The 235,932-nt window shown below is 39.2% G+C and overlaps 2 protein-coding genes across 5 annotated transcripts; one reads left to right on the top strand and one right to left on the bottom strand.

Annotated features, from left to right (window-relative positions):
• Nucleotides 1–30,311: 30,311 nt before the first annotated feature.
• IDE (insulin degrading enzyme) lies at nt 30,312–169,282 on the bottom strand. 4 transcript variants are annotated; one of them, XM_041743514.1, is made up of 26 exons: nt 156,038–156,147; nt 134,021–134,158; nt 119,903–120,087; nt 118,483–118,690; nt 112,833–113,002; nt 93,518–93,640; nt 87,848–87,960; nt 86,967–87,129; nt 85,840–85,932; nt 85,340–85,431; nt 83,585–83,665; nt 81,756–81,859; nt 75,020–75,122; nt 72,454–72,576; nt 56,752–56,834; nt 53,099–53,243; nt 50,485–50,595; nt 49,451–49,571; nt 46,099–46,190; nt 44,590–44,701; nt 40,010–40,177; nt 37,948–38,220; nt 36,855–36,916; nt 34,043–34,115; nt 33,305–33,372; nt 30,312–32,636 (listed from the first exon to the last, which is right to left on the bottom strand). In XM_041743514.1, exons 3-26 carry the CDS (start codon nt 120,060–120,062, stop codon nt 32,541–32,543), a joined length of 2,937 nt encoding a protein of 978 aa, XP_041599448.1. In that variant the 5' UTR covers nt 120,063–120,087; nt 134,021–134,158; nt 156,038–156,147; the 3' UTR covers nt 30,312–32,540. The 4 variants fall into 4 exon arrangements, with proteins under 4 accessions (XP_041599448.1, XP_041599446.1, XP_041599445.1 ...); XM_041743512.1 differs by lacking the exons at nt 134,021–134,158; nt 156,038–156,147 and adding an exon at nt 169,203–169,282; XM_041743511.1 differs by lacking the exons at nt 53,099–53,243; nt 134,021–134,158 and adding an exon at nt 52,458–52,602 and having other exon boundaries at nt 156,038–156,328.
• Nucleotides 169,283–170,066: 784 nt separating this feature from the next.
• On the top strand, nt 170,067–218,448 carry KIF11 (kinesin family member 11). Its single transcript, XM_041735377.1, has 22 exons — nt 170,067–170,425; nt 175,930–176,062; nt 176,538–176,635; nt 176,723–176,801; nt 178,749–178,934; nt 179,084–179,208; nt 180,146–180,236; nt 182,026–182,268; nt 184,774–184,869; nt 189,992–190,080; nt 193,830–193,917; nt 194,939–195,127; nt 195,761–195,968; nt 197,781–197,953; nt 199,984–200,109; nt 200,611–200,769; nt 204,151–204,257; nt 208,570–208,849; nt 211,685–211,907; nt 213,161–213,312; nt 214,659–214,775; nt 216,639–218,448. Exons 1-22 carry the CDS (start codon nt 170,349–170,351, stop codon nt 216,756–216,758), a joined length of 3,159 nt encoding a protein of 1,052 aa, XP_041591311.1. The 5' UTR covers nt 170,067–170,348; the 3' UTR covers nt 216,759–218,448.
• The last annotated feature ends 17,484 nt before the right edge of the window (nt 218,449–235,932 follow it).

The following is a 235,932-nucleotide window of genomic DNA, read 5'->3' as shown; positions in this document are numbered from 1 at the left end:
AATATTCTCAAACTGAGAATGTGGGTCATCATGGCATTTCCCTTGCCCTGCTTTTCACTGCAGCTACTTCCCAAAACCGATGCACTGAGTGTCAGCACTAACATGTTCTCATTTAGAGAAGGAGGCACGGGCCCCCATTAGGCACATTTGCAGAGTCAAGACATAACGATCTTCCCGACTAATCCCTTGATTAGATCCCTGCAAGTCAAAGTGAACATAGGACTCTAGAGGCAGTTTGCACTTGCTCAGGGATATGGGCTTTGGAGTTGGACACACTGGGTTTGAGTCTGGCTTTTCTGCTCTGTGCCTCCAGGCAGCACTTCGGGTACCAACTTTGAGCCCATTTCCTCTCATCTGCAAAACAAGGATGAAATCTACCTCTGGGGCCGCACAGTGGGGAGGAGAATAGGAAGATGTGTGTTAAGTGCTTAGAAGAGGGCCTGGTGTATATAAATTCTTAGTAAGTGCTGTGACTCCTGAATGACAGAATTGGTATCAGGGCTTGGATTTCTGGATTCCCAGTCCAGCAGTTGGAGCTCCTGGTCTTCCCCTACTCATCCCAACCTGCTCCTCCCATTCCTCCCTCACCTCTGTTAATCTCTGCCTTTCCAGTTGTTCAGTCCCAAAATCTTGAAGTCTTTTTCTTTTACTCCCCACAGCTAATCCATCAGCAAATCCTGCTGGCTCTACTCCCAAAATACCTCCAGAATCCAGCCCCATCTCACCACACCGCTGGCCCCCCGCCTGGCCTCAGCCAAATCCAAGGGGCATCATCTTTTACCTCCTGCCTGGTCTCACCGCTTTGCCTTTGCTCCTTGCAGACCAGCAACCAGAGGGCTCCAATTAAAATGTGACATCACTTTTGGCCTTAGCTCAAGGCTTTCAGAAGGAAACAGTTTGACAGTTCCAGAACCTGTGGCTGGGGTGCATCCCGAGGCAATGGTGGTTCCCTGACCCAGAAAGAATGGGAAAGACTACACGTACAGGGAGGTGGCTGGGTTTGACCGAGAGGCCGAGGCCACCAGCTGTTTTCAGGGCCCTGAGAGCCCCGCTTACTTCCAGCAGCTCCAGAGGCCAGATACAGAACCACACACAGCGCAGGCTTAAAGGCCAGAGGGAGCAGGGCTTACGTTTCTCCCTAAGTTTCTGCTCCTGAAACTCTAGGATCCTCTAAAGCAGCCACCCTTGTCTCCCCAACACTAAAGATTAGAGAATGGGAAACCAGCTGCACCAGTCTCCTACGAACGACTGACCAATGTAATCAAAGCTCACAGCATTCTGTCGTGCCGAGCGGATCGGCTTCACCTGCTGCATGGGCCGCTGCTGTTTTTTTTTTTTTTTTTTTTTTAAGATTTACTTATTTGAGAGAGAGTGAGAATGAGAGAGAGAAACACGAGTGGGGTGAGGGGCGGGGTGGGGGAAGCTGACTCCCCACTGAGCAGGAAGCCTGACATGGGGCTTGATTCCAGGACCCCGGGATCATGACCTGAGCAGAAGGCAGCTGCATAACCAACTGAACCACCCAGGCGCCCCACTGCTGCTTTTTTAAAAAACAGCTCTACCGAGGTGTATTTGATGTACACAAAAAGTTACACGTGTTTAATATATAATTTGAGGAGTGTGGGCATGTGGGTACACCCACAAAATCGTCACCACAATTAAGGTGATAGACATATCATCATGTGTCCCTTTGTTTTATTTTTGTGATAAGAACTCTCAATATGGGATCTACCATCTTTTTAAAAAAATTATTTAAATTCAATTTGTCAACATAAAATATAACACCCAGTGCTCATCTCTTCCTGTGCTCTCCTTAGTGCCCATCACCCAGTGACCCCATACCCACCACCCACCTCCCCTTCTGCAACCCTTTGTTTCCCAGAGTTAGGAGTCTCTCATGGTTTGTCTTCCTAATTTTTTGCCCCTCAGTTTCCTCCCTTCCCTTATGGTCCCTTTCACTATTTCTTATATTTCACATTTAAGTGAGACCTTATGATAATTGTCTTTTTCCGATGGACTTATTTCACTCAACATAATACCCTCCAGTTCCATCCATATCAATGTAAATGGTAGGTATTCATCCTTTTTGATGGTTGAGTAATATTCCATTGTGTATATAGATCACATCTTCTTTATCCATTCAGGCATCTACCCTCTTAAATTTTTAAGTGCATAAAAAGAGTATTGGTGATTTTAGACACTATACCGTATGGCACATCACTGGAACTAGTTCATCTTGCATAAGTAACCTTTAGTACCAATTGAACGACAACTCCTCATTCTACCACCCATCTAGCCTCTGGTAACCACCATTGTACTCTCTATCAGTTTGACTATGTTTTAGGTACCTCAATAAATGGAGTCATTCAGGGTTTGTCCTGTGACTGGCTTATTTTTTTAAGTAATATATTTTTTTTAAGTAGGCTCCATGCCCAACATGAGCTTGAACTTATGACCCTGAGATTGAGAGTCACATGCTCTACTACTGAGCTAGCCAGATGCCCCAATGACTGGCTTATTTCATGTAGAATAATGTCTGTGGAATTTCAAAGAGGTGTCTGCACTCCCATGTTCATTGTAGCACTATTCACAATAGCGGACTTCTGGAGGCCATCTAAATGTCCATCAGTAAATGAATAAAGAAAATGTAGTATATACATACAGTGGACTATTATTCAGCCTTAAAAAAAAGGAAATACCATGGGCTTTTTTTAAAAGATTTATTTATTTATGATAGACATAGAGAGGCAGAGACACAGGAGGAGGGAGAAGCAGGCTCCATGCCAGGAGCCCGACGCGGGACTTGATCCCAGGACTCCAGGATCGCGCCCTGGGCCAAAGGCAGGCGCTAAACCACTGAGCCACCCAGGGATCCCCCATGGGCTTTTTTTTAAAGACATATTTGGGGGCAGCCCTGGTGGTGCAGCGGTTTAGCGCCGCCTGCAGCGCTCTGTTAAGGGCCCAGAGATTAATCAGAGGAATTAAGGATTTTAGAAGTTCTCTCTGCTCTAAAAAATTGATGAATCTTGTAACTAGGTTTTCCTATTTCAGTGAGTTATTGCAACATAACCAATTACCCCAAACTTAATGGCTTAAAACAGTAAGAATTTCTCATTGCCCAGAAGTCTACAAGTCATTTAGGTGGTTCTTTTGTTCTTGACTGGGCTCATAGCTGCAACAGTTATCAGCTGTGAGACCTGATCATGGTTGAGTTTTCTCCCATGTTCGGGTAGGTTTGCAGGCTGTTTTAGGGTAGCTTAGGTTGGGTTGCTTCCCATGTGCTTCATTATCCTCTCTGGAAGGTGGCAAGAGACACCCGAGAGAGAGAGAGAACACAACTATGTAAAGGCTCTGCAGACTTAGATTCGAAATTGACATACCTGTCACTTACAGCAATTTTATTGGCCAAAGTAACTCATGAGACCAAACTCAGTCATTATGGAAGGATACTACCAAAGGTGTGGATATAGGGGGTGAAAAATTGGAACCATAACCAATCTATCATACTATACCAGCCCCAATTTCAGGTCTGCTACCCCTACTGTCAAGGAGACCCAAAAAACAGCAGAATGAGTAAGACTTTGGGATCCACCAAATTTGCATTCACATCTACATTTTTGTCTGTGTTTGGGTAAGTTGCTTAACCACTCTGGCCTCAGCTTCCTCATCTGTAAATTGAAGATAATAATCTATCTCCCTCAGGGCTATGAAAATGAAATGATGTGAATTATGAAAAGACTGCCTGGCCCATAACAAGTGTTCAAGGATTGGTAGCAGGTGTTAGAGTATGCAAGACTTAAAGCTTGGCTCTGGAGTAGTAGGAGGTCCCAGGGAAGCCCTCGGTACCCCCTCTTTCCTCCAGGGTTTAAGCGAGAGTGGAGGATGAGCAGGAGCCTGGGAGGGAGAAGGGGGCAGGGCCAGGAGGGTTGGTGTGGTACAAACCTCTGTGCAAGGCTTCTAAAGTCACTTGAAGAAAGTTACAATGGCCAGGTAGTCCCAGAATCTGCAGACATTTGTCAACCCAGGAAGGGAACAAAACTGACTCCAAGAGCAGTGAAGAGGCGATTCATTAATTCATCAGGTAAGCTCAATACTCCAGGAAGATGGTCTTTTGTTATGTTCACCTAACAGTGAAGGGGTTGTGGTGGCTCACTTGACTGGTTTCTGCACACATCTGCATGTTTGTGTGTGAGAGACGGAGACATATACTCAAGGAGAAGAAACAAAGCTAGAAGGAACCAAGAGATTAGTTGGTTTACCCTCCTCATTTAACAGAAGAGAGAACTGAGGCCACTGATGCCAAATGTCCCATCCTAGCTCACACGACCTGTTTGTTAACGGGCCTGGACTAGGTATCCTGTTTCCCCTGACACCAGCTGCAGGTACAGGTTTCCCAAACCACCCACAAGTTGGACAATCTGCTTGAAGGGATCACAGAACTCACTGAAAGCTGTTATACTCATAGTTTATTTCAGAGAAGGATTACAGATCGAAATTATTCAAAAGAAGAGACAGAGAGGGTAGAGTCTAAGAGGGTTCCAAATGTGAAGCTTTCACTGTCCTCAGAATGCATTACCTTGCTGGTATTGGTATCAATGTGTGTCAATATGCACAGAGTCTGGTCAACCAGGGAAGCTCACCCAAGCTTCAGTGTCTAGATTTTTTATTGGGGGCTTTTTACATAAGTATGAGTGACCAATTGTCCATGAAATTTGAGCTTAGTCTCTAGCCCCACTCCACTCCCTGGAGGTCAGGTTCCTATTACCTGGCCCAAGCAGCCTACCATGAGTCACCTCAGCATAAACTACCAGTGGTGGGCTTAGGGGCCTACCATGAATAACCCTCAGGAAATTCCAGGGTTTAAAGGTTACCTCCTAGGAACTAGGAGCAAAAGCCAGACCTCTTTGGCCAAGGCCAAATTCCTTATACACACCCTTTATCTTCTTATGCCTTATAAGAGCAGTTGCAGTTAACAGCTTTACTGAGCAGCACACTGGGTACCAGACCCTGTACACATACTTTGTCTAATTGCCATAATAATTCCACAAAGTTGGTATTAGACTCATTTTACAGATAAGAAAATTGAAGCTCATGAAATTGTCCAAAGTTTTAGAGCTGGAAAGTAGCAGATTTGACCAAGTTGTCAAGCATTCTCTTGGGGTTATTAGGTCCATGTTGCCAACTTTGTTCATTCTACAAACATTTTTTCAAGCCTACTAGGTGCTGAAGACTAGCAAAGAACAAAATAAAAATCCTACTCTCTTGAAGTTGATGTTCAATTGAGAGAGACAGAGACAATAAGCACACAAATATGTAAAATGTATAGTTTTGGATGGTGATGTTGCCATGGAAACATTTTAAAGTGATGTACACACTTTGGACCTTAATTCAAACATATCAACTAAAAAAAATATCAACTAGAACGAGACATTTCTGAGACAAGTAGGAAATTTGAACATGTGCTAAGATTGTATGATACTATTGATTTTGTTAGATTTGATAATGGTGTGGTGACTATTCCCCAAAAAAGTACTTATCTATTAAAGATGCAGATTGAAGTATTTATAGACAAAATAAGATTGCAAAAAATGATGCTAATTATTGAAGCTGAATAATAGATACATGTGGAAAGGCCTTTATGCTATTCTAATTTTGTGTATGTTTGGAAATTTTGTTGGTAGAGAGTTTCTTTTTTAAGTGATGGATAAGGGCGGCAGATACAATGTACGAAAGCTATTGTGAGACCAAATACATAAATCAGAGAAGACTTCAGCAAGAAAGGGACAATGCCGCAAAGACCTGAAGGAGACTGGGAAGAGATCCATAAGGATCTCTGCGAAAGAACATTCCAGGCAGAAATGGAAGCTTGTGTACAGCCCTGAGGTGGGGAGTGTGCCTGGCAGGGTACGTTCAAGGAATAAGAAGTCAATGGCATGAAAGGGATGATCAATGGGTAAAATAGCAGGAGACTGGCATCAGAACAACAGGGATGCACTCATCCTGGAACTGGAAGAAAGGAACTTCATACAAGGCCATATCCAACAAAGAATCCATACCCAAACTATATAAGAATACTTAGAAACCCTTAAGAAAAATGCAGGTAACCCAATAGAAAAGGGGGCAGAAGACTTGAATGAGCACTTCACAGAAAACGAAAAGGCCAACGAGCATATGAAACGGTGCTCTGCCTCCTTAATCATCAGGGAAATGCAAATTAAAACCACAATGGGACACCAAGGCACAGCCACAGAAAGGTGAGAAGGAAAAGGCTGGCACCCCCGGGAATTAGTGTCGAGGGCTGTGCGGGTTGCTACAGGTCGCCGTGTGTACCGCGACCAAACCCGCGGGCCGCGTGAGCAGCCGGTTCCCCCTCCGGGGTACAGCCAACAGAAGACCACGCAAACGTTCGCCCAGACTGCCACGAGCCGTGCAGAGCAGCGCAGAGCAGCGCAGTCTTGACACCCGCGAGCCGGACGCCCCAAGGCCCCTGACAGCCACGTGGGTGAGCGACGGCTGCTCGCCGGCGTCTGCAATAGCGAGGCCAGCCCGGGGCGGACGCGCACAGACACAGGAGCAAAGGGAGCAGGCGGCGGTCCTGCGACGCCGTTCACGGAACGTTCGAGAACAGGCAAAGCACCCCCAGCGGTCCGCAGACAGGCCGGTGGGCACCTCCGGGGGGGGGGGGGGGGGGCGGGGCGCGAGCCGGGTCCTGCTCCCCACGGGATGCTCGGGATGCTCGGGAGCTCGCGCGCTGGGGGGGGGGGGGGGGGGGGAGGCCAGCGGGGCGCACGCGGGGCGCACGGGCTTTCCCGCAGCTTGTGCTTCAACAGAGCGTGTTTTAGAAATCCTGCGGGGGCGTCTCGGTTCCCTCCTGCCAGGTAAGCACCGACAGGTTCACCCGCCAGACCCCCGCTCCCACATCCCGCGCCCACCGAGCGGGGTCGGTGCCTGAGGGAGGAGGAGGACGGGCCTCCCCGGCTCACAGCGGCAACCGCAGGGTGCAGGGCGCTGCGGCTGGCGCGGAGGCTCTCTGGCTCCTGGCTGAGATCTACGCCAAAGAAACAGGGCAAAACTGTAAACAAGAAACGAAAACATGACACCTCCCTTCCCCTCAGCGTTAAGGGTGTTGATAAGGGGCCTTATTGTATCTTATCCAACAGAACGTTCTCACACAGGATCGCGATGCCAGTTTATGTGGCATTATTTTGAGATCATTTAAAGAAAAAAAGGATTGAATATTTTAAATATAGACATTACACATTCTTTAAAAGCCAAAATTAGTACAGTTTTTCCATCTAGAAGTAAAAAGGCACTGAAGCACCCTGCAGGTTTTGATTTCTAGTAAGATAAATATCGATAGCCATAACCCATATAAACAAAAAGCTCTTTGGGGTCCCCAATAATTTTAAAAGAGTAAAGTGTCTCACTTGGGACCAGAAAGTGATGAGACCACTGTGGATAATCCCCACTCAATCAACCTTGTCGATAGGTCTGTTTCTTCCTATGACCTCATATGGAGCTATATTGTTTTTGGAATTTCAACAACCAAATAAACCCCTAACTGCACCTAGGTTATCATTCTTCTAGCTCTGGAAGCTGCTTTTCATTGACCTGAAGGACTTTGACCAAAGTTAGCTTGTTTCCTCCCTGGCATTTTGGGCTGTTTTGCTTGGGTTTTTTCCCCCCTTTCTATCCTTTTTTCCCTAATTTATTTTTACTTTGATCACTTTTATTGTTTACTAAATTATATGTTAGTTTGTTGATATTTGCTTTCCTTATTCTTGTCTAGCATTGCATTTTGATTCCATTACAAAGGTCAGTTCCTCAGGTGAAATTTGAGCTGATTTTCTTTTGAGGCGATTTGGACCAAGGCTCTCACCAGCTTTTCCCAAATGTGAGCCGACCTCAGGACACCTTGACCCCACGCACAGAAGTAAGGCCCACACGCTGCCGGGCCTCCCAGCCGCCTTCTGCTGAGGAGAGGCTCGTGGTGCCAACGTCCCCTGCAGGCCACTGGCAAGCAGAACTCAGCTGTGGGAGCTTGGCCCAGCGCCTGCCTGGGAAAGCGACAGCGGGCGGTGAAGATCACTGATGAGATGCAGCAGATCTCCACCTTCCAGAGACTACCCCGCCAAGCAGGAATGGTGGAGGACAGGCTCGCCCCAACACAGTGAAACACCAGGAGTGCCCGAGGCTGAGGAGACTCCTGGCCTTGTTCAGCAGGTGCTGGCGGAGGCGGTTCGAGCACCTCGTGGCTCCTCGTGGCTCGTGGCAGCAGGAAAGGGAAGAGGCAGGTTCCACCGGGTGGTGACCGCTGTGCAAACTGTCACCGGAGGCGCGCTGTGTGCGGAGACTTGAAGGCAAAGACTAGCAAAGAACAGGAAGGTTCTCGGAAGCTGACAGGAACATCACGATTGCAAACTCTGGCTTCAGCAACAAATTCACCTTTTCCAACAAGCTGGACACCTTCTGTGGCAGGGCCCCCATGCTGCCCTCAGCTCTCCCAGGGGAGAACCGGACGGAGTCATCCTACACACGCTGCTCAACACTCTCCTGCCTTTTGAGGGGCAGAACTTCAAGGAGCTGGGGGTGCCGGGACCGAGCAGAATACATCACATTCCCTTCTAGGTCGTGGAAGGTGGAAACGTGCTTGAGAAATTGTCCATTCCCATCCCAGAAGAGGCAGGTGGAGGACACTGGGAAGGCTCCACGGACTGCTGTGGGTCACGGATCTGAGGGCCTGAAGGCCTGCGTGGAGCCACTCTGTGACTATAAGGACCCTCAGCAGACTGGATTCGGGGCGCTCGGAGGTTACACATAGGAGAGATCTAGGACTGGGTTATAAGAGACCCGAGGGTCCGCAGGCCCTGAAGCCTGAGCCTCCGGCGGGTCTAACCAGCAGCAGCTCCCCTCCCTCTCGGCCCACGGCCAGCACCGGGTCTCTGCCACCTGCCGGGAGCAGTTTCAGCAGCCTGCCCTGCCCGCCCTAACTGCTAATCCAGGCAGGGCCTGCCTGTCCTCTCCCGGCCTGAGAAGACCACCCTGGCCCCGCTGCCGTCACCAACCGAACCCCCTAACCCCAGCACAAGTCAGAGCCGGAATTCCAACCCCCCCACCCCCGGGCCAGGCCTCCACGCAGAACGGCAGAGACAACCTAAACCAGCCAGGGCCCCGGCCCCAGGGCCTTTGCTTTTACCGCTGTCCCCCAGCGTCCCCCTCCCCTCCCCTGACGGGGAACCCAAGGCGGGCGGGCCCTCCAGGCTTCGCCCAAGCAGAGTCCTCGTGAGGAGCCACCGCCTAGCACGGCCACCCCCACCCAGCAGGTCCCCGTGCCCCCCCCCCGCCCCCGGCAGGTGCCACACCCGGGGAGACCGCCCTGGGGGGACCGGCCTTTCCAGGGGCCCCTGCGAGCGTCTTCGGGAAATTCCAGCTCAGATCTCCAGGCCGGGTCTTCGGCTCTTCGAGCGCCGCCGGGAGGAGCCGGGACGGACCGAAAGCAAAGGCGGAGGCAGGAGCCCGAGCCCGGGCGGCCGCGCTGCGGGGGGAGGGCGGAGGCGCGGGGCTGTCGCGGGCCCGGGGGCGCGAGCCTGCGGCGAGCCCCAAGCCTCCCAGGGCCTCCCCGGGCCCTCCACCCTCCCCGACCTCCCTCCTTCCCTCCCAGCAGCCCGGCCTGCCCGGCCTCAGCCCCCCACCCCCGCAGGTGGGCTGGCACTGCGCTGGGGCCGCGGGGGGGGGGGGGGGGCTCTGGGCACCTGCCACCCCAACCCCTGCTCTCCCTCCCTCCCCAGAGCGGGGCACTTCTCCCCAGGGTGCTGCCAAAGGGGCACCTGTCCCCTCCGTCAGGCTGTGCCTTCACCTGCCCCACCACCCTCCAGGGCTTGGAATGTGGAGGGGACCGCAGGGCTCCCTTGGGGTCCACTGGGCTATTTGTCTCCCTAGTGACAGGGGCACTGAGCATTCTCCGCCCTCGGAGACTTTTGAGAGCACCCACTGCCCATCACCCTCTTCCCCTTGGTTTGCGCTGATCTGGACACCCTCTGTTCCAACACAGTGACCTTGTCTCAGCCCACCCTGCTACCTCATCAGTCTGCCCCCCTCACTGCCCCTTCCGGACAATGTGGCCCCTCCTTGGGCTGAGGGACAAGCAGGGCAAGTGGCTTCCTGTCTGCTAGCCTCGCTGCTGGTGTCCGGGGGGAGGGCTGTGGGCGCTGGCTGGTGGTGGCCCCTGCATCCCTCAACTTAGTTCTCTGCTCTGTTCTTGACAAATAAGACTCAGCTCTAGGGCTCCTCTTCCCTCCAGTGCCTATTCTTGCCCTGTGGAACTGTCCAGATGCTCCAAGGGCTCCAGAGGGCAGGGCTTGGCTCCTAATGGGCTGGGGGGGGGGGGGCGCCCCAGCCAGGGCCCCAGCCCACCACGCCTCCCTCCAGCACTTAGTTTCTCCTCAGGATCAAACACAGAGTAAAATGAATGTTTGGGTGGGGGGAGTGAACCTGTAGGCCTCTATGAGATTTTTAATCTCGAAGGAATGGGAGACATTGGAGTTTTCAAAGAACTGACATAAACTGACTAATATTTTAACAGGATCCCTGTGTTCGGTAAAGTGTTTAGGGGACCAGGGCAGAAGTAGGGGAATACCAGGGAATATTGCCATAAGCCAGGTGAGTGGTGATGGTGGACTGGACCAGGGTCATGGGAGCAAAGGTGAAGAGGAGTGTGTCCCTGTGTCTGGCAGCTTGTACCTGCTGAATTAGCCATCAGGGCTTGATTTCCACGGGGCCTCAGGCAGGGCTCTCTCTGCCTCCCAGCCCCAGTATGGCCTTCTGTCCTCTTCTATCTCTTCTCCTGGACTCCCTCTTCCAGCTAATATCAGAATATCAAAAAAAGAGAAGAAGATCCAAGTAGCAGAGCCCAAAAGAAGTAGCCTAAGATGCAAATTAGTAAGTATAGAGCTAAAGGAGAGATAACACAGAGGAAGAGAAGGCCCTCCTCAGCTCAAGGTCTCACTTGTAAACAGAAACCAACTCAATTGACCTCAACAGGAAAGGAATTTATGATAAGGATATTGGGTAGATCACCAAATTGCCAATGGGCTCGGAGAGCCAGGTTCTATGAGACACAGGGTCAATGCCCACTACCACATGGCACAGCTCATCAAGGGTGGACACCCCTACCACCACCAGCAAGCTACAGTCTCTACAGCTTGCACCACCCACCTCTCTAGCACTGCACCCTCATCCGTCCCACCCCAGCCCTGTTGCCACGACTGCTCTAGAAACTCAATGCAAGTAGAGGCTCCTGGTGCCTACTCTGTGAGTCACTGGCTCCTGCCTCCAAGTCAATGCTAGTCACCTGACCATGCTATAGCTGCAAGGGGCTCCGGGGAAGCCAGCGTTTATCATTGTCATCTCCCATTGGGGGAGGCCACCTCTGCACCCCACTATGACTTATAAGGTCGGGGAAATACCAAACATACAAGGGAGTGCAGGTGCTAAGCAGACTTAGAAGAACACACACACAATTGTCCATAAGAAAAAGTATATCAGATGGGGACCAGCAAATGTCCTTTGATTATAAAATTACCAGACTGATTTCCTTCTGTGCCTCTAATCAAAATACCAGAAGGAAAACCCAAGAAAAAAATTTCTCTCCCAAGGGAACTGCCTTAAATTAAAACACTTGTTTGGGTATTTGTTATAATATTATTGTCAGCAGCATATAAAAGTTTTATAAAGCAATATTTGTGACAGAAGACTCAAATCCTGACAATATCATTTGACACCCCCCCCCCTTGATCCAGCTCTTACTAGAGCTGAGTAAACCCTTGAAATTCCCAGGTATTCAAGCAAATTACCTTTTCAATTCCAGCTAGTTTGAAATAAGTTTCTGTTCCTTGTACCCAAGAGATTCTGGAATAAATAACTATATTTGAGTAAAATTAGCACTTAACATTGGTTGATTCTATCCTGACTACAGACATAAATGGACTTAAGTTTTTTCCATAAATGGAAATGACTATAGATTTATTTTTGTAACCATCTGTGAGAGCCTTGGTAAATTTTCTTTATAATTTTTTCTTAGCTTTTAAGGTTTAATTTTCTTAAAGTGGGACAAAAGCATGTTTAACAAAAAAAAAAAAAAAGAAGAAGAAGAAGAAGAAGAAGAAAACGAAGAGATCCTACTGTACTCTGAAAACATTTTAAGTTCCAGGCAAGGCAGCTTCTATTTGTTCCTGGAAAGAAACAAACTTTGACATAAATTTTATGTCAATATGTGAAAGAATAGATTTTAAAACTATAATATATGAGGGGAAAGGAGTAGGGAGATTCAATCTGTGATTAGCTAATAGCAAAAATTAAGATTCAACTAGCATTGATGCCCTCTGATCTTCAATATGCAGGCACGCGTGTGTGTGCATGCATACACACACACACACACACACACATAGCAAAATAGTGACTTCCCTATGTAAGGGTCTAGGACACTAGATTAACCTTAAATAATGCATTAAAATGTAAGAATTTTGAGACACTTCCCACTAATCATCAAAAAATGAACATGGACATCTACCTCCACCCCCTCCTCTAGCTCCACTGAGAGAATAGTAAAGGGATTGGATGAAAAAGTCAAGCCACAGAGAAGTGGCACAGAGATAAGAGCATTAACATGTGGGAAGCAGGTCTACAGATGGAGGCGGGGTGACTTTTTTGCAAAAGTGAGCGAGCCTGAGCCCAAGCCCCCAGCGACAGAGCTCCTGTGAGCAGGCTCCTTCCTGCCTGGAGCGTCTCTCAAGCTCTGAACTGGAGGTCAGGGACCCTGGGGGTGGGGGAGCACATGGGTGAAAAGTCAGGAGTCCCTGGAAGTGTGACTACCAAGTGGTTAGAAGCCCATACCCGCTCCCCATTGGCAGAAGGCTGGAGGCTTACTCTCTGGAGCTGTTCATTGAGCAAAACTCTGGACTTCAGGGACCCAGGCTCTCCATGCAGGCAGTAAGCTGTGCTGAAAAACAGGGGAACAAGTGAGCATCCGCACACCAGGCAGTGGGACCCCCGGCCCCCTTGAATCCTGCTGGGTAATTTAGGGTGCAGCTTTCAGACTATCTCAGACCACCTTTCCTTCCTTCTTTCTGATTATATTTATGTTTTGAATTCTTTACAATGACATGTATTATTTATGTATATAAGCAAACGGTTCAGGAGGTGAAGTATTTCCAACTCAAATATACCAGCCACCAAAGAATGTGTCAATCTGCTTCAACCATGAAAAGACATCTGGAACAGCAGCTAAATTGGGGTGGCCATCTGATTAACTTGATAATCACTATTATTCACCAAGATCCATTTGCCCCTTTGCAAAGATCTAATTGAGCAATCCTTTCAAGAGTTAGAAATTGGCATTAAGACAGCACAAGTGGGCAGCCTCGGTGGCGCAGCGGTTTAGCGCCGCCTGCAGCCCAGGGCGTGATCCTGGAGCCCTGGATCGAGTCCCACGTCGGACTCTCTGCATGGAGCCTGCTTCTCCCTCTGCCTGTGTCTCTGCCTCTCTCTCTGTCTCTCTGTCTCTATGAATAAATAAATAAATAATCTTAAAAAAAAAAAAAAGACAGCACAGGTAATAAATGTCTGACCAGAATTCAAATCCATCTGACTCAGAAATCTAAGCCCACGTACCCACACCTTAAGACCTCAGTGCCAAAAAAAAAAAAAAAAAGACCTCAGTGCCTCTGTAAATCACATCCAGTTGCCACCCACAAATCTGGACTTGCAGAATTAGTCTCATTATTTTGATAAAGAATACATTAAAATAATTCAACGTCTTTCCCCCAATATTAGATTGCAAAGTAGGTACCCAGAATAAGATCCAGTCCTTCTGCAGTAATTGGATGGTTGCTGATGGAAATCCACAGGCTGTCTGGCTTTCTAAAGGCGGTTTCATAACGTACCAATGACCTTAACCGCCGTGATGGGCGCGAGACCAGGTCCCCACCGCCCGCGCAACGCCCAGATGCGGTCGTCCTCGCGACCGCAGCCCCAGCTCCGGGGGGTGGGGGGGTGGGGGTGGGGATGCTGGGAACACAGGACAGCCAAGTTTGGCGGAGCTGTAAGAGGCGTTGAAGAACCAGGAAAGAGAGACTTTGCACAACGAAAAATTCATTTGCAAGTTGCTCACTGAGGATGAAAAGACCTTAGACTCTACAAAACTGCAAGCATCGTTGCAGAACGTGAAGAGTGTAAGCCAAAGCCAAGGCGAAAGACCACGGCGGGAGTGGGTGTGGATGCGGATAAGGCTCAGAGTTGTGATACTGATATTTGGCGTTTCATGACTGGCTCCTGGCTGTTCCTCTGTCGATGACAGCAGGTCATCTAAAACAACTTCAGACAAAGGGGGACAATCCATTCCTTCACAAAGGGATGGGGAGCCTTCCGAGGCCAGAGTCTGCAGTGGCCCAGGGCAGGGCTTCCAGGATTGAGCCAGGGCAAGGAAAATGATCAGGGATAAAGAGGTGCATTGCATAATGAAAAATGAATCAATTCACTAAGAAGACGTAACAATCTTTAATGTGGGTGAACCTAACAACAGAGCACCAAAATACATGAGCCAAGATTTGGTAGAACTGCAAGGAAAAATAAACCAATGACTCTACACCTCTCTATTAAAAATGGCCAGATCCAGCAGGGAGGATATAGTTGAACTGACCAGCACAATCAATGAGATCTGTTGACGTTTATAGGATACTTCATCCAACCAGTGCAGAATACACATTTTCTTCAAGCTCATGTGGAACATTCACCAAGATGGACCACATTCTTGGGCATAAAATATATGTTAAACAAATGTAGAATAGAAATCAAAGTATGGTTTCAGAACACAATGGAATTAAACCAGAAACTAATAACAGAAAGATAGCTGGAAAACCCCCAAACAGTGGAAGATTAAGCAACATACTCCTAAATAACACATGGGTCAAAGAAGAGGTCTCAAAAGAAATTTTAAAATGTTTTGAGCTAAATGAAAATGAAAACACAACTTATCAAAGTCCGTGGGATGCAGCAAAAGCAGTGCTTGGAAGGACATTTATAGCATTGAATGCATATATTAGAGAAAAAGAAAGATCTAAAATCTATCATCGGGGATGCCTGGGTGGCTCAGCGGTTGAGCGTCTGCCTTTGGCCCAGGGCGTGATCCTGGAGATCCGGGATTGAGTCCCACGTCAGGCTCTCTGCATGGAGCCTGCTTCTCCCTCTGCCTGTGTCTCTGCCGCTCTCTCTCTTCGTGTCTCTCACGAATAAATAAATAAAATCTTAAAAAAAATAAAAAAATAAAAATAAAATCTATCATCTAAGTCCCATCTTCATAAACTAGAGAAGAAGAGCAAATTAAATCCAAAGTAAATGGAAGAAAAGAAAGTTCTAAAAATCAGAGTGGAGATTTCTCTGTTTCTTCAATCCAATTGAAGAGAGGAGATTAATAATGAAAATCAAAGAAACCAAAAGCTGGTTTTTTGACATGATCAGTAAAATCAATAAGCCTCTAGCCAAGCTACTGATTCTTTTCCAGGAAAAAGAGAAGACACAAATAACTGGCAGAAATAAAAAAAAGTTATTACTACCAACGTCACAGACATTAAAAGGATAACAGAGGAATGTTATGAACAACTCTATGCTCACAAATTTTGTCGATCTTCAAGAACCAAATTTTAGATTTGTTAACTTTTTTCTATTTTCATTTATCTCCTCTCTAATCTTGATTATTTCCTTCCTTCTACCTTTTATTATTTCCTATCTTTCTACCTTTGGATTTAGTTTGCTCCCCCCCCCCTTTTTTTAATATTTTATTTATTCATGAGAGACACAGAGAACAAGAGAGGCAGAGATACAGGCAGAGGAAGAAGCAGGCTCCTTGCAGGGAGCTTGATGCAGGACTATCTCCCAGGACCCCGGGATCACGCCCTGAACCAAAGGCTGACGCTCAACCATTGAGCCACCCAGGTGCCCCAGCTCTTCCTTTACTAATTGTTTAAGGTGTATAGTTAGATGATTGATTTAAGATCTTTCCTCTTTGGTAGCCTCGGTGGCGCAGCGGTTTAGTGCCGCCTGTAGCCTGGGGTGTGATCCTGGAGACCCGGGATCGAGTCCCGCCTCGGGCTTTGTGCATGGAGCCTGCTTCTCCCTTCGCCTCTCTCTCTCTGAATAAAAAAAAAAAAAAAAAATCTTTCTTCTTAATATATGCATCTACAGCTGTTAATTCCTCCCCTAGCATTGCTGTGCTGTATCCCAGAACTTTTGGTATACTGTATATTCATTTTAATTTGTCTCATAATATTTTCTAATTTTCCATTGTGGTTTCTTCTTCAACCCGTTGGTTGCTTAAGCGTAAATTGTTCAATTTCCACATATTTGTGAGTTTTCCACTTTTTCCTCTGTAAGTCATTTTCAGTTTCATTCCATTGCAATCAGAAAAGATATTCCATATGATGTCAACCTTTTAAAACTTATTAAGATTTGATCTGTGGACTAACATATGGACTATTCTGGAGAATGTTCTATTTGTACTTGAGATGAATGTATATTCTGCTATTTTTGGGTGAAATGTTCTGTATATATCCTTAGGTCTAATTGGTTTATAGTCCTCTGTTTCCTTATTGATCTTCTGTCTTGTTGTTCTATCCATTATTGAAAATGGAATATTAAAATATCCAACTATTATTGTAGTTGGATTTTCACCTTCAGTTCTGTCCATTTTATTTCATATATTTTGGAGCTATGCTATTAAATGTGTATATGTTTAAAATTGTTACATATTCTTGATGAATTAAAACTTTTATAAATAAATATTCTTTTTGTCTCATAACCTTTTTTTGACTTAAAATCAATTTTGTCTTAGAGCAAACTCAGCTCTCTTTTGATTACTATATGCATGGAATATCTTTTCCATCCATTAACTATTATCCTCTTTGTGTCTTTTTTTTTTTAAGATTTTATTTATTTATTCATGAGAGACACACACAGAGAGAGGCAGAGATGTAGGCAGAGAGAGAAGCAGGCTCTACGCAAGGAGCCTGATGTGGGACTCAATCCCAGGACTCCAGAATCACTACCTGGGCCAAAGGAAGGGGCTCAACTGCTGAGCCACCCAGGCGTCCCCTCTTTGTGTCTTTGAATCCAAGAGAAGTCTCTTGTAGACAACATAGGATTGTATTATACATATTATAAAAATATGTACAAATTCTAGATGAGGAAAGCTACAAAAGTTTGATGAAATATATCAAAGTTCTAAATAAATGGAAAGATAGTCCATATTCATGGACAAGAAGACTCATATTGTTAAGATATCAGTTCTTCCCAACTTGATCTATAGATACATCACAATCCCAATCAAATATCAACAGATTGATTTTAAAGGTTGTATCAAGGGTAAAAGACCCATAATTTAAAAAAAAAAAAAAAAGACCCAGAATAACCACCCATATTGAAGGAGTTGGAAAACTGACACTAACAACTTCAAGAGACTATACAATCAAGTATTAGTGAAAGAACAGACAAATAGATGAATGCAGCAGAATAGAGAGTCCAGGGATCCCTGGGTGGCTCAGCGGTTTAGCGCCTGCCTTTGGCCCAGGGCATGATCCTGGAGTCATAGGATCAAGTCCCACATCTGGCTCCCTGCATGGAGCCTGCTTCTATCTCTGCCTGTGTCTCTGCCTCTCTCTCTGTGTCTCTCATGAATAAATGAATAAAATGTTTAAAAAATAAAATAAAAATGAAATAAACTGCCTTTAAAAAAAAAGAGAGAGAGAGTGCAGAAATAGAGCCACACCAATACAGTCCATTCATATTTGACAAAGGAGCAATGGGAATACAACAGAGAAAGGATAATCTTTTCAACAAATGGTGCTGGAACAACAGAACATTTACATGCAAAAAAACTGAATCTAGGGAATCCCTGGGTGGCTCAGTGGTTTAGCGCCTGCCTTTGGCCTAGGGCGAGATCCAGGAATGAGTCCCACCTCAGGCTCCTGGCGTGGAGCCTGCTTTTCCCTCCTCCTGTGTCTCTGCCTCCCTCTCCCTGTGTGTGTGTGTCTATCATAAATAAATAAATAAATAAATAAATAAATAAATAAATAAAATCTTAAAAAAAAAAAACCTGAATCTAGATACAAACTTCACACTTTTGACAAAATTTAACTAAAAAGGAACCATATGAGGTACCTGGCTGGCTGAGTTGGAAGAGCAGGAGACTCTTAATCTCAGGATTTTGAGTTCAAGCCCCACATTAGCATAGAGGTTACTAAAAAAATAAACTTAAAAATGAACTGTACTTCTAACTGTAAAATATAGAGCTCTAAAATTTCTAGATGATAGTATAGGAGAAAATTGAAGTGATCTTAGGTTTGGCAAATTACTAGATACAATACCAAAAGCAAGGCCCATGAAAGAAAAAATAAGTTGGACTTCATTAAAATGAAAAACCTCTGGGGGTGCCTAGCTGGCTCAGTTGGTTAGGCATCTGCCTTGGGCTCAGGTCATAATTCCAGGCTGAGTAGGAAGCCTGCTTCTCCCTCTCCCTCTGCCCTTCCCCCACTGCTTGAGCTTGCGCTCTCTCTCATGTGCTCACTGTCTCTCTCTCTCCCAAATAAATCTTTAAAAAAAATTTTTAAACCTCTGTTCCATGAAAGACCACTGTTAAGAGAATGAAATGACAATCTACAGGCAGGGAGAAAATATTTGCAAAACATTTATCTGATAAAGGACTTGTAACCAAAATATGCAAAGAACTTTTAAAACTCAATAATAAGGAAACAAACAACCCTATTAAAAAGTGGACAAAACATTTGAACAAACACCAAAGGTGGTAAATAGCAGATCAAAATATGCTCAAACATCAAACGTTATTAGGGAATTGCATATTAAAACAATGAGATAACATTCTACATCATCAGATAATATTCTTCAAGGGAGGATCCAGGCTTGTCCTGCTTGCCCTCTTCAGTTATACTGGCTTTGTCCTCACACTCGTCTTTTCATGGACAGTGATGGTTATTTCATCTCCAAGTTTTGCATCCTCAAGAAGATGGGGGCACAAGGAGGAAGGGAGAACAAGGGAGAAAAGAAATTTCTTGTATTAAATCTTTGTCATTTTATTCTGGGAAGCTCTCCCCAGTGGTTTTTACCTACATCTCACTGACCATCTGTCGCCACAAGAGGATAGAGATCAAGCCCATAGCTTTTACAGCTTCTATGATAGAGCTTAGAGATGGGAGAAACGAAAGCTGAAAACTGCCAATTGAGTATTTCAGATTTAGGAATAAATGTAAGTTACATTATTGCATCTGCATCTTTTCTAAAATCTTGTTGAGCATACCTTATGGTAATTTGCTCATACTGATGTCAATTTCTATTTGTATAGAGTGATCATATTTCAAAAATGTCCAGTTGGTTATATTCCCATCTTTTTTTTATTTTCAGTCTTGATGTTGGTTTATATGGCCTATTTTATTAAAGTAAACTCGGAAAGGATAGGAAATATTTCTAGATGCTAGCACAGGTAATTGAGAGAATAAGATATATTTTTAGCCACCTGTTATTTTTTAAATTGGTTCCTGGAATTTTTCCCAAGGGCGGCAAGAATATCTTTGGTTGGTAAGCAACAGGACCGTGGATATTTTTATCTATCTTCCCACATGTTTGCCCTGCTAGCTACATTACATAAATTGGAATTTGTACAGATGTAAAGTCAGAGAATGGGTTTTGTTTGTGTGGAGGCTTTTCCACGGAGCAGTGCTTTGTCGCCATCTGGTGGACAACCTCATCTTTGCAGTGTCAGTGACGGTTCTCAAGGCTGGCTGCACTTTGGGTCAACAGTGGTGCTGGTGAACAATCTGGACACCCAGGCCCCTCCCAGACCAATTCAGTCAGGTCTGGGAAAGGATCCAGGCTTCAGTATTTTTAAAAGATATGTAGGTGGGGGTCTCTGGCTAGCTCAGTTGGTAGAACATAGGACTCTTTTTTTTTTTTTAAGCTTTTATTTATTTTATTCATGAGAAACAGAGAGAGAGGCAGAGACACAGGCAGAGGGAGAAGCGGGCTCCAGGCATGGAGCCTGATGCAGGACTAGATCCTGGGACCCCAGGACCACCACCCTAGCGGAAAGGCAGACGCTCAACCACTGAGCCACCCAGGCTTCCCGAACATATGACTCTTGAGCTCAGGGTCGTGAGTTCAAGTTCCACACTGAATATAGAGATTAGGTTACTTAAAATATTTTTATTTTATTTTTAATTTTTAAAAAAGATTTTATTTATTCATGAGAGAGAGAGAGAGAGAGAGGCAGAGACACAGGCAGAGGGAGAAGCAGGCTCCATGCACCGGGAGCCCGACGTGGGGCTCGATCTCGGGACTCCAGGATCGCGCCCTGGGCCAAAGGCGGCGCTAAACCGCTGAGCCACCTGGGCTGCCCAAAAATAAAATCTTTTTTAAAAATCACAATATGTAGGTACTTCCAATATGCAACTAAAGTTAAGAGCAAGAGAAGCTCTAAATTGGTGAATATTGGACAATTACTCGTCCTGTAAGATTTCTGTAAAGGAAGAAGAGCGATTTAATCAGGTAAATTCTATAATCTTCCTGAGGCCTTTTCCCATCTTCCAGGGGGGAAAATTGGCAAGTGTTGCTAATACAAGAAATCTAAATTACTTCCTGCGTGACTCTGTGTAAGAAGCTGAATGTGCTGAGAAAAGATACACACAAGATCAGACTGGTCCCTGATAATTTCAATCTGATATTGATGTCATGTATTTAATGAAAAATTCCTTACATATTTTCTCATTGAATTCTCTCAGGAACTTGGTAAAAAGAGTAATTTTTCTTCCCACGAGTGATACTACTGCCCTGAGAACACAGAGCCCTAGAGCATCCTAGATGCATCCCTCAGATCTTGTTTGTCCTTTCATCTTTTTGCTTAAATCTTACATTGCCAGAATCTGCTTCCTGTTCAGCTTGGTATCTTTAAAAAAGCTTCTCAAACTAATTCCCACTGACAAGGGCGCAGCCTTCATCACGCTACACGCATTACCAATATAAAATCCAGTTATTAAAAGGATGAAGTTCTGGGGCATGGGGCTGGCTCAGTCAGAAGAGCATGAGACTCTTCCCAGTGATTCTTATGAATAGACAAGTTTGAGAAGCCCTGGATTAAATGAGTCTCAAGTTCTCTTCTTTTAGTGCAATGTTTCTAATCTCCTGCTTTGCTGAATCATTAGGGGCTCTTTACAAATATCATTGCCTGAACCCCATCTGTAGAGAGAGGGATGTGTGTCATTGGTGATTCTAATGTGCATCCAGAGTTGAGGGCCATTGTAGCCCATCGTTCAAGGTCTCAAGCCTATTTGGGGAGGGCTGCTCCCTCTGAGATCAAGGGGAGCACCCCTTTTTTTAAGGGGAGCACCCTTAACCCCAAATTATCACCAGGTTGTGGATGTTGGGAGATATTGGTCGTGTTGTGGCTTCTAAGGTATATCTGATTCTAGTGTGGGGGGAAGAAGAGTGCCCAAAGAGCTCATTCAGATAAGTGTCCAACTCTTGATTTCAGCTCAGGTCATAATCTTAGGGTCATGAGACTGAGCCCTGCACTGGGCATGAAGCCTGCTTAGGATTCTATATCTCCCTCTGCCCTTTCTGCCCTCCCCACTCACTTGCCTCTCTCTAAAAAAAGAAGAGTATGTGACTCTTGATCTCTGTGTCATGAGTTCAAACCCCACATTGGGTATAGAGATTACTAAATAATAAACTTAACAAAAAATCAAGTTCTCCTTCTGGCAGTGGTTCTGACTCTGTCACTGAAAACAATTAGAAAACATATATGTAAGACATACTGCTGAAAGAGTGAAAAGGCAAGCCAGAGAGTGAGAAATAATATTTGCAAGGCACATAACTGACAAAAGAGCTCATAATCAGAATATACACACCTTGTATGACTCATTAAGAAAGAAAAAGACTAACAATGCAATAAATACTGGACAAGAGACTTCACAAAAGGGACGACTGAAGTCGTCAGTAAACATATGAAAAAGCTCAACTTCATTAATATTCAAAGAAATAAAAATTAAAGCTACAGTGCACACACCTTCAACACCCATCAGAACGGCCCAAATTGAAAAGACTAAGAATACCAAGTGATGGTAAGCAGCTGCAACTCTCACACCTGGCTGGTGAAGTGTAAATTGGTGCAACCACTTCAGAAAATTGTTTGGCAGCATCCCCTAAAGTTGTACATATGCACATATCTATGACATAGCCATTTCACTCCTAGGTATATCCACAGAAATGCATGGAAGTGTGTACCCAAAGACATGTTTAAGAATGTTTATAGCCATGTTATTTATCAGTAACCCCACACTGGAAGCCTCAACGTCCTTTAATAGAATGGATAAGTAAATGGTGATATATTCGTACAATGGAATACCATAGGACAATAAAGGTGGTGGTAGGGAGGGATCTATGGCTACAAATAATAGATGCATAAACCTGACCAATGCAATGATGTACAAAGTCAGACACAGTGCATATTTAAAATTTTTATTTATATAAAGCTCAAAGCAGGCAAAACTAATTCATGCTGTTAGCAAGTTGAGATAGCTGTTATTTTAGGTGATAGTGACTGCAAAGGGGAAAGAAGGGATAATGACTTATTTCTTGCCCTGACTTGTCATTACATAGGTGCGTTCACTTCGTGATAATTCATTGAACTATATGTCATTTTGTGCAATTCAATTTTAAAAAAAAGTTAAAAATACAAAACAGGAGGAGTGGCTGGGGGGTTCAGTTGGTTAAGCGCCCGACTCTTGATTTTTGCTCATCATCTCAGGGTTGTGAGATCAAGCCCCTCGTCAGGGCTCCATGCTCAGTGTGGAGTCAGCTTGAGATTATCTCTCCCTCCCTCTCTCTCTCTCTCTCCCTAAGATAAATATATAAATCTTTTTTTAAAGGTTTTATTTATTTATTAGAGACACACAGAGAGAGGCAGAGACACAGACAGAGGGAGAAGCAGGCTCCATGCAGGGAGCCTGATGTGGGACTTGATTCCGGGTCTCCAGGGTCAGGCCCTGGGCTGAAGGTGGCGCTAAACCGCTGAGCCACCGGGGCTGCCCATGAATAAATCTTTTTAAGAAAAAAGATACCCAGGGTACTCAAAAATAGTTTTGTAAAAACAAAGGATTTAAGTCTTAGTACTAAGTTGCATTCTTGAGTGTTATACTTACTAGGCTACTAGCCTAACTACACTATAGTTTCTCAGAACTGGCAGCATCAATCAGTAGATTACTAAACTGGTTATGAACTGCATAGAAACAATAATGTAGGGATCCCTGGGTGGCGCAGCGGTTTGGCGCCTGCCTTTGGCCCAGGGCGCGGTCCTGGAGACCCGGGATCGAATCCCACGTCGGGCTCCCGGTGCATGGAGCCTGCTTCTCCCTCTGCCTCTGTCTCTGCCTCTCTCTCTCTCTCTCTCTGTGACTATCACAAATAAATTAAAAAAAAAATCCTGAAACAATAATGTATCTGAATATAGATTCCCAAGATGGGCTGAATTTAGGAGTCCATCCATACCATCAGACTGTCAAAGATAAATGAAGCTGGGGGCACGTAGCTGGCTCAGTTGGTTAAGCATCTGTCTTCAGCTCAGGTCATGATCCCTGGGTCCTGAAATTGAGCCCCACATCAGGCTCCCTGCTCTACAGGGGGCCTGCTTCTCCCTGTCCCTCTGCCAGCTGCTCCCACTGCTTGTGCTTTCTCTGTTAATAGATGATAGATGATAGATAGATAGATAGATAGATAGATAGATAGATAGATAGATAGAGCCAGACTTCAGTTAAAATGGCAAAACAGATTTTTGTTGAGTAACTACTGAGGGCTGGGGCAAGAGCTGAGCTCCATTTCAATTTTGAGGTTTTAAAGAAGAATGTGGGTGTAGGGAGGAAAAGTGATCCAGGATTCAAGTGAAAGATGACAAATGGTTGGTCAGTATAAATCTCATCAAACCAACCATGTCTGATAGCTAGCAGTTATTGAAGACAGAATTTTATCTTCCCGCAGAGACTGGAAGACAGAGGCCCCATCCCTCCTGATGATCACATTTCAAAGGAATAGCTTTCTGGTCCTTGAGAAAGACACTCCAGAGTTGTAGGATATATATAGATAGAGCCTCTAGTGGGGCTCCACACTGGGTGAGGAGCCTGCTTGTGATTATCTCTCTCCTTTTCTCAGTCTCTAAAAAAGTAAAATATTAAGAAGAAGGGAAATTGTCATCTTTGGGGAGGGGCAGGAAGAGGGAAGAGAATCTTAAGCAGGCTCTAAAGGGCTTGATTTCACAACCCTGAGATCGCAACCTGAGCAGAAATCAAGAGTCGAATGATAAACTGAATGAGCCACCCAGGTGCCCTGGGAAATGGCCACCTTGATTAAACTGAAATCACTGTGATCGCAGTAGGCAGATATCAAATAGCCAAGGTGCTTTTATTATGCTCCAAAGTAGTGACAGAAGTAAGATCAGGATTAGGGAAGCCAGGCAGTGCAGGGGTGAAGCACAATTTGATTTGACAAAATAACCAGAATATCATGTTCACTGGTTCCTCCTTCTGGCTGAATTCCCTCCTGAGGTTTAAGGAGAATCAGGTCAGTAAGAACATTCATTTATATTGGACTATGACTTTACAAAATCTGGTACCATTGGACCATGTGATCAACGAATCTCCTGGAGGGCATTAGGGAACAAACATAATAGGCTTGTTTAACATGCCCACCAAAAATAATAATCCCCTGAATTTCTTTGAAGTTGTTCTCTGATTTTAACATTTTTAGAAGATTTATTTTTTTGAGATGGGGAGAGAGCATAAGCAGGGGGAGTGGCAGAGGAAGAGGGAGCAGACTCTCAGTAGGGAGCCTGATGTGGGGCTCAATCCCAGGACCCTGAGATTATGACCTGAGCCAAAGGCAGATGCCCAACGGAGTGAGCCACCCAGGCACTCCATTCAACTCTATATTTCTAACTACCATACCTTATGGTTGTCAAAAGCTACCTCCAAAATATTCTTCAAAATATGACCTTTTACTACAAGATCAAGTGCATCTGCTCTATAGGTGAAAATAAACCTATTATTGTTTTTTAAAAATGCACTCTAGAAGCTTTCACTTGGTATTATATTTCTAATTTTAGTTATTCTGGTCTGTATGGAATGGTATCTCATTTTGGTTGTTTCAAAAATATGTTTTCTAGCTTTTTATTGATAAAGAACGCTTCCATTTCTCTAAAGAGTTTTATGTCCTTTGATCTTATCTCCTGACCACAGCCTCCAGGCAATCACTGATCTCATTGTAATTTTGTCTCTCCTATTGGCATTAATTTGCATTTCCCTAATAACTAATGATGTTGGATAAGTCTTCGTGTACATATTGACCATTGCCCAAATCTCCTTTAGTGAAGGATCTATTCTACTCTTTTACTGGATTTTTGTCTTCTCATTTCTTTTTTTTTAAGATTCTATTTTTAAGAAATCCCTACACCAAAAAAAAAAAAAAAAAAAAAGAAATCCCTATACCCTATGGGAGTCTCAAACTCACAACCCTGAGATCAAGTGTCACATGTTCCACTGACTGAGCCAGCTAGGCATACCTCTTATGTACTCTTACATATAAGTCCTTTGTTTAAGTGTTACAAATATTTTCTCCCAGTCAGCAGCTTTTTATTTTCTTTATGGGTATTTTTTAAACAGATTTTTTTAACAGACATTTTTAAATTTGAAAAACTTCAATTTGTGCATTTTTTCTTTGATGGTCAGTGCCTTTTGCACTCTAAGAAAACTTTTGTGTACCAAACTTAATATTTTTTGTTTCCCCATAGAAATTTTATAGGTTTAGTTTTTAATTTGTATATACTGTGGGATTAGAGTCAAGGTTCATTTTTTTCCCCCATGAGGCTTGTTTTTAAAACATTTGTTGAAAAGTCTTTCTCCCCCATCTAATTACCATGGCATTTCTTTCCTCAAAAGTCAATTGAGGGGCACCTGGGTGGCTCAGTGTTTGAGTGTCTGACGCCTTTGACTCAGGTTGTGATTCCGGGGTCCCAGGGTTGAGTCCCACATCAGGCTCCTCATAGGGAGCAGGCCTGTGTGTCTCTCATGAATGAATAAATAAAATCTTTAAAGAAAATTGAAATAAACCTGGAAAAAAAAAAAACAAAACCTGGGGATCTACTTATGGACACTCTCTTCTCTTTCATTGGTCTAGGTCTGTCCTTAGGCCAATACCAGTCTACCTTGAATACTATAGGTTTTGGGTTTTTTTTTTTTAAGATTTATTTTAGGGGGGGGGTAGGGGCAGAAGGAAAGGGAGAATCTCAAGCAGACTCCCCTGAGTACAGAGCCCCATGTGGGGCTCAATCCCATGACCCTGAGATCATGACCTGAACCAAAATCAAGAGATGGACACTTACCTGAGCTACAGGTACCCCTTGATTACTATAGTTTTATATAACATTTGCTATCAGAAAGAATAACTTTGTTCTTTTCCAGAATTATTATAGCTATTCAAGATTCTTTGTATGTCCATGTAAATTTCAAAATCGATTTGCAAATATCTGCCCAAAAATCCCAATGGGATTTTGATAAGGATTGCTTAGAATCAATAAGGGAGAACAGATACCTTAAAGATACTGTCTTTCAGTCCTTGGATAGGACACATATATTCTTTCATTCAGGTCCTTTAAAGCTTTCAGTAATGTTTTGAAGTTTCCAGTGTATAGGTTTTACACATTAAAAAAAAAAATATTCCTAATTTTTGGTGCTATGAAAATTATATCTGAATTTCGTTGACAGTATATAGCAACCGATTTAATGTTGATTTATCTCCTCCTAACTTGTTAATTATTAGTGTTTTTTTTAATCCTTAGGATTTTTTTGGTATGTGCTCACATCATTTGTGGTAAGATAGTTGTACTTCACCCCTTCCAATCTGCTGCACTGACCTGGATCTCAAATCCAAGTTTGAATAGTAGTAAATGCATACATCTAGTGCAGATCTAGTGCAGATCGGGGGAGGGGGGGGTAGTGTTCAACAGTATATCCTTAAAAATGACGTTACCACTAGGTATTTTACAAATTCCCTTTATTATATTGAAAAAGATTCCCTCCTATTCATTTGCTGAGAGCTGTTACGAACCTTGTAAATGCTTTTACTGAATTTTGTAAAATGATCACATGGTTTCTCAATTTTGTTACTATGGTAAATAATAGTAATTGACTTTCAAATATTATACCAACCTTGCATTCCTAAGAAAATTCCACTTTGTCATCAAGTAAGGCTGATATATCTGAAAATCAACTGCAGAAAAATTCCTTTTTATATTTGCTAGATTCAAATTGCTCATATTTTGTTAACAGGGTTCTCTCCTTGTTTTCTAAAATGTTATATAACATGGTATAATTTCATACTTAAATGTTTGATAGAATTTACCAGTAAAGCCATCTGGGCCTAGAATTTTCTTTGTGGGAAGAATAGTTATTCAATTTTTTTTAAAAAGATTTTATTTATTTATTCATGAGAGAGAGACAGAGACAGAGACATAGGCAGAGGGACTCTGCCTCCATGCAGGGAGCCGGATATGGGACTTGATCCTGGGACTCCAGGATCACACCCTGCTGAGCCGCCCAGGTGTCCCTAGTTATTCAACTTCTTAAATGGATAAAGGAATAATATTCAATTTGCTATTTCTTTTCACGTCTGTTTTGATAATTCGTGTCTTTCAAGAAAGACACGAATTTGACTCATTTGTCAAATTTACCAGTATACTGTATATATATATATATATATATATATATAAAAGGGCGGGGGGGGGGGGACAAAGGTCGGTCCTTCCTTTGGGTGAGGCCAAATTCCTTACTACACATTGTCTTTGTTATTAGGAGACATTTGATGAATTTAGGGGTAAGGACTCATGATGCCTATGACCTACTTAAAATTGGGAGGGAGCAATATGTAGCAGACAAAACTGGTGAAGACATATGGGAATTTAACATACTATTTTCACAACTTTTCTATGGATTTAAAAGTTTTTAAAAAAGGTAAAATGAGGGATCCCTGGGTGGCGCAGCGGTTTGGCGCCTGCCTTTGGCCCAGGGCGCGATCCTGGAGACCCGGGATCGAATCCCACATCGGGCTCCCAGTGCATGGAGCCTGCTTCTCCCTCTGCCTGTGTCTCTGCCTCTCTCTCTCTCTCTCTCTCTGTGACTATCATAAATAAATAAAAATTAAAAAAAAATAAATAAAAAAAAGTAGTTAAAAAATAAAATAAAATAAAAAAATAAAAAAGGTAAAATGATATATTCATATTGTATAACCCAGCAATTTGGAGAAATAACCAGAAAATCACACACATATTCAGCACAAGGAGCTTTATCACAGATCAAAGTTGGAAAACAACCTAAATATCCTACAAAGAGGATTCAATAAACAAACCACAATACATGACACCAAACAACACCAACAACAAAAACAAATCACATTTTTTTCCTCAAGAGTATCTATGTGGAAAAATTTCAGGATAGACCATTGAAGGAAAAAGTTGCAACACTAAATGTATGACCCCATTCTATGTGCATAGGAAAAAGACTGCAAAAAAACCCCCATGATCTAAATGTGGTTGTCTCTGAGTGCTGCGGTCACAGGTGAACTTGACTCTTCCTCACACTTCTTTTATGAATTTCTTGAAGGATCCCAGATACTCTAACTCCAAGGGCACCAGAAAGGACTCCCTGCATTGACTTAAGGGTTTAGCAGGCCGGGAGGCATAGGTCTGGATTAACCTGAACAGAGAGATCCTGTGGGCAGCAGTTATAACTGGCCACAAGACAGCTCAGCAGAGGAGTGGAAACCACTGTGGACTGGACAGATGCCTCCACCGTGAAACCTGGTCTCACTCTTTGCAAAACAGGCAAAGGTTTGGGAGACTAAGATGGTACATGCGAAAATGGTGAAGTTTCACACAAACACAAAAAGCAAGTGCTTTTCTACCTTGTTCCACAAGTATGTTAATGGACTTGGTAGCTGCTATTATAGGAAACCCACATGGAACAAGGAGGTCTAGAATTTAAAGATCAGAGTGAAGATTTGAATCTGTGCTTCCTGCATGGTCTGGGGCCAACTGTTTAGCCCCTCTGAGCCTATTCTCACCTCTGAAAAACTGGCATGACGAACATACTTTTAATCACTGGCCTTCGATGTCGAAAGATTATTGTGGAAGATGTCTGTGAGGGTGGTCTGTAATTCCATAAAGTGCTTTATAAAGATTAATGTTCATTTAGGGCATGAGTGGTCCAAAATGCTGTACTATCTTAGAAGAACTGGGCTTGGGTGAGAACAGCAGCAATTTAGTGCAACAGAAGCTGCCACAAGAAACATGGGGTGTACAATGTTCAGGTTGCCAAGGATAATCAACTTCATTTGATAGGGAGCACAGAATACCTGGGATCCAGAAGCCAGCTGGTCAGAGGTCCTGCCAGGGAAAGATCAGGAGGGCAGGAACCACCCCTATAAGGGAAGGTATGTGAGAATCCTTGGTTTTCACCAGAGACCTAAATGTGCTGCGAAGCTGTATTAGAGAATATGGTAAGGAGCCCCCGTGATTTCCCCTATGCACCATGAATGGGGAAAACGGCCCCATGCCATAAAACCTGGGGTTGCCCTGGGTCTCTGGAGAGGGCTGCTGCATCATTCCCAAGCACAATGCTGACTGTGTGGGCTGCACAACTGTCTAGGCTGCAAATGAGGAAAGAGCACATCTCCTCTTGAAAAATGCCCATGTGAGCCAGCTGGCAATCACATTAGTAGAAAGCTTATCTGGGCATGGCATTAGAGGCCAGGGATTAGACAAGATATTGGCCTGAATGGCTGCTGCAGATGTGGCAAGATGAAAAACCAGCTTAGAGGAAATATTTTTTTTTCTGCCCTTTTTATTTTTCTCCTTATAATGCCAAAGACAAATCTTCTGGGTTTGGGGGTCAGTGACAACATGCACAGCAATGAGCTCAGCCTCTCACACCAAGACTCCTTTGCCAAAATCAATCTACTCTTATGAGTGGAAAACTGACCCATTTGACTAAATCACTGTCACCCAGATACACTAAAAAAAATTTTTTTCCCAAAAAACCAAGTCACTGCTTCCTGCATTAGGAATAACGAAAGCACGAAATACTGTCAGATTGGGATGTTGAGAGGTAGGTTGGCCACTAAAACTATAAAAATAATACAAATGCAAACTCCAGAGGTTAAATTCAGGCAATTTATTGTAAACAGGATTACCCTGGCACTCTACCATACTGGCTGTGTCACATGCTCGCTCTGCCACATCAACTAGTCAAAAAGACTTTTTAAAAAAAGTCCTAAGTAACTAATCACTTAGTTTGTTTTCCACAGATCTCATTTACTAAGCACTGAGTAAATAGCAGTATCCGGGGTAGTCTGTTATTGCTCATGGACTGCAGCTTGGACTCATTTCAATGAGTCCATTAGTACGCTCGAGTGATCCAACAGTAGATCCAGTCTGGAACCCAGACAATGCTGGAACAAACTAAACAACAATCATAGGTTCCTGGATGACTACATGAGATTCCTTCCTTTCAGATTTCTTCATGTGACTTTCTCATAAACATGACACTGTTAATTTCACCAATTTTTTAAAAAGAGCTAAAAATTACTCAATAGCACATAATTTTCCACTGAAAAGGTAGATGGATTATTTACTCTTCCAGTGGTGGATTTAAACACTCAGGACTAATTTGAGATCCCTCTTGTATACATTTGCAGTCTGATGAAAAGCTGCATAGTCTACAAATGCATAAAACCAGAAGGTGGTGATGACTCACGTACCTTCTGATGGACAAACATAGGCTTCCTACAAGGAAGCTCCTGAAGGTAGGGGTCAAAAGACAAGTTACAGCACCACATTTATCTGACAGTAGAAATGGAGCCCTGCTTTTGAAAGCAGCCTCCACAGTTGTGATTATATCACTCTTGCCCCAAATGTAGATTATCTGGGAAATGGCAAATGTGAAAACTAAAGATGTGAAAAGACATGACTCTACAGACAGAAGTCCTGGCAAATCAACTCATGTAGAGGTAAGATGTCATCTGAAAATGCCATTCTTTCCTTTGCCTGAGTTAGTGGACAATGGGGCCACTTACTGTTACTAGTGCCTGTCTGTGGAAGTATATTCACAATTTCTCCTGAAGCAAGTTTTAATAACAGTAAATATTTCAAAACAGCTGTTAAATCTACAATAACAATTTCATCTAAAATAGTATTTTATGAAAAAAATAGTTTTTAAAAGTCCACTCCAGTCTTTATCTGTGTATGTTTATATTTATATATTCAAAAAATAACTTAACATTTAAGGCAATATTAGACTGGTAGCAAAAAGGGATTTGAGAGTCTTCTGGAGATCACACTATTTAAGAATCAAGGCTTTATTTTTTTAATACCTTCAAAAAGGCTGCTTTGTACTTGTCCTTTAAATTCATAATGGGGCAAATATTTTGGTTCATATACTGACTGCCATATCATTGTAGTAAAAAGTTACAAGTATTTATATAATAGCTGATGTTGGAAAAGCATGTCACACACTCAGTGGGCTCTGAAGTTCACCCTATTTGTACTCATTAAATAAATACAATAAATGTTATTATGGGAAAAGGTAAAACTGATGGAACACTGCAAACCAACTATGAATAAGAATGTCAATATAATTCAATCAGAAATAAACAAATCACAGTAATCCTGAGAAATTCAGTTTGAGACAAAATTGATGTAAGGTAAGTCTGTATTTCTAGCATTGTAAATAAGTAGGGTGTTCTAGGGTTTTCCAGCATTTTACTAGTTTGAATAAAAAACATGTTCAAGTTTTATAAAAAGATTAAAACCATGCCTTATATAATCAGCAATTTTACTAATAAAATTATTCTGCTTTGTTCATTTTCTGCCAAATGTTAATGTTCTCCATTGATTTACATGAAACCACCAAATAGAAAGCAAATTTGAGAATCAGTTTTTAAAAAGGTTTTACCTTTCTAAAGGTTTTAAAGCCTTTTCTGTCAACCCAGGAGGCTTTTAGGAAAAAAAAACTAACATACTGTCTTCTGACAAGTGACTATTTTACAGAATAGGGAAGGAAGAATCTATAGGAATATCATTCATCATTTTAAGTACTGTTATATAAGGGAGATTTCTCTTAGTAATGAAAAGAAAAATTTTAAAATATTTAAGAGGCATGTATTTAAAAAATATTCTACATCTATTAAGATTTTGTAATTTAATTACTTTGGATTTTTAATATTTCTACATAATGACATATGATAATTCCTGTTTTTTTTTTTTTTTTTTTCCTGTTTGTCTCTCTAAATAGTGAACCAGAAACTACTAAAGTGGCCAAGGTTGTTTTCCTAGCCCCTGGAAGACTCAGGGATGCATCCACTTGCACTTTCCCATCCTTGAGGAATCCTCAGAGTTTTGCAGCCATGAAGTTAATATGTGGTTTCACAAGGGGAAACAGTGGCAAACCACGCTTGAATTCAGTCATGTTCTGAATCACTTCAGGCTGCAAAGAAAAAAAGTTCTCTTAGTGTTTATGGTCTAAAAAAAAAGCAGACTTAATAAGACATTAACTTTTTCTTTTTTTAAACATACACACTAGTTTCTACCCCACATATTATGATCTGATTTCCTGGATCAATAGGACTAGAGGGTCTATGCGAATCTATGATGAGTGTCCCCAGTGGGATTCAGGGCCATAAAGAAGATTGTGGCTTTCCTCTGGACATACAAGGGTTATGACACAAGGGCTGGCATACACCAAGTCTTCAGCAGGATGCAGAGGCTGGTGTGCCTACTTAGCAAAAGCCTGGTCACACCGCGAGTTTCCTCCTCCTGCCAGTAAATGCCAACCTTTCCAGATGATTAAAATATGCTGGCACTGCGGAAGGGTTAGGTACAGATATGACTGGAGATAACGGGACTGCAAAATAATATAACTATTCAAACTAGAAGCAAAGGCAAATAGGGTCAGAGGACAAGTCTTTCTGTGGATGACAAAGACAGGACCCCTGGGAGCTGTCAGAATGACAACCTGGCCTTTAAGAGGAATGTAAACTAGAGGCTCAAACACCTCAGCGCCTGAAACCTCTCATCTTGTTTCCTGATGAACAAGCTCCTCTTAAGTAGGAAGTCTCTAACCATGCAACCTAACAGGACATTTGCATTTCTTACTTGTGGCAAGGCTGGTGCTTGTGACAGATTTATATCATTTTGACACGGGAACTCTCCGACCACAGGACCTATAAGAAAATGAAAGGTTTGCTACTTAACAAATACTGACATACAAGAGCAACTTAAAAAAACTGAAACTGGGCTTGGCTCATTAAGAAACCAAAGAGGCTCGTGTCCTCTCAGGCTGCCCACTCCCCAAGACCTTGATTACTTGTCCTACCTCATATCCAGACTGTCCCTAGTGGTAGTTCATGATGTTACTGTGGTATAAAGTCTTGCCCACAGCAACTCTGGGGCCTGTGTCTGGCCTCCCTGGACCATGAGGCTCTGACCACCAGGAAGTATCCAGTAAAAACACCCAGAAGGCCAGGGAGTTAATGGTTGTGGGATTAAGCCTGGCCACTCAGAGACAGAAGATGGGAGGTCTGAGCAGATAAACGGCTTATTCTTCCACCTCATATGCAGTGATTCACACATGGCTTCTACCAGTGACTAGCTGTGTTTTTTTGAAAAGCTGTGACCAGCTTGGTACTGTGTCACCTAGCATTGGCTCTCTCCTTCACTGCCTCACTTCCCTTTGCCCCTTATTTTTGCTGATAGAGCAGACCCTGCCTTCTGTTAGTCCCCTTCTTCACCTCTTTACCTTCCGGTGCTCTATTAAGGGATATGCCTATGGCAAGGGACAGCCATCATGTGCCTAAAAATGTACTTTAAAGAAAGTCAATATTCAATACTTACAAGAATCCATTTCTCTGGCAAGAACATGGACTGATACCTTATGTCTCCTAGGGGCATCTACTGCCAACATTTCCTAGGGAGAAAGAACAGCAGGGTCACCCTTCTGCCCCACCAAGGAACTTAAATGAAGTACTCTTTTACAAATGTAAACAATCAGCTCTCACATAGCCAGAAAGAGAAAAGATGTTTCTCTTCACTTAAGAGTACTTCATTTAAACTCCACAAAGATTAGGTAAGGTTGGCAAGAATTATTATTAACCCCATCTTACAAATAAGAAAATGGAGTCCATGGAGATTAAATGATGTACTCAAATTCCTATGGTTAATAAGTACCTTGGCCAGGACTGAAAGCCTAGTCTAGTATTCATCAGGGGGGTGATACAGGGCTACACCTCGTGATGTTTAGTGACTATGGAGGCAATGGCCTGAGCTTAGTCAAGGGGCAAGCACAACCTGCTCCTCTAAGAACTTTCTTAGATTCTATACCAGGGCAGTACCAGGGTTCATCATCTACCAAAAGAGAAAGGAAACTAACATTTATCAAGTCCCACCTTGCATCAGGCACTCTCTTGCATTAGCACACTTGATTCTCTGTAAGCTAAGTATCACGATGATGTGATTTCAGAGATACAGACTCTAAGACACAGGGAGGCATGATGACTTGCTGAAGTCATACAGCTCACACTGATGGCATGAAAAGCAAGCTTGTTCTCTCCACTCCACCAGGTTGCTTTGAAGGACTTCCCTAGGTCATACCATGAACACCATGCCTGATGAGTTGGTAAATCCTGTGGGAAAGTGTCTTTTGACCTTTTCCTTAATGCTGTCATTTCCAAAGGGAAAAAACAAGTTGTGATGAAGCTTCTCCCTGACCATACCCTGAGAGGGAGAGATCACTGGCAAAGCCACATCAGCTCCATAACTGTCTAGGGAACAGCTATTCTAAGCCCAGTCCTGCAGATGCAATGGAAACCCTGATGATGCTACACAATAAACGTGCCCGTGGCTCCCTCCAGCTGGCAGGACAGCCCAGATTCTCCCCCAGGCCCTCACTGGCCTCTCCAGCCTTTTAGGGGCTCAGCCCAGGTCTGCCTCCAGGAACACGTAGTGCTTCATCTGAGACTGTCTTACTTATTGAGTAAAAAGTTTGCTTCTAAAGATCTATTCATGATCCCCTTTCACCCAATCCTTCACTGCTCTCTTATCAACCTTTACCAGTGAGTATAATACCCTCTTCAGTTTCAGATTATTCTCAATTTCCCAACCAACTCTGGACAATCTCCATCTTTCTAAACAGAAACCAACCAATAAACAAACTGCATTTTCATGCAAACTGATTTTAAGGAACACCGGAGTCTCAAGAGATATTCATAGGTATTTTGGGTGGTAGGAGGATCCATGATGAATCACTTTAGGAAGTTTCGTTAGTCAGGGGTGCCCGGGTGGCTCAGTTGGTTAAGTGTCCAATTTGGGTTTCAGCTCAGGTCATAATCTCAGGATTGTGGGATTGAGCCCTGTATTGGGCCCCATGCTTGGGATTCTCTCCTTCTGCCCTTCCCCTGGCTCATGCTCGCTTGCTCGCTCACTCCCTCTAAAATAAATAAACGATTTTTTTAAAAACGGAAGTTTTGTCAGTCAAAATTAAATGCTAGGTTAAAGAAATCTTTACTGTGGGTTTCTTAGAACTTTTTTTTTTTAAAAGATTTTATTTATGAGAGACACACAGAGAAAGAGAGAGAGAGAGAGAGAGAGAGAGAGAGAGGCAGAGACACAGGCAGAGGGAGAAGCAGGCTCCATGCCGGGAGCCTGATGCGGCACTCGATCATGGGTCTCCAGGATCACGCCCTGGGCTGAAGGTGGCCCTAAACGGCTGAGCCACCTGGGCTGCCAGGTTTCTTAGAACTTTTAAAATGCTAACACACTCTGTGATTTTCCAAAAACAAGAATAAAGAGTGTAGTCTTTCCCAAACTTACATGGTTATAAGCCCTTTTTTGTAGGTGCTCTTACTAATATCTTGTGGAACACTAGTGTACCACGGAACACAACTAGAGAAATGATGTTCTAGCCATAGCTTAAGCTTGGTAACGAAACTCTGATTTTGTAAGACAAAGACTCAGACTTGTAACTGCTATTCTTACAAATTCAATAATCAGGTACTATTTGTGATTTCAAATGAATAACAGAATTTGTAGAGGGAAGGAAAAAGATCTTCATTGCTTGTGGAAACACTAGAGTAAGTTACATTAGGACATCCTTCTTTTTAAAAACCCACAAGTAATAATGCTTTAAATGAATGTCTCAGAAACCAGAAAGAGCTAAGCATGATCACCCTTTCTTCTAAGCCACAGAGAATAGGTACCTAACCTCACAAAGCAAATAGTCTGAAGTAATAAATAAATACAACTAAAATTTGCTTTATAATATCAATGAGGAAAACATTCTGATTTAAAGCTTTCTGATTAAAACATTTAAAAACTCTGAGGATTAATACTGAAGAGATAAAAGCAATAGAGATCATTTATTAAATGCTAAGTGTCAATCACTTCACCTACTTCATTTCAATTAATACCTATTAATTTCTATTCTGTAAATAAGAAAATTGAGGCTTAGAAGCTCTAGCCCGCCAGGGTCTTCATTCAGAAGCCACACATGCTCCTACTGCTGCCTCACAGGTAAAAAGAACTTTCAGAGAAGGTGGGCTGCCAAGGCTAGAGCTCTAAGCAAGGCACTAGGTTCAAAGCAGTAACATACAACATGGCACAAATAATATTTACTCATGAGTCAAAATCTAAAGATACAAATTCACCTTACCTTGTAGAATTTGATGATATCTTCCTTGGTAAGTGTCTTTAAATATGCAACTTCTGTATTGTCTGAAAAAGCAATCAAACAATAATTTAATAATATTTCCATCTTAAGTAGCCCAGGATGCATTACATGACAACATGCTTCGCTCCAGTGCTCTTAGGTAGCCCTATTTTTAAGTGATCATCTGCTCCTGCAAGTAGTAAGGGACTAAATATCAAGTGAAGAGTAAGAAGATGTCCTGGCTTTCTACTCAGGAGCAACTGGATTTTTGGGCCAGTCACATCACTTTTTCTGAGCCTTGGTCTCCTCACCTGGAAATTGGAGATAGTAACCAAAGGGGCTGTAGTGAGAACTAAGGAAAATGATGAATGACAACATGATGCTATATACATGGCAAGTGCTCAAAAAATGGGACTATTACTATTCACAGTGAATCCAACAACAAAAAAAAAATTTACAGGTATGGAAACAGAGGCCCCAAAAAAGGTGTCTTGATTTTCAGCTGGTTGGTGTCAGAATGAGAACACAACCCAGCCCCCACTCCCAACTTCCAGTGCAGCTTAGCACCCTACACTGTTAATCTCCATTTTAGAAGAAAGGTGGAGGAAGCCGATAAGCAGGAGACCTCATGGAGCACAGCTGTCCCAAATGTAAAAGCACTGACACATTTTTGGAGATCCCTACAGGCAAATGTTTAAACCCCTCTGCCTCCAGGGCAGCACTTATCTCAGGAGAGTTCAATCTGCACATTTTCCTTTTCTTTTTTTTTAGTGTTATGGGAAATAGATAACTATCTGTGCTCAGTGCCTCAGGGGCAACACTAATTGAAAACATAATGTGAAATTAGATTTATTATTATTGCATTATTATGAGATTACAGGTAGATCCAACTCCAGCTTTAAAGAAAAAAAAAGTTTCTAATAAAAACTGTTATTATGTTAAAAAATGGTTCTTTAGAAGTGCTACACTCTGCACTGACACCAAATTAGCACTGAAATTTCACCTACAAAATGAGTACCATTTTGTAAAATGGCCTCTGGGTCCTCAAATGTTACACTCATATGCCATAAATGTTGGGGGCCTAATTTTGCCTTACCTCTGTCAAAATTGTATTGCTGGGAGATGATTTCCCCCCAGTATTTAGCACACTCTGCAGACAGTTTCTTTGGTTTGTCTAGTCGACGAATTGCTAATGCTTGAATGTGTTTTTGAAAAGCCTCTTCTGTCATGTCCTCTATGGACTTCTCCATGGTGATTAGGAAAGCTTCCACTCTACTTTCTAGGTAGTGAGGTGGCTTTTCTGACTGGATGATGAATCGTAAGCCCTGTATGCCGTTGGCTCGACGCGGCCCGCTGAAGACAATATAGCCTGAAACAAACACCAGCCAGCTGAGACCCAGGTCAATTTTAATGCTTTAAAACTACTTTGGGGCTTTTTATTATTTATCTCTGAAGAAACATAAACAACCAGGATACCCTGAGTTCCTAAGGATAGAGCAAAAGAGCTCTCTGAAAAATAGAAAGTTGGGAGATAGTTCTTTCTTCTTAAAAAAAAAAAAAAAAAAGAGGAAAACCCCTCTTCATTATTCAATCTCACATCCCATAACTCCTCACTGCTAGCTCATCATCCTTAATCTATGTTAAAGTCATTTTCATCCCTAGGATACATTAAACTTGTTTTCATCCCCTAACCATTATTCCAGCTCTGTTTCCTTTCACATTCAAGTTCCTTCTGTGAATCCATTCCTGGACCAGCTCTATTCAGACTAAAAATCTCTAGAGACCAAGTAACAGAAGGTCACACTTCCACTGTCACCTTGTGACAGCTCACACGCTACCTCCTTTCCACATCTTTTTTCTTTTCTTTTTTTTTTTCCACATCTTTTTTCGACTCAGCTTGTGGCTTGCGTCCTTCAGCTGCTCTGCCCTGACCCACACCTCTGACAGCTGAGGTGTCTTTGGGTCCCACTTCTGAGGAAGCCACTATATTCAGCATGGCCTTTACTTAGTCTGAAAACTCTTAGTAATATTTACCACACTGCATGGTAACAGTTCCTTTATAGGTCTGCCTTCCTTTTTTTTCCCCCAAAGATTTTATTTATTTATTCATGAGAGACAGAGAGAGAGGGGGGCAGAGACACAGGCAGAGGGAGAAGCAGGCTCCATGCAGGGAGCCCGATGTGGGACGCGATCCCAGGACTCCAGGGTCACGCCCTGGGCTGAAAGCAGGCGCCAAACCGTTGAGCCATCCAGGGATCCCCATAGGTCTGCCTTCCTGGTTAGATAGTGAGCTCCTTGAAGGGAAGGACAGACCATCCATAACTTACCCATTTTCCATGACCAGCATCTAGCATGGTGGTTGTTTAAAAAATGAAATTACCTGGAAAGACTCACCCAAATCCTTTTTCATTGGTTCTTTCCAGTCATTACTAGGGTTTCTTTTCTCATTGATTAAACCTGTTTGGATCTCCAGGACTTTTAACAGTGCCTAAAATACTGCCTGGAACATTTTCTCAACAAACACTAAGTACCTTCTATGTGCCCCAAGCTCAGGATACAAAGATGAATAAGAGATAATATCTGCTCTCAGGGAACCCAAAATTTCATGAAATTGGAGCTTCTTTGGATGGCTTGCTTTCCATCTCGCCTTCCATAATAAATAATCTGCCGTTAGCATCCTCTCCTACCCAAAATGTCCTATTGACATGTATGTATTGTAAGCACAGTTTTCTCCTTAAGAACTGCTTTAATGGGGGATCCCTGGGTGGCGCAGCGGTTTGGCGCCTGCCTTTGGCCCAGGGCGCGATCCTGGAGACCCAGGATCGAATCCCACATCAGGCTCCTGGTGCATGGAGCCTGCTTCTCCCTCCGCCTGTGTCTCTGCCTCTCTCTCTCTCTCTCTCTGTGACTATCATAAATTAAAAAAAAAAAAAAAAAAAAAAAGAACTGCTTTAATGTCCATAAGATGTTAACTACTTGTCTTTTAGAAGTAGCGGAACCTACCTAGACGTAGGTTCCCCCATAAACAAGGTTTTCACAAGCCTTTTGAATACAAGCCCGCAGCACCATGCAAGGGGACTGTACATATGGAAAATGTTCTCTGAGGACAATGGCTGTTCAAAGTCTATGGTACCCTGGTAGTCCCTGTTCCTTCTCACCCAGCTGCTCCTTGGTGCGCAGGGTGTTGAAGCAAGGTTCAGAGATGATCTGACAGAAGAGCTCTAGAAACATATTCTCTGAGGTGCTCTGCATGTCTGTCTGGTAGTATATCTCGATGCCACAGTTATTGTGAACTTCATTCCTCTGCTGATACACAAACCATCCTCCTAGGAAGTTTCAAAAAGAGAACAGGTTCAGAAACTTATTTAGGGTTTAATAAAGTCAGTGTTTTGTCTGTTTTTTTTAAAGTTGTTCTATTTGGTTGGTGTTTTTCAGCAATTCTAAACCGCATTTATTAAGAATGTGAAAGTCAGTTAACTTACCTAAGGAATCCTTAAATTACAGCAATTTGAACTTGGCAGGCCTTCAATAAACATTCATCAAATATTAAGGGCCAAAGAACTTACAGAAGACCCATTTTATGATTAAGTGTTAATGCTAAGATCCACAGTTAATACAATGTACAAGTTAGTGGCGCCTGGGCCACTTAGTCGGTTAAGTGTCTCCTCCCTTCGGCGCGGGTCATAATCCCAGGGTCCTGGGATTGAGCCCCACATCAGGCTTCCTGCTCAGTGGAGAGCCTGCTTCTCCCTCTCCCTCTGCTGCTACCCCTGCTTGTGCTCTGTCAAATAAATAAATAAAATCTTTAAAAAAATACAATGTACAAGTGACTGTATGTACTAGTTTAGAACTAGCTAATGTAGTTAGGAACTTCAATGGAAATACCACTTACATTTTAATAAATACGCAAAACAATTCTTTTAAAATTACTAGTTGTGTCTTTATTATCTTGCATTTCTTTTTTATTTTATTTTATTTTGAGATTTTATTTATGTATTCATAGAGACACACACACAGAGAGAGAGAGAGGCAGAGACACAGGCAGAGGGAGAAACAGGCTCCATGCAGGGAGCCCGACGTGGGACTCGATCCAGGGTCTCCAGGATCACATCCTGGGCTGCAGGCAGCACTAAACCACTGCACCACCGGGGCTGCCCTTTTTCTTTTCTTTTTTTTTTTTTTTTAAAGATTTTATTTATTTATTTATCAGAGACAAAGAGAGAGAGGCAGAGACATAGGCAGAGGGAGAAGCAGGCTCCCTGCAGGGAACCTGATGTGGGACTCCATCCTGGGATCACCTGGGCCAAAGGCAGACACTCAACCCCTGAGCCACCCAGGTTCCCTTATCTTGCATTTCTATTTAGCATTTTATTCTCAATATTGTTTACCAACACCCACACTAAAGATCATTTCACTGATTTACAGAAATGTGTACAATGCTTGGAGATAACTTAGCCTAAATAACCTCACTGTATAGATGAGGAAAGTGAGAGGACTTGTCTAAGGACATCACACTGAAATAGTGGAAAAGAGCTAGAACTAACTCAGATGTGCTGATCAAATATCTCATCAGAGTTATGAAGGGATGATCAAGCTTTATGATTTAACAATTACTTTGTCAGCCATCAATGTGACTGAGCATATACAGGGTTTAGTACTTAGTCTAAGAGTCCCAAAGATTTCTCAGAGTAGTAATGATATGTTTGCTCACTTACAGATGGTGATTTAGATACCAGCAGGGAGGCACACAAGCTGGAGCTGCATGTCACCTATTTCATTTTTCTGACCAGATCCACGTTTGACCAACAATCACATTTTCTGATTGTACACTACTGGCACTAAGTCTCCTCTTATCAGAAGAGGAAGGGAACATGGTCTGTAAGGCTACTGAGGCCACCCCTCTCCCAACTTCTAGTCTTTTCACATATATATCCCGAAATGTCTCCTCCTTCACAATGCCTGAGAATTCTCCTTTTGAATTGTAAATATTGTCCTATGGAGAGTTAAGTGAAGGACTGCATAAGACAGTTCCACCTGGTCAACTCGCTAAATCAGAATGATTTCCTAACCCCAGCATTTTGAGAATATGATGCGAATAGAGCTATTATCCTGTGCTCAGACAATTTGCAAGGGTACCTGAAAGCAAAAAGAGATAAAGCCCTAGAAGAGAGAGAAAGCAGGAAGTATGATAGAAAGAGGTGTGACTGATTTCACTTTAAAAATCTGTTTCTGGGGATCCCTGGGTGGCACAGCGGTTTGGCGCCTGCCTTTGGCCCAGGGCGCGATCCTGGAGACCTGGGATCGAATCCCACATCGGGCTCCCGGTGCATGGAGCCTGCTTCTCCCTCTGCCTGTGTCTCTGACTCTCTCTCTCTCTCTCTCTGTGACTATCATAAATAAATAAATAGAAAAATAAAAAAATAAAAAAAAAATCTGTTTCTGCGCCGGGACACCTGCACCCCAATGATTATAGCAGCAATGTCCACAATAGCCAAACTGTGGAAGGAGACTCGGTGTCCATCAAAAGATGAATGGATAGGGATCCCTGGGTGGCGCAGCGGTTTGGCGCCTGCCTTTGGCCCAGGGCGCGATCCTGGAGACCCGGGATCGAATCCCACGTCGGGCTCCCGGTGCATGGAGCCTGCTTCTCCCTCTGCCTGTGTCTCTGCCTCTCTCTCTCTGTGACTATCATAAATAAATAAAAATTTAAAAAAAAAAAAAAAAAAAAAAAAAAGATGAATGGATAAAGAAGATGTGGCTTATGTATACAATGGAATATTAGCCATTAGAAATGACAAATACCCACCATTTGCTTCAACGTGGATGGAACTGGAGGGAATTATGCTGAGTGAAATAAATCAATCGGAGAAGGACAAACATTATATGTTCTCATTCATTTGGGGAATATAAATAATAGTGAAAGGGAATAGAAGGGAAGGGAGAAGAAATGTGTGGGAAATATCAGAAAGGGAGACAGAACATAAAGACTCCTAACTCTGGGGGATCCCTGGGTGGCGTAGTGGTTTAGCGCCTGCCTTTGGCCCAGGGCGTGATCCTGGAGACCCGGGATCGAATCCCACATGGGGCTCCCGGTGCATGGAGCCTGCTTCTCCCTCTGCCTATGTCTCTGCCTCTCTCTCTCTCTGTGTGACTATCATAAAAAAAAAAAAAAAAAAAAAAAAAGACTCCTAACTCTGGGAAACGAACTAGGGGTGGTGGAAGGGGAGGTGGGCAGGGGGTGGGGGTGAATGGGTGACGGGCACTGGGGGGGGGGGACTTGACTGGATGAGCACTGGGTGTTATTCTGTATGTTGGTAAATTGAACACCAATAAAAAATAAATTTATTAAAAAAAATTATAACAAAGCCCTGGAGAGTTGGTATGTCCCTGAGGCAGGACAGTAAAAGTGTATTGTTAGCAAAAAAAAAAAAAAAAAAAAATCTGTTTCTGGAGTAGCCTCACTTTGCCTGATGACCAAGTACTATGGTTTCTGAACGGCAGATCCTGATTCTTCCTCTCTGCCATGCTGCGGTGAGAGAGGAGAAAATCAGCAAAAGTTTGACATGAACCATCACGAGATCTTTGATGACTGGTTGTGCAGAAGAGCAAAGCTCTGTCCAAGGTATCTTTGAGCATTCAACAACAATATCCTGAGGGTAACACTATGTTCGGGTAGCTTTAACAGCTTCTCAAGGCAGCCAGACACAGCCCCCAACCCTAAGAAATGTATAGTCTTAACAATGGAGATGGAGATGCACTTCAATCCCAATGCAAGAGAAGTGCTCAGTAGCTTCAATAAGGAAAGCTTCAGAAAACCTATGCTGGGAGGTCTGAAGAGGAGGACTACTTCCAGCCAGGAGTTTTAGGAAAAGTGTAGTGGAATGAGTGGCTTGTAAGATGGAGCCTGGGAGGAAGAATAGGATATAGACCTCTATAAGGAAGAGAGAAGGAAAGAGAGCACTATTTCAGGAAGATAAATAGTGTGTATGTGGGGAGAAGCACAGACCACACATGCATGGAAAATAGTCAACAACCACCATATTTAGCTAAAACAGAAGAACACATAAAAAAAACCAATGCTTCTCATCCCCAGTCTAATTTACTACCTACCATATAATTTTGAACAACAACTGAAAATAATTGTGAAAATAATTGTGAAAATAATTGTGAAAATAATGCTTAATGAGTTCTTCTATCAAAAGAAACCACTGTTAATACAAAAGTAATCCAACACTGCAAACTCCAGTATATTAATTATTATCTATTTTCTTATGCTAATTCCTTGTGAATACGCATGTAACGAATACATGCTCTTATCTGCACCTGAGAGTTTCCTAAAACTATTCCTGCCAAAGACTCCTATGGGCTTCCAAATCAGTATTATAATTCTAGTTTCTATTTTTCATAAATATATTTTATTTCATGCTTCACAGTTAACATTTCTTTAGCTTTGCAATTTTTGTTTTACTTCATAACTTTTCTACATTCAACTACCAGTCAATTCCAATGTCATTCTCTTCAAATAACTGTCTACCTCCAATTTCACCTCTTTAGCCTCCCTACAATTTTCTGGCAGAATTACTTATCTTTAACCATACTTCTACAAATAGAAGAGGATCTCAGTACATCTTTACCATAAAACTATACATTATTATCCAAGTAACTTTAACCCACCTGTAATCACCCACAACATTATGTCCAAGTAGTCTGTTACCAAACTTAAGACATCCCAACTTACTGTCAGGGAGCTGAACTTCTCTATACCGAACCAGCTGACTTGGAAGGAGAGGTTTTGTATGAGCATGTTCAATGAGGGTGTCTTCAACCATCTGCATAATTCCTAGGGCAGCCTATGGAAAAAGGGCATAGCACATTACAAAACCAAAAATGTGTCTTTGTGAAAATAAAAATAGTATACTGTGTCGTGGCTCATGCAATTTGAAAACAACACGCTTGTGAAATAAACTAGTTTATCATGAAAATTGATTTTTGAACCTTAAATATATTTGATCCTATTCAAATAGATAAAAATTTAATTTGTTAGTTGGCAACACAATCAATATAATAGAGGTGAAGAAAAACAGAGACCCAGGTCAACATCAACAATGATCTCGATGCTGCAGGAAAAGGTACTGCCAAAGCTGGAGAGGTACTGGTGATGGAAGGTTGTTCCCAAGTGAACGACCCTAACCATAGTCACTTGGCATTATAGCAAAGCAAAGGACATGAGTGAGCACAACCCTTTTTGAAAAATAAAACTGGGGCGCCCAGGTGGCTTAGTCAGTTGAGCATCTGACTCTTGGTTTGGGCTGAGGCCATGATCTCAGGACTGTGAGATAGAGCTCAAGGTGGGCTCTCCACTCAGTTTGAGATGCTCTCTCCTTCTCTCTTTGCACTCGCATGCACGCTCTCTCTCAAATAAAATCCTTAATCAATCAATCTGACCTTAGTAAAAAATCCTGTCTTTGCCACTTATCAGCATCTGACCTTGGGCATACAGTTTTGGAGGCAGTATAGCAGAGTAGTAGCGAAAGTGTGGGGTCATGAGAGAGGCTGTCAGAATTCCAAAATGAGAATTCCAGAAAGTTTTCCATGTGCTAAACATTTGGGATGCATCATTTAATTTTTTTTTTTAAGATTTTATTTATTCATTCATGAGAGACAGAAAGAGAGAGCGAGAGAGAGAGAGAGGCAGAGACACAGGCAGAGGGAGAAGCAGGCTCCATGCCAGGAGCCCGACATGGGACTCAATCCGGGGTCTCCAGGATCATACTCTGGGCCGAAGGTGGCACTAAACCACTGAGCCACCCAGGCTGCCTTGCACCATTTAATTTAATCTTTAAACACTAATTTATAGATGAAAAAACGGAGGTCTGAGAGGTTAACACACTTTAAAAAGAAAAAGTATCTAGTGTGTGGCAAAGTCTGGATTTAAATGCAGGCTGATCCCACACCACGTGTTCTTATCCACTACACAATCCTGCTGTCCTACACAGAATAGGGATAATTATTTCCATTTCCCCCTGTGGTTGCACAAGGTAGGCAGCCATTAAAGTAGGTCCACAGTTAACCACCATCATTCAACTCTGCCATACCTTGTCCTATCTTCCCCATAGAGCAGAGAAGGTTAACACTCATGTGCTTACCATCACACAGTGGTGGTGAATGGTCTTAGGCCAGAGTAAAAAAAAAAAAAAAAATCTCTTACATTGACCCATAAAAATCTGCTAGAACCTCAACCACACACCTGCTTTGTTATGTTTCCATGGAGAAGGGCTTCGATGTGCAGCCGTGACAGGAGCTGAGGTATGAAGGCCTTAAGGCGAGGAAGGGTAACATCTGTAAAGGTGTAAAACGTAAAATACAGTGAGAAGCCTCTACCTATGAGGTTTCAAAAGAAACCAGTCTGGGCTAATTTAAGACTTACAAAAGAGTCACAAAAAACAGTACAGAGTACCATATACCCTTTACCCAGTTTCCCCAAATATTAGTATCTTTCTATAGCACAATGGTCAAAACTAAGAAATTAACACTGCTACAATACTAGTTACTAATGCAGTCTTTATTTCAGTTTTTCCTAGCGTTCCTTTCTTTCTTTCTTTTTTATTTTTTTAAGATTTTTATTTATTTATTCATTACAGACACAGAGAGAGAGAGACACAGGCAGAGGGAGAAGCAGGCTCCCTGCAGGGAGCCGGATGTGGGACTCGATCCTGGAACTCCAGGATCATGACCTGAGCTGAAGGCAGACAGTCAACCACTGAGCCACCCAGGCATCCCAAGTATTCCTTTTCTGTTCTGCGATAGAACCCATGATTCCATCTTGCCTTTAGTTGTCCTCTGTCCTTAGTGCTATAGGTTGCCTCTAATCTATGACAGTTTCTATCTTTCCTTGTCTTTCATGATCTTAAGAGTTTTGAAGAGTACTATTCAGGTTACTTTATAGAATGCCCTTTCTCCAGTGTTTTAACTCTGACCACTTGGTTACAGTGGTGTCTGCCAGATGTCTTTACTGTAAGTACACTGTTTTCATCTTTCACTTTTAACAGGGTAACTCATGATGTTCTACAAGCAATTAGGTAAAGCCACCTGCCCATCAATGCCTACTTTTCCCATTGTAACTAATAAGTATTTATTTGGGGAGGAATTATACTTTGGGACTATGCAGATGTTCTGTTTTCTCTTACTCATCAATTTTAGCATACAATGGTACTCATTGCCTGTATCAATTACTATTATGGCATCATAATAGTGATTTTCTGATCTCCTCATTCCATTTATATGTAATGATTTGATTCTTCAATAAGAAAGAGTTGGCTCTTCTCCATTAGGACATTATACCAGTAACTGCTGCAATGCATGCTAAAAATAGTGACTGAAATTCAAAGAGAGACATGGGAAGGGAATTAACCAGTGCTTACTATGGGTCTGTCGTTTTATATGTTATCTTATAAACTACAAAGTATGCGCTTCTATCCCCGTTTTAAAGGTGAAAGAACTAAATTGAAGAAAATTTAAGTTTCTTTCCAAAGGCATCAAGCTAGTAAATTGTAGAGCTGGCATTTGTCCCCTGGTCTGACTAATCTCGAAGTGCATACTTATTCTCCAGATGCCATAAGCACTCCCTACAGATCTCTACCACAACACTTACTCTCTTTGCCTATACTGAAATGATGTTTACATTCAGGCTTTGCCACTAGACTGGAACTCCTTTACTCAAGAAACCCCATCTATAACTGATCATTTTTTATCTCAAGCACCTGTAGTCCAGGGCCTGGTGCACAGCAGGCAGTCAGTAAATGCTGCTGGGTCAAACTGAACTCTGAGGTTCCTGCTACCCTGGCACCTGGACAGCTGACTGACTTACAGTCACAGGGGAGCCAGCCTCTCACTCTGAAATGTCTCCACATTAAGCTACACTGGCACTACTGGATTATTGTAGGAGTATATACATACACCAAAAGAGGAGGATTATTCATTTGAGCAGAGAATGTCAACCAAAAAAGTTCTCTATAAAAAAACACATTTTAGGTTTCACATGCCTAGCTTATGATATACTTTTTAGAGCTTATTTTGCTTAAAATTTACATACCATCTATCCGACCCAGAATCTAACAAAGGGGGGAAAAAACCCAAAACTTTTGCTTTTTGATTATGCTGAGTACAGGTTCAGGTTTTAAAAGTTTTTAAATCTGTGGGGTTTTTATTTTTTTAAGAATTTACTTATTTATTCACGAGATACACAGAGAGATGGACAGAGACATAGGGAGAGGGAGAAGCGGGCTCCCCACAGGGAGCCCAATGCAGAACTCAATCCAGGACCACACCCTAAGCTGAAAGCAGATGCTCAACCACTGAGCCACCCAGGCGTCCCTGTGGGTCTTCTTTTTTTTTTTTTAAAGGTAAAATACTCGCTATTAACTAGACATGACTCAAACATTTTGCAAAGTATATTAACTGTCTGGATTAAAAATGCATTAGTTCTAATTAATTAATGAATTTTATAATCTTTATGCCTACTCAATATAATAAAATAATAATAATGACTGTCAATACTTTGCTCTGAAGTATTGTCACTAAAGACACATCAAAAGCATAAGTATAAGTAAGGACTTGTCATAAAAATTCAACAGTAGGGATCCCTGGGTGGCGCAGCAGTTTAGTGCCTGCCTTTGGCCCAGGGCGTGATCCTGGAGGCCCGGGATCGAATCCCACGTCGGGCTCCCGGTGCATGGAGCCTGCTTCTCCCTCTGCCTGTGTGTCTCTACCTCCTCTCTCTGTGACTATCATAAAAAAAAAAAAAAAAAAAAAAAATTCAACAGTATTCTTCTACTGCTGACTATGTGGGGGGAAAAGATTAGTTGATAAAGTAATGCTGAGAAGTAAAACAGATAAAACAACAAAGGGTACTATCAGTCTACATTCTTTCTAATAAAACAATCCTGCGGTAATTTCATTCCATTCAACAGGCATTCGTCAGACACATACTGAGGACATACTATTACACTAAATACCAACTAAAGTGGATAAAAGGAAGGCATAATCACTGTCCTCAAGGAATTTAGGACTTTTAAGCAAAACCTCTGAAAACTAGATTTAAGATTTTAGAAAAAAAACAACAGAGGAGGACTCTTTAGGCTACACATTTTCTAGTTTTTGAACAGATTGAAAGATGCTTGAGCACTCTTTCTGCATAAGACTTTCAAGCTCAGCCCTTTTATCCTCTTCTGAAAATTTCAATATTAAGAAGATTAAGTAAAAAAAAAAAAAGAAGGTTAAGTATTTTGGTCAAACCCTTTAGTCACCTACAGAAATCTATGAACAGCAATAACTAACTGCTATGGGTCCAGACTGAAAGCAACAAATGTGGCTATACTACCTGAATACAAAAGCCACTTCAAAAAAAAAAACAAAACAAAACAAAACAAAAGCCACTTCAAAGGCTACTTTGGTTTTTATTTAAAAAACAAAAAACAAATTGCACAGCTGGCTTCAATAAAACTATAAGTTATTAGAAAGCATAAACACTAGATAATCAGTATAAATCAAAATGATTTTAGAAAAAAATGAAGAAGTTATACGTAGAGAAAGAGTCTTACCATCCAGGGCTTCTTTTAATTCATCTTTAGTCCAGGCCACTTCAGTCATCAGCAAACGGAGGTAGTACATGGCGTGTTGGTGAGGCTGCTCAGCTCGGAAATTGTTAAGAGATCGCATATACTAGGTAAAGAGAGACATGGGTTCATTAATTTTAGAAGTTCTTTTAAAATCATTTAAAAAGATCAACTATAATCAAACTATTTTGCATGAATCCTGCGTTACAGGATGCAGGAATGCAGGATGCAGGAATATTTGCTTCTTTTTCCTTTTTGAAGTGAGGTAATTTAGAATGGAGCTTACTTGAATACTCTCTGATCCTTAAATTAAAGGGCATATGTTCTCTTCATCTGGGCTGCTGCTTTTCCCCAGCATCTGACATGTATTCTAAGTGTCTTCACTATGGGATATCTTTCACCCCTCAGAAAGTCGCTCCCAGTTTTCAGGGCCTCCAGGTATCCTTTCATTCTGTACCATAAAGCCATTCCAAGAGTCCCTATAAGCAAGCAGCAGGTCCATGTACATATATAAAATATTTGATCTTCATCTGATAACTATACTTGAAAATGATCATTTTTCTTTTGGTGTAGGTCACAGTTTGGCTTTCAAAATAGCTATCCATCCAGTATTTCCATTATTGGACCAACTGTGAGTTGAGTTTAAGTGGAAGACACGTCAAGCCTAAACAGCCCACCCTAACATAGCAATGTTCTCACAGCAGTCTGCAGAATCATGTGTCCTCCTGAAATGGAGGGTGATAAAACTTCCAAGGCAGCCCTCACAGCCACTAGGTCTACCTCAGGCTTCTGTCTGAAAGTCAGTGCTGCAACCTTCCCAGCTCTTGAGGGCCAGGGGTCCCTGAGTCTCCCAGGCTCACTTTCTGGGTAGAGTATAGAACTTAGCAAAGACAGGTGAGAGGACTGCCATAGGGTTAGTAGTGCTCTTCCTCCTCTCCTATTAAGAATATTCATAGTAAGGCAAAATTACCACCTTAGGAACAACAACAAGATTATAAAAATGAGTTGAGAAAACTTACTGCCTCTTTGATAATTTCAAATCTTTTTTCATCAATCTCGAAGGTAGCCATTTTCTCAATGATCTTCTTTAGCAAAATTGGCTGCTTGTCATTGTAACCTTTCACCGAGAGCTATAAAGAAGAGGTCAGGGTATTAGAAGTCTAAAAATAGCACGAAAAAATGTCCAAATAAACACCGTAAACTTGATTTTTTAAACAATGACACTATTCCAAAGCCAGGTATATTAAAATGAAAGTGAAGTAAGAAATTCAATTAATTTATCTTCTCATATTTTTTTTTATAAATACAGTTTAACTTAGGAAGAGAACATTAGCCATCTTTATCTACTAATAACCCAAAAGCCTAATTTTGCTATTCCTAAACAAAGTCAATAGTAGGAAAACTCACCTGATGCCAAACTACAGCAGAACACACATCATCAAAATTCAAGTTCTCATTAAGCCAAAACTAATTGCAGAATGTGTTTTAAGTTTAATCTTCAAAAATAATTTCTAAAGAATGGCAGGCTTAAGGTTTTTATAGCCATGGTAAGAAGATAAAAATTACAGGTAGTATCATCTAGCCAACTGTTAGGTATGTCTCAAAATTGTTTATGTTTAAATATTTTTTAAAAATCACCTTTGGCAAAATCGGGTGGTGCCAACTGTGTGTGTCTGTGGTATTTTTGTAGTATCTTGCCATTTTTCTCATTCAATGTTGCCCCAAAAGATTTCATACCTCTCACCACTTGCTTGTTGGATGAGTTTTCCTGATTTATCAAAAGCCAATGGCAAAACAGATGTATTCTGAAGACACACTGTCTGTACTATCAGGATTTGTGGGACAACTTACTTGAATAGTCTCCAAAAGCATAACATGGAAAGCAGGGGATGCCTATTATTATATTTCCATATGGTGGCACCCACAGCATTACCGGATACACTGCAACTGGAATACCTATGAAAGCCTCTACCTTGAACAAAATGATAGGCAAGAACCTCAGCAGGAGTGAAGGTCATTATCGGCCATGGAGAGCACATCATGTACCATGGGAACTAGACTGACAACTAGCAGAAAGCTCATTCTTAAAGCTCATAAAAGTTATTTACTTTAATATGTTACTACAACTCAATAGCAACAAATAAACAACAAATGATTACTTTTCTATTTGAAGTTTATTGTGATCTCTGAGCTTCCAATTTCCCTAAACTCTGAAAATGGTTAGTTATGTACCCTCTTATATATTAAGTGAAAGCTATCAGAAATTTTACTTGTGAAAAAAAAGAAAGTACTGCAAAATAAAATTTTAAAACCCTAAAACCTTTTGTATAAGAATTTATAAAGAGGAGTACACAGCACATGCTCTCATTTTAGTTGTTACTAATACATACAATATTTTTTCAAGAAAAGTGAAGATGAATGTGTGCACCACAGAAGGAATGTTAATTTGGAAAGTAAATAAAGGTTTGAAAACACATCAGAAATAGTTTCAGGAGAAACAATCTAGTTATTTATTGGGATGTTTTAAAAGTAGTTAATGGTGCATGCTACAAAATAAATTAAATGAAAACATCAAACGTATTTGAACACAGGAGCTTTCTAGTGCGGTCAGCAAAAATAAAGGAAGCTTATATAGGAGTAACTAACATTCAAGCACCACAACAATAACTACAGATATTTTTCACTTACAGATGTTAATACACCCAAGCACATGGAAAGAACAACATGTTTCCAGTATTAATACATTAAACATCTCGAGCAGAGGAACATGCAAATAACTGTAGCACACATACATGTTCACAAGTGGCACTAAACTCTACTGGATCATCCATTAGTGCAACTAATACTAATTTGAGTTCTTCAATTATTAAAAAGGTGCAAGGAAAAAACCATCAACCTTCTTGTTTAAAAATGCAGAAGTTAATAGTTTTCCCAAGCTCAACATAATGCTTAAACGGTGTGGCGCCTTTTCTTTGATTTTCATTTTACTTACAAGTATTGCATTCATTCCTGATGCAATGCCATAGCTCAAACCTGAGAGGCGTGCTGCATATGTATACTCTTTTAAATCATCCTTCAATAACCTGATAAACAGGTATGTCATGTTGCAATGGAGAGGATCAGCATAAATGTAGCGACTAACAAAAAGAAAAACAAAAGAAATGCTTTGATACCTCAAGCAGTGGCATGGTAATGAAGAAACATGACCGAAGAGTATGGATATGCAGCCTCATGATCTGAATTTCTAGGGAAACAGAACAGGCCAACCTTATGTTTTACAATGGCAGGAAGACATCATTCTGTCATCAAAGACCAAGATTTCATATATAGAATTGATGAGATCTAAACCTAAATCGGGGTCCAATTTTGTTTGAGGAGAAAAATATGACAATCTGATGAAAGATGTTAAAAAAAAAAAAACAACAGAAATCAAGGAAAATTTGCATCATGTGAATGTAATCACTGAATACTTAGAATTAAGAGCTGACTTAAAAATTAAATGATGAGAAAATGTAATTAGCCATAAATATTTTTCAAAAAGAAATTAAACTCATACCCTCAATCAAAAACGCTTCCATCAAATCAATATAAAAAATGTTGATGAGTGGAAGGCTCTAAGACATGGGTACTTACATACATCCCATAGATGGTATTTTGGAGGTCATAGCTCAAGCCTGCTAGCTCTGCTGCATATGCATACTCGTTGAGTGAGTCTTTGAGGAGCTCAAGGTACAAATAGGCCATGTTACAGTGCAAGGGGTCCACATAAGCAAATGGGCTGGAAGAAAACGTTGACAGTAAAATAGCTGATTTATTACTTCCCGATGTGATATGGCCTTTCGAGATGGATCAAGAAACTGAACATCAGTTAATATAATTTCCTGAAGATATGGTTTGAATTCTTAGTGCTTAAATTTTTTTTGCCTCCTGAATCTGTTCTCAGGAGGCAAAAATTACATGATGTCTGAAAAAGAAGTCTGAAATATGCCATGTGTGCTGGTGGTGGTGAAGAGGGAGAAGTAATTGTTTACCCCAGATGGTGTGGCCAGACTGACAAGCTGGAAATGCAGGGCAGGTAAGGAGTGGGAACAGGCCAGAGGGAATGCCTGCCTTGAAGCTAATACAAGGAGGCATGGAGGGGCACCTGGCTGGCTCAGTCTGTGAAGCATGTGACTCTTGATCTCGGGGTCATGAGCTCCAGTCCTACACTGGATATAGAGATTACTTAAAATGAAAAAATAAATATATTTATTTTTAAAGATTCTATTTATTCATTTGAGAGAGAGACAGGAAAGCAAACATGAGCAGGGGAAAGGGAGAAGCAGATTCTCCACTGAGCGCAGAGCCTGACAGACATGGGGCTCAATCCCAGGACCCTGAGATCATGATCTAAGCTGAAGGCAGATACCCAACCAGCTGAGCCACCAGGTGCCCCTGAAAAAATCAATAAAAAAAAAAGGGAGGCATGGCTGACAGAGCTCATCCGGCATTAGCATGTCCTCCTCCCTCAGAACAAGCCATACCCTTGGTGAATGAATATGAGACTCTCATGAATATGAGACTGAGAAGTCTGTGTGCTGCGATTTTTGAACTTAAATAAGAAAAACGGAGACATGTGAAATGTTAGCTCATCTCTGAGTTTCCCCCCAAACCAAGAAAGCTACAGCACTGTCCCTAAAATAATTGATAATTCCCACCACACAAGGGCAGACAGAGCCAGGAAAAAATACTAAAATTAAAAAAAAAACTTAAGAAGAGCAACTAAAATGAGGAAACAAGTCAGAGAGTGCAAGAGCTAAATAGGACACAGAGATTACCTAACTTAAATCATTTCCCAAATAAGAAACACAGCTTTTCACATGTCACCTGGACTCATAGTGGCAGAATTAGGATTCAATTCTGTCACTGCAGAACACAAGTCAAGTGCAAGTGACCTACTCATTTGATTATATGACACTGCTTACCTTGATGATAAGTTAAAAGTCATTCACTCAACAAATGTGTATCACATGCTTATTACTGTAATAGACGTAAGCATGTATGGATCAGAAGAGCCTAGTGTTAGGTTCTTCTCTAGGTACTAGAAATAAGTAACAAATTAGGCAGTCACTGACCTCTAGAATTTAACAGTCTAGCTGGAGGAAAGAATAAATTTTAATATATCAAGTGGGGATAGTGCTATGAAAAAAATTAAGCAGGGTAAGAGGAATAGGAGTGAAGGGTGGTGGTAGTAAGATGGGAAGATTGCTAATTTACTTAAGATAGTTAATCAGCATCTCTCTCATAGGTGACATCTAGGCCTAGACCTGAAAGAAGCAAAAGAGTAAGTTCTGGGGATACGTGGGTAGAGTAGGTTGAGGAAATAGCCAGTGTAAAGAACCTAAACCCAGGTCCTGCTTGGCTTGTTTGACAGCAAATTAGAGTTTCACTCTATCTATAGCACAGTAAATATAACTAATGTACTGACAGCAAAGCCAACAATTTTATCAAAGCTGATAATGAAGCAAAAAATAGAAGAGGCTTACCCATTTTGAGAATTAAAATCAGAGATAATTCTGTTAACTATATAAACATTCTCCATCTGGAAAATCTAAATGGATGCTCTGTTACTGAATTTTTTTTTAAAGTACTATGTTATATACATGACAACACATTTCCTTCTTTAGGCAAACAGCAGCTCAGAAACTCACAGTACAATTCACAAAAGCAAAATTATCAAATTAAAGAGAATCTAGGAAGGGCTTAGCCCCATAGGAACCTATGTGCTGATCTTAGGTGGAAGTGAAAAACCAGAAAAAGACAAGTCTGGGAGCTCAAAGCCACATGGTTCAAGCTTAAAGTGCAATTCCGAGAATTGTCCTAAAATGCTGCACGCCCAGTAGCTATGCTGGTGAGCTATAAAAGAGAAGATGATTCAGTTGCAATACTTAAATTCTGGTTCATTTGTTAATGAAAATATATAATTTTGTATTCAGGTGCTATATGCTTAGATATGGATCAGAGTTTTTAAAACTGTAAGTATGCATAATATAATCCTATTTCTGAAAATACTAAAAGGTGTACACGTACAGAAAACTTCTAGAAGAATATACAAGAAACCTAACAATGTGAGCTGTAGGAAGACCGAACATGGAGAGGGACTTTTGGGAAGCAGACATTTTTAATTCTAAGAACTGCACTGGACAGTTTAGAGAATAAAAAAATACCAAATGGTCTCTCAAAAGATATCATAAAGAAATTCATAATCACAGAAGTTATATGGCAAAGTGGTGACAAGCTGCTTGGAATGTTACAAATACCACTCTGAATACCCAAAAAATAAAACCAGCTTTGTAATGTTCTCTACCAACAATAAGCCACAACCAGATAGTTCATGTTTCCTGTGAAAAGTAAACAATCTCAGCACAGCTCCAGATAAATCCATGATTCTTGGGTTATAAAATACAGTGTTTACACCCCTACAAGCTCAGCCATACATGTTGGGTGAAACACTAATTTTCTATTTAGAGTTTCTTTTTCCCTTTTCTAAAACATTTAAAATGCATTTAGTTTTAATTTCATGTCAAGACTATCAAATAAAAATTAGTGGAGATTATTACAGGATGATAGGTTTATTTCCTACATACACCACTGAATTTTAAATAAAAATGACAAAGTATAAACTTTCAAAGTAAAATTTGAACTAGATGATATACTTTATTATATAAACAAATAAAAGGAGACAGAGATGAACTGTAAATTTACACTGAGAAATCATTCCAACAGTATTATTCATAAATGTTACTAAGCATGTTCTTTTTAATTAAATCATTTTTAAGTCAACCACGCCAGGAACAGAGAAAATAGTATCTAAGAGATTCAGATGTTTAAAGGCTGGAAAAGACTCAAATCATTTAGTAACTACTACCTCCTCCTCTGGGCAAGTTTCAGGAATACAAAACCAAAACTACAACAGAAAACAGCCTGAATTATTTAAATATTTCCTGACTGAAACTTCTGGGCAAGTCTACAGCTTCCCCAGACTCCAAAGTCCTAAAGGCCAGGAAAATCCTCTTAATCGCTAACATAAATCATGTCAGTTAAACGGTGTGCTCAGTGCAAAGGAAGAATTGAGAACTTTGACTTTTACAATATACCTTACCACCAGCAGCCTTCCCTGATCCAGACAATGTAACTCTAGTTTCTTTAATTTCTACACATGGATCTTCACGGAAGCAAAGAAATTTTTTAGGAATGTGATTGTTGACTTTTATAAGAAACTTTGTAACTAGATTCATTTTACATACCTGAAAAATTCAAAGTTGAGACAAGCCTTTGGCAAGAAAAACTTATCATCTTGTTTGAACCAGAGTTTGCTCATAGCTGTATCCTGTGATGGAGAAACGAATTGGTTAATGAAATATGGGGCACATTTGGCAAAAAAGTTCAATCAAATCACTCTTCAAGAGTAAGAGGCAATGCTGAGGGTTTCATGGCTTTGAAGCATACTCAGAGGACCACCAGGTGGGAAGGTGAAGAGAGAAAACTGCCGATGCTGGTAGCAGAGAGAAATCACCCTTCTGTCTTCTCTGAGTGAGGGAAATGAGGACATAGCAGAGGAAGAACGAGACTGGAGAAGCCAATACCAACTGTCCTGTCTCTGTCTTTCTGAACACTGGGAGGCAGACAGAGGAGTCCTTAGAAGGTGTGGCAGCCAGCCTCCAAGGTGGGCTACAGCAATCCCTGCCTGTTGCCATTCACAATCCTGGATAGTCATTTCTCCCACAATGAACCAGGATTGGTCTATGTGACCAACAGGCGATGACAGAAGCGACGAGATTAGGTTCCAAAAGATACTGAGGCTTCCCTCCTGATCACCCACTTTCTCTCTTGAATCACTCACTTTGGAGGAAGCCAGCTTGCAAATCAAACAACTCTACTTAGAGGTCCATGTAGTGAACTAAGGCCTGCCAACAACCACACAACTGAATTTAGGAGAAAACTCTTCAGCCCTGATTGAGCCTTCAGAGGCTGAAGCCCCAGTCAACAGCTTGACTACAACCTAGTAAGAACCCCTAAGCCAGAATTACCCACTAAGCTACTTCCAGATTACTGACCTTCAGAAATTACATGGAGATAAAAAAAATGTTTTTAGTTGCTAAATTTTGGAGGAATTTGTTATGTAATAATAGATTGCATGGCCAAACATGAACAAATAAGCCACTATTTAAACTCTCTACTTCACTCATACTGTATTTAAAATTCTTGAGGGTGCCTGGGTAGCTCAGTTGGTTAAGTGTCTGCCTTTGGCTCAGGTCATGATCTGAGCAGGGCTCCCTGCTCCTCAGAGAGTCTGATCTCCCTCTCCCTCTCTCTCCCTGCTCATGCATGCTCTCTCTCAAATAAATAAAATCTTTAAAAAGAAAATAAAAATAATAAAACTCTTGAAACTCTGACAAGAGATATAAATGTTCTTACTTTGAGAAGACCTATTTAAAACAAATGAATAATAGGAGAGGTAAACAAGCTCTCTTTGAATCGCCTAACCTATAACTCATTAAAATGTAATTTTTTTCTTCCAAATTTTGAATTTAAATTCTGCTTAGTTAACATACAGTCAATATTAGTTTCAGAAGGAGAATTCAGAGATTCATCAGTTACATATAACACCCAATGCTCATCATAACAAGGGCCCTCATAATACCCATCATCCATCTCCCCTATCCCCCACTTCCCTCCCTCCATCAACTCTCAGTCTGTTCTCGATTCTTAAAGAATCTCTTATAATATGGGACACCTGGGTGGCTCAGTGGTGGAGCATCCGCCTTTGGCTCAGGCTGTGATCCTGGGATCAAGTCCTGTATTAGGCTCCCTGTAGGGAGCCTGCTTCTCCCTCTACCTATGTCTCTGTGTCTCTCACAAATAAATAAATAAAATCTTAAAAAAAAAAAAAAAAAGAATCTCTTACAGTTTGTTTCCCTCTTTTTTTCTCCCCCTTCCCCCATATATTCATCTGTTTTGTTTCTAAAATTTCACATATGAGTGAAATCATATGGTATTTGTCTTTCTCTATTTCACTTATTAGCATAATACTTATGTCCATCCACTTTTTGCAAATGACAAGATTTCATTCTTTTTGATGGCTGAGTAATATTTCATTGTGTGTGTATATGTATGTATGTACATATATATGTATATATATGTGTATGTATATGCCACATCTTCTTTACCATTCATCAGTCAACGGATGGACATTTGGGCTCTCTCCATAGTTTGGCTACTGTTGGTAATGTTGCTATAAATATCCAGGTGCATGTATCCCTTCAAATCTGTATTTTTGTATCCTTTGGGTAAATAGTAGTGCTATTGTTGGATTAGAGGGTAGTTCTATTTTTAACTCATTGAGGAACCTCCATCTGATTTTCCACAGTGGCTGCACCAGTTTGCATTCCCACCAACAGCGTAAGAGCGTTACCCTTTCTCCACATCCCTACCAACACCTGTTGTTTCTTGTGTTGTTAATGTTAGCCATTCTAACAAGTGTGAGGTATCATCTCATTGTGGTTTTGGTTTGTATTTCCCTGATGATCAGTGATGTTGAGGATTTTTTCATGTGTCTGTTGGCCATTTATAAATGCCTTCTTTGCAAAAATGTCTATCCGTGTTTTCTGCCCATTTCTTAACTGGATTTGTTTTCTAGGTGTTGAGTTTGATTAAGTTCTTTATAGATTTTGAATACTAACCCTTCATCAGATATATCTTTGCAAATATCGTTTCCCATTCCATAGATTGCCTTTTAGTTTTGTTGAATGCTGTGCAGAAGCTTTTAATCCTGATGAAGTTCCAATAGATCATTTCTGCTTGTTTCCCTTGCCTCTGGCGATGCGTCCAGCAAGAAGTTGCTGCAGCCGAGGTCAAAGAGATTGCTGCCTGCGTTCTCCTCTAGGATTCGGATGGTTTTCTGTCTCACATTTAAGTCTTTATCCATTTTTAGTTTATTTTTGTGTAAGGTATAAGAAAGCAGTCCAGTGTTACTCTTCTGCATGTGGCTGTCCAGTTTTCCCAACACCATTTGTTAAAGAGACTATCCTTTTTCCAACGGATACTCTTTCCTGCTTCATTGAAGATTAGCTGACCAGAGTTGAGGGTCCCTTTCTGGGTTTTGTATTCTGTTCCATTGAACTCTGTGTCTGTTTTGTGCTATCACAATGTCTTAATGACTACAGCTTTGTAATACAGCGTGATGTCCAGAATAATGATGCCTCTAGCTTTGCTTTTCTTTTTCAAGGCTGCTTTGGCTATTTGGGGTCTTTTGTGGTTCTGTACAGATTTTAGGATTGCCTGTTCTTGGGATCCCTGGGTGGCGCAGCGGTTTGGCGCCTGCCTTTGGCCCAGGGCGCGATCCTGGACACTCGGGATCGAATCCCACGTCAGGCTCCCGGTGCATGGAGCCTGCTTCTCCCTCTGCCTGTGTCTCTGCCTCTCTTTCTCTCTCTCTCTGTGACTATCATGAATAAATAAATAAAATCTTAAAAAAAAAAAAAAAAAAAAAGGATTGCCTGTTCTGTCTCTGTGAAAAGTGCTGGTGGCATTTTGATAGGGATTATATTAAATGTGTAGACTTCTTTGGGTAACAATGTCTGCATGAAGATAGAATGTTTTCCCATTTCTTTGTGAACTCTTTAATTTCTTTCATAAGTGTTCTATAGTTTTCAGAATACAGATCTTTTACCCCTTTGGTTAAGTTTATTCCTAGGTATCTTATGATTTTTGGTGTGATTGTAAATGGGATCGAGTCCTTGATTTCTTTTTCTGCTGCTTTGTTACTGGTGTATAGAAACGCAACAAATTTCTGTACACTGATTTTATATCCCGTGACTTTGTTAAATTCATGTATTAATTCTAGCAAATCTTTGGCAGAGTCTTTGGGTTTTCTACAGAGTATCATATCATCTGCAAATAGTGAAAGTCTGACTTGCTCCTTGCTCATTTGGATGCCTTTTCTTTCTTTTTTATTGTCTTGATTGCCAAGACTCAGATTTCCAGTACTATGTTAAATAGTCTTCCTCCTGACCACAGAGGAAAAGCTCTTAGTTTTTCCCCATTGAGGACAGCTGGGGTTTTTTGTATATGGCTTTTATGATATTGAGATGTTTCATCTGTACCTACTTTGTTGAGGGTTTTTATCAAGAATGAATGCTGTATTTTGTCAAATGCTTCTTCTGCATCTATTAATAGAATCATATGGTTCTTATCCTTTCTTTTATTGACATGGTGCATCACACTGATTGATTTGCGAATACTGAACCACCTCTGCAGCCAAGGAATAAATCCCACTTGATCGCTGTGAATGATTCTTTTAATATACTGTTGGATACAATTTGCTAATATCTTGAGAATTTTTTCATCTATTTTTTTCAGAAATAATGGCACTTTTTAGTGGGTTCTTTGGTTTTGGAATCAAGATAATGTTAGCTTCATAGAAGTTATTAGGAAGTTTTCCTTTCATTTCTATTTTCTGAAACAGTTTGAGAAAAGGTATTAACTCTTCTTTAAATGTCTGGTAGGATTCCCCTAGGAAGCCATCTACCCTGGACTTTTGTTTGTTGGGGATATTCGATGACTAATTTCAATGTTGATTATGGATCTGTTCAGATTTTCTATTTCTTCCTGTTTCAGTTTTGGTAGTTAGTATGTTTCTAAAAATTTGTCCATTTCTTCCAGATTGCCCAGTTTGTTGACATATAATTTTTCATAATATTCTCTTAAGATTATTTGTATTTCTGTGGTGTTTTGTGATTGTTCCTCTTTCATTTATGATTTTACTTCTTTGGGTCTTTTCTCTTTTCTTCTCAGTAAGTATGGCTAGGGGTTTATCAATTTTATTTAGTCTTTCAAAGAACTAGCTCTTAGGGGAGGAGGAGGGTCAAGATGGCAGAAGAGTAGGGTCCCCAAGTCACCTATCCCCACCAAATTACACAGATAACTTTCAAATCATCCTGAAAACCTATGAATTCGGCCTGAGATTTAAAGAGAGAAGAGCGGGAATGCTACAGTGAGAAGAGTTCGCGCTTCTATCAAGGTAGGAAGACGGAAAAAAAAAAAAAAAAAAGAAATAAAAAGCATCCAAGGGGAAAGGCACTCCCAGGAAGCTCGGGCAGGATCCCAGGAGGGGTGGGGATGCCCGCAGGTTCCCAGGGACACTAACAGAGGGCCTGTGCCCTGGGGGAGAGCGCGCCACACCCCGCGGCTGAGCTCCCTAAAGGGCTGCAGCCAACGCCCCGGGGCCGGGGAGCGGCTCGGGCTGCGGCTCCACTTGGAGGGGGCTGCGCGATTCCAGACGCGCAGGCCTGCGAGCCCAGGGCAACACAGCCCAGGATCCTGCACTCTGGGACAGGCGGAGGCCAGGAGTGACAGGACCCTCCTGCCGCTGGGGCGGCTCCAAGCTGTGCAGATTGGCGCTCCCGCCCCGGGAGCATCCAGGACCCCACAGACTGAGAGCTGCGGTAGTTATGGCAGGAGCTGACTCCAGGGCTGGAAAGCTGGCCGCGGCCACTGTTGTTGTTACTCCTGGGGCCTCACAGGACAAACAACCCCCACTGAACCTCACAGTGGCCTCACAGGATAAACAGGATAAACAATTCCCACTGAGCCCTGCACCAGGCAGGGGGCTGAGCAGCAACCCCAAGTGCTAACACCTGAGAATCAGCACAGCAGGCCCCTCCCCCAGAAGACCAGCTAGACAGGGGAAAAGCAAGTTATTGATCAAGCAGCACTGGAAAGTTCTAGTGGAAGTCGAGGGATTTACAGTATATAGAATCAGAGGATACTCCCCCTTGTTTTTTGTTTTCTGTTTGCTTCCCCCCTCTTTTTTTTTCTCTTCTTTTTTTTTTTCTTTTTCTTTTTCTTTTCTTTTTTCTCTTATTTTTCTACTTTTCCCAGTACAACTTGTTTTTGGCCACTCTGCACTGAGCAAAAGGACTAGAAGGAAAAACTCACCTCAAAAGAAAGAATCAGAAACAGTCCTCTCTCCCAGAGTAACAAAATTTGGATTACAATTCAATATCAGAAAGGCAATTCAGAAGCACAATTGTAAAGCTACTGGAGGCTCTAGAAAAAAGCATAAAGGACTCAAGAGACTTCATGACTGCAAAATTTAGATCTAATCAGGCAGAAATTAAAAATCAATTAAATGAGATGCAATCCAAACTAGAGGTCCTAACGATGAGGGTTTAATGAGGTAGAAGAACGAGTGAGTGACATAGAAGGCAAGTAGATGGCAAAGAGGGAAACTGAGGAAAAAAGAGAAAAACAATTAAAAGATCATGAGGATAGGTTAAGGATAAATGACAGCCTCAGAAGGAAAAATACGTTTAATTGGGGTTCCCAAGGGCGTCGAAAGGGACAGAGGTCCAAAATATGTATTTGAACAAATCATAGCTGAAAACTTTCCTAATCTGGGAAGGGAAACAGGCATTCAGATCCCAGAAATAGAGAGATTCCCCCCTAAAATCAATAAAAACTGCTCAACACCTCGACATTTAATAGTGAAGCTTGTAAATTCCAGAGATAAAGAGAAGATCCTTAAAGCAGCAAGAGACAAGAAATCTCTAACTTGTATGGGGAGAACTATTAGATTAACAGCAGACCTCTCCACAGAGACCTGGCAGGCCAGAAAGGGCTGGCAGGATATATTCAGGGTCCTAAATGAGAAGAACATGCAGCCAAGAATACTTTATCCAGCAAGGCTCTCATTCAGAATAGAAGGAGAGATAAAGAGCTTCCAAGATAGGCAGAAACTGAAAGAATATGTGACCACCAAACTAGTTCTCCAAGAAATATTAAGGGGGACTCTGCAATAGAAAGAGGAGGTCCAAGGGAACAATCCACAGAAACAGGGACTGAATAGGTATCATGATGACACTAAATTCATATCTTTCAATAGTAACTCTGAACGTGAATGGGCTTAATGACCCCATCAAAAGGCGCAGGGAAAAAATAAAGGCGCAGGGTTTCAGACTGGATAAGAAAGCAAGACCCATCTATTTGCTGTCTACAAGAGACTCCTTTTAGACATAAGGACACCTACAGCCTGAAAATAAAAGGTTGGAGAACCATTTACCATTCAAATGACCCTCAAAAGAAAGCAGGGGTAGCCATCCTTATATCAGATAAACTAAAATTTACCCCGAAAACTATGGTGAGAGATGAAGAGGGACACTATCTCATACTTAAAGGATCTATCCAACAAGAGGACTTAACAATCATCAACATTTATGCCCCGAATGTGGGAGCTGCCAAGTGTATCAATCAATTAATAACTAAAGTTAAGACATACTTAGATAATAATACACTTATACTTGGTGACTTCAATCTAGCACTTTCTATACTCGACAGGTATTCTAAGCCAACATCTCCAAAGAAACAAGAGCTTTAAATGATACACTGGACCAGATGGATTTCACAGATATTTACAGAACTTTACATCCAAATGCAACTGAACACACATTCTTCTCAAGTGCATATGGAACTTTCTCCAGAATAGACCACATACTGGGTCACAAATCAGGTCTTAACTGATACCAAAAGATTGGGATCGTCCCCTGCATATTTTCAGACCATAATGCTTTGAAATTAGAACTAAATCACAAGAAGTTTGGAAGGATTTCAAGCACATGGAGGTTAAGAACCATCCTGCTAAAAGCTGAAAGGGTCAACCAGGAAATTAGAGAAGAATTAAAAAGATTCATGGAAACTAATGAGAATGAAGATACACCGTTCAAAATCTTTGGGATACAACAAAAGCAGTCCTGAGGGGGAAATACATCGCAATCAATACAAGCATCCATCCAAAAACTGGAAAGAACTCAAATACAAAAGCTAACCTTGCACCTAAAAGAGCTGGAGAAAAAACAGCAAATAGATCCTACACCCAGAAGAAGAGAGTTAATAAAGATTCGAGCAGAACTCAATGAAATAGAGACCAGAAGAGCTGTGGAACAGATTAACAAAACCAGGAGTTGGTTCTTTGAAAGAATTAATAAGATAGATAAACCATTAGCCAGACTTATTAAAAAGAAGAAAGAAAAGACTCAAATTAATAAAATCATGAATGAGAAGAAGAGATCACCACCAACACCAAGGAAATACAAACGATTTTAAAAACATATTATGAGCAGCTATACGCCAATAAATTAGGCAACCTAGGAGAAATGGATGCATTTCTGGAAAACCACATATTATCAAAACTAGAACAGGAAGAAATAGAAAACCTGAACAGGCCAATAACCAGGGAGTAAATTGAAGCAGTCATTAAAAACCTCCCAAGACACAAAAGTCCAGGGCCAGATGGCTTCCCAGGGGAATTCTATTGAACGTTTAAAGAAGAAACCATACCTACTCTACTAAAGCTGTTTTCGGAAAGATAGAGATGGAATACTTCCAAACTCGTTCTATGAGGCCAGCATCACCTTAATTCCAAAACCAAACAAAGACCCCACCAAAAAGGAGAATTATAGACCAATATCCCTGATGAACATGGATACAAAAATTCTCAACAAGATACTAGCCAACACGATCCAACAATACATTCAGAAGATTATTCACCATGACCAAGTGGGATTTATCCCTGCGATGCAAGGCTGGTTCAACATCATAAAGCAATGTGATTGATCATATCAGCAAGAGAAAAACCAAGAACCATATGATCCTCTCAATAGATGCAGAGAAAGCATTTGACAAAATACATCATCCATTCCTGATCAAAACTCTTCAGAGTGTAGGAATAGAGGGAACATTCCTCAATATATTAAAAGCCATCTGTGAAAAGCCCACAGCAAATATCATTCTCAATGGGGAAAAACTGAGAGCCTTTCCCCTAAGATCAGGAACATGACAGGGATGTCTACTCTCACCACCGCTACAACATAGTACTAGAAGTCCAAGCCTCAGCAATCAGGCAACAAAAAGAAATAAAAGACATTCAAATTGACAAAGAAGTCAAACTCTCCATCTTCACAGATGACATGATACTGTACCTAGAAAACCCAAAAGACTCCACCCCAAGATTGCTGGAACTCATACAGCAATTCAGCAATGTGGCAGGATACAAAATCAATGCCCAGAAATCAGTGGCATTTCTATATACTAACAATGAGACTGAAGAAAGAGAAATTAAGGAGTCAATCCCATTTACAATTGCACCCAAAAGCATAAGATACCTAGGAATAAACCTAACCAAAGAGGTAAAGGATCTATACCCTAAAAAAACTACAGAACACTTCTGAAAGAAATTGAGGAAGACACAAAGAGATGGAAACATATTCCATGCTCATGGACTGGAAGAATTAATATTGTGAAAATGTCAATGCTACCCAGGGCAATTTACACATTTAATGCAATCCCTATCAAAATACCATGGACTTTCTTCAGAGAGTTGGAACAAATAATCTTGAGATTTGTGTGGAATCAGAAAAGACCCCAAGCAGCCAGGGGAATATTGATAAAACCAGAGCTGGGGGTATCACAATGCCAGATTTCAGGTTGTACTACAACGCTGTAATCATCAAGACAGTGTGGTACTGGCACAAAGACAGACACATAGATCAGTGGAACAGAATAGAGAACCCAGAAATGGGCCCTCAATTCTATGGTCAACTAATATTGACAAAGGAGGAAAGACTATCCACTGGAAAAAAGACAGTCTCTTCAATAAATGGTGCTGGGAAAACTGGACATTGACATGTAGTAGAATGAAACTGGACCATTCTCTTACACCATACACAAAGATAAACTCAAAATCGATGAAAGATCTAAATGTGAGACAAGATTCCATCAAAATCCTAGAGGAAAACACAGGTGACACCCTTTTTGAACTTGGCCACAGTAACTTCTTTCAAGATACATCCATGAAGGCAAGAGAAACAAAAGCAAAAATGAACTATTGGGACTTCATCAAGATAAGAAGCTTTGCACAGCAAAGGATACAGTCAACAAAACTGAAAGACAACCTACAGAATGGGAGAAGAGATTTGCAAATGACGTATCAGATAAAGGGCTAGTTTCCAAGATCTATAAAGAACTTATTAAACTCAACAGCAAAGAAACAGTTCAATCATGAAATGGGCAAAACATGAACAGAAATCTCAAAGAGGAAGACAGAGACATGGCCAAAAAGCACATGAGAAAATGCTCCGCATCACTGGCCATCAGGGAAATACAAATCAAAACCACAATGAGGGCAGCCCTGGTGGCGCAGCGGTTTGGCGCCGCCTGCAGCCTAGGGTGTGATCCTGGAGATCCAGGATCGAGTCCCACATCAGGCTCCCTGCATGGAGCTTGCTTCTTCTCCCTCTGCCTGTGTCTCTGCCTCTCTCTCTCTGTGTGTCTATGAATAAATAAATAAAATCTTAAAAAAACAAAAACAAAAAAACAACAACAAAAAAAACAAAACCACAATGAGATACCAGCTCACACCAGTGAGAATGGGGAAAATTAACAAGGTAGAAAACAACAAATGTTGGAGAGGATGTGGAGAAAGGGGAACCCTCTTGCACTGTTGGTGGGAATGTGAACTGTGCAGCCACTCTGGAAAAATGTGTGGGGGTTCCTCAAAGAGTTAAAAATAGATCTGCCCTGTGACCCAGGAATTGCACTGCTGGGGATTTACCCCAAAGATACAGATGCAGTGAAACACCAGGACACCTGCACCCTGATGTTTATAGCAGCAATGTCCACAATAGCCAAACTGTGGAAGGAGCCTCGGTGTCCACTGAAAGATGAATGGATAAAGATGTGGTCTATGTATATAATGGAATATTACTCAGCCATTAGAAATGACAAATACTCACCATTTGCTTCGACGTGGATGGACCTGGAGGGTATTATGCTGAGTGAAATAAGTCAATCGGAGAAGGACAAACATTATATGGTCTAATTCATTTGGGGAATATAAAAAATAGTGAAAGGGAATAAATGGGAAAGGAGAAAAAATGAGTGGGTAATACCAGAAAGGGAGACAGAACATGAGAGACTCCTAACTCTAGGAAACGAACAAGGGGTGGTGGAAAGGGAGGTGGGCAGGGGGTGGGGGTGACTGGGTGATGGGCACTGAGCAGGGCACTTGATGGGATGAGCACTGGGTGTTACACTATATGTTGGCAAATTGAACTCCAATTAAAAAAATATATGTAAAAAAAAAATAAAAAATAAAAGAATTAGCTCTTAGGGATGCCTGAGTGGCTCAGTGGTTGAGTGTCTATCTTTGGTTCAGGGGGTGATCCCGGGGTCCTCAGATCGTGTCCCAGGTCCGGCTCCAAATAGGGAAGCCTGCTTCTCCCTTTGCCTATGTCTCTGCCTTTCTTGTGTCTCTCATGAATAAATAAAATCTAAAAACAAAACAAAACAAAACAAAAAAAACCCAAAGGACTAGCTCTTAGTTTCGTTGATCTGTTCTGGTTTTCTCTGTTTGTTTAGAATCTTTATTTCCCTTCTTCTGCTGGCTTTAGGCTTTATTTGCTGCTCCTTTTCTAGCTCCTTTGGGTGTAATGTAAGGTTGTGTATTTGAGATTTTTCTTACCTTTATTTTTTTTTTTTTAAGATTTTATTTATTTGAGAGAGAGAGGAAGAGAGAGAATTAGCAGGGTAAGGGATAATAGAGGGAGAAGCAGATTCCCTGATGAGCAGGGAGCCTGATTTGGGGCTCATTCCCAGAACTCTGGGATTATGACCAGATGCTTAACCAACTGAGCCACCCAAGCCCCAAGACTTTTGTGTTGCAAGACTTTTCTTGCTTCTTGAAGAAGGCCTATATTGTAATATACTTCCCTCTTAGGACTGCCTTTGCTACATCCCAAAAGTTTTGGACTATTGTGTTTTCATTTTCATTTGCTTTCATATACTTATTTCTTCTTTAATTTCCTGGTTAATCTATTCATTCTTTTAGTAGTTCGTTCACTCTTTAACCTCCATGTATTTGTGGTCTTTCCAAATTTTTTTCTTGTGGTTTAATTCAGGTTTCATAGCATTGTGGCCTGAAAATATGCATGGGATGAACTTGAACATTTTTTACTTGTTGAGGGCTGATCTGTGACCCACAATGTAATCTATTCTAGAGTATGTTCCATGTACACTCGAAAAGAATGTGTATTTTGCTGCTTTAGAATGAGAAGTTCTGAATGTATCTGTTAAGTCCATCTGGTCCAGCAATCATTCAAAGCCATTATTTCCTTGATTTTCTGCTTAGAAGATCTGTCCATCGTTGTGAATGGGGTGTTAAAGTCCCCTACTAATATTGTATTATTATCAATGACTTTATGTTTGTTATTAATTGACATATATTTGGGTGCTCCTAAGCTGGGGGCATAAATATTTACAATTGTTATATCTTATTGATGGAAAGACTCCTTAATTAGGATATAATGCCCTTCATCTCATATTAGTCTGTTTTATAATCTAGTTTGTCTGACAGAAGTATGGATACTCTGGCTTCCTTTAACATACATTAGCATGAGAGATGGTTCTCCACACCCTCACTTTCAATCTGCAGGTGTCTTTAGGTCTAAATGGAGTCTCTTGCAAGCAGCATATAGATGGGTCTTGTTTTTTTAACCATTCTGATACCCTAGGTCTTTTAATTGGAGCATTTAGTCTGCTTACATTCAGAGTAACTATTGAAAGTTATGAATTTAGTGCCATTGTATTATCTGTAAAGTTGCTCTTCCTGTAGACTGTCTCTGTTCCTTTCTAGTCTTTGTTACTTTTGGTCTCTCTTTCCTGCTCAATGGGTCCCCTTTAATATTTCTTGCAAGGCTGGTTTAGTGGTCATGAACTCCTTTCATTTTTGTTTGTCTGGTAAACTCTTTATCTCTCCTTCCCTTCTGAATGACAGACTTACTGGATAAAGTGTTCTTAGTTGTGTATTTTTCCATTTTTCCAGATGTATATTCACCATGCTGAATATATCCTGCCATTCATTTCTGGACTACCAAATTTCTGTGGACAGATCTGCTGTGAACCTGATCTATCTTCTCTTTTAAGTTAAGGGCTTTACCCCCTTGCTTCCAGAATTCTTTCCTTGTCTGTGTATTTTGTGAATCTGACTATGATATGTCTAGGTGGTCTTTGTTGAATTTAATGGTAGTTCTTTGGGCTTCTTGGATTTCAAGATCTGTGTCCTTCCCCAGATTAGGAAAGTTTTCAGTTAATTTGCTCAAGTATACTATCTGCCCCTTTTTCTCTATCATCTTCTAGGACTTCTATGTTAGGAATGTTATTACGTTTTAAAAGTTGTTGAGTTCCCTAAGTCTACCTTTGTGATCCAATACTTTTCTTTCCCTTTTCAGCCTCATTATTTTCCATAATTCTATCTTCTGTGTCACTGATTTATTCCTCTGCTTCATTCATCCCTGTTATGGCATCCATTTGGGTTTGCATCTCAGTTTTAGCATTTTTAATTTCGGTCTGACTAGATTTCAGACTAGATCTTTTACCTCTGCAGTAAGAGATTCTCTAGTGTCTTCTAGGCTTTTTTCAGCCCCAGTAGTATTCTTATAATTGTTTTAAATTCTAGTTCAGATATCTTATATATGGATTAAATCCCTGGCTGTTACTTCTACTTTCTGTTCTTTCTTTTAGGGTTTGTTCCATCTTGTCATTTTTGTTTTTTAAATATTTTAATTATTTATTCACAAGAGACCCAGAGAGAGAGGCAGAGACATAGGCAGAGGGAGAAGCAGGGTCCATGCAGGGAGCCTGATGTGGGACCTGATCCCAGAACTCCAGGATCATGCCCTGAGCCAAAGGCAGATGCTCAACCACTGAGCTACCCAGGCATCCCCATCTTGTCATTTTGTCCAGAAAAAAACCAAACAACAAGAAACTAGATCCTAGGTGTGTTTTGGTCTGCTTGTCAAAAGAAGCTAGATCCTATTTCCCCTAGAGCTGAAGCTCTGCAGCACTTTATGATCAGTAGACTTTGGTACATGCAAGGGATTTGTGCTGGTCTTCTGGGAGAAGGGCCTGTTGGGCTCATTCTCAGGCCTTATAGAGATGCATCTGCATGGTGGTGATGGTATGGGTGGCCTTGGTTTAAGTGGCTCCAATCTCCAGTTGGTGGCATTGTTTAGTTCCTTGAGATCAGTCAGTTTTGAAAGGTGGTGAAGGGGGTAGGAAAAAATGGCTTCACTCTGCTCTCTCATCCCTGGACAGGAAAGCTCGTGCCCACCACTATTCAGGAAGCCCTCAGAGAAGAGCAAACAGTCACTCCTCTTATGCCCCAGCTTCCATCAGATCCCTGCCTTCACCCTGTGTCTGAGATGTTCTATCTCAGAACACAGCTAGGCTTCTAAACTCCAAATTTTAGGGACTCTCATAACACCATCCCATACTGATCCTCTTAGTGTCTCCCTGCTTTTGCTGCTTGTGGCCAGCCCCAGGAAGGCCAGGCCCAGGAAAGCAGTCACAGGACCACAAAGCAGTTCAGAGTTTATGGCAAAGCAGAGCCAAAAGCCAGCACCAAGACTCCTTGCCCTCAGGTGGTGTCCCTGCTCCTATCTCTGAGAACAGTGCAGCATGTTGGTGCCATTCTTTCTTCTGTCCATGGAGAGGCCTTGCAGCTACTCTTAAATACACTCCAAACAGGAGAATGGTTTCCCCTTGCAATCCAGAGGATCACCAGACTATCTGCTCCCTCCTTCCCCACAGGAGCACCACCAAGCCAGGTACAACCCCAGTGGTGACAGACTTCTAAAACTTCAGATTTTTGTGCTCCACTGCTTGCAGTAGTCTCCATAAGCAGGGCTCCCTCCCTTCCTCAGCCCCCACAGTTCTTATCACCCCCAAATCAATTCTACAGCTCCTACCCTCCATGATTCTACTTGTGGCCTTGCAGTTTTGTTCTCTTAGTCCTCAGATTGGTTTCCTGGGTGTTCAGAATGATCTGATACTTATCTAGCTATGTTTGTGGGACAAGGCAAGCTTAAGTCCCCCTCTCCTCTACCTTCTTAACTCCCCCTTAAAATGTCATTTTTAAAGGAAAATAATTGTCTAGTTAATAATCTAGTTGCCTGAGGGGCACTTGGGTGGCTCAGTGATTGAGTATCTGCCTTTGACTCAGGTCATGATCCCAGGGTCTTGGGATCGAGTTCCACATCAGGCTCCCCATGGGCAGCCTGCTTCTCCCTCTGCCTATGTCTATGCCTCTTTCTCTGTGTCTCTCATGAATAAATAAATGAAATCTTAAAAAAAAAAATCTACTTGCTTGAGATAAATTAAATTCCAAGTTTCTAAATCCTAACTCTCATCTCATTGAATTAATCTGAATGTTAGGTACTTTGAAGAAAAGAAAAAGAAAGATGTAGGTCTATGGTGGTGAGTTTAGAAAGAGAATATAGGAAAGAGGATGTACAGTATAATTTGATCCATTTTACTACACAATTTACTCAAGGTATGAAAATAATGACACAAAAAGAACATTCTGAAAAAGAAAAAAAAAGCCCCATTTCTCAATCACTCTTCTCATTGGCTTATTAACTTCTTAAATTCCTTGTGCTCATCAACTTCCTAAAGCCATTCTGACAAATTGAGAATTATTTTCATGGGCAGGAAATCCAACTACTTCCCTTAGATATGCTGTCTTCCAGGATTTAGAAATTCTTTTTATCTCTAACGTTCATGATGCAGCACAAATCTACTCCCTAAATAGGTCTTCAGTGACTATGGAAAGTAGCCTGTTAATTTTCAGTAGATTTGTGGTTGTAGTCCAGACTTTTTTTGTTTTCTTTAAAGAAAACCATACCCTAGATTCTAAATTTAGTAATTCATTTGCTTTAACTTTTCTAGCCTTTCAATATTCCTTGCAGTTATTCTCTCTACAACTTTCTGGTAGCTCTTAGGATATGAGTCCCCAAAACCAACATAGTACCAAATGTAAGAAATCATCTCTCCAGTCCCTTCTGTGTAATAGTACATGTATTCCCTAAATTTAAAAATCACCAATTATAACATGTTACCTTAATAAGAGAAGGGTATGGTGTTGCTTCTTTTTCTAATGATAAAATCTCAAAATTTGTAGGAATAAATTCATTCTTCGTTGGAAGTTTAAATTTCCCATTCAGGTCAGCATTTTGCCATTTCTGGATGAATAACAAAAAAAACACAAAAGCAATTAAAGTTGAATTCAAAAGTTTAAATTAGTCCCCTTGCTTAATATCTAGGCAAATATTAAGCAGATTAATGTCACACAGCTTTTCTTTTCTATTCCCAAGATCCACTGATGGCTATTCATGAAACTTGAGCTAGTCTCTCTGTTACTAATCAAGATTTTGTACTTATTTATCTTTCCTTTTTACATATTTCCAAAATGACCAGCTGAGGTTAAGGGACAATCTGAGACTACAGAACTCTAAGAGATTACTTGGTCCTTATGAAGATCACATTGGCTCTAGCTCCTTAAAGAAGAAAGAATAATCTCTACAGGGATATATGCCTGCAACTGATAGGCAATAGATTATTTACAGAAGGATTAAACTTTCAGCTGCACTAAGTTATTTGCATGTATGGCATGAAAGCTAGACTAAAGGGGTTTCTTTCACTTCAGGGCTTCTCCTTAAGGCCTGGTCCACAATACTCCCAGATGACCATGTGAACTTTCAAGAGAATCAGTGATTCAAGTATAAAGTCAAGAACAAAGTGGAGTCTTAAGTCTGGATTTTGCAACAGGGTTGATACAACTTGCAGGTTGGATGTGTTCCATGGGCTAGTTCCAAAAGCTAAGTGGGACAGATCACAGGTCAGTGATTGTTGGACTCTTCAAGACTTTTCATTATTTAAAAAAAGGAAAAAAGAAAGAAAATGAGTAAGAAATATCAGTGAGGGTGACAGAACATGAGAGACTCCTAACTCTGGGAAACGAACAAGGGGTAGTGTAAGGGAGGTGGGCAGGGGGGTTGGGGAAACTGGGTGATGGGGGCACTTGATGGGATGGGCACTGGGTGATATGCTGTATGTTGGCAAACCGAACTCCAATAAAAAAAAAAAGACTTAACAGGAAAAAAAAAAAAAAAAAACCAACACCCAACTGCCAATAATCCCGGGTTCAGTAATTTGGTCTCCAGATGATCTAGCACAGCCTTGAAGCTTCTGCAGGTTCTATTCTGGTCCCTGAGTTTTTTGGCACTGGGACAGTGGGGATGTTGGCCCTATTATTTATGAGTAGCAATTGAAGTCTCCCAAACGGCTGCATAGTAGGGGCTGGGAAACATGTAGTAAACAATTTCACTGCTGAATTCCCAGATAAATTTGGGTTGTTTTTAATTAAGTAAGCTCTATGCCCAACATGGGGCTTCTTGAATTCACAATCCTGAGATCAAGAGTCCTATGTTCCACTAAGCCAGTCAGGAGCACCCCCCCGCCCCAAGATAAATTTGTTTAAAAAAAATTCTCAAAAAAATAAATAAATAAATAAAAATTAAAAAAAAAAATAAAATAAATTCTCATTCAGCTCGGCGCCTGGCCCAGTCAGTTAAGCGCCCAGCTCTTGGTTTAGGCTCAGGTCATGATCTCAGGATTGTGAGATCAAGCCCCACATTGGGCTCTTTCTCTTTCTCTCTCCCCCTCCCTCAGCCCCTCCCTCAACTTGTGTGCTCTCTCTCTAAAATAAATTTAAAAAATTTAAAAAAAAAAATCCCATTCGGAGCAGGTTTGTTGTCTGTCATGAGAGTTTGGTAAATAAGGATTCTCTTCTGTTTTAGGATTAATTCATGGGAGATTAGCATTGCTCGCAGTTTAGCTATATGGATATTTTCATATACAAAAGAGCTCCAGTGATCTCCTTCTGTGTTGTGAACAGGTCAGAGAAGTACCAGCAATGATTTTCTTAAATTATTTCTTCTTTTTTCTGTAAATGTCCATTACTTGTGTGTAACCAGAATCTAGTCAGAGCAAGGCTTTCTGGTGTCTTCCATGAATAAAGGACACAATCTCAAAGATACAGTGACAATGAAAACCAAAAAGAAAAAGTACTAGACATGTAGAGAAGACTCAAACAAGATCTAGACTACTGAATAGGGTAACATGCTATCTAAACACACCTGTTTTGAAACAAATTCTAATTCCCTTACCTCAACAAAAAGAGCAATGAGACAATACAAGGCATACAACATAGCACCTCCTAAAGTGAAGACACTGTGAATCCTAGAGACTGTTTCCTCAGCACAACCATGAGGCTTCTGGTGCCCTGTATTTGTCTTTCATGATCTCTACTTCCATCTCTTGTCTGTTTTGGTAGCTTTGCTTCTCTGTGTACTTTGGACTTCAATGACTACATGTACTATGTACTTTGCATGAGACTGGAAGTCTGCTTTTAGCCCTGCTGGCGTAACAGTCACAAGTGAAGGTGGCCATAGTGCCATTTCTTCATGCAGAAACTTTAGCTCTCTATCTTCTTACTTTGCTCAGGACAGTACAAACAGCCATGGGCCATCACTCTCCACACTCTGGGCCGGGAGTTGGTTGATCTAGAGAGCTCATGCTCTATCGCTCACAAGTCAAGTTTATTCACAGATGTGTAAGCCTTACCTTAATGACTTCGTCTGGTACAGCTTCTTGCTTGTACTGGGTTCCATACCACTCTTCTGTGCGATCAGTCTTTCCTTCAAAAGACTTGGAAACTATTGCAACCCTAAAGGTAAGTGAAAAAAAAAAAAAAAAAGTCCTATAAACTCATGATGTATACATACTTTTATAGAACATGACTCATGAAAATGTAAATAACACCAAAGAACATGGTGGGCTTCTAAATCTCAGTAAATCTGATAATGCTTAGTCAAAACAGGCAATGAAGTATAGAGGTTTCTGACCATAGTCTCTGTTATCCTTTGGTTAGAGCCCATCATTTTTAATGTGAAAAACTACATGTAGGACTCCTGTGGGTATGCTACTGGCTAAAATTTTTAAAGGAGTAGCTAGGGAAAAAAATGGGACAAAATCAGTTGAAAAATAGTCTTTTAAAAAGCAAAACAGGGATGCCTGGGTGGCTCAGTGGTTTGGAGCCTGCCTTCGGCCCAGGGCGTGATCCTGGAGTCCTGGGATTGAGTCCCACATCAGGCTCCCTGCATGGAGCCTGCTTTTCCCTCTGCCTATGTCTCTGCCTCTTTCTCTGTGTCTCTCATGAATAAATAGATAAATGAAAAAATCTTAAAAAAAAAAAAAGGGCAAAATAAAGTACTACTTCCCAGGAAGAGCTAAAGCCCAGGGTTAACAAAAATGGCTAAAAAAGCCCCACCCTTGTTGGCTCATCCAGAGATCCAAAAAACCCAAAAACACACTTTCATTATTATTTGCTAAGTTTGTGCTCTATGGGTTTTTTTTTCCCCAGCCAGAGACTACCATCAAATATACCTAGTACATGTACATTGGTCTTCATGCTTCTAGAGGTGAAGGAAATGACTAAGAAACCCCTCTCTATCTTCTGGTTTGTTAAAAGTTCTCATTGATAAGAAGGTAGAGACAGCCCAGAAGAAAAGTCAGAAGGAAAAAAAAAGGTTCAGGGAGAGAAGGCAGAGATAAAATGATGTCAAAAGATACATAAAAAGGAGATTATGAGAAGACTAGCAAAAGCAGTTGTGTACCATAGCAAGACTCCTGTCCCTGTGCAGGATCATCAGAGACATTTCTGCCTCTGCTGCCTTGTAATTATCAAAGTTGGAATTACTGCCCTCCTTCAGCAGACTCCATTCCAGTCTGGGACCAATCCTATTTGAATCCTTTGGATAAAGAAGCTCTAGGCCAATAACTTGGATGGCTTGCCTGAAGTCAGTCCTGTTACTGATCCCATTTTACCTTCATGTCTCAATTCAAATAACAAAGTCTATGTCTGCTACTTGTTCACCCATCCGATCAGAGGTTTGGTTCTAGCCTCTGTATGTCTGCCTCACAGCTGAAAGCCCAGTAATTACAATAAAAACCTCCCTCTACCGAATACCTATCCATTTTCCAATGTGTTCCTACCCCCTGTCAAGACCTTTGAACTTCAATGCCTGGCCCTTTGAACCACTACTTCTTATTTATTCTAGACAAAATACTCTACCTGGCTAGCTGGACTTGGTTTTATTTGCCTGCATTAGGGTAGATATCATAAGCAATCTGACTAACCTGTTAGTATGACTGACTAATCTCTTAGCTGATGGTATTGCTGATTTGGCCTAGTTGCCTCTGACCACTACTAGTTCTAAAAAACATGGTAAATAGAATACATTCCATAGAAACACAGGGAGGAGTCATAGGGTCTAATGGATGGAAGAGTTGTGTTGTGTCCAGAAGAAGTGATCCATGTTGGCATTTCGAGAATTCCTTTTGAGGGATATATGTACAGTGTATATGGAACTCACATGGCCATGTGAAGGGCATGTAATGTTTGTAAAGGACATTCATTCAATACATGACAGAGCCTGCTAAGACTCAACGCTAGAAAGTGTTTCTGCTGGTTTCCTAAAAAATTAAAGAGCTGATTCTCAAGGAGACATCTGAAAATTCTTAGTAAGTAAAATAACCTGATAGGTGGTGTTATCATCTTCTCTCCCATGAGGTGTCTGATTTTGGAAAGTTTGTTAATAGATGGCTTTGGCCTCCCCGAACGACAATCCATGCATCAGAATAACATACAAGCAACTGATGAGGGGCAACCTGGGTGGCCCAGTGGCTTAGCACCGCCTTCAGCCCAGGGCGTGATCCTGGAGACCCAGGATTGAGTACCACATCAGGCTCCCAGCATGGAGCCTGCTTCTCCCTCTGCCTGTGTCTCTGCCTCTCTCTCTCTGCATGTCTCTCATGAATAAATAAATAAAATCTTAAAAAAAAAAAAAAAAAAAAAAACAAGCAACTGATGACAACTTATGAATGCCGAAGCATTCATCTGGCAGTGGACATAGCCCCTGAAACAAGAACATTTTAAACTCTATCCTAAGAGAGAAAGTGAAAAAGAGCAGGCAAAGCTTGCCAGATGCTTTGGCGGATGACTATATGACAGAGAAAGCAACAGATGCCAGAGGCTGCTCAGTAATGCTCAGGTTAAAAAGGGGAAGAAGAAGGTAGACTGTTCAGGCACAATCCTAAAGGATTTAAATAGCTGTGTGCCAAAGTAAAATGGATGGGTAACATCTGAAATGCTAAGGAAGTAAATATGAAATAAACACAGTTCCCTCAACCAACAAATACTGGCCTAACAAAGAGACACCTTTTATAGAACAAGAATTACTGTACCACTGAGGAATTTGAAACTGAAATATACAGTGAGAGATTATTTAAAAATAAATTATAAAAGGTAAGCAAGTGGAGTAACAGAAGAGCAGAGTATATACACCTCAAACCTACATACACAACATCTACAAACCAGAGTGTGAAGACTAGAGTCAGGAAGAAAAGAGAGAAGAGAAAGCACAATATATCTAAGTATGCTACGGAGAGGTGTAATACATTTAACTGTAAAGAACTGAGAAACAGATACCATCACATTCTTAGATTATCTACTAGAAATCTAATTATGCTTAAAAATAGTCTTGGCAAGTTTTTTTTAAGTGTGTGTGTGTGAGTGTGTGTGTGTGTGTGAATGCTATTCTTTAATTCTATCCACAAAGAATTGGCTGCTGATGTGGTACTAATGTGGTCCTTAGAAATACAAGAGAAAATGAAACTTGTAACAGGGAGACAGAAATAGTGGGCTAGAATGAATGCCCACCACTGACTTCAAGTCAGCCACTTAGAAATGTTCAGAGGAAAAGAACAGCTGTTGAAGCTGGACAGGACCCATTCAGAAACAAGAAGTACCTGACTACAGACATTAAAAGGCAACATGGTATGCCTTTTATGATGTGAATTCTCATGAGACTTTTGCCAGTAATCTCTGAGAGAGCAAAGGTGGAAAGGGTTCACAGGTAATTGTGATGAATTCAAAGAGAATTAATAGAGAGGGTACAGATCTGGCCATCTGGTCAATACTGTGACTCACTTTCTTTGAGATCTTGACAAAATCAGTTAAGATCTAAATTAGGCAAGTCTCTGGGCTTCAGTTTCATTACTTTTCAATAAGTAAGGATTCTAACTAGATGAACTTGATCCTTTCACTAGTAGAATTCTATAATATCATGGTATCAAATCATCTTTTCAAAAGATATATCCCAAAGAAGAAAGAAGGGACAAAAAAAGACTCAAAGCCAAACTTAAGGAATTGTGGCAGGAAGGCCACAGTGCTGAAGAAACTGAGGTTCATCAAAAATGCAAACAAGAAAACAAAAAACAAACAAAAAACACCCCACTATTTAAAAGGGTCTCTTAAAGAAAGACGGAATCAAGAAAGGTGAGGCTAAAGGCTTAGAGAATTCAACCAACTTTTATTGAGCCTTTGATAGTGTGACTCTGAGAAAAAAACACAGTTCTTACCTGGAAGGAACTTATAGTCCAACAGGACCACAAGACCTAAAGCAAAATGTAACACACTGGTCTCAGGTTTGCAGATGACAGAACTACTAACCTCTTATGTACACTGTCTTTAGAAAACATATAGGTTTTTAAACTGCAAAGGTTGGCCAAACAACAGAAAAAAAGCAGGTTGAAACCCAGTGAGCCAGCCAAGTGACTCAAATGAATTCACATCTCCAATGCAGATCATTCACATTCTCTGATGCTTATTAGGCAACTAACAAATCCTAGTAGGATCACTGCCCACCACCTTAGAAATACTGGAGGATAGGAGAAGAGGCAGAAGATGGAGATGGACAAATGCTCTAATTTTTAGAAAAGGAAAAGAGTGGAGTCTAAAAAAAAAAAAAAGCATAAGCCAGTGGTTTAGGCACTGATCTCTCACAAACTTCTAGTCAACCATCAGACTACCCAACATTTAGACAAAAACACAGTTATCCTAGTAACTGCATGGATTCAGCACGGACTCCTCCCAGACAGAGATTTATGTATGACTTAAGAAGGGCCAAGACTCTGTAGCCATATTTGTAGGTTTAATATGGCAAAATGGAAACCCCACTGCATGGTACAACATAGATGAAGCTTAAAGACATTAGGCTAAGTGAAATAAAGACACATATGATTCTACTGCTACTAGGTATATAAGTAGTCAAATTCATGGGAATAAAAAGTAGAATGGTGGTTACCAAGACATGGTAGGAGGGAGGAGAGAGGATATCGTTTAATGGGCAGTTTCCGTTTTACAAGGTAAAAAAGTTCTGGAGATCTGCTTTACAACAATATGAATATATTTAACAATATGAATATACTACTGAATTGTACACTTAGAAATGGCTAAGTTGTAAATTTTACGTTTTTTACAACAAAAAAGACATCCTCTGAACACATATGTATGGGCCTACTCTGGGCTTTATATTACATTCCAATGATTTCTTTTTGATCCCCAAGTTAACGCACAATGTCATAATTAATGTAGCTTTATACTTAGTCTTCAATCCCATAGCTTGAGTCCTCCAACTTTTGTTTTTACATTGAAGAGTGTTACAGCTGGGCACGTGGGTGGTTCAGACAGTTAAGCATCCAACTCTTTGTTTCGGCACAGTTAATGATCTCAGGGTCCTGGGACTGAACCCTGCAGGGGTCTCTGCATTCAGTGCAGAGTCTGCTTGAGAGCGTCTCTCCCCCTCACCCGGCCCCTGCCTCCCTGCCTTCCCCCACACTTGTTCTTGCTCTAAAATAAATCTTTTTTTTTTTTTTTTTTTTTAAAGCATGTCACAGCTAATCTAGGTCCTCTGAATATGCTGTAGGTATTCTGGAATCAGTTTACCAATTTCTAAAAGGAAAAAAAGACTACTAGGATTTTGATTGTGATTACACAGAGCCTATGAATCAGATTGGAGAGACTAGCCAGTCTCCCAAGAACAAGGTCTTTAATTTCTTTTGGCACTGTTTTGTAGTTTTGTATGTTGAGGTCTTGCTTATCTTTGGTTAAATTCATTCCTAATTATTTTACATTTGTGTTGCGATGGTAAACATTTTTAATTCTGAAAGAATTACAAATTTATAGGAAATTACAAAAATAATACAGGGAGGTCCTGTGTACTTTTCACCCAGTTCCCTCAGTGGTTACATATTACACAATTATAGTGAAATATCCAAACTAGGAAATTGGTATTGATAGAATGTATGCGTAGACTTAGTTCTATGTCATTTTATCGTATTCATCACACTGTGTAACTACCAATACTTCTTTTAATTTTCCCATTGTTTTTTGCTAGTACATGGGAAAGTGCAAACAACGGTAACTAGGAAAAAGATTTTGATGGAATAGTTCTGTCAGAAGGATTTTTATTCTTCAAAAACTTCTGCCAGATTGATTTTATTCATAAAATGACCACTCCAAAAGAATATATTTACTCAATCTCCAAGTTCAGAATTTTGGAAATACGTGCTTGACAGAGGAGAAAAATAAAAAATGCAAAATATGTGCCCCTTAAGTACATTCCCCGTATTATTTCACTTTGGAAAATATGGATGAAATTCAATTTTGAGGCAGAAATATCATGGGATAGTTCATAAACCTTTTAGGGCTAAACCTCTTCTAACAAGAATATCTCTTGCTACTCTAAGAGCTTCTCCAACTTTTGATCTCCTGGTTAATCACTGGTTAGTGAGAAGGATTCTAAGACTGTAATCTTTACTTCTACTTAAGAAAAAAGAGGGTATCCTCATTTGTTTATGAAGCCAGATATATAAACTAATACTTTGGGTATTTGAATTAGGATGAAGCCAGGTTAGGATGATCTATTATTGTATTTTATTCATGATAATGAAATTATGATTTTTTAAAAAGGTTTATCTATTTATTTTAGAGAGTGAGCGAGAGGGAGAGAGACAGAGAAAGAGAATCCATAAGCAGACTCCCTTCTGAGCATGAAGCCCAATGCAGGGCTCAAACCTAGACCTAGGACCCTGACCGTGAGATCATGACATGAGCTGAATCAGCAGTTGGATGCTCAACCGAGCTACTTAGGCATTATTTTGTTTTTTTAAAAATGTCTTCATGTTTTAGAGATACTGCCTCAAAATCATCTGGAATGGAGGGAGGATGAGTGAAGAGGGGTGGTTAAAGATAACAAAGGCTGGTCAGGTACTGATTTGTTGACATCTGCTATTGCTTCATTATACTATTCTTTCTACTTTAGTCATGCTCGATAACAAGTTTTTTTTTTTTTTCGATAACAAGTTTAAAAGCATTTTATTCACAATTCCAAATTTTCAGCTTCTAATCATTATTGAAAATTTAGTATATAGCAGTAAAATCTGTAGAGTGACTTACCGGACATTTTCTGGTCTGAGTTTATCGAGAACCATCTCTATTAAGTCAGGTCTAAATTCTTCCAGCAAATACTCAGCCGTGAGCACTTCTTCTAGGGGATAATACTTATTAAAAGGAAAATAAATAGATAAATAAAATGTGCAAAGCTACTATAAAGTCTAACTTATTAAAGCAAACATATCTCTAACACATTAAATTCATTATTTTACACTCCTACATCCTCCTTCAATTAAATTTTACTCCATTGGGAAAATTTCTTTTCTCTTTCTTAACACACTTGAATCAGTTTCCTGTTACGGATGATTGTGCAGTTAATTCCCAAATACATTTATGTTACAGAGAGAAAAATCATTTTTTTTTCAGGAAAAAATGCAGTATTTTTGACTAAAAACTGAATACTTGCTAGTGAAGAAAATTTGACAGTGAAATGCTGAACCTATAGGATTCGTGATATGAAGTACACACACTTTTATAAACAGAATTTCTTATCAAACTTATATGCATAAAATCAGAAAAGCATTTAGAAATTTGTTGGGTGGGGGGAATGGCTTACACTTTTGGCTAATAAAGAAAAGTAATATAGAAGATGCTTTTTATCAGTAAGAGCAACTCCCAATATACTGAGACAGACTGATTCATTCATTCAACAAATATTTAATAAACATCTACTCTGTGCCAGGCAAGAGAGATGATGTCCCTGCTCCCTAAGGAGCTTATATTCTTTTGGGGGGGACATACAAAAATAAGTTTAATAATAACAATATTTCATTTGGGGATTGAGACTCAAGGCTGAACTAAAACACAAAACAACAACGAATACAGAAGTCAGGAGACAGAGTAACCAGACCAGTATGGTTAACATAGAGTGTTATATTAGTGTCAAGTGCACAAATAGAGTGATTCAACAATTCTATATATTACTCAGTGCTCATTAAGGTTAGTGCACTCTTAATCTCCTTCACTTATTTTACCCAAGGAGCTTATATTCCAATTGGGAAGGAGGCAGAAAATAAATAGTGTCATTATAGTGATAAGTGTTATGAATAACAAGGGGGCAGGGCATGACTGGAAGGTCAGGGAAGGTCTCTGTGAGGAAGAGACACCTAAATGGAAACCCAACTGATAAGAACCCAGCCATGCAAAGACAAGAGAGAAGAGTGTTCCAGGTAGAGAAAACAGCAAATGTAAAAGGTCCCAAAAGGGAACAATAAACTTAATGCTTGAAGATTAAGCAGCCAGGCAGCCAGTATAGCTGGAGGGGAATGAGAATGGGAGAGATGGGCTGGAGCCAGATCACTTTGTGGGCCAATATGACATTCTGGATTTTATTCCAACTTTGATAGGAAACTGCTGAACAATTTGACACAGAAGAGAAACAGTCTGATTTTGGTTTTGAAAAGATTACTGAGGCTGGAAAAATAAATTATAGTGTGAGACAAGAGGGGAAAAAAGAGGTATCAAGTAAGAGATTATAATGGTAGTCAAGGCAAGATATAATGGTAGCTCAACTAGGGTGGTAGCAACAGAAACGGAGAAAAGCAGATAATCTATATAGCTTTCACATAATTAGCAACTGACACATTACAGAGTTGAAAAATATTAAAATCCAAGAACCAAAATACCTCTGTAATGAAAAATGATAATTTTTAGGATGGTGAAAATTAAGATTTTTAAGCACGGTTTGATATCAAAGTTTGCCTAGTTGCTACAAAGTCTGAAGTTTTATACTACAGCTTTAATTTTTATCATTAATGTAGTACTGAAGGTAATATATGCAGGATCATGAGAATACTCTACACACCACTGTATATGTAAAATAGTAAACTTACATGCAATATTCCTGCAATCTTAGAGGTATAGCCCCGTGGCCTCTCTTTATCTTTAAACCTAAATGCAACAGCATTCAAGTCCTAAAATGGAAAATTAATCCAATTACACATAAATCGACTACTATTTAAAATTTTTTTTTTAAAGAAAAGATTCTTTCTTTAGTGTTTAGTTTGCACTACAGGCTTCCTACTTCCTATTTAACTTTATCACAGTTTCTGAAAAATCGTCTATGCTTATTTAGAAATGTACAGAACATGAAAATAACCAAAGCAGAACATGATTTCTTTAGCCTAAATTAATGAAACTATTAGTCAAAGAACTAGGAAAACTGTAGAGGAACCCTGCAAGATCAACAGTTACAAAGATGATCATTTTGTTGATTCATTCGGAGAAGTGCACCCAGATTGGAAGTTACTGTCCTAGCAGAGGGGATTCCTTTAAACTTTGACCGAAGTAAAAAGGATTTCTCTCATCCTAATTTATGTTTCAGAATCTCGATAATACATTTAAAAGAAGGCTTTAAAATTTTGGAAGGGGTACCTGGGTGGCACAGTGAGTTTAGTGTCTGACTCTTGGTTTCGGCTCAGGTCATGATCTCAGAGTTGTGGGAAGGAGTCCTGTGTCGCTTAAAACTCTATCTCTCTCTCTCCCTCCCTCTACTCCTCTCCTCTGCACACTCTCCCTCAAATATATAAATCTTTAAAAATAAAATAATAATAATAAAATTCTGAAAGACAGAGAACTTTTGTTTGACTGAAAAATAAATAAATAGGGCAGCCCAGGTGGCTCAGTGGATAAGTGCCGCCTTCAGCCCGGGGCCTGATCCTGGGTCCCACGTCGGGCTCCCTGCATGGGGCCTGCTTCTCCCTCTGCCTGTGTCTCTGCCTCTCTCTCTCTCTCTCTTATGAATGAATAAATAAATACATACATACATACATACATACATACAGGCAAGCCAGGCTTTCCCATACAAACAATAATAAAATCACTTTTAAGAACACAGTCATAGGGCAGCCTGGGTCGCTCAGCAGTTTAGCGCCGCCTTCAGCCCAGAGTGTGACGACCCAGACCCGAGGCGAGTCCCACGACAGGCTCCCTGCATAGAGCCTGCTTCTCCCTCTGCCAGTGTCTCTGCCTTTCTCTCTGTGTCTCTCATGAATAAATAAAATCTTTAAAATTGGGATGCTTGGGTGGCTCAGTGGTTGAGCATCTGCCTTCAGCTCAGGGCATGATTCTGCGGTCCCAGGATCGAGTCCCACATCAGGCTTCCTGCATGGAGCCTGCTTCTCCCTCTGCCTCTGTCTCTCTCTCTCTGTGTCTCTCATCAATAAATAAAATCTTTAAAAAAATAATCTTTAAAATAAATAAAGTTCACTATAGGTTTTTGTCAGCAGATCTGAAAATAACAGGTTCATGAAGCTTCATGGAAACAGTAAGGTAAGCCCTGATAGACACAAGCTCAAGAAACTGTTGGCTTCTTTCCATCTGAGGGATAGAAAAACAATTCCTTTTTCCTTCTGAAAAAAAGGCTACTTGATGCGTTAGCCTTTACTTGAGACCCAGGTAGCCAATCAGAGCAGTACAACTAAGTTTTAACTAAACTACTATGCACTGAGAGATTTTAGAGTTTAAATAACAACAACAAAAACCTCCAAAACTTTAAAGGTTTCACTGGGCCTTAAATTTAAATTAATTCATATGTATAGGTTTTCTGAAAATTTTCCTCAAGAAAAATTTTGGTGAAACAAAATTACCTTGCACTCTTGGAAAACCCATTCTTGTGGTCCTTCTGCACGTAACTTCTGAATGTATTGAAACATGTGCAAAATTATATCTTCAACGTGTACTGGAAAAAAGGGGCACACTTCAAAACCATTTAGTCCTTGAATCTTTCAAAGCAGTGAGCTCACCCCTAAGGTAAAGTCAGGTAAGTACAAATGGAGTCTTGACTTCCCTGAAACTGGTTTTAGGGTCCCACACATGGCCCTCCAGCCTCTGGGACAAGTAACAGAAGGAACTTTGGGATAGTCAATGAGCCAGTGAAAAGCCAAGTACAACATAATAACAAATTTTTAAGGAGGAAAAATCATCCATAAGACGAAGGCCAAGTTGCACATGAAAAATATGATGGATGAATTGTATAAGTTAAAGGTTTTATGGCTTTATAATATAAAACAGATCCATGGCATTAAGACATTTTAATAAATGTATCATAAGGCAATTTTCATTCAAAACCAAAAAGGTCCATACTTACATAATCCTTCCTCAGTCAAGTCCACATTAATGATAAAAAACATAAAACCTCGGGCTCCTTCCTTCTGTCCACCAACAAGAGTATTTACCCAGCCTATAACATTCAAAGGAAATCAAAACAGGATTTTATGTGTGGCTTAAGATTTATTTATTTATTTATTCAGAGAAAGAGAGAGAGAGGCAGAAACACAGGCAGAGGGAGAAGCAGGCTCCATGCAGGGAGCCCAACGCGGGACTCGATCCCGGGTCTCCAGGATCACACCCCGGGCTGCAGTGCTAAACCGCTGCGCCACCGGGGTTGCCCGTGTGGTTTCTTTTAACACAAGAATGTTCTTTTCAATTCATGCTGTATGTTCCCAAGATATCAGAATGAACCACTTGCAGAAAAAGAGCAAAAAAGTCAGTTCAGAAAAACCATTTCAGACACTTAGAAGACTGAAGTGGTTTTGTTTTGTTTTGGGTTGGATGGTTTCCTCAAGACTCTTCCAATCAGTTCCCAAGGGAAGAGTAGAGTACTGTGCTTAAGTGTTATATAAAAGCAGAGCCTGAGTTGAGAGGGGCCTTGGAAATCATCTATTGACTAGATGCTACTATACCCTCTGGTCTGATGGATAAGAGCAGGCAAATAAATAATGTGTACTGTCATTTCGCAGAGATGGTAAAGAATATCCAATATGACCTTTTACTTTTTAAACCTCTCTGTTACTTAAAACACATAGCACAGGGGTGCCTGGGTGGTTTAGTGGTTGAGTATCTGCCGTTGGCTCAGGGTGTGATCCCAGAGTCTCTGGGATCAAGTCCCACATCGGGCTCCTCGCAGGGAGCCTGCTCCTCCCTCTGCCTGTGTCTCTTCCTCTCTCTCTCTGTCTCTCATATGAATAAATAAATAAATAAAAATCTAAAAAAAAATGTAGCACAGTATCTTTTGAAAAATCTAAACTTCACTGCAGAATACTGAAGGGTAAAACAAATTATGGGGGAAAAAAAAACCCAAAGCAAAAAACAAAAGGACACTAACAACCAGCACCCTCACTCTCCCGTAAACCCAAAACAGTCTCATCTAAAAATGTTCCTTCATGAAAAAATATTTAAGAGAAAACAAGAGCCAGAGTAAAAGGAAAGACTTACCCTTTGATTTAAGTTCTGATAACAGACTTCCAGGACCTTCATGACCAATTAGATGACCAAGATAATGGCCAGGATTTGATTTGTAGTATTTCTGAAGGTCAGGTATGGGAAATGTCACATAAAGATTCCTAATATCCTTAATGGGTACTATTTTGTAAAGTTGCTGGAAAAAAAAAAAAAATCAAAAGATTAGCTGCTGTATCAACTCCTACCTACTGAATAATATAAACTATGAAGAATACAGATTTTCATGAAGAATCCCAAATTCAAAAGAAAATTAAGTGCCAGAGAAAACTGTACTGACCACAAAGAATAACTGGCTCTTTCTAAGTGGAATTTCATTACAGTCGCAGTATAGCCCATGTCTGATCCCCTAGACCATGCAGCTCAATGTACTTGCCTTCTGGCACTGGAGAACAGCTTCTGCAGTTTATCAAGACTATAACTACCAAAACTACTTTTATTTTTTTATTTTTTCCAAAACCACTTTTAGGATGCAAAGATCAGATATATATTGTTATCTTTTTGGTGATACATATCCCTAATAAACATGAAACTGATTTGATTATCCAAACAAGTATTAAAAACTATATAAATAAAACTTTGAAAATTTTTCATCTACTCTAGTAAACTAGACATATATTATGTCCAAAAGTTAAAAAAGAAAAAAATATTAGAAATACATGCACTTATTTTTTTTTTTTAAAGATTTTATTTATTTATTCATGAGAATACACAGGAGAGAGAGAAGCAGAGACATAGGCAGAGAGGCTCCATGCAGGGAGCCTGATATGGGACTCGATCCCAGGTCTCCAGGATCACACCCTGGGCTGAAGGCGGCGCTAAACTGCTGAGCCACCGGGGCTGCCCCATGCACTTACTTTAAGATGTTCTTCTTGGAAAGGGTGTTCAGGAAATTCTGGCAATGGGACATTTTTGTTCTCAACTTCAGAAAATAGCTTTACTACCAGATTAGTTAAGTCGTCTAAGGATTCTGTAAGAAAACAGACAATGAAAACAATCTTAACATGAAAGTATTTAAAACCTCAGTTTCCTCTATATACATATAAAATCACTACATTGTATACCTTAAACTTATGCAATATTACATATCAATTTTATTTCAACAAAGCTGGAGAAAAATTGTATCTCAATAAAGCTGAACAAAATGTTAGGATCTCATGAAAAATCTTAGGACTATTAAAATAGAAAATCTACAATTTTTTAAAACTGCATCTGATAAAGTTGAAGCACTCCATTCAATCCTGCCAGTGCCTATATAACTTCTAAAAGCTAAGCAATATTGATAATTATACCTGACACATTCCTAGCTCTTTACAATTTAAAAAACTGTTTCACAAATGTTATCTTGCAATAAATTTAAAACACGTATTAAAAGTAGAAAAATCGGCTGCATTTGGAAAACTATTTGATCAATTGCCAACAGGCACATACTAAAGCATCAGCTGGTAGATTATACTTACTTTATAAATAGACACAATCTAAGCCCATTGTTAAAAGTCAAATGTTAGAGTCTGTGAGTGATTTTGAGGGGGAAAAGTAAATAAAATGGTGAAAAGAGTCTTGGGTAGGGAGACTAGAGGACTTGGATCCTAATCCTGGCTTCACCAACCTTATCAACTGACTACTTGGAAAACCTGGTTAACCACTTCTGGTTCTGTAAAATGAGAACACTGGGTAAGATGATCACAGGTCTCTTCCAAGGTCTAACATTGTATGATTCTGTATGAAAATATGCCAAACTCATTCAAAGACTTGTAATTGTTGGTAGAACTACATGGCCACTTAAGTTATTCTGTGTTATCACCTACCTATATTTTTTAAAGTTATACTTGAAAAACTTATAAAGCTGTATGTATAGTATGTTTACTGCAGCGCTGTTTATAACAAAAACTGGAAATGACCTAAACATCTATGAGCATGTGAATATTATGAAATGTCTACACATTAGAATTTTATGCAGTCATTAATAATGGAGAGATCTCTATGTGCTGATACAAAAAATATCTCAAAGCTCTATTAAATGAAAACTGCAGGCAGTCTCAGTTAATTTTTTAACAGGCATACCTATATATATGAATAAAATTCCAGTTTTGGAAGTGTAACAAGAAATTACTTAAGGTGAGATTTCTGAGGAGAAGGCATTGTCATCACAGAGGAAAAAAAAACTTGATTTACACTTCATACCTTTCTATGTAGAATACACTTTTTTCCATGTACACCTATTTCTATCATTCAAAAAATGAAAAAAGGAAAAAGGTTCCTTCCCCCCCCCCCCCCCAAATAATCTGTCTTTCCAATTTGGGGCTCAAACTCATGAACTCTGAGATCAAGTGTGGCATGCTCTACTGAGCCAGCCAGGTATCCAAAAGGTTATCTTTTTATAAACAAGGTAACACCTCACCTTGATTCTGTCTCTCCAAGAATAGGTTATTTATAAATGGTATAAACACTGATCAATTGTTACCATCAGGAAGCATTTGGATCAAATAAGAAATTTCTCTTAATATTCTAGGACCCATTTGGAACTTTTTCATGAACTCTCCAGAGAGTATTTAATCACTATTTGAGATTTGCATTTATATAGTATGAAATTCTCTAGTAGAGACTACTAGGCCTATGAATATGGCATTTGCACTTTACTTATAAAATGTACATATTTTTACTTCAATTTTTTTGACATGTATGCAGGACCTCAAAATGTCCAGAGCCAAATACAAGGCAGACGAGTAGCTGCTTATTATATGACAAGTAAACTCAGGAATGGAGTGGGTATATTTGGAGCAAGAGATGGCAGAAATATCTTCATGCACAGATGGAACATGTGACTTGAAACAAGGGCAGTAAACAAAGACTTATCAACCTGAGGTGCTGGCAACAGCAGGGTCCTTTATTTTTTTTGTTGTTTTGTTTTTTTGTTTTTGTTTTTTTTTTAGCAGGGTCCTTTAGAGCAAGGTTCTACGAGGTGTGCCTTTCAAGTATTTCTACCTTAAGAGCTTAAGTTAACAATGTAGCTTTTTAAGGTAAAGCAGCTATACTATGCTGCAGTCTGTCTTCTCCACTACACAGTGAGTTACTGGAGTTCAGGGAAAGGAGTCCCTTTCATCGTTACATCACGAGGACTTGGCAATCCCAGGGTCTGTACTTGATAGTTACCTATTTGCCAAGTTTCCAGGTAATTAGTGCTGCCACAACTAGAGGGATGGTCCCGTGGGAGAACAGAGAAAAACTTTTTTGTCCCTTTGTGACAGAGATCCTTCCACATGGTTACTCTTTTCTCTCCCCTCATCCTAGAAGAAGGAGCGGATTTTCTATTAATCCTCTGAGAGATCCTGTTTCCTCCTCATAACTCCTGTAGCAAGGACACCTCTTCCAGGCCCCTTACCAATTCCACTTAACTTAGCACACTAAGTTCACAGTCAGTCACACTAGGAGAGTGACATGTATATAATCAGAGAACTGAAACATCTTTTAGACACTTATTCTGTCACTTCCACTAAACAGAACACGGAACGCAGGCCTCCTCCCTGATTCATCTGTTGTCATCATTAGTTGCCCAATAAGTGCTTATGGAAATCAAGGTTTTTTTTGTCTCAATACAACATAGACAAAAATATTCCCAGGACTAGGCTCTAAATACCAAGTGATATTTAACACTCTAGAACTACCTACCATTAGCAAGCACACAGATTTACAGATATACTTTTTATTTTGTTGGCATCACTCTTTGGATCAATTTTATATCCTGGTTCTTCTTACCAACTTAAAATATATATAGTTGCTTATTTTCTGCTTACAAACTAAAATTCGTCAAAAGTAGAAAACCAACAACAAATGTAAAAAGAAGGAAACAAAAGTCATCATAATCTCATGATTATGGGATGCTAAAAGTAGGTACCCTTTATGGAGCATTTGCTACATGCCAGGCACTATGCTGAACACTTCTGCATTATCTTGATTAAATCTCATAAAAGTTATGAGATAGCACACCTCCATTTAAAAAATGTAAAAACGGGATCCCTGGGTGGCGCAGCGGTTTAGCGCCTGCCTTTGGCCCAGGGTGCGATCCTGGAGACCCAGGATCGAATCCCATGTCGGGCTCCTGGTGCATGGAGCCTGCTTCTCCTTCTGCCTATGTCTCTGCCTCTCTCTCTCCCTGTGTGCCTATCATAAATAAATTAAAATTTTAAAAAATATAAATATATATATATATATATATATATATATATATATATATATAAATAAATAAATAAAAAATGTAAAAACTAAAGTTCAGGGATCTGAAGTAACTTTATTAGCTCGAGACCACACAGCTAAGTAAGTGGTATATCTGGAATTCAAACCCAAGCTGTTAGGGTCTAGAGCATGAGTTCTTAACTACTTTTATCACATTAGATTTCTAGTATGTGTTTTTCTATTTTGTTGTATGTCTATACCATATACCATATATGTATATTATAATTTTTTATAAATCCCTAAATGGGATCATATAGTACATAGTTTTTTTACAGTGCTTGTGTTTCTATTGGACATATTAAGAATATTTTCCCGTATTATTAAAATGCTGCCATTAAAATTGATTCATTCAGTATATATTTACCATGTGTATATGATGTGTCAAGAACTAACTCAGACACTCAGGACAAAGCAGTGAACAAAACAGCTTCTATTCTCAAGTAAATTACTTTCTAGTACGGTGAACAATGATAAATATTTAATATTTCAGGTGGTGATAAATGTTGTAAAGAAAAATAAAGCAGATAGGAGAACAGAAAGTGGGAGAAGAGATGCAATTTTCTATAAGATGCCCTATTACATAGTTATAACATCATTATTTAACCTATCTTCTATTAATGATCAGACCATTTCTAACTTTTCACTAATAAGTATGATACTGACAGAAACATCTTAGTGCATCACCTTTTTGAATAAATCTGGTTATTTCCTTAGATTGCATTTCTTGAAGTAAAAACATACTTTTTAAGGGTGATGTACGTTGCTAACCTGTTCTCCAGAAAGTCTAGAGCAACTGCATAAATTGTTTATACCGCCACCAATAGAAAAGTGCACTATTCCTCTGAGTATTACTTAAAAACAATAACAAAATTATGGTAATTTAACAAGTGGCAGCACTATACTGTATCCAGTTAATTTGCATTTAAAAAGTCAAGCCCTTATATAGAAGCAGCCCAAGCATCCATTGAAAGATGAATGGATAAAGATGATGTGGTACGTGGTATGCATACACAATGGATTATTACTTAGCCATAAAAACGAACGAAATCCTGCCATTTGCAACACACAGACTGGACTAGAGAGTATAATGCTGAGTGAAATAAGTCAGAGAAAGACAATTACTATATGATATCACTCATATGTGGAATTTAAGAAACAAAACAAAGGGGGAGAAAAAAGGAGAGAGACAAACCAAGAAACAAACTCTTAAAAAAAAAAAAAAAAAAGATTTTATTTATTTATCCATGAGAGAGAGAGAGAGAGAGAGAGGCAGAGACACAGGCAGAGGGAGAGGCAGGCTCCATGCAGGGAGCCCGACGTGGGACTCAATCCCAGGTCTCCAGACCACGCCCTGGACTGAAGGCGGCGCTAAACCGCTGAGCCACCCAGGCTGCCCAAGAAACAGACTCTTAATGGCAGAAAACAAACCGATGGTAACCAGAGGGGAAGTTGGAGGGACAGGTGAAGTAGGCAATTGGCATTAAGGAGTACACTTGTCACGATGAGCACTGGGTGATGTATGGAATTGTTGAATCACTATATTCCAGAAACTAATACAACACTGTAAATTAACCAATTGGAATTAAAAATTTTAGAAAAATAAGACTAAAAAATAGGAAGATAGACAAGAGTCAATTTGCTGTTTATATTCCAAATCATTTTTCCAGTGTATCATCATCTGCCTTTCCCTCCCCCCTCCCGCCCCATCATTTGCTGTTTAATCTTATTCCTAGTTTTCTGAATTGTTTTAAGGTCAAATTTGATCATCTTTCCTTTTATATCTCCTTTCTTTGCTTTTATAGGTTTATAATACCTACTAGTAATTTATATTTTTCTCAGGTCTCCATTTTAAATCATCTATACTCCTTTTTAAAACACAGAGTTAGGGATCCCTGGGTGGCGCAGCGGTTTGGCGCTGGCCTTTGGCCCAGGGCGCGATCCTGGAGACCCGGGATCGAATCCCACATCGGGTTTCCGGTGCATGGAGCCTGCCTTCTCCCTCTGCCTGTGTCTCTGCCCCTCTCTCTCTCTGTGACTATCATAAATAAATAAAAAAATTTAAAAAATAAATAAATAAATAAAACACAGAGTTAAAAAAAAAAAGAAGAAAAAAAAAAGAACACAGGGTTAAAAACAAAATTCCCCCCTTCATATATTCTCCAACAAGGAGATCATTTTCAAAAGCCTCTGAGCAGATAAAAGGCCGTATCTTCTATCCTTCTTACAATATTTTGAAAGAGCCAAATGGAAAACTTAGATTATCTAATTCTATGAAAAATCTTAAGGATTCTTACCTCGACCTAACACACAGATAGCCATTAAGTTGGATGAATAATAAGTAGAGTGGAATTTCAGTAGCTCTTGCCTGACATCAATGCCTTCTTGGTTTGGTCGAGTCTCTAAAGTGTATTTGTTACCTAAAAAGGAAGAAAAACATTTCTTAGCAAAACATAAATATGTAGACTTTAAAGTTATGGAATTATTACTGACATTGTTATAAAGTAAACTTAAAAACCAGAGTTCAAGCTAACACACATAATGATTAGTTAATATGTCTGAATGTATGTGGAATCAACAGGAGAGAAGAGTACAAATTAATAACATTTTAAACTACAGAGGATTTTCCCTCAGGAACCTAAAGGGCTTTATGAAAATTATACACCTTAAAATCCCTCTGAGATAGAGGTATGATGAGCACTTATAGGACAAAATGAAATCTACGTGGCCTCCATTCACACTTACTTTAAGTTTCAATTCCCTATGTGCTCCATAATTAATTGAAGAAAGTCACGGAGGGATCTTTTCGGAAGTTGCCAAGTTATTTGTGGAAAGAACTGTACTATTCTTGGCTGAAACATTAAATTTGTGATGTGAATAAATTCTCATGGATTTGATCTAGACTGGTAAAAATAGGATATGATGCTAATTTTATAAGTCTCAAGCAATGTGTAATATATATATATATATATATATATATGTAATATATATATATATACATATATATATGTATACATATGTACCACTGAGAGCTCTTACAAAATCTAATAACTAACTCAATTAGGGCAAACTATGGTCACAATCTCTAAGTACTACCTTTCTAATAAAAATCCTGTAGTTTAGGGAATTCAGAGATAGAATTCTAATGATTGGTGTCTCCCTAAAAATGGCATTTTGACTAGAAAGATCCTAAAATCTTGCATAGAAACTTTTATTGTTGTTCCTGCTTACTCTACTAAGTGGTTGCTATCTTTCACCTGCAGAGATGAAACTATGACAGAACACATTCTTTATATATTCTTTCCTTGGGTCATTATAATGGCTGTACTGAACTGGCATTGGAATCCCCTCATTAAATTGGGTACCTAGAGAGAACCACCAGATGGCGTTCTTAGATCCAGTCTTTAGCCTTGTAGAGCTGCGTAATACTGAGCCAAGATTTCATGCCTGAATGCTTGAAACAACAGATGTAGCGTGTGCAAGCAACAGCCTAGCAAGTGCCCATTAACTTTAGTCACAAAGTGATCAAATGTACTCAATATTCACTAGCAGTAGCCTGCTAGTCAAGTTTTCAGGTTTTTTTTTTTTTTTTTTAAGATTTTATTTATTTATTCATGAGAGACAGAGAGAGAGAGAGGCAGAGACACAGGCAGAGAGAGAAGCAGGCTCCATGCAGGGAGCCCGATGTGGGACTTGATTCCAGGTCTCCAGGATCATGCCCTGGGCCGAAGGCAGGTGCCAAACTGCTGAGCCACCCAGGCGTCCCAAGTTTCAGATTCTTAAATAATTCTCTCAGTTTCTCACAAAAGATGCAGCTCAATTCCAGATTTGCTCTACTTGAGGTCCTGAGACATCCTCCAACTCAACTGGAGAGATTCAGGTGCTCTTAAAAATATCCAGAAGAGGGGGCACCTGGGTGGCTTAGTCAGTTAAATATCTGCCTTTGGCTCAGGTCGTGGTCTCAGTGTTCTGGGATTGAGCCCCACATTTGGCTTCTTGCCCTGGGGAGTGGGGAGTCTGCTTCTCCCTCTTTCTCCCTCTGCCCACCCTCCCACTTGCGCTTGCTTTCTTGTTCTCTCTCTCAAATAAATAAAATCTTAAAAAAAATATATATCCAGAAGAAAAAGCAACCTTGCTGGGTAATGATTTCAAGTCCTTTCATATTAAGGTAAACTCTTCCTTTTCTAATTGAAAATTCTAAAAGCCTCAATTCCAGAGGTACGAGTCTTTATAGTTTCCTTAGTTATTTACACTGCCAAGCTCAGATTCCTACAATATGTGAACTAAGAATGACATAGCAGGGTACTCAAGTTTGGAGAAATTAAGTTTTATTTCAACAGACAATCAATGTGATAGTGTGAGATCAAAACCAGAATTTTAGTCTAAATGTGACCTGATTTGCCTACCCACAATCACGTCAATGTTCTAGGTTTTAAAAAAGCTTAAACTTCATATCAAAGGTTATGAAGACTTAGATCATGGCCTCCAACTAAACTTAAAAGTTCCTTCAGGTTGGCCAGCTCTAGAACATTCTGCTTTAATTTTCATGCTCCTGGGATGCCTGGGTGGCTCAGTGGTTGAGCATCTGCCTTTGGCTCAGGTGTGATCCTAGAGTCCCTGGATCAAGTCCCACATCAGGCTCCCTGCACAGATCCTGCTTCTCCTTCCTCTGCCTATGTCTCTGCCTCTCTCTCTCTCTCTCTCTCCGTGTGTGTCTTGTGAATAATTTTTTTTAAAAAATGTAATTTTCATGCTCCTGAATATCTTACCATTTTATCCTTTTTATTTTTTTACAGATTTTATTTATTTGAGAGAGTTATGTGCAAGCAAGAGAGTACAAGTGGGGGAGCAGCAGAGGGAGAGAGAGAGAAGCAGACTCCCCACTGAGCAGCGAGCCCAGACATGGGGCTGGATCTCAGAACCCTGACATCACGACCTGAGCTGAAAGCAGCCGCTTTACCAACTGAGCCTCCTACCCCTGGTTTCACCGCAAGTCATGATCTCAGGGTTGTGGCTCTGTGCTTAATGAGGAGTCTGCTTCTCTCCTTTTCCCTCTCTGTGCCCACAAAAGCACGTGAGTATGTACATGCTCTTTTTAAAAGAAATAAATCTTAATTTAAAAATAAAAATAGAGATAAAGTAGGAACATACCCCAAACACACTAAAACACAGATCATGGCAAAACACTATGCTATATTAAAATGACCCAAAGAACTGCGACAGAATACTAGACTAGCAAAGAGAATGAATAATCCACTGTTCATATGCAGCAGTATAAATAAAGTTCACAACATTAAGGTAGTGTGAAAAAAGCCAGACACAAGAATATACACTTCTTCATTTCATTTATATAAAGCATAAAAACAGGCAAAATTAATCTGGGTTATTAGAAGTCAGATAGAGGTCACCCTTAGGGGATGGACAGTGACTACAAAGGGGCACAAGCAGGACTAGTGAGTGCAGATAATGCTGTTTCTTCACTGGCTGCTGGCTCCATGATGTGCTAAGCACATCATGGAGCTTTTGAAAACTTTTGAAAACTCAGTGATTGATACAATAATACCAGAACATTTATTTAATTGATTATTCAAATAGCAAAAATAAAAACAATTTATCAGAACCACACACATTTTTCTGCATCTTTACTCTACTTTGCAACAAAAAGTTAAAAAGAAAAAAGAGCCAAAGAAGCCATTGTCAACAACAATGTAGCTCACCTGAGGTCCTCAATCGAATGATACCAGATCTCTGGCCAAACTGCTAAACAGACACTCAGTCACATTTGCTCTGAAAAGTGGCTTTTAGCTATAAATAGATACCATTCTATGAATCTACATTTTCAACTCTTGGCTGCCTAGATGTTTTCACTTTTACTTTTTTTTAGATTTTGTTTATTTATTCATGAGAGACACAGAGAGAGAGGCAGAGACAGAGGCAGAGGGTGTAGCAAGGCTCCATGCAGGGAGCCCGATGTGGGACTCTATCCCAGGACTCCAGGATCATGCCTTGAGCGAAAGGTAGGCGCTAAACTGCTGAGCCACCCAGGGATCCCTGTTTTCATTCTTTCTAATATGTGATGACAGAAGGAAATTATAGTCCATTTGGGAACACCAGTTCTATATCCTCTGAGGTACCTGAATTAGAAAAGGAAAGTCAGTTCTCCACTATGACTGACTCTCTTGGGATCAGGATAGTCAGCTCTCAATCCATCGACAAAAACATGGATACTAGGTATGATGAGCCAACAAAAAAAAAAATTTTAATAACTTTTTGAAATAATAAATCAATACATATACAAAACATTTTCTTTGGCAACTGGCAGACGAAGAAGTCAAAGATTCAAAGGATAAGAAAGAACTGACCAGCATACATCATTACTGGCTTGAAGACAGGGAGGACCATGGAGCAAGGAATGCAGGTAACATTTAGGAGCTCGAAGCAGCCCCTGGCTGACAGCCAGCACAGAAAGGGTGATCTCAGTCTTATGGCTAAAAGGAACTGAATTTTGCCAATGGTTAAGAATGACCTTGGAAGATGTTTTTCCCCAAGCCTTCAGATGGGAACTTTATATAGTCAATATCTTGGTTTCAGCCTTGTGACACCATGAGTAGAGAATTCCAGGCCATGCCAGACTTTGGACTTATAAAACTAGGAGCTAATAAATGGGTGCTGTTTTATAAATATTTTTAAAAAATATTTTTTATCTATTTAGAGAGACAGTAACAGAAAGCACAGAGGAAGAGTGAGAAGCAGGTCCTCCTGCTCAGCAGGGAGCCGGACCTGGGACTTGATTCCAGAACCCTGGGATCTTGGTCTGGGCCAAAGGCAGACGCTTAACTCACTGAGCCACCCAGGCATCCCTATAATAATACTTTTAAAAACCCAAAAAACAAATGGGCCAAAGAGTCAGGCTTGCCATTAAGTTTATTCATCCTTTTATAACAAATCCTTGTATAACTCCTTTAAAAGAGTTTACTAAAAACAGGAAGGCTAGCTGATGGAATTTCTTAAGAGATCGTTAGATGAGGAAATGAAGGGAAAAGTAGAACATAACGCACAGAACTCTGTAATTTGTCCCTAAATCAACTAGACTCTGTTCACAGAGGAACAGACACTGGCTTAGGTGTTCACAGAACTCTCATCTAATCCAGTTTCAGCCATCTTCTGGCTGCATAACCTTGAACAAGTTACTTTACTTCTCTTAGGCTCTATCTCGATTCTGACATTGGTAGGAATGCATCAGATTAGAAAAAAAATCCATGTAATAAAGCTTAAGAGTAATATTTAACATTCAGTAAGTAGCAAAAATATGGAAGTCTGATGATACCAAATGCTGTTTAGAGATGCACAGAAGTGAGAACTCAGCCACTGCAAGAGAAAATATAAACTGAATCAACTGCCAAAGCAACAATTTGGCAATATCTACTGAATATGAAGATGTGCATGAATACTCTACTTCACAGTAATTCCACTGCTGGATACACGTACCCTAAAGAACTCTGTGCATAAGGACATATGCACAAGAATGCTCATAGAAGCACTATTCCTTTAATAGGAAAACAGGTAAACAGTGATATATTCAATGAAATTTTCAAATAGCAGCAATAAAAATTTTAAAACTTCCCTGAGGTACATTCACCAATATGGGTAACTCTTACAAATATCATGGTGAATGAAAAAATACAAATGGCAGAGATTACTCACAATAAAATGCCATCTTTGTAAAACTAAAAACTATAAAACATATTGCTTAAAGGGAAATACATGACTAGTGATATTTAAAAAAAAACAACATGGTGGACACCTGGTTGGCTCAGCAATTGAGCATTTGCCTTTGGCTCAGGGCGTGATCCCAGAGTCCCAGGGTTGAGTCCCACATCGGGCTTCCTGCATGAAGCCTGCTTCTCCCTCTGCCTGTGTCCCTGCCTCTCTCTGTGTCTCTCATGAATAAATAAATAAAATCTTAAAAAAACAAAACAAAACCATGAGCTTGACAGTCATCAAACTTAAGACAGTGGTTACTTCCCAGAAGCGGGAGGAAAATGCAATTGGAGAAGAGTATATCAAATGCTCAAACTGTACTTATGATGCTCTGTGACTTTAGTATACACAGAGAATGATCTGGCAAATACTTCTGAACCTATTTTTTATGACATAATAAATCTGTAAAAATGTTATAGTAGTCAACATAACCCTTGATGTATAACAAAATAAACACACAATAAACAGCAGATACTGTTGTTACGATGTGAATTGTATCTATGAAGGACTCCTGGCTTCTGAGAAGAGCACAGAAACTAATGGCATTATAGTAGAAAAGAAAGCTCAGCAAATGGTCTAGATGACTTTCCTCAACCTAACAATCCATGCATGGAGAAAAATGGGAATATGGCTGGTATAATAACAAATACCAACCAGTCTAGTCTCTAGATACATACTGTCTAATTTAGTACTAACTCAGCTAGGTCACTCATATCAAACTAAAATACTGCTACCAAAACCCTGAATCCTATCTTTCTGGCTCTGTTACCATTACAGTGAGCTCCAGCAGGGGACTGAATGGACACCAGGGCAGCTTACTGAGACACTTCCACTCTGGACCCACTAGAGAGAGCACTGGCTTGGCAGATGGGAGATTGAGGATTTCTGGTCCTGACTCCATCATATATCAATTAAGCAACCTTAGAAAAGTCTCTCATTATCTCTAAGGGGTCATTTATTTGATCTGCAAAATAAGGACTATATGAATATATGCCCAGTTGTTAAGAGCTAGGGCTCAATCCCTGACTTCTCTGGCTCCTGGCTGCGAGATACAGACAAGTTTCTTAACCTCACTAGGCCCCAGTTTCCTTATTTGTAACTAAGAATAAGAAGAGACCCAACCTCAAGGATTGTTAGTATGATTAAATGAATAGTCTGTGTAAAGGCTTAGCACAGCACCTGTCAGACAATAATTACTTAATATTAACCTGGGTTGTTGTGAAGCTGATGTAAAGTGATAATGAAGATGAAAAAGGTTTTGTAAATTATAAAGCTCAGTAAATACTATCTTATATTTTCATTGTAACTACTTTAAATTCTATTTAAAAAAAAGAAAAGCTTACAAATTCAGTACTAATATATACAAAAATTGAATTCATTTTCCTGGAAAATTCTGAAGCCAGGAATTTCTTATACTGCAGAAAAGACTGAGTTTGAAGATATAGAAATCTGTTTTAGAATCTAAAGCTGTCTGCAACCATATGTCTGATAAGATTCTCAAGGAAAGGTCAACTTGATAGTTATAACCATAAAAATCTTAAATATTGTCTGAAAATGCAAGATTCTGAAAGTTTTGTTAATATATCTATAGGTAGTTACTTGGAATTACAGTTAACCCTTGAATAACGCAGGTTTCAACTTCACAAATCCACTCATATGCAGATTTTCAATAAATACAGTACATGTATAAATACAATAAATACTGTAAATGTACTTACTCTTGTGACTTTAACATTTTTCTTTTCTGTAGCTTACTTTCTCATAAGAATACAGTATACAATACATATAACATACAAAATATGTGTAAACTGATAGCTCATGTTATTGGTAAGGCTTCTGGTCACACAGGCCATTAGTAGTTAAGTTTCCAGGGGAGTCAAAAGTTATACAAGAAGGACACTTGGCTGGATCAGATGGGGGAATGTGTAACTAAAGCCTTTTGGGATGTATGAATTTTCCTATAAAATTAAAAAGGGCAATTCTCTTACACCTGGATTAGTATATGCAAGTACAAGATGCAAGTCAGGAGATGGGACTAGAAGTGAAAACCTTGTAAATGCCCTAATAAAGCACCTGTACACTTGATTAATCCTGTTCTGGATTTCCATAAATTTCTAGTTTTTCATAGACACATATCCTAGGCAAGGAAAAAAAATAAGACAGTAACAACACCCATGGAAAAACTTAGGTAATATTAAATGACTAAGTGGGCTGAATATATCAAATATTTCTATGTGCAAACAAATGAGTCATCATTGAAGGATGATGAATCAAGCATTTGTTCTGCCTTTCCTATAAGTGTATGAGAAATAACAGAATTAGAATTAGGGAGGAAAAAAAAAAAAAAAGAATTAGGGAGGCAATGCTTTGAGGATCAGTGGTTGCAACACTACAGAAAGACAACTAGATTCTATATGCCCCTGATGGAAGAACACACCACCACCTATGATGTCTTGTCAAAAAACCCATGGAGCGTCTGAGTGGCTCAGTCAGTTAAGCATCTGCCTTCAGCTCAGGTCATGATACCAGCATCCTGGGATTGAGTCCTGCCCAGCTCTCTGCTCGGTTAGAGTCTGCTTCTCCCTCTTCCTCTACCCCTTCCCCCTGCTGGTATTCTCTCTCTCAAATAAATAAATAAAATCTTCAACAACAACAACAACAACAAAAAACATGAACCTGATCAAGCCTCCATATCCAACTGCCAATTTGTGGAAATACAGAGGTCAGAGTAATGTGTAAAACTACACTGTTGGGAATGCAAGCAAGAAAATCTAGGCTATAGCAACCAACCTAATCCTGCAAGAAGTAAATTCCACAGGGGTCAGAGGAGGGAGATGAAGGATGAATCTACACCTATATACCAAAAGATATTTAAAGACCTTTCAATTATTTTTTTTTTAATTTTTATTTATTTATGATAGGCACACAGTGAGAAAGAGAGAGGCAGAGACACAGGCAGAGGGAGAAGCAGGCTCCATGCACTGGGAGCCCGACGTGGGATTCGATCCCGGGTCTCCAGGATCGCGCCCTGGGCCAAAGGCAGGCGCCAAACCGCTGCGCCACCCAGGGATCCCAAGACCTTTCAATTATTAACATTGAACATTATGTGGACCCTAATCCCAACAAATTTTTTAATTATATATTTTTATGAGACAAATAGAAATTTGAAAACTAGATATTAGACATTAGTGATAATATTTTATTTTTGTTGTTTTTAGAAGAGTCATCATCTTTTAGAGACATATACTGAAATATTTATAAGTAAAAGGATATGATGTCTAGGCTCTTTTCAAAATAATACAAGAGGGTGAATGGGATTGTGGATTAGTCAGGGCAGAGTGATGCATATATAGGGTTCATTACAGTATTTGTCTGCTTTTGTGGGTTTTAAAGTCTTTGTTTAAAAAGGAAGAAGAGGGGGGACACCTGGATGGCTCAGCAGTTGAGCATATGCCTTCAGCTCAGGATGTGATCCCGGGGTTCCAGGATTGAGTCCCACATTGGGCTTCTGCATGAAGCCTGCTTCTCCTCCATCTGCCTATGTCTCTGACTCTCTCTGTATAAGTAAATTAAAAATATATGAATAAATAAATTAAAAAATAATAATAATAATAATAAAAAGGAAGAAGAGGGGACGCCTTGGTGGCTCAGGGGTTGAACATCTGCATTCGGCTCAGGGCATGATCCCAGGGTCCCAGAATTGAGTTCTGCATTGGGCTCCCCTCAGGGAGCCTGCTTCTCCTTCTGCCTATGTCTCTGCCTCTCTCTGTGTCTCTCATGAATAAATTTAAAATATCGTAAATAAATAAATAGGAAGAAGAGAAAAGGGATGGAGGGAGGGGAGAAAAAGTAAATGATTAACAAAATCAACATCTGACTTTTGTGTCATTATCATTATCCCAAGATCAGGAGTCATTCAATTACCTTCTGGTTTATATTTTTTTTTAAAAGATTATTTATATATTTATTCACAAGAGACACAAAGTTGGGCAGAGACATAGGCTGAGGGAGAAGCAGGCTCTCTGTGGGAAGCCTGATGCGGGATCATGTGCTGAGCGAAAGGCAAACACTCAACCACTGAGCCACACAGGTGCCCCTGTATTTTTCAGTTTTATTTTTTTATTTATTTTATTTTTTTAAAGATTTTATTTATTTAGTCATAGAGTCAGAGACAGAGAGAGAGGCAGAGACACAGGCAGAGGGAGAAGCAGGCATCATACAGAGAGCCTGATGTGGGGACTCGATCCAGGGTCTCCAGGATCACACCCTGTGCTGCAGGTGGCGCTAAACTGCTGCGCCACCAGGGCTGCCCATTTTTCAGTTTTAATGTATTTTCCTGCTCTGTTCCTTCTTCTTCCTATGGAAAAGCATGCTCTGTTATAACTAAACTGTTTTAACTCGTGTGCTCTAAGACACTGGGTTCATGCCTTAGTCTTTTCTTCTTCACACAGTTTTGGGGGCCAATCTAACATTATGGCAAAGAACACAGGTTTTGAGTTCATACTGACCTGATATTAAATCCTCTAACCTACACAGAATTTCCACCATCACCCTACCTCCCTCTCCCTGCATCCCCCACAAGGCTATTCTCTCTCAGTTCATCTCGGCATCTTGTCAAAGGGCATGATGAAATTTCAGTATTGTGGTGAAGGTTAAGTGACATCATATTAGGTAAAACACCTACCCCGGGTGTGGTATTTAATACTCATACAGTAAATATTAGTTCCCTTCCCTCTTGAATAGTTGGCTGTTCCCTCCTTCTACTTTAGAAAATCCTACCTACCCTTCAGGAGAATTCAGTTTGCACCTCATCTGAGGTCCCGGAAAATTCAATTCCAGGGAATCCTAAGCAGGTAGAATAGAATAGTGATTAAAAGCACCAGATCGAGGTTCAGATCACGGCTCCAGCACTTAAAAGCTGAGTGACCCCAAGCAATTTAATTACCTTCTCTGAAGTGTTAGTTTACTCATCTATAAAATGAAAATAAGAGCACATACCTACTGAGGATATTGTAAGAATTAAGTTAAATAATCCAGGTAAAGTACTTAGCACAGCACTCAATAAAACTTGGTGTAGAGGAAGAGAAAAATCCTGGAAAATCAAATCCAAGGTTATACTCCAGTGAAATCCTCGGTTTGTCTTAACTCTCCAACAAGCACCTTGAACGTAATGATATTGGTCACATTTTCTTTGCATATTCCGATGTATTTTACATGTAGGGGGGTTAAAAAAACAATTATTTGTCAACTGAGAGAGAAAACATCATCTGGGCTAACTTGCTTTAATTCTTCTAATCTTATGGCACGTACTACAGAGCATACCCGAGTAAGTAACAACAAGAAAAATGGCACCCACACCTAAAATACAGCACCATCCACCCTCTTTTTTCCGAGTGCCCTCCCACTTTGTCTTTCATTCCATCTATACAACAAGGAGTGCCTGTTTCCCTTATCCACTTCCTCACTTCTTTTATTTCCTCCCCAGCTAACTAAATACAGTTGTTTCCACAGTGTCTGTGGTGTTAGGTTAGAGAAAAAGATCACTAAAGGGCAGCCCAGGGGGGTGGCCACCTTCAGCTCAGGGCGTGATCCTGGAGACCCAGGACTGAGTCCCATGTTGGGCTCCCTGCGTGGAGCCTGCTTCTCCCTCTTCCTGTGTCTCTGCACAACACCCCCGCCCCCGCCCGTGTCTCTCATGAATAAATAAATAAAATCTTTGAAAAAAAAAAAAAAAGCAAAGATCACTAAAAAATAACCAGAACTAAGATTTTTTTCCCCTTTCCTTTTCCAAACTACTTTAAAAAATCCAACTCTTCCTGCTTTTATTCCATGGAGAGGCAAAATGAATGAATAATTTATCAGGAACTGTGGAACTAAAATTAAAGGCATCCAATTTGTCAGGAACTGTGGAACTAAAATTAAAGGCACAGGTAATGATAAATGAAGGAAAAAGCCAATGTGGGCACCAAGAGAGCAACATTCCTCTAATAATATACTACCCTATAGTCAGTTCGCTAAACCTACTTCAAGTAGCTGTTGGCTGACCAACTCACCCTTTGTGGCAAGGTCCTTTTCAAAGTTTTGAAACCTCTCACAGCTATTATATGATTATTCTGAAGGCTACTATCATTTATTTAAAATTATTATAGTCCCCAAACCTTTTGCTAACCACCACCTCTCATGTACAACCTCATTTAACTCTCATGTCAACCTGATATGGGAGGAAACTAAGGCTTACAAAAGTTAAGAAATTTGCCAGGTGGGACACCTCAGTGGCTCAGCAGTTGAGAATCTGCCTTCAGCTCAGGGCATGATCCTGGGATCTGGGGTCGAGTGCCGCTCTCTACAAGCAGCCTGCTTCTCCCTCTGCCTGTGTCTCTGCCTCTCTCTCTCTGTGTGTGTCTCTCATGAATGAATGAATGAATGAATAAATAAATCTTTTTAAAAAGATTTTATTTATTTATTCATAAGAGACACAGAGAGAGAGAGAGAGAGAGAGAGAGAGAGGGGCAGAGACACAGGCAGAGGGAGAAGCAGGCTCCATGCAGGGAGCCTGACGCGGGACTCGATCTCGGGTCTCCAGGATCAGGCCCTTGGCTGAAGGTGGTGCTAAACTGCTGAGCCACCCGGGCTGCCCATAAATAAATGAAAGAAAAAGAAAGAAAAAGAAAAGAAAGAAAAGAAAAGAAAAGAGAAAAAGAAAAGGAAAGAAGAAAGAAAGAAAGAAAGAAGAAAGAAAGAAAGAAAGAAAGAGAAAAAGAAAAAAAGAAAGAAAGAAAGAAACAAACTTGTTCAGAGTCTCTGAGCTGGCCAGTGGTAGAGTGAATATTCACATCAAGCACTGCCCAACTTTGGAAGTCAAAACTTAAAATCACCTAGGAATATGCTAGTTGGAGGTGGGATTCCTGGCTGAAGTCTAAGGCTAGGAGAGTGATACAGAAATTCATGAAGACATATTGTGTGGAGATAGATTTAACACACAGGAGCTATGACAACTTTCAAACAGAGTAACTGACTTCAAACAGAAAAATATTTGCCAGATGTCAGTTTGAGAATGTGAGAACTCTGAGCATGTGAACCCAAGACATAGGAAAAAGCACAGCAATTTAAGGGCTTATCCTGCTTGATTAGACCAAGGTTTACAAAACCAAATGCTTACTAGAGTAAGACAGGTAACCTACAGGTTTCTTTTGACACAGACAAGCTTAAGTAGTAAACATACAAATAGTCCTCAATACATAAAAATAGGCTTTTCCTGTTCATCTTGAAAAGTGTTACCTTCTCAGCCTTTCATCTTCCCCTTTTTGTTAGATAAATGGGTAGAAGTATTTCACATTTCTCCTTTAAAACTGTAAAATATTTATAAATATTTAACCATACAGAATTACACCATTTACACTATGTACTTACTACAGTTTTATCACTCTTCACATTTTTGCCATACTTTGTTACAAAATTATTTCCTCTCTCCCCCCACTCCCAGAGATACTAAAAAGAACTTGGTGTTTAATAATTCTTATGCATATTTTATACTATATTATATACACATAAAGACATTAACAAGATGCAGTACTGTTTTGCTGGTCTTCAAATTTTATAGAAAGTTATCACACAAAACATATTCTGCAACTTGCATTTTGCTCAAAATATTTTGCTCTTTACCTGGTTGGGATAAGCTTACTCATTTTAACTTTTATAGAATATTCCACTATATGAACAGCCCAAAATGTGTTAATTTATTCAACTGTTGATAAACATTTAAGTCATTTCCTACTCTTCACTAGTTCAAAAAATGCTTCCAGAGCATACTTGTATATGTGCCCTGTGCACAATGACTAAAGTTGTTTCTCTCTAGGGTGTATGTCAAGAAATAGGTTTCTTGGGTCAAAGGGCATGGGCATCCCTTCATTAGATATTGCCAAACTGCTTTACAAGATAAATGAACCAATTTATTTTCCCAAAACAGTACATGAATTTGCTTTTCTACATCCTCACCAATACAATACTCAGTTTTGTCTTACTTTCGATTGTTGCCAACCTGATAGGTATGAAATGGCATCTCATTGTTTATTTTTAATAATTTTTTAAAGATTTTTTTTATTTATTTGAGAGAGAGAAAGTACGTGAGCATGAAAGAAGGGGGAAAGCAGAGGGAGAAGCAGACTCCTTGCTGAGCAAGGAGCCTGATGTGGGGCTCAGATCCCAGGACCCATGAGATCATAACCTGAGCTGAAGGCAGACACTTGAATCAGCCATCCAGGTGCCCCTAATTCTTTTTTAATTAGGCTCCACATCCAGCATAGAGCCCAACGCAGGGTTTGAACTCCTAACAGATCAAGACTTGAGCTGAGATCAAGAGTCACTCAACCAACTGAGCTAACCAGATGCCCCTCATTATTTAATTACTTAATTTTTTATTTTTCCCCATTTTAATGATTTGAGCATCTTTTTAATGTTCACTCAAATACCCTCTTGTGTAAACTCCATATTCATATCCTTCTTCCTATTTCTCTAAAGAGTGGTTTTATTTCTTACTTATTTTCTTACAGAAGTTTTTTTTCTTTTTAATAAAGATTTTATTTATTCATGAGAGACACAGAGAGAAAGGCAGAGACACAGGCAGAGGGAGAAGCAGGCTCCCCATGGGGAGCCTGATGCAGGACCCGATTCTAGGACACCCAGATCACACCTAAGCCACAGGCAGACGCTCAACCACTGAGCCAGTCAGGTGCCCCTTAATTCCAGTATAGTTAACATAAAGTGTGTTTCTGGCATACTAACATTTTATGTTAGTGGTTCAACAATTTTATACATTAGTTTTTTTCATGATAAGTCTATGCTTAATTCCCTTCACCTAATTCATCCATTCCCACTAGTTTGTTCTCTATTGTTAAAGAGTCTGTTTTTTGGTCTTTTTTTTTTTCCTTTCAGAACACTTTTTTTTTCTTTTTTTTCTTTTTTTTAAGATTTATTCATTTATTTATTTATGATAGAGAGAGAGAGAGGCAGAGACACAGGCAGAGGGAGAAGCAGGCTCCATGCTGGGAGCCGGATGTGGGACTCGATCCCGTGGCCCCAGGATCACGCCCTGGGCCAAAGGCAGGCACCAAACTGCTGAGCCACCCAGGGATCCCCTCAAACACTTTTCTTAAGATAGAGGGAAATATAAGTTGTGAAGTTCTCTTTTCATAATTAGGTCTAATTGACCTGGAACTTATTTTTGTGTGTGGTAGGAGATGAGCATCTAATTTTACTTATTTCTACACAGATAATTTCCCCTTCATCTGTTTGTAATGTACCTCTGCCTTAGGTCAAATTTCCATATATATGTGAGTATATTTCTAGGGTCTATAATCTATTATCTTCCTGTAATCTTGCACCAATTCCACTATTATAACTACTAGAACTTAATAATAAGTGTTGGTATCTGGTAGAATTAGTCCTTTCTTCCATGTTCTTCCAAAGTATCTTAGCTATTCTTGGCCTTTTACTTTTTCTTACTAATTTTATAATCAGATTATCAGGTTCCTCAAACAAAACTAGGGTTTTCAATCGGATTAAGATAAATTGATGTTGAACTTACATCTGTGTGATACTGAGTTTACCCATTCATGAACATGGTTTATCTCCCATTTACTCAAGTATTCTATTATTCCCAACATATATTACTTGCACCTCTTATTAGATTTATTTCTAAATATCTTATATTTTTATACTGTAAATGAAATCACTTTTCCTGTAACATTTTTCTTTTTTTTTTTTTCCTGTAACATTTTTCTAATTGATTACTACTGATACAAGAATGGAATTTTAATGTTTCTTATCTTTTGAGAACTTTGGTGAATTGTTTTTAATGGTTGATCTAAAGATTTTCTTGAATATTTTTGTACAATCATGGAATAAGTTTTTTTTGCTTCCTTTCTACCTTGTATATATCACATTGCCTTCCCTTATTACAATGATTAGTAGCTATAGCATGGTACAGCTGAACAAAAAAGTGATTACATAGTATTCTATTTGTTTTTGCCTTTCAATGGAAATCCTTTTGAAATCTGATCATTAATTATGTTGATGCAGGTTTTTAGCAGCTCAAGAGTTTTTTGTTGTTCATTTTTTGAAAGATAGCATGTGCATAAACATGTGCATACACGAGCAGGGGTGGAGAGGAAGAGCAGAGAGAAAGGGAGAGTGAGAATCTTTAGCAGGCTCCACATGGGCTTGACCTCATGATCCAAAGATCATGACCTGAGTCAAATTCAAGAATCAAAACACATGATTAACTGAGCCACTCAGGAACCCCTCTTGCTCTTTTTGTTCATGAAGGAGTGCTGAGATTTATCAAATGCTTTTTCTGAGCCTACCAAAATGACTGCCTAACACTTAAGTTGGGACCCATTTGATTTAATGAAAATAAATTTAATGTATTGGTAGACCAGAATTTTTTTTTTAAAGAAACAACATAACAGAGGGAGCAAGATATTAGATAGATAATGTTTGGTAAAACTTTTGCTTTAACTGCTTATACAAACACACGTATGTGTTCTGAGTTGGTAAAAAAAAAAAAAAAAACATGCTTCTTTCAGTGGGTCATATACAAAAAAGTCTGAAAGCAACTGATCTATACTATTTTGAAGCATGAAAAACCATTATAAAGGACAAACATTCTACTGTAAGGTTTCCTGAAAATTAATAACACAATGCTTAGCTTTTGTTCATTTAAAAATACTCAGCTAAAAAAATTAAAAATAATAAAAATAATAAAAAATAAAAATACTCAGTTTTTCTTGGGATGCCTGGGTGGCTCAGGGGTTGAGCGTCTGCCTTGGGCTCAGGGCACAATCCCAAGGGTCTCAGGGTCAAGTCCGGCATAGGTTTCCCCACAGGGAGCCTGCTTCTCACTCAGCCTATGTCTCTGCCTCTCTCTCTGTGTCTCTCATGAATAAATAAATAAAATCTTTAAAAATAAATAAATAAAATACTCAGCTTTTCTTGGTATCTTTATTTAAATAATAATGTTTTAAATATATGTTAATATTTTAAGTATTATTAACATAATAAATTATAATCCCTTGATGAAGAAAATGACCCACATTCACAGAAAAAACATCTGAAGTCACTAAAAGTAAAAAGTAAATTAAGTGTGAATTTTTCTGAGAAGCATTCTTTTTCAAGGATCACTTCTGTAAAATGTTGTAAGTATAACTTCTACAGTGAGGATATACAGCTTCCATTATGTTCCAAACATATCTATGACCTTAAAAAGGGACAAAATCTCTACTCTAAAAAGTTTAATGTTAGTTTATACTTTTTTTAACTAGTTTTTTAAAGATTTATTTATTTTAGAGAGAAAGAGAGTGCGTGGATGTGCGTATACAAGTAGGGGAAGGGCAGAGGGACAGAATCTCAAGCAAACTCCTTGCTGAACATGGAGCCAGATGTGGTGCTTGATCTCATGACTCTAAAATCATTACCTGAGCCCAGACCAAGAGTTGGACACTTAAGAGTGCGCCCCTCGTTTATACTTCTAAAATCAGAAGTAACTTGGCATTTGCATTACTTCTATCACATTTTCTGTACTTTTGTACTGAGTCTGGCTCAGTCATCTCTTGGCTGTTTATACTACTTCATACCACTAACTGCCTAGCCTTGTTAGTGGTTTATAAAAAAACAAGCTTTGTCCAAAAAAATTTAAAAAATTAAAAAATTAAAAAACAAGCATGCCCTCAGAATCCAGCTATACATACATGACCATTCAATGTTTCTCTTTGCCCATCATTCCTAAAACCTGCCTCTAGAACATTTTAAGATTGTTCCCTGCTTGTGACCAGAAGTAATATCACCTACCTTATTCACCGGATTTTTTTCTGGAAGATTTGTGGTTGCTTCCTGATTACGATTTGCCACCAGTGAGGCTATTTAAAAAAACAACTCCCAAAGAGGAGCTCTAACATGTTCTGCACAATAGCAGCATTGTTGGTGTAAGTAATCAAAACCTACCAGAGATACTACTTAAAAGACAAAAACCATTTGGATATAATGATTTTGAAATTTATTTTTTTAAAAACTCACATCCCCTTCTTGATATACCATGAATGCTGACATTCTCTACAAAAGCCACCTTTCTTTCCTTTTCTTAGTAGGAGTGGGGCAGAGAGAGGGGGAGAATCTTAAGCTGGCTCCACACCCAATACAGAGCTCAATCTTAAAATCCTGAGATCATGACCTGAGCTGAAATCAAGAGTCGGACACTTAACCAACTAAGATGCACTCGAAGCCACCTTTCAAACAGCTCACCATTACATAGACATTTTAGGGACCACAGTATTCATCTTAGCAATGACACTGAGTGCCAAGTCCTATACATCTAAAGAATATAATAATATCTCTGCTTCTAATCGCAAATGTTTAAAAACTCCTATGATTCTCTCTCCCATAAATAAATAAATCTTTAAAAAATAAATAAAAACTCCTCCTAATTCGGGGTACCTGGCTGGCTCAGTCAGAAGAGCATGTGACTCTTACTCTTGGGGTCATGAGTTTGAGCCCCACATTGGGTGGAGAAATTACTAAAAGCAAAACATTAAAAAAAAAACCTCCTTCTAATCCTACAAACTATGCTAATTCCCTGGCTGCTGTTGGGATATACTGGAATGGTATCCACACTGAAAGAAAGCTGTCTTTATAGTCTTAAAACATGTTCCCCAAAATAAGTTATATAAGATGCACAAATTTGTAAGTACACAAGCAATCTATTATTTTTATGCCATTTTATAATCCCCAAAGCAGTATTTTAATCATAGCAACCTGTTAATGATGATTACATCTGGTGAGTAGGACCGGCAGGAGTAGATGAGGAAAAGAGAGTTGCTGTTTTTGTTTTTTTAAAAAAATACTTTTGCACTGTTTAAATATTTAAATTAAACATGTACTTTTTAATGAATAACTGAATAAAGAAAAAGGGCACAATTATGAAATCAAAGATCTCCACATTTATTTTATTCTATTCCCTGTCATTCCTGGAAAGAGATTGTAGCACTCTGAGAGCAGGGACCTGGTGTGCCTTTCACAGAGTTCCAGCTCCCACAGAACCATCCCCGTGAGGGATGGTAGGCATGTAAAAGGAGTTGAGGTGGAGGTGATGGGAGCAAGATGATTCAAAAAGGCTAGAAGCATTAAAAAAAGTACTTCTATTTGGAAGGCAGACTTCAGAATAAAGATCTACTATCTCTCTTTGAAATGCTACTTAACATCTATTCATACCTCTAGCTGCTGTGCTCCTTAAACATTTAGACCCCTGTTTGAATGATGACCAGAGTAAGCCCTCCAGAGGGCTAAAAAATTGCTTAGGTCATTATTAATATAATTTCGAGACTATCATTCCAAGTTTTATGTATGAAGTCCACTGCCAAAAGCCCATTTGACATCTTTTTGAACTATCAGCCAAAATGCTAGTCACCTGGTGACTTCATTCTGTTTCTAAACTTTGAATTCCATTCTATATCTTCTTATCCAACAAACTTGCTTCATATTTGGTCATTTTTCTTAATAACCCATCACTTTCCATGAAACTCATACACCTAAGCTTCAGCCTCATCTTAAGTCACAAGTCACAAATATGAGTGCCTACACAAGGAACCAGGCAGATAACATAGGTAAAGTATGGTAAGTCCTAACAGGGTGTAGCAACAATGTAACAACCTCTTCTAGGACTGAGAGTTTATAAAGAACAGGGTACTAGGAATACGGAGTTCTAAAATCCTCTAACCTGAACTGTAAAATATAATACTGTGAAAAGAGGCCATGGGTTTAAATGAGGTCAGAACTAATGAGTGAAAGCTGCTGTTGACAAACCTGTCCCAAATTTGCTGAAGGGGTGTTTGGGATTCCCCGTAGCTTTTTCCAACTGAAAGAGTCTCCAAGCATCGTTCATCACATTCTTCTCATGTTCTGAATCAACTGCATTCACCTCTCTGTCTTTGCAACTCTCATCAAACAAGGGGCACAGGAAAAACTGTGCAAACCTAAGGGTGTAAAACACAATTAACAATTTGAAAGCTGTTATTTTAAGAGTAGCCTTTTGAAAATATGTTTGAAACTTAACAGATAGGACATATGAATTCTACAGAAGAAAAAAAACTACGATCCCTACCAAGAGAAAAGAAATGCAAAATAAATTCTAAGTAACAGAAGAAAAATACTAGACATATGTAAATTCAGAAGTCAGAGATATATATTTTTTAAAGATTTTATTTATTTATTCATGAGAGATACAGAGAGAGAGGCAGAGAGACAGGCAGAGGGAGAAGCAGGCTCCATATAGGAAGCCCGATGTGGGACTCGATCCCGGGTCTCCAGGATCAGGCTCTGGGCTGAAGGCGGCGCTAAACCGCTGAGCCACCCAGGATGCCCTACCCCAAGAGATATTAGTGAAAATATAGTCAACACACTTCAGATGCCAATCCCAAGTCCAAGTTGTACCTGGGCTTCTAACTAACTGGCTACAGACCATAGGTTCCCACCACCTCCTCTGGTTCAATTAATTTGCTACAGGAGCTCACAAAACTCAGAAAAACATTTTACTTACTAGATTACCAGTTTATTATAAAAGGATATAATTCAGAAATAGCCAAATGGAAAGGATGCACAGGGCATCCTGTACATGGAAGAGGCACGGAGGCCACGCTCCCCAAACCTCCATGTGGTCACCAACCTGGAAGTTCTGTAAACCCTGTGCTCTTTGGTTTTTATGGCAGCTTCGTTCCCTATGCATGACTGATTAAATCACAGGCCATTGGTGACTGAACTCCAGCCCCTCCTCCTCTCCTGGAAGGTCTGGGGATAGGTGTCAAAGTTCCAACTTTCCAAGCACAGGGCTAGTTACCCTGGAAACCAGTCCCCCAAACAGGTTACCCAGGAGCTTCCCCAAAGTCACTTTAATAATGTACAAAAGACACCTTGAACATTCTCATCAAGTAGGAAATTCTAAGGGCTTTAGGAGATATGAACCAGAAAAGGGAAGAAAGACCAAATATTTATTTCTTTTATAAATCAAAATACTACAACAGCAAAAAGTCAAGGCATACTTATGAAGACAGTAGCAATCTATTTAAGATTTGCAATTTGGCAAGTCACTAAAATCTCTGTTATATATGTCTAATTCTCCAAAAAAAAGAAAAGGCAGGTGACAGTTCTTGGGCAAATAAATCTTAAATTCACAGTTTGAGATGCCACTGAACTAAGACTCAGACATTTTAGGACAAACTAAGTGACCTACTTTTTTTTTTTTAATTCCTTTTTAAGTAGGTCCTGCACTGGGCATGGAGCCCAACACAGGGCTCAAACTCACGACCATGAGATCAACCATTAGATCAAGACATGAGCCAAGATCAAGAGTCAGACATTTAACGAACGGAGCTACCCGGGAGCCCCAGGTGACCTACTTTTTAAAGGCTCTATTTGAATATTTTTCTTCTTATAAAGAAAAACAAACAACTTTAATTAGTTGGGAAAAAAATAATAGAATGAAAACCCCATGAAAGTAGTTTGACCAAGACACAATTATGGGCTTTTACAAAATATTAAGAGAATTTGAAAATGTTAATAACCATTGATTCAACAAATGACGTGGCATGTAACTCTGACGTAGGTAACTAAATGCTCCTCTCGAGGCTATCCTTCACTAGTAGTACCAAAGTTTAAACTAAAATAACTTTAGTAAGGGAGCTGGGTGGCTAAGTCAGTTAAGCCTCTGCCTTTGGTCAGGTCATGATCCCAGGGTCCTGGGGTTGAGCCCCTTAGTCTGGCTTCCTGATCAGTGGGGAGTCTGCCAGGGCAGCCTGGGTGGCTCAGCGGTTTGATGCCTGCCTTCAGCCCAGGGCCTAATCCTGGGGACCCGGGTTCGAATCCCGCTCGGGCTCCCTGTGTGGAGCCTGCTTCTCCCTCTGCCTGTGTCTCTGCCTCTCTCTGTGTGTGTCTCTCATGAATGAATAAATAAAATATTTTTTAAAAAAATGGGGAGTCTGCTTCTATCTCTGCCTCCCCCCTCCCAACCATAATAAAAATAATGAGGAAGTGATCTCTAATAATCTAATAGATTATTAATAAATGATTAATAAATCATTTTTATTGATTTTTAAATCAATAAATGATTTTTAAAAATAATAAAAAAATAAAAATAAAACAACTTTAGTTGTAAGTTAACTCTCCTGTATCAGGTTGCGATTTAAGGCATGATTTCATAGAGTAAATCTTAAGAACCTTTAGACTCCATCTTATAAAAACAAAATCCAGAATTCAGATAAAGCTATCAACAGAAACTGTCTGAAGAGGGCCTAAGAGATTCTTGGATCTATAGATATCTCAGCAATTGTACTTCACAGTTCAACTGTCAAAGAAACTGTTATCACTACATGATATTTATTCTATGCACACAGTAAATAAGATACTGTACTAAGTACTTTACACATACCAATCCAAAGGAAAACTCCATCTATCTTGAGTCTATAATCAAAGATACATGGAAACAGATATTTCTGGACAAGTAACCTCTTTTACCTATCTTAATATGTTTAAGCTACTAGAAAGTACCTAAAAGTGACATTCCATAGCTGGATAGATCCATGTAAAGGGTCAAGATAATGACAGTATAATCAATATTTTAATAAGATGCTCTTACGTGCCTCAGTGGCACAGTCTGTTGTGTCGGACTCTTGGTTTTGGCTCAGGTCATGATCTCAAGGTTGTGAGATGGAGCCCTGCAACTGTCTCCAAGCTGAGTGTGGAATCTGCTTAAGATTCTCTCCCTTTCCCTCTGCACCCCCCCCCCACTCACACACATGTTCTCTCTCTAAAATAAATAAATCTCCTAAAAAAAAAAAAGATGCTTTTATACTAGTGGGCTTTTTGTAATCCTCTGAGTCAAGTAACAGACATCCTCCATCATACAGAGATTATATGAACATCTGCTGTAGCATTTGTAAAGTAGGAAATTAAATGCAGTGTATGATCCCAGGGAACACATTAATGGAAGTCTTCTGGGAATAAATACAAAAGATGATTATACCTCAAAGCTGCTGCCTAAACACTGAAACATAATCTAGAATAAGTAAGAAACAGGCTACTATGACCCAGCCATGGATCCCGAACCCATGTCTCTTCCCTGTTAATCTTCTTTCCACTAAGGAATAAATTCAAACTACTAGGTTTCTTTTTTTAATTTTTCATTTTTATGATAGTCACACACAGAGAGAGAGGCAGAGACATAGGCAGAGGGAGAAGCAGGCTCCATGCACCAGGAGCCCGATGTGGGATTCGATCCCGGGTCTCCAGGATCGTGCCCTGGGCCAAAGGCAGGAGCCAAACCACTGCGCCACGCAGGGATCCCACTACTAGGTTTTTTTTAAAAAAAAAAAATACAATGGGGCAGCCCCGGTGACGCAGTGGTTTGTTTAGCACCGCCTGCGGCCTGGGGTGTGATCCTGGAGACCCGGGATCGAGTCCCACATCGGGCTTGTTGCGTGGAGCCTGCTTCTCTCTCTGCCTGTGTCTCTGCCTCTCTCTCTCTCTCTGTGTGTGTCTCTATGAATAAATAAATAAATAATCTAAAAAAAAAATACAATGACCATTATTATTATTATTTTTTAAAGATTTATTTATTTATGAGAGAGAGAGAGAGAGAGAGAGAGAGGCAGAGACACAGGCAGAGGGAGAAGCAGGCTCCATGCTAGGACTCCAGAATTGCGCCCTGGGCCAAAGGCAGGTGCTAAACCGCTGAGCCACCCAGGGATCCCCGTACAATGACTATTATTAATATAAGTAAGCAAATAAAGCTACACTATAATTGCTAAGTCAAAATTCATTCTAGATCTATCAAAAGGTGCAGAATTATACCTTCTTAGCAATATAGAAAACTATAAAGAGTTACCAAGAAAAAATTCTATTTTGGATAATGAATCAAATCACTAGGATGACAAAAAATTAGAAATTGTTAAGCTGTGTAGAAAATTGACCAAGAAATTAAATTGGCTTAATGGGGGTTGCTTCAGAAAATACTTTCACAAAATGTCCCCAGGGTTGAAACAGCTGGTCAAAACATTGTGTCACACAATGAAATGTCACCTCATACCAGCGAGAATGGCTATTACCAAAAAGACAAGAAATAACAAGTGTTGGCAAGAACGTGGAGAAAAAGAAACCTATGTTTTGGTGGGAATGTAAATTGGTGCTGCCACTGCAGACAACTCTCAAAAAATTAAAAACAGAATTACCATATGATCTAGCAATTCCACCTCTGGATTTTTACCCAAAGGAAAAACCCACTAATTTGAAGAAAAGATATAAGCACCCCTATGTTTACTGCAGCATTATTTACAATAGCCAAGGTGTGAAAACAACCTAGGTGTCCATGGATGGATGAATGGATAAAGAAAAATGTAGCATATATATATACAAAGGGAAGACTACTCAGCTGTTAAAAAAAGAAAAGAAAAAAACCCCACAAAATCTTACCATTTGCAACAATATGGATGGACCTAAGGGTATTATCCTAAGTGAAATAAGTCAAAGAGTGACAGGTATGATCTCATATATGCATGAAATGTAAAAAACAAACCTCATAGATACAGAGAACAGATTGATAGTTGTCAGAAGAAAGGGGATTTGGGGGTGGGTGAAAGGAATCAAGAGATACAAACTTCCAGTTATAAAAATCAAGGGGATATAATGTACAGCATGGTAACTATATTCAGTAACATTGCATTGCCAACTTGAAAGTTGCAAAAGAGTAAATCTTAAAAGTTCTCATAAGAAAACTTTTTTGTAACTTTGTATGATGACAGATGGTAACAAGATTACAGTGGTGATCATTTTGTAATGTATACAAATACTGAATCATTATGTTGTATACCTGAAACTAATACAATGTCAATTATACTTCAATAAAAAAAAATTGGGGGTGCCTGGGTGGCTCAGCTGGTTAAGCATTTGCCTTCAGCTCAGGTCATGATCCCAGGACACTTAACAGCCTGTTTCTCCTTCTCCTTCTTCCTGCCACTCCCTGCTTGTACTCTGTCAAATAAGTAAATTCTTAAAAAAGAAAAAAATTCTATATCCAATAAGTATCCTTGAGAATAGAGTAACTAAAGGAGAACAGAATATTCAAGTTCTACCATCCTGGAATAGGAGCATGTTTGAAAAGAAATCCATGACACTATTACAGTTTATTCTTCATCACATGCTTCATATGTAATACTACTTAGAACGGGAAGAGCTGGCAAGAATTTTAAGACTGGTTTAAAGTCAAGCCACTATTTTTCCTCTACCACAAAATAAATATGTATCACCCATTTTTTTTTTTTTATAAAACACGGGGAAAAATACTGGTTAAAATACTTCTTGTTAAGCTATAAAGCTGTGAAGACATCTTTATAAAAATAGTAACTGTTACTATTGTTAATGTAATAAAATGCTCAAATTGGATAATTCCTATGATACTCGGCATTACCTGTCTAGGGCACCTTCTAGGTGTTCGTGGGAAACGTCAAAATAGTAATTGGTATGTTCTCCACTGGTAAAGGCATTTGAACTTCCTGCATGCTCACTGAGAAACTGGCTGTATTCATTTTCTTTAGGGTATTTCTTTGTTCCCAAAAATAGCATATGTTCACAAAAATGACTTAAGCCAGCAATATTTGGAGGATCTGACAATGAACCTGAAAGAGAAAAAACATACATACAACACATCTTTTTTTAATGTTTAAAGTTAGAATAAAATACAGATGGATTGCAGATGATCTGGAACTTCCATTAACATGACAGCTCCAACCATACAATCAGAGAAAGTTAGGCATAGGCTGCTCTAAAATGGTATTGTTTAAATTCTAGCCTCAGCTTGTGATACTAATTAGCTGGTAACTTTGGGCAAATTACTTAACCTCTCTGGACATTAGTTTCCTCACCTATCACACTGGAGGGGAAGAAAGAGTTGAATTCACTGTTTGATAAGACCTAGAGCTTTCTAGTTCTGACAATTTATTGCGGGGGACAATACAGAGTACTGGTAAGAGCACAGGTTTAGGGTTATCTGCTCTGCTAACTCTGAAACTGTGAGCACGATATTTTATCTTGCCCCAGTCACTTTTTCTATACATACCTCATCTAGAGAGCTGTGTGAACACAAATTAGATGATATTTACAAAACACACACCATGTCATACTTAGAAGTAATTATTTGTTCAATACATGATGGTTATTACCTTATTTCCTCAATTTTAAAATACCACTGAGTTAAATAAAAGCTTTTCAGATAGAAAAAAAGAAACATATTTATGTACATATAAGCAAGAATCAATTTGACTAAAGCCACATTAAATGTAAAGGAAATGTCACACAAGAATCAAAAAAAAATAGGGATCCCTGGGTGGCGCAGCGGTTTGGCGCCTGCCTTTGGCCCAGGGCGCGATCCTGGAGACCCGGGATCGAATCCCACATCGGGCTCCCGGTGCATGGAGCCTGCTTCTCCCTCTGCCTGTGTCTCTGCCTCTCTCTCTCTCTCTCTCCTTCTCTATGTGACTATTATAAATAAATAAAAAAATTTAAAAAAAAAAAGAATCAAAAAAATATTATTTCCTAGTGTATCAAAAGTGTATAAAAATGAAAGCATTACCACTGCTACTATAAAGGATGAGGATTAATTTCCTTGCTGCTAGGTCACCTTAGCTGAGAACCTAACAAAATAAATGTAAGATTATTTTATTTTGACAAATGTAGATTGTCAATGGTTGTTCAGGGCTATTGTACAAAGTAAGGTACATCAAACTGATAAGTGGGAGGTCTTTATCTGCACACCCATGGAGAGTTCTAATAAATGTCAACATAAGATCAAGAAAACAAAACAAAGTTTAATTCACAATTTTAAATTGTACCTATGTGTACATCAAGTGCTGCTGATGACTTATCCGTGGTCGGATCACTGATAAGAAGTACTTTGATACCATTGGCCAGTTCTAGCCCACGGTATTCTCTCTTGTCTTCAGGGGATTTGATAATGTGATTTCCTAGTCTCTTGATAGCTGGATTATTCATTTTGTTATAACTCTTCTCTTGGAAACTGAAAAGAAAAAAAAGTATTAATTGTTGCACTGTGGCTTATTTTTTTTAAGACTAAAAAGTAATACCAAGCAAACCCATATAATACATCATCAGATTAAAAAAAATGTATCTGGAGGAAACTTTCTATAGCTTACCTACAGGGTAAAATCATTTCTCTCTTCCCTCTTACCCCTCATTCTTGTTAGGGAAATGTTAACAATATTGTTTTTGCAGAGTCCAATTTGATCTAGGAGAGCACTTGGATGGAAATTTGAGACAGGATAGGTTGAGCAATGAGCTGGTCAGTGTATTGACCTAGAAAAGAGTTTTTAATAACCAATAATTGCTTTCCCACACATTTCAGAATTTTTTTTTTTTTTTTACATTTCAGAAATATTTACTAAAGATGAGAGGTTGTGTGAGGATTATTATTTGACCAACCAAAACATTGCTGATGATATTCAAAAATAGGGCAGGGGCAGCCTGGGTGGCTCAGCGGTTTGGCACCACCTTCAGCCCAGGGTGTGATCCTGGAGACCCGGGATCGAGTCCCACGTCGGGCTCCCTGCACGGAGCCTGCTTCTCCTTCTGCCTGTGTCTCTGCCTCCCTGTGTCTCTCATGAATAAATAAATAAAAATCTTAAAAAAAAAAAAAAAAAGGGCAGAACTAGAACTCATGGGTCCAATATGTCCATGCTCAAAAAGAACAGAACAGAACACAGGGGACTACAACAACCCTCAATGAGAAAAAAATCCTGTAAAATCCTGATACAAAATAAGATACCTGGATTACACTAGGAAGGTGGGGGGTGGCAGGGGGGAGGGGAGGGGAGGAGTACATACAAACAAGTAAAAAAAAGTGGGAAGGGACCCCAAGCAATTTTTATAATCTGGTGAAAAACTGAATGCCAGAGCAGGAAGAGTCTAGTTGTCTTAAGATGTTAGATAAATTCTCTTACAAAGGACTTCCCGTCCTCTGATAGTCCTCTCCTCCCCTCTCTAGGAAAGCTGGGTTACCAGAATGGGAAGAGGCTAGACATGGAATTTGGTAGGAGTGTTGCCTATAATTAGCGCAGGGAAGAGATGTTCCAGAGTCTGGGATTGTGTATGTTTTTGAGACTAAGAGTTGATGCTCTTTTTCTCTATACTGGGAATCATTTAAGAGACAAAAATGAGCCTGTTATATTAGTTATATTAGTAGGCCAACAGACTAATCAGATAAAGTCTGATCTGAGACTACAGAGGAAAAATGACCCTAAAGCTAGCATATATTCTTCTTACCTAGAAGACAAAAGAGGTAGATCTATTTGCTTCTTAAAGACTGAGAGACATCCAGATTTAAATCAGAAGGGGCATAAATATAAATAGGCATAATATTATTTTCAATAAAATCTTTGTCTTTTGTATTAGAATATCTGGAAGTTAAAGGAGGGATAAATCCAGTTTGCTTTTACCAGAATATCTTCCTCTCTGAAATTATCTAACTACTCTTCTGAGTAACAAATGATTAACCAAAGAGGTCTGCTCCTATTAAGATTGTCCCCTAGATCTCCTTTTAAGGAGATTCTTTGGAACTTTAAAAATCAATAGTCTAGGTCATAATAAATATATAATACTTTTTTTAAAATCACATAATACTTTATACAGATACTGCTAATAGTCATGCCCTATTTATAGTAAAAATTATTTCTTGAAAAACAAAGCATAAAATATAATGCTAACATTTTTGGGATATAAGATCACCATTGGAAAATTCCAACTCCTATTTCATTAGTCACAAGCCACTGAAGTTCGATGTTAAAGACAGATGAAAATAAGTGAGTGCAAAGTCTTAAAAAAAGGTGTTTTGTGGTTAAAAAAAAATCTCAAGGAACAGAAAACAATCTATCTGAACCTCCAAGGAAGAAGACAAGGATAATAATCCTGGTTAAGGTATTTCCCAAGAACAATCTGTTTGGATTGCAATAAATGCCTTCAATATAGAGCTGATTTCAAAGACTTGACTTTAATCTGGGTTGAGATTAAATAAACCATGAGACAGCCTTCATTAAGACCCCCAGGAAGAAGGGCAGCATTAAAAGACAATAGGAAAGCTCAGAGTGTACCACAGAGAATAGCTTAGGGTCCCTCCTCTAAAGCTCTACTAGAGAGAGGGGTTGGGATTCTCTCGGGAACAAAAACCAAAGGTTATTTGTTTTTATTCCATTGCCATTGTTTTCACCTAACTCCTCTTAGTGTGCTCGCCCCAGGTAGTCTGACCTAGGGGAGCCTGGGGCTATAAGGGCTACAAGTGACTAAAATGAAATGATGATGATGATGATGATGATGATGATGATGATGATGATGGAGCTCTAAAAAGTCTGTCCAACCCACAGTTGTGGTGGGGAGATGAAATACAGCTCACTTTAGTAGGACAAATTGTCTTATTCTGTGGGAGGTGGAAAATTCATCAGAAGTAAGATAACCACCCTCCACTATAGGCTATATTCTTCTGTACCTTGTTCAGGGTTCAGTTTCCCTTGTCCAGATTTTCTTTTTTTTTCCCAGAGGAAAAAATATGTACCATCAGAGTTCATCACAGGCATGTACAGAGAACTCATTTAGATACTCAAGGCATGACTGAGTAAAATCTCTGGTGATTGAGCAAAAAGATATGAATTTATTCTCTAAGTCAAATATAAAAATTAGTCCAACTACTTTTAGACATTAGTACAAGAGATCAAGAACAACTGTAAATTTCTATGCTGGCAATGCTACCAAATCAAGTATCATGACTTCTTGAGGAAGTAAAAGCCAAAAGAAACAGTAGCAACATCTTCAAACAAGATCCATCCCCAGCAATCTATATTCAGTAGACATAGTCTGGATCCCTGCAGCCTACCTATCAGCACATCCTACAACAATTTGATTCTCACCTTCTGGAGAACTGAAGGAAATGATTGGGAACTCCTCTGACGATGAATTCATCAACAGCTTGCCTGTCTCTGTATTTATACTCTGTATTCATGAGATCACATCCCAGCTCCCTCATTAGCATAAGGCCTTCAGGAATAATTCTGACTTTCAGATGACAGGCTGGTGCTAACTCAAATGCTTTCCCAGACACTTATTTGGTATTTTTAACCTAAGTCAAAATCTTAGGAGCAATAAAACTACTTTCAATTTTACCAACATTATCATACATTGGAAGCTTCATAAGGCACAACATTGTCAGTGTTCAGCATTCTGATAAACTGGAGAGGGATTTAGCAATTATGGTATATTTTGCAATTCTGTTCAGAATTTAAAACTAATATAAAAGCTGGCAGAGTCATTACATGTTATCTAGTCCTTTGCAGTTCATGGACTGGCAGCACTCTTCCTGAGAGCTGGTTAACAATGTAAAATAATCAAAAACCACCAGAGACCCACTGGGCCAGAATCTGCATTGCATTTGAACAAGATCCCTAAGTGGGCTAGTACCCTCATCTTACTTATAGGGAAACTGAAGCTCAGGGAACTTAAATCACTTGCCCAAGATCATACAGCAAAAAGTTACAATGAGAACTCAACTCTTAACTTTCAGTCCTGTGTCCACCCCAGGTCCCCCAAAACCAAAAGAACATTTAAGGAGGCCTATTAAGATGCAGACAATACGCCATGTACATTAGCTATAAAGATAGTATTCCAGAGCCCTCACTCTGAAGGAACTCAGACTAGTGAAGGGAAAACAGGTCATTACCTTTTTAAGCGTGGTGACAGAGTTGTTCCTGGGGCATTATGGGAATAATGAAACAGGGGCATCTAACTCTGTGTAGGAGGGGAGAGAGGGGAAAGAGGCAGTGGAAGCATGACAAATAAAAGGAAAGATACCTGAGCAAAGGACTGGTGATGAGGAAAAAAAAAAAAAACAAGAGGCATAAAGCAGAAAAACAAAAGCACCAGAACTCCCCCTGAAAGATCATGGATTTTATCGAGACATGTAAAGAACTAAACTGCAAAATCAGGTGTGCAAAATCAAATTCCCAAATAGGTCATTTTCAAATTCCCATACCAAAAGGAAATTTTTAATGCAAATCATCTTTTATTCAGATAACCTTTGACAGTCTTTTATCTCATATCTCTTTAAGTGTTTCACAGCCTATTTAACAGGAGACTGAGAAATTTTTTTGCTCTCTACCCACCCCCGTAACCCCAGACATATTTAAAGGCAGACTTCATCTATTTCTAATTTCTAAATGCATGACCTATAAACCCAAACAGGTGAATGCCCTGCTAATAGCAAAATTAGAAATCAAAACCTCCCTTCTGTGGAATCCATCCACCCACTCCTAAAACTGGAGGTGGAAGCTGAGCTTGCCTATGGCACTCCTGGATGGGGAGGAGGCACCCAGAGAGAAAATGTCTGAAATCAGAATGACACCATAAACATCCTTTCTTCTTGGAAGAAGACAGAGGTTAAGACTGAATATCAAGGTAGGATTGGTAAGGGTTCAGTGGTATGAGCCCTAGAATGCTTCAGTGTAAGATCACATATTCTCAAATATTATTCATGTTACTTAATGTAAAAAAAAAAAAATCACAACATTTCTCAGGGAAGCATATGCCCATGGCTCTTCAGCTATACGGAACTGTATACCTCACTTTATATGCCAGCTAGATCATAAAGGTAGGTACAAACTAAAATCCTGTCAAATTAAATCTTAATTTCCGGGCAGCCCTCGTGGCACAGCGGTTTGGCGCCGCCTGCAGCCTGGGGTGTGATCCTGGAGACCCGGGATCAAGTCCCACATCGAGCTCCCTGCATGGAGCCTGCTTCTCCCTCTCCCTGTGTCTCTGCCTCTCTCTCTCTCTCTGTGTCTATGAATAAATAAAAAATAAAAAAAAATCTTTAAAAAAAAATCTTAATTTCCTGTGATGAAATGTTTTTGCCTTTCTTTGTTCCAGGCAGAACGTCAGCTGTTCTAACTCTGTATCCTCTGGAAAGAAGTTTAAGATGAAAAAATGAACCTTAAATGAGTAAGGGTGATTGCAATTTAAAAGGACTCCTACTGGGACACCTGGGTGACTCAGCTCAAGGCGTGATGCTGCAGTCCCACATCAGGCTCCTCACAGGGAGTCTACATCTCCCTCTGCCTGTCTCTGCCTGTCTGTGTTTCTCATGAATAAATAAAATCTTATAAATAAATAAATAAATAAATAAATAAATAAATAATAAATAAGAATGGATGGATGGATGGATGAATGAATGAATTAATGAATGAATGATGAATGGACTCCTACAGGAGTGGCTCAGTTGGTTAAGCATCTGACTTGATTTCAGCTCAGGTCATGATCTCAGAGTTGTGAGACCAAGCCCCCATTCAGTTGCTCACTCAGCGAGGAGTCAGCTTGAGATTCTCCCTCTCCCACCACCCCTCCCACTGCACATGAGTGAGTGTGTGTTGACACACTCTCTCTGAAATAAATGAAATTTAAATAAATAAAGGAATCCTACAGCAGCAGCATTTTGGAGACAGGTGCTTTTGCAAATTTTTAGTTCTGGTACATACATATCAATGGCTGATGTTCATTTCAAAAGTGACAAGCTTGGGATCCCTGGGTGGCACAGCGGTTTAGCGCCTGCCTTTGTCCCAGGGCGCGATCCTGGAGACCGGGGATCGAATCCCACGTTGGGCTCCCAGTGCATGGAGCCTGCTTCTCCCTCTGCCTATGTCTCTGCCTCTCTCTCTCTCTCTCTCTCTGTGTGACTATCATAAATAAATTAAAAAACAAAAACAAAAAAAAAAAAAAACAAAAGTGACAAGCTTAACATGGAACACTTTATAGGGGCTTTATGGAGGTTGAAGCAAATGAACAAGACCTCCATTTTTTACCTCTTGCCACACAGTTAGTTGACTACAGGTTTCTTACAGTTATAGTTTGGGGACTGAGGGTGTTTCACACCTTCTTCTTTCTTCCACAGGGAGTCTTCAGGCTTTTAGAAAATTTAAGATGCCATGTACAAAACCATTACTAACAATTACTCTCATATACTTTATAAACTGCCCATATAATTTTCCCATTCTCCCTAAGTGACAGGTCACAGCAGCTGCTGATGACCATTCTCCTCAACCCCAGAAGAGGAAACAAAAGCTCAGTGATTAAATGACCTCCCCCAAGGGCATTTACACAATTGATTTGTGGCAGAGCTGGAACTATAGAGAAAGAGGAAGCGTGGGAAGGGGAGGGGCAGAAGGTGATACTTAAGGAAATTATAAATGGCTTTTTCCTCAGCTCACAGTTACCACCCCCACAGCCATTCCCTGACCCCATTCCCCTCCCTTACAATCCCAAACAAGGAAACAAAAATTAAAACAGGTCGAAATAAATGCTCCAAGGAGAGTTTTCAGTTCTTTTACTCCCCTCTCCCCACAGAAAACAGAGATAGGTAGTGGAGGGAGCCTGGAAGAATGCTTTTAATCTGTCAGAGATTAGAATCTCCCTGCACTGAGAATCATTATCTCATGATACTTGATACATGATAATAAAAATTAAAAAGGAAAACATATGGCAGGATTAAATGGATAGCAGGTTTAAAGAGAGAAGAGTGTGTACAATTGTCCTGTGTGTGAAAGGGAGTATGATAATTACTACAGTAGACATGATAGGACTATATGGCTAATTTTAATTTTTCAGAAGCAAACATTAAGCCACAGGAACAGAAGAAAAGGAGAAAAATCACAATCATCTAGGTAGATGCAGAAAAAAAATAAGTAAATTCAACAATCTATCTTTTTTAAAAACTACAAACTAGAAATGGAAGAAAATTCCTTTATCTGAAAAATATCCACAAAACCTACAGCAATTATCATACTCAATGGTAAAATGCAGACATCTGCAACCCCCTTCCCCACAAACAAGACATCACTATCCTCTCTTCTATTCAACAAGGGACTGATGATTCTGACAAGTCCAATAATGCAAGGAAAAAAAAAAAACACATCAAGATGAGAACAGAGAAAGGCAACTAACATCATTCATGGGTGACATGACTGTGTATGAAGAAGTTCAGAGCAAGTCTGCCCAAAATATATCACTTTGGCATGTAGACTATTTTGAGTTGAAGGCAATCAAGACCTTGCAGGCTCAAGAGAAATTATGACCCCTCTCATAACTACCCAAAAGAATCTAAATTGGGGGTCTCTCTCAGAAGTTTTTACCAAAGATAAATTTTATCTGAGTGACTCATGTGTATGGGGGCAGGGGGACAGGTGGGTAAACATCTAGTTATCAAATATCTGTTCTTCTTACTGAGCTATGAACTGCCCTCCTCTTTGAGGCCCCAGGCACCATCTCACTCTTTAGCTCAGGACAGCATATATACCTCATTTTACCTTTCTGTCTCTGAATCTCTCATTAGGTATGATTCCTATACATACAAAATTAAATTTGATTTTCTCCTGTTAGTCTGTCTCATGTCAATTTAATTCTTAGACCAGCCAGAAGAACCTTTGAAGGACAAGAGAAAATTTTTCCTCCCTAGCATGTACATAGAAAACCCCAAGAATCTCTGACAACTTCCATTTTTGGATAGGATAGTAATAATTCATGGCAACCAGATTCAGCTTCAATAAATAGAAAAGGCCATGATAAACTAGAAAATCATATTTTCAAAGATGTTGGAGAGCTGTGGAAGAAATGAGGGTTGGGTGAACTGCAAATTCAAGAGATGGGAGAGCCCTCTGGGGTAGCTGATGATCATCACCTGTCTTCTTCTCTAGGGGTATTTGCTGATTTTGAAAGCAGACTGAAGATCACAACATTTGGCCTAAGATGGGCTCTACTCAAGAAAGATAAATAATAGAGGCTTCGGTGGGTGCATGAGTTTGGTGTGACAGATTAAAGGCTCAAGATGCCCCAAATGCATGGTTGATTTTGTCACAAATTTTCTAAGCTATCACTACATATCCACCAGAATGGCAAAAATGAAAAAGATGGAACATATTAAGTGACAGAGAACTTAGAGAGTAACCCAAACTCTCATACACTGCTGGTGGGAATGCAAATTGGTACAACCATTGTTTAAAAACTGGCAGCCAGGGGATCCCTGGGTGGCGCAGTGGTTTGGCGCTTGCCTTTGGCCCAGGGCGCGATCCTGGAGACCCGGGATCGAATCCCACATCGGGCTCCCGGTGCATGGAGCCTGCTTCTCCCTCTGCCTATGTCTCTGCCTCTCTCTCTCTCTCTCTGTGACTATCATACATAAAAAAAAAAAAAAAAAAAAAAAAAAAAAAAAATTTAAAAACTGGCAGCCTAAAAAAAAAAAAAAAAAACAACTGGCAGCCTAACATGCACATGAGAAAATGCTCTGCATCACTTGCCATCAGGGAAAGACACATCAAAACCACAATGAGATACCACCTCACACCAGTGAGAATGGGGAAAATTAACCAGGCAGGAAACCACAAATGTTGGAGAGGATGCGGAGAAAAGTGAACCCTCTTACACTGTTGGTGGGAATGTGAACTGGTGCAGCCACTCTGGAAAACTGTGTGGAGGGTCCTCAAAGAGTTAAAAAGAGACCTGCCCTATGACCCAGCAATTGCACTGTTGGGGATTTGCCCCAAAGATACAGATGCAATGAAACACCGGGACACCTGCACCCCAATGTTTATAGCAGCAATGTCCACAATAGCCAAACTGTAGAAGGAGCCTCGGTGTCCATCGAAAGATGAATGGATAAAGAAGATGTGGTTTATGTATACAATGGAATATTACTCAGCCATTAGAAATGACAAATACCCACCATTTGCTTCAACGTGGATGGAACTGGAGGGAATTATGCTGAGTGAAATAAATCAATCGGAGAAGGACAAACATTATATGTTCTCATTCATTTGGGGAATATAAATAATAGTGAAAGGGAATAGAAGGGAAGGGAGGAGAAATGTGTGGGAAATTTCAGAAAGGGAGACAGAACATAAAGACTCCTAACTCTGGGAAACGAACTAGGGGTGGTGGAAGGGGAGGAGGGCGGGGGGTGGGGGTGAATGGGTGACGGGCACTGAGGGGGGCACTTGACGGGATGAGCACTGGGTGTTATTCTGTATGTTGGTAAATTGAACACCAATAAAAAATGAATTTATTAAAAAAAAAAAAAAAGAGGACGCTAGATTGCAGTCCTCAAAAGGCAATGTCTCGGGCTCATGAACTCATCCTCAGTCTGACAAGACTTTCCTTGCAAGTTGATTGTTACCATAGTCTCTCATGCTTTTAGATGTCATTAGTTTCATTTCCGGATTGGAAGTACTCTGCTGAAACAATTTCTTAATCTGATAAATGCTAATAAACTGATATATACCATGCAAAAAATAAAAAAATAAAAAATAAAAAAATAAAAACTGGCAGCCTTAGGGGTACCTGGGTGGTGTAGCTAGTTAATAAGCATCTGACTCTTGCTTTCAGCTCACGTCTAATCTTGGGGTTGTGAGATCTAGCCATGTGTCGGACTTCATATTCATTGGGCTCCACACTCAGCACAGAGTCAGCCTGGGTTTTTCTCACCCTCTCCCTTTGCTCCTCCCCCTGCAGGCACACTCTCTAAAAGAAATAAAAATCTGGGATCCCTGGGTGGCGCAGCGGTTTGGCGCCTGCCTTTGGCCCAGGGCGCGATCCTGGCGACCCAGGATCGAATCCCACATCGGGCTCCCGGTGCATGGAGCCTGCTTCTCCCTCTGCCTGTGTCTCTGCCTCTCTGTCTCTTTCTCCAACTATCATAAATAAATAAAAATAAATAAATAAATAAATAAATAAATAAATAAATAAATAAAATAAAAGAAATAAAAATCTGGGATGCCTGGGTGGCTCAGTGGTAGAGCCTTTGGCTCAGGTCATGATCCTGGAGTCCTGAGATTAAGTCCCACGTTGGGCTTCCCTCGAGGAGCCTGCTTCTCCATCTGCCTATGTCTCTGCCTCTCATGAATAAATAAATAAAATCTTTAATAAATAAATAAATAAAAACCTTTCTAAAAAGGCAGTCTAAAGCTGACAATATGACACAATTTATATATTAAATAGATACCTGAAATGCACTTGTAATATTCATAGCAATACTATTCATAATAGCCAAAATTAGAAATGATCAAATGTCCATTAACAGTGAAAAGAAAAACTAAGAGTCACACAACAAAATAGTATACAACAGTGAAAATGAAAAGCACGATAAGGATGAATCTCACTAACATAAAGTTGAGTGAAAGAAACTTTCTGCAAATACTAAATACTGCATCCTCCCATTTATGTAAAGTGCAAGAAGTAAAATCAAGCTATAAGCCTTTTGTCAAGATACTGTTTCCCTTGGGGGCAAGGAGTGGCGATTAGAAGGAAGTATGAGGGAGTCTTCTGAGACTGATCACATGCCAGTTATACAGATAGGTTCAGTTTGTGAAAATTCAGCAACCTGAACACTTATATTTCAATTAAAAGTTTTTTTTTAAATAGTTTTTAAAAATATCAAACAAAATAAAGGAGGAAGGAGATACATGAATTACCCAAGGCTATAATTATCATGCACAAAAAGTCAGCTTGGAAATGGTGCCATATGGAAACTAAGAAGTAGCTGTCCAAATCAAACAAGTGCTAAACTAGGAAGACTCACTAAGAAACAATGGTCCAATTAACATGATAACTATCTAACCCTTCTCGGGTGTGTCCTGAGACAATTATTTCTGTTGATGTCATCTTGGCCACAATAAATAGGAGGCCCATATAAGTAAAGCATGAGTCAATTTAACTAAGTCAATAATAAAGTCTGATGCTAAATATTCTAACTCAAGTCTTTACATACCAAGTATGATATGAAAATTAGCTTTGGAGTAATTACTTACTTTAGACCCCAGTTAAGATTTAAAAATAAAACTTGATACTCCTGGGGGATCCCTGGGTGGCTCAGCAGTTAAGCATCTGCCTTTGGCTCAGGGAGTAATCCTGGAGTCCCGGGATCAAGTCCCACATGAGGCTCCCTGCATGGAGCCTGCTTCTCCCTCTGCCTGTGTCTCTGCCTCTCTCCCTCTCTCCCTCCCTCTCTCTCTCTCTCTGTGCCTCTAATGAATAAATAAATAAAATCTTAAAAAAAAAAAAAAAAAAAACTTGATACTCCCAGCCAGCAACCAAGAGTGACAAGCAATAAATGTAATCCAAATAAAAGCAAAATGATCAAACTTTAAATTCTCCCTTCAATAATTTTCAACATTTATATCAAACAACTTTTTTTTTTAAGATTTTATTTATTTATTCATAGAGACACACACAGAGAGAGGCAGAGACACAGGCAGAGGGAGAAGCAGGCTCCATGCAGAGAGCCCGACGTGGGACTCAATCCAGGGTCTCCAGGATTACGCCCTGGGCTGCAGGCGGCGCTAAACCGCTGCGCCACTTGGACTGCCCTATATCAAACAACTTTTAACCCTGAACTAGACCGGTTATTTTAAAACAAAGCAGAAAGTGGGATGCCTGGGTGGCTCAGCAGTTGAGGGTCTGCCTTCAGCTCAGGGCGTGATCCTGGTCTGGGGATCGAGTCCCACACTGGGCTCCCTGTGAAGAGCCTGCTTCTCTCTCTGCCTGTCTCTGCCTCTCTCTCTGTCTCTCATAAATAAATAAATAAAAGCTTTAAAAATAATAATAAAAATAAAACAAAGCAGAAAGAATACTATATAAAGTTAAAATTTCTTGGAGTGCCTGGGTAGCTCAGTGGGTTCAAAATTGGACTCTTGGTTTCAGCCCAGGTCATGATGATCTCATGGGTCATTGGAGCCCAACTTGGGCTCCAAGCTCAGCAGGCAGTCTGCTTGAAGATTCTCTCCCTCTGCCCTTCCCCTCATTCACACACACACATGTGCACTCTGTCAAACAAATCTTAAAAAGTTAAAATTTCTTCAAACTTAGAACTACTTTTATACATGGGTCATCCTCCTCATAGATGCTCTGTGATCCCAGAACAGCAAGGACAGCTCTAAGATCACTGTCATGGTCTCTAAAGGTTAACTCAAAACACAAGCTAGAAAGATTTTAAACTGTAATTCTCTCAAGGCAGTCCTTCAAGACAAGCAAACCATAAACACTCATTCTGCACGGAGGGGTATACCTTCACTTGAGGGCTGAGTTCTACCCATATGTACCCCATGGTTCTGACAGAAAAAGAATCTTGCCCTCTTCAGATAATGCTACAACAGGACATTACCCTGAAATGATTTTCCATGCCAGCACTGACCCACTGACCACTTCCAGCCAATGTTCGGTAATTATATACCTTCACCAAACAACCTCTTTACTACTCAGGTCTTGGGTACTAGTAAACTCTTCCGGTCAAATTGGGCTTTTGGGCCTCATCTAGTTTTGCCAATTGGGAGTGTCACATGAAGGGGCATCTGGGTGGCTCAGTCAGTTAACGTCTGACTCTTTGGTTTTGGCTCCAAGTCATGATCTCATAGGTCATGAGATCAAGCCCCATGTCAGGCTCTGGGCTCAGAGGGGAGTCTGCTTGAAGGATTCTCTCCCTCTGCCCCTCCTCCCACTCATTCATTTTCTCTAAAATAAATATATAAATCTTTAGGGGCACCTGGATATCTCAGTCAGCTAAGCAGTTGCCTTCGGCTCAGGTCATAATCCTGGGGTCCTAGGATCGAGCCATATCAGGCTCCATGCTCAGCAGGGAATCTCTTAAGATTCTCCCTCCCTCTATCCCTCCTCCACCCTGTACCCTCTCTCTCTTTCTCTCAAATAATAAACAAATTTTTTTAAAAGTCATGTGAAGTGTTCATATGAGCCTGTTGAACTTGACAGAGATAACTAAAATTACATCAGACCTGAGCAGCCTTTATGGCATGTCTCCTATAAAATAGATACAAAACAAAACAACCTTCATCAAGACACAATGTCTGGTACATAGTAGGCACTCACAAATGGTAACCCTATATTATAACCATCATTATTATGATCTCTCAGGGGTGATATGAAAATAGACCAGCCTCAGTAACCACCATGTTATTACCAGCATTATATACTCATGCAAATTCCAGTTGCACACTGTCATCTCTAGAGGTCAAAAACATTCACTGGACAGGCTGGTCACAGAATGGTACTTCATAAGACTTATCAGAAAAGCAGGTAAATAATGATCCCTTTATAACTGCTATAGGCAAGCCACTGCTTATGCCAGTGGCTTTCAGCAGGTGACAATTTTGTGGGACATTTGGCAATGTGTCACAACTAAATTGTCACAACTAAAGGGTAAAATGTAACTCGTGAGTACAGGCCAGGGATGCTGCTAAGAATGCTACAATCCATAGGACAGTCCCCACAACAAAGAATTATCCAGCCCAAAATGTCAATAGGGTCAAGGGAGGAAGACACTAGTGTATAATTCTGACTTAAGCATCTAAAAATAATGGATGAAAACCACTGCAACCAATTCAATCCATTTAAAATTAGGAGACAGCTTCATCAAAACAAAGAAAGCTGGGGTGCCTGGGTGGCTAAGTCAGTGTATGACTCTCGATTCTGGCTCAGGCATGATCTCAGGGTACTGGGATTGAGCCCACCTCAGGCTCTGTGCTCAGTGGGGAGTCTGCTTGAGGATTCTCTCTCCCTCTCCCTTTGCCCCTCTCCCAACTCTCTCACTCTCTCTAAATAATAAATTATTTAAAAACACACAAAAGAAAGCTATCTGTACTAAACTCCCATCTATTGATTTATTTATTTTAAAAATATTAAGCCAGAAAAGGATTAAAGGATTAAAGGAAGACTGGAGAAAAACTGATAATGAAGGAGAGAAGGGACAAGTTTGCAGAAACTGAATAAGCAATCAAGTACAAAAGTAAAGGGATCTACCTTGAAAAAGGAACATAGCCAGGGCTTGAGACAGACTCTTCCTGAATGCTCAGTTAGCATTTTACACAGCACAAACTCTTTATAGAAATTATACTCTCAGGTACCTGGATGGCTCAGTCAGTTGAGCTCTACCTTAAGTTCAGGTCACAATCCAGGGACCTGGATCCCAGCTTCCTGCAGAGCAGGGAGCTTGTTTCTCCCTCTTCCCCGAAACTCTCCCTGCTTGTACAGTTTCTTTCTCTCTGTTAAAAAAATAAATAAAATCCCAATTTAAAAAAAAAATACTTTCAAGGAACCCCTTAGATAGATCCTATTCCCATTTCTCCTAGATGAGGAAATCAAACCTCGTAAAAGTAATTTGGGTATGGCCATACACAGGCATTAAAGAACTAGGATTCAAACCCAAGGCTTTAGACACCAAAGTATCACACCCTTAACCACTTCTACCAAGTCAAACAAACTGTACTTTTTTTTTTTTAACCTCTGAAAGGATTCTCACAGAAATGCTGAGCATGGTTATCTATGGGCAGTAGACCATAGGTGATCTTTATTTTTTGTACTTCTCATAACAGAATAGAAAGAATTCTTGAAAAGATAAAACTTAAGGAACTTAAACACGCTAGGCTCTGTGTACTAAGTATATAAGTCCAAGGTGAACTTTCTGTTGTTACTTAGATCAGCTACATCACGATATAACAGGGCTAATTAATAAAGAAAAAATGTGAAACCCCATTTCTATTCATTATTGTTGTTGATTTGGTTCCCTTAAGAAACTAGTTGTTTGTCTCACAACTAGCACAATTTCCAAAAGAATTGTTTAAACAGTTTGTGATGGGAGGTGAAGATTTTCAGCAGATAATGGAACAGAACCCACAGTCTAATTCCAGAACCTACTCACTTAATTGCTGACCTAATGTGGTTTGGCCCAATGCTATTATCAATTTTAGGCTTCATTTTCTTCCTACCCAAAGGATAAGAACTTCAGGTAATTTATTTTTATTTTTATTTATTTGAGAGAGTAAGCGAGAGAGCATGAACAGGGTGAGAGGTAGAAGGAGAAATAGACGCCTCACGGAGTAGGGAGCCTAATACAGGCTCGATCTCAGGACTCCAGGATCATGACCTGAGCTGAAGGCAGCCGCTTAACCAACTGAGCTACCCAGGTGCCCCAGAATTCAGGTAATTTAGTAAGTAACAGCATAGAGTCTGATCTTCCCTCTCCCTTTGCCTCTCTCCCAGATTGTGCTCGCTCTCACTCACTCTCTCTCAAATAAAATCTTAAAAAAAATGTACAGACAAGATCTACTGACGGATGCTAAAAAGTTTGAGGTAAAAAACGATTTGCATAGTCCCAAAGTATCTCCCCCAAGATATTTACCAACTACAAAGGTAAAGACAGTATTTTCTTATTCTTGATAATTATACTATGATTGATATACAGGGTAAGCATATTGGTTTTGCAACTTTTTTGTAAGGCTAAATTAGTTCAAAATTTTAAATCTTTTAAAAATTAAAAATATATCTGGATCCAGACCCTCTGCACCTACCCAAAACAACAACAGAGTTAATGAAGAAGGATGTCTACATTAGAGAATATGTTACAGCCAGGATCCTATGCTACTAGAAGGCCAAAGCTGAAAAAAAAAATTGAATGTTTGTCAAAGATTTTCTTAAAATATGGACATATAAGCACCTGTACATGCTACAACATGGATACACTTTGAAAACATTATCCCAAGCAAAAGACAACAGACAAAAGACTACATATTATATCCATTCTATTTACCTGAAATACCCAGAATACACAAATCCAGAGAAACAGAAAGTAGATTAATGATTGCCAGGGGCTTGAAGAAGAGGAAAATAGGAAGTTAATGCTAAAGGTTATGAGTTTTCTTTTTAGGGTGATGAAAATGCTTAAAATTGACTGTAGTGATAGCTGCAATTCACAACTCTGTGGATATACTAAAACCACTGAATGGTGTACTTTATTTTTTGTGACCCCACCCCACCCTGAATGGTATACTTTAAGAGGATGAATTTTCAGTATCAATAAAGCTGTTATAAATTATACATATATAAAACATGTATTACATACATTACTAAAACCCTTAATTTATTCATTGCCCTAATATTCACAGAGATGTATTCTATTTTGCAGAGCCATGAAAATGTTAATACCAATCTGGCTGGCTGATTTTAAGTTATCATTATCCTTAATGAATAATAAATATCCATTTTACTTTTTAAAAAAGTCTATTGTTATACCCATATATCTGAGTGGCCAGTCTTAACTATTCAACTTCTAGGAAAGGTGTCTTCCCAGCCTGAGGGTTCCCATCTGCCTTATTTATAGGACCTGATCCACCAGATGCTAAAGTAGTCATCTTGCTTCTTGGTCTTCCTTGCCCTGTTCAACTCATCATCTTCTTGATGTACTGTTCACTAATTTGTTCTCCTTTCCTGCTCTCTTCTTGCTAGGCATCTCTAGAGACACCTCAAAGATGGGAGAAGTGACCTGCTACTTCTTTCACACATGTCCACCTAGCCCAGGCTGATAGCTCTACCTACTTTCCTAGAAGCAAACTTAACATGCTTTTACACCTACCCACTCTTGTTCCATCCTCTCATCACCTAGGATCCAGAAGAAAAGCATAAGGAAATAGCAGAACTGTCTGAATTAAACCTTTTAAGAGCTGTGGGATTTTTCATTTCTCTATTAACCACGTACAGTTGCTATAAGGATCAAATAATGTAAGGTGATAATTCTTAAGAAACCATAAACAAGGCAGGGGGGTAGCATGATCACACAATCATTTCTGAATCTTCACAGCAACACACATATAGAGAGTTTCATTTCAACTACAACCAAAACCTCTAGTAGTTTTTAGTCAAAAAACTAATAAGACTGATTTCCTCCAATCACTTTAAAGCAGGAGTCACAAATTTAAATGCTTTTAAGGCCAAAAAAAGTAATGTAAATGAGCAAAGCAGTGAGGCAGAATTATGATGAGAAGGAATATTCACCCTTATCTGAAAGAAAGGAAATCTCAGCTCAGGCCAATTTCTGCCAGGTAGGAATGTGGGCCCAATGTCAATAGGTCTCCTTATTTTCCCTCGAGGAACTCCCAGGATTTTTAAGTGTTGATACACATTTAAAAGATAACAACTAAAAAAAAAAAAAAAAAGATAACAACTACAAAAATATCTGCATGCTACATCTCAGCCTACTAGTCCACAGAGATATCTGCTATATAGGTGCCCGGACTCTCTAAAATAAAAACAACACAGGGGTGCCTGGGTGACTCTGTCAGTTGAGTGAGTGATTTCAGTTCAGGTCATGATCTCAGGGTCCTGAGATCAAGCCCTGCATTGGGCTCTGCACTCAGCAAGGAGTCTGCTTCCCTCTCTCCCTCGCTCATGCTCACATGTACTCTCCCCTTCTCTAATAAATAAAATCTTTAAAACAACACAAAGTGAGAAGATACTGACATTTTAGCACAAGGGAAGAAAAGGAACTACATACCAGTAGAAGCCAATGTTGCTCAGAATCAAAACTTATTAGCACTAATAGGGATTTTTAAGCTACTTAGTTTGATGTCTTATAAAAAGAGGCCCATGTAAAGTAACCCACTCAAGATAACAAAGCCAATCTGTGCCAAAGAGGGCTTTAACTCAGACCTTCTCATCACCAGAGTGATTTTTCCAATAAAACACACTGGCTCTTGAGAGAATAGAATTATAGAGCAAATAAGACATTCTGTCACTGGATAGCAGTCTGGAGTAAAAACTCAGAAAGAGGGGTCAAGCTCAGATACCTTCCCAGAACAGACTCTGAGCTCAAGAATGTTACCCTGGGTTGCCTGGATGGCTCAGTTGGTTAAGCATTCAACTCTTGATTTCAGCTCACGTCTCGATCTCAGGACTGTGAGTTTAAGCCCCATGTTGGACTCCATATACATGTTGGGTATGGAGCCTATTAAAAAAAAAAAAAAAGGAATGTTATCCTGATCAAATGATGTCTGATACTCCCAGCCTCCTCAGATGGTGGCTAATGATTTATATATGGTAATTTGTATTGGCCATCAGCAGAGCACACAAAACCAGAGTAGCATGGGGGAAAAGGGAAGATGAGAATTTTGACCAGCTTGAGAAGGAAAAATAAAAAAGTGCTAATGTTTATTTTCATTTTAAATGTACTTCTTCCATAAAACCAAATCTTTAGGTGTAATTAAACAAAGGATAGGAGAAAAAAAGAAAGGCCATAGGTTCTTTTTTTTTTTTTTTTTGGTCAAAGTCCTGCAAAAGGTCTCTTGGAAAGTTTGTTGCTTTAATCATTTGCTAAATTATCTGTAAAATCATTTAATTCTCAAGTTTTTAGAATCCTAGAATTCTAGGGCTGGATGGCTTCATAGGAGCCATGCAGATCATCTCTCTCAATTGAGTAGACTTACTCTACAAAATGTGTACATTCACACTAAAACTCAGATCTAGGGGTGCCTGAGTGGTTCAGTTGGTTAAGCACTTGCCTTTGGCTCAGGTCATGATCCCAGAGTCCTGGGAGAAGGCCCCTCATCAGGCCCTCATATCAGGTACCCCATTCAGTGGGGAGTCTGCTTCTTTTGCCCCTCATCCTACTCATGTTCTCTCTCTCCCTCAAATAAAATATTTTTGAAAAATTAAAATAAAAAACTCAGATCTACACTTCTCTGTTTAGGAAATTATTAGAAGATCGTTTAAAAGCTATCTTCTATATGCTTTCTCGAAGCTACTGGAGGACATGTTCCAAATACACCACATATCTCTTGAACGAAGGGGCAAATCAAGACAGAATAGGAGCTCCAGGAAAACATCCATTACAGGAGAGAAGCAAACAAATTCCAGACAACCACATTGCAGTAGATCTGGAGCAAAACTAGTCCACACTGCAGCTGGGGGACAAGTGTCTAGAAACAGTGTCTCTAAGGAAAAAACATGAAATCAATAGATCAGTTAATAGGCTTGATCACATGGGAAATTATACTAAAATGGTTGTGGAAGTGGGGAGAATCAGAAATAAGTAAACAGAAAATTAAGAAAATGATAAAACAAGATAAAACAAAAAGATAAAGAAAAAATATTATAATCAGATTATGCTATTTGGCTTGGCAGTGAATAATATAAAGTCATGTTAACACTAAATGAAACTGTATCTAAAAATCCGTGATATTACTATTTTGGTAAGATAGGGCAAGAAGGAAAGCTAAGAAAAGTTACATCTTTTCCTACCATAAAAACAAGTCAACGGATAATTTCTAAAATTAAGAAATCAAGAAATAACTGTAGAGCCAATTATTTGGAAATATTAAAATAAATTTCAAAATAAAGAGCTTAAAGAGTTGAATGTGGTTGCCTTCACAGAGCAAGAAGTAAAGGATGGAGTAAGGGTAGGAAATTGCTGTTATTTTGCTATAAAACTTTCAGTACTACCTGACTTTTAAAACTCTGCCTTGGGATGTCTGGGTGGCTCAGCGGTTGAGCATCTGTCTTCAGCTCAGGGCGTGATCTCGGGATCCAGGATCAAGTCCCACATCGGGCTCCTTGCAGGGAGCCTGCTTCTCCCTCTGCCGGTGTCTCTGCCCCCCTCTCTCTGGGTCTCTCATGAATAAATAAATAAAATCTTTAAAAAACACAACAATTCTGCCTTTATTACATTGATAAATACCAAAAATTAATTTTAAAAGTCAGGCACATATTAAATAGATTCATTTAAGTTTCCTTGAAGGGCAGGGTGTTTGATTTTTAGTGCATATATATGTTATTTGTTCTTCAAAAAAAAAAATTAAAAAGTGCAAGTACTGAATTCAAAATTTCATTCGTTAAGAAAGTCAACTATGTATTAGATTTGCCCCACAGTCATTTTCCTTTTTTCTTTTTCCAAATTTTTATTTAAATTCTAGTTAGTTGGGGCACCTGGGGGGCTTGTGGGGTATCAGCCTGAGGATTCTCTCTCTTTCCTTCTGCACCTCCTCCTGCTCATATGTGCTATCTCTCTGAAATAAATAAATCTCTTAAAAACAAATACATGAATTCTAGTTAGTTAAAATATAGTATAATACTGGTTTTAGGAGAACTTAGCAATTCATCACTTACATACAATACTCAGTGCTCATCAAAACAAGTGTACTACTACTAATACCTATTACCCATCTAGCCCATCCCCCATCCACCTCCCTCCATCAACCCTCAGTTTGTTCTATATCTTTAAGAGCCTCTTATGGCTTTTTTTTTTTTTTTTTAAGATTTTATGTATTTATTCATGAGAGTCACCAAGAGCAGACACAGGCAGAGGAAGAAGCAGGCTCCATGCAGGAACCCAATGTGGGACTCGACCCCGGAACTCCAGGATCATGCCCTGAACCACCCAGTCCTCCTTTCATCTTTTTTTCTTTTCTCCCTCCCATTTATTCATGTTTTGTCTCTTAAATTCTACTTCTAAGTAAAATCATATGGTATTTGTCTTTCTCTGACTTATGTCACTTAGTATAATACACTCTAGCTCTATCCACATCATTGCAAATGGCAAGATTTCATTCTTTTTGAAGGCTAATATTCCAGTGTGTATGTGTGTGTACACACTACATCTTCTTTATCCATTCTCAGTCGATGGGCGTTTGGGCTCTCTCTGTAGTTTGGCTGTTGTTGATAACGCTGCTATCAATATCATGGGGTGCATGTACCCCTTCAAATCTGTATTTTTCTTTTAGGTAAATATCTAGTACTGCAGTTGCTGGATTGCACTGTAGTTCTATTCTTAACTTTTTTGAAGAATTTCCACTCTGTTTTCCAGAGTGGCTGCACAGTTTGCATTCCATCAACAGTGTAAGGATTTTACCCTTTCTCTCCATCCTCATCAACATGTTTGTGTTGCTAATTTTAGCCATTCTGACAGGTGTGAGGTGTCATCTCATTGTGCTTTTGATTCATATTTTCCCGATGATGAGTGATATTGAGCATCTTTTCAGTTATCTGTTACCCATCTGATGTCTTCTTTGGAAAAATGTCTATTCATGTCTTCTGCCCATTTCTTAACTGGATTATCTGGTTTGGGGATGTTGAATTTGATAAGTTCTTTATAGATTTTGGATATTAACCCCTTATCAGATACGTCATTTGCATATATCTTTTCCCATTCCATAGGCTGCCTTTTAGTTTTGTTGATTGTTTCCTTTGCTGTGCAAAAGCTTTTTATCTTGATGAAGTCCTAGTAGTTCATTTTTGCCTTTGTTTCTCTTACCTTTGGAGACATATCTAGTACGAAGTTTTTGCAGCCAAGGCCAAAGAGGTTGCTGCTTGTGTTCTCCTCTAGGATTCTGACAGATTCCTATCTCACATTTAGGTCTTTCATCTATTTAGTTTATTTTTGTTTATGGTATAAGAAAGTGGCCCACTTTCATTCTTCTGCATGCAGCTGTCCAGTTTTCCCAATACCATTTGTTGGAAGAGTATTTTTTCCATTGGATATTCTTTCCTCCTCTGTTGAAGATTAGTGACCATAGAATTGAGGGTCCCTTTCTGGGTTTTCTATTCTGTTTCACTGACCATGTGCCATTACCATACTGTCTTGATGACTACAGATTTGTAATATAGCTTAAAGCCCGAATTGTGATGCCTCTAGCTTCGCTTTTCTTTTTCGGGTTGCTTTGACTACTCAGGGTCTTTACAAAGGTTAGGATGGTTTAATATTCGCAAATCAATCAACATGATGCACCACATCAACAAAACAAAGAATAAAAACTGTATGATCATCTCAGTCAATGGATGCAGAAAAAGCACATGACAAAAATTCAGCATCTGTGATAAAAACTCTCAACAAAGTAGACCTAACAGAAACATACCTCAACATAATAAAGGCCATATGTGATGAAAAACCCACAGCTAATATATATACAATAGTGAAAATCTGAGAGCTTTTTCTCTAAGATCAGGAACAAAACTAGGATGTCCACTGTTACCTCTTTTACTCAACATAGTATTGGAAGTCCAAGCCACAGCAACACTAATAATGAAATAACAAAGAGTTACAATCCACAAACTCATTGTGAACCCCATGAAAATACCAATAGTATTTTTCACAGAACCAGAATAAATAATACTAAAATTTGTATAGAACCACAAAACACCCCAAACAGCCAAAGCAATCTTGAGAAAGAAAAACGAAGCTAGAGGTATCACAATTCCAGACCTTAAGATAAACTATAAAGCTGTAGTAATCAAAACAGTATGGTACTAGTACAAAAACAGACACACAGATCAATGGAACGGAACAAAGAGCCCTGAAATAAACCCTCGCTTACAATGGTCAATTAATCTACAACAAAGGAGGCAAGAATATACAATGCAGAAAAGATGGTCTCTTCAACAAATGGTGTTGGAAAAACTAGAGCTACATGCAGAAGAATGAAAGTGGACCATTTTCTTACACCATACACAAAAATAAACTCAAAATGAGTTAAAAACCTAAATATGCAACCTGAAATCATAAAACTCCTAGAAAACATAGGGAATAATCTCTTGAACATTGGCCTTACCCATGTTTTTCTAGCTATGTCTCCTCAAGCAAGGGAAACAAATGTAAAAAAAAACTATTGGGACTACCCCAAAATAAAAAGCCTTTGCAAAACAAAGAAAACCATCAACAAAACATAAGGCAACCTACTAAATGGGAGAAGATATTCACAAATGATATGTCCAAAGAGTTAATACACAAAATATATAATGAAATTATACAACTCAACACCAAAAAAAAACAAATAATCAATTTAAAAATGGGCATCTAAATAGACATTTTCCCAAAGGAGACATACAGATGAGAAGATTCTCAATATTACTAACCATTAGAGAAATGCAAATCAAACTGCAATGAGGGGTGCCTGGTTGATCAGTCAGACATCTGGCTCTTGATTTCAGCTCAGGTCATGCATGATCTCAGGGTTGTGAGACCAAGCTCTGAGTTGTGCTCTTCACTCAGAGGGGAGTCTGCTGGAGATATTCTCTCTTCCTCTCCCCCTCCCCATTTCTCTCTCCTTCTAATTTAAAAAAAAAAAAAAAACCCACAATGAGATAACACCTCACATCTGTCAGAAAGGCTAGAATCAAAATGAAATAAAGTGTTGGTGAGGATGTAGAGAAAAAGGAACCCTCATGCACTGTTGTTGGGAATGTAAATTGGTGCGGCCACTGTGGAAAACAATATGAAGTTTCTCAAAAAATTAAAAATAGAAATACTGTATGATCCAGTAATTCCACTACTAGTTACCCAAAGAGAATAAAAAGATATACCCACTCCCCCACCACCAAAATAAGATAAAAAGCACTCCCATGTTCATTATAGCATTATTTACAATAGCCAAGCTCTGGATACAACCAAAATGTACACTGATAGATAAATGGATAAAGAATATGTGGTGTGTGTGTGTGTGTGTGTGTGTGTGTGTGTGTGTGTGGAGTATAACGGAATATTACTTGACCATAAAAAAGGATGATATCTTGCCATTTGCAACAACACAGATCGACCGAGAAAGTATTATGCTATGTGGAAATAAGTCAGAGAAAGACAAATACCATATGATTTCATTTACATGTGGAATCTAAAAACAAACAGCAGAAACATAAGGGTGCCTAAATGGCTCAGTTGGTTGAGAGTCTGCCTTCAGCTCAGGTTATAATCGCAGGGTCCTGAAATCAAGCTCTGACATTGGGCTCCCTGCTGCAGAGAACCTGCTTCTTTCTCTCTCCCTTTGCTGCTCTGCTCCCCTGCTTGTGCATGTGTGCCCGTGCACTCTCTCTGTCAAAAAAAAAAAAAAAAAGTAAATAAATAAAATCTTAAAAACAAAAAAGGAGGAAAGAAAGAAAAAAACAGGTCCATATATACAGAGAACTGATGATTGCCAGAGGACAGGCATGTTGGGGGATGGGCAAATAGGGTAAAGGAGAGTAGGAAATAAAGACTTTCAGCTATGGAATGAACAAGTCACTGCATGAAAGGTACAGCAGGGAATGCAGTCAATGTTATAGCACTGTACAGTGACAGATGGTAGCTACATTTGTGGTTAGCACACCATAAGGTATAGAGTTGTCCAAACACTGTTGTACAACTGAAACTAATGTTAACATTGTGTATCAACTATACTTAAAAAATAGATGTGAATAATCAAATGTTAAATTATGTTTCTTACATTCTCTGTTCCAAAGTCTATAAAAATGTTGATAATAAATTTAAAAACTTTACCTCAAACATTTAAAAAATGTAGAATATATATCAAATAACTTTCACAGGACAAGGTTTCACTTACATGAAATGCTTTATTTCTTTCTAATGCCAGGAGCAAGCTACTGTTCTGCTCTAGAGCTGACTAAATCTAAAGCTCTTCAATTCTTAAAATTAACCATCAGGATTTTAAATGGACTCAATTCCATGTTGCTTTAAGAAAAATAAACATTTGCTTTACTTACCTGATCATCTGTCTTCACCACTAGAAGGATGGGGATTTTTTGCCTCTGTTGTTTATTGTTATATCCATAGCACCTAAATTAATGCTGGCACATACTAGTTGTATGATAATTTTTACTTCTGACTTATAATTAATGAAAAATGAAGCAGCATTAAAAGCAGATCTTGTGACACCAACCTTAAAAACTGGTATTAACCCCACAACACCTTCACAATTTATCTTTCTATCCATCTTTAATTCACTAGGACCAAACTTCCTCAATTAAAAATCCATTCTTAATAAAACATGAATAAAATGAAAAATAATACTAATAGAATAGTAACAGAACTAATCACAGTGTGATTTTTTTAATTTCTTTTTTTTTTAATTCATGAGAGACACAGAGAGAGAGAGAGAGAGGCAGAGACACAGGCACAGGGAGAAGCAGGCTCTTCACAGAGAGCCTGATGTGGGACTCGATCCCAGAACTGGGATCAAGCCCTGAGCCAAAGGCAGACGCTCAACCGCTAAATCACCATGGTGATTTTAGGTGTCCCTAAAATGTTAAATAAAAACAATTCTCTGTGAATACAAAACAAGACTAGAATCTAGTGGAATTGAGCTTTGTAGAGCTCTCTTACACCACACTGTCAGGTCCCTTATGTCCTATGCATTTTCAAACCACCTTAGTTCCTATGAATAACTAAGAAACGCAAAAAATCTTTAAAATACACTCTTACCTCTAATTTCTTTGTAATAAGAAAACACATACAAATACTACTTACTAGCTACACTGACATTTAGAATATGGAAAGGGAGGGGCACCTGGGTGGTTCAGCGGTTGAGCATCTGCCTTTGGCTCAGGTTGTGATCCCAGGATCCTGAGATCAAGTCCTACATCAGGCTCCCTGCAGGGAGCCTGCTTCTCCCTCTGCCCATGTCTCTGCTTCTCTCTCTCTGTATCTCTCATGAATTTTTTTTTTTTTTTAAAGCATGGAAATGGCAAATTGTGAGCAAAAACTAAATCATGTTTATGACTAGAGCTCCCTACTTCCAGAAGCAGCCTATGTCTCTAGACAAATTTGTCCAACAAACACTAAACTCCTACTATGTGCCAGACACTGTGCTAGGTGCCAGTGATACCATTATAGGGATTCTTGCTTCTTCAGAGGTCCTGGCTCCAAATATAACTCTACAGATCTAACATAGCCTATATAGTTGGGCAAAGAATCACCATGTTAACTGAACTGGAATCCATTCTCCCTACTAGACCCTGGGAGCATTCCTAAAAAATCCAGACATTTTTTTTTTTAAGCTGGTATTAACAGCATAGAGAAAAATGGCAGAACTTAGAACTAGAAGAATCCTTTCTTCAAATGAAGAAACTGAGGCCCAGAGTTTTAAGGATCACTTACCTTTTCTTTCTGGAAGATTTTATTTATTTATTTCACACAGAGAAAAGAGAAGCACAAGAAGAGGGAGTGGCAGAGAGGCAGAGGGAGAAGCTGACTCTGGACTGAGCAGGGAGCCTAATGTGGGGATCCAACCCAGGACCATGGGACCAGGACCTGAGCCAAAGGTAGATGCTCAACTAAGGCAGCCAGGCACCTCACCTTTTTAAATTCTTTATAAGCAACTGCCCTTTTAAATCAAGACCTAGTTTGAACAAATCTTTATTTTCCAGTGCTAACTTCTTCACCTATATTTTCACATCCACTTTCTCCAAGCCTTCCCTCAGGCATTACCCTCCTCCACTAGCTTCTTCCTCTTAGCCAACAGTACCAACTTCCCTATTTTTCCTACTACAGTTCTGCTCAACCCTTTCCAACTACTACCTAATTGCTCCAAATTCAATACCAACATTTTTTTCAAAGTTACTCTGTAGGGCCCCATGAAATTTGGCTTCTATTCCCTCCAATTTATTTGCAGTTTACCAATGAAATAGTTCTTGGTCTTTTCCCAAGGCCTCAGTATGCTTAAAACCTCTTTGGTTGAGGGCACCTGGTGGCTCAGCTGGTTGGGTATCTATCTGCCTTTGGCTCAGGTCATGATCTCCAGGTCCTGGGATTGAGCCCCACGTTGGGCACCCTGCTCAGTGGGGAGTCTTCTCTCTCCCCCTCTGCCTCTCCCACCCTGCTCCTGCTCTCTCTCAAATAAATAAAATATTTAAAACAACAACAACAAAACCCTCTTTAGCCAGACACTTCTGACCATTCTCTCTTTTTTTTTTTTTTAAGATTTTATTTATTTATTCATGAGACACACATACAGAGAGAGAGAGACACAGGCAGAGGGAGAAGCAGGTGTCATGCAGGGAGCCTGATGTGGGACTTGATCCCGGGACTTCAGGATCACACCCTGGGCCAAAGGCAGGCACTAAACCGCTGAGCCACCCAGGTGTCCCTGGATTCACTTCTGATAAAGCCACTTACCAGCAATGTATCCTTGACCAAGTTAACCTATTGGAGCCTCTATCTCCTTATCTGAAAAACAGAAAAGAACCACAATACCTCCCTCACAGAACTACCCTGGCCATTAAAGAACATATGGGAAACACCAAATACAAGGCAAAACACCCAGTAGGCATTCAGTAAATATTAGCTACTTAATCTTTTCACATTAACAGCAACATCAAGAGCCTCATAACTGAGTCTACTTAGCCTTCACTGCTGCTCAGTCTTGTTCTACGCTCTGGGCCCATTTCCTATCCTTAAATAGTGGAAATTTTAGACACTTCTGTTCAGGACTCAACAACCTGGTTCTGATCTTTAAACTGAATTCTTAACTACAATCTGCAAACAGATTGCTATTTAAGGACTGCTCCGTCTTGTCCACTGCCCTGAGGACCTTTGGTCACCTAACTTCCTGATGGTTAACAGCTAGCTATGAGATGGTTAACAATGTGTACAAGACTGCCTCACCATTGCACCTGACCAACCTGTTCTTTTGGCATGCCTTTAGAACACCAGCCCCTAACCAGCCAGGACCAATATCTCACCTAACTGGACTTCTTCTCACTGCCTGGAGGTGAATCTCTCCACAAGAGCCTTCTCTACTCTAATGTCCCTCCTAGTCAAGGCTCATCTTGGCACTAATCTGAAAGTCACCCAGACCCAAGACCTTAGGCCGCTGAGATCTCTCCATCTCCCCCTATGCTCAAAGCTGCTGAAATCTTTTACACACATCCTCTGCAGACACTCTCCTTATTACATGTGCTTTTTTATCCTTTGCCTGCCTGCATTTCAACTATGCTTCCAAAAAACAGATTTATCATCAAAAACAAAAAACCACATAGCTTTCATGTTGACTGTACTGTTCAAAAGGCATCAGAGACTCTCTACTTCCTATAGGATAAAATCTTCTGTCCCTTGATTATATTGTAAATATTCTTACTTCTGAGCTTTTGCAAACACTATTCCTTCTAAAATATTCTCTCTTCCCCTTCTCTGTTCATCTAAATTTTATATTTCCTTCAAAGACATTTGCTTAAAACCTATGTTCTCTGTGAAGCCCTCTCTGATATCAACGATAAATGAGCATTCTAAGCAGAGGAAAAGCAGTGCAAATCATCTGAGTCAAGTAAACAGACCAGTGTGACTGGAATGGGGTGAGAGTGATTATTTTGGAAACAAGATCAGAGAGGTGATGAAAGGTCAGGTCCCATAGGGCCTTCTTGGCTAATATAAGGATTTTGTCTTTAAATATGAACAAAATGGGGATCAACTACAAGGTTTTAAGCATTCACTAGCAAAGATATTGGATTTGCATTTAAAAAAAGATCATGCTACCTGTGGTGACAAGAACAAGTTATACATAGAGAGGCAAGTGCAGAAGCAAGGAAACTGGTTAACAGGCTATTGCAGTATCTCAGTAAAAGTGTGATTAGAACCAGGGTGGTGGCAGGCAGAAGTGGTCTTAATCTGGGTGTATATGCTGCCTGTTAAGGGATAAGAAAACAAGAAAGGAGTTAAGGATGACTCCAGGTTGTTAGCCTAAACAAGTGCAAGAATAAAGATGTTATTCATTGAGATGGGGATGAAGATGGCAGGTTTTGAACATCCTAAGTTTAGGATATATATTTGCCATCCAAGGGAAATGTTGAGTAGGAAGTTTATTACCTAAATCTGAAATTCAGGGGAGAGAGATACATTTGGGAGCTATCGGAATACAGATCAGGTGGGTTTCACAAAACGTCAGTGATGGTAATTGCTCTGTAATTGCTTTGCCTCATATGTTAGCCATGCACCACATGTGACTTGAAATGCAGCTAGGGTGACTGAAAAATTGAATTGTTAATTTTCATTAATTTACATTTAAATAAGCACATGTGCCTCATGGCTACATAGTGGACAAAGCATATACAAATAATATTTAAAGCAATGCGATTGAATGAGAACCCTAATTGAGTGCAGGCAAAGATGATGATCAAAGATTGGGTACTGGGGCACGTCAACAACATAGACTATTTGTGATAGGAGGGGGAAAAAAATGAAACAACCCAAATCTTCATCAACAACAGAATGAAAAATAATTAGTGGCATATTCACATAAGATTCAGCAATGAACACATACCTATGTGAATCTCAAAACAAGGTTAAATGAATAAAAAGTAACTCAGAGAAGAAATTTTCTACAAAGGTCCAAAGCAGGAAAAAACTAAAAAGTATACTGTTCGAGAATATATTCGCTTCCTCAAGGAACAAGAAACCTAACCTTATACCTAAAGGAACTGGAAAAAGAACAGGAAATAAAGCCTAACAGGGGATGAGAATAAAGATTACAGCAGATATCAATGACATAGAAATTATAAAAACAGTAGAATAGATCAACGAAACTAGGAGCTAGTTCTAGACACACATAAACTACCAAAATTTAAACAGGAAGAAATAGAACACCTGAACAGACCCATAACCAGCAAAGAAATTGAATCAGCAATCAAAAATCTTCCAACAAACAAGGGACCAGGGCGGATGGCTTCCCAGGGGAATTCTACCAACCATTTAAAAAAATATTAAAACCTTTTCTTCTGGGGATGCCTGGGTGGCTCAGCGGTTTAGTGCCTGCCTTTGGCCCAGGGAGTGATCCTGGAGACCCGGGATGAGTCCCACGTCAGGCTCCCTGCATGGAATGGAGCCTGCTTCTCCCTGTGCCTGTGTCTCTGCCTCTCTGTGTCTCTCATGAATAAAGAAATAAAATCTTAAAAAATAATAATAATAATGACAACAACCAAAAAAAACCCTTTTCTCCTGAAACTGTTCCAAAAAAACAGAAATGGAAGGAAAACTTCCAAACCCATTCTATGAGGCCAGGATTACCTTGATCCCAAAACCAGACGAAGACCCCACTAGAAAGAACTAGAGACCAATATCTCTGATGAACATGGATGCAAAAATTCTCACCAAGATACTAGCTAATATGATCCAACAATACATTAAAGGATTATTCATCAGGACCAAGAGGGATTTATTCCCAGGCTACCGGGGTGGTTCAACAACCACAAGTCAATGCGATACACCACATTAATAAAAGAACGGACAAGAATCATATGATCCTCTCAACAGATGCAGAAAAAGCATTTGACAAAATACAGCATCCTTTCTTGATAAAAACTCTCCACCGTGCAGTGACAGAAGGAACATACCTCAATATCATAAAAGCCACACATGAAAGACCCACAGCAAATATCATCCTCAACAGGGAAAAACTGAGAGCTTTTCCCTTAAGGTCAGGAACACAACAGGGATGTCCACTACCATTACTGTTGTTCAACATTGTACTGGAAGTCCTAGTCTCTCCAATCAGACAACAAAATTAAAAAAAAAAAAAAAGTACAAAAATAAGAGGTAGTAAATGGTTAAATGTCAAATGGATGTTTCAACATATCAAATAAATCATTAAGTTTAGAAAAAGAAACCACAATTGTGTGACCTAAATAAGGTCTAAAAAAGAATGACAGATTTAGTCATATTAAAAGACAGAAAGGCATTCTAGAATTGGGAATGAACAGCTCATGTACAAGAGACAGTAAACTGGTGGGTCTGACTAGAGAAGAGGGAAGTTAGGTTGAAAAGTGAGGATGGGGGGCACCTGGGTGGCTCAGGGCGTGATCCCAGAGTCCTGGGATGGAGTCCAGCATCAGGCTCCCTGCGGGGAGCCTGCTTCTCTCTCTGCCTAAGTCTCTGCCTCTCTCTGTCTCACATGAGTAAATAAATAAAATCTTAAAAAAAAAAAAAGAGTGAGGATGGGGCCAGCCTATGAGATGCTTAAATACTGGCTCAGGAAGTTTGGACTTGATCTTGACAAAGTGCAGAACCATTGGTAGTGTCTAAACAAGACAACGGCATGAGGAAAGTAGTATATTAGAATTAATCTGATAAAAAGGATCAACTGGTAGGGAGACAGAAGCCTGGAAAAAATCAGTTATATGCACCCCTATATTTATTGCAGCATTGTTTCCAATAGCCAAGATATAGAAGCAACTCAAGGGTCCATCCATAGATGAACGGATAAAGAAGATACACACACATATATATAATGGAATATTACTTGGCCATAAAAAGAATGAAATCTTGCCATATGCAATAATGGATCTAGAGGGTATAATGCTAAGTAAAATAAGTCAGAGAAAGACAAATACTGTATGATTTCATTCATACATGGAATTTTAAAAAACAGATGGGGAAAAAAGAAAAAACCAACAGTCTCTTAAATACAGAGAACTGGTGGTTGCTAAAGGGAAGGAAAAAGGGGATTGGGTCAAACAGATGAAGGAGATTAAGAGTACAATTATCATGACCAGCACTGAGTAATGTACAGAACTGTTAAATCACTATATTGTACACTTGAAACTAATATAACACTATATTTTATTATATTGGAATTTAAAAATACATATACAGAACTAGTAGATGTGAGGTGTCAGGGAAGATGATCATAGCTTAAACTAGGAGGGTAATGAAAGCTTAAGTTTACTCCAAGAAACTTCAGGATGAGGGCAGCCCAGGTGGCTCAGCGGTTTAGCACCACCTTCAGCCCAGGGCCTGATCCTGGAGACCAGGGATTGAGTCCCGCATCCAGCTTCTTGCGTGGAGCCTGCTTCTCCCTCTGCCTCTGTCGCCCTCTCTCTAATAAATAAATAAAAATCTTAAAAAAAAAAAAAAAAAAAGAAAAGAAAGAAAGAAACTTCAGGATGAAAGACTCAAAATTTGAGTTTGGTCTTCAGAATAGACATTGAGAGAAAAAGAAATGCAAAGATAATTCCAATTTTGAAGCTAAACTGAGAAAATGATTAACCAGTGTTTGCAAAACTAGGGAAATCAACAGAAAATTGGTTTTGAAAAAAATTCATTCATTCATGTAATAAATATGTCAGGCAGAGTGTGATACCTTCCCCTTGGGAAGTAGCTTGTGAGTCCCACTTTTTTTTTTTTTAACAGTTACACATTTTTAATAGGCAATGAGAAATTATACAGTTAGTTCTTTGTGGGGAATAAAAGCTTTTATAACTTTTAATGCTACAACAATTTCTAAGTCTCACTTTTAAAAGAAAGAACTGTAATAAAAATACAAACCTGCTTTTCATAATAAATTGAAAGAGGCGGGATCCCTGGGTGGCGCAGCGGTTTGGCGCCTGCCTTTGGCCCAGGGCGCGATCCTGGAGACCCGGGATCGAATCCCACATCAGGCTCCCGGTGCATGGAGCCTGCTTCTCCCTCTGCCTCTCTCTCTCTCTCTCTCTCTCTCTCTGTGACTATCATAAATAAATAAAAAATAAAAAATAAAAAATAAATTGAAAGAGGCAACAGAACACAAAAGTGGAGATACTTAGTAAAAAACACAAGAAGAGGAATTACTATTTGTCTGAAAGCTCACTGACTCTCTCTGCATCCCCCACGGTGCTGAGCACACTGTAGTGAGTGATCACAACAAAACAGACATTCAAATAATGGCTAAAGGAACAGAGAAGAGGGCTGACTCAAGAAAAACCAAACAGGAATGCCCTAAGCCTCCACCCAGCATACCTAGCGGATCTACCCCTGTGAAAGGAAAGTGCTTTAGTCCTGTCACTCTGCCTGAAAGGTAGGCCGATTATCTAGGTACCTCTTTAGGAGATTTAAAATACCAATAGAAAAATTGAAAGGAAACCAATTCTTATGAAAACATACCTGCTTCCCATCCAACTCCCTGGTAAGATTATCCCCAACCCTAACCTTAAAGGCAGACAGAATGTAACGTTTTACTGTGTATGTTTTGGGCTAATGCTAATTAAAGATAAACAAAGGCATCTTTTCCTTTTAGACAAATATTTTTCTGGTTAAAAGTAATTTAAAAGCCTGGAGCATCTGGCTGGCTCAGTCGGTAAAGCACGTGACTCAATCTCAGGGTCTGTAGTTCAAGCCTTCGGTGGATGTAGAGCGAGCAAGCGAGCTTACATACATACTTTTTAATGGTACAATTAAAGCCTGGGTCTTAATACTTAGTCCCATTTGGCATACCACTGTTACCTACACCCATAGAACACAGAAATGCAAAGCAGGGATCCCGGGGTGGCTCAGCGGTTTGGCGCCTGCCTTTGGCCCAGGGCGCGATCCTGGATCCTGGAATCCCGGGATCGGGATGAGTCCGGTGTCAGGCTCCCAGCATGGAGCCTGCTTCTCCCTCCTCCTGTGTCTCTGCCTCTCTTTCTCTCTATGTCTATCATAAATAAATAAATAAATAAATCTTAAAAAAGAAAGAAAGAAAGAAATGTAAAGTAGAGCTGCTTGCAAAGTGAGATGACCGATGCACAGGTGTTTCAAGTAGTTGCCAGGGACTGGGCTACTACCTCTAGGTTCCTCACAATGGTTCAGATAATTACACACAGCACCAATTTATCCAACATGGCTAAACAGAGGACAATGAAGCTGATTTTTAAATAACTCTTTACAAACTGCTTTAAGACTATCTCTTTCTCAAAAGGTTAGAACAGGAAATGAATGCCTCGACACTGGCAAAGGCAGTTTAACAGTTAAGAGCTCAGGCTCTGGTTCCAGACAGACATGGATTAAATCCCAAGTCTTCCATTAAATAGCCCTGTAACCATCTCTGTTAATATATCTCCCTACTTTGTATGGTAGGATTGATTACCTTCCTCAAGATTTGAATATGGGGTAGCTTCAGATGTTAGTCCTTTCCTTCCTATAACTATACCCTTATCCCTTTGATTGGACCTGTATTTTCCTTATTAGTCTCAATCACTAAATTTTAATATAGAACTTTTTAGGTGGTTGATCTCATTCATTATCTTCAAATCTCCTGAATTTCCTTCTTTGAGAACAACCTTATCTTGAAGCTCTGGCAGTTTAACCCATGCCCTGAACCTCATCAGTGAAAGTAAAAAGCTATGGGAGAAAAGTACAGAGAAAACTGAATTGTAAGTAGAACATACAAACCTTTGTATAAAACTTAAAATTGATGCTTTAAAATCCCAAATTCTGGGACACCTAGTTGGCTCAGTCAGTAGAGCATTTGACTCTTGATATCAGGGCTGTGAGTTTGAGCCCCACAACGGGTGTAGAGATTACTTAAAAATAAAATCTTTAGGGCAGCCCCCGTTGCTCAGCGGTTTAGCACTGCCTTCAGCCCAGGGCTTGATCCTGGAGACCCGGGATCGAGTCCCACATCAGGCTCCCTGCATGGAGCCTGTTTCTCCCTCTGCCTGCGTCTCTGCCTCTCTCTCTCTCATGAATAAATAAAACGTTTTTAAAAATAAAATATTTAATAAAAAATAAATAAAATCCCAAATTCTATACACTGAAGACAATATGAAGCTAAGCATAACCTATTAGCAACAAATTAACTACAGAACAAATTCTGACCTGAAGGAGACCCACAGAGGTACCCTGCTTATGCTCACCACTCCCACTTCTTTCTCTAAACTCAGGAATCTTTATCCATATTGTAGTGGATTTTGCATAGTGGGAAATAGAGCAGGGAAAACAAGCTCCACAGATTTTTTCATTTGCATTGGGCCTTTTTAGTATCATTACTACTACTATCCTAGTTCAGCCAGGAAAGACTAAGTCCCAACCAATTTCTTTTCTTCAGATCTCTCCACTCTCTTACATCCTGCTCATACCCACCAAACTAATTTCCTAAATTAACAGTTTCATTAGATCACTCCCCACCTCAAACTCTTAACAGCTCCCAATACTATGCATTGGAAAAGCCCAAATAAAATTCAAAGGCCAGGCTAGCATTACTCTACTTTTACAAGATTTGTTTCCTCCTAATTCCCCTGTAGAAATTCTCTAAAGCTCCAACTAGACTAATCTGCTCAGTCTGTCCCCAACTCCAGAAGTCCAGTGCCTAGGCTGTATTACACTCACCAATGCCCACCCTCCACATTTTCTGGTTTTCCTTCAAAGGCCAGCCCAGACCACCTCTTCTATCTCTGCCCTAAATTGTGCAAAGCCCACACTGCCCATCTTCTGACCGTAGTGAAACACGTCCTTTTCAGCTTGGCTATACTCTCTTGGCATCTTAATCTGGTCAGAAAAGTCAAAGGTCCTTGGAAGGCAGACCACATACTTACACCGAGGGTCTACCACAGTGCCCTGCACTTTGTAGGTCCTAGATATTATTAAAAACAGAGGAGAGGTTCAAAGGATAGACCTAAGTAGGGCAAGACTGTACTGCCCATCTTTGCCAATTCCTCTTTAATTCACAGTAAAGGGCATTCGGCGTTCGCTACGAGGCTATGTATTTCTACAATACACAGAGCAGCGAAGTGGAAGAGAGAGCACGCCACCGGATGGCAAAAGAAAAAAAAAGGAAAAAAAAGAAAAAAAAGGAAGAAAGAAGAAAGAAAGAAAAGAAAAGAAAAGAAAAGAAAAGAAAAGAAAAGAAAAAAGAAAACAACAACCCAGTCCCCATATAGCTTTTAGCCACAAGCCCTGCAATTGGGAAATCACACAATCTCTCCGGGCCTCGACTGTATCAGGTGTAAAACAAGGGAGCTGCTTTGATGGATTTTGATGGATCCCAAGGTATCCTTCGGCTCCCGAATTCCCCCGGTCAGGAAACCCAATACTCGTCTACTCACTAAGGCGCAAGCAGGCAAACTTTTACGGTTCCCAACGCAGGCATTTCCATATAGTAGTGGAAACTCCGTCCCCATGGAAAAAAGCATGGCTGAGAGGAGGGTGAGAAGCAGGTCTCCTTGGACTCGGATTCCTTTACCCCATGGCCAGGGACAGTCGAACTCGGGTTCCCGGTCCCTCACCGGCCGACTCCCAGGAGAGCGGCACAGCACGGCTCCCGGGGGCCGGCCGGGGTGACTCCGTCCGCGCCCCGCGCCCCGGGGCCCCCGCACTTGGGACACATGTCCCGTGACCCCGGGTCACAGCCCCCGTCCGCCCTCACCAGCCCGAAAGGCGCCCTCCTCTGCCGGCAAGGCCCCTCGCTCCCACCCGCCCGGCCGGCCGGCCGACCTTCCGGGCCCGGGGCGGCCTCTGCGCGGGCGTCCGGGCCCCAGGCCGGCGGGACTGGCGGCGTGAGGGGCGGCGGCGGCGGCGGCGGCTTTAAGTGCTGAATCACCACTTTGCAACCCGGGCTCCAAACCACGGTGACTCGCGGGCCCCGAGGGCCCGGGCGCTCTGCTCCGCTTACCCACAGAGGCGCTCCGGGAGCGGCAGGCGGGCGCCGAGGACGGAGCGGAAGGTGCTGGGCCGCGCGGAGTGCAGCAGCCACGCTAGCGGGTACCGCATACCCCAGCGAAGCCGCCGGGAGCACCGCGGACGCTTCCTTCTTGCACCGGGAGCCGGCCCTGCCCACTGCGCATGCTCAGTCCGCCGCGCCGCGCCGCGCCGCGCCGCCTCCCGGGAGCCGCTGGGCGGCCGGGGCTCCGGGTTTTGCCTGGAACCCGACAGGGCGAGGGCGGGGGCGGTGGGGACGGCCGGCGTCGCGGGCTCCAGCCGGCGGGCTGGACCGAGTCTGGCCGCGGAGCTGCGGGAGCCCAGCAGCCAGGCCTTCCCAGGCTGGTGGCACCGACTGGGTCAGACGAGGCGTACACGGGAGGGCGGCGAGGTGTACCCGGCTAAGTGTACAGAGAGGGCAGGGTCTCGCGAATACCGAGAGCGCAAGGGGCCATGTTTGCGGAGGCGCCCTCATTGGCTGGCGCCCTGGGCGGTGCAGGTGTTGGAGCCGAGTCCGCGGACCGGGCGGCCGCGCAGCAAACGATTCTGCGGCGGGCTCGCGGTCCGCCGGCTCCCCCTAGAGCGCGGTGCGGACCCTGGGGAAGTTAGCCCCTCGCAGAGCAAGCGGGGAGGTGGAATGGCCACGGCGAAACAAGGCTTCCGCGGGCTTTCAAATCCACGGTAGAAACTCCTCTCTACTACTGCTGTATTAAAGCACCACCACACATATATGTAGTACTTCTATTGTCAGTGTACTTTAACCGTTATTTATAACCAGACCTTTTCCCGGATGGCTGTGTGGTGTTAAGCATCCAAGAACAACGTAATATTGTTATGGATCTGATTTTCGGTTGCATTTCCATTTTGCGGGGTTCGTTAGGGCAAAGTGCAATGAGGGATAGTGACTCCCTAGCTTAAGTACCTGTGGGTTTCCGATGTGGCGAACCCCAAGACTACGGTCAAAAACAATGCTTTGAATCCTATTATGGCTTCAAATAGGAATTCAGGAGGAGGTTCCCTTAATCAAATGGATACTTCATTAAAGACGTGCAGGGATCTTTTTTAAAAATACACTTTCAGGGCAGCCCCGGTGGCTCAGCGGTTTAGCGCCACCTGTGGTCCAGGGCGTGATCCTGGAGACCCTGCATGGAGGCCGCTTCTCCCTCTGCCTCTCTCTCTCTCCTTCTCCCTCTCTGTATCTCTCATGAATAAATAAAAAAAATCTTTAAAAAAAAATACACTTTCAACTAAAGGCAAACTTTGGATGGATGGAAACCGAGGTACCAGAGATGAGGCATCACTCCTAGTGCAATGTAGGGTAAAATTCCACAGTATTACATTCCAGCCTCAACCTTCCTGTATTAGTGTCCTGTGGCTGCCATAATAAATTATCACAAATTTAGTGGCTTTAAACAACAAACTTATTCTCTCACAGTCTGGAGGCCAGAAGTCCAAAATTAAGGTATTGTGAGGGCTGCATTCCCTATGGAGGATCTTAGGGGAGAATCTGTTCTTTGCTACTTCCAACTTCTTGTGGATCCCAGTTTCCGTGGCTTAAGGCCACATCACCCGTATCCCTGCTTCCACTTCACATTGCTTTCTCCTCTGCGTGTCTTTTATTCTGTCTTTTACAAGAACATTTGTCATTGGATTTAGGGCACAATCACGTAATCCAGGATTATCTCATCGAATTCTTAAATTGATTGCATCTGCAAAGATACTTCTTCCAAATAATGTAACACAGGTTCCTGGGATTAGGACGTGGACAATATTTTGGGGGCCACCACTCAATTTGGTACCCACCTTTTTAGCTTCTACCCCCACCCTCTAATAACTGCAATTCACACAGCTAATTAATGCTTATAACAATACCAACTTGTCAGATCTCCAGCAACTTTCAAGCCCAGTTGAAATAGCACTGCCTTTACAAAACTTTCCCTCATTTCCATTCCTCACATACTTTATTGAAAGTAACCACTCTCTGATCTGAGCTACCAGAGTAGTTTGCCTCTCTCTAAAAGCACTTATTTGAATTTTAACCTTCCATGCTTGTAAGAAGCAGTGGATTATGAATGATGTCTTAGACATTTTTGTATCTCACCTGGCAGCAAGCACAGTACTTAATTAACACTTATCAATTGCATGTTTTCTAAATCTGATTAAGCCTCTAAATGTAACTACCATTCATAGGAAATACACAGTATAGGTATGTTAAATCACACCATAAGGACATAATCAGCAATTATTATGTTTAGAATGTTTGAAATTATTTATAATGTATAAAATTATGTTTAGAATGTTTTAAACATTACAGGAGGTATGCCTCGGTGGCTCAGAGGTTGAGTGTCTGCCTTTGGTTTAGGGCGTGATCCCGGTTCTGGGATGGAGTCCCACATCCGGCTCCCTGCAAGGAGCCTGCCTCTCCCTCTCTCTGTGTCTCTGCCTCTCTCTGTGTCTCTCATGAATAAATAAATAAAATATTTTTTAAAAAAAGGAAAGAAAAGAAACACTACAGGAAAAGTGACCTGAATTGCAAAATAAAAGAGGAAGGAGAAACTTAGGTATTAAAGGGGACTTAGAATTGGCAAGTATGACAATCTGTTTATAAACTCTTATATGAAAATGCAAAAGGTCAGGAAGACCCAAGCCAGCCTGAAAGAAGAATCTGGAACACGTATAGTACCAAGTAATAAGAGTTACTATTTAGCTATAGTAATTGAGATAATATGATAATAGCATGATAGCAGACAAATAGGCCATGGAAACTATTTGGTGATATCTATTAAAGCTGTGTATATGTATATACTATGACCTAGCAATTCAACTTCTAGCTATATAGCCAACAGAAATGTGAACATGCATCCACAAAAATATATGTACTATAATATTCACAGCAGCACAGTCAATAATAGTCCAAACTGGAAACAATCCAAAGCCCATCAACAATAAAATGCAAAACAAAACAAACAAACAAAAAATGCACAGGAAAAGAAACCACAATAAAATGCACATAAAAAATAAATTAGGTAATAGTCTAACATAAAAAAAAATTAGGTAATAGTCACACAATGGAATACTGTACAGCAATGAAAATGAGCAAAAACTACACTTAAAAATATGGATTAATCCCACAAACATGGTGAAAGTAGCCAGACTCAAAGGAGTATTTACTATATAAGTCCATGTATATAAAGTTGAAAATCAGACAAAACTAATCTATAGTATAGTATTAGATGTCAGACTAGTGGCTGGGGAGAATAAAGAGGGCTTCTGGGGGTATGTTTTAAGTGGTATATTCAGTTTTTGAAAATAAATTGAGCTGTTCCCTTATGATTCATTTACTTTTCCGTAGCACTTCAGTAACACTTTCAAAAGATAATACTGTTTCAAAAGTATTATGGAGTAGACTATGTATACTACATTATTAAGTGTAGATTTTGAAACACTTGCATCTGGCTGGCTCATATGGTAGAACATGTGACCCTGGATATTAGGGTCATGAGTTCAAGCCTCCTCACATTGGTCATGAAGCCTACCTAAAATAAAATTTAAAAAAAATTTTAATTGGAAAACAAAAAAAGACATTAACCAAATGATATGTTTCGTTTTTGTTTGAATCCTAATTTGAGCAAACCTATTATGGAAAATAAGCATTTATGAGAAAAGTAAGAATAGTTAGTAGATATTTTATGATATTAAATAATTATGTTACTTTTGGTGGTATGTTAATAGCTGTGGGGTGTTTTTTATTTTAGGGTTCTTTGAGATATATACTGAAATAATGCAATGCCTAGGATTTGATTCAAATAATTCAGTGGAGAATGAGTGAGGAGGGGAAAATATAGATAAAACAATATTATTGGCCATGAACTGATAATTATTGAAGCTGCATAATGAATGCTGGGGTGGGGAGAGGTATTATACTATTCTCTTTGCTTTTGTGTATGTTTGAAGTTTTCCATGATAAAAAGTTTTATGAGGTGTCTGGCTAGTAGGGTATGTGGCTCTAAATCTCAGGTTCATGAGTTCAAGTCCCACACTGAGCATGGAGCCTACTTAAAAATAAGTTTTATAATGTATGTTAGTTTTAAATACAGTACTATGGTAATAAAATATCTAAAACCAAAGCAACATGAATTTTTAAAAATGTTTATATATAAGTGATTTGTGAATTATAAATTTGTTCTTTAAAACTTTTTCTAAATGACTTGCTGGTCCTTTTTAAAAATATTTTATTTATTTATTTGACAGAGAGAAAGAGAGAGTGTGTGCGCACAAGCAGGGGAGCTGGCAGGCAGAGGGAGAAGCAGGCTCCCCACTGAGCGGGGAGCCTGATGTGGGGCTGGATCCTTGGACCCCGGGATCATGATCTGAGCCCAAGGCAGCTGCTCAATCCACTGAGCTCCCCTGCTTGCTGGTCCTTGAAGGTAAGTTTGAGTCACTTTATGGACACTACTTGAAATATTAATGTGAAAATCTATAATTCATATTTTCTCCAGTTACAACTACTCTTGATTTATCCACTGAACAAAAATGGGCCCAACCTTGCTTTATATATTGAGGATACACCAGAGAAAGAGCAAGTAACCAAGTTTCTATTCTTCTGGGGTTTTACATTATAGTGAGAGAAATAAACAAATAAACTAATACTTATATAAAAACTTACATAATATAATTAAAATATTAGGGTGGGGTGCCTGGGTGGCTCAGTCAGCTAAGTGTCTGACTCTTAGTTTTGGCTCAGGTCATGATATCAGGGTCCTGGGATCAAGCCCCCAGCCGGGCTCCACACACAGCATGGAGTTTGCTTGAGATTTTTCTCCCTCTCCTATCACTCCTGCTCATGTTCTTTCTCTCTTTCTCTCTCAAATAATTAAATGAATAAATCTTTAAAATAATAATATTAGGGTAACTAGGGTGGGCTTTTCTGCTGTCTAGCTTCACCCAAGTAACAGTTCTGGGACTTTCCCTCCATTATCACTACTATCCATGGGTGGGGGCAGGGGTGTGGGTTGTGGCAAGTTCCCACCAGTTGTATTAAGGGTATTCATGTCCTGGGCTGTTGACAACAGGAGTGTACAAATGGGACAGTTTAGGTGGGAGATCAGCAAAAACTCAAAGCATAGCATTAGTGTTTGGGCTGCATAGGCACCTGTCAATGGAAAGCCTGCTTCTGTGGCCCTTCTCGTGGGCTAACCCCCCACCAGAACCTCTCCTAGGATTTCCTCTTTCTCTCCAGTTCCTTATCTTCATCAGCTTCTTCTCAAATCCTTTTTGTCCCATCTAATGTTCTAACCAGGAATTTCTCAGCTCAAGTCTGAAAGTTGTGGAGGGGCAGTCATTTGCTTCTTCTTATGTCATTGTCTTACTTAGGGCTCTTCTCAGGGCTTTCCCTTAAAAGCCTAGTTTGAACGTTGAAAACACTGAATATCCCCTTTTCTCTTTGCTTTCCTACTGTAAGAATCCTAATTCTCCTGGACATCTTTGGTCTCCAGGAAAGGGTTCTGAGGTATGGCAAAGAAAGAAAAATCTGAAGAGCAAAATCTTTTTTTGCTCTGTAGAAAAAGAAAAAAATTGAGTTTCATAAAAGAGTTTTGGAGGCTACTTCAGATAGAGTGGTTGGGAAACAGGGATGTTTCCTCTGAGGAAGTGATCTTTCAAGTTGTAACTTGAAAGGTAGAGGGAGCCAGTTAAGGGAAAGGGTAAGGGAAAGACTCCAGAGAGTGGAGAAATACGAGTTGTAAAGTTTTGGGAGAGGAGTCTGGCATAATCTGGGATCTGCCAGAAGGTGGGAGAACTGGAAACCTTTCCTGTTCTCTCACAACTAACCTTTGCTACTGAGATTCTACTATTAGGGCACTATAGCAACTTGAATTTGGATTTGAGGAACTCTATACTTACGCAGTTGGGGATTTTTTTATGGGCTTATGAGCAGTTCATGAACTGTGTTGTGTTTTTTTCCCTCAGTTTTTAAGGACATTCAGATATGCTGTTTGTTCTTTTTGGCATTCATACCCACAGACAGAACCTAACACAATTTTAGTATCTACAGAAAAAGGTAAAGGCAAGTGCTCCTCGACTGTTTACTAAAGATTTGCATAGATGTTGCTTGGCAGCCTTAAAAGATCATACAAATAAAAATATTTGTGAAGAATTTTCAAGGGCTTGGAAGAATGCTTATGTTAAATGAAAATTCAGGATGTAAAACTACATATTTAATTATAATCTCAATTGTTAAAATATACATATAAATAATTGGAAAGAAGTACATCAAAATATTAATAGTGGTCATCAATAGGTTGTGGAAATCTATTATCCATACATAGGAATTCCAGAGAGGAAGCACAAAGAAAACAAGCAAAATGTTCGATGAATAACTTATTTTTTTTTAAGATTTTATTTATTTACTAGAGAGAGAGAGAGAGAGAGAGAGAGAGAGAGAGATAGCAAGAGCTGGGGGAGGGGTAGAGGGGCAAGCTGACTCCCCACTGAGCAGGGAGCCCAACTTGGGGCTCAATTCCCAGACCCAGAGACCATGACCTGAGTCAAAGTCAGACACTTAACTGGCTGAGCCGTCCAGGTGCCCTCGATGAATAATTTAAAAATATTTGCCACAACTGAAGGAAATGAGTCGCCAGACTGAAAGAATTCACCGAATGCCCAGCCCAATAGGTGAAAATAGATTCATATCAAGGCATGTTATTACAGAATTTCAGCACTAAAGAGATTGCTTAAGGTTCCAGAGAGGGAAAAAAAGAAAATAAGAGGCTACATACAAATGATCAGGAATTGGAATGGCTTTAGACTTCTCAGCAGTAGCAGAAACTAGAAAACACTGTTTTTAGGGATATCTGGGTGGTTCAGTGGTTGAGCATCTGCCTTTGGCTCAGGTCGTGATCCCGGAGCCCTGGAGTGGAGTCTTACATCAGGGTCCCTGCATGGAGCCTGCTTCTCCAGAACTCTGCTTGTGTCTCTGCTTCTCTCTGTGTCTCTCATGAATAAATAAATAAAATCTTAAAAAAAAAGAAAAAGAAAAAAACCCTCTGTCTTCAGACTTCTGAGGCATAAACTTCCTTGCCCTAATGGTGGCCCAGAGGCCACAGAGCTCCCAGGCTTCAGGGACTACTTGCAGCTGTACAAATGAGCATCTCAGAAGTAACCTGTATAAAGCAAAGCCGGGTAGGCTTTCCACACATGTTTTTCTCTGTGTGAAACGACTGGACCTCTTCATATCCCAGAGAGTGATATGTGAAGGATTTGCAATAGTAATCAATACTGGCATTTCCAGGGCAGCCCTGGTGGCTTAGTGGTTTAGCACCGGCTTCAGCCCATGGTGTGATCCTAGAGACCCAGGATCGAGTCCCACATTGGGCTCCCTGTGTGGGGCCTGCTTCTCCCTCTGCCTGTGTCTCTGCCTCTCTCTCTCTCTCTGTGTCTCTCATGAATAAATAAACTCTTTTTTAAAAAAAACTGAAGTTTCCAGGTGGAAGAAGTCAAGGTTCATATTTTTTTTTCAGGATCATATTTAAAATGTGATTTTTCTTATACAAAACACCAATGTTTGTGGTTACAAAATCCTATCTCCTATGATGATTATTAGGGTAAATTTTGAAGATATGAAACTGTAGTAATAATCATGGGTGTAAACTACTATTTTTGAAAATAAAAATGCTAATGAGCTCATGGGTTATATAAAAATACTCATTTCTCCAGACTAGTAATTTCCAAAAGGTTTGAAATAGAAAATCCAAGACAGTAGCAAACATTTTCCAACCTTCAATTATTCAGAAAGGCTTACCTACCTGCTTGGAAGGAAATACAGAACAAAATACAAATTTATATTTTATCAAAATGTAGTTCTATATTAAGATAGTAGGATGCCTATCAAAAATGCTTTTCTTTGTTGTCAAAGTAAGAATAAAGCTCTGTGAAATGATTAGAATCTTTTTTTCCCAAGGGATTATAGGCTTTATTTTTATTTAAAAAAATTTTTTAAAGGATTTTATTTATTTACTCATGAGAGACACAGAGAGGCAGAAACAGGCAGAGGGAGAAGCAGGATCCTTACAGGGACCCCGATGCGGGACTCGATCCCGGAACCCCGGGATCATGTCCTGAACCAAAGGCAGACACTCAACCACTGAGCCACCCAGGCATCCCATATTTAAAAAATTTATAAAGATTTTATTTTTAAGTAATATCTATACCTAACATGGGGCTTAGACTCATAACCTCGAGACCAAGAGTCACATATTCCATAGGCTTAGCCAGCCAGGCACCACTGCTTTATTTGTTTGCTTGCTTGATCGTTTTTGAGCAGTTTTAGGTTAACTGAAAAAATGAGTAGAAGGTATATAGATATCCTGTATATTCCTGATCCCAAACATGCATAGCCTCCCCCATTATCAGTATTTGCCCACCATCAACTTATGACAATGGATGAACCTATATTGATACATCATTATCACACAAAGTCCTTAGTTTACATTAGGGCTCACTCTGGGTATTGTACATTCTTTTTTTTTTTTTTTTTAAGATTTGTTTATTTGAGAGACGGTGTGGAGGGGCAGAGGAAAAGAGAGAGAAGGAGAGGGAGAGAGAGAATCTCAAGCCAACTCCCTGCTGAGCTAGGAGCCTGACATGGGGCTCAATCTCATGACCTGAGCTGAAATCAAGAGTTGGTCATCTAACCAACTGAGCCACCCAGCACCCCAATATTGCACATTCTATGGGTTTGGACAAATATATAATGACATACATCCACCATTATAGTATAGTACATAGCATTTTCACTGCCCTAAAAATCCCCTATACCCAGAGCACCTAGGTGGCTCAGTCAATTAAGCGGCTGACTCTTGATTTCATCTCAGGGTTGTGAGATCAAGCCCCACACAGGGCTTTGTGCTGAGCGTGGAGCCTGCTTAAGATTCTCTTTCCCTTTCCCTCTGCCCCTCTCCCCCAATTTGCTCTCTCTCTCTCTCTCTCTCTCTCAAAAAAAAAAGGGGGGGAATCCCTGAGTGGCTTGGCGGTTTAGCACCTGCCTTCAGCCCATGGCATGATCCCAGAGTTCTGGGATCGAGTCCCACATCAGGCTCCTGCGGAGAGCCTGCTTCTCCCTCTGCCTATGTCTCTGCCCCCCCCCCCATTGTGTCTCTCATCAATAAATAAAATCTTTTAACAAAAAATCTGTGCTCTGCCTATTCATCCCTCCCTCCCCCAACCCCTGGCAACTACTGATCTTTTCATTGTATTCATAATTTTGCCTTTTTCAGAATGTCAAATAGTTGAAATCATATAGTATATAGCCTTTTCAGATTGGCTTCTTTCATTTAATAATATGCATTTCAGTTTCTTCCATGTCTTTTTATGGCTTGTTTATTGATTTTTATTTTATTATTTATTTATGTATTTATTTTTAAAGATTTTATTTATTTATTCATGAGAGACAGAGGGAGAGGCAGAGACACAGGCAGAGGGAGAAGCAGGCTCCCTGCAAGGAGCCTGAGGTAGGACTTGATCCCAGGACCCTGGGATCACGACCTGAGCCAAAGGCAGTCACTCAACCACTGAGCCACCCAGGCATCCCTGTTCATTAATTTTTAGTGCTAATAAATATTCTATTGTCTGTAAGTACCACAGATGGTTTATCCTTTCACCCACTGAAGGACATGTTGGTAGCTTCCATTATTTCAGCAATTATGAATAAAGCCGCGAAACATCTGTGTGCAGGTTTTTATGTGAACATAAAACTCCTTTAGGTAGGGGCACCTAGGCTTCCTATAGGGAGCCTGCTTCTGCCTCTGCCTATGTCTCTGCCTTCTCTGTGTGTCTCTCTTTATGAAAAAATAAGTAAAATATTTTTTTTAAATTTTTATTTATTTATGATAGTCATACAGAGAGAGAGACACAGGCAGAGGAAGAAGCAGGCTCCATGCACCAGGAGCCTGATGTGGGATTTGATCCCGGGTCTCCAGGATCACGCCCTGGGCCAAAGGCAGGCGCCAAACTGCTGCGCCACCCAGGGATCTCTTTTTTTTTTTTTTTAAAAAAAAAAAAGACTCCTTTGGGTAAATACCAGGGAGTATGATTACTAGACTGGATGGTAAGAATATATTTAGTTAGTAGGAAATGACCAAAGTGGTCATAAAATTTGTATTCTCACTTGCAATCAATGAAAGTTCCTATTGCTCCACATTCTTACCAACATTTACAAGCATCTTACCAACACTTACCAGTGTTGTCAGTGTTTTGGATTTTGGCCATTCTAATAGGTATGTAGGAAATCTCATTGTTTCAATTTACATGTCCCTGATGACATGATGTAGAGCTTCGTTCACATGCTTATTTGCCATCTGTAAATCTTCGTTGGTCAGGCCTCTGTTAAAGTCTTTGGCTTGTTTGCCAGCCCCCTCCTAGCTTTATTGAGGTATAATTGACAAATAAAATTATATTTAAAGTGTACAATGTGGTGGCACCTAGCTGGCTCAGTAGATGAAGCATGTGACACTTGATCTTGATTGTGAGTTCAAGCCCTACGTTGGGTGTAGAGATTCCTTAAAAACAGAATTTTAAAATTGGGGTGCCTGGATGGCTCCAGTTGTTCAGGCACCTGACTTCAGCTCAGGTTATGATCTTAGGGTCCTGGAATGGAGCACTGTGTCAGGCTTTGCACTAGCAGGGAGTCTGCTTCTCCTTCTCCCTCAGCCTCATCCCTCCACTCATGCTCAAGCTTGCTCTCTCTCAAGTAAATAAAATCTTTTAAAAAATATTTTTTTAAAAGTGTACAATGTGGTGATTTGGTGTATGTATACATTGTGAAAGGAGTCTCTCCTTTGATTTGGGCCCATTTTATAATTGTGATTTTTTTTTTTAAAGATTTTCTTTATTTATTCATGAGAGACACAGAGACATAGGCAGAGGGAGAAGTAGGCTCCCTGCAGGGAGCCGGATGCGGTACTTGATCCCAGGACCCTGGGATCACACCCTGAGCTGCAGGCAGACGCTCAACCACTGAGCCACCCAGGCATCCCTGTTTTCTTATTTTTTAGTTTGAAGTGTTCTTTGCATCTTTTGTATAAATACTCCAAATACGTCTTTTGCTAATATTTTCTCCCAGTTTGTGGCTTGTCTTTCACAGAGCAGAAAATTTTAATGAAATCCAGCTTATCGATTATTTCTTTTGTGGATTGTACCTTTGGTGTCATATCTAAAAAGTCATCACCAAATCCAGGGTCACCTAGATTTTTTTCCTACATTGTCTTCTAGGAGTTTTATAGTTTTGTGTTTTACCTTTACATCTGGAACCCATTTTGAGTTCATTTTTGTGAATTCTGTAAGGTTTGTGTCTAGATTAATTTTTCTTTTGTCAAAAGCACTTTTTATATTTTTTAAAATAAGATTTATTTATTTATTTTAGAGGGAGAGAGAGCACAAGTGGGAAGGGCAGAGGGAGAGGGTGAGAGAACCTCAAGCAGACTCCACACTGAGCACAGATCCCAACATGAGGCTTGATCCCATGACCCTGAGATCATGACCTGAGCTGAAACCAAGAGTTGTACACCTAACTGACTGTTAGGTATACACCCAGGCACCCCAGGCCCAGATCTCTATATTTAGAAATGAATCACTGCAGAGAGAAGATAGAAGTATTTCCATTTCAAATAACAAAAATTACATTGAATTTTTTTATTTAGATATAATTCATATACCATAAAATTTGCTGCTTTAAGTTTTCTTTTGAGAGACAGAGTGAGGGGGGAGGGCCAAAGGGAAAGGGAGAGACATAATCTGAAGCAGGCTCCAAACCCAGCACAGAGCCCAGCACACAGCCACAAGGGGCTCCATCTCACTACCCTGAGATCATGACCTGAGCAGAAATCGGGAGTCAGAGACACCCAGGCAAGTGTTTGTACACAAATTTTGAGATGGATATTTGTTTTCATTTCTACTGAATGAATACCTAGGGGTGGATTGCTCAGTCATGTGGTAAGTCTAGGAACTGCCAGACTGTTTTGCAAAGTGGCTGCACCATTTTGCATTCCTACCAGCAACATGTGAGGACTCCAGTTTCTCTACATCCTTACAACACTTATTATCTGTTGTTTTTTGTTTTTGCTTTTAATATACTAGTGAATGTGAGGTAGTATCTCCCCACTGAGATTTTAAAAGTATTTTTGGATTACAGATTATATTAAATTTATATATAATCTATATAGATTATAGGTTGTAGAATAAAAATTGTAGAACTATTATTTTAGTGATTATTTTAATTAGTAAAAGAGTTTTTTAAAGTTCAAAATTCAGTTATTTCTTAAGTGATTAATGAGTGCAATTAATGAATAATCATTATCTCCTACTCTGGCCGTTTTATGACTTCCCACAGGTATCTAAATCAATTCTATAACTCTGACAATTATACAAATATTGGAGGATTACATTTCTGATGGATAAAATCAAGATCTACAATAAAACCATTGACAGCTAGACATCCAGAATGACAGCATGCAGAAAAAAAATTTTTCACTTTTGATAAAAGAATACAGCTACATTGTTCTTACTTGGGGTCTTTGCTTTTATTTTATTTTTTTAAAGATTTATTTATTTGGGGGAACCCTGGGTGGTGCAGTGGTTTAGCGCCTGCCTTTGGCCCAGGGCGCGATCCTGGAGACCCGGGATCGAATCCCACATCGGGCTCCCGGTGCATGGAGCCTGCTTCTCCCTCTGCCTATGTCTCTGCCTCTCTCTCTCTCTGTGTGTGTGACTATCATAAATAAATAAAAATTAAAAAAAAAAAAAGATTTATTTATTTATTCATGAAAGACACACAGAGAGAGGCAGAGACACTGGCAGAGGGAGAAGCAGGCTCCTTGCAGGGAGCCCAATGCAGGACTCGATCCTAAATCTGGAGATCAGGCCCTGAGCCGAAGGCAGATGCTCAACCGTTTTGTACAAGTCCACTTTGAGATGCTGGTGAGCGGTCAAAGGGGAGATATCAATAGACTAGCATACTAAAGGTGACCAGCCATCCGAGCTGTATATAGATGTCTCCTTGGGGGGTATGCGGGATGGTCACTGAGTGAAGGAACTAAAGGGGCGCCATTCCATCTGTCCCTTACGTAAAAAAAAAAAAAAAATGATACCTTGGTTCCTGTGGGCTAAATGTGGCCCAGAAGCTCAGCTCCTTGAGCCAACTACGCCATACGCCCATAATTCAGTATTTTCTGGGCCTGGGTCCCACACTCGAGGCTGTCGCTCAACCCAAAACCGCCCGGACGTTCGCAGCACGTCTACGGAAAACCGCAGGTCGCCGAGGGGGGCGGGTCCAGGGAGCGCTGCCTGCTGGGATTTGTAGGCTGACGGCGGACGGCGGTGGCTCAACCTCCTTGAGACGCCCGCTGGGTGCGTCGCGTAAAGGGCGGGAAGTTGAGCCCTAAACCTGCGTCAGTCTTTCCGGAACGGTTGTCCAAGAAGGCAAGTGTGGTACTGCCTTTTGCATGGGATCGTTTAATGACATCTTATCATTAGTCAAAGGATAAAGTCAGAGTCCTAAAAACGGCATTTAACAGCCCTTTCATCGCTTTTCGGTACCCGTGGTAACCTTATTTCTTAACACTTCCTAATTATTCAAGGCTCTTCTGGAGAAAGGGGCTCACTTTGGACCTCTCTCCTCTGTGCTTCCATAACACTGTCTTACAATTCGCTAATAATAATTATAATCGTGGCTGGCTTTCCTGACCCTACGTGTTCTAGTCCAAGCTGATTCCCGTTTTAGCTCATTAATTCTCACACAACCCCCTTAAGATGGTTGCTATTATTTCCATTTCCAAAATGAGGAAACCTTGGTTTACAGACGTTATGGAACTTGGGCAAGGTCACGTTGAAGAGTCACACTGTTTAACCGCGCGTCTCTCCCACCGAACTACGAATTCCAAGTGGGGACCGACCGACCACCTTTTTGCTTTCCCGCGGGCCACGCCCCGAGGGTGGGGCTCTGGTGACGACACTGCGTCCCATGGTGCCTCGCGCGCCCGCGCTGCCATTGGCTGGGCGTCTGGGCTCCTTTTTCAAATTGAGGCGCCGAGTCGTTGCTGGGTTTCCTAGGTTTCGGGCGGAAACGGTATTGGTAGTTCCGAGGCTCCCGCTAGTGCGGGACAGACGCCTCGGTCAGTTAGAGCCCCTGGTGGAGAGCGGGGACGTCGAGCTGCTTGCGTGGGTGTTCCCGGCTCCTCCGCGCCCCACAGCCGGGGAGTCCGCTGCCCGGCCTTGGCCTTCCCGCGGGGCTCGTAATGGCGTCCCAGCCGAATTCCTCCGCGAAGAAGAAAGAGGAGAAGGGAAAGAACATCCAGGTGGTGGTGAGATGCAGGTAAGGCGAACCAGCAGGATTGGGAGCGCTGGGCTCTGCTGGCTTTGCTAGCTTTGCTGCTGGGCTCCCTCCTGTGCTGTCCCGAGAGAGGAATTTTGTTTGCTGTTTCTGCGGGGAGCAAACCTGCCTGTTGCTAGTTCTCCGCATTCTGATCAATAAAATGATGCTAGATTGCTCTGAGGAGTAAATCAGTGTGTTTCAGAAGAAAGAATGTTTGTATTGGAGGTTATAGTTTAAAACTGCTATTCAGAAGGAGAATTTGATCTCCAGTCTTTAGGGAAAAGTGTGTTCTTTAAAAAAAAAAAAAAAACTAAAGTTGACAGAGACTTAGGTGGCGTTTTTATATGCCACTCCTTGCAATTTCTCAGTTGGAAATAAGACTGCATACCTACTCTGTAGGTGTTTTAGTACTGATGTTGGGATTACCGTCCTCTCTATCATCGCTAAAAACATAATCGATCACTTGCCTTTTCTTCTAGATGCAATATTTTCTTAGTCCCTACCAAACGAGGAAGCATCGTTGTCTTTAAATTTTAAAGGTTAACTTATAGAGTGAGTTTGTTTTTAAAAGGAGTCAACGTAAGCCAGTATAGCTTTATGATTGTACTGCAACTTGGTCTTCCCTAGACTGAGGGAGATAGTTTCTTCGGGGTGAATGGGTGGAGGTGTCCAACTCTCCCCGGATTGATTTACAAATAACTTCCCAATTTTAAAATTAATCTGTAGAGGAAAAACGTACTTGTTATACAAACTGTTTCTTAGTTAGAGATTAATTTATTCAGTTTTTAAGAAGCCCTCCACAGTTCACTGGTGTATGTGTATTTTGAGAGTCTGTTTTTGTTGCTGTTTTAAAATTCTACCAACTCTCAGCAACTTTTCCGTAAATCCAGAAGTTCTAAAATTTTAAAAAGGGCTATTTTAAAAATGTGTGAACAAACTTTCTTAAATTGTTGCCCTCAGCTTTGGTGATTTGAACTGTTGATGTCAAAGACAATAGCTAGCTTTTTGAGTTCGGTGTCAGGGAAGAAATTTGGTGGTAACCTTAAGGTTGACCAATTTACTAGTTGTACTCTAGAACTTCTGTTAATAGTTGTTTTGAAGATTGAAAAAAAATTAACAGACTGTAATACAAACGTGAATTTTTACTTATTTATTTTTTAAAGATTTTATTTTTAAGCAATCTCAACATCCACTGTGAGGCTTGAATTCACAACTCTTGAGATAATAAGAGTTGCATGTTCTACCCACTGAACCAACCAGGCACACCACAAACGCAAATTTTTAGATTATTTTGATAATTTAATAAAGCCAGGCAATACTGCTTTTTCTGTTTGGTTTGATTTTCTTTGATTTTCTTCTTTTTTTAAAAGATTTTATTTATTTGAGAGAGAGATAGCAAGAGAGAGCAGAGCAGGAGGGAAGGGCGGAGATAGAAGCATTCTCCCCTCTGAGCAGGAAGTCAGTCACAGGGGCTTGATCCCAGGACCCCAGGATCTTGACCTGAGCTGAAGGCAAATGCTCAACCAAGGGAGTCGTCCAGGTGCCCCTTAAATTTTATTTTTTTATTGTTAGTTACAAAATATGTCAGACCTATAAAAAGTTATAGAGAACAAAGTAACAAACATCTGTGTATCCATCACCTAAATTAGAAACAGACAAGTCATTACAATTGGAGCCCCTATTGCATCCTTTTCCAGCCCCCTTCCTCTATCCCAAGAATTAAACATTATTCATGTTTATTATCCCCTTACATTTAAGTCCTACCTAAAATGAGGTTTCTTTTACTTTGTTACTTATGAAAAGTGTTTAGGTTGTAACTAATTATTCACAAAAATTTTTGTGTAAAGAGATGATTTTCTTTTCATGCTCTCTTTTTCAGATATCTTTCTTAGAGCAAATATGTCCTTAAGCTCTAGTAAATAAACAATTTATGAGACCCTTGGGGTTGTCAAACCTTTTCTGTAAAGGGCTCTAATAGTAAAAATTTTAAAGTATTAGAATACTTTCCAAGCCACATGTAGTCTCTGTCATATATTTTCTGAATTTTTTCTTTAGTTTTACATTTTTAATTGGCACAGTTTACTGTAACCTAAGATTTCAAGAAAGAGATGACTTTATTACAATGAATACAATCTTTATGATGTTCTTGTATTATAACTATAGAAGAGAATTTTGTTTTACATATATATAGCTCAAGAGGAAGGTATAACTTTTGGAGTTGAGGAACTGATAGTTTTTATAGAGAGAAATTTTAATAAGGAAATAGGCTTTGATATATGTATATATAAGACACATGCAAAACATTCCTTATTCCTGTATAGTGTACAGGTTAGCATAAGTCCTAGTGAGAATGTAACATAAAGGTTTTAGGATTTAAGTTAATCTTGGCATTTTAATCTAGACAAGTGCTTTAGCAATTTAGATCTGAACATTTATGAATCATTCATATATTTAAAAGTATATAATTGTATTTTTAAAAAGGCCCAGACCAACTTTCTGTAAACAGTAACTTAATGTGATGCTATAGTTACCAAATGGAAAACAAGACTATTAATTCTGTATTTTTTTTTTTAAAGATTTTATTTATTTATTCATGAGAGACACAGAGAGAGAGAGAGAGGCAGAGACACAGGCAGAGGGAGAAGCAGGCTCCATGCAGGGAGCCCGACGTGGGACTCCATCCCGGGTCTCCAGGATCACACCCTGGGCCGAAGGCAGGCACTAAACCGCTGAGCCACCCAGGGATCCCCTAATTCTGTATTATTAAATCAACAAAGAATATTTTAGAGAAAGGACAACTTGGAAAATGAAGACTTCAGAGTTCATTATTCCAAATTCAAGAGCATTTTAGTTATTAGCAGTGGTTACCAAATAAGCTGAAGTTAGATCTCTTTAAGGAGCTGCTTGTAATTTATTTTGTTGGGATGAGAGGCTTTTAAAACTGTTTCACTATGCCACAAGAAGATGATGCAAATTTTTTTATCCTTGAGAAGATTTTCTGAAGTTGGTATCCCTATCAGCAAAGGGGCGCTTATGGCATGTTCCTCACAGTAGGAACATGAATTCAGTGATGCTGTTGAAACCTTTGTTCTTTTATGGAAGGTTCCAGTTTTAACTCTTGCACAGTTCTCTTTACCTGAGCTGTGTTTATTGGTGCTTGCTGTTTTTGCTGGACATCTTTTACCTGAAATCAGTAAGACTGTATTCATTTGGTTAACATCACACATCCAGGCTAAGAGATTAGTTGAGAGATACTAAGGACTAATTGAAAAAGCTATTCCCACATGAGAGCAATTCGTTCTACTTAATACCCTTAGCCTACCTCAATATAAGTTGGTTTTGACCTAGGTTTGTCAAACTTTTAATAATACTGCATGTCATGGGTTATGTGCATTGTGTAGGTTTCAATATATTTGATGATCGATGGCATTACTATATATTACCTGGAAGTTGCCGAGTTAAATTTCCCAGGATCATAAATTTGGTTTTCTGTAAAAAATATGCTAGGGATGGGTATGCCAGAGGATGTTGAGGTATCCTTTTTAAAATAAATAGCAACTTGGTTTGTCTAATGATGAGGGGAAAGATAATTTCCTATTTGGCTTTTCCTTTCATTATATGTGGTAATGAATGAGAAAAATGAACTCCGGTCAAGAGTACATCTCACTCTTTGGCCCAGAAATCTGTTAAGTATATAAATATCTGATAGATGCCACTCTGTAGACTATGGTTCTTTTTAGCTCTTTTATCATTCCTCTTAGGATGATATTTATTAAGCTATGTAGTTTAACAGATATTAGGAATGCCTGCTGTATGCCAAGCATAGTAGTAGCCATTGGGAAACTGAAGTGTAAACTAAACAAGATTTCTTTTCTTTTCTTTTCTTTTCTTTTCTTTTCTTTTCTTTTCTTTTTTTTTTTTTTTTTTTTTTGAGAGAGAGAGAGAGAGTGCAAGTGAGTAGGGAAAGGGGGAGGCAAAGGGAGAGGAAACCCAGCACCAGGGCCACCACAGGGCTCAATCCCATGACCCTGAGCAGAAATCAAAAGTTGGATGCTCAACTGAGTCACCCAGGCATCCCTAAACAGGATTTCTTTTCTTACATTGTGAGGTTGGTGCTATTACTTAGCCTCACTTTTCAAATGGGGAAGTATATGCACACAGGACTACATTGCCTAAGCAGACCTGATCAAGAGTCCACACTACTCAAAGTCCTAAGAAGGAATTTAGAAGATTACTTCCTGGGCAGCCCGGGTGGCTCAGCGGTTTAGCGCCACCTTTAATCCAGGGCATGATCCTGGAGACCTGGGATCTAGTCCCACATCAGGCTCCCTGCATGGAGCCTGCTTCTCCCTCTGCCTGTGTCTCTGCCTCTATCTCTGTGTCTCTCATGAATAAATAAAATCTTTAAAAAAAAAAAAAAGATTACTTCCTTTAGGAGTCTATCCCATCACCCACCCCTCTTCTCTCCCACTCATCCCTGTCCTAATCAATTAAATTTTTGCTATATATTCCTACAGCACGTTTACATATCCTTTCTAAACATTACTTTTCTTATAATCATTTGTGGGTTTTTTTGTTTTGTTTTGTTTTAAATTTTTATTTATTTATTCATGAGAGACACAGAGAGAACAAGAGGCAGAGACACAGGCAAAGGGGGAAGCAGGCTCCATGCAGGTAGCCTAATGTGGGACTCGATCCCGGGTCTCTAGGATCATGACCTGGGCTGAAGGCTGCGCTAAACCACTGAACCACCTGGGATGCCCAGTCATTTGTTTTATGTTACTATTCCCCACTAGGACAAACTGAGTTAACACATGTGAAGCATTTTGAATAGTGAATACCTAGCACATAGTAAATACTCCATGTATTAGTCATTATTTTTATCTATTTTTTTTTTATCTTGTGCGAATTATCCACTGAGAGTATTTTGAACACAAATTTGGCATAGTCTTCCTACTATGTCATAACCTAACTTTCTCAGATTCTAAGAATTGTGGAAATAGAATTTTGAAAAATTAATTTGGCATTTATTACAAGTTAATTCTGTTAGTACTTATTCCAAGAAGCTGTTGAAATTGTCATGTTTTACATGTCTTTGAAAAGTAAAGAACTTACTTATTTCTGGGAGTTGAAACTAAAAATTGTGCTGTCTGCTTTAGCAGTAGTCTCCCATTTAACTCCTGTCACCAACAATGTTGTCAAAAAATTTAACTTTGTTATTGTCTAAGTTGTTATTATTTTTAAAGATTTTATTTATTTATTCATGAGAGACCCACAGAGAGAGAAAGAGGCAGAGACATAGGCAGAGGGAATAGCAGGCTCCACATAGGGAGCACGATGTGGTGTGGGACTCGAGCCTGGGACCCCAGGATCACGCCCTGAGCCGAAGGCAGACGCTTAGCCGCTGAGCCACTCAGGTGTCCCTGTCTAAGGTATTAATAATAATGTCATCTGTAGCCTGATAACTAAGAGTTTTTTAAGTAACTCTGTATTTCTCTTTATAGACCGTTTAATTTGGCAGAACGGAAAGCTAATGCCCATTCTGTTGTAGAATGTGATCATGTACGAAAAGAAGTTAGTGTACGAACCGGAGGATTGGCTGACAAAAGCTCAAGGAAAACATATACTTTTGATATGGTACCTATTTCTTTCTTTCTTTCTTTTTTTAAAGATTTTATTTATTTGTTTGAAAGAGAGGTAGTGCAAGAGTGGGTTAGGAGCAGAGTGAGAAAGGAACAAACCAACTTGGGCTGAGCGCAGAGCCTGACATGGGGCTCCGATCTTACCATCCTGAGATCACAACCTGAGCCGAAATCAAGGGTGGGATGACCAACCAACTGAGCCACACAGGCACCCCGGTACCTATTTCTGAAAATGCTACTACTCGTTTATTATTTGCTATGTAAAGTTATCCTTGTATACATATTTTTTTCTAGGTTCTTGTACAACTTGTACAACCCCAAATTTCAGTTGACTCTGAGTTGTCCAATGGATATCTAGTGGGCTGAATGAGTTAATACATTAAAAACAAAATTCTTAAAGTGAGTAATTTTGAAGTATTTTATTCCTGAAGAATTGATTTTATTTTTATTTTATTTTATTTTTTGGATAGGTTTTTGGAGCTTCTACTAAACAAATTGATGTTTACCGAAGTGTTGTGTGTCCAATTTTGGATGAAGTTATTATGGGTTATAATTGCACTATTTTTGCGTGAGTAAAACACAATTTTTCAAATTGATGAAAAGGTTTAGATGCATGTGTTTGTTTTTTATTTAACACTTCTGTTGATTTTGATAGATACGGGCAAACTGGCACTGGAAAAACCTTTACAATGGAAGGTGAGAGGTCACCTAATGAAGAGTACACTTGGGAGGAGGTATTTATTGTTTAAAATAGATTTCTGTCTCTAAAGTGACTGAATAATAACTGAATAAAAAACTTAGCTGAAGTCCTCTTTCATGAAATAGAAAAGATCAGTATGCCCATGTCAAATATGAATATAGGATGAACTACTATTTTAGTAAAATTATTATTATTTTTTATTTTAGTAAAATTAAAGTGTATGGTTCCTGTTTTTTTTTTTTTTAATCTTTATTTATTTATGATAGTCACAGAGAGAGAGAGAGAGGCAGAGACACAGGCAGAGGGAGAAGCAGGCTCCATGCACCGGGAGCCCGATGTGGGATTCGATCCCGGGTCTCCAGGATCGCGCCCTGGGCCAAAGGCAGGCGCCAAACCGCTGCGCCACCCAGGGATCCCTGGAAAATTAATTTAGTCATTAAACTCACTGAAGCACACTTGATGGAAATCTTTGTAAAACGTACTATGTGCTTTCTACGCTATCCAACAATACAGTGATCTTAATTTCTTAAACACTCAAGATCAGTGTTGATAAAGTACCATGCAGCCCCTTGCTATGCTAACTTGATGAGACTTACTCCCATGCTGCAGTATTCCCTTTCAAGCCATACTCACATGCCACTTTTCCACAATATTCTGCTCCAACTATTCTGTCCCAAACAGACCGCTCTCTTATCACTTAACTGTGCCATATGTATATGTATATATACACATATACATATATACGTATGTATTAGTCCTTTCTCTCCTAGTGACACTATGTTTTTCTTAAACAGGAACCATATGGGATCCCTGGGTGGCGCAGCGGTTTGGCGCCTGCCTTTGGCCCAGGGCGCGATCCTGGAGACCCAGGATCGAATCCCACGTCGGGCTCCCGGTGCATGGAGCCTGCTTCTCCCTCTGCCTATGTCTCTGCCTCTCTCTCTCTGTGTGTGTGTGACTATCATAAATAAATAAAAGTTAAAAAAAAATTAATTAATTTTCCAAATTGTTGACATTATGTTGATCCTTTTTTCTAGTGGTTACATAGTTGAGACATTAACTTTAAGCATTGGTAATAAAGTTATGGAATTGTGTCATAGGAAATAAGGAATAGGCTTAAAAAACAGTTTCAAAATTTAGAGATTCATAGTAATTTCATTACAGTAGCTTAGATATTTGAGAAACAACTGTACTTATGTTAGAATTAGGGAATATACCTCTTAGATGGACCACTGTTCTGTTAACATGGTAGTATTATTAATGTTCTCTTGAGACAACTTAGAAAGCATTATTAAACTTGGCTTTCTGAGTAGCTTACTTCAGTTGGTTTCTATGTAATGCTCAGGCATGAAGTGACAGATTTGTGGAAGGTATGAAGAAGAATAATTACTGTTGAATAAATTCTTATAAATGACGTGGCTTTTCTAATATTTGGTTAGTTTTTTTTTTTTTTTTTAAGATTTTATTTTTTTATTCATGAGAGACACAGAAAGAGAGAGAGAGAGGCAAGAGACCTACGCAGAGGGAGAAGCAAGCTCCATGCAAAGAGCCCAATGTGGAACTTGATCCCAGATTCCGGGATCAAACACCCTGAGCCAAAGGCAGACACTCAACTGCTGAGCCACCTAGGCATCCCTAAACTTGTTTTGACATATTTGTGTTTAAAGATTTTATTTATTTAGGGAGAGACAGAGAGCACATGTGAGTGGGGGGGCGGGGAGGGAGGGAGAGGAAAGAATCTCAAGCAGACCACACACTAAGCAGGAAGCCCTTCACGGGGCTGGATCCCATGACCCAGAAATCATGATCTGAGCTGAAACTGTGAGTCAGATGCCCAACTGACCGAGCCACCCAGGCACCCCTGATATATTTGTATTTAAATATATTGTAAAGAAGGCCCTTGTTACGTGTGTTTTAACTGCAGTAGTAAATGGCATTCTTCCCTTGTTTTATTTAGTCCTTATTAATATTGTAATTTCAGGATCCCTTGGCTGGTATAATTCCACGTACTCTTCATCAAATTTTTGAGAAACTTACTGATAATGGTACTGAATTTTCAGTCAAAGTGTCTCTGTTGGAAATCTATAATGAAGAACTTTTTGATCTCCTTAATCCATCTTCTGATGTTTCTGAGAGACTGCAGATGTTTGATGATCCCCGTAACAAGGTAACTCAGTTTTTGAGAATGAAACATCTCTGTATTTTAGTGTGTGCTACTTTGAGAAGTAAGTGTGTATATATATATATATATATATATATATATATTTTTTTTTTTTTTTTACCAATCTAATGAATGATCTTTTGATATTTGGTCAGAGGGGGGTGATAATCAAAGGTTTAGAAGAAGTTACAGTACACAACAAAGATGAAGTCTATCAGATTTTGGAGAAGGGGGCAGCAAAACGGACAACTGCAGCGACCCTGATGAATGCATACTCCAGGTAGGAAAGCCAGGGTCTCGCTCTTGCTATTCCATTTTCTTTTTAACGTGGGACTTCAGATTGGGGTGGGTCACAGAATGTGAGTCACATACCTAGATGGTGTGTGTGCTTGATTTCGTGCTTTAGTTATTGGCTTGAGATTTAGAGTCAAGCACCAGTATTGGGAGAATGTTGAAATGAGAACAGAAACAAGTTGAATCAGCAGAAGTATTAAACTTTTTAAACTAGATTATTTTTTCTCAAATGAAATTGTATGCAGGAGCCTAGGTTAACATGGGCCTGCTGTGGTTGATTTGATGGTGGGATGCTCAGAGGCTTACCTCCTTAGCCTCAGATAGAAGCTGTATGTCGGTACATAGCATAAGATAGATATTGGAACACTTTATGGTCTAGTGGTGATTATCTTGTATTTCAGCAATCACTGCTATTTACTATTTGCTTTTCAAGAGAAGGTGTTAACTTTTCTGATGACATTTTCAAAGCAGAGCAATATATTTTTACAACAGCTGACATTGAAGGCAAGTAATCTGATGGCTTGTGTGGTACTGTTTGAATTTATGGCGATGACATATTTCAAGAGATTCTTATGAATAGGAAGATTGATTGCAAGCCTTCTCTGATGTACCAGGCAACTGTCCCAACCTGATCCCACATCCAGCTTTTAGAGGTCTGAAGATTCTAGTTTCTCAGTCTTTTAGGGTGTTTATAGGTAGTTTCTTATTGGGGTCCCTTCTGCAGGGCAGCAGGTAGAAGAAAGCAAAAACCTAAGCATTGTTCTGTCTACCTACCCTCTGTCTTCCAAAATCTACTAATGTCTCCTGTCTGATACTATCTTTCTCTACCTTGTGGATTTTGATCTTTCTTTGCTTTTTTTAATATTTTATAGAAAGCAGTGTTTTGCATTATAATGACTGAGCAATCTGATCTTGTTTTCTAGTCGTTCCCACTCGGTTTTCTCTGTTACAATACATATGAAAGAAACTACAATTGATGGAGAAGAACTTGTTAAAATTGGAAAGTTGAACTTGGTAAGTATCTACCTTAAGATCACTGTTTCTTTTTTTTTTTTTTTTTAATTATTTATTCATCACACACACACACACACACACACACACAGGCAGAGACACAGGCAGAGGGAGAAGCAGGCTCCATGCAGGGAGCCTGATGTGGGACTTGATCCCTGGTCTCCAGCGTCATGCCGTGGGCCAAAGGCAGGCACTAAACCACTGAGCCACCCAGGGATCCTCCAAGATCACTGTTTCTTTCTTTCTTTTCCCCTCAGCTTTATCAAGATATAATTGACAAAATTATATATTTGAAGTGTACAATGTGATGATTTGATATATGTATGCCTTGTGAAATAATTATCATAATCAGATTAATTAACATATCCTTCAACTCACATAGTTACTTTTTTTTCTTGTTTGGTAAGAACACTTAAGTCTACTCTCTTAGCAAATTTCATTACAGTATTTTTAACTCTCATCACTGTAGTGTACATGATCCCCAGAGCTTATTCATCTTATTACTGAAGGCTTGTACCCTTTGACCAGCATCTGCTTCTCCCCCACTCCCCTGCTCCTGGTAACCGTTATTCTATTCTGTTTCAGTGAACTTCTCCCCCTACCCCCCACCTAAATTCTACACATAAGGGAGATCATACGTATTTGTCCTTCTCTGTCTGGCTTATTTCACTTTGTATTATATCCTTTAGGTTCATCCATGTTGTTACAAATGATAGGATTTCCTTTCTCATGGCTAAATATTATATTCCATTGTGTATGTATACAATATCTTCTCTATTAACTCATCAGCTGACACTGATTGTTTCCGTATCTTGGCTATTTTGAATAATGCATTGAACACTGGAGTGCAGGTATCTCTTTGAGATACTGATTTCATTTCCTGTGGGTAGTATACCTAGAAGTGGGATTGCTGGATCATATGGTAGTTCTTCTGAACTATTTCATTCTTTCTCCTTTTTTTTTTTTTTTAGATTTTATTTCTTTATTCATGAAAGACACAGAGAGGCAGAGAGAGAGAAGTAGGCTCCCTGTGGGTAACCCAATCCTAGGACACTGGGGTCATGCCCTGAGCTGAAGGCAGACATTCAAACAGTGAGCCACCCAGGCATCTCTCTCTTTTATTTCTTTTAAAGATTTATTTATTTATTCATGAGACACACACAGAGAGAGAGAGAGAGAGAGGCAGAGGGAGAAACAGACTCCCTGCAGGGAGCCTGATGTAAGACTTGATCCCAGGACGCCGGGATCACACCCTGAGCCAAAGGCAGATACTCAACTGCTGAGCCCTCAGATGTTCCCCCCCCCCTTTTTTTTTTTTGAGACGGAGGGGGCGAGGGTGCAGAGAGAGAGAGAGAGAATCTTTGTTTTATAAAGATTTATTTGTTTTAGAGGGGAGAGAGGGGCAAAGAAAAAGGGAGAGAGAATCTCAAGCAGAATCCCCTCTGAGGAGCCCAACATGGGGCTTGATCTCACAATTCTAAGATCATGACTTGAGCCGAAATCAAGAGTTGGATGGTTAATGGACTGAGCCACTCAGGCACCCCTCAGCTGTTTAATTCTTTTTTTTTTTTTTTTTTTTTTTTTCAGCTGTTTAATTCTTGACCACCTCAGAGCAGCTTGAAATTCTGTACTTGTAGACAAATATTTTAGGAGCCACTGGGTAATTAGCTTTGTAGTGATTTGTTAATTACGAAAAATTGTCTTGTTGACTATTTAACATATTATATTTGAGAATGAATGTCTTTGCATCCAAATCCAATGGAACTGACAACTTTCATTTTTGAAATGCAAGGTTGATCTTGCGGGAAGTGAGAACATTGGCCGTTCTGGAGCAGTTGACAAGAGAGCTCGGGAAGCTGGAAATATCAATCAATCCCTTTTGACTTTGGGAAGGGTTATTACTGCTCTTGTAGAAAGAACACCTCATGTTCCTTATCGAGAATCTAAACTAACTAGAATCCTACAGGATTCTCTTGGGGGACGTACAAGAACATCTATAATTGCAACAATTTCTCCTGCATCTCTCAATCTTGAGGTAAGTCTTTTAGAAGGTTATCTGCAAGTGTAGTAGATATAATTCTTATTTAGCCAAAACATGCTCTTTTTTTTTATCTTGTATTTTAAAATTTCATTAATGGCTTTCATTCATTCTAAGCAAGAGTAGAAGAACCTAGATATTGCACATGGACACATAGAGGAGGATACCACTGAAAAGATTGTCTTCCTTCCTTCCTGGCAGCTTTTTTAATCTTAAAAAGCCAATTACTTAATGGCTTTTCCCACACAGTCTTCAAAAGAAACTGCTGTCATTATTCATTTATTACTCATGCTTCATTCCTTTTCGTAGATGAATTATTTTCCATTGTATGAATATAGAATGGTCATTAGCAGTAGATGGTTACATGATGTATGGAGTTGTCTTGTTTTGTTTTGTTTTAGATTTTATTTATTATAGTGAGAGAGAGAGAGAGAGACAACAAATGGGGGAGGGGCAGAAGAAGCAGCAGACTTCCCTCTGAGTAGGGACACCCCTTCCCCCTTTGGCAGTGACGTGTGGAGATTTAATTGAAGACTTAAAAATGGGTTAAGTGAATGCCAGTGTTGTAGAACCTGCTAAGAGGGCACTGAATGTGTGAGAGGAGTCGGTAAAACCAAGAGAAGTAAAAAGGATGGTGAAATCTCTTATTTTATTGTGATTGCTCCTTTAAATGGAGTTTGAAGAGTTTTTATAAGGTCTCTTACTCCCCTTTTTTTTTTTTTTAATTTTTAAAATTTTTATTTATTTATGATAGTCAGAGAGAGAGAGAGAGAGAGAGAGAGGCAGAGACATAGGCAGAGGGAGAAGCAGGCTCCATGCACCGGGAGCCCGACGTGGGATTCGATCCCGGGTCTCCAGGATCACGCCCCGGGCCAAAGACAGGCGCTAAACCACTGCGCCACCCAGGGATCCCTCTTACTCCCCTTTTGTTTTAAAAAACCTCTTTCCAGGGCATCTGGGTGGCTCAGCAGTTCAGCGCCACCTTCGCCCCAGAGTGTGATCCTGGGGATTCAGGCTCGAGTCCCATGTCAGGCTCCCTACATGGAGCCTGCTTCTCCCTCCTCCTGGGTCTCTGCCTCTCTTTCTATGTCTATCATAAATAAATAAATAAACAAATCTTTTTAAAAAATAAATAAATAAAAATAAAAAATCTCTTTCCTTAGAATACATGTACTCACCCATTAAAAACTCACCCATAAAAAGTATGTAATTTGATGATTTTAATATATTTGCAGAGCCATGCAACCATCACCAAAGTTTAGAGCATTTTCATTACCCCAGAAAGAAAACTTGTATAACCTGTTAGGAATCACTCCTCATTTGCCCCCATTCCCAGCCCCAGGTCACTACTAACCTACGTTAAAATTTTTTTTTCTTTTTTTTTTTTTTTCCTTTTTTTTTAAGATTTTAGTTCTTTGTTAGACTGCATGCATGCTTTAGCGGCAGGGGGCAGGCGCTGAGGGAGAGGGAGAAGGAGAAGCAGACTTCCTGTATCAGAGAGCCTCATGTGGGGCTCAATCCCAGTACCTAGAAAGCGACCAGAGCTGAAGGCAGGTGCTAAGATGCTAAACCGATGGAGCCACCCAGGTGCCCCAACCTACCTTTTTAATCTATAGATTTGCCTAGTCTGGACATTTCATGTAAATGGAATCATGGAATAAGTGTTCTTTTGTGACTGGCTTCTTGTACTTAGCATGTTTTTAAAAAAGTGTTCATCCATATGGCTAGCATATATTCATGCTTCATTCCTTTTTGTAGGTGAATTATTTTCCATTGTATGGATATGGAATGCTTTGTTTATTCATCAGATGATAGAGTTCATTGAATGTGAAGACTAATGTAAAAAATGCTTAGGTCAAATTATCATAAAGTTGAAAACCCTGAAAATTGGAAGGAAGGGAAAAAGGATGTTTTGGTTTTTTGTTTGTTTTGTTTTTTAAAGATTTTATTTATTCACGAGAGACACAGAGAGAGAGAGGCAGAGACATAGGCAGAGGGAGAAGCAGGCTCCCTGCAGGGACCCAGATGTGGGACTCGATCCCGGGGCCCCAGGATCACGACCTGAACTAAAGGCAGATGCTCAACGGCTGAGCCATCAAGGCATCCCAAAAAGGATGTTTTGAACAAAATTCCTTGTAAAGGCTAGACATAGTGGTCCTAGTGGATGATAGATTTTTAGGTTAGATATAACCATTAGTTGTTTCTTGTAAGTTATTTTTTGTCTCTAAGTTATTATTTCTTTTAAGATTTTATTTATTTATTCATGTGAGACACAGAGAGAGATAGGCAGAGACACAGGCAGAGAGAGAAGCAGGCTCCATGCAGGGAGCACATGCATCCTGGATCTCCGGGATCACACCCGCAGGCCGAAGGTGGCACTAAACCACTGGGCCACTGGGGCTGCCCTGTCTCTTAAGTTATTTTATAGTACATTTTAGGTGTACTCTAAGTTACATTATTCTTATAATATTTTTAGTAACTGGCATTTTTTCTTCTTCACAGGAAACTCTGAGTACATTGGAATATGCTCATAGAGCAAAGAACATATTAAATAAGCCTGAAGTTAACCAGAAACTCACCAAAAGAGCTCTTATTAAGGTAACTGAATTTTGTGGAGTAATGTAATCTTGTTTGACAAATGAGGACCTGAAATAGATAAACTGTTGAAAGATTTAAATTGCCTGTGGTAAGGCTTTTCATCTAATGATTTTAATTAGCTACCTAATATATTAAAATGTTTTTTATAATGCTAATATGGTGACTTTACTATCTATCAAGTCAGCAAAATTTGCAATTATTTACCTTTACAAAATTAATTTATTTATAGCTTTTTTGACATAATCACCATACGTTAATGTAGTATAATTACCACATATTAGGGTATAATTTCCATAATACTCATCCATTGTAAGCCTACAATTCAAAGATTTTTAGTTCATTTATAGAGTTGTGCAACATCACTACAATCCAGTTTTAGAAAATTTTATCACTATAAAGTTCCCTCTGTGCCCATTTGCAGATAGATTTCCCCTTTCTAGACATTTCTTAAGTGGAATCATGCAATATTTGATCTTTGGTATCCGGCTTCTTTCACTTGGCATAAAACAGGGACTACATCTGTGTTGTAACATGTTTCAATAGACGTTTCTTTCTATTGCTGAATAGTATTCCATTAAATAGAGAGTAACACATTGTCTTTATCCATTCACCAGCTGATGGACATTTAGATTATTTCTAATAATGCTACTATGAACATTACCATTCAAGTCTTTGTGTTAATGTGTTTGCAGTCCTCTTAGGTAGGTACTTAGTTTAATTTCTGTGTTGCATAGTAAGTTTGTCTTTTACTCTTTAAGAAACTTCAAAGTGGCTGAATCATTTTAAATTTTTATCAACAGCCAATGTATGAGTGTTGCACTTTCTCTACATCCTTTCTAACAATTGTTATAGTTTGCCCTTTAAATATTAGCCGTTTTGGGGATCCCTGGGTGGCGCAGTGGTTTGGCGCCTGCCTTTGGCCCAGGGTGCGATCCTGGAGACCCCGATCGATTCCCACATCGGGCTCCCGGTGCATGGAGCCTGCTTCTCTCTCTGCCTGTGTCTCTGCCCCTCTCTCTCTCTCTCTGTGTGACTATCATAAATAAATAAAAATTAAAAAAAAAATATTAGCCGTTCTAATAAGTGTATTATTGTACCCTCAGCATGGTTTTAATTTGCATTCCCCTAATGAATAATGATAATGTGTATCTTTTCACATGCTTATTATCCATTTGTATATCCTTTCTGTGAAAGGTCTATCCAAATCCTTTGCCCAATTTTTAGTTGATGTTCTTTTTTTTTTTCTTTTTTTAAGATTTTATTTATTTGTTCATGAGAGACACAGATAGAGGCAGAGGGAGACCAGGCTCCATGCAGGGACCTTGATGTGGGACTTGGTCCCAGGACCACAGGATCATGACCTGAGCCAAAGGCAGATGCTTAACCGTTGAGCCACCCAAGCGTCCCTTTTACTTGGTGTTCTTATCACTGAGTTTTTAAAATTTATTTATTTATTTATTTTTAAAGATTTATTTATTTATTTATGATAGACATAGAGAGAAAGAGAGGCAGAGACACAGGAGAAGGGAGAAGCAGACTCCGTGCCGGGAGCCCGACGTGGGACTCGATCCCGGGACTCCAGGACCACACCCTGGGCCAAAGGCAGGCACTAAACTGCTGAGCCACCCAGGGATCCCCATCACTGAGTTTTAAAGGGTTGTTTATATCTTTCAGATACAAATAGCTCTTTATGAGATGATTTGTAAATATTTCCTCGCAGTCTGGCTTGTCTTCCTTTTCTTGGTAGCGGTTTTTTTTTTTGTTTTGTTTTGTTTTAATTTAAGTTTGTATCGAGATAACTGAGAGAAATGATGGAAAAATCCTTAGTACATTTTGTCAAATTAGAATAGATTATCACCACAGAGATACTGACATTAATAACAATCCATTCATCTTATTCCTCAGTTCTCCTTATACTCATTTGTGTGTGTGTATTTAGTTCTATACAATTTGTCAAATGTGTAGGTTTGTGATTCAACCACCACAGTTAAGATACTGAGCAATTCCATCACTGCTGGGGTCCCTCATATTGCCATTTTATAATCACTTCCTTCCCACTCCCACGTCCCCTTTCCAATCTCTGGTATCCATTAATCTGTACTCTGTATCTAAACTCTTGCCGTTTCAAAAATGTTACTGAATGGGGCACCTGGATTGGCTCAGCGTTTGAGCGTCCGCCTTTGGCTCAGGTCATGATCCTGGTTTCCTGGGGTCGAGTCCCGCATCAGACTCACAGTAGAGAGCCAGCTTCTCCCTCTGCCTGTGTCTTTGTTTCTCTCTCTGTGTGTCTCATGAACAAAGAAAATCTTTTTTAAAAAAGTTATTGGGGGATCCCTGGGTGGCTCAGCGGTTTAGCGACTGCCTTTGGCCCAGGGCGTGATCCTGGAGTCCCGGATCGAGTCCCACGTCGGGCTCCCGGCATGGAGCCTGCTTCTCCCTCCTCCTGTGTCTCTGCCTCTCTCTCTCTCTCTATGTCTATCATAAATAAATAAATCTTTAAAAAAAAAAAAGTTATTGAATGGAATCCTATGGTATATAAACTTTCAAAATTGTGTTTTTCACTACTACTCAGCAGAATTATCTGGAGGTTCACCTGAGGTGCGCACATTGATCTTTCCTTTTGAGTGCCGAGTAGTATTCCATTGTATGTATGTATCATACATATAGTTTGTGTAACCATTTAATTACCTGTTGAATGACATTGGGCTGATTTCAGTTTTTCATAATTATAAGTAAAACTGCTATGAACGTTTTGTTTGTAAGTATCTGTGTAAACTACATTTTGCCCAAGAGTGTAAGTTTTTGTGTGTTTGTTTTTTAAGGAAATTCTAAGCTGTTTTCCAGATTGGCTATACCATTTTATATTCCCATTAGCAGTGTATGAGTGATCTAGTTACTCCACGATTTCACCAGCATTTGGTGTTGTAACTATTTTTTATTTTAGGTATTCTGATGAGTATAATAATAATAGGTGATAAATATTTCACTGTGGTTTTACTTGCATTACTCTAATGGCTAATGGTGTTGAACATCTTTTCATGGGCTTATTTGCTATTTGCATATCCTCTTCATTGAAATGTCTATTCGTGTCTTGAAACCCATTTTCTGATTGGGTTTTTAATTTAAAAAAAATTTGAGAGCCTCCTGATTGGCTCAGTTAACCATCTGACTCTTGATTTTAGCTCAGGTCATGATCTCAGGGTCCTGGTATCAAGCCCCTTGTAGGGCTCCCTATGCAGCGTAGCGTCTGCTTGTTGTCTTCTGCCTCTCCCCCATCCTCTCTCTCTCACCCTCTCTCTGTCAAATACATAAAATAAATCTTTTAAAAAAAATTTTGGGGAGTGCTGCCTAGGTGGCTCAGTTGGTTGGTCATCTGACTTGATTTCTGCTTAGGTTGTAATCTCAGTCTCAGGATTGTGAGCTGAAGCCCCATGTCAGGCCCTGAGCTGTGTATAGGGCCTGCCCAAGATTCTCTCCCTCTCCCTCTGCCCACCCCCTGACCTCTAAAAAAAATTTTTTTTAATATTTTATTTTTAGTTAATCTCTACACCCAAAATGGGGCTTTAACCCACAACCTGGAGATCAAGAATCACATGTCCCACCAACTGAGCCAGCCAGGCTCCCTGCTAAATTGGAGTTTTAAAAATTATTGTGGTTTGAAAGTTCTTAATATGTTTCAGACACTAGTCCTTTGTCACAAATGTGGTTTGCAATCTGTAGCTAGCTTACCTTCCCAATCTGTAGCTTATCTTATCTTCTTAAATGGGCTTTTTTTTTAAAGATTTATTTTTTTATTATTTTATTTTATTTTTTTATTTATTTATGATAGTCACAGAGAGAGAGAGAGAGAGAAAGAGGCAGAGACATAGGCAGAGGGAGAAGTAGGCTCCATGCACCGGGAGCCCGACGTGGGATTCGATCCCGGGTCTCCAGGATCGCGCCCTGGGCCAAAGGCAGGCGCCAAACCGCTGTGCCACCCAGGGATCCCTTTTTATTTATTTTTTTTAAATTTTTTTTTTTATTTATTTATGATAGTCACATAGAGAGAGAGAGGCAGAGACACAGGCAGAGGGAGAAGCAGGCTCCATGCACTGGGAGCCTGATGTGGGATTCGATCCCAGGTCTCCAGGATCGCGCCCTGGGCCAAAGGCAGGCGCCAAACTGCTGCGCCACCCAGGGCAGGGATCCCTTTTTAAAAGATTTTGAGAGAGAGAGCGAGCAAGCTCTCTCCCATGTGTGCATGCACACAAGCAGAGGGAACAGCAGAGGGAGAGGGAAAAGCAGATTCCCCGCTGAGCAGGGAGCCCAACTGAGGGGCTGATCCCAGGACTCTGGGATCATGAACTGAGCTGAAGGCAGACACTTAACCAACTGAGCTACTACCCAGGTGCTCCAGTTTCCTCACTTTCTTAATGTCATTATAAACTCATGGACCTACTTGTGATATCCTTATTGATGTTCGAATCATCCCATCTTGGGGCAGTGGGTAACTCTTTAAGGGTGTTCTTGAGTCCTTTTTACTAGTCTAGGCTTTGTTAGTTTCCTTGCTCTATTTTGTTTGACAAGGTGTTCAAGGTTTATCTTACATGTCTCTTGCTCCGGTCCTAGAGTCAGACACTTCTCTAAGGAATCCTGGTTCCTTTTAATGTGAAATGCTATTTGGACACCAACTTGGTTACTGGAAGTTGTATTTTTTTCTTCATTATATTTTTATAATGCGTGTATTTAAAGGAGCTTTGAAATTTGACTCTATTCTAAACAAATTAATATTGAATGAAAAGTGTGATTATGACTTTTTATTATTTTTTATGCTTTAAAAAACATAAAAGGGGGACGCCTGGGTGGCTCAGTGTTTAAGCATTTGCCTTTGGCTCAGGGTGTGATCCTGGAGTCCTGGGATCAAGTCCCACATCGGGCTCCCTGCATGGAGCCTGCTTCTCCCTCTGCCTATGTTTCTGCCCCTCTCTCTCTCTCTGTGTCTTTCATGAATAAATAAAATCTAAAGAACAAAGTAAAACATAAAAGGGCCTAAGTACTTATTTATCTATTACATGTTCTCTCCAAAATAAATGAAAAAAACCTTAAATCCTGAATTGATACCTATAACGTTATTCTTCTGTAGGAATATACAGAAGAGATAGAGCGTCTGAAACGAGATCTTGCTGCAGCCCGTGAGAAAAATGGGGTGTACATTTCTGAAGAAAATTTTAGGTAAGCCCTTGGCTATGGAAATTAATTTCCAAAAATAATCATTTTTTGATAAGGTGTTTGAAGTAAAATTTACTTATGTGACAATAACTATAATCTTTATATCTAGTGCTTCCTATAAGTGCTTCTCTTTCTTTTAACATGAATAAGTAGTTACCAAATAGTTAAAAAAATTTTTATATAGCTTTAATTTTTAAATAATTATAGATTCACATGAAGTTGCGATTAAAGCACAGAGAGGTCCCAAAATTTTTCACTTGTTTTTCCCATTCATTACCTCTTGCATAACTTTAGTATAACATCAAAACTGGGAAATTAACATTGACACAATGTGCATATATAATTGGATGCCATTTTGTCTCATTTGTGGATTGGTGTAGTTCTACAATTAAGATACAGGACTATACTACCATTACAAAGATCTCCCTCTTGCTGCCCCTTTGTAGTCATACTCATCCTTCTTCCCTAGTGGTACCTAACCTTTGGCAACCACTAATTTGTTCACTTTTTAAAGCTCTGGAGTAGTTTATTCAAAGGAAATCTACTGAAGTTTTATGTAGAAACAATAACAACAGATTGAACAAGGGTCCGAAGGTGAGCGGGATGCCAAGAATTTTAAGTTGAAAATTCCTGCTTGCATTTATTCTTGAAGGCATTAAGGAGAGTGACTTTCACAGTGCATTTTATTTTTTTAAAGATTTTATTTATTTATTTGAGAGAGAGACAGCAAGAGTAGGGGGGTGGGTAGAGGAAGAGGGAGAAGGGGAGGTCTATGTGGGACTTCATCCCAGGACCCTGAGTTCATGAACTGAGCCAAAGGCATGTGCTTAACTGACTGAACCATCCAGGTGCCCTCACAGGGCATTTTTAAAAAATTAATGAGGGATCCCTGGGTGGCTCAGCGGTTTAGCGCCTGCCTTTGGTCCAGGGCGCAATCCTGGAGTCCTGGAATCGAGTCCCACATTGGGCTCCCGGCATGGAGCCTGCTTATCCCTCTGCCTGTGTCTCTGCCTCTCTCTCTCTCTCTCTCTCTCTATCATAAATAAATAAATAAATCTTTAAGAAAAAAAAATGATAAAAGGTATTTAGAACTAATTGATAATAATGAAGAGCATTTTAGCATCATCTTTTATGCGACTTTTTTTTACAGGCGATACATGTATTTTTACATTACATGATTGTTCTGGGATGCCTGGATGGCTCAGTGGTTGAGAGTCTTCCTTTGGCTCAGGGCATGACCCCAGAGTCCTGGGATCGAGTCCCGTATCGGGTTCCCCGCAGGGAGCCTGCTTCTTTCTTCCTCTGCCTATGTCTTTGCCTCTCTCTCTCTCTTTCTCTCTCTCTCTCTATCTCTCATGAATAAATAAATAAAATCCTTTAAAAAAAATTACATGATCATTCTGATAATAGATAAATCATTTATTTAAACTCATTTTCTTGGGGCACCTGGGTAGTTCAGTCAGTTAAGCGTCTGCCTTCAGCTCAGGTCATGATGGTCAGCAGCAGAGCAACTACCCTCATCCACATCCAGTAGTAGGTGAGAGGCTGCCTGTCCTTTAACCATCAAACCTGGGGGGAACATCACTTATTGATTAGATTAGGTCTGAGCTGTGCCATATAGGAACCAATAACTGTTAAAAGGAGTCCAATTTCCCTGATTGTCTTGAGCCAGTCAAGCTTAGTTCCTGGATCTGGGGATGGAGTCCGATTCCCTCCACACAGCTTGGCTTCTACAGTCAGGAGGGAGTCATTTCCCAAAGGAAATGTGGATTTCCCCCACATTACCCAAAGGAATTGGGTGCTTAGTAGGTAATCAGTGAAAGAGTGAACAAGTGTTTTTGTACTATGATTTGCTAATGTAGTATCTTCTGTTGTCAAATATTGGACATTAGGGACTGATTATCTTATTTTCTTACCTTCTGTTGACTATTGCTTTGATGTATTTTAGATTAAGAAAATTTGTAAAGTTGGGCAGCCCTGGTGGCGCAGCGGTTTAGCACCGCCTGTAGCCTAGGGCGTGATCCTGGAGACCCAGGATCAAGTCCCACGTTACGCTCTCTGCATGGTGCCTGCTTCTCCCTCTGCCTGTGACTCTGCCTCTCTCTCTCTCTCTCTCTCTGTGTGTGTCTCTATGAATTAAAAAAAAAAAGAAAAGAAAATTTATAAAGTTGTAAATAAATAATAAATTTTAATTTGTCAATCCCATGATTAAAAAGACAATATTTGTTCTTTTTTTTTTTTTTTAAGATTTTGTTTATTTATTCATGAGAGACATAGCAAGGCAGTGACATAGGCAGAGGGAGAAGCAGGCTCCCCAGAGGGAGAAGTAGGCTCCCCGGAAGGAGCCTGATGTGGGATTCAACCCCCAGACCCAGGATCATGCCCTGAGCCACAGGCAGATGCTCAGCCACTGAGCCACCCAGGTATCTTGACGTTGTTTGCTCTTCATAAACATGAGGCATAATCTGAGAGTTCTTAGTGAAACACTTTTGGAATTATTACGCTGTAAGAGAAGGATTAGGAAAGCTGCAGCCAACATTTAAAACGAGATAATGCTTTATTTACTCCAAGCTTAATAGACCTTTAAAAATTTTATCAAAACTGTATCATCCATGAAATAACAATGTTGAATTACCTTTTACACATTCAATATAAGAAAAGCATTTCAGATATCTCATTCTATATTAAAGAACTATTTCCAGGAAAGAACTAATATAGTTCATGGGAAGACTGTCAGAATTAACTATCCTTTTATACTTCAGTTCTAGCTTTTTCTTAGTAATCTCTAGTAATTTGAGGAAATTTGCATTCACAAAAGTATCTTTGTCATTTAAGCATAGTGTGAAATAGAAAATTGTTGGTTATGAAGGCACTAGACTACAAAAGATAGTACATACTTTGGGAACTTGCTAATGCTAAAGAAATCAGAGATCCATTATTTTATTTATTTATTTATTTTTAAAGATTATTTTTTATTTATTCATGAGAGGTAGAGAGGCAGAGACATAGGCAGAGAGAGAAGCACGCTCCATGCAGGGAGCCTGATGCAGGCTCCATCCTAGGACTCCGGGAACATACCCTGAGCCAAAGGCAAATGCTCAACCCCTGAGCCACCCAGGCATCCCAATCAGAGATCCATTAAAGTGGACCAGAATTATCTAAAGTGGACCAAAATGTCAGTAGTACTGAGGCTGCAGAACTGTGTTCTAGAGGATAATCCTTTGAGCTCATGAAGATTTTTGTGGTGGTATGATGGTGGAATGTGTTGAGGTGTATATTGGGGTATGTATGCAGGGAGCAGGAGGTATAATTGCTTTGTATATATACTTTAACTTCTCTAGTTTTTAGCCCCTTATCTCATCCCTTCCTCCTGTGACACTTGATGCCTTCAAGTCCCAAGCCTTTCCTAGATTCTGTGGGTTTGTACTCCATATTCCTGATAGCAGACACTTAAGTTGTGTGTCCCCCCCCCATCTCTACTTTATGTGAGTTATAGTCCTTTGTCAGCTTTGTACCTTCACAAATTTTATATATATACATGATTTTTTCCCTCATTGGTAGGGATTCTCAGTTTCAAAATGGAGGTCGCAAGAACAGTCTGTTTATAAAACAAGGACAAGGAATACATTCGTGTTTTGTAATTTGTATGTATTGCTTTTGACACTTTGGCATGATTATTGTAGTGATAAATGGTAGAGAGGACGTGTAACTGTTAGGAAAAAATATTAACTGTTAAACTTATATTATTTTAGAGCCATGAGTGGAAAACTAACTGTTCAAGAAGAACAGATTGTAGAATTGATTGAAAAAATTGGTGCTGTTGAAGAGGAGCTAAGTAGGGTAAGCATTTTAAGATTTTTTATTTATTTATTTTTAATTTTTTAAAGATTTTATTATTTTTAAGTAAGCTTTACACCCAACATGGGGCTTAAGTTTACAAAATTGAGATCAAGAGTTGCATGCTCCACTGATTAAGCCAGCCAGGTGCCCCTGAAGATTTTTTATTTTTAAGTAATGTCTATATCCAGTGTGGCACTTGAACTTAACATCCCCGAAACCCTAAGATTGAGACTCTTATGCTCTACTGACTGAGCCAGCCAGGTACCACCACCACTCCCCCCCCTTTTTTTAAACGTTCTTTTAATTTGTACTAAGTCTTTGAAATCCTATGTGTGTTTCATCTGTATATCTCAGTTCAGATAAGCCACTTTTTTTTTTTTAATAGGCTTCCTGCCCAACATGGGGCTTGAACTCACAACCCTGAGATCAAGAGTCACATGCTCTACCAACTGAGCCTGCCAGGCATCCCCCAATATTTTTTCTTTAAGATTTTTTTTTTCTTGCTGACTCTTATACTAAAATTAAGTTGTATCATAATTTTACTATAGTCAATGATGAAGAAACTATTTTGACATTTATATTAAAGCAACATTATAAGAAATTAACTGAATTGTGCCGTTTTGTTGTTAAAGCTATATAATGGATGCTGAGACATTTTCATTACTGTGTTTATCAGATGAGAGAACGTAGATGTTAGGAGAAACTAGATGTTGAATAACTGAGGTGGAGAGATGTGACCTTTCTGTGCCACCCTCACAGTGTCAATGTTGAAAGGAACCTGAAGAACTAATACCACCACTGTATACCTGTTATTTAATTTCAAAGTTTTTAATGAATTTACAGGAAGAGACCAGATACCATATAAAATGTGGTAACTTGGTAAATGGTAACTTGTTAGAACTTTTGTGGGGAAATAATTTGTTTAATTCTTCTGTTATATCATGAACTAGCCAGATGTTTCACCAAGCAGTTCAGCATTTTGTAATTCTTAAAAAAAAAATGTTAAATATGTTATATTTAGGTTACAGAGTTGTTTATGGACAGTAAAAATGAACTTGACCAGTGTAAATCTGACCTGCAAAATAAGACACAGGAACTTAAAACTACTCAAAAACATTTACAAGAAACTAAATTACAGCTTGTTGAAGAAGAGTATATTACATCAGCTTTGGAAATTACTGAAGAGAAACTTCATGATGCTGCCAGCAGGGTTTGTCTTTTATTTTGATTTGTACTTGCATTAAAAAATTATAAATTGATAAAAGTAGGTTTCTTTGCTTAAGCATTAATTGTGAGATTCTATTTATTCACACCAAATGATATTTCTGTCAGTTTAAGGAACATTACTTTACTATTTCATCTGAATTTTCCTTGCTAGATTTTTCGACTTAAGAAAAAACCATTCCTGAAATTTTGTAAATAGAAGATGATTTTAATGTACTTTGGGGACATTTAAAATAAGGATACAATACTTTCCCCTTTGGTGATGATTGTAACTAATCAGTCATAAAGAATTGAGTGCCTTTTAATGATGGGAGACGTTGAAAGAATTGTTTATTAGGTCCATGTTAGAGGAAACTAACACATAATAGAAAAAGTTGTGAGGAAGCATAATTACTCTATTAGGTTGGCAAAAATCCCTTTTCCTTATCTAGATTGTTAGATGAGGGGAGATTACTGGGCAACCAGATAAATTAGCATGAGTTGAAAATGTGTTCTGATACAATGTCTAAAACTTACTAGTGTTCATCAGGAGAAATCCTTAGGTAGCACAGATATTTTCATTAGACTGCTTTTGTCATAATCTATTTTATCAATATTTATTTTTAAAAATCATACATAGTTGCTTACCACAGTTGAAGAAACTACAAAAGATGTGTCTGGTCTCCATTCCAAACTGGATCGTAAGAAGGCAATTGATCAACACAATGCAGAAGCTCAGGATATTTTTGGCAAAAACCTAAATAGTCTCTTTAGTAATATGGAAGAATTAATTAAGGATAGCAGCTCAAAACAGAAGGCCATGCTAGAGGTTCACAAGACTTTGTTTGGTAAGTTCAAGTATCTCTAATTATTCTATTCTTTGTCTTATTAGTGTGAGACTAATTTTGATGATTTAATACCTTAACTCAGGAACCATGTCACTAGTCCCCTCTACTGCACACAACTCTGTTCAGACTAGGGATCAATGCTTTTACAGCCTTTGAATTAAAACAAATCTTAGTTGGATTGGGGGTGTTTTGGTTTTGTCTTTGTTTTTTCTGTTTTCTATAAAGTAAGCTTTAACCATACCCATTGTTGGTAGCTTCATTTCGGGGGAAAAACTCTTAAGTGTTAGTTGTTTTTTTTTTTTTAAGATTTTATTTATTTATTCATAGAGACAGAGAGAGAGAGAGGCAGAGACACAGGCAGAGGAAGAAGCAGGCATCATACAGAGAGCCTGACGTACTCCATCCAGGGTCTCCAGGATCACGCCCTGGGCTGCAGGCGGCGCTAAACTGCTCCGCCACTGGGGCTGCCCAAGTGTTAGTTTTTTAATATCAAAGTGTTATCTTCACTATAGAAAATTTGTAAGATACAGAAATGTAAAAATTTGTAAAAATCACTTAGACTCTAGCTGCTCTAAGCCAACCACTCTAAGTTTCGTTTATTGAGTTTATAACCTCTTTTACCTACTCTAATACTGTGATTACCTGTAGCTAGGGGTCAGAATAAATAATTCTTGAAAAAAAAAAAAAAAAAAAAAAAAAAAAAAAAAAAAAAAAAAAAAAAAAAAAAAAAAAAAAAAAAAAAAAAAAAAAAAAAAAAAAAAAAAAAAAAAAAAAAAAAAAAAAAAAAAAAAAAAAAAAAAAAAAAAAAAAAAAAAAAAAAAAAAAAAAAAAAAAAAAAAAAAAAAAAAAAAAAAAAAAAAAAAAAAAAAAAAAAAAAAAAAAAAAAAAAAAAAAAAAAAAAAAAAAAAAAAAAAAAAAAAAAAAAAAAAAAAAAAAAAAAAAAAAAAAAAAAAAAAAAAAAAAAAAAAAAAAAAAAAAAAAAAAAAAAAAAAAAAAAAAAAAAAAAAAAAAAAAAAAAAAAAAAAAAAAAAAAAAAAAAAAAAAAAAAAAAAAAAAAAAAAAAAAAAAAAAAAAAAAAAAAAAAAAAAAAAAAAAAAAAAAAAAAAAAAAAAAAAAAAAAAAAAAAAAAAAAAAAAAAAAAAAAAAAAAAAAAAAAAAAAAAAAAAAAAAAAAAAAAAAAAAAAAAAAAAAAAAAAAAAAAAAAAAAAAAAAAAAAAAAAAAAAAAAAAAAAAAAAAAAAAAAAAAAAAAAAAAAAGGGAAAAAAAAAAAAAAAAAAGGGCAAGGGAAAAAAAAAAAAAAAAAAAAGGGGAAAAAAAAAAAAAAAAAAAAAAAAAAACCCAAAAAAAAAAAAAAAAAAAAAAAAAAAAAGAAAAAAAAAAAAAAAAAAAAAAAAAAAAAAAAAAAAAAGGAAAAAAAAAAAAAAAAAAAAAAAAAAAAAAAAAAAAAGGAAAAAAAAAAAAAAAAAAAAAAAAAAAAAAAAAAAAAAAAAAAAAAAAAAAAAAAAAAAAAAAAAAAAAAAGGGGGGAAAAAAAAAAAAAAAAAAAAAAAAAAATTTAAAAAAAAATTTGGGTTTTTTTTTTTTTTTTTTTTTTTTTTTTTTTTTTTAAAAAAAAAAGGGGAGAGGGGGGGAGGGGGGGAGAGGGGAAAAGACTGTGGGGATTCGATCCCGGGTCTCCAGGATCGCGCCCTGGGCCAAAGGCAGGCGCCAAACCGCTGCGCCACCCAGGGATCCCTCTTTAAAGTACTTTAAAGCAACTATATTAATATATTTATGTCAAAGTTTATATCTTTTTTTTTTCTTTTTGGTATAGGTAACCTGCTGTCTTCCAGTGTCTCTGCATTAGACACAATTACTACAACAGCACTTGGATCTCTCACATCTGTTCCAGAAAATGTGTCTATACGTGTTTCTCAGATTTCTGATATGATATTAAAAGAACAATCATTTGCAGCAGAAAGTAAAATTATACTTCAGACACTGATTGTTAGTAAATCTCTTAAAAGTATTTTTGAAGTGTTACTTTGCTAAGTCTTCAAAAATAGTATTAACTGCTCTTCTTTCATCTTAAGCTTTACAGACATGGTGATAAACATTTTAGGAGTATATAAACATTATATTTGTGTGTGTGGTGTGTGTGTATGTATACACACACTTTTTTAAAGGTTTTATTTATTTATTCATAAAAGACAGAGGCAGAGACACAGGCAAAGGTAGAAGCAGGTTTGCTACTGGGAGCCTGATGCAGGACTTAATCCCAGGACCCTGGGGATCACAACCTGAGCCAAAGGCAGGCACTCAACCACTGAGCCAACCAGGTGCCCCTAGATTTATATTTTTAAACAAATCGCCTCCACTGTTTTTTTCCTCCCAGAAAGATTAATTTCCAAATGCATATAACCAACCTTTGGAACTTTTTTCACTTGTATCTTGTAACATTAAGAGCAGGAGTTACAAAGCCTAATAACTTGAAAGGGCAGGTTTAGCGCCAGATGAATTCAGGGAACCCATGAGTTGTTAGTTGGCTCAGAAGTTGGTAAATCATCCTTTCCTCAAAGGGTTCTGGAATGATTATGCTGATGTTACAGCTGACCCAATCAGAGGGGGTAATAGATGGTTAATTTTTAAAACTATAGTAATATAGAAAATTTCAAGAAAAGAATTGCGAGAATTCTTATGGAGTCAGAGCTGTGGTCTTTTTTTTTTTTTTTTTTTTTAATTTATTTATTTATGATAGTCACAGAGAGAGAGAGAGGCAGAGACACAGGCAGAGGGAGAAGCAGGCTCCATGCACTGGGAGCCCAATGTGGGATTCGATCCCGGGTCTCCAGGATCGCGCCCTGGGCCAAAGGCAGGCGCCAAACCGCTGCGCCACCCAGGGATCCCCAGAGCTGTGGTCTTAACTGTAAGGCTCTTTTTCATACTTCTATAGAAGACACTCCTCTCATTACTCCCTCATAACTGATTTGAATAATTATTTTGTAGTTTTAAGATTTGCCTAGAAAGTCCTTGGCCACATCACTTACTTGGTTTTCTTGTTTGTGTCAGCTCTCTGCCTCCCCTTTTGAGTCTAACAATATTTATTGAACACTTTCCAAGTAAATAACTACAAATGTTCATTGACACCATCTGGATTCAGTGCTTATATGACACTGATAGATTTCTTCAGTCACCCAAGTTTGACAAAGTTAATAGATGCTCAGTTGGTACTAATTTTTAGGAAATTGATTCATGCACTAAATGCAGGACTGTATTTATTGATGTCTTCCTACCAAGTTCTTTACCACCTTGTAAACTCTGCTGGAGTCAAAACAGATGACTACTGTTCCCACAGAATGAGTTTAAATAATGATAGCTTTTCTTTCCAAAAGAAAATAGCCTTTTTATTTCACTGTTCACTAATTGTTTCTGTTAGAGTTCCTCACCTTACCTGGGTGAAGGGAATTTAGGTCAGAGTTTTTTCTCTTCTTGTAAAAATTACCAATCTAAGAAAAAAAAAAGCTAATCTGTATTTTCAACTTCATATATACCTTGACAGAAGAACCATGACAAGTTCTTCAGATGCCATGGGCTGTAAGTCACCAGGTCTTCAAAGTTAAATACCTCCAGCTCAAAGCCTACCTTTGAAGGCTATTTGGTCTCAGTCTTTTTGACTAGTAACCTAAACTTGTTTGACATTTATTTTGTTAAATTATACTTGTACAGCTTCTTTAAAAATTCTCTTTATTTGCAATGCTGAAATCTTATCAAATGATTTTCCCCTCTTCTGAATTCCTTTGACTTCTGTTGCATAGATAGATTGTTAATCTATCGTATGCTACATGACCATTTTCTTAATTACTATAGGTGGGATTAAGTAATTTATGATGAATATAAATCCTAGAAACAAAAAGGCTCTATAGGCTATCAAGATTAGAGAATGGAAACAGAATTTCACTATGCACGTGTTAAAGTATTTGAGATACTATCATGTAAACAGCTAGGTTTATGGAAGTGAAAATATTCTTTTTAACTAGGATGTACTTAAGACTGATCTTCTAACTTCACTGGAAACGGTTTTATCTCCCACTGTGGTATCTATATTGAAAATCAACAGTCAACTAAAGCATATTTTCAAGACTTCATTGACAGTGGCTAGTAAGGTAACAAATGTTATGTTCTTAATTTCTCAAAATGAAATAGTTGTTTAAGAAAGAAATTCTGTCTGTGGCCACACCCTTAAACATGCAAAAGTCATGGGCTGTGAGTTGGAATCTGGAGGAGGGAGGAGATAGCATGCTTGCTGCCATTGATGTGATCGACAGAATCATGGCTAAGAAAAAAGAGAATGATCTTTAAGATAAATGTTTGTTTACATAGTAGCACCTATAGCATGCTACCATGGGTGGGTGAAGAAGATATGCATATTCATGTATACATGCATTTGCATGCACATCTGCCTAAATGTGCATGAAATATCTCTGAAAGTATTTAAAAATGATAGCAATCATCTCTCAGAGGTGAGCGTGGCATTGGGTTCCAGGGGCTAGAGAGGGAAGACTTTTTTTTCTCTGGATACTGTTTTCTAGCTTGTATGTGTTCTATTCTGTATGTATTAAAAATAAACTAAATTTTTTTAATTAAACTAACTTTTTCCTTCAAAGATAGAAGATAAGAAAAAGGAAATGGATGGCTTTCTCAGTACACTGTGTAACAATCTACATGAACTACAAGAGAAAACAGTTTATTCCTTGGCTGAATCACAGAAGCTATGTGAAAACTTAACTGAAGACCTGAAGAGAACAAAGAAAATCCATTCACAGGTATCTCATTTAGGTGATTCGGGGAGTGTAAAAAAGAAGTTTTATGATCTTTAACTTGATAATTCCTGTTATGTAATCTGAATGTTGTTGAACTAATTTAGATAATTTAAAATACCATAGCCACTCTTCCTTATAACAATAATTAATACAAAATAATTAAAAATAGTTTTCTTGACCAGTTAATATTTTAGGATTTGCTACATTTAGAACCCCATATGCTAAAGCAGTATAAGACAAACATGAGGAAGGGGGAACTTTTGGTTTCAGCTCAGGTCATGATCTCAGAGTCAGGAGATCCCAAGCTCCATCTCTGCATGGAGCCCAGTGTGGAGCCTACCACAGCTCTGGGGATCCCTGGGTGGCGCAGCGGTTTGGCGCCGGCCTTTGGCCCAGGGCGCGATCCTGGAGACCCCGGATCGAATCCCACATCGGGCTCCCGGTGCATGGAGCCTGCCTTCTCCCTCTGCCTGTGTCTCTGCCCCTCTCTCTCTCTCTCTGTGACTATCATAAATAAATAAAAATTAAAAATAAAATAAAATAGCTTTAACTCAACCAATGGACTAATGTTACACGGAAATGGCAGAACATATTTGCAGAGGATCAGAACTACACAAAATACAGGGGCGCCTGGCTGGCACCGTCGGTCAAGTGTTCAACTCTTGGTCTCAGCTCAGGGATGATCTCAGGCCTGTCAGATTAAGCCCCGTGTTGGGCTCTGCACTCAGCACAGAGTCTGCTTGGATTTTAAAAAAAAAAAAAAAAAAAAAAAAGATTCTCTCTCCCCTTCTCCTTCTGCCCTACCCCGACTCCAGTTAGTTTGTACTCTCTAGCTCTCTCTCTCTCTCTCTCTCTCTCAAAAAAAATAATTGTATTAATTTGCTATAATTCAAATGTCTGACATCAAAGAGACAGAAATAGTAAGAGATATCAGGACATAGATTATGAAAGAGAATAACTATACATGTTACCCTAGGGAAAAAACATTGTATCAAGCTATACTGTAGATACGGGCTCATTGTAAATGTTATAACTATTTTCTTCCAGTTGCACTCTCTAGCTTCATCTTTCATCTTGATGTGATAAAAGAATGGCCTTGTCTTTATTTGTAAATTTTTATTTATTTATTTTAAGATTTTATTTATTCATTCATGAGAGACACAAAGAAGCAGAGACATAGGCAGAAGGAGAAGCAGGCTCCTTGCAGAGAGCCCAATGTGGGACTCGATCCTAGGACCCTAGGATCATGTCCTGAGCCAAAGGCAGATGCTCAACTCCTGAGCTACCCTTTTTTTTTTTTTTTTTAAGATTTACTTATTTATTCATGACAGACGGAGAGGCAGAGATACAGGCCGAGGGAGAAGCAGGCTCCATGCAGGGAGCCCGACACGGGACTCAATGCGGGGTCTCCAGGGTCATACCCCGGGCCGAAGGTGGCAGGCACTAAACCGCTGGGCCTCCAGGGCTGCCCTTTTTTTTTTTTTTTTTTTTTTTAAGATTTTTAAATTTTATTTTAGCGCATGAGCTGGGAGAGGGACAGAGGGAAAGTGAGAGGCAGAAAATCTCAAGCAGACTCTGAGTGCAGAGCCTGACATGGGGTTTAAACTCATAACCTGAGATCATGACCAGAGCCAAAATCAGGAGTTGGGCACTTAACTGAGCCACTGAAGCACCCCAGTTAATACAATTCATAATTTTTACTGATTGATTGTAAATGTAATTCATGACTTTCCTTCCTCTTCCATGTAAGCTTTTTCTCAGTGCATGAGGTTTTAAACTAAAACCAAACCTCCAAACCAGGGAAATTGTAATCTCTAAAGATCAGATGTATAGAAAACAACTGCTATTCCTAAGGCCTGAGTAATGAATGTGCACAGTTTTATTAAATGAGGCTAATTACTACATGACAAAACTCTTTGGTCAACAAAACAATTGACATAATTTAGTGAGTAATAAAACTTTCTTTTTCTTTGGAAGTAAGGAGAAAGGAATTCATATTCATGTCACCTAAAAGGAAACACATCCCAAGATTTTTAGGCAAGAGTTAAAGCATCTTTGAATTAAGAGTATTTGTTTCCCTAACTGATAAGCATGAAACTTTTTGGAGGAAGGCTTAACATCAGAAATTAGTAAAAATAATAATTAACATTTCTTGAGCCACTCACCATGTGCTTATTCCTGTTATCAGTATAGCAACAGGTTTTATTACTAGCCTAGTTTTCTAATGAGGAAACCAAGGCCTTGAAAGCGGGAGTATTTAGATCCTCTGATAGGGTTAGTGGTGATTATAGGCCTGGAAGCATCCACTTTTGAGTGGCTCTTCTGTGTGTGTCTCTAGAATATATTCTTGTAATTTAAAATTGCTGCAGTTTCTCATACTTCTGCGTCAACCTGTCTATAACTTTTTAAGTATTTCTAAAATGGATCAGCTTTCATAGATTAGCTGTTTTGAAATGTTTAAAATTGATAAGCAACTGTTTAAAAACAAACACTATGATCCTAAAAGTATTTTAACTTGAATGATTTGACTTCCCTTGCTTTAGGGAAGTTAAATTTATTAAGTGAGCTGTTTCTCAGATATTCTAGAACTTAAAGTTACAAGACAATAATGTAAAACTCTAAATACCTATCTATATGTAGATAAATCTGATAATACCTGCATTTTCCTCTACTTTGAGACTAGTAAAAATACTGACAGGCTTTATTCACGATCAGTATTGGATATGTATGGTCAGCTGATGTGTATTTTAGAGGTGTTCAACCAATGGGCTGAACAGTGAATAAGAATGCTGGGTGCATGTTTAGCTCTTTCTTGGTCTGTAGTGTAGCTTCTTCATTTTATAAGGTTAAATCCTTATCACATTGTGTGCCTTATAAGAGCTTGTTTTCAAAGATGCCAAGTATGAGCAAAAATAAAATTATATTTTATTAATATGATCCAACTTGATTCTGTAAAATGTTTCAGTTTAAGTAATACTATTTTTGGACTGCTTGACCCATCACATAATCAGCATTACTTTTCTCTTCTAATAGTCTTATCAGTTAAGAAGCAGCTGATGCTGTATACCTGTCACAGTGGTTCTAGCATAATGTGACATCTTGGTATATTTGCTTAGTTTTGAGGTACACTGAAAATAATTTGTTACTAATTAATAGTTAAGATAGCAAAGTTCGCTAATTATTTACTTTCAGAAAAATTCCTTTAATATTATCCTTTTAAAAATTATTTACACTGCTTTCCTCTGTGGGTGAGAAGTAGAATTAAAGACCTCATGTCAAGAATTTATATAATTCTCAACTATGGGAAAATATTTCATGACAATATAGAAGAAAAATTCAGGTGTGATAATTTCAACTTCTTCCTCTCCCACACCTTTCTTACAGGAACTTTGCCAGTTAATCGATCTTTGGGCAGAACGATTCTGTGCCTTGGAGGAAAAGTGTGACAATATCCAGAAACCACTTAGTAGCATCCAAGAAAATGCACAACAGTAAGCAGTTTTTAATTCTCTTTAATTTTCTCTGCCTGAAATTATTTCAGAATTTAAAGCTTCAAACAGTACAAATACTATCAACCTAATTTCTCATTTAACATTTTATTATGTTTACTTTCTCATTCTCATTCCCTTTCTCCTTTCCCTGCCCCCTCTAATATTTTGTATATAAATATCTTTTCTGAACTAGCTATGCATAGGTTGCAGCCATAATGCTCACTTTTCTCTAAATACTTCAGTTTGTATTTCCTAAAAATAAGGATACTCTCTTATATTACCATAATACAATTATTTTAAATTAGAAAATTAATATTGGTAACTCCTATTATCTAGTATTATAGACCTAATTCAAGTTTTGCCAGTTGTCTCACTGATACTCTTTATGGGAAAAGAAAAAGATTTTCTTCCTGTTCTAGGATTTAATCTAGGATCACACACTACATTTGATTGTCATCTCTTGAGTCTTTAATTTGCAGTAGTTTCTTAGTGTTTGTCTTTTATGACCTTTCCTTTTTCAACAGTGTAGAATATTTAGTACAGGGTCCCTTCAGTTTGAGTTGGCCTTCATGATTAATTGTAGTTGTCAAGAACACCACAATTGGAATTTCTCTGTAGCTCTTTCTTTTTTATAAAGATTGATTGATTGATTGATTTAAAGGTTTTATTTATTTATTCGTGAGAGAGGCAGAGACACAGGCAGACAGATTAGAAGCAGGCTCCATGCAGGAAGCCCAATGTGAGACTCGATCCTGGAAGTACAGGATCATGCCCTGAGCCAAAAGCAGATGCTCAACTGCTGAGCCACCCAGGCATCCCTTCTGTAGCTCGTTTCAAGATAATTTTTTTTTACTTTTAGTTTTTGAAGGTTTGATTATATTGTGTCATCTTATACATTTCCTTTAGGTTATCCTGTTTGGATTTGCTCAGCTTCTTGAATCTGTACGCTTATTGCCTATCACCAGTTGTAGAAACTTTAATCCATCATTTGAACATTATTTCAGCTTTATAATTTTCATTTCCTTCTTTTTTTTAATCTCTTCTGTTTCTTTGCTATGGTTTTATTTTTTCCAAAAGTGTTTTAATTGCTCATTGAAACATTTTTATATGGCTGCTTTAAAATCCGTGACAGGTTATTCCAACAACCTGAATTATCTCAGTGTTAGCCCCTGTCGTCTTTTCTCATTCAAGTTGTGATTTTCCAGAATGGTTTTGATTGTATCTTGAACATTTTGATTATTGTGTTAGGAGATTCAGAATCCTATTTAAGTGTTCTTTTTTAGCAGGCATTCACTTTTGTTTAGTTTTAATGTGAAGGCCTTGGTCCAGTTTTGCCAGCTTTGATTCCAAAGACCGTTTTATTTGCAGAGCCCTTGAATTCTGATATGCTTCATTTGGTGCTACCCATATGAGAAAAATTTTTATTCTGCTCTTGATAGATGAAATCTTCTGTACAGGTCAATTAGGTCTAATTGGTTGATAGTGTTATTTGGGTCATTTGTATGCTTACTGAGTTTCTGCCTATTCTATCAATAACTAAGAGAGGAGTGTTGAAATCTCCAATTATAATTTTAGATTTCTCTCTTTCTCATCAGTTTTATTAATTTTTGCTGCATATATGTGATGCTCTGTTATTAGATGCATACATATTAGATGCATTCACATTTGATATGACCACTTTATCATCATGTAATGTCCCGTTTTATCCCTGATAATCTTCCTGTGTCCTGAAGTCTCCTTTGTCTGAAACTAATATAAGTACTTAGCTTTCCTTTGATTGCTATTTGCATATAATGTATTTCCATCCCTTTACTTTTGGCCAACTCTTTATATTTAAAGTAGATTTCTTACAGGTAACAAGTAATTGGGTCTTGCTTTTTCATCACATTTAACAGTGTATAAATTTTAACTGGTGTGTTTAGACCATTCTCATGTAAAGTATTGGTATAGTTGGATTAAATTGTACCATTTTGCTGTTTTCTCTCTGTTGCATCTTTTGTGCTTTGTTTCCTTTTTATTACGTTCTTAATTTTAGTTGAATGTTTTTCTGTGTTCATTTGATCTCTTCCATAGATTTCTCATTTATACTTTTTTGTTCTTCCTTTTTTTTTTTTTTTAAAGAGAGAGAGCTTGGGGGTGGAGGGGTGCAGTGGGCAGAGGGAGAGAGAAAATCCTAAGCAGGCCCTGAGATCATCACCTGAGCTGAAATCAAGAGTTAGACACTTAACTGACTGAGCCACTGAGGTGTCCCTTATCATTTACACTTTTTTTTTTTTTAGGTTTTATTTATTTATTCATGACAAAGAGAGAGAGGCAGAGACACAGGCAGAGGGAGAAGCAGGCTCCATGCAGGGAGCCTGATGCGGGACTCTATCCCAGGTCTCCAGGATCACACCCCAAGCTGAAGGTGGCGCTAAACCGCTGAGCCACCAGGGCTGCCCCATTTATACTTTTAAATTATCTTTTCAAGTAGCTTTTTCTGGGATTCATGATACGCATATTTAAATAATGTTAATCCATTTTCAAGTAATTTGCTGTTTCATGTGTGTTAAAAGGACCTTATAACAGTATAGTCCCAATTCCTTCTTCCCATCTCTTATGCATTGTTTTCATATATTTTGCTTTTGCATATGCTATAGAAACCCAGGACATTGTACTCTGATTGCTTTATCTATTTTCTTTTTTAATTTGGCTACTAGAATTATTTTTTTTTAAGATTTTTATTTATTCATGAGAGGCACAGAGAGGGAGAAGCAGGGTCCATGCGGGCAGCCCGAAGTGGGGCTTGATCCTAGAACTCCAGGATCACGCCCTGAGCCAAAGGCAGACAGACATTCAACCGCTGAGCCACCCAGGCATCCCTAGAATTTTTTTTTTTTTTTTGCTAGTAGAAACTTTTTAATTACTTACATGGCTCACATTATAGTCTATTGAACAATGCTGTTCTAGAATTCTAGCTATCATCTGTTTTACTAACTCCTGTCATTGGTTTTCCAATTCTGTTGTTGATCCTATTCGTTATATCATGCCCCATTCTCAACTCTTCTTTCTAGACTTTGAGTCTAGAAGGTGTTTCCCCACTTTTTTGTCCTAGTGTCTAGACTGAAGGATTTCTATTTTTTTTTTCAATATCTCTGAAGGGAAAACTAGAATAGGATTGAAGTGGAAAGGGAACTATGATATACTCTTTTTAAGGCCTCTGCGAGGCATTTTTCCTATCTTCCTGAGATTGCCTATACCAGTGTTTTTCAGTGTGGTCCAGGGACCATGTCAGCCAGGAGTAGGGCCCAGGAATCTAGGTGAGGTTTATGTAAACTGAAGTTCAAGACCCACTTACTGCCTTTGGCATTTATTGTCATGGATTATAGTCACTCATGAATAAATTTCATCTTCCTACTAGATTATGATTCCTTTGTTTTTTTTTTTTTAAGATTTTATTTATTTATTCATGAGAGACACAGAGACCTAGGCAGAGAAAGAAGCATGCTTCCTGCGGAGAGCCAGATGCGGAACTCGATCCCAGGACCCTGGGATCATGACCTGAGCCAAAGGCAGATGCTCAACCACTGACCCACCCAGGAGTCCTAGATTGTGATTCCTTGGAGGACTAGATTTGTGTTGATAGTCTCTAAGCTTATCAGTTGAATTTCTTTTCCTTTTTCAGTCATTTCTATTTAACTTGTAGTTGAACTTTGGTTTTCAACAGAGAGGACTTTAGTTTTATATCAGGGTTATATTACAGGGTACTGTGTGTGGTAGGTATATAGTTTGTCACACCCTAATATAATCGTCTTTTAATTATTAGAGAGCTTTATAGTTGACTTTGTTTTATAATATTTATAATTTTTATGATTTATTTAAGGTCACAGGCAAGGCAAACCTGCCTAAGAACAGAAGGATAGACTGATTCTGCACAGTTTAGGGACTAGACTAGAGGCGGTAGGTGATGCCCTTAAAATAATATATTCTAGTAGGAGGAATAAAACACATGGACAGATTTTATTTTAGTAACTGTATAGTCATTACTCTTAGAGGTACAAAGTAGAGCATCCTATCTGGAGGAGAGCTAGGAAAGGTTTTATGAGAAAAGAGACATTTCCAAAGGTATTTAATGGCAGATATGATATTAGTCTGCTGTGAAAAGACACTGGCCAAAGCATCCATTCTCAATGTAGAAGATGAATTAAAAACATGGGCCCTGGAGCCTGCCTGGGTTCAAATATGCCATTTTTAAATTGTGTAATCTTGGGCAAGTTATGTATCTTTTGAGTCTAGTTTTCCATTTTAACAGTGTTGTTATCTTTTTCTATAGGAAATCTAAGGATATAATCAGCAAAACAGCCTCTTATGGTACACAGTTTTGTGCTGATTGTGATGGCTTATCACGGGAACTCAGACACTTTAACCAAGAGGGTACAAAATTGGTTGAAGAGTCTATGAAACACTGTGATAAACTTAATAGCAACCTTGAAGTAGTATCTCAAGAGACTGAACAGAGATGTGAGGCCCTGAACACAAGCACACTTTCTTTTTCTGAACAATGGGTATCTTGCTTAAATAAAAGGGATGAAGAACTTCAGAACTTATTGGAGGTAATAACTTTGTAATTGGAACCTACTTTGGATAGAATAGTGATAATCAAAAAATTAAATATTCTTAGCTAAGAATTGGTTTCAAAATTGATATTTTAAAATGATGAATGGATTAAATTTTTAAGCATAATAATTGTATGCTTATATATGATCTTATTTCACATACATTTCCTAGAGCTTGAAATTATTTAATACTTGTGTCTGATCTGTCCTGTATCTATCCATGGTTTTTTACTTGTTCTTTCAGTTAAGGGCACCCTGTTTTTTTTTTAATTTTTATTTATTTATGATAGTCACATAGAGAGAGAGAGGCAGAGACACAGGCAGAGGGAGAAGCAGGCTCCATGCACCGGGAGCCTGACGTGGGATTCGATCCTGGGTCTTCAGGATCGCGCCCTGGGCCAAAGGCAGGCGCCAAACCGCTGCACCACCCAGGGATCCCCGGCACCCTGTTTTTTGAACATAATTCAAACCTGTTATTGCTTTAAGTATGTAGGATGTTGTCCTGATTGTTCAAAGGATACTTGATAGGTTGTGAGTTTGCTTGATCTTAATACTTGCATAAGCCCTTTGTGGGTTGGTTTTTCTTCCTGTGCTATTAAAGAATTTTACTAATATTCTCAGGAACTAGGTAAAAGCATGTAAGTTAAGAAAAAGAAAAAAAAGAACATAAGTATTTTAAGCCATTTAAGCCATTTTTACCAAAAGGAACCAGGACTGAGAAGTAGCTGATTGCAAGTTTGAAACAGGAAATATACCACATAAGCCTAGAGATCTTGTCATACCAGAAAGTAAGGGAGCTATTAAAAAGATTAGTGGAGTTGTATCAAAAAGACATAGAAACCCACTTGATGACACTCCTTTGTTTAAAGATGGTATAACTTGAGTATCAAAAAGAATAATTGCTATAATTAAGATACATTAAATATATTAAGCTTAGAATTTATAAAAATTTCATAGGTCTCTTTTGGGTCATGCTAGGGAAGCAGGGTATTATTCTGAAAACTGGTAAATAAAGGGAAACAGTTGAGCATCTATATGTGTGTGTCTTTGCCGAATGAATTTTATCTTGGTTTAGCAGGATAGTGGATGAGTAAAAGAACCCCAGCTAATGCAAAAGAAGTGACAGAATTTGAAAGTTATCATTTTGCAGTCCTAGTGAGATAACCCCTGTGGACATGACTGTCTACACCACTTGAGAAAAACTGATGGAGAATTTTTTTGTTTGTTAATTTTTTTAAGTTTATTATTATTTTTTAGTAGTTTGTATACCCAAAATGGGGCTTAAGCTCATGACCCCAAGATCAAGAGGCTCAATGCTGACTGAGCCAGCCACTCACCCTTTGATGGAGAACTTTATAATTAATAGAGTGATCACATTCAAACTCAATCATCTTTTTTTCTTTCTTTCCTTTTTTTTTCTACTAGTGTTTTATTTTATTTTATTTTATTTTATTTTATTTTATTATTATTATTTTTTTAAGCTTTTATTTATTTATTCATGAGAGACACAGAGAGAGAGAGGCAAAGACACAGGCAGAGGGAGAAGCAGGCTTCATGCAGGGAGCCCGACATGGGACTTGATCCCCGGCCTCCAGGATCACACCCTGGGCTGCAGGCGGCGCTAAACCGCTGCGCCACTGGGGCTGCCCATATTTTTTATTTTTTTGAAGTAAACTTTACTCCCAACGTGGGGCTTGAATTCACAAACCTGAGATCAAGAGCTGCACGCTGTACTGACTGAGCCAGCCAGGTCCCCCAACTGATTAGTCTTAACATGAGAGATATAACCAGACATTAAGTGCTTTTAGCACCACCTATAAAATATTTTTGCCAAACAATTAAACCTGATTTTAGATCAAGCATTTGGATCTATTTACTTTGTAGAAAATAGAGAGTACAGATGAACATATGGAAATATGGTGTAGAGATACAATTGACCAGATCCATAATTTGAGATTCCCAGCAAAGCAAAAACCTGGTTTTTTCAACAGTAAAAATTCTTTTCAAGGAGAAAAGTGTGAGGAAAGATATACTATATCATGAGAGATTTAAGGCCAGAAGGTCTTAAATCTTAGTTTGCCTGGGATAGTCCTTGTTTACATCTATTGTTTGGAGGTAATTGTTGGCTAAGAATGGCGCTTTTCATTCTGAAAAGTATCCCATTTTGGGTGATAAATTATATAGTCATCTAGGTAAGATATATATCAACCAAATATATGATAAATTCAAACAAATTGTAAAAAACATTTGAAATAATTGGTGAAGTTTGCATACTGACTAGACATTTGGTATAAAGAAATCAAAGTTAAATTATTTATTTATTTTTATTTTTAAAAATATTTTTTTTATTTATTCATGAGAGAGAGAGAGGCAGAGACACAAGCAGAGGGAGAAGCAGGCTCCATGCAGGGAGCCCAATATGGGATTCGATCCTGGGTCTCCAGGATCACACCCTGAGCTGAAGGCTGATGCTCAACCACTTAACCCAAAGTTAAATTTTTTAGATGTGAGAGTAGTCTTAAGTTCTTACTCTTAGTGATGTATGCCGAAATAAATGGAATGATACAGGATTTGCTTTAAAATAATTCTAAGGAAAAAAAATTCTATGGGAGGAGGAGTAGGTGATTAATCTTGTTTGATCTATACCCCATGTGTTGATTGACGTTGAGAATGGATAGTCAATTCAAGGGGATTAATTATACTATTCTATTTTGGCTTGTGTTTTTAAAACTTTTTACTATGGAAAATTTCAAGATACGGGGAAATAATATATTGAATAAAACACTGACAACTTTTATTTTAATGATGAAAGCTCATTTGTATCATTTACAGGTTGTAAACCAAGATTGTGAGGCTTCAAGTTCAGAGATTACTGAAAAATTAACTGAGCATAAAGCAGCTAATGAGAACCAGCGTAACATTATTTTTGGTCAGATAACTACTGATGAAGAAAAATTAATGGCACAAAGTCTAGAACTTAATGAAACCATAAAAATTGGTTTAACTAAGCTTAATTGCTTTCTACAACAGGATCTGAAACTGGATATCCCAACAGGTACTTTAAAGTCAAAGAGAACTCTTTAAATTTTTGAGGTAGAAGTCAACCTTCTACTGTGGCAGATTTTCAGAAAAACCAGGTCCTGTCATTTTCTGGTAGGAATTTATCAAGATTAGATGTCATGATATAGGTGATATGTACTTGTAGAAATTTGGGCATTGCCATCAAAGAAATTTTACAAACATTTAGGGAACTGGCTTTGTTAAGAGAAGATTTTTATTTATTTATGTTTCCTTTTAATAATTTATTTACGTATTATTATTATTTTTAGAGATTTTATTTATTTGAGAGAAAAAGAGCATGAGTCGGGGAGGGGCAGAGGGAGAAGCAGACTCCCTGCTGATCAGGGAACCCAATGTGGGGCTTGATCCCAGAGCTCTGGGATCATGACCTGAGCCAAAGGCAAATGCTTAACCACTTTTAAAAGCTTTAAAAAAAAAAAAGTATATATACATATATATCAATTATAAAAGGAGATGATGCTAAAGAATGTTAGTGTTTTTTTTTCCACAAGAGTCTGGTAATATTTACACTTTTCAATGAAATAAGGAATATAAATGTTAAGCAAAAAACAAGTGCTTGTGTAAAATATGAGAGCACGATTTCATTATAAAGAAATGTAATTGGGGGGCATCTGGATGTCTCGGTTAAGCGTCTGTCTTCAGCTCAGGTCATGGTCGCAGGGTCCTGGTATCCAGCCTCATCAGAGTCCCTGCTCAGCGGGGAGTCTGCTTCTCCCTCTCCCTTTGTTCCTCCCCCTGCTTATATGCTTATTCTCTCTCTTTCTCTCTCTCTCTCTCAAAAAAATATAATCTTTAAAAAAGAAAGAAATGTAAATGGTTAATATTTAGCTGCTACCAAATTTACAGTGAAATGATTTTCCTATCAAAATGATCTCGTTGGGAAAACTAGACTCTTTTCCCAGTAATGCTGCCATTTCTCAGAACACTCTGATTCCTTTTAGAACCTACAATACATCTTTTGTACATCCATAGAGATGGATAATTTCATGTTTGGGGGTAGGTTGAATCTTGAAAATAGCTGAATCTATCTAAGGTCATTTGTCAAGTTAGGAAATAGTAGTTGTAAGCAATATATGCCTGACAGGTAACAAGATTGATACCCATGTGTGGCAATGGTTATGTCTTTGGTAGACAGACTCACTGAGAAGTATATATTCTAGCATAAAAAAAAATCTTGTTTCTATCCCACCCTTCAATTTTTTACCATTTATATAATGTCCACTAAAGGTATGACACCACAAAGGAAAAATTACTTATACCCATCAACACTGATGAGAACCGAACCACGTGAACAGCTTCTGGACCAGTTGAAAAGGAAACAGCCTGAACTGTTAATGATGTTAAAGTGTTCAGAAAATAACAAAGAAGAGATCAGTCAGGTAAAATTTAAAGCATCATCATTTTAAAACTCACATAAACTCGTATGTCATCGATTTCATTCTATGAAGAACTTCATTCTTTGTGCTTTGATCCTACCTCACTAATGGTAGTTGTCTGACCCTTAAGCTTATTTCTTTTACTCTGGCCATTTTTTTATTATTAAGGTAATAATAATAATAATAATAATAATAACAACCAGTATTTATGTTGTACTTATTATGTACAAGAACCTATTCTAAGCATTTTACATATATAATTACTCAGTTGATACTCTCAGTAGCCCTATGGAGTGGATGCTAGTACTATCCCCATTTTATAGGTGAGGAAACTAAGAATTACTTTGTCCCAAGTCACAGGATGGAGTTGGAACTAGAACCTAGAAGAGTTCTCCACAATCTGTGCTCTTAACTGTAGTGATTATAGACAAGTTGGGAAGTAGAAAATAACTGTAATCCCCTTATTCTGAGATTACTACTTTTAACATTTTACTATAGATACTTCTCTCTTTTTTTTTTTTTCTTCTTTTTTTTAATTTTTTTTATTCTTATTTATGATAGTCACAGAGAGAGAGAGAGAGGCAGAGACACAGGCAGAGGGAGAAGCAGGCTCCATGCACTGGGAGCCCGACGTGGGATTCGATCCCGGGTCTCCAGGATCGCGCCCTGGGCCAAAGGCAGGCGCCGAACCGCTGCGCCACCCAGGGATCCCCTATAGATACTTCTCTATGAGAAAAGATATTTGGGATTATTTTCATTATTTTTTTAATTAAAATATTTTTTTAATTTAAGTAGTTAACTTTTTAATTTAAGTAATTACTTTTATTTATTTTTATTTTTTTATTTTTATTTTTTTTTACTTTAAGTAATCTCTGCACCCAACATAGGGCTCGGACTTATGTCCCCAAGATCAAGAGTCCCATACTCTTCCAGCTGAGCCAGCAGCCAACCAGGCACCCCTCCCTCATTATCTTTTAGACTTTTTTTTTTTTTTTTAAGATTTTATTTATTTATTCATGAGAGACACAGAGAGAGAGAGAGAGAGAGAGGCAGAGACACAGGCAGAGGGAGAAGCAGGTCCCATGCAGGGAACCCGATGTGGGACTCGATTCCAGGTCTCCAGAATCATGCCCAGGGCTGAAGGCAGTGCTAAACCACTGAGCCACCTGGGCTGTCCTCTTTTAGACTTTCTACTAATTTTGTTGAGGTTTAATTTTTATACAGTGGACATTGTGTAATTTTTTTTTTTTTTTTTTCATTGTGTAATTTTCAAAGAAGAAAGCTGCACTTACTTTTGTGAAGATTTCTAAATTCTTGGACTTAATCACAGATCTGCCTTCTTATTTTAGGACTTGGATGAAGAAAAGTCCGTTCTAGGGCACTCTATTGAAGAACCTGTAAGTCAGGAGTCATCTAAAGATGCTAGTGTGGATTGTTCATCAAGTGGTGGTATTCCATTTTTCCAGGTATGTGATTATATCCTGTCACATAACCCTTCCACATCTGATGTAAATCAGTCATTGGCTATTCAGTGTGAAGGCATTACTCTGGTAGGTAGAACAGCAAGATATTTTGTCATTCCTTTGGGATGGCTTGTTAATTTTTCTGATTTAAATTATTTACACAAATATGATAATTGATCAGAGGTTTTCTTTAGGAAAATTAAATGCAAAGTTTGAGTTAACTCCATCCTCAGCACTCCTCAGCTATTACACTTAATCTCTTTCTACTTCCTCCATACTCAGAATGGATATTGAGAGCAGTCATTTCTCTCTTCCCTTTACCTTTTACATGGAAGTCCTGGAGTTTGTGTCTCCCATACTCAGACTTTGAAAGCTAAGAAGTTTAAAAGACAGAGACTGAAGGTCTCTTAGGTTATATTAATTTCTCCTACCGTAGAGGCTTTTCTCTTGTTAAGAATTCCCCCATGTTTCCTGATCTCACTTCCCTTGATCTTGTGCAGTTAAATCCTGTGACCTTTCCTAACCCCTTTTCAACACTGTTGGCAGCATGGCACTATAAACTGCCCAGCATTTTTCCCTTTATTTTGAATACATGAGCCTAAATATAGTCTGTGATGGAAGGATTTTCTCACATGAGACATTGATATCTACATTTTACAGTTGAAGGGCTGCTTCTGATAAGCCTATGTTTTTATACCTCTTAGACTTGCAGGTCTTCCCAGCAAGGCCTAAAGATCCTCCATCCATGATTTAAGCTGTTAAAACTTCTAGCTTAATTTCTGTTAAATTCCTCTCTCTTTGTCTCAAGATAATTTTATCCCCAAATCATCCCTGCCTTTTGCTTTATTCTTTACTACTAGAGAACTCTAAATATATTTCTTTCCATTTTTCAATCCTCTCTTCTATCTTTAAAGTTAAGGAAAGAAGGAAAGTTAAGAGAACCTTAGTTACTACTGAATCCCTGGTTGGAAATCCTTTCATTATTACTGTTTATGGCATTTTGAAGACTAGGCTTAGTGGTTGATCTATGGCAGGGAAGGCCCTACAGTATCAGAAAAGACTTGGGATTGGATTTTACACCTTCAGCTAAAGTCTGAAAAATTTTTTTTTCCCTGCTAGCAGTCTCATGGAGAAATTTTCTGGGTTTGAAATTCTGGAGGTGGTTTATGATTTGTCTTATCATAGATGACTGGATTCTGCAATGAATGTCATTAGTCTCTTAAAGCCTTCTATGGGCAAGTATGAGAATTCTAGTGAAAAATAATTCCTAAGTGAGAAATATGAAGTAAGTTTTAAAAGAAAGGGTAAAAGACAGTTAAAATGTCTTGAGGTAGCCATCAGATTCTCTGCTTAAGATAGAATTCCTTTTTTTTTTTGCATGATATCAAATCTTTGTTTTCCTAGAGCAGGATTTCTTAATAGCAGCACTATTGACTGTTTGAGCTGAAAATCCTTTGTTGTGGTGGACTAACTTGTATGTTTAACAGCATCCGTGGCTTCTATCCACTAGAAGCCAGTAGCAGTTCCTAGTTTTAACAACCAAAAATGTCTCCAGATACTACCAAATATACTCTAGGGGGGGTAAAATTGTCTCTGTTGAGAACTACTTCCCTACAGTAAAATCCATAATTTTGCCTTGAAAAATCATAAAGTTAATATTTCATTCACTTCACTCCTTCCATTGATGGTTAGTTGAAGAAGGCATTCATTTCTACTTGACATACAAATTGTTGGCTCTAATTTGTGCTGAGCCTTTTCCACACTTAATTTCTTGCTGATAACTCAGAGAACTTTGAAAATAGAGTATAGCTAATATGTATCAAATGTTACTTTATATTGATTTAATTTCTCCCTTGATGTCCACAGCATAAAAAACCACATGGAAAAGACAAAGAAAACAGAGGCATTAATTCAGTGGAGAGGCCTAAAGTGGAAGAAACTACAGAGCATTCTGTTACAAGGAGCAGATTACCTCTACGAGCCTAGATAAATCTTTAGTTAACTTGAGGATCGGTAATTCTATTTTTAAGAAAAATGAAAAATAAACCTAGAACTCCAGAACTTGAGCCTTATGTATAGACAAAAAACAAATGGAAAATATCAAGGCAATACTGTATATTTAGTTGAATTTAAAATGTCTACTGCTCATTTTTCTATCATCCCTGTAGTACACTGTGTATTAAGTTGGGTTTTATTTGGGATTTACATTGAGTAAATATGTATTTTTAGCTTTCGACATAAAATAGCCCTTTCCTAACAAATGAAAAATATTTTTCTTATATATCACTAGGCAGCACATATAGAGAAGTTGCACTGTTTTCTAGGCTTTAACTTACATAGGTAAATGTTGCCAACTCAGTCTTGGGAAGGCACATCTCTTACTTTTCTTGCTGTAATTGAATTATGTCTATATCTGCTTACTTCCTTCCCTAGACTTTTCCATTCTGCATTCTTAGCTTGCTTTCTCCTTTTTCATTTGTGTCCAAACCATTTGTAGAGCTACAAAATGGTATCTATTCATATTATAAGGTATCCTGAATTTTACCTAGAAGTCTTGAACACTTTCTGTGGTGCTATTAAGATTACTGTCAACAATAAACAATTCTAGAAGTATTCCTTCCTTCAATATTTTTAGTTTGTTTCTCCCTAGATGAAAAGCATTCTTTATGAGGCCTAACACATTAGCCCCCACAGAGTTCATAAAAAGCCAGCTTCTCTAGAATGTAGATTACTCTTATGGGAGAACTACCATAAGATCTCTGATTAATGGCTGTGTGGCCTATATCTTGTGCAGAAGGTCTCAGTGATTTAAGGGCTTTTTGAAACTATTAATTATGACTATAATTTATATCCTTTTGCTTGCTTACTTGAAACTTTTTGTACTTTGTATATAATAAAATGTGTATATGTATGTTTTTCTTTAGTGAAATCTTAACCCTTAGAAAGGTCCTAACAGTTTTGATCTAGCAGCCAAATTTCTGGAAGCTGGATTTTTCAGCATGAAGAACAAGCACACTTAGAAGGAATATAGGCAAAGAAAAAATTTTGTGCCTATATCAAGTTAAGTGTATAAATTTTAGAGAGATTTGACTGTGATAGCTAAGTAAAGCCAAACCCAATTGGAGAATTAGAAAATGGCTACTTCAAGGAACTAAATTTACCTTGCAAAAGTATTAATTACCTTAATGAAAATAATGCTGCGATTTCTCTGCAAAATCAGATGTCAACATAAGCTATGGATAATATCTAATAAACTGCCCTCAGGAAATCCATTAATAAATTTGGTTTCTTTTTTTCTTTTTAAAGATTTTACGTATTCATGAGAGGCAGAAACATAGGCAGAGGGAGAAGGCAGGGAGCCTGCTGCAGGACTCAATCCCAGGACTTGGATCATGATCTGAGCCAAAGGGAGAAGCTAAACCACTGAGCTACTCAGTTGTCCCAATAAATTTGGTTTCTGCATTAACTTGCTTGCCCTATTATTTATTTGGCAATGGATCTGTTTATAGAGTTCCAGCAAGTTGTTCTAAAATTCCTAAAATACACTTCCACACAGATAATCACCCAAGATGAAGGACCTTGATAATCCTAGGCTCTTCCAATTGCATTCTAAGGGGCTATACCTTAGTATAAGATTGATGAGAAACAGATGGGTCTTCACAGGGCCTGATGTGCAGCTGTAAGTCATCTGTTTCCTGACATATTAAAGGTACCTAGGAATGCTAATACAACTGACAAAAATAAATCACTGGAGAATTTTAAAAAATTTTAAGTAGGCTCCACACCCAACATGGGGCTAAAACTCACAACCCCAAGATGAAGAGTCACATACTCCACTGACTGAGCCAGCGAGGTGCCCCAAATCACTAGAGAATTTTAACATCCCAAGCCTTAAGTTAGTTCAACAATTTTTCATATACAATATCAAGCACTTTAAAAATAACCATCAGCAAAAATGGAATAGGTAGCTTCAAGGACTTATTCTTCCTACGGCAAAAATGTAGGAAACAACTTGGTCAGAACCAGGTTTTGGTTTTTTTTTTTTTGTTTTTTTTTTTAAGATTTTATTTATTTATTCATGAGAGACACACAGAGGCAGAGATATAGGCAGAGGGAGAAGCAGGATCCATGCAGGGAACCTGACGCGGGACTCAATCCTGGGACCATGGGATCATGCCCTGAGCCAAAGGCAGATGCTCAACCGTTGAGCCACCCAGGCATCCCAGAACCAGGTTTATAGCAACCAAGCAAATACTCAGTCAAGAGAAGGAAAACTAAAAACAAGGTGTTTTACTTGCTCTTGCTCCATTACCCCTCCCCGGCTCCACAGTGGTCTTGAAGACAGCAACCCATATTCTCTGAGCAGGCAAACTTCTGCCCACTGGTCCTGAGGGAGCAGAGGATCTCTTAATCTCAAAAAACTTTTCTGTCTGGGGCATTTTGAAGGGCTGACAAGGCACTTGCCTTTGTTTCATCTAATTCGCACCTCTGTGGAAAAGTGGCAGGCATTTCTCAAAAATATGATAAGACAAATGAACAACCTGCTGCTACCTGCGGCAAAAGATAACAGTTGAGGTAACAATAAAGGAGTGTCTAAAGCCTGAGGGGAAAAAAAACAATCGTTTAGGGAAATGAGGTCATTCAAAGACTATGTTTATTCGGGAATTGAGAAAGCCACTCATGTCCAGGTCAATTTATATAGTTAGAGAGGACCCTAAGCTTTCAATGCTGTCTGATCTCTAGGTTCAGCACAGCAGAAAATGAGAGCTAAGGCAGATTTTAAATAGCCTAGCTAAGTACTGAAGGTGTGCTCCAACAGTCTGCAAAGACTGAGAGGATGTTTTCTTTTCTTTCTTAACTTACTGTTTTATTTTTTGGTTATTGGCATTCAAGGAAATCTGTCAGCCTACTAGCTGAATGCAAAGCAAAAAGACTTCAGGAACTATGTAAGTCAAAGAATTGAGACAAAAATAGTTGAGAAAACAAACCATGAGAGCCTATAGCAAGCAACAAAAACAAACCCCAAGGCATGAAGAATCTGATTTCCAGAATATCACATAATGCTAAGAGCATTTTAAGATTTTATTTATTTGAGAAAGAGCATGTGTGGACACAAGCAGGGGAGAGGCAGAAGAAGAGGGAAAGAATCTCAAGCAGACTCATCGCTGAGCATGGGCCTGATGCTAGGCTTGATCCCATGACCCTGAGATCAAGACCTGAGCTGAAATCAAGAGTTGGGACACTGAGCCACCCAAGTGCCCCAATATTAAAGATTTTGACAAAAAAAATAAGAAGTATTCAAAGAAACAAAGTATGGGCCATTTACAGAAGAAATTGACACAAACTGTCCCTTATGAAGTACAAGCATTGGACTTTAAATGAACCATCTCAAATATGCTCATAGAACTAAAGGAATTCAGGAGGACAATGTCTCAACAAATAGAGAATATCACTGCAGAAACTAAAAAAAAGCCATATATATTTTGAACTGAAAAGTATCAAAACTGAAATGAAAACATACACACAAAACACTAGAGAGTTTCAATAGCAGATGTGAGCAGGCGTAGAAAGAACCAGTGAACTTGAAGCTAGATCATTGAATCTGTCTAATCCAAATTTCAGAAAGAAGAATGAAGGAAAATAAACAGTTTAAGAGACTTGTGGAGCACAAATCATGCAAACATTAACAAAATGAGAGCAGAAAAGAGAAATGGGCAGAAAGAATACTTGAAGAAATAATAGCTGAAAACTTCTCAAATTCATTATAACACTTGAATCTTTACATCCAAGAAGCTCAACAAATCCAAACAGGAGAAACTCAAAAGAGATCCACAACAATTATATATTATATACACATTATATATTCAAACTGTCAAAAAAGCCAAAGACAGAATCGTGAAAGCATGAGAGTGTAGCTTTCAAGGAAATGTGCATCAAAACCATAGTGAAGTACCAGTTCACATCCACAAGGATAGCTATAGTAAAAACAAAAGAATTAGTACTGGTGAAGATGTTGGCATTCACTCTCAAGTAAGTCTTAAAAAAAAAAAAAAAAAAAGCCTCCATCTTTAAAAAAAATCATTCACTCAAAAAAAATAGGTACACAAATGTTCATAGCACTATCACAATAGCCAAATAGTATAAACATCCACCAACATATGAATGCATAAACAAACTATATGCATACAATGGATTATTGCCTGCCTGCAGAAATGAAGTACTGATACATGCTACTGTGTGGGTGGAGTAATAAGTGAAAGAAGTCAGATGCAGAAGTTCACATATTGTATGATTCCTTTTATACAAAGTATCCAGAATAGATAAATTCATAGATTTGTGATTGCCAAGGTTGGTTGAGAGGGAAAAAAGGAGTGACTTGCTTAATAAGTATGCAGTTTTCTTTTAAGATACTGGGAATATATTGGAACTAGATAGATGTGATAGTTGTGAATATTAATATAATAATGTATAATATTGTGAATATATTAAATGCTACTGGATTATGTACTTTATTTTTAAATTGAGTTCTAACTGACATAACAGTTTCAGGTATACAACATAATTATTCATTGAGAAATGATGAGTAAACCTTAAAATGATTTATGTTTTGTGATTTTTGACATAAATATCCATTCAAAACAGGGCCCTATTTATTAAAGAAGAGGTAATTAAATCCTAGTGGGATTGATTGTAGGGAGAATTAATTAGCAGATAGGAAAAGAGTTCTTAAACGAATGCTACAGTTTAAAAATGTAAAGGGGGGGGGGGAATCCCTGGGTGACGCAGCGGTTTAGCGCCTGCCTTTGGCCCAGGGCGCAATCCTGGAGACCTGGGGTCGAATCTCAGGTCGGGCTCCCGGTGCATGGAGCCTGCTTCTCCCTCTGCCTGTGTCTCTGCCTCTCTCTCTCTCTGTGTGACTATCATAAATAAATAAAAATTAAAATAATAATAATAATAAAATCGTGAAGGGTTCTTAGGTGGCTCAGCTTAAGCATCCAACTCAGGATCATGAGATTGAGCCCCGTGTCAGGCTCTATGCTGGGCATGGAGCCTGCTTAAGATTCTCTCTCTTGGGATTCCTGGATGGCTCAGCGGTTTAGCGCCTGCCTTCAGCCCAGGGCGTGATCTTGGAGCCCCAGGATTGAGTCCCACATCAGGCTCCCTGCATGGAGCCTGCTTCCCCTGTGTCTCTGCCTCTCTCTGCCTCTCTCTCTCTCTCTCTCTCTCTCTGTCTGTCTCTCATGAATAAATAAATAAAATATTTAAAAATATATATATTCTCTCTCTCCCTCTACCCATCTCCCACCCCTGCCCACATTCTCTCTCTCCCCCTCCCCCGGCTCTCTAAAAAAGTAATAAATAAAAATGTGTACATTGTGCAGTCATAAACACAGCTGTTTAATACTCCTTTGAAAAATAACAGTGTACAAGGATATAGACCTGGGCCAAAAATAAAAAGATAATGGAAACAAATCACAGAAATTTCAGTAAAGAGAGTTGCAAAACAAGATCTTTCGAAATCAGACATTTAAAGAATTTAAAGACATGAAATACTGCAGATAACTGGAAATTATAAAAAGATGTAAATTCTAGGACTGAAAAATACAACAAATTATAAACAGAGTGGGTTTAGTTACTGAATATAGTTAAAGGGATTTTTACAAAGTGGATGATAGGGTAGAAGAAAATAATACACTGAAGCATAACAATACACAAGAATAGGAAACAAACGATATGGTGAAAAGGTCTAACATACATATAATTAGAGCCTCCGAAGGAAAAAGAATGACTGAAGCTCTGTTAATCTCAATCAGCAGGATGAATATAATGTCACACCCAGGTACACCATAGTTAAAATGCTAAAAGCCAATAAGAAAGAAAAAACCTTAAAAGTTAAGACATTACTTTCATACGAAAAACAATTAGGGTGACAGCTGACTTTGCAATAGAAAGAAAGGAAGCAGGGATCCCTGGGTGGCGCAGCGGTTTGGCGCCTGCCTTTGGCCCAGGGCGCGATCCTGGAGACCCGGGATCGAATCCCACGTCGGGCTCCCGGTGCATGGAGCCTGCTTCTCCCTCCGCCTGTGTCTCTGCCTCTCTCTCTCTCTCTCTGTGACTATGATAAATAAATTAAAAAAAAAAATTTAAAAAAGAAAGGAAGCAGACAAAGGAATGATAGCTTCAAACTAATGAAGGTAAAGTCAGCAGGAATAGTGGAGTAAGGTCCTCCATAAGAGCAAGGAGACACAAAATTTGTCAAGATAAAATTTTTCAGAATTCTCATAATTAACCAAAGCCTTGGAATAATCCAAGAAACATTTATATATTTTTTAAAGATTGTATTTTGGTTAGAATAATTAGTTCTGTGGTATTTTAAATTGACCTATTCTCATCACTCTCCCCAGCGCCTTGTTAGCCTTGAAAACCAACAGTCCCACAATCACAGAGAAAACCAGTAGCCTAGTAGCCAATGCCTGGGGTCGATCAGGTTTGGAGCTCCCTGAAAACACCATTCTTAGATAACTGTCATTATTTGACTTAACTGGAAATTCTCTGGAAATGCTGCATTCAAAGGCCAGTCTTTCTTTGAACTGACTCAGACCTTGCTCAGTGTGAACAGCCTTTTTCCAGGGGCATTTGTTGAAACTAAGCCACAGCCATGGTTCGAATTGCACCTGCCTAATTAGTGATCTTCCACCTTAAGAGAGTTGAAAAAGAAGGGTGCCCCGGTGGCTCAGTTGTTTGAGCCTCTGACTTCGGCTCAGGTCATGATCTTGCAGTCTGGATTTAAGTCCCAAGTTGGGCTCCCCACTTGGCCAGGAATCGGCTTGTCCTTCTCCCTCTGCCTCTGTCCCTCCTCTCGCTCATGCTCTCGTCTCTTTCTCAAATAAAAAAAAAAATCTTAAAAAAAAAAGTTGAAAAAGAAGTGCAAGCTAAACCCAAAACAAACAAGGAAGGAAATAATAAAGATTAGAGTGGAGATAAGTGAAATAAAAAAACAATAGAGAAAATAACTGTTATCAAATTGTATACCTAATAAAAATATTTTTTTAGGAATGATGGTGCATTAAAGGCATCTTATGTGTCTAAAAAAAATGAAGATTGATTTTTGTCACCACCAAACTGGCACTAAAGGAAATATTAAAGGGTATTCTTTACGCAAAGAGAAAGTGATACCAAGTGGCATCTCAGAGATATAGGAAAGGTTACAGAGCAATGGAAAATATAAAAACATTGGAAAAGGTAAATAATCACTGTGAAACAATAACTGTTTTGTAGGGCATAAATATAAAGTTCTCAAGAATAGCACATGAGATGGAAGAAGGGTAAGAGACATTAAAGGGCTCTTTAAAAAAAAAAGATTTTATTTATTTATATGAGAAAGAGAGCATGAGCAGGGGGAGGAGGGGCAGAGGGTGAAGCAGATTCCCCACTGAGCACAGAGCCAGCCCAGGCTCCATCGCAGAACCCCCGTGATCATGACCTGAGCCAAAGTCAGATGCTTAACGGACTAAGCCATCCAAGCGCTCCGTGTTAAAGGGTTCTAAGATCCTTTTATTGTAAAGGTTCCAATTAATATCAGACTTTGATGAGTAAAGTGTAAGTAAAATATTAAACTTGCAAAGAATATATTCTCTTATCATGGATTGGATTGTTCTATAAATGTCAGTTAGGTCAAGTTGGTTGATAAGGTTGTCAGGTCTTCTCTCATCTTCTCTCATCTGATTTTTCTGTCTAGTTCTATTAATTAAAATGTTGAGGTCCCTATAAGTGTAAATGTGTTTATTTGTTCTTTCAGTTTCTAGTACCTCCATTGTAAGGTACATACATATTTAGAATTGTTATACTTCTTGGTAAATTGAACCCTTTATCAGTATATAGTGTTCTTTATCTTTGGTGGTATTTCTTATTCTAAAGTCAACTTTTATATTAATGTAGATGCTCTGGCCATCTTTTTTGAATTTAATTTAATTTAATTTTTTTAAAGAGAAGAGTGCACATGGGAAGGTAGGGGCAGAGGGAGAGGGAGAGAGAGAAAGAATGTAAAGCGGGTTTCATGCCAGTGTGGAGCCCAACTGGAGGCTTGATCTCACGACCCTGAGATCATGACCTAATATCAAACCAAGAGTCTGATGCTCAGTTGCCTTGAGCCACCCATCCAGCCATCTTTTGATTAGTAGATCATTGCATGGTAGATCATTTTACTTTTAATTATCTATGTCTTTTCTATTTGAAGTCATTTTTTAGTAAATAGATCATAATTGTTTTTTGTCTAACAATGACAATCTTTTAATTAGCTTATTTAGACTTTACATTTAACATTGGTCTTAAATAGTCTTCTAGTTGTTTTGTTTCCTCCATTCTTTGTTCTTTTCTCCTTTTTCTGCCTCCTTTAGAATTAATTGAATATTGTTATGAATCCATTTTATTGCCATTAAAATTTTTGTTTAGTCATTGCCCAAGGCTTGCAATATACATTGTGAATTAATCATAGATTATCTTCAAAAAAATTATACTGATGCTTGTATAGTTTAAGAACCAAACACACTTCTAATCATTTCTCATCTTTTCTGTGGTTGTTGTCATTTTATTTTTATATTTGCAATAAAACCACAATACATTGCTATCATATTTTTTATGATAGTGATCTTTTAGAGGCATCAGAAATAAGAGAGTGTCTTATTTATTCTCATTTTAACCATTTCAGAGATCATTTCTTTGTTTACAATGCCAGATTCTCTGATATGTTCTTGCTTAAGGAAATTCCTTTAACATTTCTTGTAGTGCAGGACTGCTGGTGAAGAATTTTGTTTTCTTTTTTTTTTAATGTTTACTGATTCTTTTTTTTTTTCTTCAAGATTTTATTTATTCATGAAAGACACAGAGAGAAAGAGAGAGGCAGAGACACAGGCAGAGGGAGAGGCAGGTTCATGCACAGAGCCCGATGTGGGACTCAATTCCAGGTCTCTAGGATCACGCCCTGGGCTGAAGGCAGCGCTAAACTGCGAGCCTCCCAGGCATCCCAGTTTTATTTTCTAAATAATTCTCTAGTTTGTCTTCATTTTTGAAAGATGTTTCATTGAGTGTAGAATTCTGGTTTGACAGTTATTTTCTTTCTTTTTTTGTTTCAAGTTTTTACTTAAATTCTAGTTCATTAAAATACAGTGTAATATTAGTTTCAGGAATAGAATTATTGATTCATCACTTACGTACAACAGCCAGTGCTCATCACAAGTGCACACCTTAAATCCCATCACCCATGTAGCCCTTCCCCCCTGCCCACCACCCTTCCAGCAACCCTCAGTTTGTTCTCTATCATTAGACCATTATTTTCTTTCAGCACTTTAAAGATGTCACTCTTTGCCTTCTGGTTTGCAGTTTCTAACAAGAAGGCTGTTATGTAATTTCCATCCTTGCTATTCTGCATATAATGTCTTTTCTCAACTTATCAAACTTAATACCCAAAAAACAAATAATCCAATCAAGAAATGAGAAGACATGAACAGACATTTCTCCAGAGAAGACACAAATGGCCAAGAAACACATGAAAAAATGCTCAACATCACTCAACATCAGGGAAATACAAATCAAAACCACAATGAGACCACCTCACACTGGTCAGAATGGCTAAAATTATCCAGCCAGCAAACGACATGTGTTGGCAAAGATGCAGAGAAAGGGGAACCCTCCTACATTGTTGGTGGGAATGCAAACTGCTGCAGCCACTCTGGAAAATAGTATGAAAGTTCCCCCAGAAGTTAAAAATAGAGCTACCCTACGACCCAGTGATTGCACTACTGGGTATTTACCCCAAAGATACAAATGTAGTGATCTGAAGGGGCACTTGCACCCCAATGTTTATCAGCAGCAATGTCCACAACAGCCAAATTATGGAAAGACCCAAGCTGTCCATCAACAGATGAATGGATAAAGAAGGTGTGGTGTATATATACAATGGAATACTGCTCAGCCATCAGAAAAAAGAAATCTTGCCATTTGCAATGACATGGATGGAACTAGAGGGTATTATGCTAAGTGAAATAAGTCAGAGAAAGACAATTATCCTATGATCTTACTCATATGTGGAATTTAAGAAACAAAACAGAGGATCATAGGGGAAGGGAGGGTAAAAAAGACAAAATCAGAGAGGGAGACAAACCATAAGAGACCCTTAATCATAGGAAACAAACTGAGGGGGATGGGGGGATGGGGTAATTGGGTGATGAACCTTAAGGAGGACATGTGATGTAATGAGCACTGGGTGTTATATAAGACTGATGAATCAGTCACTAACCTCTGCTTCTGAAATCAATGATACATTATATGTTAATTGAATTTAAATTTTAAAAACTCTAAAAAAGTTTTTTTTTAATACCATGAAAAAAAATAATGTTTTCTTTGGCTGCTTTCAAAATTTTCTTTATGACTTTGGTTTTCAGTAGTTGTAATGGGTGGCAGGGAGCTAGGTGACTGGATGGCTTTTCTCAACATTTCTGTTCCATCCTCTGCTTTCAGCCTTACCTGTGTGCCTGAGCACTGGAAGGACCTCTAAGCCCACACTTTTGCCTTTCTATATGGAAGGATGCTATGCTTTGATTGGGGTTTTCTGGTCTAAGGGTGGTGATTGAGGAGGGTTTTCTGCTGTGCAGGTCCAGCTTTCCTCTTAAGCAGGCCCTGTGCCCTAAGTCTTAGGGGAGCTGGACTTTCTCAGTGATTCTGTCCCTCCCTGGGTTAGCCAAACTGCCCAAATCTTTGGCAGGTTCTTTGCAGGGAAGAGTGTCCTGCCCTCCTCTAGGAGTAGAAGTTTTGTTTGTTTGGTCTTACCTTTATCTCAATGGTGATGGTCTTCACCTATTCCCTGCAAGGGTGCTGCCCTTCTCCCTTGTGGCTTTTGTCTGTAAGGAAGAAAGGTCTGGGCAGAGCTCCATGCCTTTTTTGTATTGATGGCTGCTCCCTTCCCAAGGCTGCATCACTGCCTCCAGTCTGTCCTGAGCATCTGGTAAGGTCTGTGAAGAGCTTGCTAGTGGGTGCAAATTCCCATGTGTCTGCACTTCCTAAGGATTTTACACTTTCTTGTTAGCTCATAGTAAGCTAACAAGTAAGTAAAATTTTTTAAATTTTAGCTGAATTTTTCTTACATGTTTACATAGTATCTGGTGTCTCCTCCTCCCATACTCTGCCACAGGTCAGCTACTGCTCATCTGTCTCTCTGAGAAGGCTTGTCTTTCCTGAGAGTACTTGGCTGCCCTGAGACCCCAGCTCTCTGAAGTGTTCAAGAAAAGTTATGTAGTTTATCTCGTTTTTTCTTGTAGAGCTTTCTATGTCCTAGGCGGGAGCAGAATCAGTGTGTCATCTTGCATTAACATTGTCTAACTTGGGGATCCCTGGGTGGCTCAGTGGTTTAGAACATTGGCTCAGGGCATGATCCTGGAGTCCTGGGATCGAATTCTGCATCAGGCTCCCTGCATGGAGCCTGCTTCTCCCTCTGCCTGTGTCTCTGCCTCTCTTTCTGTGTCATAAATAAATAAATAAATAAATAAATAAATAAATAAATAAATAAATTTTAATAAATAAAATCTTTAAAAAAAAAACATTGTCTAACTTGTCAAATAGTGGAACTGAGTTCAAGAGAGACTTCCTTTTCAAATGTGTGTCTATTTTGTCCTATTCTACTCTTCTTAAACAAGATTGTTATGTTTACTTGCTTCTTGCCCCTTAACGGCCAAAAGTCTTTCCCAGTTTTCTGGTCACCTTCTATGCCTTCAAGATACTTTCCCAATGTGTACTTGAAGAGACCTAGGAAAATAAGAATTTTTTTTTTTTTTGAAAATAAGAATTTGATCTGATATCTCATTCGGTTTAATCTAACCCCCTTATTCAAAAGCTTTTGTTTTGGGGATCCCTGGGTGGCGCAGCAGTTTGGCGCCTGCCTTTGGCCCAGGGCGTGATCCTGGAGACCCGGGATCGAATCCCACGTTGGGCTCCTGGTGCATGGAGCCTGCTTCTCCCTCTGCCTGTGTCTCTGCCTCTCTCTCTCTCTCTCTCTCTCTCTCTCTCTCTGTGACTATCATAAAAAAAAAAAAAAGCTTTTGTTTTGAAGGAAACTTAAAACTTTGTTGCCATAACTTGACTTGGGTATTATCTGATGAAGTAAGTGGCTTTTGTTCAGCAGGAGTATCAGTAGCAGATGGGACATTTTCCCCCAAAGAGGAAGAGAAAGAAAAGAAACTGGCAAAAGCACTTCATTGATATTCTATTAAAATAATTATTTTAAATGGCTGTTGTTCTTTTCTCATGGAATTATATACATCACTTGGTTGAATAACTCAAAATTAAGATAGTGAAAACAAAATCAAACTACCCTTTTAGAATCACTCTGATTTTTCTTTTAATCGGTAGAAATAGAATTGATGAACCTAAAAATCTTTTCCTAAATTTTTGGACAAATAATAGGCCTATCTCCTATTCTTCATGTGAAAAGCATTTATGACCTATTTAAAATAAAATATTGGATAATTAAACTATAATTGAAATATTTTTTATTTTTTATTTTTATTTTTTTGAGATTTATTTATTTATTTATTTATTTATTTATTTATTTATGATAGAGTGTGAGAGAGAGAGGGGCAGAGACACAGGAGGAGGGAGAAGCAGGCTCCACGGGGGGGAGCCCGACGTGGGACTCGATCCGGGGACTCCAGGATTGCGCCCTGGGCCAAAGGCAGGCGCCAAACCGCTGAGCCACCCAGGGATCCCCGAAATATTTTTTTATTTTTAAAAAATATTTATTTTACAGAGAGAGCATGAGAGAGAGAGAGAGAGAGAGAGAGAGAGAGAGAGAGAAAGCATGTGGGGGAAGGGGGGCGGGCAGACTTGCAGACTCCCCACTGAGTGGGGAGCTCAATGTGGGACTCGATCCCAGGACACTAGAATCATGACCTGAACAGAAGGCAGACATTTAACCAACTGAGATACCCATGCACCCAGTTGAAATATTTTTTTAATATATGGAGCTTGAAATAATATATTGCAATTATAATTTTCAAGTAAAGGGGATAGAAATCAAATTTATTTTAAAGATTTTATTTATTCATGAGAGATACAGAGAGAGAGAGAGAGAGAGAGAGAGAGAGAGGCAGAGACACAGGCAGAGGGAGAAGCAGGCTCCATGCAGGGAGCCCTACGCAGGACTTGATCTCGGGTCTCCAGGATCACGCCTGGGCTGCAGGCGGTGCTAAACCACTGAGCCACCCGGGCTGCCCTCAAATTTATTTTAAATGTGCTAACTGGTTAATAAATTTACATATACTATATCTACTTACGTATGTGCCTTATCATTACGGAACGTATATACTTGTTTATACGTTTAGATTTAATACAATAGTTTTGCTCTTTTCTTTCTTTCATGGAGACTTCTTGTTCTTCACGTTAATATCCTCGATCACCAAGGAATGGGTAACTTGTACATGTTATCATTGCTTAGCCAATAGCAAGGTTTTATTGAATCACAGAAAGTTCTTTTTTTTTCTTTTCTTTTTTTTTTTTTTTTAAAGATTTTGAGAGAGAGCAAGCAGGGGGAGCAGAAGGAGAGGGAGAAGCAGACTCCCCAACGGGCAGGGAGTCGAAGGTGGGGCTTGATCCCCGGACGCTGGGACCAAAGGCAGACCCTTAACTGGCTGAGCCACCCAGGCAGCCGGATCACAGAGAGTTCTTGTTAAAGATTCCTATCTGAGATTAAATCCTTGCTTTGTTGTTCATTAGCTCTGTGTCTTTGTATAACTTGTTTAACTTCTCTGAGCCTACTTCAAGTATAAAATGGAGCTATTGTCTATCTGCTGGACTAACAAGATGTACCAGAAGTGTTTCAGGCTTCCAGTCTAATAAAGTGGAAAATAATGAACTGATAGCCATTGTGTGACTGGCCTTCTGTCATCTCCAAGGCTGTAACTCCACACATGTGACACTCACCTGCTCCCTTTCCACGGTCATTGCTCCTGAAGACCATGAAAGAGAAGGGTGCCAGACTACGGCTCAGTGCTCTGAGCCACCAAGTATAGGAGATGCTGCTTTTCTTTCTTTCTTTCTTTCTTTCTTTCTTTCTTTCTTTCTTTCTTTCTTTCTTTCTTTCTTTCTTTCTTCTTTCTTTCTTTCTTTCTTTCTTTCTTTCTTTCTTCTTTCCTTTCTTTCTTTCTTTCTTTCTTTCTTTCTTCTTTCTCTTCTTTCTTTCTTTCTTTCTTTCTTTCTTTCTTTCTTCTTTCTTTCTTTTTCTTTCTTTCTTTCTTTCTTTCTTTCTTTCTTTCTTTCTTTCTTTCTTTCTTTCTTTCTTTCTTCTCTTTCTTCTGCTTTTCATTCCTACCCCTGTCACTTTCACAGCTGCTGTCACTACACAAGGCCACTGATATTGCCACTAATGATTGCTACTTTTATCCTCATTCCTACTGAAAATTCTTTTTCATCTTGCTTGCTATTTCTTTTTTTAAAATTTTGCTAAGTTTTTAATTTTAATTCCAATATAGTTAATGTATAGTGTTATATTAGTTTCAGGTATACAATATAGTGATTCAACAATTCTATACATTACTCAGCACTCATAAGTATACTCTTAATCCCCTTCACCTATTTCATCTATCCCCCACCCCCCACCCCTCTTGTAACCATCAGTTTGTTCTGTATATTTAAGAGTCTGTTTCTTGGTTTCTCTCTGCCTTTGCTGTCTCTTTGTTCATTTGTTTTGTTTTCTAAATTCCACATATGAGTGAAATCATATGGTATTTGTATTTCTCTAACATTTCACTTAGCATTGAACTCTCTAGCTCCAACCATGTTGTTGCAAATGGCAGGATTTCATTCTTTTTTTAGTGTTTGAATAATATTCCATTGTATATATATGTACACCACTTCTTTATCCATGCATCTATCTATGGACACTTGTGCTGCTTCCATAATTTGGCTATTGCAAAAAATTCTGCGATAAACATAGGGTTGCATGTATCCTTTCCAATTAGTGTTTTTGTATTCTTCAGGTAAATAAACCAGTAGTGCAATTACTGGATCATAGGGTAGTTCTATTTTTAAGTTTTTGAGGAACCTCCATACTGTTTTCCAAAGTGGCTGCACCAGTTTGCATTCTCACCAACAGTGCACAAGGGTTCACTTTTCTTCACATCCTTGTCAACTCTTGTCATTTCTTGTGTTTTGATGTTAGCTATTCTGACAGTTCTAAGATATTTCATTGTAGCTTTTATTTGCATTTTCCTGATGGTAAGTGATTGATGAAGATCTTTTCATGTGTTGGCCATCTGTATGTCTTCTTTGGAGATTATCTGTCTCTTGGGTGTTAGGTTTTGTAAGTTCTTTATGTATTTTGGATACTAAACCTTTATTGGATATGTCATTTGCAAATATCTTCTCCCATGCCATAGGCTGCTGTCTAGTTTACTGTTTCCTTTGCTGTGCAGAAGCTTTTGTATTTCCAATAATTTATTTTTACTTTGGTTTCCCTTGCCTCAGAAGATACATGTAGGAAAAAGTTTCTACAGCCAATGCCAAAAAGGTTACTGCCCGTATTCTCTAGGATTTTAATGGTTTCAGATCTCACATTTAGGTCTAATGCATTTTGAATTTATTTTTGTATATGTATGAAAGGGATTCAGTTTCTTTTGCATGTTATTGTCCAGTTTTCCCAACACCATTTGTGGCAGACACTATCTTTTTCCCATTGGATATTCTTTCCTGCTTTGTCAAAGATTAATTGATCATATAGTTGTGGATTTGTTTCTGGGTTTTCTATTCTGTTCTACTGATTTTGTGTCTATTTTTGTGCCAGTACCATACTGTTTTGATTACTATAGCTTGGTAGTATAGCTTGAAATCTGAGATTGTGATATCCCCAGTTTTGTTCTTCTTTTTCAAGATTACTTTGGCTACTTGGGGTCTTTTGTGGTTCCATACAAGTTTTAGTATTGTTTTAGTTCTGTGAAAAATGCTGGTGGTATTTTATAGAGATTGCATTAAATTGCTTTGAGTAGTATAGACATTTTAACAATATTTGTTCTTCCAATCTATGAGTATGCAATGTCTTTGCATTTGTTTGTGTCATCTTCAGTTTCTTTTCCTCAGTGTTTTATAGTTTTCAGAGTACTGAAATCTGAAATCTGAGTACTGAAATCTGAAATCTTTCACCTTTTTGCTTAGGTTTAATCCTAGGTATCTTATTATTTTTGGTGCAATTGTAAATGGGTTTGTTTTCTTTTTTTTAAGACTTTAAAATTTTTATTTTTATTTATTTATTTATTTTTTATTTTTTTAAATTTATGATAGTCACACAGAGAGAGACAGAGAGGCAGAGACACAGGCAGAGGGAGAAGCAGGCTCCATGCGCCGGAGCCCGACGTGGGATTCGATCCCGGGTCTCCAGGATCGCGCCCTGGGCCAAAGGCAGGCGCCAAACCGCTGCGCCACCCAGGGATCCCTAAAATTTTTATTTTAAAAAAAGATTTATTTATTTTGGAGAGAAAGAGTGAGCATATGCATGCACAAGTGGAGGGGATTGGCAGTGGGTAGGGATAGGGAGAAGCAGACTCTTAGCTGAACGTAGAGCTAAGAGTACATTCCATGACCCTGAAATCATGACCTGAGCCGAAATTAAGAGTTGGACACTTAACCAACTGAACCTGGGTGCCCCTTAAGATTTTATTTTTTTTTTTAATTTTTATTTATTTATGTATGATAGTCACAGAGAGAGAGAGAGGCAGAGACACAGGCAGAGGGAGAAGCAGGCTCCATGCACCGGGAGCCCGATGTGGGATTCGATCCCGGGTCTCCAGGATCGCGCCCTGGGCCAAAGTCAGGCGCTAAACCGCTGCGCCACCCAGGGACCCCAAGATTTTATTTTTAAGCAAACTCTACACCCAACTTGGAGTTCGAACCCACAAGCGCAAGATTAAGAGTTGTATGCTCCATCAGCTGAGTCGGCCAGCACCAACCCCTGCCCCTGTGTTCTTAATTTCTTTCTGCTGTTTCATTATTGGTGTATAGATTGTAACAGATGTAGCAGATTTCTGTACCTTGATTTTTGTATCCTGTAACTTCACTGAATCAATTATAGCAGTTTCTTGATGGATTTTTTTTGTTTTTTTCTACATATACTATCATGTCATCTGCAAATAATGAATGTTTTATGTCTTCCTTACCGATTTGGAATCTTTTTATTTCTTTTTGTTGCCTGCTGTGGCTAGGACTTCCAGTGCTATGCTGAATGAAAGTGGTGAGAGTGGATATCCTTGTCTTGTTTCTGATCTTAAGGGAAAAGCTCTCAATTTTCCCTATTGTGAATGATGTTAGCTGTGGGTTTTTCATATATGGCTTTTATTATGTTGCAGTATATTCCCTCTAAACTTACTTTGTTGAGGGTTTTTTTTTTTTATCATGAATAGTTGTACAAATGCTTTTTCTGCATCTATTAGATAATTCTCATCCTTTCTCTTATTGATATGATTTATCATGTTGATTGATTTATGAATGCTGAACCATTACTTGCAACACAGGAATAAATTCCACTTGATTGTAGTGAATGATTTTTGAAAAATATATTGTTGAATTTGGTTTTTTAGTATTTTATTGAGGATTTAATTAATTAATTAATTTTTGGGGGGGTGTAGGAGGGGCAGAGGGAGAGGGAGAGAGAATCTTAAGTAGACTTCATGCCGAGCACAGGACCTATCGCTGGGCTTGGTCTCATGACCCTGAGATTATGACCTGAGGCAAAATCAAGAGTCAGACACTTAACTGACTGAGCCACCAAGGTGCCCACTATTGAGAATTATTGCATCTGTGTTTATCAGGTATATTTGTGTCTGACTTCTTTAACATAGCAAAATGTTTTCAAAGAAACCAAATAAAAAATAAACAAGTGGGACTTGACATCAAACCAAAAAGCTTCTGCACAGCAAAATAAATCATCAACAAAGTGAAAGAACAACCTGCAGAATGGGAAAAATATGCTTGTAAATCATATATCTGATTAGGGTTAATATTCAAAACATATAAAGAATTCACATAATTCAATACCAAAAAACAACCCACTTTATTTTATTTTAAGATTTTAATTTATTTATTCATGAAAGACAGACAGAGAGAGAGAGAGAGAGAGAGGCAGAGACACAGGCAGAGGGAAAAGCAGGCTTCCCATAAGGAGCCAGATATGGTACTCGATCCTGGATCCTGGGATCACATCTTGAGCTGAAGGCAGACACTTAACCGCTGAGCCATACAAGCATCCCAAATAACCCACTTTAAAAATGAGCAAAGTACCTCAACAGACATTTCCAGAAAAAAAGATATATGTAAGGCTAACAGGTACAAGGAAAGATGCTCAACATTTGTCATTACGGGAATGCAAATTCAAACCACAATGAGATCACCTCATACTTGTTAGAATGACCATCATAAAAAGGACAAGAGACAACAAATGCTTGTGTAGATATGGAGAAAAGGGAATGCTTGTTGGAAGGATTGTAAGGCCACTATGGAAAATTGTATGAAGGATCCTCAAAAAATTTAAAATAAAACTACTGTATGATCCAGCAATTCCACTTCTGGGAATATATCCAAAGATAATAAAAACCCTAACTCAAAAAAAAAAAAAGATATCTGTACCTTCATGATGTTCACAGCAGCATTATTTACAACAGCCAAGAAAGACATGGAAACAACTCATATATCCATCAACGGATGGCTGGATAAATATCTGGACTACGACTCAGCCACAAAAAAATAAGGGAACCCTAGTTTTGTGAGAACATGAATGGACCCTGAAGGCATTATGCTAAGAGAAATAAGTCAGACAGGGAAAGACAAATACTATAATAGACAAATAGTATAATCTCACATGTGGAGTCTAAACAAAACAAAACATCTCCAAGAGAAGGAGATCAGACTTGTGCCTATAAGGGGTAGAAGGGGGAGGGTAGGAAAATGAGGAAGATGGTTAAAAGGTACAAAATTCTATTTAGAAGATAAGTACTAGGGATGCAATGTACAATGTAATGACTACAGCTAATGCTGCTTATGATATAGGAAAGTCATTATAGGGTAAATCCCAAGAGTTCTCATCACAAGGAGAAAAATTTTTCCTTTTTTTTTTCTTTTTATTGTGTCT

This window comes from Vulpes lagopus, chromosome 2, assembly GCF_018345385.1.
Source record: "Vulpes lagopus strain Blue_001 chromosome 2, ASM1834538v1, whole genome shotgun sequence".
Classification (NCBI taxonomy): domain Eukaryota; kingdom Metazoa; phylum Chordata; class Mammalia; order Carnivora; family Canidae; genus Vulpes; species Vulpes lagopus.
Note: the sequence above shows the minus strand (reverse complement) of the source record. Positions and strands in the feature narration are given on the sequence as shown.

Bases quoted from the DNA above. Each gene is read 5' to 3' on its own strand.
- KIF11 (XM_041735377.1), top strand. From the start codon at position 170,349: ATGGCGTCCCAGCCGAATTCCTCCGCGAAGAAGAAAGAGGAGAAGGGA. The intron at 195,969-197,780 runs GTAAGTTCAAGT...TTTTTGGTATAG, and splicing joins GGTTCACAAGACTTTGTTTG to GTAACCTGCTGTCTTCCAGT. The intron at 213,313-214,658 runs GTAAAATTTAAA...TTCTTATTTTAG, and splicing joins ACAAAGAAGAGATCAGTCAG to GACTTGGATGAAGAAAAGTC.
- IDE (XM_041743511.1), bottom strand. From the start codon at position 156,135: ATGCGGTACCCGCTAGCGTGGCTGCTGCACTCCGCGCGGCCCAGCACC. The intron at 85,432-85,839 runs GTAAGTATGGAC...CCTTTTTTCCAG, and splicing joins CTTGACTGAGGAAGGATTAT to TACACGTTGAAGATATAATT. The intron at 75,123-81,755 runs GTAAGTCACTCT...ACTTACCTTTAG, and splicing joins CTCAGACCAGAAAATGTCCG to GGTTGCAATAGTTTCCAAGT.